Below are 288,358 nucleotides of genomic sequence, written 5' to 3' on the forward strand. Positions count from 1 at the left end.
TATCAGACCATTTGACATTGTAGATTTCGGGATTATATGAAGACCGCAATATTAATTGTTTGCTGAATATTTAGTTCTCTGATTAATATCGCTTGAATTTTTTGCTTACACGCTAATTAAGTTTTTATATGATCAAATGATTCATAGTTATGGCATTGGAACCTTTGAATGAAACCTTTCTTTGGTCTTATCAAGCTTTGACTTTTAGGCCTTTTCTTGTTAAAAATATTCGCTGTTCATTTCTTCTATTGAACTTTTGTGTTCTGGGGGATAGAGAGAGAAGCGGGCCATAGATCAGCCAACTGGGTAAAGTTTTGACTAGAAGCTTCAATAATTATTATCCTGATCTATACCCAATTTTAAATATTCAAAATACAATAATTGTGGATTATTGCTTTATTGTATACGGTCATTACGGTGCGGCGGTGCTGCTACTACTTTTATTTACTTTTACTTTTAGTTTGAGGTTGTTCAGTTCAACATTTTTAACCGGACATTAACCTGATATGATATATCAGGTTCTAATGTACCGTCACAATAGTGACTTTAATATATGTAATGATCATTTACAATTTATTCATACTATTTTTACCAAAACACAGCTACAAACCGCGTTTTACTGATATGTAAGTTCAAAACGGTTTTACATAAACCCTAATCCCAACCCTAACCCTAATCTAACCATAACCCCGAAGCTATCCATAACCCTTACCACAACCCTAACTCTAACCCGAGCCCTAAACAATCGAATTCTTGTTTTACTAGCCTGTCACGTGACCAAAACGGTTTTTTGCCCCGGCCATATATGATATTACTCTCCAGGGAAGCATTTTTACCCTACGTCATTCGGGGGTGATTCGGAATCAGCGTCCAAAAATACACCGCGACCGATTCAGATCAATTTCATATCCAAAAGGCCTTTTTACAAGAATTTTCTTAAAATTTGGGCGAGCGATTTATTATAGTAGGAGTGGTAACATAATCAATGTCTGATAATTGGATATGCCTAAATTTTTAGGACAGCTTCCTGGTAGTGGTAAGTCTATCATTGATTGACGATGTCAACCCATCGAGATCGTTGCTCTGCGAAGCAGAGCAACGATCGACGAACAAGCATGAAGCAAGAATGAAGAATGCTAGTTCGCGTCGAAGCGGCGAAGTCCTCCAAGTCTATCAGTGAGCTTACCAATTTTCACAGCTTGCTGAATTAACTCCGCGCGCGCTCGTTAGTTCATTGCATTTGCAATTTTGCACGCTTCAATTATTCCAAGGATGCAATTGCACCACGTACCACGTGATACGATTTAGCCAATCAGAGAACAAGAATCCGCAAACTGCAAAGTTATAAAGCTGCACACCTTTATAAATATAAGGCCCAAAATAAGACTTTTCGCGATAGTTCAAAATCTACGTTGTTTTAAAATTTCCTCCTGGGGAGGAAACGTTATTTTTACAAGGAGAATATTTTGTTGAAAACCAGACGTTTCTATCTCTTTTATTTTCAAAGCTAAGTTAGGCCCCTACCAGTAAGGTTTCCTGGGCCATAAAACCAACGCACAGTTTAAAGACTTTCGCTTTCATTTTTAAAAGCTTCCACTTCGACAAAGCATAAATCACCACTATGACCAAATAAGTCAAATTTCAATTTTAAAATACCAAAAGAAACTAGAGAATTTTGTCAACACAAAAGGGATCTCTGGATAGGGTAGTAAAAACGCAATCTTTGATCTTCACCCTCAAAATCGACTTTTAAAATTTCATACTTTTCCCCATCAAAATAAGCTTTATATCAAAAATTTGACAATATCCCCCCCCCCCCCCCCCCCTTTCTGAACTTCCTACACCCCCCCCCCCCCCCCCCCCCTTTCGTGTGCTCTCTTCTTCTGCAGCATTCCTGAACTCTCAGCCTCTCATTAGATGTTCATAAACATAGAGATTAGGCGGAATGACACTATGACAGGCTGAGCGCGGCTCAGTAAATTGCTGCCAACTGTTACTTTTTGTTTGTTTGTTGGGGCCGGGGACTGGCCCGTGGTACCAGCCAATGTTTACTCAAAAATATATATAATATCAATGGTAATAAGAAACTCATCCCCGTGGGGCACATGCATAAATATAAATGTAAAGGAAATCTCAAACTATTCAATTTAGACTCTAACGGTAAAGTATGCAATGTCCAACGAAGGTTTATAACTTAAAGTTTTATTTTCCAATGGTTAATATGTAAAAATAAAAAGTAAAACAAGACTGAGCACTTCAAAATTAGAATTTGTAGAATTTGTAACTTGATTTGATGTTTGAAATACGCTGCGATAATAAAGAATGTCCAATTTTGGCAGTGTAATTGATGAGATATGCGACGTTTATTGAGTGATGCATAAGTGTGTGCATATAATCTAAAATGTAGAGACAAGGTTATTATCGGCATTTTGGTTTATGTTACGCTTTGATTTTCTTAGTCCTGTTATACAAAATAACATGAAATTAGGCCATTCGTCTTCGATGTTTTCATTTTGCTGATCGATGAGCATAGTTTTTATACAAGTTTTGTAAATGTTCAGGTTAAATAGACTATAGGCGGGGAAGTTGCTGCATTAACATTATATCGGTTTATTGCTAATAATGGACCTTTAAAAAATACTGAGTTGTTGTAAGGGTATTGACCATACTTTTCTGACCGTTGTGTAGTGAGAATAGAATCCGGGTTAGTATTAAATAATGGTGCGCTTTGGGGAATTGTTTTCTTGAGAGACAATGGTACTAGTTTAGGAAAGTTTTTCAATTTATGGATTAAAATGAGTGCGTTCTTTACAATGATACTGTGTACTGTCAATATTTTATGTGAATAAAAGCCAGACTTGGTACTTGCTGGGGGGATACCGTCCTTGTACCAGTAATTGACGAAACCAGGTAATACTGCTCGAAGGCCCATTTTCTGTTTTACAAAAAGTGATTCAATATGAGACTTGGCAGCAAAACCCCATACAAGGCTGCAATAATTAAGGTGTGACTGCACAAAACTTTGATAAATTTGAAGACGTGCTTCGTCCTTCGAGAGGCAGATATTTTTTAAGTTTGTACATGACTCCGCTATGTATCTGAACATTTTCATTTTCATGGCAGAGATATGAATATGATAGGACCAGTTTAGTTTATCATCTATTATAACTCCTAAAAAACGGGCTTCTGTTTTTCTCTCAATTGTGACACCAGAAATTGCCACATCACGATAATTAAGATTTCTTTGTCGAGAGAAGATCATATAATTTGTTTTCTTAAGGTTGACAAAACTCTGACGAAGCCAATGAGCAAATTTTAAAAAAATCAGCCGGTGGTAATTGGTTTAATTGATGGTTTTTTACCATAAATGTTAGTGTTACATAAAATTGCTTGAGCAGATTAATTAGGTAAGAGTTACGGCTCTCTCTCTCTCTCTCTCTCTCTCTCTCTCTCTCTCTCTCTCTCTCTCTCTCTCTCTCTCTCTCTCTCTCTCTCTCTCTCTCTCTCTCTCTCTCTCTCTCTCTCTCTCTCTCTCTCTCTCTCTCTCTCTCTCTCTCTCTCTCTCTCTCTCTCTCTCTCTCTCTCTCTCTCTCTCTCTCTCTCTCTCTCTCTCTCTCTCTCTCTCTCTCTCTCTCTCTCTCTCTCTCTCTCTCTCTCTCTCTCTCTCTCTCTCTCTCTCTCTCTCTCTCTCTCTCTCTCTCTCTCTCTCTCTCTCTCTCTCTCTCTCTCTCTCTCTCTCTCTCTCTCTCTCTCTCTCTCTCTCTCTCTCTCTCTCTCTCTCTCTCTCTCTCTCTCTCTCTCTCTCTCTCTCTCTCTCTCTCTCTCTCTCTCTCTCTCTCTCTCTCTCTCTCTCTCTCTCTCTCTCTCTCTCTCTCTCTCTCTCTCTCTCTCTCTCTCTCTCTCTCTCTCTCTCTCTCTCTCTCTCTCTCTCTCTCTCTCTCTCTCTCTACGGTCCGATCCGCAGGGACAGTGTGAGTTATTCAATAAATATTTTAACGAACAGTTTATAGAGGGTAGTGATTATGATATAAATATCGACTTTTCCAGTGACCGTGATTTTCAGGTCAATTTCGACACTTGTAAAATCAAAGGTTTACTCGAAAATATTGATCCAAGTAAAGCGCAAGAGGCCGACAATATCCATGGAAGAATTTTAAAGTACAGTTCAGTGAGCCTGTCTAAGCCTCTTGCCATCCTTTTTGAAGCCTCTTATAAAACTGAATGTATTCCAGCAGATTAACAACTATAGGCCAATTTCTCTGACAAGCATTATTATGAAAATTTACGAAAAAGTAATCCGGGATGAATTGCTCAATCGATGTGAACATCTTATCGATCAACGTCAACATGGTTTTATGAGTAGAAATCCTGTACAACTACAACTCAGCTAGTTAATTTCTGTGACAGCTTAGCCCTATCAGTATCTCTCAATGACAATGTTCGCACTGACATAATATACTTTGATTTCCAAAAAGCTTTTGATTCTGTCAACCACGACATAATTCTGTTGAAGCTCAAAGAACAATATAACATTGATGCATCTCTACTGAGATTCTTCAAGTGCTACCTTGAAAACAGAAACCAAAGGGTTGTCATGCTCCCTGTCAGGTTAGATCAGGTGTCCCCCAGGGCTCAATTTTAGGGCCTACTTTATTTATATTTTTTCTTAATGACATTACAGAGGATTTGTCACCGGAAACAAATATAACCATGTATGCTGATGATACAAAAATATGGCGTATATAGAATCACGTCTCAGGATGACCATTGGCTGCTCCAGCAGAATATTAACAGTCTTCAAAATTGGGCTCATCATAATAAGATGGTGTTTCACCCCTCAAAAAGTCACGTTCTTTCTATTACCCGAGCATATTCTATGAATCGTAGTGTTACTGTTAATTTTGTGTACTCTATGAATGAAACGGCTATCGAATACACAGACATTGAAAAAGATTTTGGAGTACATATCAATAGTAAGTTAGATTGGTCACATCACTGTGATATGATATACTCTAAGGCTAGTCAGAGGTTAGGCCTTCTAAAAAGAACATGTTACTTCACCAAGAACACTAAAAAACGTCGGGCCTTCTATCTATCTCAGGTTAGAAGTCATTTCGAACATTGTACAATTGTCTGGCGGCCTCATTCAGAAACCTCGGTGGAAAAACTTGAATCGATACAAAAAAAGAGGTCTCAAGTGGATCCTTAATGATATTTACTTGAGCCTTAGGGACAAAAAAAGGTATTTCATAGCGTGTAAGGAACTTACGACGTTTCATGGGAAGTAGGTTAATGCGATCACATCTAGACGATCCTAGTATGATTAATGACATTTCTCCTCAAGTTCCACAAAACCTTACGTCAAGCCAGACCAGATGTTCAGGCATATCTAAGTCTTATTTTTACAGAGCACACATTCTTTGGAATAAACTCCCTTATGAATTCACCTTGGACAGTTCTAAACGACCATATAACATCTTCTGACAGTTAAACAATTTACCTAAACTTTCACGATGATCAGACACACAAACTTTGATAACAATAACGAAACAATACTTTACTATCAAGACGAATTATGAATAACCTCGAGCAGTTTTACAATACTAAACACCTCAGTACAATTTCACTGTCATTTTACTGATTAAAGATCTGTGCGCATTCCTGGCATTAATCTCACGAATTATATCTTTTGTACTTTACAACCCCGTACAAATGCTGCAAATCCTTAATCAGTAATTATAATCTCTTGTTATAGATCACGATATTATATATTTTGATAATTGAAAGTTTTCGTTATCTTTCATGTAACTATATTATCTAAATATAAATTAATAAAAAGTATGATTTAAAAAATATGTTCAATAAAGTGTGTTTATAATTATGATTTATGGTACATTGTTATTTATCATATCTATATTTTAGGCTGTAACCTTATTATCTGAGAGTCTAAAGGAGAGATTTAATGTACAAGTTGAAGATAAAAACTTGCGACTAGCACGCATCTTCTGGAACCCTAAGCTTCATAAGAACCCTTACAAGGCGAGGTTCATTGCAGGTGCCCGTTTTTGCGTTACGAAACAACTTAACGTCCAAGTTAACTGTTGTCTGAAACTTTTGAGGAAATACTTCAAGAAATACTGCGAGGCAATCTACAACAACAGCGGTATAAACATGTTTTGGAGCATAGATTCCTCAAGTGAATTCCTTGAAGCTATCAAAAATAGCGATGTTTATAATATACAAGTATATGATTTTACTACTCTTTATACCAGATTAGACTTGATTGAAGTAGAGAATATGATTAATGAAGTTGTTGATTTAATATTTTCAGACCGTAATAGATATATTTGTATTTCTAAAAGAGACAGTAATACATGTTTCTTTTCCAATAAAACCTATGATTGTCATGCCTGCTTTAGTCAAGATGACCTAAAAGAGGCTGTTAAATTTATTATTTATAACACTTATGTCGTCTTCGGTGGGATTGTATTCATACAAACCAAGGGTATTCCTATGGGTGGAAATTCAAGTTCCCCTATAGCTGATCTCACTGTTGGCAAAAAGGAATTTAATTATATGAAACGTTTACTTCAGGAAAAGAAAATGGGATTAGCAAAGATATTATCCAATAATAAACGATATGTTGACGATTTATCTATTATTAACTACCTTTACTTTCATAAATTGATTAAAGATATTTATCCTAATTCATTGGAGATGGAGCGAGCTGGTTCCAATAATAAAATCATTAACTACCTTGATTTAAATATTAATATTTCCACAGAAGGACTAGAAATATCAGTGTATAACAAAACTGATGATTTTAATTTTCATGTTGTATCCCTTACATTTCCTCACAGTAACATCCCAACCGAGGTTGGCTACAACGTTTTTTCAAGTCAAGTTCTTAGATATGGTAATGTTTGCACTAGATTGGATATCTTTACCTCCCATCTTCACAAAATATTCAAAATTCTAATTGATAGAGGATATAGCCGTGATAGACTGATTAAAGGCATTAAACGTTGTCTGAGGAAATATGATAACGTTTTCAGGAAGTTCGGTATTCTAGATGACCATAACATTATTAAAGAACTCCCCTGATATCTTTTGATTTATTGAAACACGGGTACTAACTCTGCTAAACTGAACAAATTCTGAAACTTAGGTGAATAAGTGTACAACGTGCTAAACCGAAGTTCAGACTGACCAGTGAAAATGGGCGAGCGTACCAAGTGTCATTTTAATTAGAAGTTTTAGTCAGTGATTTATTATTGAAGCTTGTAATTACAATATCTAATGCTCCTATAAATACTTTAATTAATTGTTTGTCCCGTTATTCTTTTTCCTTCCTCTTTTCCTTGTCATCCCCTTTAGTTTTAAGATTCTTGCTATAAATGGCTACAGCTAACACTATTAATGCTAAGTACCAAACAACAAGTGGGAGGTGGATCGTTGGTACCATTAAATCGATTTAACACCGCAATTCCAGTCGCAAGCCTGGGACCACTACTAGCATAGTCACAACATCTACAAAGCTGCCATATAGCCTGACTGACAATTTTCTCGACTGACTGACAATGTTTCTTCTTTTTCCCCATTTAGAATACAAAGAATAGTACATTTTAGCTTATGATTAATATTATATTTTTACCTATAGTTTACTTAGATTCAATGGAATAAACCTAGCATGCCTTGGTTGCAGCATCGCTTCACTTATAGGTGCATATAAGGCCCGATGTAATTGCTATGACCAGTTTACTGGTCAACTGGTGTTTCGGTGTCCCTAATTTTGTTTACACTCGGTCACTTGTCAAGGCATGTAAGGTCATTCGGTGATATTTTCTTTGAAATAAAATGATGTATTTGTGTAACAATTTGAAATTTTATTGATAAAAAAAATACAAGAGCTCAAAAACAAAAACCCAAGTTTACTTTTAGCCATGTGGCCAAATATTTAAAATATTGCTCTAAACTATACTAACTTACTAATATCATGCAAATTTATTAATGTCTGAATGCCGAAGCAATACATTTATTGTTCCCCTTTTTCTTTGAAAAGTGTATAATACAGTTTATATGCTCAAAATCTAATTAAGTCAAGTTCGTGTCCTTTTGTAATATCTATTCAATCTGCGATCATCGAAAAGATCACTTGATAGAAAATTCTAAAAGAATGCTACTACCAGGAGAACAATTGTGATGGCTGAGCTGCTAGTAAGGGTAGCAGCTTGCGAATATTCACAACTGAATGTTTTTGCACAGTCGTCATCGTGACCATCATTACCATCGTCTTCTGGCTCATCTTCTGGCTTATCTTCTGGCTCATCTTCTGGCTCATCTTCTGGCTTATCTTCTGGCTTAGCTGTAATTTAAAATATGTTCAATAATTGCGGAACTAACAATCATTTGTAATCGTTGGAAACACGTATTTATATTTTAAGAATCTTAGAGTCTAAGAGGACGGGGCAATTACATTACTTCTCTCCCAGGCTAGAGACTAAAGAGCCGAGCAGTACTATCACTATCATATAATTAGCTTTAACAGTAACTTACGGACACATTTCAAGGCATCAAAGATAGCCTTGAAGTCGGTGTATAATTTAGCGTAATCGTTGACGCAGCTGAAACTGATGGTGTCGTATCCAAACTGAGATTCATCATTGAAGTTTTCCGGGTCGTACTCGAACACATACCTGGGATTCCAACTTTATCAATTGAATCATAATATAATCCTGAAACTTAATATAATCCTGAAACTTACAGACTTACTTTCTCGCTAACACACAATTTTCTGTAGTTTGAAGAGGACTCCACGATATTCAAAGGAAAAAAAATTACTGCCCCCAGCCCCCTACCCCTGCCCTCTCCCCCCAGCTCCCTCTTTACATATGACCATAGACATGATGTAGACCACTTACTCGGCTCCATCATTTTTGTCTTTACAGATAAAGTCAAGTCTTTCCCCCAAGAAGATAACTTTGTCACGATCCCCCTCCGACAGTTCCATTCCGACAAACGGTCCAACGTTGTCCACGTGCACATCTATGTGCTCATTGGTAGTCATTACAGTCGCATCAGCTTCCGACACACTACAAACTGAACGTCACAGTTAAAAGAGCTATCTAAATCTGAGTAGCAATTACGACTAACTCTGAACTTATCGTACCTTATTTGGACAGACATAATTCTGGATGGATATATTTTTATTCTTGGCTTACAATTTGTTTATTTGGCAACTTTTTGCTTCAAGCTTTGTTAATGAACAGCCAACTGATTCGAAGACAATATAAAAGCAGCCGTATAATACTCGTTTAAACATAAAAAAGTCCTTCACTAACTTTTAATGTCTGTCCAAATAAAGTCCCATAAGGTCCGTGCAATCACCCATATATTCCGCAACCATTGGTTAACAAATTTGACAATTAAGGGATAAATTTGCTAATCGCGATAATAGTCCCATAACACATATTTACCTTTGTATTAACAAGTTATATCGTTTCTTACCAAAATTTTGTTTTGCATTACAGGTATCATGAGTATCATCCCAACAGCTATATCCATCGCTTTGACACGTCTCTTTAATATGATATTTACCGTAAGGCATTTTACTTTTAACCTCTCTGACGGTGTTGGGTTGAGGACAGGAGGGATTTTCACTCTGCACGAGATCCGTATACTTGTCTGAAATGAAGGAGGTTATTTTATAAAAGCAACTAAATCACGAACAATATACATGTCTGAAATATAGGAGGTTATTTTATAAAAGCAACTAAATCACGAACAATATACATGTCTGAAATGAAGGAGGTTATTTTATAAAAGCAACTAAATCACGAACAATATACATGTCTGAAATGAAGGAAGTTATTGTATAAAAGCAACTAAATAATAATCATAATATTATTTCGCTAGAGTCAGAATACCCCGACTTAGTATGTATAGCAACTGCTCGTAACTAAATTAATAATACTATGAACGAGCGCATAGTCACCATGGAAACGCATAGTCACCATGGTAACGGTTTAAACTTTGGATTTACTCACAGTTGTCTGTGTTTACGCATTCCGGGAATGAAAACCCATTTATCAGCTCCGCAGAGCTACCGGGGTAGCTTGCCCGTTGCAGGATATAACCGAATCCAGCTGCTCCCATCGCGACAATTTCGATGTCACTGTCTGTAATAGAGTCTCCGGGGATGGCTGGGAAGTTGTTTTGCTATCAGTTTCAATACTTTCAACATTACTATATAACAAATAATTTGAGATCATGAATACGATGTTGTTACATTGAAGCTTAGAACATTTCCTTATCCTGATGAGAGCCTTTTCTCTGTCGCAACAAACGGAAAAACTGCAAATTTTGCCCCAGAATCATATATCAATATAATATTATAGGTGTGAACTGTGAAAACGTTTGGGCTTATTACTCAGTTACTGATACGACTAGCTATAATCATTCATTCGAGAAAAACATCAAATCAATCGATGAGGTTGTTCACTCAGGGGAAGTAAAGTGCTTGACAATTGTGCTTGACATCAGGGTCCCATTGCATTGATAAAGCGGATTTGGAGGAAAGGGAAGAGGTACGGTTAATTGGGGTTTACTGTTTTATGATATGAAAATGTTTTGTTGGATGTACTTTGATCATTTTTCAGATTAACTTACGGTATTGAAATGTGATTACACCATCTGGATGATCCGGGCCCATAGACAACTCCAGGAACAATCCATCAGCATATATATCCTCTGATTGCGTCTTCAAGAACGTCCATACGTGACTGGGAAATTTGTCAGTCGTCTTTAGTTTGCTATCTTCTGCCAGGAGACCATCTTTCCTGTCGCTCAGATAAACTTCCAACTGACCGTCCTCGTCGAAGGCATACGTCACGTACCAATCGTTCATCGTGCCCTTAGCGTTGTCTCCGTCTACTGGATACGTATAAGACATCGTGGTGGTGTCTTCCGCCAGGATTTCCGGATCAAAAAAGATTATGTTCATCTGATACTCATGCGAATCCGTGAACATAGCTACCATGCGTACAGTTTTAACATCATATCCATTATCAGTACTAAAAGTGGATACTTCGTGGCTAGTCTTGCCCGTCTTACGTCCTTCTCCAATCTTGAGTGTCAGCGCCGCAACAGACAAGTCATATGCGATTTGGAATTTGTTGCCGAAAGCTGCAGATGAGTCATCCGTCATAACTGAAACAAAAGCATAAATTGTATCTTCAAATGGAATATTCGGGGTATTAGACTGAACTGGAAACAAACAGATTTAAAATTGTGCGCCGTGTCATTGATTGACGATATCAACTCATCAATTGGAGTATAATATTATCCCCTGTTAACAAAAAGAAAGATTTGTGATCAAATATACTTACCTGAGCTATCCGGAAGAGCAGCCACTTCCTTCATAATATCATACAAGCTGCTAGCATCCTTCGTAAAATGGTACTGAAATGATTCCTGTAAAAACGTAGTATCAGTTGCAGGAAAGCAATACCGTTCCGCTAGAGTACCACCGAACACGAACAGAACCAAGATCAAGATCTGAAAGAAAAACAAATTAAAATATATTAACAAAGTGGTTTTACGAATGTCAATAATATAAGTTAAAATCTTAAACTTTGTTCAAATTAATAAGAAATGGCCATAATTGCGCCGAATAGTTTTAGTTGGTAGGAGGACGTAGCTTTTCTGATTTTATTGAGAAATTACTACAACTAATCACTGCACATGACGTGTTGACAACCCCTGCTAAATGAAAATGGTACTTTATGGAGCACATCAGTCAATCACTCACCTTCATCTTTAATAGAAATAGATGTGCAGCACTGTCGATAGTCGTTACACTTACTGTTTAGATTATTCCTACATTGCATTGAAAAATATTTAGAAAATTTCTTTTAAAACACATTAATTAATTATTATTGATCATTCACGTAACGAGAACGGCAAAACGTGCCTCATGATAATAATACAATGATTCACATGTATTATAAATCAAGAGGCTTGCATATAATGAACATATTGACACGGGTGCAGAGTTGAGTCTGTACGGAACCTAGTAGTTTCAGATCCTTGTTTAACTTGCCGTACAGCAAGGTCATCCACTACTTTAGCCCGGCGAGGCACATAACTCCCTCTACAACTCCATGACAAATGTTTCATATATACTAGCCGAGTTCACAAGAATATATCCTTGTGTATTATAGCAGTATATACGATTATAGATGAGGGAGGAAAAAATTTTCCCTAAAAACCTTTAACTACTGTAATAAAATAAAAATAGCATCAATACTAATAAAGCCAAGATGTGTGTGTGTGTGTGTGTTTGTGTAATTTCCGGTCGGTTATATTGAAAAAACGGTAAGAGTTACAGGACAGGTTTTTTCGGTATAGTATCGACAAAACTCTGACAAAGCCCATATGCAAATTTTTTTAAATTCGGCCGGTGGTAAGTGGCTTAATTGATGGTTTTGTACTATTAATGCAACATTATGGAGTGAGCCACTAAAATGGCTCACTTTTTCTTCCTATTCGCTTTCTCTTCCATTACTGCATATTATGTAGATTGTAGCGTTGGTAATTAGGTTAGCTCCGCAAGTGATATTAGAAGTGTAGGGCACTGATTGCAGTCTGTTTAAACTGTAGAGAGAGTTCATACATTCATACGACAATGTTTATGCGTGTAATACTAATACTATACGCTTATTAGGGGAGGGGGGAGCCACTCATTACGGTCTGTTTGTTTACTTTCATACGACAATGTAATGCATGTTTTCAAATATAAGGCGGGTGTGGTGCGGAGTTAATAAGGGTTAATTTCTAAAACGATTTAAAGCGGTTTAAGACGAGAGTGATCAGGTGTAAAAGTCGTGGTACAGAATACAGATACTATTACTATTGGATACGTGAGGGAACTCCGAATAGAATTGCTCACCTTATAATGCGGGTTTTGACTCAACGGGTAATTACTCCTACCTTTTTAACTGCGGCAGTGAAATCCCGGCCGGGTTACACTAGTTATAAAATATGATGAAGTAATTGAAGTCCATGCTTAAGACACAAGTCCGAAATGATTTTCAGGAATCGAGAGCTGGCATTGGGATCGAATGAGAAACTGGCTTAGCCGACTGTATGATTCATACAGTGAAACAAGAAATTTAAGACTCATGTACAATTGGTGTGGGACAGCCCTTAAATAAACATTTTGCAATTTATGGAGGATTTCTGGAATGAGCGTGATCTTAATCAGGTAACCGGAAGTTAATTGTATCATGAAATTCAATTGTTCAGGAATTTGTTCACTGAGACTCACAAAGCTATACTCCAGTCAGAGTTTAGAATCCAAAGCTAAATTGTCAGGAATTGTGATAATTTGCAAATCTGCAAGATAATTGTATTTGTGTGACTGGAATGAGCGTGACTGGAGTCTGGAATGAGCGTGATCTTAATCAGGTAACCGGAAGTTAATTGTATCATGAAATTCAATTGTTCAGGAATTTGTTCACTGCAGAGACTCACAAAGCTATACAGATACTCCAGTCAGAGTTTAGAATCCAAAGCTAAATTGTCAGGAATTGTGATAATTTGCAAATCTGCAAGATAATTGTATTTGTAGTTGACAAATCACAGACCCAAGACCTTGTGCGGAAACGCATACCACAAATAAATCAATCGCCGATAAGAAGAATACGGTCGCACTCAATCACTCGCTAAAAATAATTATCAGGGTAGCAGGAAAAATAAAGATTTCCAGGATAACTTTGAAAATCTTTTGACTTAAACATTTTTCTGTTAGCGTCAAATGTCCGTCAATGTCCGCTGATGTCCCAAGAACACGTCCGTTATCTCATAGAGTTCAAAAAGGAAACGGACATTGGCGGACATAAACCCCCTCCCCCCTAAGGCTAAAATAACAAATAATTTCATATGCAAATTTTAATGAGGGAGGACAAAATTTGCCCTAAAAACCTTTCACTACTGTAATCAAATAAAAATAGTATTGCGAAGCTTTTAAATTAAGTTTCATTCTGAAAAATAGGATTCAAGCGATTAAACAATGTCAATATAAAGAAAGTCATAATGTCAATGAGACGCAGACGATTGCGCTTTTAAAATTTTTTTCTTTCGACTTTGAGTTTGACTAGTGGCATTGCCATTGGCGGCGGCTGAAAGCACTAAATTTAGTATCGATAAAAAGGAGAGTAGAGCGTTTTTACTTGTTTCCTCGACATACAATTTGCATTTTACGTCGATGGTAACCTCCAGACCGACCTGTATGTAAAGGAAACTCATTCTAGGTCTTATCTTTACTTTGGATCCACCCACCCTAACCATGTCTATAGCAGCATCATCTATTCCCAATGTCTCCGTCTCCGCCGTATCATCAATGACAATGATAGGTTAGCCCTAAGAATCGACGAGCTGAAAGAGTGTTTTTCGAACTCAAACTACCCGAAAAAGATGATCAACAACATCTCTTCGAAGGTGAAAACATTCGAACGCAGGCTCCCCACCTGCAGGGACACCTCGAACAGTTCTATATTGCTCCCTGTGTCCCCTGAGAACACAATACATGTAATCTCCACCTTCGGAAGTGACGCGGCACTGATAGACATAATTGAAAAGTTTGAGTCCACCATAGAGACCTCCCCGAGTTTGTCGTCTACCTCTAACACCGACACGACAAGTACAACGGAGACCTCCAACAACGAAAGAAACACCGGCAAAAGACTATTCAGTTATGTTAAACGATCATGCGCATCTTTGCGGAGAAGACTCCTCAACCCACAATTGCACGCAGAGAATAACACTTTAACAAAACAGAACCATGCCACCAGAGAAACTGTAAGTGTTGTTCCATGATAGGAAGTGAGAAGTCTTATTGTATTAATGGAGTCAAGATAAGACAAGCTCCAGGGACAGCTGTTCTAGCCACAACATAGTCTATATATTCATTTGTAAATTATGTCCATCTCCTTTCTGCTATGTTGGACGTACCATTAGGACTGTGATCCTTTTGGTATGCCACTTTTATTTGAAAAGAAAACTTTTGATAATGGTCCTTAAATTATTCCACCCTTGATGCAGGGACAAGTGTTTTTTTTACTAGTTGGGGCCTCACAACCCCCCATACCCGAGTGCTTCCCATTCCATTTTTGAGAGTTCGACTTCTTTTTACCTAACATCCTTTAATTATATCTTTTTTAGATTTACCCCTGAGTTCGTTGATCAATTCCCAGGTTTTTTAAATATTTCCTTTAGCAAGTTCAAATTTTTTCCCATAGTGGGCTTTTTTCGCAGATTTTATAGCTTTGTTTAAGATAGAACGATACTCCTTATACTTAAGATATAAAGTTTCCTCACCTAATGGGTTGATTTTGGTACACGAAGCCTTCCATCGCTTGTAGTGAAAGCCTTTAGTAAACACAGATTTAATTAACGCAGAAGTGATCCATGGATTCATCAATCTATTGCGTTTTGATTGAAAACCAGCAGTACAGTCCACTTTGAAATTCAGTTCGATTTTTTTCGACAGTTTCGACAAATTTTTCAAAACCTTCCTCATCATACGAAAAGTTCGATTGGTAGATATCCTTTCCAATATTATTGAGGAAACTTTCTATATTAGACTCACAGTAATCATACTTAGGTTTAAGTTTGGCAGTATTTGAACTCTCTTTAATATTACACGATATGAAACAGAAGATTGGGTTATGATGGGAAATCTTGGATTCAAGAATTCCAGATCCTAAGACACGCTCAGTAGAGTTCACTAAAATATTATCAATTAAGCTTTCATTGCAACCCGGCTTGGCATGGGTGGCAATCGATATCAAAGGGATTAAATTGTTACTGTAGATAGTTTGTTCAAATTCAGCTATGTTTCGTCCCTGGGCCAAAAGATCAACATTGAAGTCACCTGTCAAGGCTACATTATTAGACGGTAGAAATTTCATCAACACATCAAGCTCAGCAAGTGCATCTTGAATATCACCACTAGGGGGCCTGTAAACAACACCAGCAATCTGTGGAACCTCTGTGTTAGTGATCTCAACGAAAAGTGTTTCAAGATTGTCAGAGCATTTACATAACTTTTCGATTCGGCTGTATTGGTACTGATTGTCAATATATATACCAAGGCCACTACCTTTCTTTTTCCCATCAGTTTTGGAGTTGTACTCACTGCTGTAACCATCAATTTTGTATGGATCCTTATTTTCCTCATCAATGTTTGTTTCAACTAGCGCAATAACTGCAAATTTCTCATCATATTGACACATATCAGTAATAAAGCTGTCAAAGTTAGATGCGTTCCCATCAATGTTGTTAAACACAATAGATATAAACGGCTTGTTATGGTTAAGTATGTTTTTTGACAGCCGGTTGAAATTTGTCATGTTGTAATACCTACAGTCTTTTAGAATGTTTGAAATAGTCTCCATATCCTCGTCTCTTTCTACAGTGTTGGGATCATATTTGTCATAAATAATTGAGTTAAAAGGATTGTACCTTTGGGATTTGAAGGCGTAACACTGACTGCAGTGCCACATTTGTTTAACATGATCAAATTTAAAACTCTGTTCAGAACATTTGGCATGATATATTGTATCGCAACTCTCACATATTATGATTTTATGATGGCTTAGTACATTGCTATCACAACCTGGACATCTCTCTCTTGTAATATTGAAGTTTATTGAGGTCATATCGGTAAGATATCACCCCTACTACGGACTACCCCTACTTAGGGCACTACTATAGTCACCATTTCCACCTTTAAATCTTTCCGTGGACTGACTTCCACCACGTTGTACAATACACCGTTTTATGTTCATACCATATATTTTCAGGCCTTCTCTCCCGAGATGAACAACATCATTGACCAATGGTGTGCCATCACGTGAGAATCTACCATACTTAGAGGGGATACATCCGTTAACAGAACCTAGTACAGAGTTATCTATAATAAACATGTTTTTCCTATTATAAACCATGTCGACAATTAAACTGTTTAACTCCCCTATACGTGAGTTAACAAACTGTGATTTGGTGGGCAAGAGTAAACTAATATGAACTTTACTATTAGGATAAAATTGCTGAATTTCACAACATTTCTTCTTAAGCTTAGCAATAAGTGTTCTAGTGGATGGTCTGTTGGAATCATCTCGAATATCATTGATTCCCGTATGTATAACAATGTTCCGAAAAGGGTCTATGTCTTTGGGAGCAGGAATATCGTCGATTTTAGCAGCCCACTTTCGCTTACCGGGAACCCATTTTCCTAGAGTTCCAACATCTTTACCAAATTTAATGTACTTAGTGTTTGAGTCTCCAATTAACACTGTGCTATTTTTGTAGAAAGGCGCAATATGCCTAAAGGTAAAGCTGTACCTCACAGAAGTTTTCTCTTCAGATTCCTCGCCATCTTCTTCATTAGCGAGGGGTTCAATACCATGATTCCAGATTTCCTGGGACATTCTGGACATCACGTATACACTTCCATCTTTGAGCTTTAAGGACTTTTCAGTCGACTTATGTGTGAACTTTATTGTGCGTTCTTCACCAAGGGACACAGTGACTATTATCGATTCTGGGTCAATAAGAACCTCATTGTCGCAGTGTTGGGGGATATAGCTACTGTTGCCTGTATATCTTGTAACAAGGCAAGAGTTCAGCCAGCTCTTCCTATTGGGGAGAGAGGGACGCACACAGTCCAAAAGATCTTGTATCTCCGGTGGAGTTTCCTTTGCCTGATGATAGGCTCCTGTGTACCAGTATCCATGTTCACCAAAGTAGACAACATCCCTGCTGCCATCAACCGAAGAAAAATCCGCACTATTGTCCTCCAGCAGCTTTATAAGTTTGCTGTGAAGCTCAACAGGCACTATATCTTCCTGATAATTTAGATAAGGGTCACATGCAGGGCCTTCAGGAATTTGAGATGCAGCAAAGTGAGGAGAAGTAGTGTTGGGGGTCATAAGAATAGAGGCATTGTAAGGTAGTTCATCTTCATCAAAGTTCTGTGTGGACGTTGAGGGACATACATGATCATTGATCTTTTCCAATTGCACTTTGATCTGGGTCATCAGCTTGTCAACATGATCGAAAGTACTGCTGTTAGTCGGAGGTTGCTCTGTCATAGGTATATTTTTGAGAGAATCCTTCAGGCCATCAATCTCCTGTTTGAGAGAGTTGCTGGTTGTCTCAAGAGCTGAGCCACTCTCCTTTACTTTCGTAAGTACACCCTTGATAGAGGCTATGTCTTCAGTGATATCTTCAATTCCAGTTACTAATCTTTCTGTTCTTTTGGAGTGTTCTTTGAAACTGTCCTCCTTGAGTATGAGGTGTTTGATATGCTCGTTGAAGAACTCTATGGTTGTTGTACTTTCTTTGAGTTCCTCATTACACTTTGATATCTTAGAAATATTGCTAAAGTATTCTGTTAAGGCTTTGGATTTTTCCTCCTCCTTCAATCTTCTTGTGTAAGGAAAGATAAAGCAGTCCGGGCACTTCCAGGAAGTGCTGAGCTTCTTTAGAGAAGTTGCTGTGAGGCCAGCAAGGTTAACACAGTTAGAATGGAAGGTCTGCTTACAATTAACACATAAGATTGCAGGGTTCTTTGACTCTACAAAGCAGGGACACTTAGAGAGTAGCGTGCCTGGGATCGATGCTGGTTCGTTGTTCTCTACATCTACAAAGTCTCCATCAGATGTTAGATCTGCATCTGGCTCTGTGTTCCTATTATGTATTCTGCTAGTGACTTTTCGGCTTAAAGCTGGGCTCGAAATAGGAGTGGATCCAGCTGACTTGCACCCTCGAGACGTGGAATTAAAGAGGTCCGATCTCCTGTCGAGTTTCTTGTCGGTCTTTTTCATGATGATAATGGATGCGGAGTACAGGGGTGAGCGGAGGGGGCCAGGGTCAGACCCATCGAACCAGACCAGTAAACCTGAAACAAGCTAGGCGGCAGTGAGATGATATGTATAGACGCTTTGGCAGTCAATTATAGCCTACATTTAAGTGTCCATAGATTCAAAAGTATAAAAGATACAGTCATTTCGAAGCACAGGTTTTAAAGATAATTGTTTATACTTTAGTTTACACTATATTGAAAAATAATTTATCGTCATAATCATCACTTGATGACGTCATCAATTTAAGTGTTTTAAAACTTGATTTTTGACAAAATAACAACTTTTCAAATCGATTTTACAACATTAAAAAGTAATTTTATTCAAAATCTGAGGACACTTTCACCTTAGATAATTGTTCAAGCATTCTGAAAATCTACCGGAAAAGTTTCCTACCTTAATCCTTCATAAAGATACTCGCTATTGAAGTTAGTGCTTTTTTGAAGAATAATTTTATAAAAACACAAAAGTTGTGAATTAGTATTCTCTGGTGTTGGGCCATCTGTTGGGTTGTGGAGCTCAATTTTGCTTCTGAAAGGTCTAAATTGTGTTATAGGCCAGTTTTAAAGTTGAAAATCGAAAAGTTGCACACGTGGGGACACGCCCAAATTGATTTAAAATAGCTTATATCACTGAAAATTGTTATTTTCACGATTTTTATCAACTTTGGAGTCCCGTTGTGATCCAAGTTCTTTTTGAAATCTTCTGAAACTTTGCATGCTTATCAAACTATATATTAAATACCACTATGCTAAATTTTACGGTGATTCAATATTGTATGCGCACGCAACGTCCGCTCAAAGTTTGCACGTGCGAAAGGTGAGAATTTTGATCATTCGTGATTTCGAATATATTCTGCTTTCCCACGATATTTAAATGCCATTATATATATGAATTAAATGCCAACTTGAATGAGTAAAAAGTGCCATATTCAGTCTGTTATCGACAGATATACCTACCTAAACACAAGGAAATGTTTTCAAAGGTAAAATTTCGAAATCGTTGAAATTACCTCCTTATTAATGAAGTTTCGACTTTGTAAATTATCCTGACATTATAATCAAAAAGAGATGATATTTGACCAAAACCCATAATCATGGGTAGAGTGAACCGCTGCCAGTGTCTCTGATCTTTTCCAAACAAAAGGAAATGATATTAATTTGAGGAACCGTCCGCAAATGCAAATTGATACCGAGAATGAAATCGGTCGCTCGCTTTTCCCATTCATTCACGGCTCACGAATTGTAATAAAGCTTATTGAATGGGAAAAGCGAGCGACCGATTTCATTCTCGGTATCAATTTGCATTTGCGGACGGTTCTCTAAATTAATATCATTTCCTTTTGTTTGGAAAAGATCAGAGACACTGGCAGCGGTTCACTCTACCCATGATTATGGGTTTTGGTCAAATAAGTTATTGTAAAAGTTAGATACATTAATTTCTTTCACATCAAGAGCTGTTCTGATTATAGTTTGAATTGATTTATACAGGAAATATTTATATAGAAACTCATGCCAATTTTCGTCACATTCACCTCACAGTAAAAAAGAGGTACCATATTCTGAGTGTGACAAAATTGACGAAATACTGTCTTATAACCGCTTGATCCGTGCCATTTAACCAATGTTGTATCATAATTGTTAGATCGACCTATAATAATCTACTATAGTTGGTGTTGGTGTTGGTGTTGGTGTTGGTGTTGGTGTTGGTGTTGGTGTTGGTGTTGGTGTTGGTGTTGGTGTTGGTGTTGGTGTTGGTGTTGGTGTTGGTGTTGGTGTTGGTGTTGGTGTTGGTGTTGGTGTTGGTGTTGGTGTTGGTGTTGGTGTTGGTGTTGGTGTTGGTGTTGGTGTTGGTGTTGGTGTTGGTGTTGGTGTTGGTGTTGGTGTTGGTGTTGGTGTTGGTGTTGGTGTTGGTGTTGGTGTTGGTGTTGGTGTTGGTGTTGGTGTTGGTGTTGGTGTTGGTGTTGGTGTTGGTGTTGGTGTTGGTGTTGGTGTTGGTGTTGGTGTTGGTGTTGGTGTTGGTGTTGGTGTTGGTGTTGGTGTTGGTGTTGGTGTTGGTGTTGGTGTTGGTGTTGGTGTTGGTGTTGGTGTTGGTGTTGGTGTTGGTGTTGGTGTTGGTGTTGGTGTTGGTGTTGGTGTTGGTGTTGGTGTTGGTGTTGGTGTTGGTGTTGGTGTTGGTGTTGGTGTTGGTGTTGGTGTTGGTGTTGGTGTTGGTGTTGGTGTTGGTGTTGGTGTTGGTGTTGGTGTTGGTGTTGGTGTTGGTGTTGGTGTTGGTGTATTTATCTTCCTTTCCTCCTATTCGGTTTAACTCACTAAATATTTGTCCTGCTCCGCATTCCACCTGCGGAGCTACAGAAACACACAAACAGCACAATGATCGCAATCCAAACAATTAGACTTATCATCGGAATGCACCGCAGACTAATTCGAATGTAGTGGAATTGTTGAAATATGAAAATATCATAGCCCCACTCACCCAGTCAGCAAGGACTCACGTGTGGGCCTCCTGCTACATCAGGATGGATTATCGCATACTGTTCATTACTCATACAGAGATGAGTAGTTCGCTTTGCCAAGAGGAAGAGAAAGAGAACCTCCTCATTGTGAGCTTTGCCAAGAGAAAGAGAAAGAGAACCTCCTCATTGTGAGCTTGCCAAGAGAAAAAGAAAGTGAAACTCTACATTATGAGCTACAACTGAGCTCAGCTGATCATTATCGAGTTATGAATGTTCAAACAATTAGCGCTGAGAGGACAGGATGATAAATTTGTACGTGTATAATGATTTTAAAGCTTTGACGTGGTATGGTTAAGCCTTAAGGTCGAAGTTTGGGTTACGGATAAAGTTGTGGCTATAACCCTAACTTAACAATAGATTTAATACTTACAAAAAATGTTGCTTAATATGCTATGGGCGAAATACCAAAAGGTGGAATATTTGATCTTCGATCTTGGCCGTAATTTAATGACTGCTTACCCTATTAGATCAGATCACAATTATATATCCTTGAAAACTAACTTTGTTAACCTTCTCAGCCATAAAAAAAACGCATTTCTCTTACAATTGACTATTGAGATGGGCAGTTGCAGTATTGCAGCTAGCTAAAGATATCAGTTTCTCTTTCACTTTGCGTACATGCCTGTTTATTTAATCACGTTATGCCAGACCCATATTTTACAGGGTATTAGGCGTCTGCACGTGAGTTTATCCGGTCTGACAAATGAGCTATAGCATTCCAATAATTCTACTGCAAATATTAAGATTTACATTCTGGGAATGAGAAATGTATTGAGATCATTATAGTCCTACATCCTTTTTATTTTAAATACAGAAACAATGACCAAGAGTTTTAGGAGAAATATTTAGTGATGAGTTAATCCTTCAAATAATTTGAAGTATTACTACGCGGGCCACGGGGGTTTGAATTAAGGGAACAACATTTGAATAATTGGCCTGGATAATAAAATGGAAATTCGATTGTTTGGGGTTTATATGGTTAAGATATGGGTTATGGTTAGGGTTTTGATTAATTGTGCGGTAGTGATATGGTAATGGTTAGGGTTAGAGTTAGTTGTGCGGAAATATCATTGATAGTAAGTGGACAAATGGTACACTTCATTTTCTCTTTGGAATAGTTAAGATATCAGTTACTCTGTAAGCCAGATTTCGGCCATGTTAGAACACCACTTTTTAGACCCAATTTGCACATAGCTACTGTATAAGTGTATAGAAATAACAGCTCATACAATACACCCCGGCCCCTCCCCCACCCCCAAGGCTGGCTGACGTAATGTAAGAACAATCTCTGACTAAAGTTTGTCTTTCTCTATCACTTGAATAACGTACTAAGAACCCTCACTATTAACTAGAGTTTCTCTTTCTGTTTCTCTTAAATAACGAGGCATTATTATATGTTGTACTTGTAGAGAAAGAACCTGCACTATTCCATGATGCTTCGTGTAATAGAGCGACTATAACCGCTGAACACCTATACTTTCTTAACTCAGAGGCTAATAGCTTTATAAACGTAAGTTTACACCGACCTGAACTATAACTCTATAACTCCAACTCTAACCCTGACCTGAACTATAACTCTATAACTCCAACTCTAACCCTGACCTGAACTATAACTCTATAACTCCAACTCTAACCCTGACCTGAACTATAACTCTATAACTCCAACTCTAACCCTGACCTGAACTATAACTCTATAACTCCAACTCTAACCCTGACCTGAACTATAACTCTATAACTCCAACTCTAACCCTGACCTGAACTATAACTCTATAACTCCAACTCTAACCCTGACCTGAACTATAACTCTATAACTCCAACTCTAACCCTGACCTGAACTATAACTCTATAACTCCAACTCTAACCCTGACCTGAACTATAACTCTATAACTCCAACTCTAACCCTGACCTGAACTATAACTCTATAACTCCAACTCTAACCCTGACCCGAACTATAACTCTATAACTCCAACTCTAACCCTGACCTAAACTCTAACCCCAACTCTAACCCTGACCTGAACTATAACTCTATAACTCCAACTCTAACCCTGACCTGAACTATAACTCTATAACTCCAACTCTAACCCTGACCTGAACTATAACTCTATAACTCCAACTCTAACCCTGACCTGAACTATAACTATATAACTCCAACTCTAACCCTGACCTGAACTATAACTATATAACTCCAACTCTAACCCTGACCTGAACTATAACTCTATAACTCCAACTCTAACCCTGACCTAAACTCTAACTCTATAACTCCAACTCTAACCCTGACCTAAACTCTAACCCCAACTCTAACCCTGACCTGAACTATAACCCCAAGGCAGGGAGGCAGGGAGGCAGGGAGGCAGGGAGGTAGGGAGGCAGGGAGGCAGGGAGGCAGGGAGGCAGGGAGGCAGGGAGGCAGGGAGGCAGGGAGGCAGGGAGGCAGGGAGGCAGGGAGGCAGGGGGCAGGGAGGCAGGGAGGCAGGGAGGCAGGGAGGCAGGGAGGCAAGGAGGCAAGGAATCAGGGGCAGGGAGGCAGGGAGGCAGGGAAGCAGGGAGGCGGGGAGGCAGGGAAGCAGGGGGGCAGGGAGGCAGGGAGGCAGGGAGGCAGGGAGGCAGGACTATAACTCTATAACTCCAACTCTAACCCTGACCTGAACTCTAACCCCAACTCTAACCCTGACCTGAACTATAACCCCAAGGCAGGGAGGCAGGGAGGCAGGGAGGCAGGGAGGCAGGGAGGCAGGGAGGCAGGGAGGCAGGGAGGCAGGGAGGCAGGGAGGCAGGGAGGCAGGGAAGCAGGGAGGCAGGGAGGCAGGGAGGCAGGGAGGCAGGGAAGCTGGGAGGCAGGAAGGCAGGGAGGCAGGGAGGCAGGGAGGCAGGGAGGCAGGGAGGCAGGGAGGCAGGGAAGCAGGGAGGCAGGGAGGCTGGGAGGCTGGGAGGCAGGGAGGCAGGGAAGCAGGGAGGCAGGGAGGCAGGGAGGCAGGGAGGCAGGGGGCAGGGAGGCAGAGAGGCAGGGAGGCAGGGATGCAGGGAAGCAGGGGGCAGGGAGGCAGGGAGGCAGGGAGGCAGGGAGGCAGGGAGGCAGGGAGGCAGGGAGGCAGGGAGGCAGGGAGGCAGGGAGGCAGGGAGGCAGGGAGGCAGGGAGGCAGGGAGGCAGAGAAGCAGGGGGCAGGGAGGCAGGGAGGCAGGGAGGCAGGGAGGCAGGGAGGCAGGGAAGCAGGGAGGCAGGGAGGCAGGGAAGCAGGGGGCAGGGAGGCAGGGAGGCAGGGAGGCAGGACTATAACTCTATAACTCCAACTCTAACCCTGACCTGAACTCTAACCCCAACTCTAACCCTGACCTGAACTATAACCCCAAGGCAGGGAGGCAGGGAGGCAGGGAGGCAGGGAGGCAGGGAGGTAGGGAGGCAGGGGGGCAGGGAGGCAGGGAAGCAGTGAGGCAGGGAGGCAGGGAGGCAGGGAGGCAGGGAGGCAGGGAGGCAGGGAGGCAGGGAGGCAGGGAGGCAGGGAGGCAGGGAGGCAGGGAGGCAGGGAGGCTGGGAGGCAGGGAGGCAGGTGTTATACACTCGTTTTAGCAGTTTTAGTACTAGACATTAAACTGTATTTTACCGTAGTATTTTAGGGCATTTATTAGTGTACGACATTTAGTACAGCAGGGTAGTGCAGAGAGTTCAGTTTAACAACTCTGTTTTGGCTATAGGAGGATAGTTAAAGATATTGTTAAGAGCAGAGAGTTTTAGGGAAACAGAAAGTTTATTTTAACATCTCTGTTTTGATTATCAGAGGGTGCATTTTAACACCTCTGTTTTGGTTACAAGGAGGATAGTTTGGGATTTGTTTAGGAATTGCTAAACGAGTGGGAGATTGTTTATACTATCTAAGGATATTTAAGAGTGGGCCTGTTGGATGGCAGGACACTTTTTGGTTTGGATACAGCAGACGTTTACAGTTAATGTTTACTAGGCTATTCGAATTATTGACATGGTATTTGAGGAACTCTGAGATATTGTAATTACAATTCTTAACGGTTTATTCAAATTGAAGTATTTTCCCTTGTCACCTTGCAGAACAAAATATAAAGGAAAAGAGCCTTTTATCAACTGGAGCCTGATTAATCAATCGGTTAATACCCTCGAAGTGAATTGAGCATAGATGACTAGTGGCAGTGACAAGGAAGAAAAGGCTGCAGCAGCGGCTGAAGCAAAAGAGGAGTTGGAGAAAATCAAAGCTGAACGAGAGAAAATCAAAGCTGAACGAGAGACAGGTGGGACAGGAGAAGAAGGTAACCAGCATCACGAAGATGAAACCTTATAAAGGGGGAGAGCCACTCACCAAGGTTCCTGGAGCGGCTGTGGGATTTCCCAACGGTTGTTCTGGGGAAAGTGAAGGCAACATGAGTGAAGTGATCCTAGTCACTGATAGTGATTCAGATGATTCAGATGATTATCACATCATCACAAGGAGTCGGAAGAAGAAGAGGGATCAAGTAATTCCTTGTCCCTCATCTAAGATCACTAAAAGTGGAGGAGAAGCGTCAGCACCAGTGAATCTCACCAGTTCTGGAAATGATGTACCACAGACTGAAGTTGGAAGCGGAGATCTGGCCATTGTGGTGGAAAAGGAGGAACGAGGATTGGATGACACGATAGTAAACTCATCACTCAACGATGTACCGCGTCAGGAAGAAGATCCACAATTAAATCTAAGTGCAGACACCACCGAATCTTTTCACGATGCACTAGATTCAAGTCAATCTCAAAACATTGTCTCTAGTCCGGAAGTAGCGGCTGCATCTGCTGGACCAAGCAGAGAGGGAAATATGCACTTCGGAGAAATAGATAGTAGAGGACTTACTCTTGCTGAGATAGGTCGTGAGGAAGACGGCAGAAATCCGAGGAGAAAGTACGAACTCAGACCGAGAAGGAATAAACCGAAGTACGTTTAGTACAGGTGAGATTCCTGAATAACTTTATTTAAGTAAGATAGCCTGAAAGGTTATTTACGTGATATATATATATATATATTAATTATTGTGCACAATGGTATTTTGTGGTAATCTTGTTTTGCTCTTATGAGTTAACTACAATTAAAAACAATGGTATTTTGTTTAAATATTCACAACAATATCACGGTATCCGGAATTTGAACAGTATATCGTAAAGATAGACCTTGTTGTTGCCCTTTCCGTTTTAACAGTCATATTGTATTACTAGGATCCTGAGTGTTGATTCCTACCGTATTCGGGAGATTGATCACCTCTTTTTTACATTCAGTTTGAATCATAACAACACTTTACTTACAGTAGTACTAATCTTGACATCATTAGAACATGGTTATTTTCAACTTGGTGATGACAATGATTTTGGGCAGCTTTGGTGCCAGTTTTAATAGCAAGAGAGACACATTTTTTTCTCTCAATTTTATGTGGGTTTTAAAAAAAACACTTTGTAGGTAGATTTGATATATATTAGAATTTGTAAAGTTATCCATTGCAATTGCAACGGGAGAACTTCCACAAAATTTTGTGGGGAGGATATGTTATACACTCGTTTTAGCAGTTTTAGTACTAGACATTAAACTGTATTTTACCGTAGTATTTTAGGGCATTTATTAGTGTACGACATTTAGTACAGCAGGGTAGTGCAGAGAGTTCAGTTTAACAACTCTGTTTTGGCTATAGGAGGATAGTTAAAGATATTGTTAAGAGCAGAGAGTTTTAGGGAAACAGAAAGTTTATTTTAACATCTCTGTTTTGATTATCAGAGGGTGCATTTTAAGTTTTAACACCTCTGTTTTGGTTACAAGGAGGATAGTTTGGGATTTGTTTAGGAATTGCTAAACGAGTGGGAGATTGTTTATACTATCTAAGGATATTTAAGAGTGGGCCTGTTGGATGGCAGGACACTTTTTGGTTTGGATACAGCAGACGTTTACAGTTAATGTTTACTAGGCTATTCGAATTATTGACATGGTATTTGAGGAACTCTGAGATATTGTAATTACAATTCTTAACGGTTTATTCAAATTGAAGTATTTTCCCTTGTCACCTTGCAGAACAAAATATAAAGGAAAAGAGCCTTTTATCACAGGGAGGCTGGGAGGCAGGGAGGCAGGGAGGCAGGGAGGCAGGGAGGCAGGGAAGCTGAACAGAAACTCGGAGCCATCGCCTTGGGTTATTAGCACAACATCCATATTAGTGGTAGTTGATGTGTTGATGTGCATTTTCCTTGATGATGCAGCTAACAAAGATCAAAACACAGTGAAACTATTTGTGACTGCACTCACAAATATTTGCAGTGTAAAAGAGCTACAAAAGGTATCTAGATATTATTTAGATATCATCATAACAGCCTTAAACTATTCTACTCTAGAACAATCAGGACAGCTTATACGACCCACTCGTCCTGGAAGTATGAAGCAAATTGTATAGACTACAATGTTGCTGATTACTTGGTTGCTAAACGAAATTAGTGCTTTTCATTCTTATTCTGTGAGATTTGACTCATCCACATAGTATTTCGTTTGTTAGACTCTGAATCAGTATATTGACAATTAACACTTTATTCGGTTACAAAAGCTGGGTCAGTAGATTGCAGTAATTTTGTAAATACCTTTAAAGCTTTAAGTTACAAAATATTCCGAAATATTTGGAAAATGAAGTTACACTTGCATCTGATAAAGATAACACTATAAAATACAATGTACAACCTTTAGTTACCGTGTGGGAGCGATTTATGCTGCTAAAAAACACTCAGCCCATTATTTAATTACAATTATATTGTGAAAGACTGGTTACTCCCCACAAATAGAAGAGTAGACAGTTCCTTCTCCCTTATTAATAAGATATATAATATAACAATATATATAATAGATTCACGACAGCCCGCGCATAATGTGTTCTATATATTCAAATCAGGGATAATTTAGCCTTAGGAGATCAACTCACATTTCCGCCTTTCAGAACTGAAGTACCAGAAAACACGTACATTAAGCCCCCCTGGCCCCCTCCCTCTCCAATTAGTCCCACAAACAATAGAGTAGACAGTTCTTCTCCCTAATGATGAAGCGCCTCTTAATGGGTAACGGTTTCACTTCGACAAGCTAAAAGCTCATCGCGCACTTAGCTTCTTGATGTAAAAGGGAAACACTAATTTGTTTGAAATTTGCTGTTATGGAGGATCAATTTGCTTCTCTCTTTCTCTCTTTGTCATGTAGAAAGAGAAAGCGAGCTGTGTGTAAGATCCTCATAGGAACAGTTGCTAAGTGACGTAAAACAGTGCCGTTAGTTATATAAGAATTCACACATTACATCACTTTAACATGCCACTTTAAATTACGACGTAAAATAACAAAGACGAAACCATTCTATGTAGAAAGAGAAAGCGATCTGGCCCAGGTCGCAGCCGCAATATTGTGACAGTGAAGAGACCATTTCATTGAGCATTCCTTCATTATCATTGTAATAACAATAACTAGTCTTTCAGTGAGAAATACCGCTCATGTTATAGGACCACCTAGCTTGTAGATAAACTTTATTTTAGTCAAAAGAGCCGCGTGCAATTAAGGTTACGATTTCTCCGGAACCTCTGAAAGTTAGCCTATATAAGCCTCAATTTATTACTTAACTTCTAATGATCCTCCAAGGATCATTAGAAGTATAGGAAACCGACGGTGTCTGTAATCTTCCACTATCTCACTATACTCCCGAAATTTCACCGCCGTGGCCGATATAAGAATAATTTATAGTAGTGACAGAGCTTGCTTATTTTTAGTCATAATTGTAGGGGTCCAAAATCATGTTTAAAGCAATTGATCATGATCCAATTTGGTAGACGGAGGTTTTTTTTCGAAAAACGACCGACTTTCGTACCATTTAAACATGTTTCATAAGGTATCTACATTCTACATGCTATTTTTAACTTTTAGTATAATTACTCGGTGGTACTGGTATCCGGCCGAAACATCTTAATTCGGCGGAATTCCGCTGAATCTGCGTTGGAACTGTGAACTCTTTTGTTATTTGACTCATTGGACGCAAGTTGGAACAATTATAGGATTAATTAACTCAATAAATATTTATTGAGTTTGTAGCGTATATATGACGCTTTGCCCTTGTCAGAGGGTCTATCATTATGAGTTTAGATTGAAATTGGCTAATCTCCTCTGAATTGAATACAAATAACACACAATAAATATTTGTCCTTCTCCACATTCCACCTGCGGAGCTACAGAAACACACAAACAGCACAATGATCTCAATCCAAACAATTAGACTTATCATCGGAATGTACCGCAGACTAAATCGTTATAGTGGAATTATTGAAATATGAAGTGGAATTATTGAAATATGAAGATATCATAGCCCCAGTCAGCAAGGACTCACGTGTGGGCCTCCTGCTACATCAGGATGGATTATCGCATACCGTTCATTACTCATACAGAGATGAGTAGGTCGCTTTGCCAAGAGAAAGAGAAAGAGAACCTGATGATCCTGATCATTGTGAGCTTTGCCAAGAGAAAAAGAAAGTGAAACTCTACATTATGAGCTACAACTGAGCTCAGCTGATCGTTATCGAGTTATGAATGTTTGTCCTCCTCCGCATTCCACCTGCGGAGCAAGAGAAACACACAAACAGCACAATGATCTCAATCCAAACAATTAGACTTATCATCGGAATGCACCGCAGACTAATTCAAATGCAGCGGAATTGTTGAAATATGAAAATATCATAGCCCCACTCACCCAGTCAGCAAGGACTCACGTGTGGGCCTCCTGCTACATCAGGATGGATTATCACATACCGTTCATTACTCATACAGAGATGAGTAGTTCGCTTTGCCAAGAGAAAGAGAAAGAGAACCTCCTCATTGTGAGCTTTGCCAAGAGAAAGAGAAAGAGAACCTCCTCATTGTGAGCTTTGCCAAGAGAAAAAGAAAGTGAAACTCTACATTGCATTATGAGCTACAACTGAGCTCAGCTGATCATTATCGAGTTATGAATGTTCAAACAATTAGCGCTGAGAGGACAAGCATATTATATGCTGAATAATATGATGATAAATTTTTATAATGACCTTAAAGCTTTTTCCTGTCTGCCATGCCGAGCTAGGGGACAATCCAAAGATTAAAAAACGTACATATTTGCAGACGTCCGCCGTGGCTAAACCAGTCGGCGGCGGCGTGGGCCCGAAACCCACCGGCGCCGGTGGCGTACGCCGGCGTGAGATCGACCCTATAATAAAAAGACAAAAATGTGGTCTATTATCGGACAAGCCGAGCAAGCCTGCAGCTTTGTGATCCGGACAAGGGTGTTGTTTTAAAAACAACACCCTTGTAAAAATTGGTACGATATCATGCATTCGCAGATCAACTCATGTTTAAGGGGCAATCATGGCTATATTTACTATTTAGCACTCGTTTTCTTTGCTCATCGTTATAAATTCGTGATTATAACAATTCCGATCCCCTGATCAATAAAGAAACCAATTTTCAGCTAAAAAAATTATTATGCTGTATTCAGGAGATTTAAAAGTGTATAGCGTATTTGACCAAAACCCATACTAATTTGAATAACCGTCCGCAAATTCAAAATGAAACCCCCCCCCCCCCCCCCTCCCCGGGACAATACTAACTGTGTACAGAGTAGCTGCCCCCCCCCCCCCCCCCCCCTCAACACACAACGCTAATTTGTTCGCGTTCTAGACATATCAACGACTTGGAAATATGTGCACACTGCACGATGAGCTCCTCACTATACGTAATTAGGGAGTTGTCTCTCTACACAGTCAAAGAGAAACCGATCTACACAGCATTATAGGTGCCGCAAGGTTGCACTAATGACACAGCACGCGCCGTGTCACGTGCCGTGTCACGTGACACATCTTGATGTAGCGGGCACTGTCACGTGCCGTAATTATAGCATGTGATTGATCGTTCGCTTTCGATATTGCTGCAGCCGCGTGAGAGAGCGGTAGTGATTTAAAGCTGCTCCAACGGTCACAGAACAGTGTGTTCCTCAGTTGCGGGTTTGGTGACCATTCTTTTCCTCAAGAAATTATAAGTCTCCGATCAGTCGATCAAGCATTTTGATTCCACTCAAGATTTCTCGTGATCATTCCACGGATTGATGATCAGTTCCGTAATCGATATCGTATTTAATGGCGTCGGTTTTTTTTTTCAATGTTGCATTGTCGCTCCCTAGCTTATTTTATAAACCAAATCTGATACTCAATCGTGATATTTTTAATTACTGGAATTCCAAGTTCTAACTTTGCCTGGAGCTCAATATTCCACGCGTGATAACTGTTTAATTAACACTAATACAATTATCAAGATAATCAAAATGAAATTCTTCCTCCTCGCTATCCTCATGGGCCTGATGGTTGTTGGGATCCGTAAGTTAACTAAACTATAATTCAATATGTTGATAATAATATACTTCTACTGGCATTTTCTAATTGATATATTGATTGCGAATGTTTTGTACAGAGGAGGTATTAGACGCTATTACTGAAGACCAGAATAAATCAATTTGGATAACTGCAATACAAATAATTACCATGAACCTAATTGATTTCAGGCTCTCAGGCTGAAGGTGACGCTGTTGAAGGTGACGCTGTTGAAGGTGACGCTGCTGAAGGTGACGCTGCTGAAGGTGACGCTGCTGAAGGTGACGCTGCTGAAGGTGACGCTGCTGAAGGTGACGCTGCTGAAGGTGACGCTGCTGAAGGTGATGATGCTGCTGAAGGTGATGATGCTGCTGAAGGTGAAGATGACAGTAGTGCACTTAGCATGTCCATCGCCGCAGTTCCTCTTCTCATGGCCGTCCTTCGTTTATAAGGTATGTTATTGACCGATTCCATTGACCATTTTTCTTTTAGCCTTGAAGGTTAGAAATTATGTAATCAATATATTTACTTAATTAAAATTGACAAAGTAGCCAATTCCTATGTCTTTCAGAATCTCAACTCGATCGAAATCACGGAAAACATGCGACTCTGACTGAGCAAAGAATCTTTAAAACCTTGGAGTTATTTTTTCAAGAAGGAACTCCTTTATATTTTAATGAGGCTTATTGTAACATCATTTCGAATGCCGTGATTGAAATAAGAAACTGAATTAAACGAAACGTTTTCTTTATTTTTAGAATTTTGAATCATTGTCAGTTATGTAATAAACCGTTAGCATAGAAAGTTTATCTTATATTTTGTTTTTAGATTTACACTTTCTTATAAAAATTCGTAGCTCTTTATGACTCAGATATTTTCATCGGAAAAATAATAATTGTCCACAAATAAAGTAGTTTTAGTTGAAAAGAAAATTAAAATTAAAAAATGCTTGATCATTTGCTGTAAAGCATACTTATGGAAATTTGCTAAAACTAAAAGCAGCACCCACTCGGTAAAATATTGTATCACGCCGTGAACCCCACGGTCGTTTCACTAGGTGGTCCCCTTTATCGTCCTGACGATACTGCTGCTCACTGCTGCCAACATGGTTGGATATGCTTTAAATTTTTCGGACACTTTCCTTGTAAGTCTATGAGTTTGTAGCGCGATGCACTACTTAACTGGGTCGCGCGCGCATCCAATAATGCTTCTCATAACCACAGATCGGTGAGATGCGAAGGATTGACATCGTGAATCAATTTATGAGTAAGCTAACAAATTTTTGTTAAAATTGGATCAATGGAAGGTTACTCAATACGCATTTGTTTCAAGAATTTTGTGCTGGCCGAAATTAGCGGCAGCGCTAAAAAACCATCCTACATACAGTCGCCGTCGGCACGCGCGGCTCACTGTCGATGGCGCACTACTATATACCTACTTATAAAAAAAAGTAGGTATAGACCCCATGGAAACTACTATAAGACGTATTTTTAGATCAGTAATGTAAAAATCGCTAAAAACACTGCTAGTTTGTTGTTGGCAAAATTAAGCCAAAAACTATGTCACATGTTTTTGAAAAATATAGATACCTTTGAGCAAGTTATTTTGTTACCTGGGACCCTAGTCACTAGTATTATTATATGCTAAGGGTGGTTTTAAGGGTATGTTCATAATTTAAACATATTCAGCCGAATAGAGATTCGGCGGAATGACAGGCTGAGTGCCGCCCAGTAAGTAGTTTAACGGCCAGGTAGCGCGCGCAGTTGGTTAGAACGCCTGTCTTACAATCGTTAGGTTGCGAGTTCGAAACCCACTGACTGCCTGGTCGTGGGGTGAGCGTCGTCGACGTTCAGCTAAGGATCATGAGTGGTCTATGCAGCCCCCCGGTCTACTCAGCCGAATACTCGAGAAATCGGGTGAGAGGGTTAAACGAGGAGCTGCACATTGCAGCAAAGTCTCGGACGAAGAAAGTATGGTACACACTACCTTAACCGTCACTGGCCAAAAAGATCCTTCGGCTTCCTGTAATTGGCTGGTTGCACTTGTGTAACATTGTGGCTGTTGGAATACACCGAAGTAAAATAAGTGTCTAGATAAAAAAAGTTATTTTGTTGGCATATCGGCTAAATTTGCAAAATGATTGAGCTGTAAGTGTAACTTGTATCACGTCGTGACCCCCATCGTCCTGACGATACAGGGCCGGGGAGCCGCGCACTCGATCGTGCGCGGCGGGTCATACAGCGTATAGCACAGTGTAATTAGGGGGTGCACAATAAAAATAAACTTGCTCGGATTTAAAAAATTTTTGTACCACTGTTTTCTAGAGATTGTGAGAATTTTCACAACTGACAATACCAAATTTTTTATACCTTTTTGGAAAGATTAGTGATCAGTTTCGCCTAGGTGCCATATTTGATGGTGCGCGGCTTTTGGAGCAAAAGTAGCTGTAAAAGTTGCGTAATTTGACCAAATTCGTCCAAATTTGACCATTTTTGTCGTATTATTCGGATATATCTTCAGTTCCTTAAATGAGATCATTCTGGAAATTGGCGACGACCTTCCAATAAAGCTTTCACAACTGTCCGAAAAATTTGGTGGATATCGGAGTTGATATAGTGATCAAAATGGGGCAAAATACGCTGCTTTTAGCTGTAACATAATGTCTGATGGTTGGATATGCTTTAAATTTTTCGGACACTTTCCTTGTAATGTGTAAGTCTATGAGTAACTATGAACTAGTAAGCTTACCAATTTTTGTTGCAATTGGAGGTCGGGAAGGATACTCAATATCTATTTGTTTGAAGAAAATTGTGCTGGCCGAAATTAGCGCTAAAAAACCATCCTACAGTCGGCACGCGCGGCTCACTGTCGATGGCGCACTACCTAGAGTGTAACTATCAAAACTAGCCGGAGATCCAAAAGACAATATATTAAAATTGAGCTACTATTTTAGGATTTCTCAGCCAAAATTCCATACATAATTAATTCATTATAAATTTATTATTTTCACTCCACAGGCATTTTCCTTTGTAGGTTTACAACCTACCTAGACGCGCGCCGAGTTGGACTCGTCGACGGTCCAATATATGAAACAGATATTTTACGAGTATCACCCGTTAAATTTTCCTTGGAGAACTTCGCCGCTTCGACGCGCCGCGCAAACTAGCAATCTTGCTTCGCAACAGTAAAATAACATTGTTGGTATCGACGTTACCAACTTTATTATTTTTTTAAAAAGAAGCTGATTTTAGAAACCAAGGAATTAAAGTTACCGTCCTAACATTAAATCGCTGATTTTATTTATAGATAATTTTTTTCCCTTTTCTCCCTTCAAAACATTCCAGTACGTTGTGCAGAAAGTTGGAGATAAAGCCGTAGTACGTAAATATAGCATTGCACTGGATCGAACTTGTAGAGTGTGTTGACACACGCTGTAACCCCTTTTGAGCGCGCGCGAAGCGCGCGCGGCCGGCCGGCCGCACGAGAGGTATACAACGTGTAGCAAAGAGTGTGGTTTCCTTGTCATACGTTGTATGACCCGCCGCGCACGAAGTGCGCGGCTCCCCCTGTAGCGTCGAAGACGCTATAGTGAAGCGGCAGTGGGGGTCACCGCGTGATACAAGTTGGTTGCGGGTTAGTGTAATGTTTTTATTTATTCTGGCTCCCAATTTGTAGACTTTTGAAACAAACAATGAAACAAACAAACAAACTTGTTAGACACTAAATGTATTATTGACTATTTTTAAGTAACTACACATTTTATTGGAGGACTTCGCCGCTTCGACGCGCCGCGCGAACTAGCATTCTTGCTTCGCCGAGCAACGATCTCGATGGGTTGACATCGTCAACCAACACATTTTATTAAAAATGAATTTGAGATGGTTTCATTTGTACTTTTTAAGAGTAGCTGGAAATCCAAACGTCCGGGATGCGGGAGAGGGGGCCGGGGTTTTGAAATTCAGACACACCCGGACAGGGGGAGGCCTGAAAATCTGCGATTTTGGCGGACGTCGTAACTTAGGACTCGTAAGTAGATCAATCATAGATGGCCCTTTAAGTGGCCCTGATCAATGAATAATCGAAACCCTAACCCTTTGTAATTGTATTATATACTATGGTATACTGGCATAGTACACTGCATAAACTTTCCTAGCTGGGTAACATAATTTATTATTGGCCATTTTACGAAAATTGGGTGGACCGTCGCCAGTGTCTCCTTTTTATACAGTTATAATTATAATTATATGAAAGTATGATCAAGGAAGTAATTAGACCGGACTTCCTTATATGGTCATATCACGTGATCAAGACGGTTTTTCGACGAAAACTCGTCAGGGCACAGGGGAGCATTTGAAAAAGGTAAATAGTATTGTAGTGAGCAAATACGAAGACTGGGACCACAAGAAAAAACATTGTTTATGGTTTCCAACTGAAAAAGTGCTGGAAACTTTAGATCTGATTTGTTATTCATGAACTTTTAAAACTGAGGATTTTCGATATTTTATCATTTAACTTTTATTGGGTCCGTGTTTAGCTCTTCAGTGGGATTAGGTAAAAGCTTCAGATCACCTAACCATGTGCTTTCGCGCCACCCCATGACATAGGGTTAAAATGCTCCCCTGGCGAGATATTGGCGAAAAACTGTCTCTATCACGTGATATGACCGTATAAGAAAGTTAATCTAATTTCTCGTTAGGGTAGGGTTTCAGCATATGCTTTTGTTAAGGATTGGGTTAGGGTTAGGGTTGGGATCAGATTATGAGGGTTGGGGTTTTGAATAGTCGTTCAGGACCAGCTAGAGAACGGGTTAAAGAAGTCACGTGACCGTCGAGTGTAGAGTGATTAATCATCATCCATAGTATAACTCTAGAGAGAGTGTGGTCATCCTCTGGAGCCATTATATCTTCACGACGCGACGTTCAAGTATTGGTAGTAATAATCTTAAGCATCGCGCAGTTGTTATGTATGTGCACGAGAATTGGGATTTGGTAAAGTTGTGCATCGAACGTTAGCTTCAGATATGTTTCTGAGTGTTAATTTTACCAGTATTTTTACCAGTAGTTAATTATCATGGTACTTTACCAGTACTAGCAGGAACCCGTATAATATAACCCTAAACGGTGTCAAGACTCAAAATACTAAAATAATTATTACCTATTTAAATCGCGTTTTTGACACCACTTGGGGGTCCAAATTTTAGGCTCTAAAATCATTATTAATTGGCCAATTTTTTATTTTTTCATGCTGATTTGAAGGCCATTAAAGCATTTGACCCAGTCAAAAAAGTTTCAGTTGTATATCTTTTACGGTTTTTGCGGAAAGTCGTGTTAAAGTTGATGCCGTGGTGTCAGTAAAATGGCACAGATAAATAAATATATATATATCGTCTCGCTTTATATATAGTAAGATATATATAATATATATCGTCTCGCTTTATATATAGTAAGATTGATATCCCCCTGAGCTGCTGACCGTCAAATTCGAAGTTGTATTGTTGTCTTAACAAGACTTTCATTTTGTCCGCTAATGGGGCTACTGCATGCTCTGAAGGTCAGCCGGAGCTTAATTTCCTGCCCACCGCTTGGTATTGGGGAACGTCTTGGGCCTTGCGGCTTTGCATCTTCAACTGCTCCAGTAATCAATCCACCATGGACCATGAAATAGTGGCACAGTTTACTCACTTCTAGCGGGATGTGGCCACAAGTTACTTTAACGGGAAAAACTCCCTCTTTCTTTAGTCTACACACTGCACACGAGAAGCGATCAATGTTTAGAGACATTATTATTATAATATCACAGTGCTGGCAAGCACGAGCGGTGTCTTTATTGGGGGTATACTATGTACCCCCTTTACTATTGTACCCCCTTTACTATTATACCCCCTTTACTATTATAACCCCTTTGGTACTCGTCGGAAGCCTCTTTCGTGCACGCGAAGCGTGCACTCCGGCAGGAGTTTTTCAGGCATTAAGACTCATCGGAAGTCGTTCAGCAGATTTATTTTTAGTTCAAAACATTCTAATTTGATGTCAAAGATGACAGGAATTTTTTATTAAATACTTTTCAAACTTTACAGAGTACAGCAATTACAACGAATGAAATAAACTCGAATAAAATATTGCCCCCGTCTGTAAAATCTGTCGGGAGACCAAACACGGTACTGCACAGTAAAACTTGCCCGCAATTACATGGCCCCGATATGATTTTTTAAAATGTGAAACAAAATTGTGATAAAATAAATGTGTGGTGAAGAATGTGAAACAGTTCAAATTTCTTCAGACGAGGCTGATACAATGTTCTTATCAGAGCTGACAATCTTATTGTTCCTTATGAAATGAACTCTGTTAGGCTCTGCTTTCCTCTTCTCTTTCAATTCCTCCCAGAGCTTCTTGTAAGCTCTCCTTTCTTCCACTGATCTGTCTGGGCAAATGTAGATACTTTTATAGCCCTCTTTTGTGCGTAGTAGTTTCGCTTTTCGCAGCACCTGAGTAACCATGTCAGAGCTATTTAGAGATAGTTTAGTTGGTCGTATTAATGTGCCCACTCTCTTCAGACCAACTCTACAACAGTCACGAAAAGAAGGTTTCTCGTCTATCTCACCAAGAACTTCAGCAACTTTGTTTTCTAACTTCTCGCCGTCGGATTCACTTATTCCGTAGATTACGACGTTTCTGCTTCTTTCATCCTTTTCAGCTATTGTCTTAACTGCAGTACAGATCTTCTTTGGCGTAAGAGCAGCTGCACAAGTCTTTTTCAGGGCAGAAGAATATGATTTCATTTCTGTCTGCACAGTTGTTTGAACAGACTTGAGTTCTTCGTCCTTCTTTTCAATGAGCTGCTTCTGCAAATCAATGACAGTTTTCTGCTCTGCGATTACTGAAATGTTCTGTTTATCTACTCTCTCCGCAGCCATTTGCAAATGAGGAGCCGCATAACGATTCAAAATGAAACAAACAGTTTGCAGCCAATCACACAGTTTTTCTTTCGAAACTGATCGCTTGTTCAGGTTTTTCAATACTAGATCTCCGTATTCCTTAACATCCAGTTCATGGCACATTTCATTAAAAACACTGTTTGTAGCTCTCGCTACCTGATCTGCATGTCTGGCACTAAACAGATCATCATTATCGGGGTCATCGACCAAATGCTTCGTATGTTCATGGTATGAGTACTGCATCGTGTATATTCCAATGTACAGTTCTTGTATACAGGCTACACAACGATCACACAATAAAAATAGTTATGTTGAGATTTTAAAGAAATTTGCATAAAATACTCGCCAGCACTGTTATACGAAATTCGGTAAAAAACCCAAAATCGCCATATTCAGGTGCCTTAAAAACCATGTTAAAATTGAGTTAGAGATCTGAAATTTTTCAGGGCGTCTAGACGTTGACCAAATCGACTGCAAAAAAAGTTTCAGGTTTCAGGAGCATCGGGAAGTGGGTTTTCTAGAACCCCTGTTTTACGATAGATTGTCGTGATACATATATAGGCGTGGTCTTGTAGGCCACGTGAAGGAACTTTACTTACATCTGCTTAACACCACAGCAGCACAGATATGCTTCTCAGCGCTGATACCCTCCTCTAATGACTCTTATATCAATGACAGGTTACGTATCATCAACGAGGAGATCAGAAACCATATAACTTGGCTCCACAACCACAAGCCGGAAGTCAAAGATAGGATCTTCACCTTCACAAATGAGAAGATTGGCGACCAAAGCACTTATTCGCCCAGCACAGGCTTCAAACTCAGTCAGAGAGGCCAAAACATGCTCTGGCTTCGCCTCAGGGAAGGTCTGAGGAAGACATTACGCCTCCCCCGATTAAGTTACCACGAGGGCAACAAAGCAAGACGCAGCACTAACAGGTATAGCGATGACTAAATCTACATCAAAGAGGTCCCGGCACTCCCTTAGGTTCCTGTGTTGGAACATCAACCACTCTCGGGACAAAACTGAAGGACCTAAAGTCGACATACCCGAAATCCAAGATATCTTCAAAAGCCACGATATCTTTGCACTGCAAGAAACTAAAGGGGAGATTAACTTTAGTAACTACTGCTGCTTTAACTCAAACCGAAAGGGGTCAAATTCTGGTGGTGTCTGTATTGGAGTCCATAAAAGCCTACAAGCCGGTGTAACTCATGTCCAGATGAACGCCTCGGAGGACATCGTTGTAGTTAAGCTGAAAGCCAACTATTTTGATCTTGAGAGGAACACCTATTTAGTTAATGTATACGACTCTCCAACCAATGGTTCTTTCAAGAAGCGGAGAAGAGATATAGAAACTGAAGTCAGCAACTCAACTCTAGAACACCTCCAAGATCTCTTCAAAAGCCACGATATCTTTGCACTGCAAGAAACTAAAGGGGAGATTAACTTTAGTAACTACTGCTGCTTTAACTCAAACCGAAAGGGGTCAAATTCTGGTGGTGTCTGTATTGGAGTCCATAAAAGCCTACAAGCCGGTGTAACTCATGTCCAGATGAACGCCTCGGAAGACATCGTTGTAGTTAAGCTGAAAGCCAACTATTTTGATCTTGAGAGGAACACCTATTTAGTTAATGTATACGACTCTCCAACCAATGGTTCTTTCAAGAAGCGGAGAAGAGATATAGAAACTGAAGTCAGCAACTCAACTCTAGAACACCTCCAAGAATTCCTGGCAGATATACCGCTCAGCGAGGATGTCATTCTTCTCGGTGACTTTAACGCTAGAACTGGCACAATGGATGACATGATGTCTGACAATAGACACCTGAAAGACTACGAACTTAACGCCCATTACTGCAAACAGCTGACGAAACGCAACAACTCGGACCTTAAGCTGAACACAAACGGGCGACCCTTCATCGAACTCCTGCAAACAACTGGTCTAGTCATTCTCAATGGTAGGACCCTGGGTGACATTTTTGGTGCACCCACTTGTATTCAACGCCACGGTGTTAGCACTGTTGACTATATCTGCGTATCCACGAGTCTCCACGATAAAATTCGCCAACTCAAAATCGAGAGCATATCCCAGTACTCCGATCACAGGCCACTCTCTATGACTATCTCTACCAATCACCTAAAGAGGATCTCTACCAGTTATGACACTAAAGACATCCAGGATGCACCCAAATCCTTCAAATGGAACAGATCAGAGAATCTCTCTGCCGACTCAGCAACCCAGTTTCGCTCGGCACAGAATGATCAGACATTTAAGGACAAAATAGAACACCTCCTTAACCAACCAGCGAACACAGCAGACGAAGCAACACGGCTCAATAGAGATTTGGTCGCAACATACCACAACCTTGCGAATTCGGTTACTACAACCAAACGTGGAACACGTACTAACAAGAAAAAATGGTTTGATCTTAACTGCAGGCGTGCGAAAAGTGCGGCTAGTAGAGCTGACAGGAATGCAAATCGCAACCCACACAGCAATTTCCTTCGCAATCAGCACTTTCTCAAAAAAAAGGAGTACCGGGCTATTAAGAGCACGAAAAAGGGGAAATATCTGTTTGAGATGAATCAAAAGATAAACGAAAGTGGTAATGTTAACTGGGCGGCGCTCAAGCAACTGTCCGAACAACACAAAGATGAAGAGCCATTTGACATTTATGATCTTCTCCTCTTTCATAAATTTTTTAACGACCTTTACAACCGTAAGTGTAGTAAGAATCACCACGCAGATGATGACGTCGTCTCTACTCCCACAACCGACGAGCTGCAGAACACTAAAAACCTAGTCGACAGTTTGAATCGAGACTTCACCTTACAGGAGACAAAAGATGCGATCAAGAAACTGAAGAACAACAAGAGTGTGTCCGATGACCTGATATCAAACGAGATGCTGAAAAACTCCAACGAGCAACTCCAACTTGTTCTAGTTAAGCTTTTTAATGCCTGTCTTCAGTGCGGAACCTACCCTTGGAACAACTCTATCACCACTCCACTCCATAAAAAGGGTGACCGTCAGAACCCCGATAACTATCGGGCCATTACCATTGGCAGCTGTCTTGGCAAGCTATTTTCGAACTTGCTCCTTAAACGGCTGATAGAATTTAGGGAAATAGCTTGTCCCGACCGACCGTATCAACTGGGATTCAGGAGTGGAGCACAATGTAATGACCACTTGCTCACCCTGAACACTATCATAGAGAAATATGTCAAAAAAGAGAAGAAGCGACTATTTGCCTGCTTCGTCGATTATCGGAAGGCGTTTGACAGTGTATGCAGGGATGCACTTCTGTTCAAACTGGGCAACATGGGTCTCTCAGGCAATTTCTTCACTTGCATCAGCCACATGTATAACAACTCGTCAACCCGAGTTAAGCTGATCCAAAAGCTCTCCGCTGCTATCGACGTTACCATCGGCACAGAACAAGGGCACCCGATGTCCCCTGAGCTCTTCAAAGTTTATATCCACGAGCTTTCCATCAGACTCGAACAAATCGAAGAGTTGAATGTCCCAATTTTAAACGGCATCAAAGTAAGCCACCTCCTATGGGCTGACGACTTAGTCCTCCTAGCACTTGACGCGTTCAGCCTACAATCGTTGCTGAATTGCTTGCACGACTATGCAGAAAAATGGGAGTTATCAGTTAACATCGACAAAACCAGTGTGATGGTCTTCAATACAAGCTCACGAACACTTAAATGTTCTTATGGCTTTAAACTAGGAAGCCTGGACATTATACCAGTAAAAAGATACTGCTATCTCGGAATCCAATTCTCTCTGAATGGATCGTTTAAGCAAGCTATCGACGAACTTAGGAAGAAAGCTCTACGCTCATTCTTCTCAATGAGGCGAATTATCAACACGAAAGCGCTCACTACCAGCACGATGCTTAAACTCATCGATAGTCTAGTAAAGCCTGTAGCGACCTATGCATGTCCCGTCTGGCTCTCATCAACAAACATCGTAAAGGCTATCCTGTCGAAAAAAGAAGAAGTGAGCCTGCCTAAATCTGCAGCTAAAGATCCGCTCGAAACAACTCATCTGAAGATTCTCAAATGGATACTAGGCGTTCACAAGAAAGCTAATAACAACTTCTGCTATGGTGACACTGGTAGAACCCCCTGGACAGTTACCGTCATTCCCCAATGTTTAGCTTACTTCCATCGGGCATCCCTGGCGGTAGAAGGTAACGTGAACACTCTTTTGCACCACACCTTTCAAGAGCAAAAGCTACTGAATCTAACCTGGTATGATGCGTGGTCAACTATTGCCAAGATGAGTACAGTCTCCAAGCCGCAGTTATCACCCACCCTAGACGCTTGTGAGTACATACATGAGACATTTGTTGACCATTGGAAGAGAGATCTCCTCAACCAGCCCAAAATGTCTTTCTACACAGCGGTTAAATTCGAGTTTGGCGAAGAACCCTATTTACAGCTCCCCTGCCGGCTTAAAAGGGTCAATATTGCTAAACTCCGATCTAGCAGTCACGATCTTAGGATAGAAAAAGGTCGCTACACCAAAGATCAACTCAACACAGCTCTTAAAACGTGTCGCTTCTGCTGCTCCTCAGAAACGGATGTCATACGTTTTTTAGAGGAGCTCCCCTTCTTTGAAACTCCTATTCTAGAAACCGAAGACCACGTCCTAACTGAGTGCCCCTACTACCATCAACTCAGGTCCAACCTCTCTGACAACCTCAAAAGCCTGTTGATGCTAAAAGAATATGGAGCAATAATGAACTCACCCCATATAAAAGAGTTCGGGAAGTACCTTACAGACTCCTCAAATCTACGTAATCCTCCTAAAACGTCCCTTAACCCTCGCAAACAGATGTAGTACTCGAACTTTATTTACTGTATTACCTTAAATTATTATAGACGATCTTCTTTTATTTTCGTGAAATTGTAAACGGTTAAATTTTTCTATTTTTAAATGATTCAGTTTTAATAATTTTATTTATTCATTTATTCATTCTTGTATAGCCAAGACGAGTCCGTTAGTGTTCTCTCTGGTAATTTCATGTTTAATCCTGTTTAATCCTGTTTAATCCTGTTTAATCCTCCAAGAATTCCTGGCAGATATACCGCTCAGCGAGGATGTCATTCTTCTCGGTGACTTTAACGCTAGAACTGGCACAATGGATGACATGATGTCTGACAATAGACACCTGAAAGACTACGAACTTAACGCCCATTACTGCAAACAGCTGACGAAACGCAACAACTCGGACCTTAAGCTGAACACAAACGGGCGACCCTTCATCGAACTCCTGCAAACAACTGGTCTAGTCATTCTCAATGGTAGGACCCTGGGTGACATTTTTGGTGCACCCACTTGTATTCAACGCCACGGTGTTAGCACTGTTGACTATATCTGCGTATCCACGAGTCTCCACGATAAAATTCGCCAACTCAAAATCGAGAGCATATCCCAGTACTCCGATCACAGGCCACTCTCTATGACTATCTCTACCAATCACCTAAAGAGGATCTCTACCAGTAATGACACTAAAGACATCCAGGATGCACCCAAATCCTTCAAATGGAACAGATCAGAGAATCTCTCTGCCGACTCAGCAACCCAGTTTCGCTCGGCACAGAATGATCAGACATTTAAGGACAAAATAGAACACCTCCTTAACCAACCAGCGAACACAGCAGACGAAGCAACACGGCTCAATAGAGATTTGGTCGCAACATACCACAACCTTGCGAATTCAGTTACTACAACCAAACGTGGAACACGTACTAACAAGAAAAAATGGTTTGATCTTAACTGCAGGCGTGCGAAAAGTGCGGCTAGTAGAGCTGACAGGAATGCAAATCGCAACCCACACAGCAATTTCCTTCGCAATCAGCACTTTCTCAAAAAAAAGGAGTACCGGGCTATTAAGAGCACGAAAAAGGGGAAATATCTGTTTGAGATGAATCAAAAGATAAACGAAAGTGGTAATGTTAACTGGGCGGCGCTCAAGCAACTGTCCGAACAACACAAAGATGAAGAGCCATTTGACATTTATGATCTTCTCCTCTTTCATAAATTTTTTAACGACCTTTACAACCGTAAGTGTAGTAAGAATCACCACGCAGATGATGACGTCGTCTCTACTCCCACAACCGACGAGCTGCAGAACACTAAAAACCTAGTCGACAGTTTGAATCGAGACTTCACCTTACAGGAGACAAAAGATGCGATCAAGAAACTGAAGAACAACAAGAGTGTGTCCGATGACCTGATATCAAACGAGATGCTGAAAAACTCCAACGAGCAACTCCAACTTGTTCTAGTTAAGCTTTTTAATGCCTGTCTTCAGTGCGGAACCTACCCTTGGAACAACTCTATCACCACTCCACTCCATAAAAAGGGTGACCGTCAGAACCCCGATAACTATCGGGCCATTACCATTGGCAGCTGTCTTGGCAAGCTATTTTCGAACTTGCTCCTTAAACGGCTGATAGAATTTAGGGAAATAGCTTGTCCCGACCGACCGTATCAACTGGGATTCAGGAGTGGAGCACAATGTAATGACCACTTGCTCACCCTGAACACTATCATAGAGAAATATGTCAAAAAAGAGAAGAAGCGACTATTTGCCTGCTTCGTCGATTATCGGAAGGCGTTTGACAGTGTATGCAGGGATGCACTTCTGTTCAAACTGGGCAACATGGGTCTCTCAGGCAATTTCTTCACTTGCATCAGCCACATGTATAACAACTCGTCAACCCGAGTTAAGCTGATCCAAAAGCTCTCCGCTGCTATCGACGTTACCATCGGCACAGAACAAGGGCACCCGATGTCCCCTGAGCTCTTCAAAGTTTATATCCACGAGCTTTCCATCAGACTCGAACAAATCGAAGAGTTGAATGTCCCAATTTTAAACGGCATCAAAGTAAGCCACCTCCTATGGGCTGACGACTTAGTCCTCCTAGCACTTGACGCGTTCAGCCTACAATCGTTGCTGAATTGCTTGCACGACTATGCAGAAAAATGGGAGTTATCAGTTAACATCGACAAAACCAGTGTGATGGTCTTCAATACAAGCTCACGAACACTTAAATGTTCTTATGGCTTTAAACTAGGAAGCCTGGACATTATACCAGTAAAAAGATACTGCTATCTCGGAATCCAATTCTCTCTGAATGGATCGTTTAAGCAAGCTATCGACGAACTTAGGAAGAAAGCTCTACGCTCATTCTTCTCAATGAGGCGAATTATCAACACGAAAGCGCTCACTTATACCAGCACGATGCTTAAACTCATCGATAGTCTAGTAAAGCCTGTAGCGACCTATGCATGTCCCGTCTGGCTCTCATCAACAAACATCGTAAAGGCTATCCTGTCGAAAAAAGAAGAAGTGAGCCTGCCTAAATCTGCAGCTAAAGATCCGCTCGAAACAACTCATCTGAAGATTCTCAAATGGATACTAGGCGTTCACAAGAAAGCTAATAACAACTTCTGCTATGGTGACACTGGTAGAACCCCCTGGACAGTTACCGTCATTCCCCAATGTTTAGCTTACTTCCATCGGGCATCCCTGGCGGTAGAAGGTAACGTGAACACTCTTTTGCACCACACCTTTCAAGAGCAAAAGCTACTGAATCTAACCTGGTATGATGCGTGGTCAACTATTGCCAAGATGAGTACAGTCTCCAAGCCGCAGTTATCACCCACCCTAGACGCTTGTGAGTACATACATGAGACATTTGTTGACCATTGGAAGAGAGATCTCCTCAACCAGCCCAAAATGTCTTTCTACACAGCGGTTAAATTCGAGTTTGGCGAAGAACCCTATTTACAGCTCCCCTGCCGGCTTAAAAGGGTCAATATTGCTAAACTCCGATCTAGCAGTCACGATCTTAGGATAGAAAAAGGTCGCTACACCAAAGATCAACTCAACACAGCTCTTAAAACGTGTCGCTTCTGCTGCTCCTCAGAAACGGATGTCATACGTTTTTTAGAGGAGCTCCCCTTCTTTGAAACTCCTATTCTAGAAACCGAAGACCACGTCCTAACTGAGTGCCCCTACTACCATCAACTCAGGTCCAACCTCTCTGACAACCTCAAAAGCCTGTTGATGCTAAAAGAATATGGAGCAATAATGAACTCACTCCATATAAAAGAGTTCGGGAAGTACCTTACAGACTCCTCAAATCTACGTAATCCTCCTAAAACGTCCCTTAACCCTCGCAAACAGATGTAGTACTCGAACTTTATTTACTGGATTACCTTAAATTATTATAGACGATCTTCTTTTATTTTCGTGAAATTGTAAACGGTTAAATTTTACTATTTTTAAATGATTCAGTTTTGATAATTTTATTTATTCATTTATTCATTTATTCATTTATTCATTTATTCATTTATTCATTTATTCATTTATTCATTTATTCATTTATTCATTTATTCATTTATTCATTTATTCATTTATTCATTTATTCATTTATTCATTTATTCATTTATTCATTTATTCATTTATTCATTTATTCATTTATTCATTTATTCATTTATTCATTTATTCATTTATTCATTTATTCATTTATTCATTTATTCATTTATTCATTTATTCATTTATTCATTTATTCATTCTTGTATAGCCAAGACGAGTCCGTTAGTGTTCTCTCTGGTAATTTCATGTTTAATCCTGTTTAATCCTGTTTATATATTCAGGGATAGACGCTTTGCCAGTCAATTGTAGCCTGTATTTAATTGTCCATAGATTCAAAAGTATAAAAGATACAGCCATTTCCGACCACAGGTCTTGCAAATAATTGTTTATACTTTAGTTTACATTGTATAAAAAAATTATATGACGTCATAAACACCCCTTGATGACGTCATCAAGTTAACCGTTTTTAAAACTTGATTTTTGACAAAGTAATAACTTTTGAAATTAATTTTAAACCATTAAGGAGTAATTTTATTCAAAATCTGAGGAAATTTTCACCTTAGATAATTGTTCAAGCATTCTGAAAATCTACCAGAAAGTTTTTCTAGCTTGCTCCTTCATAAAGATATTCGTCATTGAAGTTTGTGCTTTTTTGAAGAATTATTTTATAAAAACGTCAATTTTGCGATTTAGTATTCTCTGGTGTTGGGCCATGCCTTGGGTTGTGGAGCTCAGTTCTGCTTCCTATAGGTATAAATTGTGTCATAGGCTAGTTTTAAAGTTGAAAATCGAAAAGTTGCACACGTTGGGACACGCCCAAATTGATAGAAAATCGCTAAAATCACTGAAAATTGCTGTTTTCGTCATTTTCTGTCAACTTTAGAGTGCCGTTGTGATTACAGTTCTTCTTGAAATACTTCGAAACTTTGCATGCTTATCAAGCTATATATAAAACAATTACATGCAAAAATTTACGGCGATTCAATATTGGATGCGCACGCAACGTCTGCTCAAAGTTTGCACGTGCGAAAGGTGAGAATTTTGCTCATTCGTGATTTCCAACAAATTCTGCTTTGCCACGACAGTTTAATGTCATTATATATGAATTTAATGCCAACTTGAATGAGTATTAAGTGGCATATTCAGTCAGTGATCGACCGATATGCTTCCCTAAACACAAGGAAATGTTTTTAAAGGATAGATTTCGAAATCGTTGAAACTTCCTCCTTATTAATGAAGATATCAGTTTATATTTCGACTTTATAAAGTACCCTGACATTATAATCAAAAAGAGATGATACAGGGTGGGCCAAAAGTCAGTACCCATACGTTGGCCTTAATAGCTCCGCCGTGTTTTATATTTGAGAGCTGTTGCTTTGCAGATGGCATACTGTACTTACTGGTTCGAGGATTCCGTCGTCAAAATTTGAAAATTCGAATATTTTAGACCACGCCCATTCAATATTAAAACACCTATATTGTTTTCTCTGAACATGCTGAACGCCTAATTTTTTCAGAGACGGTAGATTGTCAAATGTTGCATATGATCTGAAAACATGAGGCAAAACGGATTAGAAATGACGAAGTTATCAAGCATGTTCTGTATCTCGTTAACGAAATTGACTGGGTGATTATGTGACACCGTGACACGACACCTTAATTGGGCACCCTTAACAATTCCCATAATGTTTAACGGGGTAGTTAACGGGGTCACCTTATCACGTGATTAGGTAAACCAATCACCTGATCACACGTAATGAATAAACTCGTTATGCTTCATATCTCGGTCATCTGAGAAGCTACAGTTCTAATTCTTTCAGGACAAACGTAATTCGAATGGCCAAACACAATTCAATAACATTTAGCTTGATCCGACTATCCAAACTATCAAATAAATGTGAAAATGAACCTCTATTTGAAAAAAATGAACGCGAATATTTTTCGAGTTGACAAATTCCTCGAACCAGTGGTGGTACTAAGTCATACCAGAAAGAAGTATTTAAATTGGGCACTCAGTGACTGAGCTATAAAGGCCAACGTATGGGTACTGACTTTTGGCCCACCCTGTATTTTACCAAAACCCCTAATCATGGGTAGAGTGGACCGCTGTCAGTGTCTCTCTTTCCCAAACAAAAGGAAATGATATTACTTTGATTGACCGTTCTCAAATGCAAAATGATACCGAGAATGAAATCGGTCGCTCGCTTTTCCCATTCATTTACAATTGTAATAGATTAAGAAGAACTACCCAAAGGCAGCTGTACTCGGCAATGAAGATTCAATAAACTTCAGCTAATTCAATAAGTAATACTAATAACTACCACCCTTACCCCGAAATACTAGGTATCGACCCGAACGCAACCCAAAGAGATTTTTACAGCATCTGATTGATGTAATCAATCGAAACTTATTACAATTCGTAAGCCGTGAATGAATGGGAAAAGCGAGCGACCGATTTCATTCTCGGTATCATTTTGCATTTGAGAACGGTCAATCAAAGTAATATCATTTCCTTTTGTTTGGGAAAGAGAGACACTGACAGCGGTCCACTCTACCCATTTTTTTTTTTTTTAATCTAGACACTTATTTTACTTCGGTGTATTCCAACAGCCACAATGTTACACAAGTGCAACCAGCCAATTACAGGAAGCCGAAGGATCTTTTTGGCCAGTGACGGTTAAGGTAGTGTGTACCATACTTTCTTCGTCCGAGACTTTGCTGCAATGTGCAGCTCCTCATTTAACCCTCACACCCGATTTCTCGAGTATTCGGCTGAGTAGACCGGGGGGCTGCATAGACCACTCATGATCCTTAGCTGAACGTCGACGACGCTCACCCCACGACCAGGCAGTCAGTGGGTTTCGAACTCGCAACCTAACGATTGTAAGACAGGCGTTCTAACCAACTGCGCTACCTGGCCATGAATTATGGGTTTTGGTAAAATATATTATACCTGGCCATGAATTATGGGTTTTGGTAAAATATATTATATATTATTATTATTTTCTTTTTATTCTATAACATATAAATTGTTCTCTTCTCTACAATATAGTAAGATTGTTTATCAGTAGATAGATTGTGTATCAGTTATTCTGATAGTTGATATCATTATATTTATTTATTTATACAATTTTTAAAAGCTCCAAACGCTTCTACTGTTATATCATAATCAATATGTTATATTGTTATATGGGTATTTCATTTGTCTCGATCGTTTGAATATGCCTGACTGACAATTTTCTCGACTGACTGACAATGTTTCTTCTTTTCCCCATTTAAAATACAACGATTAGTACATTTTAGCTTATGATTAATATTATATTTTTACCTATAGTTTACCTAGATGCGACAGATACATTTTAATTTAGTGTATAAGCAATTTTCTTCTGTGAAAATAAACTCTCAGATGTAACGAGCCTCGTGTCAAAATTCAATACTGTTAAAAATTGCTATCCACATGGCATTTAATTTTCGAAATCCACGCCGATTACGCCGCCGCCGCCGACGATTTTAACCACGCCGCCGCTGTTTTGAAGAAATACGGCGGCGTGCAGCATTGTTTTGCTTCCGGTTCAATATCCTAACTATAATTATAAAATGGAAGTTAAGTTAATGATTTTAATTAAACAAGGCAATCGATTTGAATCTCAGCTACAGATTACTGAGCGGCGCTCAGCCTGTCATTCCGGCTCCGCCGAATCTCTATTCGGCGTTTATATAATATATGTTTATGAACATAATAGCCTGGGGTCCCCAGGTAAAGTCACAAATGGTTCCCCGGATCTTAAACTTGATATAATGTACATTATGAAATGAACCGCTCCCACGCACTAAATTGCTCGCCTCAAAACAAATCTTGTGAAAAGGCCCTAAGGGTATGAAAGTAATTTAAATCGGTGTATTTTTGGATGTTGATTCCGAATCATTCTCCATGACTGATAACGTAGGGTAAAAAACGTAGGGTAAGAATTCTTTTTTTTAACCGTTTTTTTTCGGCTGCAAAACCATAAAAACCAAAGTCACGTGTCAATTGTAAGGCGAGAGAATTAGTAAATAAGCCGAAATAAACTGATCAGAGCTTGTGCAGTGGCAAGTGTATGGAATTGGAAGTTTAGTATCCGCCACCACAAAAAAACGAGCGCAATTCTAGTTAATAGTTTTGAGTGCCTTCTATCCATCATGTCAGCGTTAAAATTAATGTCCGTCGGGTTCAAAATTGTACTTGTTTTCACATAGCCACGTGTCTACGCGTACTGCGTGACGCTATATACTGCAAGCGAGAGGGCTCTGGTTAGAGCAAGTACCTGTTGATCACGCAATTTTCGGTCAAATAACGTCCGAATTCCGATAAGGTATAACGCTATATGATTTTAGTTATCTGTTATATTAAATATTTCTTTGGTTAAATATTTGATAAAAAGTATAAGTATAACCGTAGGTTACACTTACATAGCATTTTCTTGTTTTTAATCATTCAGAAAATGAAAACTATACAATTCTAAATTTATCATATTTAAAGATTTTAAGGCGTTAATGCCGATCAATCAATTTGCTAAATACATTCCCATTTTATACTGCATTTCTGGGCTTTACAAAATTACAATGAAAAACTGACGCAATAATGGATTGTGTGTATGTAAAACCGATCAGTTATATTGACATACATCTCCACTTTAAAAAATCGTCGTGATTTGTAATTGGGTTACAAAATACTGTTCCTAATTTCCACTTAATTAGTTGATGACGCAAACTTCATTTGCAGTTTTGTTCACTGCATGCAGCTTACAACAAGTAAAAACTCAGAAGAACAATATGGTACTGGTGAATTTCTTACAGTTTTAACCACACAACTTTTTGTCGACCACTTTATTTCTGTAAATCAAATTTCTGCTTTAACCATCTTGTTGCCATGGCAACAATTCTCAAAGCCACAAATAAGAGCGGACTTATCTCTGCTGTAAAAATTCACATGGCCACAGAAGAAAAGGGACTCATCTCATTCTGCATTTTCGATCTCTCGTATTCTTCAGAGAATCTAGTAACAATGATGGTAGCTGGCAGTGCTATTATAATCAGACCACAGAACACTGCGAAGGATCCCATGCACTTTCCAAGGGTTGAGAGAGGTATCATGTCACCATATCCTGGAGAAGAGTTATGGTAACTGTGGTAACTGTTGTAACTGTGGTAACTGTGGTAACTGTGGTAACTGTGGTAACTGTGGTAACTGTGGTTACTGTGGTAACTGTGGTAACTGTGATTACTGTGGTAACTGTGATTACTGTGGTAACTGTGGTTACTATGGTTACTATAGTTACTATGGTTACTATGGTTACTGTAGTTACCATGGTTACTGTGGTTACTATGGTTACTATAGTTACCATGGTTACTGTGGTCACTGTTATGTTACCATGGTTACTGTGGTTACTATGGTTACTATGGTTACTATGGTTACTATGGTTACTATGATTACTATGTTTACTATGGTTACTATGGTTAATATGGTTACTATGGTTACTAACCCACTGTGGTGACGGTGATAACGGCCCACCAACACGATATGAGTATAGAACTAAACTGGGTCTTCTCACAGGATATTAAAACTGCAGTTTTGTTGGTCTGGAAATCTGCTGCCGTTTCATTGTAGCAGGCAGGCTGAGGGAGGGATTCTATCGTGTACATGATACTGCCAAACGATACCACCGCTAGTGATACTACACCTGAGGTAGCGAGATTGTTAGAATATTAGTAAAGCATATTATAGTAAAACATATTACCTTATCGGACCTTATTTGGACGGACATTACTTGAACGGACATAATTATGAACGGACATTAATATGAACGCTAGAAGGCAATCAAAACCATCAAAAATCCGAATTTTTTTCATCTTTTTTTAAAAGTTTTTTTAATTTTAGCAAAGATTTTTAAATCCATTTTTCATACAGTAAGCTTATCTGCGCTGTGCAGATAAGGTGCGAAGGTACCTACAAGATTATATTAGATACCGTCGGTCACATACCTAGGGAGATAACCCGGTTTGTCTTCTACTTTATCGAGATATGGGTGGTATGGTAGAAGGTATCGTAGCTGACATAAGCCACCGAAGGTCGCCTATACCGAGCGTGCTAAATCACTCTACAGTCGATCTTCGAGATTGTTCTAAAAGGGCCCCGATGGTTGTACCCAACTTCAATCGATGTATTTTCGGCCGCTGATTCCGAATCACCCTCCATGACATAGGGTTAAAATACTCTCCTGACGAGATATTGGCGAAAAACTGTATTGATCACGTGATATGACCGTATAAGGAAGTTAGTCTAATTTCTCGTTAGGGTTAGGGTTTCAGCATATGTTTTTGTTAAGGATTAAGGGTTAGGGTTAGGGTTTCAGCATATGTTTTTGTTAAGGATTGGGTTAGGGTTAGGGTTGGGATCAGATTAGAGGGTTAGGGTTTCGAAAAGTCTTTCAGATTCAGCTAGAGAATGGGTTAAAAAAGTCACGTGACAGTCGAGTGTAGAGTGATTAATCATCATCCCACCTATACCAAGTGGGCCAGTGGGGGGCTAGAGATAAAGCTTAAGCTGTTATACTTTAGGCATTCAAGTATCTCTCTAGTAGAGCAGTTGGGATCGTTCATTGCCCGGTACGACTACGAGTTGGACAGACAACCAGTTGTAAGAGAAAATGTGGAGGTAGAAGAAGCCGAAGATCAACTTCAAGATAGTGATCATGCAATAATGTGATATTTACAATTCAGATTGTTAAAATTTTATAATACATTTTTTTATCAATTCAACAACATAGTTTATTCTAATGAAAGCTATTGAAACTGAATGAAATTAAAAAGTTGTCATATTCTGGACAAAAAGTTCGAAATGAAAAAATTTTTGGAAAAAATTCAACGGACTTTAACTTTGACGGACATTAATTGAACAGACTTTATTTGAACGGACATTAAGATGAACGCTAGGGCCTCCAGCGTTCAAGTAATGTCCGTCCAAATAAGGTCCGATAAGGTAGAATATTGATATAATATATTAGTAAAACATATGACTGTAGTGAAAGTGCTCGTGACGATGTGAAAGACCATAAACCAGGGATTCCTTCGCGAGCATGTAAGATTATATCCAAAGTTTGTTCGCCAATGGGATTGGGGTGTGTCTGGGTGTCAAAGATCTTCAAGATGGGTGCTACTAGTAATGAACTCTAGAAGGATGGAATAGTAATACTTGGTCTGGCCGTCTGGAAGCCCATAGAATTCCAGTTCAGAAACCGAGTTAGGAGGTGCGGCTACTGATGAGAAGCCTCCTTAAAGTTTATTTGGGTTAGAAACGACATCTGGGTCCCTACCCTCGCACAAGATTATTTTCAATTTTCTTGTTGTGTTCCACAACTAGTAAAACATATTATATTAGTAAAATATATTAGTAAAACACATTAGTAAAACATATTAGTAAAACATATTAGTAAAACATCTTACTATATATAAAGCGAGACGATATATATATATATAGATATATATATATATATATTTATCTGTGCCATTTTACTGACACCACGGCATCAACTTTAACACGACTTTCCGCAAAAACCGTAAAAGATATACAACTGAAACTTTTTTGACTGGGTCAAATGCTTTAATGGCCTTCAAATCAGCATGAAAAAATAAAAAATTGGCCAAGAAATAGGAGTTTTAGAGCCCAAAATTTGGACCCCCAAGTGGTGTCAAAAACGCGAATTAAATAGGTAATAATTATTTTAGTCTCTTGAGTCTTGACACCACTTTAGGGTTAGACGGGTTCCTGCTAGTATTAGTAAATTAACATATTAGTAAAACATATTAGTAAAACATATCAGTAAAACATATTAGTAAAACATATTAGTAAAACATATTAGTAAAACATATTATTACATAATATTATAATTATTAATAGTAAAAGGCCAATGAGTGTAGAAACGTCGATTATTTTTATTTAGTTTCCACCACTTATTTGCCTTGTTTTACTTTGTATGTTGAGAGCCGTGATGCTCCCTACTAAAGTACTAAGCACTACAATCGGAAATTTCTGAATTGCAATTGTACCGCCGATGACTTTTTAAGAGTTGTGCATTGTGCAATATGGCGACACAAAACATGCTGCAAGACGATGGGTGCTAAAAGATCTGGGCGGAACTAATTCCAGATAATCCAACAGGCCCTAGATTACACCTTCCGAATATATTGTATCTATGAGTATGAATATTGAATATAGCAGAAAATTTAAATATTTATAATATAATTGTTAATTTTACAATCTCCACCCTGCTCACCTGATAACAAGATTAGTTCTTTGTAAGTATTCCCAACTGCTTTCAGTAATATTAAGAGATTCTCGGATCTTCTTGCAAATTTGAAAACTCTGGTTACACGGAATATTCTGCACAGTCTCAGAACCACTAGACCACTGTTACTTTTCTCATCTGAAGGTTACTGTGGTTATTGTGGTTACTGTGGTTACTATGGCTACGATGGTAACTGTGGTTACTATGGTTACTGTGGTTACTATGGTTACTGTGGTCACTGTTAGAAACCCTAGACCACTGTTACTTTTCTCATTTGAAGGTTACTGTGGTTACTGTGGTTACTGTGGTTACTGTGGTTACTGTGGTTAATGTGGTTACTGTGGTTACTGTGGTTACCATGGTTACTGCGGTTACTCTGGTTACTGAGGTTAGTGGTTACTGTGGTAACTATGGTAACTGTGGTTACTGTGGTTAATGTGGTTATACTGTGGTTACTGTGGTTAATATAGTTACTATGGTTACGGTGGTTACTGTAGTTACGGTAGTTACTGTGGTTACTGTGGTTAATAAGGTTACTGTGGTTAATAAGGTTACTGTGGTTACTGTGGTAACTGTGGTTACTGTGGTTACTGTGGTTACTATGGTTACTGTGGTCACTGTGAGAACCACTAGACCACTGTTACTTTTCTCATCTAAAGGTTACTGTGGTTACTGTAGTTACTGTGGTTACTGTAGTTACTGTGGTTACTGTGGTTACTGTGGTTACTGTGGTTACTGTGGTTACTGTGGTTACTGTGGTTACTGTAGTTACTGTGGTTACTGTGGTTACTGTGGTTACTGTGGTTACTGTGGTTACTGTGGTTACTGTGGTTACTGTGGTTACTGTGGTTACTGTGGTTACTGTGGTTACTGTGGTTACTGTGAGAACCACTAGACCACTGTTACTTTTCTCATCTGAAGGTTACTGTGGATACTGTGGTTACTGTGGTTACCGTGGTAACTGTGGTTACTGTGGTTACTATGGTTACTGAGGTTAGTGGTTACTGTGGTAACTATGGTTACTGTGGTTACTGTTGTTACTCTGGTTACTGTGGTTACTGTGGTTACTGTGGTTACTGTGATTACTGTGGTTACTGTGGTTACTGTGGTTACTGTGGTTACTGTGGTTAGTGGTTACTGTGGTCACTGTGAGAACCACTAGACCACTGTTACTTTTATCGTCTGAAGAAATTCAGACTATGAAATGAAATGAAGTATTGTGCTTGTATACTGTCCATATGATTAGCAACTGATAAACCGTACATATAAACTATGTCATACCTTCTGCATTAGTTCGTTGGTTTGTAGAAAAAGCCATCATGATGACCTCCACGTAGAAAGGAAGGATAGACAGCATGTCCAGCCACGGTAGGAACATCTTGAAGAACTGTTTTTTTGTGGGGTGCGTAAATAGGCGTAGGAGATAGTCAACAGTAAAATAGAGCTGAAAATAAATTGTAAGGCAAAGTTTAGTTTTAAAATGTAATGGAAAAATCAAGGAATATTTTTATTAAAAAATTATCAGATCTAGATTTTTATTTTTGATAAGCTATTTGAGTATTAACAAATTGTACTTTTATTAATTTCGTCGGCTTTAATTTTCTAACTAAAACCATTTTTAAGCAAAGGATTAATTCCTCACCATTATAACAGAGTTGAGTCCAAACAGGTAGTTGTAAAGTGGGTCCGACGTTACTTCAAAATGATTTTTAAACTGAAATGAAAGAATTTCCAGTTATCATCTGACACGACAGTTTTCAGTTTTGTTTCTGATTAATCATATAACACATGATGGGCTCGTTATTTTATTCAAGGTTTCAAAAAATAAAATAGTGAGTCACAACTTATAATCCCAAAAGACCTAATCCCACCTGAGGTTCTGTCTCCAAAATAAGCATAGCCACAGCGATGAAAATAAGAACACAGTCGCACACTGACAAAGCGGTTGCCAGGTTACTGTATTTAGGATAATTCAGCAACATGTGTGCCTGATACATGTGATATCATTTGTTATAAGGTTATAAATATAAGTATAGTGTAAGGCATATCAAAAGTTGTTAGTTCACTGTAAATTGTAAAGATTATTTTCTTTTAAAAAGTTCCAAGAAGAGTCATCAAAAATGCTAGACGATTCTCTCAATACTTTTAACAGTTTCCATGCTGGTTAAAATTGAAAATTCCCACCTTTTCTTTGAAATTAGTTGGAACAGGCATTTTGACAGCAGTGACTTCCTGTTCATCGTATATTGGTATTTTGTAAAAAGACATCTCTCTGTGAACAACTTCTCTGAAGGGTTAGTCTTTATAGATGTAATATGTAATCGTGCCTTTTAGATGTAATATGTAATCGTGTCCTTTTAGATGTATGTAATCGTGTCTTTTTAGATGTATGTAATCGTGTCTTTTTAGATCTATACATCGTATAATCGTGCCTTTTTAGATGTATATCGTGTTCATTTGAAGTTGAGGATATTGGTACAATATTAGTAACCCTATTAAATGGCACGATATAATTAAGTTATAACTTGTATTGAGTAAGATGCTGAGATGTATTGTAGTGTTCGGAGTGATCTTCATATCACGTTCAGTAAAGCTATTCTATTTTCTGACAAAAATAATTTAAAACCACTCAAAAATCTGTGGTTTTTAAGCACTTTTATCACATTTTTGACCAATTAGGCTATTTCAGGGGGTCACAAAATGAAGGGGGTCACAAAATGAAGTTTATAAGAGCGAGCAAAATGGTCATGTCAGGAAACAGTAGTAAAGTAAAGCTGAATCTATTGATGAGGTAGAGAATCTTCATTTTCCCTACTGACTGTGTCAAATGATAGATGATAAATAATAAAGGATAAGAACAAGAATAAAGCTGCGTGACTATTACCTGTTCAGCTTAGAAGGATACATGAATACACCCCCTGACAAGTAATATCCCATAACCGCATCAAACGCGTGTCTGTTCCTGTCAAAGTAGTAAGAGTTGAGGTCTGCTCTGAAGTAGCGCTCTCTTTCAGTTGAGCCGAGGAGTGTGTGCGGATACTTGGAGAGTAGGGTGGAACTGAAATAGTTGCTATTATTAATATCACCTCGTTATCATCTCGTCTCATTTTAAAGATTATGTTTTTTTTTGTTTTTTTTGTTTTTTTTTACTGAACGGGATTTAAAATTCAAATCACGTGATCGATTTAAAAGCTTAAATATCATATTTAACCACAGTGACCACCACAGTGACCACAGTGACCATAATGACCACAATGACCACAGTAACCACAGTAACCACAGTAACCACAGTGACCACAGTGACCACAATGACCACAATGACCACAGTAACCACAGTAACCACAGTAACCACAGTGACCAAAGCATTTTAACTTACTGTATGAAGTGTTCTTGGCCACAGACATTGACTCGCACAATATCCCTTCCAAAGTCAACTACTTTGGGTTTGTTGTCGAACTCTGATTCTATTGATTGGTCGTCTTTCTTTAGACTGGCCTGAGGAAACAAAGGATTACAATATGTAGAACAAGTGTAGAACAAGTGTAGAACAAGTGTAGAACAAGTGTAGAACAAGTGTAGAACAAGTGTAGAACAAGTGTAGAACAAGTCTAGAACGAGTCTAGTACAAGTCTAGAACAAGTCTAGAACAAGTCTAGAACGAGTCTAGAACAAGTCTAGAACAAGTCTAGAACAAGTCTAGAACAAGTGTAGAACAAGTGTAGAACAAGTCTAGAGCAAGTCTAGAACAAGTCTAGAACGAGTCTAGAACAAGTCTAGAACAAGTCTAGAACAAGTCTAGAACAAGTCTAGAACGAGTCTAGAACAAGTCTAGAACGAGTCTAGAACAAGTCTAGGACAAGTCTAGAACAAGTCTTGAACAAATGTAGAACAAGTGTAGAACAAGTGTAGAACAAGTGTAGAACAAGTCTAGAACAATTAGTGTAGAACAAGTGTAAAAAATATGAAACAATAGTTATTTCCATAAAGTTATAAATCCATTTTGATGATTATTGATTGATCGTTTATTTGCACGTAGACGTGGTTTACGAAAAGAAAACAAATGTTTTTCTTGGGTGGTCCCCAAAGGAGCAAGTAAGGCCCCTCAGTTGTCTCCAAGGGAGCAAGTAAGGCCCCCTCAGTTGTCACCCAAGGGAGCAAGTAAGGCCCCCTCAGTTGTCTCCCAAGGGAACAAGTCAGGCCCTCCCCCCTCCACCTACCCCTGGAGCAGCTTTGAAGGTAGAGGTAATAGCAGAACACGAAAGAGTGTGGGCCTGATTACTAGCTGATCGAATAGCGGCCGCTTGAAACATCGTACCTACGCACTACGCAGTGAGTATCCTACTAAACTAGAAACATGCCGCGCACATAATAAGTTACAATTCATAAATACATACAACTCTTAGGATCTGTTAAATTTAGACATAATATTTGGGTAGAAGGATCAATCTGCGCTGGTTATACACAACAATTCTCTTTGACTCTCAAACTCAGAAAAGAAAGAAAAGAATTAATTCCACATAAGACACACCGGAAAGAGGGGGTGTACTACACGGAAAGAGGGGGTGAACAATGCGGAAAGTGGGGTAGCACACTCAGGGAAGCATGTTACTCCAGACTTTAATGACGCTAATATATGGATCAAGCCCTGTGATCTGTACATGCCCGTTATGCCTGTACAGTGTACATTAATCGGCCTCATTTTACCTCGTCCGACCAACCCCCGAGTAGAATTGCCAACACGTGTGCGCATCCGACCAATCCTTGAGAATGACTAACGTCACGTGGGCACTAGTGGGCAGTCACGTGATTTCAGGTCACTAGGTCACGTGCACTGCTGCTTACTCCGAATCAAAGGAGCTTTAACCCTAGTTGGGTTAATAGCTTCCTGGATCAATTGCTGGGTTTTAGATAACCGCCTAGAGACTGTATTTGTAGTATCAATACAGCTGAATAACCTCTCGTGTTACTGTTAGTAACAGTCTGTTACACTGTTAGATAAACTGTTGGATAAACTTAGTGGGCAATTAGGCGCTTCTGCCAAAGGCAGGGTATAACGGTTATAAATTAGTGGCTTAAATATTGTGGTACTACTTTTACTTGAAAAGACCATTTTCTTTTATCGCATTATATACGGAATTATCAGAAATTTTCATCAGAAACATCCCAGTACTAATCCGACTTATAAATAATGTTCCTATCCGGATATGACATACACATACAGTTGACGTCAGAAGTATAATCTCGCTGAACAAATGTAAAATTTACGAGCAGGGTGGGAAGTTTGAGATTATACAGGTCTTGTAACTTTATAAGTACTTAAGTAAGTTAATGTGTTTCGTCCATTGTTGTCAGTGTCCACAGCTGTCCTGGTTACTATTTATATTGCGTATTGAATTATTGGGAGGTTGGAGAAACTTTTAAAAATTAGTTAGATGATGCTACAACTTTTAAAAGAAGCTTACGAATTAGGTTTGCATTTGAATTGAGTCTGTGATTATCCACAGTATAAATTAGAATTAAAACGTTATTAAATTGATTATCATTCTCCTACAAAAACTCCAATTTTACGGCTCAAGGTTCTGCTATTTTTTATCATCAGTAATGTTTTTAGTTTTACGCGAAACCAGTCATCATAGTGCAGCAGATCTCGCCTTTAATTTTAGCAAAAAACTCAACGACTAAAAGTTCCAACAAATATATTTCCTTGTATTTGAAAAGACACAAGATGATTGGTACCTGGTCACCTCCACTACTGATACCGGAGTAAGATTGCTTCCTTTGTTTTCTGTAACCCTCGAAGTTCCATAATTGTTCCGACTTTACGTAGTTCTTACATTTTACCGCGAACTGCATCTCAGTGTTGCCTTGGAAACGATAATAGTTCAGTAGGAACAATTTTTGTTGTCTTGACAACCCCTCAACAGATAAAACTGAACTCTTTCCAAAAATTAAACTTGAAACGGAGTAGCTTCCTTTTGCTACAAAGAAAATTATTGCTATTATCATGAAAAGTTAAAGACTCGTCGACTTAGATGGTCCATCAACTTTCTTGAGAACAGGTGAGACAATAAAGTTAGATACAAAATACTAAATCTATCTATAAAGTTAGATACATGTTTAAACTTTAAAGTTTAATTCCTGTTTAATACAGAGCTAAATCTATTGCACTATACCAACATAAACTTTATTATCAAAGCAATGGCGAGAGAACTTCGGGCGATCAACTACTAAAACAATAATGCAGCCTCTACGTTTTAGTGGCTGCGTTTTAAAGGCTACGTTTGTCGTTTTATTTGCCCAATACAGTGAACAAAAAACTAATATAATAATAAAAACTGATATAATAATGTAGCAAGAATGTTTAATCCAAATGTCAATTAAACTATTAAACTAGAACAAAGTATAAGCTACTAAAGGAGCCGACAGCATCACGACAAAGATAATGACAAAGAAGTTCATAATTTTCCGACAACGGGAAGGGGCTGCTTTACCCAATTTTTAAGGTTCATCTGGAAAATCTATTAACATTTTTCTTGTGTTGAAAGATCAATAGCAAAAATTATTAGACAAAATAATTGTTCAACATCCTCCTTAACTTGGTTATCGCCAAATTAATCAGATTGTTAGTGGGTGGGGTGATTTAAATATTCAAGTGGCCATAATCGTAGGTCAATTTTTTATTATAAAACATATTAGACAGTAAACGAATAAATTAGGGTTTAGCTGAGAAACCTTGCGGCAAAAATTTCATACATGATGTTCACGTAGATAAGGCACCTGAATTCATGGTGAACTAATTATAAGCGCGACGATATAATTTTGTTAAATACTTTTCAAACTTTACAGAGTACAGAAATTATAACGTATACAATAAACTCGAATAAATGATAAATAATATAAGTAATTAATATTCGAATGAAATTGATGAAGTTCATCTCAACTATTTAATAATGTTTTATGAGTTAGTCATCGAATCATGGAGACCTACAATTCAATAAAACAATGTAAAGTTATATATTGTTTTTATTGAACTATAAGGTCTTCAAGTTTATAACATGGCAAGATTCCATAAATTGAATTTTGTTATCAGCGCTGATAATCGCTTATTAATTGGCGCTTTTAGGGAAACAAAAGCGCTTTTTTGAATTATTACATCAATTATAGTCGATTATAAGCGATTTTTTTTGAACCGCTTATAATCGTTAAAAAATCGATTATAAACGGCTGTTTTTTTAAAAAGCGCCGAAAAAGCGCCCAATAAGCGATTATCGCAGCGCTGATAACAAAATTTTATTTATGGAAACTTGCCTATAACATTATCATAATTATGATAAAATCATAATTATGATCTTAAATAATTCAATAAACATTAAACAATATGCACTTACATAGAGCTATAATAACTTAAAAGTTAAAGTTACAACTTAGTTTAACATAGACTCGATAGAGCTTGACTGAGTAGTGAGTCGTGAGTATACTTGCACTCAACATTAGAACAGTGTTTACTGCCCCAACGAAAAAGTATGGTTTCACCCAACTCCAATCAGCAAATTGGTAAATTGAGCTCAGCACGCATTCTTATTTACTGAGGGCATTTTGGTAGGCTTCTTCTGGTTAACTTGACGCTAATTAGGATAGCACAAGTAGATTCGTTATTCACGTATTTTGCACGATCGCACAACAAGGTATTATAACTAAAACAAGGTATTATAACTAAAACAGGGTATTATAACTAAAACAGGGTATTATAAGTAAAACAAGGTATTATTACTAAAACTACACACGTAAAGTGCTCTGTACGGGTTCACAACACAATACGGTTAATGTAACGAGGTCCTTCCTAAACTAAATAGAAACCGGTGCTTTGCTACAGTGTAGTAACGGAGTTTCAATGGGTTCCTTCAAGAGACACGGCCCTTTATACCCTCGTTCTTTAGAATGCTTTGACTTGTAACCTGGTAACCTGGTAACCTGGTAGCTTTGACTTGGAGGAGTTCGGAAAGTAGAGCCAGGAGCTTAGAAAATAGTATTTTGATATACAAGAAGGAATAAAAGCAGCACAATTGAGGTTAAACTGTTGCATTGGATTTTCTAAAATTAACTAGTTAAAACCGTTTATTTACTAAAATTAACTAATTAAAACCGTTTATTTACTATAATTATCTAAGAAATCGTTTATACTAGTGCAGATGAATACTGCGATGCCCATAATGCAATTAGCTTTATCTGAAAGCGTACTATATATTCAGTCATTAACATGGATTTATAGTGCTTGCAGCTCTAGTGCAGCTTCTATAGTGTATATTCTAATGAAGCTGCATGGTTTTATAACTAAAGTAATTTGGAGTCTACAAGATCCAGACTGCAGTAATATTCATTTCATTGTTTGGTGCTGGTTTATATTGGCCATACATTTCCAGTAAAGGTTTCCCTTTCGGTTTCGATTATGGGCTGATTATAGTTGTAAGCAAATTGAAAAGGATGTGGCTCAAAAAACAAAAAGTCTACAAGGACCCATGATCAGGTATTCAAAGTCAGAAAACAAAGAAAATTTCTTTGTTTTCTGAAGCTTTGATAAGAAATCTACTTCTTTACTGATTAGCGGCAGTTTAAAATACGCTTTTGATTCCAGTTGGTTTAAAAATCATTTAGATTCCATACACTGATTATTCATAAACCAAATTTCGTTTATTCTATTTTAACAACTATTTAAACTATGTTTCAGGCCCGTGCGGTCACACTGCGGTCACACTGCGGTCTGTGCGTCACAATATCCACAATGGCATGTTCATTGTTCGACTTATGATCTTTGGCCAGAACCTATGTGACTAAATCTAAAGGGTTATCCTCTGAATTGCACAACCAATTTCTTATTAGGTAAGTTATTAAAAAAGTAAAAACTACATTAGCAACTTGTGATATCGACAACAATGTGATTTAGTTGTGCGCAGTTGTATTGAGTTTCATTTGATGATTCTTTCTTATTTAATTAATGATTTCTTAACATGAATATGACGTTGCATGTCGTAATTACGTAATTACGTAATGCAACAATTTTAATATTGAGGAAAAAATGAGACAACCGTATGCAGATAAAATTGTCAATATGAGCATAGTTGCAGATCCCAATCTCAGACCACGATGTCACATTTTTAGATAAACCATTTTTACATTCTACCTATAACCATGTCATCACTATTTACTAAAAATTCCTTACAAAAATGATCGCCAGTGACTTGTTAATACCTGTCTCCTGTATCGTGATGTTAAGATCCTTGTCCGTCTTCTCCTCTCAGCCACGGACGGCCTCTCCCTATAGTTACGTGTCCGTTTTCGTGGCGTCACGGTGGTTATTGTCATGGTTGAAGGGAGGAGTTACCGTGGGGTGTGGTTACAAGGCGACTGGGCGTGGTTGCTTGGAGATTTGATGTGGTTGCTTGGAGACACAGGATCAGAAACCCGCTACCCCAAACAGTTACAAATGTTGCGAAAAGAAAAAAGTTTTTTTACCGTGGTGCGCAAGTACAATGTGCATACATTAGGTCATTAAGTGAGTGTAACTGCAACAAACCACATTATAATGCCCTAATTAGAACTGTCCAAGTTTAATTAATGTTAATTTAAAAGGCCAGCATTTTTCTCGAGCACCGGATTTTAATAAAGTAGTTATTTTACCGCATGATTGCATTTTAAATTGTATTGCAATGGTATCATTATCTTTTTTGGAGCACATGTTTGGCTTTTAAAATGATCATCGATGACTTCATCTTTCTAAGCAAATATTGGACGAAAAGAGAATGAAACGAAGCATACTCTTTTATAGTAAACCAATGGCACGTACTGGCGGCCTGCCAATATAGCAATATGAATAAAATTTATCATCTACTAAGTGCTCTATTACAGTTATATTATAGTTGTATTATTATAGTTGTGTATAAACAGAGCTGGAAAACTTATTATATATTTGTATCGTGTGCAAGAAAGTCTTCAATGGTAACAACAAGGTTACATATATCTGCATGCTAAACAAATTAATAAAAATGTTATCCTATTTCTAAAATTCATAATTTGTAATTTATATCCTGTAAAAACACATTATTCAGTTTAGGTGCCATGAACCATGTTCATTCGTATACTTATACCTATAGTATAGTTATTTGTTTTCAAATGGTAAAAGATATTAAGTCAATGATGAACATTTTCCCGATTGGTGAAATACACTGGGCTCACCAGGGAGAAGAGGAAAACCCGAAAACCCTTCCTCTTATTGGCAGAAACTAGAGGGATTTTTTTACATTTAGTTATTTGTTTTCGTGAAAGACGTGGGCGTCGTTTTTAACTATCACTTGTTTGGAACTTCACAAGGTGAAAATAACCCAGGTGCAGCCCTCACCCCTAAATCCAATACATTTTCACCCTACAAAATTGTTTATCAATAGCATAACCTAGCATTGTTCAGTCTGTGGTTAATTGGCAACCTGGTAACCTGGAAACCTGGTAACCTGGTAACCTGGTAACTTGGTAACCTGGTAACCTGGTAACCTGGTAACCGTGTAACCTTGTAACCTGGTAACCTGGTAACCTGGTAACCTGGTAACCTGGTAACCTGGTAACCTGGTAACCTGGTAACCTGGTAACCTGGTAACCTGGTAACCTGGTAACCTGGTAACCTGGAAACCTAGCACTGTTTAGTCTGTGATTAATTGACTGTCAACAACTTGCACCACGCTTCTAGGAACTTCTCGCAATGAGACTCTACAGTCAATTACATATCAACTAATTAACACATAATTAAGTAATTATCAACTGGGTATGGCAGTGCCGAGCTACAGTCTAAGGATAATAGGGTGACAGAAACTTGGGGTGCCAAAAGCATGAAGTGCCAAAAATAACTTGATATCTAAAAAATAATATTATGGTCCAAGAAACCAAAAGTTTTAATACTTTCAGCACTACTTTACATCAAATAATTTGAGCTAGCAATTTGGTCAAACTGACAAGCTGAATGGTTTTTACAGCCCTCCACCACAGTTACATCTTAGATCAATATTATTAGATGCCCTACAATTGTGCTTGCAAGAGGGCTACCTGGTGACTTGAAATTAAGATGAACGGCCCAAGTTTACCACTCGATAAAAGACCCTGTTGTGGAGATGAACCATGATTGTTTTGACACGTGACAGCAATTAACCATCCTGCTTCTAGCATTGACTAATCGAGCTCTAAAACCACGTTTGAGTACCTCCCCGCCATGAATATTGCAATTATTGCAGTTGAACCTCAAAACAGTAGATCCCCACAAAAAGGCTACTTTTACATGACAAGAAACAAATCATTAATAGTATTTTTATCAACGACGCAAACGAAAGTAAACTAAACTGACTACAGAAAACCGGTGGAAGTTAATTAATGCCAGCCACTTAAGTCTTCAGTAGATTTAATCATGTACACAAGGAATTATTAAATGGTTGATAATCTACAAAACGACGATCTAATTCTGTAATTAAAGGAAATGATCGAGACTGCGTCGAAAATGGTTGAGATTATAAACGAAACATATAATACTTTTTAAGTCTTATACAAAGGTTATGTTAGGGCGGTTTCAAAGTTAAATACATAATTTGGCTCAGCTGAAGAGGAGAAAATGGAGGTGAATATGCGTAATACAGTAAAGAAAGAACAGTAAACATCGTTAAAATGACCAAAATATTGCTTACATAAAACCAGAGAGACTGCAAAACAAGAAGCAACGCGGCCGCAGTCTCTCCAAGTCCACTGTGGAACAGTTAGCAGCAACGAAGCCTGAGCTCCCCAAGGTAACCAAATGATGCCAGGTAATAGAACCTGGTAACAGAACGTAATCTGGTAACCTGGTAACCTGGTAACCTGTTAACCTGGTAACAGAACGTAACCTGGTAACCTGGTAACAGAATGTAACCTGGTAACCTGGTAACAGAACGTAACCTGGTAACCTGGTAACAGAACGTAACCTGGTAACCTGGTAACCTGGTAACAGAACGTAACCTGGTAACCTGGTAACAGAACGTAACCTGGTAACCTGGTAACAGAATGTAACCTGGTAACCTGGTAACAGAACGTAACCTGGTAACCTGGTAACAGAATGTAACCTGGTAACAGAACGTAATCTGGTAACCTGGTAACAGAACGTAACCTGGTAACCTGGTAACAGAACGTAACCTGGCAACCTGGTAACCTGGTAACAGAACGTAACCTGGTAACCTGGTAACCTGGTAACAGAACGTAACCTGGTAACCTGGTAACCTGGTAACCTGGTAACATAACGTAACCTGGTAACCTAGTACCAGAACGTAACCCGGTAACCTGGTAATCTGGTAACCTGGTAACCTGGTAACCTGGTCGCTGATAAAAGAATCTGGTAACCTGCAGCCTGGTAACCTGGTAATCTCGTTACCTGGTAGGGGTAACCTTGGACAAAGAATTAGTTTATCAAAACACAATATGTTGGCGTGCGTATGTAGCTTCATAAGGTATGAGAGGCCAGGGCTAAGTAAGTAAGTATGTGTTACCTTGGCAACCCAAGGTCAAACGCGCGGGTAAAACGTGTTGACTGGTATATAAGATCCGACTAAGTGAGATCCAGGTTTAGATCACTAAAACAGAAAATATGTAGAGTTAGCATTCAGATACCGCTAAAATGGCGGCTGTCGCCTGGAGGGCGGGTGAGAAAAACTCAGATTGATGTGTAAGTGGGTAATTGTGTAAGTGGGTAATTGGTGTACGTTCCGACCACGATTACTGCTGCAAAGCGCCTGTATTATCTTTATATCCCACGGCTTACGCGTTAAGGAGGCCGCTTATAAACGCACGTGTTAAGGAGGCCGCTTATAAACGCACGTGTTAAGGAGGCCGCTTATAAACGCACGTGTTAAGGAGGCCGCTCATAAAAGCACGTGTTAAGGAGGCCGCTTATAAACGCACGTGTTAAGGAGGCCGCTTATAAACGCACGTGTTAAGGAGGCCGCTTATAAACGCACGCGTTAAGGAGGCCGCTTATAAACGCACGTGGAATTCAGTTGAGAAGTTCAGAGAGGATCACTCTACATGAGATCTACCTCAGAGCTTATTTTAAAGATGAATTACTAGTAAATAGTCCTCGCAGTCTGTAAGATACCCACATTATAGTTACCATAGAATGATATCCGATATACGTATAATATATATATAATATAACTAGCTAACTGTAAAGGATAAAACTCGAAAGTCGATGACCCAAAAATGTTTAATTTCCAACTATATCCCGCGAGATAACTTAAAAGTTAGAAAACCAAATACATATGAAGTATACAGAAAACTGTTTCCATAGCGTTACCAAGGTTATTATACCAGTGTTGAACAAGCACCCAATTACTCAATTAGACCCAATTAAAGTGATTCATTGGCCAATCAGTTGGAAGCTGACCACAACTATTATTTAAAACTAATAAAAAAGTCACATAAATATAAAACGCCAATATACTGGCTGTTTCTCTGTCGACTAGACTGCCCTGCCCGTCTATACAAATTCTATTAGTCACCCATCACGTTACCATGGCTACTATACCCATTATATTTATTAGTTGTGTTCGCAAAACCGTACTTTTTCAACAAAAAGTACCGGATATGTTTCCGTAAACATTGTTCACAGCTTTACTTGGGCCCTTAATCAGTTAATGAGCTAATTAGCTAATTAGCTAATTGAGTACTGATTATCTAAGATTCTAACTGACTGCTTAATTGGTAAGCGTGATTATTGATCAGTGATCACACTGTAAATAATATTACTTTATTTGTTCTGTAACGTATCTGATTAAAGATATTAATAATATATTTAAACGCGACTTTAAATACATCTGCTGATACAATTGCAAAAAGGAATTGAAAATTGAAATGTTATGACGGACCATGATATCGATAATTTCATGATTATCTGCGTATTTAACAAGGGCCCCTAGAAAAGCAACAATATTGACAGTTTTGGAGATAATTCTTACATTTTTAAACGTTGTCATTAAAATGGAAAGTTTAGATACAAACTTTTTTTGTTAAAAAACCTAACATTTCATTGAAATGGCACCTAGTTGTCTGTCAACTAACAAGTGCGTTACTTTTACAAAACATTATACATCCCGCTGGAAAATGTTTGGGCACATTCTTCGTAGCGACTGCAACTCACCACCACAACTAGCTCTAAATTTTGCTGTTAATAGTATGTCAAATATGAGGGGTAGGATTGGTAGACATCAAAGTAATATTTTTTAAACTATTTTAGACGATTTGAATAAAAGAAATATTTATTTGAATAATAGTGACGACTTGACAGACTTAAGGCATTTAGCCTCGAACCGCCAATTGTGGAAAAATTTATTTTGAATTTGTTTAGTTCGATAATTTAAGTTTTAAGTTCCATTTTTTGCATTTATAGTAAGTTTTCAGTTCTGCAAGTCTTTTAAGTAGACTTATCAGGTATTTAGGATGTTCTTAGTAACTACTTTGGATTTGTGTAAAGTTTGATAATAATACATTATACATTATCATTATACATTCTAACAGGTGCGAGTGGTTTATACTGAAAATCTGGTTTTATGAGACAGAAAAATCTGGTTTATAAAACTAATGACAGGATTTGAAAAGAAAATGGGAAGACCATTAAGTATCTGAAACATATGAAACCATTAATAATATTATTTAAAAGCCGAGGTAACATGTCAAAAACCAGAACTGCATTCAAATGGCTGTAAAGTGTAAAGTAACGGGTTTCAAAAACATGAACTTTATTGAAATGGCTGTAAAGTAGCAGGTTGTCAGTCAACAAATGTACGTGGCAAGCTCGTGTGATAATAGCTTGTGAGATTGTACCGACTGTTTCGCGTTGGAAAACAGTTGGGCAGTGGGCACAGCTAAGACATTTAGTGATCCTCCAAAATTAAGTGAGAAAGAATGACTGGATTAATGTTGGAGTCTCTACCATACTTTTTTCCCGCGCCTGTTCAAATTATAATCAATGTATCATGGCGAAATCTTTTGTTGCCACCTTTATTTAGTGATAAATTAACTTAATGTAATGAGAATAGTTGCTTCCTTGTGTAAGGGTCTCTCGTTGTGTTATTTTTCATGGTAACCTAGCTTAGTAACCTGGTAACCTGGTAACCTGGTAACCTGGTAACCTGGTAACCTGGTAACCTGGTAACCTGATAACCCGTTAACCTCGTAACCTCGTAACCCGGTAACCTGGTAACGTGGTAACCTGGTAACCTGGTAACCTGGTAACCTGGTAACCCGGTAACCTGCTAACCTGATAACCTGGTAACCCGGTAACCTGGTAACCTGGTGACCTGGTAACCGGGTAACCTGGTTACCTGGTTATGTGCCTTGTAACATTAGTTATGTGCCTAACCTGGTGAACACAGTGGATATCCTTACTGTAAGGCTAGTTAAACAAGGAATTGAAACTGTGGAGCTCCGTGCAGACCAACCTGTGGCTAAAGCTCTGATATACAAAAACAATACATTGTATACATAGCTGGGTGAAAAGTGTGTGGCGGTTTCTCCGCCCTGCGGACCACATAAAGGCTACCTTACATAACATCTGAACCGAAAGTAACAGTACTTTCAGCTTTCTTGACGAAAGTCAAATACAAGGAAATACTTTCGATAAAACCATAGTATATAGCTGACTTTGGCAGGGTAGTCTTGGTTATGTGCCTAACCTGGGGAACACAGTGGATATCCTTGACACTTTCGTTGCACTGTCGTGGCACTATAGCTATGTTAGCACTGTTGTGGCACTATGAGTATGTTGGCACTGTCGCTGCACCATGGAGTGCCACGAAAGTGCCTCGAGAGTGCCGCGACAGTACCATCGGGATCGGATGTATGACCGTTTTACGATAGTTTTTTGGTATACAGGGATAACGATTAACTCCGAGCGTGCTAGTTCACTCTACACTCGATCTTCGAGATTTTTCTAAAGGCCTCCCGACTGTTGAAACCAACTTGAATCGATATACAGGGTGGGCCAAAAGTCAGTGTGCAAACGTTTGGTCTTATACCTCCGCCGTGTTTTATATTTGAGAGCTGTTGCTTTGCGAATGGCATACTGTACTTACTGGTTCGAGGATTCCGTCGTCAAAATTTGAAAATTCTAATATTTTAGACCACGCCCATTCAATATTAAAACACCTATATTGTTTTCTCTGAACATGCTGAACGCCTAATTTTTTCAGAGACGGTAGATTATCAAATGTTGCATATGATCTGAAAACATGGGGCAAAACGGATTAGAAATGACGAAGTTATGAAGCATTTTGTGTATCTCGTTAACAAAATTGACTGGGTGATTATGTGACACCGTGACACGACACCTTAATTGGGCACCCTTAACAATTCCCATAATGTTTAACGGGGTAGTTAACGGGGTCACCTTATCACGTGATTAGGTAAACCAATCACGGATTTTCGGACGCTGATTCCGAATGACCCCCAATGACATAGGGTTATTGCCCACCTGACGAGATATTGGCGAAAAACTGTCCCGACCACGTGATATGACTGTATAATGTATATAAGGAAGTTAGTCTAATTTATCGTTAGGGTTAGGGTTTCAGTATATGCTTTTGTCAGGGATAGGATTGGGTTAGGGTTAGGGATGAGATCAGATTAATGGGTTAGGGTTTCGAATAGTCGTTCAGGGCCAGCTAGAGAACAAGTTGAAAAAGTCACGTGACAGTCGAGTGTAGAGTGATTAATCCGATTAATTTACTTGATCAATACTGGAATTAGCGGAACTGCCAATATTAATTTCAGGCCTGTTTCTCCTTGTTGGTTGCGGGTTAGTGTAATGTTTCTATTTATTCTGGCTCCCAATTTGTAGACTTTTGAAACCATTTAAAGAATAAAGATATAGTATTTTGTTGGTAACAGTAAAAATAATTATTTATTACTATTTATTTATTTTACTCACTTGATCAACATTAATCTGATCAGATATGTTTCTCCTCCTTTTCAATTGTTCCGGGAAGGTGCGATAAGGATTAACTTCCGGATATATGCTGAATCGCTGATTGCTTCCTTTTTTTCGGGAAGCAATGAAAACAGGCGAGTACATTTAAAAAACGCAACTGCGACACTATACCGCAACACTTATTAAAACGGACCTCTATAAAAATCAAAATAAATTACTTAGCAATAATATTACTTTGGTCCTTACTCTTTTATAATATTAATTACTAAGAATATTAAAATAAGAATATTATATTGTTTAAGATGATTAAGTGAATTTAGCAGAATTCACAATCTTCCGTTTGTTTCAGACCTAGTACCATTACCTCATTACATTGACTTAGTACTGTTGAGACTAAGTGTTGATTGATGTCAATTGAATTAAAATCGTGTTTTCTTCGAATAACATGCTGTCTTCTTCGAATGTTAGAAAGAAATTGTAAAAGAAAGACATAATCTCAAGTTAATTATTGAATTAAATATTCTCAGTTTCAGACCTAGTACCATTGATTAATGACAATTGAATTAAAATTAGTAGTGACACGATAGTTTCTTAGTAACAGTGATACTATTAACTATTATTTATTAATTTTACTCACTTGATCAATACTGGAAACATCAAATATGTTTCCCCTGCCATGCCGCGCACTTTGCGCGCAGTTTTTCCTTTGTCTACTTTACCCTTACAACTCTGCATCACGCAGACTTTTACAGACCAGTTCCAGGCCCTCTGGTGAGTTGGCATCCACTAGTGGAATCGCCGACTTATTAGAGGAGCCAGGGACACCTAAGGCTGTCCCTAACGGGGCGCCCAGCTCAGGTGTTTCCACCGCAGACCCCGACCTGACTCTCCTAGCTACTAGGACAGACTGTAGAATACTGACTAGAGAAGACGCATTCCATACCCATACAGAGATTGCTATAGCGGAGGTAGACTTCCTAGAATCACTAGACACTAACCCGCACGACATAAACTTAATCTACAATTCGAGACAGGCACAAAAATATTTTATTCAAATCATTATCCCAGCCCTCTCACATGGATCAGTACAAAGAACAGCTCTACTTCTGATCACAGGAACCATCTCCCCCTCACCGACCTGTTACTTAGAGGTCCTCACCCAACTCCCCCCTCTTGACCTCAGGATTCACTCCATTTCTCTCATAACTTTCCTCAGGCTTAACATCACTTCGTCCGCCTCAAACGGACTTAGAGACGGAAAGCTCACATCTCACTCTATCCTTCTCTCCGACCATCTCAAGAAGATACGTCCACCTCTTTTCCTTTTAGATATACATCACTTTTAGACATGGAACACCAGCCTCACCCAACCTGTCACAATCATTCAAAACGGATTATATACTCGAACGCTCGGAAGCCCTAGTTCAGATCCCACTCCTCCATAAATCTGACACACTAGTTGGGTACACTGACAGCTCGGTGAAGAACAATCTTGCAGGAGCGGGGTTCGTCCTCTATCTTAACTCATCGACTATTTCAGAACATTACCACCAAACACCACAATCATCTTCCAGGCAGAGTTGCTGGCTTTACTCCACCTCTGCATTCACCTCCCCAAGACCAACTACGCAGCTACTGAGCTCCACATCTGCATCGACAACTAAGCAGTTCTTCATGCCTTATCGGGCACCATCACCCAATCCCACCTCATCATAGACACTCTAGAAGCCCTCAACGCAGTTAGAAGGACACTCTCCGTCCCATTGGACCTCCTCCTTTGGCTCCTTAAACTCACTCCTCTCTTTCTAATATTCTAGACAGTTACTTTTTCCGACCTCACTTTTATCATATATTACTCTTCAGATCCTCACTGTTTTCCACCAATCCAACATTATTAGTTTCTTTGACAGACACCTTGACGTTAGACGACAAAATAGAGACAAGAGTAGAATTCTTACACATCTATTCACAGGATGCAGTCATCTCAGATATTTCCAAAACAAGACTGGCAACGAACCCAACAGCATGCAAAAAGTGTGATGAAGACAATGAAACTACAGCACACTATCTCACAAGCTGTCCAGCATTCTCCTTACACAGGAAATACTACGTTGGTAACTATACCATCAGAGAGGATACCTTCCATCACACCTTCTCTACCAGTAACACTGTGGGGATCGCTAGAGCTACCAAGTATCTAGAGTTCTAAGAACCTCCTTAGTCTCTTTTATAATAACATAAACCCGCCACGCAAAGGGTTTATATAACAGATCATCCCGCGCTAGCGGGATGATCTGATAAACACATACGAGTGCGCGCAGCGCACGAGTTTTGTGTTAATATGTAATCCCGAAGCGCCAGCTGAGGGATTACATTTATTTAGCCCTGAGCGTGAAGTGTTTATGGATTATAATTATCTCCGGCGATTTCGACAAGGGATTTATCATTTATACTTTAGAAGAGAGTGATAAAATAGTTTTTATTTCGGAATACGGGTCTGACGATTGGAAAGCAGTTCATCAATCTGAATGTCAAACCGATCTGTCATAGTGGAGCAATAGCTTGAACGTTAGCAGGAACAAGAGCTGGAAGGAGAGCAAGCAAAACAATACTATTTTTAGGGCACGGACAAGGGTAGCTGGCTAGTCGCCAACTTCTCACGCCACGCGTTGGAGAAATTCCAAGAATTAGCTGCTTTGGCAACGTTCCCAGGAATTTGCGTGTAAAAGAAGTGGACGGTTACGATGTTTCATATCACGTGGTGCGCTTTCGTGTCACGTGGTATAGACTCGGCGTATGCTATTGGTGGCACGTGGTACGCACGTGACGCGCCCACGTGATCGCGCGTCTAACTGTTCTACTATTATCGAGTTCTAATCAGCAGTATCATTGATTATTGTAAGTCGGAGAATTGAATGATAAACATCAGTTACGACTAAAAAGCGGGCCGGGTTTATACAAATTTCCGGGGCGGGATGATATCACCTTGAGATGTTTATCTAACAGCGGGCCGGGCTGAGTGATAATTTGATCCCGCGTCGAAATCCCGGAGATATTTATATTAGCCTTAGTAATCGTAATTGTCCCTCTACCACAATCACCCTCCCCTCCCCAGCTTGTTCCCAGACTTGCAACAGGTCCTGCTAGCCAGCCAGTTCTAAGGGCTCATCAGTCCACAGGACAGTCGGCACTTCTAGCTTGACCCAATGCGTGTCTCTCTCTCTCCCTCCCCTCTTCTTTCTTGATTGTGGAAGGGACAACCACGTTACTTACACAGTTTCCTTTTATTTCTCAATCACATGATTCAGTGACCTCCCCAGCCCTCTATATCTTTAACATGATACCTCCCAGGACCATAGTATACCATACTAGACATTTCTTTAACTCCTCGTTACAGCAAGACTAATACAACACGGAGAAGAAAAGAAATAAAGACAAGATTACGACAGCCATGGACTCCTACAAAAGACTAACAGAAGGAACATCCCGGTTTGATCTTTCTGAACTATGCATCTTATATCGGTATAGTATTGGTATCTATTTATTACCTATTGTTATTTTTTATCTTTGCTAGTTAATCAGGTTTTTGGGTACCGGGCCATCCTGGTTACCCTGCTATGGGCCGTTCCCCTGGCTTATGCAGGTCTAGTTTACCCATATATATATATATGTTTCCCCTCCTTTTTAATTGTTCCGGGAAGGTTCGATAAGGACTAACTTCTTGATATACACTAAATCGCCGATTACTTCCTTTGTTTCGGGAAGCAATGGCAACGTGCGAATACATTTCAAAAATTCAACTGCGACACTATAATACTGCAAGACAAATCGGACCCCTACACAAAATCAAAGTAATAATATTAATTAAATACTTAGTACTTAAGACTCAAGAGAAATCTGTTATAGAATCTGTTATCTTTTATTATTCTTTTGGTTTCAGTTTCATTACCAGGGATTAAATTTGATTGATGTCTAATGAATTGTCATTGCGTTTTCTTAATAGTATTTTGTCTCCTTCGAATATAATCATATTATCTTTATTATTAAAATGCGTATAATTGATATTTAAATTTATAATATTCGACAGCACAGCGCTCAACAAGATAATGCTAATTATGGGTACGTGGTCAATTTCACCGAGTGACGTAGTCATGTCACGAGGTACAGTCAGTTGATTATAGATAACGTGACCAATATAGTCCAGTGAGAATGACTGCATTTATGACATTACATTAAGTGTATTTTAAAAGGATATGGCGGAGTGAGAACTCTTTTCGAACGCAATTCAAGCGTCTTCTATGACATTAATACTTAAAGTTATGAAATACAGTATTATTAAAATAACCTATCCAAGTTTATTCGTATCGGCACGTGATAAAAGTGCGCTATCCAATAGCAGTTTGGTAAGCTGTCATGTGAAAACCACGAGAACATCACACTGGTAGCAGTATGGGATGGCGCTCATCAGAAAATGAACACGTTTTGTGTAAGAAATATAAACCCCGATTTATAGATCACCGCGGCCATACCCTTTCTCCCAAGGACAAAAGGAAATCGCGGCATGTGCAGGATCGATCGCGATTTTTCCCATTTTTTGCGACAAATTTTATATGTCGCCTGTTTGGCTTGTCGCGGTACCGCGATTTTTGGCCAAAATGATCGCGATTTTCTTTTGTCCCTGCTTTCCCCCAAATAGGGCTTAACTTACATTATATTAGTATATAACATGAATAAACTAAACCCTGATTTACCACAAACCCAGATTTACCGCGGCTATTTCCTTTCTCCCAAGCTCCGCGGTAAATTTGGGCTTTACTGTATTATGCAACAAAAACATGTTTTTGGTATGTGTACAACTGCCAGCTGATACATACATATCCGATATTTGATTTGCATAATTTCAATTTCATGAATTGAGATTTCGAGCTAAATATTAAAAGCACTCTAGATTGCGATTAAGTCTGCTGGAATTAGGAGGAGACCCCTTCATGTATGTAATTGTATGTATGGAATTGCGTTATTTATGTTTGAATAAACTAAACCTGCCCGAGCTAAGGAAACTAAACCTGCCCGAGCTAAGGAAACAGGACAACACGGTCCCACTGTACAACACGGTCCCACTGTACAACACGGTCCCACTGTACAACACGGTCCCACTGTACAACACGGTCCCACTGTACAACACGGTCCCACTGTACAACACGGTCCCACTGTACAACACGGTCCCACTGTACAACACGGTCCCACTGTACAACACGGTCCCACTGTACAACACGGTCCCACTGTACAACACGGTCCCACTGTACAACACGGTCCCACTGTACAACACGGTCCCACTGTACAACACGGTTCCACTGTACAACACGGTCCCACTGTACAACACGGTCCCACTGTACAACACGGTCCCACTGTACAACACGGTCCCACTGTACAACACGGTCCCACTGTACAACACGGTCCCACTGTACAACACGGTCCCACTGTACAACACGGTCCCACTGTACAACACGGTCCCACTGTACAACACGGTCCCACTGTACAACACGGTCCCACTGTACAACACGGTCCCACTGTACAACTCGGTCCCACTGTACAACACGGTCCCACTGTACAACACGGTCCCACTGTACAACACGGTCCCACTGTACAACACGGTCCCACTGTACAACACGGTCCCACTGTACAACACGGTACCACTGTACAACACGGTCCCACTGTACAACACGGTCCCACTGTACAACACGGTCCCACTGTACAACACGGTCCCACTGTACAACACGGTCCCACTGTACAACACTATCCCACTGTACAAGGCGGTTCCACTGTACAACACGGTCCCACTGTACAACACGGTACCACTGTACAACACGGTCCCACTGTACAACACGGTCCCGCTGTACAACACGGTCCCACTGTACAACACGGTCCCACTGTACAACACGGTCCCACTGTACAACACGGTCCCACTGTACAACACTATCCCACTGTACAAGGCGGTTCCACTGTACAACACGGTCCCACTGTACAACACGGTACCACTGTACAACACGGTCCCACTGTACAACACGGTCCCACTGTACAACACGGTCCCACTGTATAACACGGTCCCACTGTACAACACGGTACCACTGTACAATACGGTCCCACTGTATAACACGGTCCCACTGTACAACACGGTCCCACTGTACAACACGGTCCCACTGTACAACACGGTCCCACTGTACAACACGGTCCCACTGTACAACACGGTCCCACTGTACAACACGGTCCCACTGTACAACACGGTCCCACTGTACAACACGGTCCCACTGTACAACACGGTCCCACTGTACAACACGGTACCACTGTACAACACGGTCCCACTGTACAACACGGTCCCACTGTACAACACGGTCCCACTGTACAACACGGTCCCACTGTACAACACGGTCCCACTGTACAACACTATCCCACTGTACAAGGCGAATCCACTGTACAACACGGTCCCACTGTACAACACGGTACCACTGTACAACACGGTCCCACTGTACAACACGGTACCACTGTACAACACTATCCCACTGTACAACACGGTCCCACTGTACAACACGGTCCCACTGTACAACACGGTCCCACTGTACAACACGGTCCCACTGTACAACACGGTCCCACTGTACAACACGGTCCCACTGTACAACACGGTCCCACTGTACAACACGGTCCCACTGTACAACACGGTCCCACTGTACAACACGGTCCCACTGTACAACACGGTCCCACTGTACAACACGGTCCCACTGTACAACACTATCCCACTGTACAAGGCGAATCCACTGTACAACACGGTCCCACTGTACAACACGGTACCACTGTACAACACGGTCCCACTGTACAACACGGTCCCACTGTACAACACGGTCCCACTGTACAACACGGTCCCACTGTACAACACGGTCCCGCTGTACAACACGGTCCCACTGTACAACACGGTACCACTGTACAACACGGTCCCACTGTACAACACGGTCCCACTGTACAACACGGTCCCACTGTACAACACGGTCCCACTGTACAACACGGTCCCACTGTACAACACGGTCCCACTGTACAACACGGTCCCACTGTACAACACGGTCCCACTGTACAACACGGTCCCACTGTACAACACGGTCCCACTGTACAACACTATCCCACTGTACAACACGGTCCCACTGTACAACACGGTCCCACTGTACAACACGGTCCCACTGTACAACACGGTTCCACTGTACAACACGGTCCCACTGTACAACACGGTCCCACTGTACAACACGGTCCCACTGTACAACACGGTCCCACTGTACAACACGGTCCCACTGTACAACACGGTCCCACTGTACAACACGGTCCCACTGTACAACACGGTCCCACTGTACAACACGGTCCCACTGTACAACACGGTCCCACTGTACAACACGGTCCCACTGTACAACTCGGTCCCACTGTACGACACGGTCCCACTGTACAACACGGTCCCACTGTACAACACGGTCCCACTGTACAACACGGTCCCACTGTACAACACGGTCCCACTGTACAACACGGTACCACTGTACAACACGGTCCCACTGTACAACACGGACCCACTGTACAACACGGTCCCACTGTACAACACGGTCCCACTGTACAACACGGTCCCACTGTACAACACGGTACCACTGTACAACACGGTCCCACTGTACAACACGGTCCCACTGTACAACACGGTCCCACTGTACAACACGGTCCCACTGTACAACACGGTCCCACTGTACAACACGGTCCCACTGTACAACACGGTCCCACTGTACAACACTATCCCACTGTACAAGGCGGTTCCACTGTACAACACGGTCCCACTGTACAACACGGTACCACTGTACAACACGGTCCCACTGTACAACACGGTCCCGCTGTACAACACGGTCCCACTGTACAACACGGTCCCACTGTACAACACGGTCCCACTGTACAACACGGTCCCACTGTACAACACTATCCCACTGTACAAGGCGGTTCCACTGTACAACACGGTCCCACTGTACAACACGGTCCCACTGTACAACACGGTCCCACTGTACAACACGGTCCCACTGTATAACACGGTCCCACTGTACAACACGGTACCACTGTACAATACGGTCCCACTGTATAACACGGTCCCACTGTACAACACGGTCCCACTGTACAACACGGTCCCACTGTACAACACGGTCCCACTGTACAACACGGTCCCACTGTACAACACGGTCCCACTGTACAACACGGTCCCACTGTACAACACGGTCCCACTGTACAACACGGTCCCACTGTACAACACGGTCCCACTGTACAACACGGTACCATGTACAACACGGTCCCACTGTACAACACGGTCCCACTGTACAACACGGTCCCACTGTACAACACGGTCCCACTGTACAACACGGTCCCACTGTACAACACGGTCCCACTGTACAACACTATCCCACTGTACAAGGCGAATCCACTGTACAACACGGTCCCACTGTACAACACGGTACCACTGTACAACACGGTCCCACTGTACAACACGGTCCCACTGTACAACACGGTCCCACTGTACAACACGGTCCCACTGTACAACACGGTCCCACTGTACAACACGGTCCCACTGTACAACACGGTCCCACTGTACAACACGGTCCCACTGTACAACACTATCCCACTGTACAAGGCGAATCCACTGTACAACACGGTCCCACTGTACAACACGGTACCACTGTACAACACGGTCCCACTGTACAACACGGTCCCACTGTACAACACGGTCCCACTGTACAACACGGTCCCACTGTACAACACGGTCCCGCTGTACAACACGGTCCCACTGTACAACACGGTACCACTGTACAACACGGTCCCACTGTACAACACGGTCCCGCTGTACAACACGGTCCCACTGTACAACACGGTCCCACTGTACAACACGGTCCCACTGTACAACACGGTCCCACTGTACAACACGGTCCCACTGTACAACACGGTCCCACTGTACAACACGGTACCACTGTACAACACGGTCCCACTGTACAACACGGTCCCACTGTACAACACTATCCCACTGTACAACACGGTACCACTGTACAACACGGTCCCACTGTACAACACGGTACCACTGTACAACACGGTCCCACTGTACAACACGGTCCCACTGTACAACACGGTCCCACTGTACAACACGGTCCCACTGTACAACACGGTCCCACTGTACAACACGGTCCCACTGTACAACACGGTCCCACTGTACAACACGGTCCCACTGTACAACACTATCCCACTGTACAAGGCGGTTCCACTGTACAACACGGTCCCACTGTACAACACGGTACCACTGTACAACACGGTCCCACTGTACAACACGGTCCCACTGTACAACACGGTCCCACTGTATAACACGGTCCCACTGTACAACACGGTACCACTGTACAACACGGTCCCACTGTATAACACGGTCCCACTGTACAACACGGTCCCACTGTACAACACGGTCTCACTGTACAACACGGTCCCACTGTACAACACGGTCCCACTGTACAACACGGTCCCACTGTACAACACGGTCCCACTGTACAACACGGTCCCACTGTACAACACGGTCCCACTGTACAACACGGTCCCACTGTACAACACGGTACCACTGTACAACACGGTCCCACTGTACAACACGGTCCCACTGTACAACACGGTCCCACTGTACAACACGGTCCCGCTGTACAACAAGGTCCCACTGTACAACACGGTCCCACTGTACAACACGGTCCCACTGTACAACACGGTCCCACTGTACAACACGGTCCCACTGTACAACACGGTCCCACTGTACAACACGGTCCCACTGTACAACACGGTCCCACTGTACAACACGGTCCCACTGTACAACACTATCCCACTGTACAAGGCGGTTCCATTGTACAACACGGTCCCACTGTACAACACGGTACCACTGTACAACACGGTCCCACTGTACAACACGGTCCCACTGTACAACACGGTCCCACTGTATAACACGGTCCCACTGTACAACACGGTACCACTGTACAACACGGTCCCACTGTATAACACGGTCCCACTGTACAACACGGTCCCACTGTACAACACGGTCCCACTGTACAACACGGTCCCACTGTACAACACGGTCCCACTGTACAACACGGTCCCACTGTACAACACGGTCCCACTGTACAACACGGTCCCACTGTACAACACGGTCCCACTGTACAACACGGTCCCACTGTACAACACGGTACCACTGTACAACACGGTCCCACTGTACAACACGGTCCCACTGTACAACACGGTCCCACTGTACAACACGGTCCCACTGTACAACACGGTCCCACTGTACAACACTATCCCACTGTACAAGGCGAATCCACTGTACAACACGGTCCCACTGTACAACACGGTACCACTGTACAACACGGTCCCACTGTACAACACGGTCCCACTGTACAACACGGTCCCACTGTACAACACGGTCCCACTGTACAACACGGTCCCACTGTACAACACGGTCCCACTGTACAACACGGTCCCACTGTACAACACGGTCCCACTGTACAACACGGTCCCACTGTACAACACGGTCCCACTGTACAACACGGTCCCACTGTACAACACGGTCCCACTGTACAACACGGTCCCACTGTACAACACGGTCCCACTGTACAACACGGTCCCACTGTACAACACGGTACCACTGTACAACACGGTCCCACTGTACAACACGGTCCCACTGTACAACACGGTCCCACTGTACAACACGGTCCCACTGTACAACACGGTCCCACTGTACAACACTATCCCACTGTACAAGGCGAATCCACTGTACAACACGGTCCCACTGTACAACACGGTACCACTGTACAACACGGTCCCACTGTACAACACGGTCCCACTGTACAACACGGTCCCACTGTACAACACGGTCCCACTGTACAACACGGTCCCACTGTACAACACGGTCCCACTGTACAACACGGTCCCACTGTACAACACGGTCCCACTGTACAACACTATCCCACTGTACAAGGCGAATCCACTGTACAACACGGTCCCACTGTACAACACGGTACCACTGTACAACACGGTCCCACTGTACAACACGGTCCCACTGTACAACACGGTCCCACTGTACAACACGGTCCCACTGTACAACACGGTCCCACTGTACAACACGGTCCCACTGTACAACACGGTCCCGCTGTACAACACGGTCCCACTGTACAACACGGTCCCACTGTACAACACGGTCCCACTGTACAACACGGTCCCACTGTACAACACGGTCCCACTGTACAACACGGTCCCACTGTACAACACGGTCCCACTGTACAACACGGTCCCACTGTACAACACGGTCCCACTGTACAACACGGTACCACTGTACAACACGGTCCCACTGTACAACACGGTCCCACTGTACAACACGGTCCCACTGTACAACACGGTCCCACTGTACAACACGGTCCCACTGTACAACACTATCCCACTGTACAAGGCGAATCCACTGTACAACACGGTCCCACTGTACAACACGGTACCACTGTACAACACGGTCCCACTGTACAACACGGTCCCACTGTACAACACGGTCCCACTGTACAACACGGTCCCACTGTACAACACGGTCCCACTGTACAACACGGTCCCACTGTACAACACGGTCCCACTGTACAACACGGTCCCACTGTACAACACGGTCCCACTGTACAACACGGTCCCACTGTACAACACGGTCCCACTGTACAACACGGTCCCACTGTACAACACGGTCCCACTGTACAACACGGTCCCACTGTACAACACGGTCCCACTGTACAACACGGTACCACTGTACAACACGGTCCCACTGTACAACACGGTCCCACTGTACAACACGGTCCCACTGTACAACACGGTCCCACTGTACAACACGGTCCCACTGTACAACACTATCCCACTGTACAAGGCGAATCCACTGTACAACACGGTCCCACTGTACAACACGGTACCACTGTACAACACGGTCCCACTGTACAACACGGTCCCACTGTACAACACGGTCCCACTGTACAACACGGTCCCACTGTACAACACGGTCCCACTGTACAACACGGTCCCACTGTACAACACGGTCCCACTGTACAACACGGTCCCACTGTACAACACTATCCCACTGTACAAGGCGAATCCACTGTACAACACGGTCCCACTGTACAACACGGTACCACTGTACAACACGGTCCCACTGTACAACACGGTCCCACTGTACAACACGGTCCCACTGTACAACACGGTCCCACTGTACAACACGGTCCCACTGTACAACACGGTCCCGCTGTACAACACGGTCCCACTGTACAACACGGTCCCACTGTACAACACGGTCCCACTGTACAACACGGTCCCACTGTACAACACGGTCCCACTGTACAACACGCCCACCGCGAGCTGATTACCCAGGACGCGCAAACACGTCAAGATAAAAACGTTTCGCGCCCTACAAAGTTCGGTAGACCTTGATTTGCAACTAAACGCTTGTAGTTTGCATTGCGCGCGCAGCTTTTGCACAGTTTAGTTCAACATCAACCATGCATATAACTATTGTTAATATTTATACTGCATTAAATTTCTAATTTTTGACATTTGATGGGAATTTTGATGTGCAATTGCTGTTTTTTATATGAATTAGTATGACTATGCCGTTATATAATGCAAAATATAAATAATACGATTACTTGTATTTAAAACACATTGTAAAATGTACATCACTTTTTTTCCCGTGTTGAAGTTGATTCATTTGGTCGCTTTTATTTTTATTTTAATATATAACAACCTTTTCCATTGTAAATTACTAATTGAAAAAACTGTTTATATATAAATTATTCATTATAACTTTGTATTTTTATCGCGCGCGTCTTTATATGTTGTAAGTTCTAGTTACTGATAATTTTTATTAAAAATCACAATGTTGCGGCAGAAATAATGATATCACAAGTAAACTTCAAATATCCATTGCGATCACAAAGTTTTAATTCACCAAGTTATTAGGCCAAAATCATAATATATAAATGATAAAGTAAATTTATAGTTTCATTACACTTATTAAAATTTAAAAGCACGTATCGTGCAAAATAAATGACAAATATTAGTGCCACGTACCTATTTAAGTATGAAGAAACATAAATTTTGAAATTAAGAATCTGGAATCTCATATTTTCGATATTTAGATTTGTAATTACATTCGCCAAATAATTGTGTAAATAAACACGACAAAAGTTCAAAAATGCGCGGCTCAAAACACTAAATGCTGTACATTTTTAATATTTGAATATCTCCGCAAGCATTACGTTTCTATGGGTAATTGTAGGAACTCTAAATCTATGTTGCTTGTAGAGTTCCGTTTGTGGTTGGAATCGGATCGGTTTGTTTGTTCACAACGATTTCGCAACGGAATATGGTAGTATTAGCTAAGACCCTTACGATCATATTGTTGCCAACTTTGTCGCGCTGCCACTCCCTATTTTGCTTCACCCCTGGGATCATTCTACTGTACCATATTATTGGAATGCTGTGGAGGAAGACTTGAACTCGAAGTGTGTGGGGTGTAGGCCCGCCCTGCGTTCCCCAGGGATGCCCGATAGATAAAGATTTCTCACATTGTTCATTCGTGAACTGCAATCAAAAGGTACGTGTGCTCTTTTTGTACAACTTTTATACTCGCATGCCATGAATATTTGTGCATAAAAAATTGTTAGAAATTCGAATTTAATCTATCTTACTTTTTACTTTCGTAATCTGTTAATTTAATCTAACCGTCCTCACTTTCAGATTACTATAATCTTGTCTAAATAATAACGTTTCTCGGGTCAACTTTACGCTAGATAACTGCATTCTTTGCCAAGAGGTGGCAACCAAACAAAAAGTAAGTTAAGATTCCTGTACATATCCCGCTTCGCTTTTCAAAGATTTTGTATGCGAATAACTGCTTGAATTGCAGGAATTCTAATCAACTACATTCGCTATGTAACCGTCCAGTGTTAACATCGCAGTGTTAACATCGTACTGCATGGTCTAATTTATGTCCTCTTACTATTATGAGTTAATTGTGTTTGTTTCTAGGTTACCCTAGTGTTGAAATTATCGACAAGCTTCTTAAGAATGTCCATGATCGAGCATCTTGGGAAGACCAAAAGGTACTAGAGACATGCCAAATTCTCTGACAAATCTGACAAAACTGCCATTGACCTGCTATCCGGTTGGTATTATCGCCTCTGTTCCCTAAGTAAACGGTGCAAACGGCGATACCAATAATCGATTGAGTCAGGTACGGTCTATGCTTTTGGTATAAAGTTTATGTAACGTATTTATTAAGCCACCATCTTTTGTCTGGATTCTGATTACCAATTAAGGCATTTAAAAATATACTGACTGAATTTTACAGCTGCATGGTACCTTTTGTTCTTTATATTTAATTTATGAAAGTTCATATTTTTGCATCCTGTCGCTGTCTGACAGTTGCAAACATAAATGCAAAACGCATGTTGACTATTTTATTTTCTCAGGAGAACCCTGTCAGCTAAATCGTGGTCTAGGAAAGCCTGCTAATAAAGATCCCCGCACACCTCTCCTGAACCTGATGAAGGGATACTTCATACTAACAAGATGTCAAGCATTGCCGCCTTCAGTGTTCAGGTCAGTTTTAGATTGAAGACTGCAGCACTTTTCGTTTTAAATTGGTAACAATTAAACTTGAGATGGTCGAGCCTCGAGGAGCAATGCTCATATTAGAAACAGACTGAAATAGAAGAATAGAGTAGAATTTGAATTAAAATATCGTTAAACTGGTATTGTTTTAGAATGTGTACTCAACCGGACCGTATAATCAATATTAGGAAAGCCCTAGCAGATTACTATATATTGTAAATTGATATAACTGACAAGTAGGTTTCAAATAATTTCTGTAAATTATTGTGATATTTACTCTTCAGATCGTAAATTTGGTTCCAGTACTGTACTTTATGAAAGAGTGTGTTGACGTTAGTACGGATGCCACGGATACTGCTCGAAGATTGGCTAGACTTACTATCAAAGGAACTTAATGGAAAATTATATACCAGGTCTGTTTAAAATCAGTTACAAGCGGGCCATTTATTTAGCAACAATCCTTTTCATTAAAGTTTAGATGGACATGGACATGTGAACTAACATTCTTGTAATTATAAGCTATACCTGCAGCTAGTGTTAATAATTAATGAGCAGGGCTGAGTCGATATAAGTGCTGTGTTTAGTACCGCGGTTTTATGTTATGAAAAGGAAGCGAAGTTACATCGCATTACAAAATATTTGCTACCGTGAGAAATATTTTAAATCTTAATTTGTTGGTCTTATATATCACGATCGCGTAAAAGTAAACAATACCCCTTACTTACAAAGCTTCCCTTCTTATGATGTTCCAAACATGCTAAAATTAGAAGCTGCCTCTAAAATGTATATTATGTTAAAAGTTGGATAATAACGGAGTTCCGGAGCACGTGATATAGAATATTCTACTACTCTCAACGATGAGAATATATAGGTACAATTGTTTGCTCAAAGTAAAATATGGTTGCACCGAATATTCTATAATATATAAAGCTACATGATATTTAGAACTCGTACATGAGTAATAATTATAAAGTACTAAAGCCTGTAGATTATATTGTGTTTGACTTTGAAGCAGTAAGGACCAACTGAACCTCTCATCAATACTATAATTCAAAGAATTATTTCTGCTGTATAATGTATAATGTACGACCGCCCACGTGCAAATTATGTAAACGAATACAAGTTGCGTAGAAACCATGGTAACGAGGGTTCTCATGTACAAACTACCCAGATAGTGCGGGAGTTGAGATGCTTTGCACGTGACCGGTCCACGTGATATCTTGCACTAATGCAGGTCGTCTAATATGCGTGCTTGTTAATTAACTGTCATTCAGTCCACTGTATAACAGAATTATGGCAAGATTCTGATATAAAATCTTATGAATTCTACTATAAAATCGAACCGCAAAAGATGGTACCGACTACTGACTTTAAAATATCGAAATTTGTTCAGTAACGAAATTAATCCACCTCATAAGACTGATTTAAGTTACCCAGGTTCGTGCTGGACTTCTCCGTGTCAACAATCTCCAACTCCGGTGTCCTGTTTTTCGTCCCGTAGTGCTAACGAAAAGAAAATGCTTCTCAAGTTCAACGACGAAAAGGTTCGCTGAAAACCGCATTAAACATTAAATGCTTGCTACTATGTATGGGTCCAAGTTACTGCGGACATAGTTCACTATGTGTTTACCGTGTTTGGGTGCCCATCATATTTTACAGATGGGGGCGATATTTTGAACGATTCTATTTTATATTCATCTATTGCTGTACTCTGTAAAATTTGAAAAGTATTTAATAATAAAAAAAAACATCATCTTTCCTATTAAAAGGACGGTTTGTCCCTGAATATAGTCTGTTCACTTTTCCAACCACTTCATCTTTCAGGTAACTGTCTATCACTAATCACTATATGCGAGGTAAACCTATGGAGTTGGCATGGAGGGCAGCATCAACGATGGGGTTACACATAGGGTGAGTCCAAATTGTCTCCCTGTTTACGATCTTAACATTTAGTGATGAATATATTGGGGCCACAATAGTGTTACCCATACCACTGAGAAGTTGGACATTCTACTGCAATCAAGAGGAGCACAAAATATTATGCTACATTTCTCTATAACAGTGACACTTTGGTGCGAACTTATCTGGGGTTTGCTGCTCTCATATCTCCACAAGTACCCAATATGTCACTCGACCAATTTTGGACCGTTCTGACTACTTTTTCCATCTTAGAAAACCGAATTGAGGCTTCCCAGCACTCAAATACAGCCAATACTTCGATGTCCCCATGTTCCAAATTTATGGATTCATCTACTGCATGTTCGTGAGTTTAGGTGTACAGTGTACACTGCACTGTGCAATGTATAGTGTAAATTGTATACTGGTAGTTGGATAATATCCAGTTGAAAGATACAAGGACAAATGGAACAGGAAGTTAGGTATGTAAAATTTTGGCGGGAACATTTGAGCATGAGGCATCTGGTTCGCAGTTGGGAAGAAGCTGCTGAATTTCGACTCTTGACCTGCTATTTTATTTGATTCTTTAGGGAAATTATTTCCGACTGAAAGTTTGCCTGCATCACTTTGAGTAGGTTCTGTACTGTATCTCTAAATTTAAAGAGGTTGAATGTTGAGAGTTGCCATGTCGGTCGTTTTTTCCGAAGGCTCGTTGGCAGCAGAAGTACCCTCAGTGCGCCTGTAAGATCCCCGATCTGGACGGCTCTCACCACCTGGATATTTGCCGTCCTTCTTCCGAGTATCTTTATCTTTGGAGGGTTTAACACGCTTAGTTCCCACCAGATGAACAAGAGTGCATTGTTCTTTAAAACACTGCTTGTGTTGAACCGAGTTTTTGCTTTGGGTGGTAGAGCTGACACCCTGAACCTAAAGTACAGCCCTCATTAGAATCAGTGCTGAAACGTGTAAACTTTTTACAGCGGCTTAGGATGAAGCTTGCTGTATGTAGTTTTACCCTGGTGGAGAGTCCGTCCACTTATTCCGTGAGGGCATATCCCCATTGTGTAGTTGCTTGTTGCTGCATGATGCATCCAGTTTCTTAGATAGTTCATCTGCGTCGATATCCATCTGTTTATTTTCATTAGGATCGGAGTTGCCGTCTGTGTCCACCAGCTGTTGAGATCCTCTCTGTCCTTCGATGGTTTAAAAAAAGCAGACATGAATTAAAACCGATAATTCACGTTTCAGTATATATACCAGAAGTGTGGTTGTATATAAACAGCTGATAAACTCTCGTACTTGTGATTGTATGTCTCGCTTCACCTTATTGCATGCTCGGCTCACAATTTAGCAACAAATAACTGATAAGCGAGCACTTAAGAATACAACCAAACAAATGTGTAATGAATTTGGTTTTCCTTTCATTCATTCTAAGTTCCACTGTAGTGGTAACTCTTTCAACCTCTTGCATCAGCTTCTCTGCCTCTTTTACAGAATTCGCTATAAGAGCAATGTCATATGCAAAAACTGTGTCCGATAAATTCTCCGCCTTAACTCTCCCACTCCTATAAGGCTTTATGGTAAATCATATTTCAGGGTGCTTGCTTAAGGCTTGTCTCCTGCAATAGTCGAGGGCTATTACAATGAACAGCTACGGTGCTAAGATCTGCAAGATCTCAAAGTGGTCGTTACTTGACTTAGTTGTAAAATGTAAACAATCGATTTGTAGTTGAACTTCTACTAAAACGTTCATCAACGCAGGGTGCTAGCGCCAACTTGGGGCCTAAGCCCCTCAAGTCCGGAAGCCCCTCAAAAGTTCGGTCAGAGGCCCTAGTTTGCAATGTACCAAATCAAATTTCACAAAATAACCAGGGTGAGTTAACATCTGTTTCAACTAGCAAATTTTCGGCAGTTTTCGTGCTAAAAAGACACAATTTTCAACAACCAAAAATCAAATTAATATTTCGCGCGTCCGCGCGCGCACACTGCACCACCACGTAATCCATTATAAAATTTTATCATGTAATTATTTGAGAACTTAGGCCTTTGTTTGGCTGGTGTGAAAAGGTGTACCCCGCCCCACGGACGTCCGGATTTTCAGAAACCGCCCCTCCCCCCTCGGCATCCCCCTGTCCGAAATTCCAAATCCAACCCCTCTATATCATATATGCAAGACGTACTAAGTAGATGGCTGATGGCCCCATAGATATATAATTGTGATCATAAATTAACAGAGTTTAATATTTCAGGACCCGATCGACGATATATAAAGTGAAGAGTTACAAGTTCTACAAGACTTATCTGTTCACCGGTTTATCAACTCATGATTTGGAAAAACTTAATTCATGAACTCGAGACTCTAAGTTACTGAGTTATATTATTATTTCGTGTATTGCCGGGAAGGCTGTTAATTTAGGATAGAGTTTTTGTGGCACTTCTCAGTTTGTTCTTTTGTAGTTGTTCTCACACAGCTGAGTAAAAGTTTTAAAACTTGAGAGCAGTGTTTATAATTCAATTTATTATTAATTAGAATTAATTGGAGCATGGAACAACTACACCCTTTGAAGCCTGGAAAATACGGTAGATCTAGTTAAGACTCAACAGTCAATACATGCTATGTGGGGGAGAAGATGGACGAACTTTTTCAAAAAGTAAAAAAGAGATGACTGCCGGTATTGAACCGTGCACCTTACCCATCGGGCATTCTTAAATTAGTCACTTGTGCTAATCTAGCTTTTGAGTTTCAAGATCTTGTTTGGTATTTATAATAATAATATGTCATGACTAAAAGTGCGAGATCTCTTTTAAAGATTTCATCTGTGTTTGATGTTTACAACTGTCCAATGTTTTTAAGGTATTAAAATCGAAGCCGCGAATTAGTATCAACATTGCCAAGTTTAAATTTGCAAAGCTAGTCTTAACTGTCGTTGTTAGTTAAATTTTAAAATATTTGTTTAGTTAAATTTTGATGTTATACTTACTCCTTACTGTCACCAAGATGCAGTTAGACCTAACCAGAAAGGCCCAACGCAGAGTTAGGCCTAAAGTAGGCGTTAGGCTTAACTGCATTTTGGTGACAGTTACATTTGTTATCTGTCATCTGTAAAGTTGTAATACTAATATTGTACTATCTTGATGTTTCCTCCTAATTGTGGCTTACATACAGAATGGCATACGTTTCTGACCACGAATCACACTTGACAATACTTCTTTAGTGCCAATAATTGTACGTGTTTGAAGTCTTGATTTCATTTCATTAGGACCTCTAGTGTTGATCGGATGACTGAATTTTATGTTTTATTTCTCCTTGATACTATATTTCAAAATCATGTAAGGTACATAAACTGGGACATTAACATATCCCACAGAAATGAGGACCGCCAAGGAATGAAAAACTAAATCTAATATAGACTATATCATAGAATTATAATAATGCTACATGCGACACGCTCTCAAATTGCTAATGAGCGGACTAATCATTATTATATTTGGGCACGCGCTTAGTAACCATAGAAACGCGCTCGATCCAATTCCAGTATATTGCGACGAGTGTTTACATCACTAAATTAGCTGTAACTTTGTGTGATTATCTGCGATCTTGCTAATTTTAAGGCGCTGTGGCTAAAATCATCCACCGAACCAACAGGCAAAATTTCAGAAAGATCGCACCCAGCGCCCATTTCGACCTCACGAGTAATCAGCTCGCGGTGGGACGGTCCCACTGTACAACACGGTCCCACTGTACAACACGGTGCCACTGTACAACACGGTCCCACTGTACAACACGGTCCCACTGTACAACACTATCCCACTGTTTATGCATCACTTAAATTACCTTCCCGTTGTATTTGGAGTGATCATTTTCAATTTCTTATCCTTATCAGTTGGAACGTAATAACCTCTTACCATCTCGTTCATCAGTGATGCACGCCGCCACCGGACGCCGCCGCGCCGGCACATTTTCACACGCCGCCACGCCGATACCTCTCAAGTCGGCGTGGCGTGAAAGGAAATAGAAAGAGTATGGTGCCAGTCGGGGTTGATTTTGAACTTTAGGAGATCCAAATTGTCCAACGACAATGTTAAGAATTTGATTTTTCTTAAATATAATTGTAAAAATCACCAAGTATAATTGTAAAAACCACACTTATTACATCATTATTTCATGCACGCACGTACGCCACAATTTTTGTGGGCCTGGAAATTCAAACCTAAATTTTGACAAAATTATGTTCCACGCCGCCGAACGCCGCCACGCCGGGCCATTTTGGGCACGCCGCCGCCGGTTGGCGAAAAATGAACCGGCGTGCATCACTGTCGTTCATTTCGTTTATATGATATTATCTCAGCTTCGAGATCATATGATTCGTCAATTATGTCAATATATCGTTTCTTGAATACTTAAATATTCAACTCACCAATTCAAGGCTTGTAGTTGAAGTGACTGAGGAATCTTTTATTACGTTCTTCTTCAGTAGCGTTACACGATTCACAAATTGTCTGTCGAACCTAAACGGCTTTGCTTCGCCTTGTTTTAACAGGATAGGCGAAAACATTTTAAACTGCAACTTAAACTTATTTAAAGTGACGTACAACTTGTGAACTGTTCTTACTAGTAGAGAAGAAATAATACGAATTTTAATTATTTGATTGTGATTTATGAGCGACAAGCGTGACTGTGTAATTAAATTAAATAATGTTATAATTAATAAAGGAGTAACTTAATCAGGTTTGGGTTTCTTATTAAATTTATTTGCCAAGCTATGTAGCAGGAGGTAATCAAGTGAGGTAGTCACGATCTCGTACTGTCAGTTGATTGATAACGTGACCAAGTTTAGCCAGCGAGAAGGACTGCATTTGATTTACCTGGGGCCCAGGGTAAGTGTTTAAAAATCACTTATCATCCAATAACTTAATCAGGTTGGATATTCTTATATATATTCTTAACTAGACCAATAAGCAATTTTAGATTATTATATTTTTCTATATTTGTATAATAAGTATATTGACGTAGTGGATGGTTGAGGGGGTTTCAAGCACAGGTCACTCTCAAATCCTAAAGATAAGCAGTGGCCTTCGGCACTTCAAACCTCTTCAACCCTCCCCTGATTTATTTATTATTGATAATGTTTGATTGTGCCGTAAAAATAAATATTTGTTTTATTAAATATTTGTTTCCTTATTAAATTTATCTACAATATGAATTTTAAGATATATTAGACTGTTTTTTAAAAGTTTTTGGAGCTGGATGTCGGTTAACAGGGTTCCCTTAATGCTACTAGATGATAGATCTAAGTCGATATAGATTAAGAGTTGGTATTTATAACAACAGTAAGAACCGCAGATCTAAGCAGGTTAGTATAACAGGTAACTTTGTGCCCGACATCGGGGTTCTTGATGCTTTAAGACTTTTTGTTTTGATTTATTTGTATCTCTATTTTGCATTATGTGTGATGAGTGTGACGATTGGGATGGCTTTGGAGTGTCATTTTAGACCTTTTACTGTCACAGCCTTCCACAGCATCTCAGACAATGAATTTATTCATCTCTTCCACAGTCATAGCAAAAGCTATGCTGCGGTATTAATGTTTTTTCTCTTCAAAAAAGACTGGTGGCTTTATAAAATATTAGGGGCTTCTCCTGGCTTACTTGGCAAGCTGAACTTCACTGGTCTTGAAAACAAGCCAGACAGTTACGGATACATTCAGCTAATTATGCACTACCTCAATATTATTACTGTTAGCTGCATGCTTTGGATACATACCTTGAACGCTGTCCTTTTAATTATTGTCAACCCAAGCTTACTTAACCCTGGGCCTACTACATACCTCAAGGTTGTTTCTTTTAATATACGCATGGCCTGATTCCTTTCTCACAGCTACAGTCCGACAATCCTTCTTTTGACAACATTAAAATATTTGAACTCCATCACTATATTCACTGCCATGAACCGGACATCCTCCTGATCAATGAATCTTGGCTTAAAAAGTCTATCATTGACTCTGAAGTCATACCTGAATCGTACAAAGTTTTTAGACTTGATCGTTCCTTACAAACCCATCCACCAGATCCACAGAATCCAAGAAGATTTAGGAAGCATGGGGGTGGCGTTTTAGTTGCTATACGTAGGGACATTGATATTGTATCTACTAAGTTAGAGTACAAGTGCCCGGCAGAGCTTCTTGGTATAACACTCAAATTTAGGGACGGTAGTAAACTAATTCTTTGCAGCTTCTATAGGGTAGGTACTTTAGGGGCCAACAATCATAACGCCTTCCAAGATTATGTTAGGAAGGCAAGGCAACGTAGAGGTGTTAAAGGTATTGTAATTGCAGGGGATCTTAATCTACCTGGTATTGATTGGCAGAATTACTGTAGCAGCAATCCGGTTGAACAGCTCTTTCTAGATACTTTTAGTAACTTTGGTTTAGAACAACTTATTACCAGTCCAACACATACTGGAGGAAACATTCTTGATCTAGTCTTAAAGGACCAGTTAACTGAAAAAAAAGTTATCCTCATATTTTGACAGATTGTGACAAATAGCAAACTAAGCAACGAGTCGAAATTCCTAAATCTCTAACTGCTCTCTAACGCGTGTAAATAGCGTTTGTATTATTTTGGCGATGACGTCATAAAGTCCCTCTTGCGCGCAGAGTAGCTCGTGAGACTGTATTTTACAGGTAAAAATGGACATAATACAATCTTTTCCCCCGAATAACTCGAAAAGTAAGTAATTTAGGGTACATGTTGCTTCATAAGTTGTATATAAACATGGCCATTCTGCACAATTTGCACACATTCAAAAACATTTAGGGCCTTCATAGCCCAATTAACCAGATACCCATAGTTTTGCATGATTTCTGGAACCGAAAATCAGTTTTTCGCCAATAACTGAAAAAGTAAGCACTTTAAGGCATATGTTTGTTCGTAAGTCATATATTAATATGCTAATTGCGGTTCTTTTGCATCCTGTCTGAAGACTCCATCACGATCATATCGAAAATGGGCTTAGCACCACGCCCAAAATGGTTTTTGGCGAATTTATCGAAAAGTAAGGATTTTAGGCCATGTGTTGCTCAATAACTCCTATATAAACATGCATATGCGGCTTCGTTCAAGCCTCTATTTTGAAGTCTCTACGACCTTCAGAAGCAAGGGGTCGGTTACGTTATTGGGTCAATATGGGCGTGGCCCTCCTGGGTTTTCTCCACAGTCAAAAAAATGTCTCCAAACGAAAATCGTTTAATCATAACTTCGGGAAGGTCTGTGCAAAGTTTCGTGAGTATTAGAACATTTGCAGGTTCATTTCCATAAATGTCCATAAATGACTGGACTACACAACTTTAGAGTTAACTTTAGAGAAACTCATAAGTCATTTATCTCAAATTAAGCTGTTAGTGTCCATGATCAACCTCTGGCGACAATGTTTTACGTGAAATGTAAAAATCAGGAGTAATATAAAAAAGGTATTTTTAGATTAAAGTGCTAGCTCATAGTTTTAGAATTGTATAGATTAACGTTGGTCATTTAGCCATCTAACAATCGATCGTGCCGTAATATATGGCCAGAGAATAATAGGGTCTTGGAAATTCTATAGTTGTTCAGTGGGTCGATCGACTGAACACGTTTGCACTTGGTATTTAAACTTACCAGTAGTTTATTTATGTTATGCACCGATGATAATGCAATTAGGATAACAACTAGGTAAGCCGGAAGTCTAATTCAAAACACACCTCACACCGTACACACCTCCAATCAGTAATTTTACTATTTGGTAAACCGGGTATTTTGGCGGGAATTCTGTTCCCACGGCACTGTTCTGATAGAAGCTACTTCTACTAATGGTCCCAGAGGAACGGCCGTAAAGTAGCCAAACTTCTTGTCTCCTGTACTGGCAGACACTTGCAGATTAAAGTTAGAAATTTCGCTATGCTATAAATATAATTGCTCTCGGAATTGAACAAACTCCTACTTATCTGTATCCTTTGTAAATTCGTTAGAGTTTCATGGACTGGGGAAAAATAATCGGTACAGTCTCCCTGCTTGTGTAATTAAGCAATGAAAACAATCCAAAATTATCACATATGACATAAGTTGTAATAGCAGAAACTTTCTAACGTCCGTACATTCACCCGCCACTGTTCAAGAACCTATATCACTGTTTAAAATCATGACGTGAGCACTGTACATCCAATCAGCTATTCCTTTAGTTAGGATGATAGCCAAAACTATAAGGATTTTGGAGAACTAGGGTAATAGTCATAATTCTAAAATTTGAGTGAGTTACACGTGTTTTATTGACGATGATAAACATTTGTAATGTAAATTACGCTATGCAAGCGCGCACTGAGGGACTTTATGACGTCACGAGGCCACAGCTTATTATTGCAATAACACGCGTTACACGTACGCTAGAGAGTTGGTTCTTTCGGCGATACGATTCTTTACCAGTTTGTCACAGCTGATTTAAATCTTAGCCAAATTGGAGACTACAAATTTTTCAGTTAACTGGTCCTTTAACCGATAAACCCCATCTCATCTCCGATATAAAAATTTGAGAACATAATATTCCATGTAAGTCCGACCATTTTGCAGTCTCCTTTACTTTGAAATCAAAGGTGAAGCGCATCAAATCGCAAAAGAGGGAATCTTTAAATTTTAAAAGAGCAAATTGGGATGCACTTAATGCAGACCTTGCAGATATTGACTGGCAGGCAGAGTTCACTGGTAATATGGAAACATCATGGAACAAGTTTAAGGAAGTTTTAGAGCAAAGAACCAATGAACATATTCCAAAGATTAAAATTGGAGGCAGGGCTCAACCTCCTTGGTTTGACGCTGAGTCTCATCAGGCCTGCCTAGAAAAAGAAAGGCTACACAAAAGTTATGAAGAAACCACGGACCCTTCCTGCAAGGCTGAGAAGTACTTTAAGTTCTCTAAAAGCAGAAGCGATTTTAAGAAAATTGCCTCCAACAAGATGGCATCTAGCTTTGAGGACGAGGATGATGAGAATCTAATTACAAAGAAATTCTGGTCCTATGTAAAAGCAACATCTAAGAATACTCGCATACCTGAACAAATTCACCTAGAAGATGTACACAAAAGTGATCATTCTGACCAAGCAAACCTATTTAATACCTTTTTTCATCAACAGTTCTCATCGCCTAGTGATTATGATGTACATGTTGATAACACACTCACACAGGATGATATTGATTATGTATCTACCCTTTTCAGTTCGTCTAGGATAGTAGATATTCTCAAGAATTTGAATACTAGAAAAGCTATGGGACCGGATAAAATCCATGGTGAAGTTCTTAAAAAATGTGCCTTTACGTTAGCCCCAGCACTGGAGATTCTTTTCACAAAGTGCTATGTATCCGGCTTCCTACCATCAAATTGGAAATATGCAATTGTTGTTCCAGTACACAAGAAAGGCTCCAAGAATGACATTAAGAATTATAGGCCAATATCTTTGACTAGCTTAGTTATGAAAGTCATGGAAAGAATTATTCGAGATGAACTTTTGAGTAGATGTTATGATAAAATTGATCCTCGTCAACATGGTTTCCTGCCTCACAAATCTTGTGCAACTCAGATGGTTGAATTCTGCGATAGCCTATCCCTCTCTCTTAACAAGAACATTAGATCTGATATTGTTTACTTCGATTTTGCCAAAGCATTCGATTCCGTTAACCACGACTTAATACTATACAAGCTAAAATTTTATTATAACATCGATGGAATGCTTCTCCAATTTATGAAAAGTTACCTCTCCGGACGTCAGCAATGTGTAGTTGTTAATGGGGCTATCTCTGCAACCCTACCGGTGTTGTCAGGTGTTCCTCAAGGGTCAATAATCGGACCAACACTTTTTGTTCTTTTCATAAATGATATATATTCTGGACTTTCTCAGGGCACTAATATCCTTTTATACGCTGATGATACTAAAATGTGGAGAGAGATATTCCAAGAGGAAGACCACCATATACTTCAAAGCGATATTAATTATCTCATGACATGGGCAAGAACTAATAAGATGAAGTTTCATCCTGATAAATGTAAGGTCTTAGCTATACTTAAGAGGTGGTCTCCCTTAGATGGCATTTTACCATTTACACGTTACACTTACTCTATGGGCCAAACTCTTCTTGATTATACAGATTCTGAAAAAGATTTAGGCATAATCATGACGTCTAATCTAAATTTTAATAGCCAGGCCGATGCTCTATATGGTAAAGCTAACCAAAAATTTGGCATGCTTAAGAGAAATTGTCATTTTATTAATGATCTGAACAAGAAAAGAGTCTTGTATCTTACTCTTGTACGCTCAATATTCGAACACTGTCCCATCATTTGGCGACCAGCGTCCAGTAGCACTATCAATAGGCTTGAAGGATTGCAGAAAAGGGCCCTCAAATGGATTCGTAATGATTACGGTGTAAGCTATAGTGTAGAGGAAATCTATAATGCCCATTGTAAACAGTTAAATATTCTGCCCCTAAAGTACAGGTTTGATTACCATGATCTCAAGTTCTTTCATTCCCTAGTGCATCAATACCACCCATGCACCACTCTGCCTCAGTACCTTACTTTCTTCTCCGGGTCAAGCCGACTGAGAAGCTCACATCTTGATCACTTATCAGTAATATCTTCAATTCCACCTGGCTCAGCTATATCTAAATCTTACTTTTATCGAGCTCATCTCACTTGGAACCGACTTCCTCTTTCCCTTCGAGAGATTATCAGACCAGGTGTGTTTAAAACAGAACTTATTAAACACATCTGGAAGGGACATGTTTGTACTGCATCTGTAGATATTGACCCTAGTTCAGATCCTGACAATTCTTTTTCTCCAGACTACGGGTAGTGTATTTCTCTATTATTTTTGTTTTAATTTTTTTTTGAGGTACTCATCACGCATTTTTGCTTTATTCGGATACAATTTTGATTTAGTCTTTTATATTCAATTATTTAAATTTTATCGTTAAAACTTCATTCCATTGGAAATATTACAAATCAGCCAATTGTAATTGAGAATTTTTGGGTTGTGGCAATTATTCTTAAAAACCTAGAAATGCCTCCTAAGTTCACAGCTCATATTATTTGCCCATTTTTCTCCTTCTGCACTTGGGGCCCAATGTAATTGCTCGACTTTTCATCAGGTCTCTCGAGGCTTTTTGTTTGGTTATTTGGGTGTATTGGTGTCCCCTGACTGTTATCATCGCTGTACACTTGTCAAGGCATTTTTTGGTTTCTCTAGTCCATTTTTAGAAATTCTATACAACATTGATATTGTAATAAATTCTGATGATAATAATTGAAAGATTTCAATAATTCAATAAAAAAAATGACGGAGATATTTTATGTTGTCATTGAAAATTGTGCTGAACTATTATAGTCATGTTATAACCATATATTAAACAGACAAGCTTTAATTTAGAGACTACCTTACTCGGGAATATTATAGCGGGTTAATTTATGACTGGGAAAATTAATGACCGGGAAAAATATGGCGGACTTTCCAAAAACCCGCCAAATTATCCCGGTCATGTATTTACCGATGACCGACCTTTCAAGTTTTTTTTCAGAGGTCAACAAATTTTCAACCGAAATTTCTGTTTTTGTTACTTGTTAAAGAAGTTATTTCAATTTACAGTTATTGATGTTACTCAGAAATAGAAAAAAAAAGACACGTCTATTTAAAGGAAAATAAATCTAAGCAATAATAAGTCAAATCTTCATTAAACTTAAAGCGTATTCTCATTCTCATTATCGCTAATGTCCCCGCCATTATCATTATTGATATCCCCCTGAGCTGCTGACCGTCAAATTCGAAGTTGTATTGTTGTCTTAACAAGACTTTCATTTTGTCCGCTAATGGGGCTACTGCTCTGAAGGTCAGCCGGAGCTTAATTTCCTGCCCACCGCTTGGTATTGGGGAACGTCTTGGGCCTTGGCTTTGCATCTTCAACTGCTCCAGTAATCAATCCACCATGGACCATGAAATAGTGGCACAGTTTACTCACTTCTAGCGGGATGTGGCCACAAGTTACTTTAACGGGAAAAACTCCCTCTTTCTTTAGTCTACACACTGCACACGAGAAGCGATCAATCTTTAGAGACATTATTATTATAATATATATTATATATTATTATTATTTTCTTTTTCTTCTATAACATATAAATTGTTCTCTTCTCTACAATTCACTGATTCATGGGGAAGAGAAGTGAGAATCACGGTCCACCCTGAAATCTGATTTCTATAACCAAATTGTGATTTTAATAACGAAATTATGGTAGCAACCGCCAATAAAGTTACAGCCCTCCATCCAATGCTTCAAACGTCTTCTCTAGCACATATGAGACTTCAGGTAAAATATGATGATCACCACCCCCTTGGAACCCCATAATCTGAGTCGGCGGGTTTTTTTTATGACTGGTAAAATTTTTGACCGGGAAAAATATGGCGGAATCTTCCAAAACCCACCATTTTATCCCGGTTATAATATTCCCGAGTAAGGTATTTAATTTATACTGGATTTCTTTGAGGCTTTTTAAGAGTTTGGCTTCTTTTTACAGCTAACATCCTTTAGTTCAAATTATAATTTTCTGATATAATTGGAGTATTAACCCTTATCTTTATTAGGTACTGAAGATGTCCGAAAATGTTTTACCAATGATGTTATAAAGATTTTGATGGAATTTTTAAACTCATTCGTTGTCTGACTGTGGGAACTATTGATTCTTGATCTTTGAGGCTCCATATTACAAAATGCGAATATTCATTATTTTCGTCTTCGTAAGTTTCTCACGTAATGCCCAGGATTTTATTTCATTCGTGGTAGTAATATTATCATTTAATTACTTAATTACTTAATTAATATTATCATTTGATTACTTAAAAGTTTAAATGTTTATAGTTAATTACTTACAATTTTCATAGTCTATAACTATATAATGAAACGAATCGTCTGCCCGCCTATTTTGAGTGTTTTACTTGTTTGAAATAATTGATCATAATCTATTTCAGTATGTAAGTATATGTAAAAATGTAACTATGCTCTTGATCCAATTTATCAGGGTCCGGTGGGCCTCCAATTTTACACAATCGTGGAAGTATGGTTCATCTTAGGAGACTACCATTGCACCGATGATCAGTTTACTCTGGAGGAAATTTTACCGGTTATATTTTACCGGTTATATTTTACCGGTTATACTTATACCGTCACAATCGCAAATCCTTAGTAACTCAAGGAATTATCAGTTACACTTACGGGTGACTAGTGGCATGTATGAAGAAAATATGTTATATATAGTTTGATCCAAGAAATGTGGCTCTTCATTCTGCAAAAACAACTCTGATTTGAACGTACGGAGATCACTTAGAAAGTCATTTATATATCTCACGTTTACTTTATATGAAGTCAGTTTAATAACCAATAGTTTTGGTTTCACAAATCTAAAGAAACGCTCGAGAAGAAGCTGTATCCAGCTTCTTTTCAGCTGTTTTATCGAACAAAAACCCTCAACTTCAAAACACAGTTAAATACAGAACCCCCGATTTACCGGGGAAACAGCACAGAACCCCCGATTTACCGGGGAAACGAAGACGGCCGCGTTAAATCAGCAATTCACACATGATATCTCTCTCTGCCATGAAACATGGTTAACCTTTCAAACTATAATTTAAAACTTAAACCTAAACTAAAAATCAAGGTTCTTGGCAAATCGGAGTTTTGATTTGTCATTCTATAAAAAATGTTTGCCCAAAAGTTTCAGCTGGACGGTTTTTTTTGTGGTTCCTGGGACTATGGACAACACATTCCTGTAGACAAACCTTTGTTACGAATTTGTTCACAGAAAAATCAACTCTTGCCCTAACTACTATCTTTCTATGAATGATGGCCCCAAAGAAATGGCCGGGATAGATGGAGACTTACTGTGCGGTTGCTGCAGAATTAACTCAGTGCATTGATCCTGTATTAGAGAGGCACTATAACACAATTGAATTAAAAAAGTAAAGTAAAATATTATTAAAAAAGAAGAGTACTGACTGTGTTACCGGGAAAGTAGTCCATCTCTTCTCGTTGGGAAGACCATGACTTTTCTGAGTTAGAGTCGTAATCAGAGAATGTTATTTTCACCTGCAAATTTAGAATATATGCAAATCAGAGTTCCTGCAAGTCAATGCTGTCCGAATTGTATTAATATTATCAAGCTTTACACAAATCTGAAGTAATTAAGAATAAACATCCTAAAAACCTGACAAGTCTTCAACGAAGACTGGTAAAATGCAATTGTTGGAAATAACTGCAGAGACAGATAGAATTAGAAAAGAGACAGCTCAGTTAGTAGGATACAATTTAACGATAAACAGGAGATAGAAAGAGAAATCATGTCACGTACAGTGTTGAGACTGTTGTTGTCGATATCTTTAGAGTCATTTGCTCCAACACATTTTCGTTTTTTCAACCTGAAACAAAATGAAAATCAACCATTTGTTTGGTTGTTATATTTTTATGATCGGGTTTTTTTAATGATTGGGATTATCAGCTGATATTAATTTTTTGTTTTCTGACTACAGCAATTGCTCCCGGAGATGGAATTACAACTCTAGGACCGGATGAGTTGATAAAATAGCATTAGTAATGCTGCATTACATACATAATACTGGTAGGGCTGAACCGATTGGGCGACATCTGTCCGACAGGGAGCAGGACTATTGAGCGGTGGACTGTTGAGCGTAGGACTGTAGGTCGGTGAAGGTCGGAAGTAGGACTGTAGAGCGGTGTCAAATCGCCAGGGTAGGACTCTAGAGCGGCCGCCCTTATACAATCTCACAACATGAGGACTTTAGAGCGGTACGATCCTAAAATGAGGACTGTAGAGCGGTGGACTGTTGAGCGGTGGACTGTAGGCCGGTGAAGGTCGGAAGTAGGACTGTAGAGCGGCCCTCCCTTATAGATCCCATAACATGAGGACTCTAGAGCGGTACCCTCTTATAACATGAGGACTCTATAGCGGTTAAAAATTTGAAGATTGAACACTCAACGAAGCTAAGTTATACATTGTAACTCGTGATTGATTATGGTCATGACATTCTAGGATGATAACTTTATTAAAGAGTCATGGAGTTAATGAACATTTTCATTTACTTATTATAAATATTCATTACTAATATTATAGTGTAACTTAATTTAAGATTATTGGTCGGTCTCAACGTCTTCCAAATGATTGAAATATTCCCCTGCTACTCAAAAATGTAAAACGTGTCTTTGTTATTTTAGTGAACTGTTCGTATCAATGTGATTTCGCTAAGCAGAGTACCGATCAAGTTCGTGCAGATCATTTAGGAATGAGGATCGCATCGCGTGACGCTTTAGCGCCTACTAAGGATATCTCATGTTCATCAATCTGGTGACGGGACTGATTCAGATCAGATCCCATCGCAGTGCGATATCTTGTTAGGATTTCGAAGGTATGGTATAAATATCACGGAGTATCCAGTTTTCGTATATCAAATTCGATTCCTACTCCTCTTCTACAACTACCTACAATATGCAGAGTGTTAACAGTCTTTCTCCTCCTGAGAAGCCCATCTTCATCCGGGGACGAACAGCCGGCACCATCAACCTTGTCCTGAGCTGCAAGGATTTCGCTACGGAATTAAGGATGGAAAACCTATCCAAGACGGCCGTCAAGCTTGGCGATGTGTCCTGAGGAAATACAAGTGTCCTGGTCGCCTCTACACCACTGGAGATTCCGTCTGTGACACCTCACATTCATCCTGCAGACTCAACAAAGCGAAGAAGGTTGAGAGTCCCACTCCTACAGCTCCTGGAACCTTGGCCGACCTCCAACTGGATCCCTCTGCCATCGATTCTCCCTCAACGGAGAATCAATGCTCGTGTACTACTAGCCGAGCCGCCCACCTAGCTGAAGTAAACGATGATCAGGACCTCGTCTCACACCTGGACATGCTGCGAAGTGATGGCTGAGGAGTGAAATGTTATTTTGATAGTATTTATTTTTCGTAATTGTTTGTAATAAGTTTTATCGATTTTATCATCCTAATATCACATGTGTTATTGATTACGAGTTAAAAAAACATAATTTTATTCAATGTTCAAATTTTTTGGAAGACGTTGAGACCGACCAATAATCCTAAATAAAGATACACTATAATATTAGTAATGAAATATTTATAATGAAAATGTTCATTAACTCCATGACTCTTTAATAAAGTTACCATCCTAGAATTTCATGACCATAATCAATCACGAGTTACAATGTATAACTTAGCTTCGTTGAGTGTTCAATCTTCAAATTTTCAACCGCTATAGAGTCCTCATGTTATAGGAGGGTACCGCTTCGTTGAGTGTTCAATCTTCAAATTTTCAACCGCTATAGAGTCCTCATGTTATGGGAGGGTACCGATCTAGAGTCCTCATGTTATGGGATGAGGGCCGCTCTACAGTCCTACTTCCGACCTTCACCGGCCTACAGTCCACCGCTCTACAGTCCTCATTTTAGGATCGTACCGTCCTCATGCTGTGAGATCTATAAGGGCGGCCGCTCTAGAGTCTTACCCTGGCGATTTGACACCGCTCTACAGTCCTACTTCCTACCTTCACCGACCTACAGTCCTACGCTCAACAGTCCTCCGCTCAATAGTCCTACAGCCGTCCGACAGCCGAATTAGGGATTTCGGACAGATGTCGGTAGTAAAATATGGCTCAGATTATATCTCAAATTGGAAATGTTACGTATACAAATTAGCAAGTATTAACAGTTCAGATCATGTCTCTAATTGGAAATGTGTCGTATTGAAATCAGATCACAATTTCGGACAGATGTCGTTTTTTCTGGTACCCTGAGTCGGACAGATGTCGCTGTCGGACAGATGTCGCTGTCGGACAGGAGTCGTGTTACCGGCTGAACCATAATTGTTTTGACAAGTGATATGAATTCTGGGTTTTAATTGGTCAATGCTAGAAGCAAATTAATGAAACGCTGTCACTCCTCAGAATGAGGTCTACCCTCTGGCCTCTTGGCTGACCCGTATCTGTAGATATTACAAAATACACGAAAAGTACCTCATCTCCTCAGACAGTGAGTGAAATGATCGGGACCGGAGAGAAACTCCAGAACTAGAGGTAAAACTGAGATCCCCTTTTACAAACACTCCGTCTCTTTTGCAGTCTTGTAGTAAGGGGCTCAAATCTGAAACAGAAACATGATTACAATAATTACAATGATTACAATGATTACAATGATTACAATGATTACAATGATTACAATGATTACAATGATTGCAATGATTACAATGATTACAATGATTACAATGATTACAATGATTACAATGATTACAATGATTACAATGATTACAATGATTACCATTATTACAATGATTACAATGATTACAATGATTACAATGATTACAATGATTACAATGATTACAATGATTACAATGATTACAATGATTACAATGATTACAATGATTACAATGATTACAATGATTACAATGATTACAATGATTACAATGATTACAATGATTACAATAATTACAATGATTACAATGATTACAATGATTACAATGATTACAATGAATTTTGTTATGTTGATTGCAATTATTAAAACGTGATACAGGTTCCTCGTCTTAAAATATGATTTTCCCGGCACCGGGTATTTTTTAAATATTCAAATGTGATACTACAATATAATTTTAGATGAACAGTTATCGATCTGAAAGTAGAAGAATCGCCTGCTAAGTGATATTATAGTTAATTAGTTATTATTTAAAAACCAAAGAGCAAAATTTCACCTGATAGGGATGAAACTCCTGATGTGGAGGTTTGGGAGGATCTAGCTTTCAGTGAAGAGTAAATGAAATCATCTGGATCTAAAAAATCCATCAAATTCTGCGAGATTCAATATAATAAGGTATTTTGTATTTTTAGACGAAAAAACGCATTCGAATGTTGAAATGAAAAATAATGCATTAACCGTATCCATAAGTTTTTAAAGCCGTGTCAATCGGAGCGCAAAGACAATAGAATTATATACAATTCAAAAAGAAATACACAGTACATTTTTCTGAAGGACAGCAAAACCTGAACAATCAAGTAAACCATGTTTGTTTTGCCAGTACCAGTCAGTGATTCACAGTCTGTACCAGTCAGTGCTGGAGGCTGATTGGCTAATCGCTGTCACGTGTTAAAAGCAATACAATATACATGTTTTGATGGACAGCTCCAAACGCACAGACGTGTCAAGTAAACATGGCTTTTCTTACTGATAAAGTAGTAAATAAACCTTAAACAAGTACTGACTTACACTGCCAAAAGCGGTAAAGCCTAAAATGTGTGAAGTAGGCGGAGTGAGGGTGTATTAATGCTTGCGGAGTGAGACAACTATAAAGTTAAAACAGCATGGTACTTGCTGTTGCAGGTGCGAGCTGGGTTAATTATCACTTCAAATTGGTCACTACTACTACTGCTGCAAACTGTTTCCATGGTCACGCAATCTACTCTCACTTCACACAACAAATTAGTGTCTATTTTGATGCAAGTTTTGAGGAAAATCTCGTACAGTCTTACGAACGTAGTGAATACACTCCGCTAGAAATATACCCTCACTCCGCAAGCAATATACCCTCACTCCGCAAGCAATATATATCATAAACCAAACAGAGTCTTCCCTAGATTACTTATTAGTTATTTTAATCTTTAAAAGTTTAAACCGGCATTTGTCAAACGGGTTGAAGTCTACACACGTGGATTATTGTGGGTTGAAGTCTAATACAAAATAGTGGTGCCTATTCTATACTTTCTTCAAGCTCATGCAATTTGTCGTGTACAACTACAAGCACCCTTTTATGCATGAAATTAACACTCACTAGCAAAGGTAAATTTGAATAACTAAAGATAAAAATATAGTTTTAAACCTTTAAATCCCGGGACACATATTGGTTTCATACCGGCAAATTAAAGAGATCTCGAGATTGGTACACAAAGTACAGATCTCGAGATTGGTAGACAGTGAGTTTGAATTACAAACTCTCTAATTCAGGCATCCTCTGAGCTGGGAACCGGACGCTATGGCTGAGGACGCTAAGGTGAAGGACACTAAGGTGGAGGACGCTATGGTGAAGGACACTAAGGTGGAGGACACTAAGGTGGAGGACGCTAAGGTGGAGGACGCTAAGGTGGAGGACACTAAGGTGGAGGACACTAAGGTGGAGGACGCTAAGGTGGAGGACGCTATGGCTGAGGACGCTATGGCTGAGGAAGCTACGGTGGAGGACACTAAGGTGGAGGACACTAAGGTGGAGGACGCTATAAAGGTGGAGGACGCTAAGGTGGAGGACACTAAGGTGGAGGACACTAAGGTGGAGGACACTAAGGTGGAGGACGCTAAGGTGGAGGACACTAAGGTGGAGGACACTAAGGTGGAGGACGCTAAGGTGGAGGACGCTAAGGTGGAGGACGCTAAGGTGGAGGACACTAAGGTGGAGGACACTAAGGTGGAGGACGCTAAGGTGGAGGACACTAAGGTGGAGGACGCTAAGGTGGAGGACACTAAGGTGGAGGACGCTAAGGTGGAGGACGCTAAGGTGGAGGACACTAAGGTGGAGGACACTAAGGTGGAGGACGCTAAGGTGGAGGACACTAAGGTGGAGGACGCTAAGGTGGAGGACGCTATGGCTGAGGACGCTATGGCTGAGGAAGCTACGGTGGAGGACACTAAGGTGGAGGACACTAAGGTGGAGGACGCTATAAAGGTGGAGGACGCTAAGGTGGAGGACACTAAGGTGGAGGACACTAAGGTGGAGGACACTAAGGTGGAGGACGCTAAGGTGGAGGACACTAAGGTGGAGGACACTAAGGTGGAGGACGCTAAGGTGGAGGACACTAAGGTGGAGGACGCTAAGGTGGAGGACGCTATGGCTGAGGAAGCTACGGTGGAGGGCACTTAGGTGGAGGACACTAAGGTGGAGGACGCTAAGGTGGAGGACGCTACGGCGGAGGACACTAAGGTGGTGGACGCTATGGCTGAGGACGCTACGGTGGAGGACACTAAGGTGGTGGACACTAAGGTGAAGGACACTAAGGTGGAGGACACTAAGGTGGAGGACGCTATGGCTGAGGACGCTAAGGTGGAGGACACTAAGGTGGAGGACACTAAGGTGGAGGACGCTAAGGTGGAGGACGCTAAGGTGGAGGACACTAAGGTGGAGGACGCTACGGTGGAGGACGCTATAAAGGTGAAGGACACTAAGGTGGAGGACACTAAGGTGGAGGACGCTAAGGTGGTGGACGCTATGGCTGAGGACGCTACGGTGGAGGACACTAAGGTGGTGGACACTAAGGTGAAGGACACTAAGGTGGAGGACACTAAGGTGGAGGACGCTTAGGTGGAGGACGCTACGGTGGAGGACACTAAGGTGGAGGACGCTATGGCTAAGGACACTAAGGTGGAGGACGCTAAGGTGGAGGTCGCTACAGCTGAGGACGCTACGGTGGAGGACGCTAAGGTGGAGGACACTACGGTGGAGGACGCTATGGCTGAGGACACTAAGGTGGAGGACGCTAAGGTGGAGGTCGCTACAGCTGAGGACGCTAAGGTGGAGGACGCTAAGGTGGAGGACACTAAGGTGGAGGACACTAAGGTGGAGGACGCTACGGTGGAGGACACTAAGGTGGAGGACACTAAGGTGGAGGACGCTATGGCTGAGGACACTAAGGTGGAGGACGCTAAGGTGGAGGACACTAAGGTGGAGGACACTAAGGTGGTGGACACTAAGGTGAAGGACACTAAGGTGGAGGACACTAAGGTGGAGGACGCTATGGCTGAGGACACTAAGGTGGTGGACACTAAGGTGGAGGACACTAAGGTGGAGGACGCTACGGTGGAGGTCGCTACAGCTGAGGACGCTACGGTGGAGGACGCTACGGTGAAGGACACTAAGGTGGAGGACGCTAAGGTGGAGGACGCTAAGGTGGAGGACACTAAGGTGGAGGACGCTAAGGTGGAGGACACTAAGGTGAAGGACACTAAGGTGGAGGACACTAAGGTGGAGGACACTAAGGTGGAGGACACTAAGGTGGAGGACACTAAGGTGGAGGACACTAAGGTGGAGGACACTAAGGTGGAGGACGCTATGGCTGAGGACGCTAAGGTGGAGGACACTAAGGTGGAGGACGCTATGGCTGAGGACGCTAAGGTGGAGGACGCTAAGGTGGAGGACACTAAGGTGAAGGACGCTAAGGTGGAGGACACTAAGGTGGAGGACGCTATGGTGGAGGACGCTAAGGTGAAGGACACTAAGGTGGAGGACGCTATGGCTGAGGACGCTAAGGTGGAGGACGCTAAGGTGGAGGACACTAAGGTGAAGGACGCTAAGGTGGAGGACGCTACGGTGGAGGACACTAAGGTGGTGGACACTAAGGTGAAGGACACTAAGGTGGAGGACACTAAGGTGGAGGACGCTATGGCTGAGGACACTAAGGTGGTGGACACTAAGGTGGAGGACACTAAGGTGGAGGACGCTACGGTGGAGGTCGCTACAGCTGAGGACGCTACGGTGGAGGACGCTACGGTGAAGGACACTAAGGTGGAGGACACTAAGGTGGAGGACACTAAGGTGGAGGACGCTACGGTGGAGGACACTAAGGTGGAGGACACTAAGGTGAAGGACACTAAGGTGGAGGACACTAAGGTGGAGGACGCTACGGTGGAGGACACTAAGGTGGAGGACACTAAGGTGGAGGACACTAAGGTGGAGGACACTAAGGTGGAGGACGCTAAGGTGGAGGACACTAAGGTGAAGGACACTAAGGTGGAGGACACTAAGGTGGAGGACACTAAGGTGGAGGACACTAAGGTGGAGGACGCTACGGTGGAGGACACTAAGGTGGAGGACACTAAGGTGGAGGACACTAAGGTGGAGGACACTAAGGTGGAGGACACTAAGGTGGAGGACACTAAGGTGGAGGACACTAAGGTGGAGGACACTAAGGTGGAGGACGCTACGGTGGAGGACACTAAGGTGGAGGACACTAAGGTGGAGGACACTAAGGTGGAGGACACTAAGGTGGAGGACGCTATAAAGGTGGAGGACGCTAAGGTGGAGGACGCTAAGGTGGAGGACGCTAAGGTGGAGGACGCTAAGGTGGAGGACGCTAAGGTGGAGGACGCTAAGGTGGAGGACACTAAGGTGGAGGACACTAAGGTGGAGGACGCTATAAAGGTGGAGGACGCTAAGGTGGAGGACACTAAGGTGGAGGACGCTAAGGTGGAGGACACTAAGGTGAAGGACACTAAGGTGGAGGACGCTAAGGTGGAGGACACTAAGGTGAAGGACACTAAGGTGGAGGACACTAAGGTGGAGGACACTAAGGTGGAGGACACTAAGGTGGAGGACGCTACGGTGGAGGACACTAAGGTGGAGGACACTAAGGTGGAGGACACTAAGGTGGAGGACACTAAGGTGGAGGACGCTATAAAGGTGGAGGACGCTAAGGTGGAGGACGCTAAGGTGGAGGACGCTAAGGTGGAGGACGCTAAGGTGGAGGACGCTAAGGTGGAGGACACTAAGGTGGAGGACGCTATAAAGGTGGAGGACGCTAAGGTGGAGGACGCTACGGCGGAGGACACTAAGGTGGAGGACGCTATGGCTGAGGACACTAAGGTGGTGGACACTAAGGTGGAGGACACTAAGGTGGAGGACGCTACGGTGGAGGTCGCTACAGCTGAGGACGCTACGGTGGAGGACGCTATGGTGGAGGACACTAAGGTGGAGGACACTAAGGTGAAGGACGCTAAGGTGGAGGACGCTAAGGTGGAGGACGCTAAGGTGGAGGACACTAAGGTGGAGGACGCTAAGGTGGAGGACGCTAAGGTGGAGGACGCTACGGTGGAGGACGCTATAAAGGTGGAGGACGCTAAGGTGGAGGACGCTACGGCGGAGGACACTAAGGTGGTGGAGCTCTGAACAACAGCTCTACGTCTACCTTATCACTAAACCGATCAAACAGCATAAGCAAATAAGCAAATACGAAATGAAACAAATTACAAATATGAGACACGATAAAACAAATTTAAACAAAGATAAAACAAGAATACACTATCACTTAAAGACCGCCGAATTGCTCCTAACTTGATCTCCTGTACAAATATGTTAACATTGATACGATCTAAACGATTGATCTCATCAGAAGTCAGATAATGATAAACAAGATATACCAATGAGTTGTTGGTATTGGTTTACATGTTTAATCGGTTTAATAGGCCTACACTGCAGCTGCTAAATAGGCCTACACTGTGTATACTGTACAACACTTCGTCTGTGTTGTAATTTATGATATTTAATTAAGGGACATTTTTGTTTCAAGGGACATTTGTGCACAATTTTAACATGGAGGATTTTTGTGTTGGAGCTAGAAAAAGTTTTTAAATGATTTTTCTTCGGATATCATAAGTTTATCAATAAAAATGTCGTCCCAACACTGAGTACACTATGTATCGATCAATTGTTAGTCATAACTTCAGCAGCACAAACCCTAAAATTCTTAGTTACCATGCGTTATCAGCGAAACACTGTAGCATTTTTACAAAACTGAAAGGGCCGATTCATTTTCCAAATTTCCGCTGACAACTCGGAAATCTGAATTTGATTATTATACCTTGTTTTGGTCGTCCTTAATAAGTTAATAGGCCTATAATACTGAATATTATGTCAATATTGTACTAATTGTTATTCAATGGTATTATCAAAAGGAAGTGGGAGTTGTCTGAATTATAATGATTATGCTTGTAAAGGCCCTATAATGGCCTGTGGTTTGGCAATTACTTCTTTACTTGAGGACCTCAGCGGCTTTGTTGTTCTTAATTATTAATAATCTGTTAACCGTTCAAAGATTCGGAGAAGAGAGAGGCTGGCGCGCTGTCAGTTCAACTAATGAACAAACAACTTATAATGCACTTACTTACCAGCTGACCAGTGGTGAGATATAGTTATAACAAGTATTAAGTTAACCTAGGGGTTTCGGAAAAGCGTACGCAAATGTAATTTGTAATTTGTAATTTGTACACAATATAGTAGCTCACGGAAATGGATGGGTCTGAAATGGCCGACATTTGGGTTATGTGACATTTGAACGATCCCTATAATAAGACTAGCGATGTCTATCAGTGATTATAGCTTATCTTTCTGCGGTTTTTACATGGTTACTTTATTTATTATATATATATTATATACAAAGAGTATACATACTCTTTGTAATGCAATAAATACTCTAAATGAGAGGTAGTAAATGAGAGGCACTAATAAGAGGCACTAATATATTTGGTCTCTTGTTTCTGATCTAGGAGTAGGGTACTCAGGGCACGTATTCGGTCTATTCTTTCTTCGGAGGCTCAATCTATAGGAACATTGTGTTTTAAATTAAAATAAAGACAGGAGATATGCCACCCCGGGACACAAAGAGGGTTAGGACTCCTCAAACTATCACAATCAAGGATTAACTACAAACCAAATATTAACTACTACATACGATCAACCTCCCGTATACGCCAGTGCGTCTTTATAAACTTAATAATAAACCTCAAAATAGTAACAAACAATAAACACTTCAGGTGTAATATTTTGCTGTATATTTTTCAAAATTATTTAAAATCACGAGATATAATCTCTACCACATAGTTTGAACAGACAGCGCTAAAAGCTCATGACAATGTATGTATATATATCCCAAAAATGACCAACATTTACTCCTTGACATAGTATAACTATATAATAACATTTACTCGTATTCATAGCCCAATCTGTACAAAACCAATACAAAGTGCCACTGTACTATAATTATGATAATCCGTTGAGTGATGAAATGGTATGTTATATTTTGTACAATTCAAGTAGTAAACTGGCTACTTCAATCTGATCCTTTGTGGTCCTTTGTTACCAGGGTACACAGTTACTGGTTACCAGGGTACCATAGTTACCATGGTACCATAGTTACCAGGGTACCACACAGTTACCGATGTGCCATAGTTACCTAAATACCAGGGTACCACACAGTTACCAGGGTACCACACGGCACACAGTTACCAATGTACCACACAGTTACCAGTGTACAATCAGCTTTATATCTTTATGGGAACCATGTCTGTCTTTACTAGTCTGACTGGTGTTAATACCTAGTATCTTATTTTTATATACATATATATATATATCATATATATATGACGAGAGTCTATATTTACTTATTTACAAAGTGGTGTTGATTTGTAAACAGGCCGTGTAATTCTCAAAACATGGTAAATGTTAAATTGGCTGTTTTTATGATCAATACCGCGGTTATTTAACCAGGTAGGCAGCTTACGTGCACGAGGTGGTCTCAGGGAAAGGCGGGTTACAGATTTGGGCATTAGTGGGGAAGCTAGGGGATTTTGGGGTGAAATATATCAGACTAAATTTAAATACACAAGGAAAATGATTCTGATCTGGGCTTTGATTGGCTAATATCTAGTGTCGAGTGGTTTACTTATTACTATCCCACTATTTAGCCACTAATAAGGTAACAAAAATTGCTGAGTCCACGAACTGAGTCCACGATTGTAACTGATCTAAGGTGAACCTTTTTCATCTACAACTTTCAATTTAAACTAGAAATGTTAAAAGATATCACCATGAGCTGCCAAACACGAGCCAACCGACCGGGATTAAAGTCTGACACCTGTCATATCACATCAGTAGCTGCATCACTAAGCATGTGAATCAAGGATATCATCACTACACGTGCAGAATACTGTTCTGATTAATCATGCATCAAAGCACCTGACAATAGCAGTCACGTGATTGACAATGGCGGGAAATCTTCATTTCATCTGGAGTTAATAGCAGTCACGTGACCAACAATGGCGTGAAATCTTCATTTCATCTGCAATGAAAACTGTCTGTCCGGGTGTTTTGTGTCAGTTGTTTACAATAACATTTACCAGATAAGCTTTCTGAGATAATCTCGTATATACTATATATCTCGGTATATATTATTTCAGGGTTACTACTAGCGTGGCAATCTCGTATATACTATATATCTCGGTATATATTATTTCAGGGTTACTACTAGCGTGGCAATCTCGTAAATACTATATATCTCGGTATATATTATTTCAGGGTTACTACTAGCGTGGCAATCTGATCGTTTATACTATATATCTCGGTATATATTATTTCAGGGTTACTACTAGCGTGGCAATCTCGTAAATACTATATATCTCGGTATATATTATTTCAGGGTTACTACTAGCGTGGCAATCTCGTATATACTATATATCTCGGTATATATTATTTCAGGGTTACTACTAGTACTCACGTGGCAATGCTGTATTCAATTTATTTTACAATAAGTTCTGTGAAGTATCTTGATGGTGAATGTTTATTGTTTACTCGCAGTGCAGTAAATCTTGAGTGATGAGTGTTTACTCGCAGTGCAGTAAATCTTGAGTGATGAGTGTTTACCCGCAGTGCAGTAAATCTTGAGTGAAGAGTGTTTACTCGCAGAATCATCAGTTTTACACATTTAGAACCCCCCCCCCCCTCAGTGATTACGTAATAATGATATGTGAAGTGTGAACGATCCCTTAGTACCAATACAAGTTACAACTCTTTTGAACACTGATCAATTAATAACACAATAAATAACACAAGCCATATTCAGCTAGGTGTTACTCCTATTTTAGTGGGATGTGTGCTCTTTTTCGGGATCAATACTGGGATACCCCCAATCCGGCCCGAGATCTGGCTCCCAGAGTATTACGACCTAGTGACGTCATAGCAACTTCGTGACGTCATCTGGCTCCCAAAGTATAAGCGACCTAATTACGTCATAGCAACTTCGAGACGTCATCTGGCTCCCAAAGTAGCGGCAGCGATACTGGGATATGATCACGTATTAACGTAAGTTTGTCCGTTGAAAGCTGTTAGACTTAGGGCACTGTGTTTGTGAAGCACACGTCACTAGCAGTTAGCACTGTATTAAGAATACGGATGAGTTCAGAAATAGGGACAGAAATAGTATTATCACGTGTTTACATAATATAAATCTGTTTCAGTTTAGGGGTCGTGCACATGTATTACGTAATCATTTTTTGGAACATTCCCCCCCCCCCCTCTGTAATATGTTTTACACATAGCTATTGTGTCAAAATTACACTAGTGTAATCATTCGGAACCCCCCCCCCCCCCCGGCCCCCTAGTCAGCTGATTACGTTATATGTGAACGACCCCTTACGTAATATAAGTCTGACAGCTCTTTCTGGATAGTATAATCTAATTTGATTTAATTTCTATTTAATTAATTAATTTCAACACGGCATCAACTTTAATAATATTCGAGAGATTTTCTCCGATCAAAACATTTTTTTTAAATGACAGTGACATTTAATTACTTTTAGAATGAAATAAGAAATTATTAAGAGATTTTCTAACCAAAATGCTTAAACTTCGATTTGATGATTAATTTATGATAGATACACTGGGGAATTCAGTTGCAGTTAACTTAAATTTAATACTTGTTCAAGTAACAGCTGTTAAATCCGTTTAATTCGTATCGAAATGTAAAAACGGGACTAATTTTCTGATTATAAAGCTAACGGCTAATTCGTTTTCGTTTGTAGAATATAAAAACGAACTACATTTTGACTTTGTCTCATTCCGGTAACCAAGGTAACCCCTCTAGCACGTTTTATTTTTAAATATTTTCATCATAATAAACTACTTCGGCGACCAGGTCTGTACTGTCTGATGTATTAACTGCTTCAAACTCATTTAATTTCGTTACCCAACAAATATAATGCTTACTATTCCGGAGAAGTTGCGTAAAATACGAAGAAAAAAAACATCATTCTATGGACATGCAAATGACTAAAATGTACGTTATACACTACAATATGTAACGATACAAAATAATAATCGTAATAATAGGACTCTTAACATAAAGATCTGATAATAAAAACTATCTTTAACGGTCTACAAAGTCATAAAGTTATATCTCTAGAAATAGAAAACTTTAAAGCTAATCATGTTTAGTTTGGGAACTAGCTGGACTTGAAAAATTAAAAATAGGAAAAAACCCGAAAATAAACTGAAAGAATGCAAAGCTGCAAATCTCAAACTACAATTCATCTTTAGCCGCATTGATGAAATTAACCATGTCCCTGGAACTAACAGTAGAATGCTTGTACACAACGTGCCTACTTGCACTGTAATAAACCACAATTCGTGGCTCATTGCCAGAACAATGCGGATTATGAGATCGTGGTGGACACTGGAACGCGGAGAATGTGATGGAATGGTATTTAAGGAGCTTGCTGGCCGCTGAGAAGGCGTCCTGTACCGATTTGCACGTGCTACATCCCTTTCTGGGGAGGTGAATCGGTTTAGTTTTACATTTAAACAGTATGTTTGCTAGAATTACTGATATGTTAGAGTTTCATCGTTAAACTTTATATTTTACATTATGTCAGTAAGTTATATACAAGTAAGTTATAATTTGGTAACCAAAAATAAGTCAAATGACCTCAGTCTAATCAGTATAAAGTAAAACTATTAACTAACACCTCTACAAACTAACTTGTAATAAAGCATGAAAGCAGGGCTACCCCCAGCTATAAAAGTATCATGGTCAGCAGTAGCTACATGGGTCACATCTTCACCTCCCCACACCACCTTACCCTTGTCACCACTTGGTGCCTCTAAGGGTGTCATACCCGCACTGGGATCATCGCTCGACATCGACTGAAAATATGTTTTTTTAAAGGATGTAACAGAAGATATGAATAATTTTGATTTGGAGGGGTCCTTAGCACGTCCATCTTTAACTGGAGTTTCACTTTCCCAAAATTCACTATGTGACGAATATTTTCAGCAGGTTTTTAATCATCAGGGGTTATTGTTTGGTACTCATACTAATGGTAATATCATAGTACATCATCAATAAAAAACATTAGATCTTACACCAATAACAATTTGAAAACGTTTCTATACCCTGATATAAGAAAAACCCCTCACAAACCCCTCACAAACCCCTCAAAAAACCCCTCACAAACCCCTCACCTTGACAAAAGCAGCCTGGTCCCGGCCCCCAGAGTACTTGTGCGGCATAGCACCGTAACTGAGGTACACTAAAGTTGGGAAACCTTTCACACCATACTTGGCACAGACTTCCTTGTTGGGGGCGGCGGTGCAGTCAACTGCTCCCAGCATTACCTGGACGTTTTTGGATTACAGGTTCAAGAAGGTCAATGAATTCTTTATCGTAAAACGGGAAGTTACCTGTTATGGCGATTTTTCAAAGTTCCTCTCTTGAAGAATGTCTTTTCTTTTAATTTTAAAGAATCTCGTTAATTATATCGTCTTGTTTTAAAAAGCTTTGGGTGAGAATTCAGCGAGGAACGGGGAGGGGTGGAGCGAATTGGAACGAATGCTTTTTAAGTAAATCTGATTGTAAAAACCATTATAAAATTAAAATAAAACATTTCGAATTGTACAAATTATAACCCTTTGCAACGCGGTTTTTGGGATAATAAATGTACCGTAAAATAACCAACCTTATTATTGTCAGCGAGCTGTTCAGCTGCTCCTGTAAACTCGGGTTTAGCTGTCTTACAATGCCCACACCATGGAGCGTAGAACATGATCAGACTGTGTTTCTTCCTTTTTACTGCTTTCTCGAAATCAGTGGTAGTGAAATGTTCCACTGAACTCTCCTGAAATGAGAATTTGTTCCAAGTGTTCCCAACTTTTGTGTTGTCCACGAGATGAGTCATTTGCCGTGATCCCCGGGAATTCTCAAAAGCCAATTTTTATTTCAGATGATAGAATTTATGGTGATATAGCTAGTGTTCATTTTTGTTGGCTCCGGAAATGGGATGGAGAAGGATAACAGGATAATGAATTAAGACACACCTTAAAACGGGGAGGGATGTCATTTTCAATGATCTGTCAGTTTCAACCTACAACATTATGGTAGCAGTGTTACATGCTCGACATTAATTACCATGTTAACGGCATGTTGTTAATCAATTGACACGTAGGAATCCAGGGTTCGCGCCGCATGAGGCTATGTCACGTCGATTTTCAATTTCCAGAAATCTAACAGATGAAACGTACGTGGCGCGCATACTTTATTGTTTTTTTGTTATCGCGCGTTCCAATTACTAATGTTTCTGATGGTGACTGAATGTCCACGTATTTGTGCCACAGACTAGCAAACTTCAAAATCGAGTTATTTTAAAAATATTTTGAAGTATTCAGTAGCAGTTGAATCAAAGAAAATCCCATGATGATGATGATATGCGTATATTTTAATGCCACTATTAACGGGACATGAATCGAGTGTTAACCATGTATTAACGATAAAATTAAACACCATAAATATAATCAAGCCACACAATCCACAAAACATTAGAAACCTGTTCACTCCAAGAGGCCTCCTCGGGTGAGGGCGGAGGCGGTTCCTTAGGATCCTTCATAAACTTCATGATATCCGGTTCTTTTCTCAATCCAGGATGTTCGAATGTTTTGTTTCCGTTCTTGAAGTACACAACTGTCGGGAAACTCTGAACAATATCTTGCAGTTAATACAGAGAGCATAGTACGGACAGATTCAAATTAATTCAGAGCTTTTAAAATATAGTGATTCTTGTAAGAGTCTAGATTACAGAAGCTGTATTATTATCTGGATTCAATATCTACTGTTTAGAAACTAGACATATCCGCATACTATTCCGAAACCCCAAAAAGGCCCCAATTAAGATCCTGATGTACCTTAACCCCAAACTCTTCTCCCAGTGGCCTGTTGGTCGTCACATCAACAGCTGCCAACTTCCCTTCAACACCCTCCTCATCCATTCTTATTGCTGATTTACTGTATTCTGGTTTCATGGATTTACAGTGCCCGCACCATGGCGCGTAAAACATCACCTAGGAGGGGATCATCAATTAGTTAATTGATCATAGATTAGTTAGACGGGATAACTTAATTAAACTTTAATCATTTCTGAACTGTTGTATAGTTGTTCCGATAGTTTAAGGGGTCATACACCAAAACTGCCAACCCAAATGACCTCATAGGAAGTTCAGGAACCATCTTGCGCACCCTTTCCATATCACAAAAATTTTGTTTGAGGATTCCCATTTTTGTAATCGAGCATTTCCTGGTCAAAGTGCATTTTAGCATTTTTCGCAAAAGCACAATTTGTTTCGTTGAGAGGCTATAAGTCAATCATTTCTAGTGATATCGAGCTAAATTTGTTCACAAAATGTGTCCCAGAACTGTTCTACATTCGTGTAAAATGTCATTATCGTATCATTTGGGATGGCAGTTTTAGTGTATGCCCCCTTCATACTGGATTTCTAAAACGGTTGTTATAGAATTGTTCGGTGCAGCAGGTCTAGTTGTGGAAATGAAAACATACACCTCCACTCTTGTATAAAACATACACCTCCACTCTTGTATAAAACATACACCTCCACTCTTGTATAAAACATACACATCCACTCTTGTACTCTTGTATAAAACATACACCTCCACTCTTGTATAAAACATACACCTCCACTCTTGTATAAAACATACACCTCCACTCTTGTATAAAACATACACCTCCACTCTTGTATAAAACATACACCTCCACTCTTGTACTCTTGTATAAAACATACACCTCCACTCTTGTACTCTTGTATAAAACATACACCTCCACTCTTGTACTCTTGTATAAAACATACACCTCCACTCTTGTACTCTTGTATAAAACAGACACCTCCACTCTTGTACTCTTGTATAAAACAGACACCTCCACTCTTGTACTCTTGTATAAAACATACACCTCCACTCTTGTACTCTTGTATAAAACAGACACCTCCACTCTTGTACTCTTGTATAAAACATACACCTCCACTCTTGTACTCTTGTATAAAACATACACCTCCACTCTTGTACTCTTGTATAAAACATACACCTCCACTCTTGTATAAAACAGACACCTCCACTCTTGTATAAAACATACACCTCCACTCTTGTATCGTGTGTCTAGATGTAGCCACATTTAAACACTTCTGCTAACTTCTTCTAACTGATTGTAAATATCTAACTGTTTTCTTTCTGTCCTCTAATTTTCCATAACAGTTCTGTTCAGCTATGAAAAGCAGATCACTTACCAAAACACTTTTATGTTCAGCTATGAAAGGTTTAAAAGTGTCCGTAGTAAGATGAGCCACAGGGCTCTCATCCTCCTCAGCCCAAGTAGTCTCCTCCTTTGTTTCTGCCTCTTTAACATCCTCGGTCGGGTTCTCCAACCATGATATCATACCTGGAGTGTTAGGGGTCAATAAGGGGTCAATTACACGGAATGTGAATGATTAGTTAAGTAATTACCTAATTACATTAGATGTAATTAGGTAATTACTGATATTACGTGGAGTATAACGAAGTAATTAAAGGTCATTATAACTGGGATATGTGGGTCAATGGGTGTGTGGGGTGTAATTATACCGATTGTTATGTAATTATCCCAATTATAAATGATATGGGAAATATTCTTGACGTAGCGAACTGAACACTTATTATAGTATAGCGTAAGGTTACCAACCATAGCATATTTTGCAAGTATTTGCATATTTTGCATAATTTGCATAGTTTTAACAAAAGTTGAATTCTACACAGTAAATAAACACATTGTTGTAATACTCAAGGTATTCTAGAAACACTGCATTTTTGTTACTTACTGCTACATAAAGCTGAAATCTAAAGTTTCAGTACTGGACCAATAAATACAGTTTCACCGCACAGTAGAAAGAAGAAATACCACCTTGACAAGACTGGTCGACTGGAGTTAGAAGTATCAAAAGCAGTTAGAAGTATAACAAGCAGTTGTGGTTGACGGTCATCTGTCCATCCTTGCACTGATAATCAGCGGAGTTCCACAAGGTACGGTTTTGGGGCTGATCCTTTTCTTGATTTTCATCAATGATATCGAACATTGTATCATGCACTCTATAATTCGATGTTTTGTTGATGACACTCGCATATCCATTGCTATCAAATCAGAGCATGACGTCAAGCTCCTCCAAAAATATCTGCAAAATGTCATTGATTGGTCTGAAAGAAATAATATGGCCCTTCACAAATACAAATTTGAGTACATGTGTCACAAATTCAACCACCAATATATTCCATTTGTGGTTGAACATTATCAATACTCAGTTTCCAAAGACACTACACTTGAGCCAATACATCAGCTCAGGGATTTAGGCGTCATAGTGTCAAGTGATCTCTCTTGGTCCCCTCACATACGAGCCAATGCAGATAAAGCTCGCCAAAAAGCATCATGGGTTCTCAGTGTATTTCACACACGATCTCACTCCATCATGCTGACGCTATACAAATCAATGGTTCGAAGTCTGATTGAATATTGATGTCCATTATGGCATCCCTCAAAAATCAGCGATATCCAAGAACTGGAGAGTGTACAGAAAGCATTCACCGCCAGAATATCAGGAATGCGCAATCTCTACTACTGGGATCGCCTGGTCAATCTATCTCTGATGTCTCTTCAACGAAGGCGGGAGCGATTCATCATTCTCCATAAGTGGAAAATCCTCCACGGAAAGACCAACAATGATCTGAACGTTCTATTTGTTTCACGCCCAAGGCTTGGAAACCTTGCAGTAATTCCATCAAAACGTAGAACCAGTTCAACAGCAAACCTCACCTTGTTTGACAACTCATTTGCAGTTCAGGGACCTAAATTGTGGAATACAATCCCCTACCATCTGAATGGTAATGGTAATCAAATTAAAGATCTGGAGCACTTCAAAGATAAGCTCACAAAGTTCATGTTTTTTCTCCATGATAAGCCGCCGATCAAGGGGATATACTCCTCCAAATAAGAACTCTCTGCTGTGCTGGCGCAACGAGCGAGACTTTACTTCGCTATGGGGTGGTCAGAAGATGTGATGGCCCCGTCAAATTTTTACGAAACTCAACATATGTCACATATGTAGGTGATACACAGAATAGTGTGACTACTGAGTGTGTCTACTGAGTGTGTCTACTGAGTGTGTCTACTGAGTGTGTCCACTGAGCGTGTCTACTGAGCGTGTCTACTGAGTGTGTCTACTGAGTGTGTCTACTGAGTGTGTCTACTGAGTGTGTCTACTGAGTGTGTCTACTGAGTGTGTCTACTGAGTGTGTCTACTGAGTGTGTCTACTGAGTGTGTCTACTGAGTGTGTCTACTGAGTGTGTCTACTGAGTGTGTCTACTGAGTGTGTCTACTGAGTGTGTCTACTGAGTGTGTCTACTGAGTGTGTCTACTGAGTGTGTCTACTGAGTGTGTCTACTGAGTGTGTCTACTGAGTGTGTCTACTGAGTGTGTCTACTGAGTGTGTCTACTGAGTGTGTCTACTGAGTGTGTCTACTGAGTGTGTCTACTGAGTGTGTCTACTGAGTGTGTCTACTGAGTGTGTCTACTGAGTGTGACTACTGAGTGTGTCTACTGAGTGTGTCTACTGAGTGTGTCTACTGAGTGTGTCTACTGAGTGTGTCTACTGAGTGTGTATACTGAGTGTGTCTACTGAGTGTGTCTACTGAGTGTGTCTACTGAGTGTGTCTACTGAGTGTGTCTACTGAGTGTGTCTACTGAGTGTGTCTACTGAGTGTGTCTACTGAGTGTGTCTACTGAGTGTGTCTACTGAGTGTGTCTACTGAGTGTGTCTACTGAGTGTGTCTGCTGAGTGTGTCTGCTGAGTGTGTCTGCTGAGTGTGTCTACTGAGTGTGTCTACTGAGTGTGTCTACTGAGTGTGTCTACTGAGTGTGTCTACTGAGTGTGTCTACTGAGTGTGTCTACTGAGTGTGTCTACTGAGTGTGTCTACTGAGTGTGTCTACTGAGTGTGTCTACTGAGTGTGTCTACTGAGTGTGTCTACTGAGTGTGTCTACTGAGTGTGTCTACTGAGTGTGACTACTGAGTGTGTCTACTGAGTGTGTCTACTGAGTGTGTCTACTGAGTGTGTCTACTGAGTGTGTCTACTGAGTGTGTCTACTGAGTGTGTCTACTGAGTGTGTCTACTGAGTGTGTCTACTGAGTGTGTCTACTGAGTGTGTCTACTGAGTGTGTCTACTGAGTGTGTCTACTGAGTGTGTCTACTGAGTGTGTCTACTGAGTGTGTCTACTGAGTGTGTCTACTGAGTGTGTCTACTGAGTGTGTCTACTGAGTGTGTCTACTGAGTGTGTCTACTGAGTGTGTCTACTGAGTGTGTCTACTGAGTGTGTCTACTGAGTGTGTCTACTGAGTGTGTCTACTGAGTGTGTCTACTGAGTGTGTCTACTGAGTGTGTCTACTGAGTGTGTCTACTGAGTGTGTCTACTGAGTGTGTCTACTGAGTGTGTCTACTGAGTGTGACTACTGAGTGTGTCTACTGAGTGTGTCTACTGAGTGTGTCTACTGAGTGTGTCTACTGAGTGTGACTACTGAGTGTGTCTGCTGAGTGTGTCTACTGAGTGTGTCTACTGAGTGCGTCTACTGAGTGCGTCTACTGAGTGCGTCTACTGAGTGTGTCTACTGAGTGCGTCTACTGAGTGTGTCTACTGAGTGTGTCTACTGAGTGTGTCTACTGAGTGTGTCTACTGAGTGTCTACTGAGTGTGTCTACTGAGTGTGTCTACTGAGTGTGTCTACTGAGTGTGTCTACTGAGTGTGTCTACTGAGTGTGTCTACTGAGTGTGTCTACTGAGTGTGTCTACTGAGTGTGTCTACTGAGTGTGTCTACTGAGTGTGTCTACTGAGTGTGTCTACTGAGTGTGTCTACTGAGTGTGTCTACTGAGTGTGTCTACTGAGTGTGTCTACTGAGTGTGTCTACTGAGTGTGTCTACTGAGTGTGTCTACTGAGTGTGTCTACTGAGTGTGACTACTGAGTGTGTCTACTGAGTGTGTCTACTGAGTGTGTCTACTGAGTGTGACTACTGAGTGTGTCTACTGAGTGTGTCTACTGAGTGTGTCTACTGAGTGTGTCTACTGAGTGTGTCTACTGAGTGTGTCTACTGAGTGTGTCTACTGAGTGTGTCTACTGAGTGTGACTACTGAGTGTGTCTACTGAGTGTGTCTACTGAGTGTGTCTACTGAGTGTGTCTACTGAGTGTGTCTACTGAGTGTGTCTACTGAGTGTGTCTACTGAGTGTGTCTACTGAGTGTGTCTACTGAGTGTGTCTACTGAGTGTGTCTACTGAGTGTGTCTACTGAGTGTGTCTACTGAGTGTGTCTACTGAGTGTGTCTACTGAGTGTGTCTACTGAGTGTGTCTACTGAGTGTGTCTACTGAGTGTGTCTACTGAGTGTGTCTACTGAGTGTGTCTACTGAGTGTGTCTACTGAGTGTGTCTACTGAGTGTGTCTACTGAGTGTGTCTACTGAGTGTGTCTACTGAGTGTGTCTACTGAGTGTGTCTACTGAGTGTGTCTACTGAGTGTGTCTACTGAGTGTGTCTACTGAGTGTGTCTACTGAGTGTGTCTACTGAGTGTGTCTACTGAGTGTGTCTACTGAGTGTGTCTACTGAGTGTGTCTACTGAGTGTGTCTACTGAGTGTGTCTACTGAGTGTGTCTACTGAGTGTGTCTACTGAGTGTGTCTACTGAGTGTGTCTACTGAGTGTGTCTACTGAGTGTGTCTACTGAGTGTGTCTACTGAGTGTGTCTACTGAGTGTGTCTACTGAGTGTGTCTACTGAGTGTGTCTACTGAGTGTGTCTACTGAGTGTGTCTACTGAGTGTGTCTACTGAGTGTGTCTACTGAGTGTGTCTACTGAGTGTGTCTACTGAGTGTGTCTACTGAGTGTGTCTACTGAGTGTGTCTACTGAGTGTGTCTACTGAGTGTGTCTACTGAGTGTGTCTACTGAGTGTGTCTACTGAGTGTGTCTACTGAGTGTGTCTACTGAGTGTGTCTACTGAGTGTGACTACTGAGTGTGTCTACTGAGTGTGTCTACTGAGTGTGTCTACTGAGTGTGTCTACTGAGTGTGTCTACTGAGTGTGTCTACTGAGTGTGTCTACTGAGTGTGTCTACTGAGTGTGTCTACTGAGTGTGTCTACTGAGTGTGTCTACTGAGTGTGTCTACTGAGTGTGTCTACTGAGTGTGTCTACTGAGTGTGTCTACTGAGTGTGTCTACTGAGTGTGTCTACTGAGTGTGTCTACTGAGTTATTAACGACAGCAGAATATTATATTCGGTTTTATTAAACATCGTCCATTGGTCTGGATATTCCAAGTGGGAGTCCGACACGTGACATTGATTAACCAATCAGCGTCCAGCACTGACCAATCAAAAGATGAATAATTATCACGTGACTGCCTCCCTATACCAGCATCTTAACCACAGTATAATCATGTGTAACTGACAGTTTTATTAGACCCCGGTTACTATTATGCTGTGTCTAATCTACCGCTATATAATATTATGAATATTATTATTAAGTTATTATTAATATTATGTATATTATGTATATTATTATAATATAATATATTATATTATATATTTGGTGCTGTGTTATTAACCTTTTGTAGATTCTATTCGTGTGTGTAACATTATTGTAATGTATTATTGGTACACAACAGTGTGTACCGTGATTGTCAAGTTCGTTATAATAATGTATCCTTATTTAATCTACTATTATAATATTATGCACTACTTAAACAACTAATACACTATTTTATTTATTTTGCACTATTTAATCTACTGTTATGTTTTGCAAGAGTCCACTGTTGGGAGAAGATTAATATTAATTAATTAATAATATTAAGCTCTTTCAACTATATACATTTACTACTATACTCCTCGTCAACAAATCTAATAGATTTGTACTGTTGTAATTAATTTAAATAGAACGGAAATAAAAACACACTGTAAAGATTAATACCGTCAACCATGTGGGTCTACACATTGAGTCAGTTACTAATTCTGAAAACACCCTCATCTGGTAGCACTTAAGTCTAAACCCACGTTGTTGGGTTGCTAGCTTTGGCCTTTTAATCAATAGATTACCCTGAAACTCTGAAACCTTCTATAGAATAATCTAGAACTTGATATGGGCTAACACAATATCATAACACATTGCACCACATGATCAGAAACAATAGCAGTGAGCAGCTAATTCTAAAAGCTTTAAGGGGGATAGTCTTAACCTGCCCTTTAACTTACCGGATCTTACCGGATCTTACCACTTCTTACCAGAGTTAACCGCAACTTGCCCCAACTACCTCTAACTAACCGTAACTAGCCACTAATGTAATAACACTGGTCCATCACAAGATTTAGACCAGTGCATATAAATATGTGTGCTGCTTTTAGCAACTTAGAGTTTTACAAGAGTTTTAGTTAGCTGCGACTGAGCTCTCAGAATGACCTAGTGCTCGACCGACCTATACTACTGGTTATGCGTCCATGCTCTCAGTCCAGCTCCCTTCTCCAGATATGAAGTTTTGTTAAAGACACATTGATGTAACCTTCACTTCTACTATTTAAACATTTTATTAAAGAGTGTCTTAAGTGTCCCAACATCAAGGCTGTTATAAAAGAACCCTAAAATAGAGGACAGTTAACAACGTCCCACAACTTTGGATTATTCTTGTCCATTTTATTCTGGTTTCTAGAAGTTTTCATCTCCAAACTCAACTGTTACTTTAAAAAATCTAATTTAAATTAGTTACTTTATTTAATTCAGAGATCTAGTTAATGTGATAGTTAGTGATATTATCTTACTTGAACAGTTAAATAGTAGTAGTGTATTTAAAGTGCTGTGATTTAATTAATTAAGATACTTACATAAAATGTGTCGATTAAAAAGTTCTGTGAAACTAAAAAAGGTAAGGAGGAAATTGTATAGTAATCAGTAGTCAATGACTAGACATGACTATACAATATATCATAGTTACTACACAACATAGCATAGTTACTATAATATAATATGATATAATACGTATATATATAGTTACTATACAGCAATGGAGGTGGAGCATGCAGTTAGTAATTATGTGTGTAACACTATAGTTAATATACAAGATAAAAGTATTTCAGGTTAAGTAGACGGAGTAGTTTACAAACTAGCTGTTTACAAACTAGCTGTTTACAAACTAGCTGTTTACAGACTATCTGTTTACAAACTAACTTTTTACAAACTAGCTGTTTACAGACTAGCTGTTTACAAACTAGCTGTTTACAAACTAGCTGTTTACAGACTAGCTGTTTACAAACTAGCGGTTTACAAACTAGCTGTTTACAGACTAGCTGTTTACAAACTAGCTGTTTACAAACTAGCTGTTTACAAACTAGCTGTTTACAGACTAGCTGTTTACATACTAGCTGTTTACAAACTAGCTGTTTACCTAACAAGGACCCTGACGCTCTAACAGGCAGCTTCCCATTATTTGCTATGTGTTTAAACACTGAACAGCTACAAATTATTACTCAACATTAACACATTATTTAATAGCTACTTATTGTAAATAGTAAAATAAAATTCACCATCTTTAGTCCTCTGTCCAGTAAACTTGTATTTGAAAGTTCCCTTCTCAAAGTATAGTATAGTAGGGAAGCTGGACACGTTGTACTCTTGAGATGGACCTGTTCCTTGTGAACCGTCCGAGTTAACACCTACCAGCAGTGCACGTCCTGCGGAGGAGGGAGCTTTACAAATAAGGTTATGAATTTTACATTTTGTAAGAATATCTAATTTGGGTCATAGACTAGAATAACCATGTCATAACCATGTCATAACCATGTAAAACCATGTCATAACCATGTTAAACCATGTCATAACCATGTCATAACCATGTCATAACCATGTCATAACCATGTCATAACCATGTCATAACCATGTCATAACCATGTCATAACCATGTCATAACCATGTCATAACCATGTCATAAACATGTCATAACCATGTCATAAACATGTCATAACCATGTCATAACCATGTCATAACCATGTCATAACCATGTCATAACCATGTCATAACCATGTCATAACCATGTCATAACCATGTCATAACCATGTCATAACCATGTCATAACCATGTCATAACCATGTCATAACCATGTCATAACCATGTCATAACCATGTCATAACCATGTCATAACCATGTCATAACCATGTCATAACCATGTCATGATTTGATTTGAAACTTTTACAAAATAGCAAGTATACAAATGTACAGCAATTCGAACAAACATATAAAATAGGCCGAAATGTATAAATGCTAAAAAGCGTGGGTCAGTGAAACAAGTACAGAGGACAACTTTCAGAACAGGAGTTTTTTGGCCGCCCAAAGTCTCAATAACATCACCTCCACCTAGTAATAAATTATGAAACGTGAAAAGTGTGAAACAATCAAATAATAATGTATTTATATAATATAATTGTCTCTCAAATACAGATAACGTCCGTAAACTCTTAAAATACTCCTACAAGTACATATTATACTGATCGGTGTCCGAGAAACATGAATTACGTCATCATGGTGCCTTCTTAACCCGGCTACAGACCTTCCCGTTACGGATGTAGTGGTCGAGATGAGTCTGTTCAGTCCTCTTCTTCTTCAGGTCAGTTACCACGTTCTTCCTTGCTGCACGCTCTTCACTGGATCTATCAGGACAGATCCATACATCTTTGTGTGCATCAGCCATCCTCAGTCTCCCTGTTTTCATCAGAATCTGATGAACTGCTGTTGAGCTTGGGACGGTGATCTTGACTGGTCGGATAGCCGTGATACCTGGCCTCTTCCAGCCGACTCTAGTCGCTTCAAAATGAGGTTTCTCCCCGATCTCCTCCAATACTGCGGTTACCAGAGCTGGAAGCTGTTCTCCATCCTCTTCTTTCAGTCCAAACACTATCAGATTCTTGCTCCTGTCCTCCTCTGCAGCCACACTCTTCATTACATTCTTCAGAATTTTACTGTTGCAGACCGCGCCATTTGTGCTGTTCTTTTGTACCGCGGCACTGTAGCTCTTAATCCCTGTCTCCACCGTTGTTTGTACTGTCTCTTCAACTGACGTCTTAAACAACTGTAGTTGTTCGTCCTTCTGCACTAGCAACTGGTCCTGCAACCTGACCATCTTTTCCTTGTCTGCTAGTGCTTCCGTCTTGAGGCACTCAACGATTTCCATCATAGCGCTCATCTGACTACTCTGCCGTCGTACGAGGTCTGCTGCTTGCATAACCCATTCTGCCATATACCTTTTATAGATAGACGGAGACATGAGTATTTCTTGGTCCATATCTCCACGAATTTCGAAGTTTTCTAATTTCAGTTGTCTTGCCATCGAAGTGAACCATCTATCAGCACAGCCCTCTACATCTTCTTTTTCTTCATAGTTGAAATCCTTGAGTTTCTTCTGAGATCGGGTCAAATGTAAATCATCCTCCGTGGTGTACATTGTATAGTAATGTACAAGTATACACACGCAAAGGCTTACTACGCGGTAGCAGCAAACTGAACTTATCGCAAAGTTACAAAAGATAAGAGAGCTCGATAATTGCAACGTAAGCTACACACACTACACACTACTACATAACCATGTCATAACCATGTCATAACCATGTCATAACCATGTCATAACCATGTCATAACCATGTCATAACCATGTCATAACCATGTCATAACCATGTCATGACCATGTCATAACCATGTCATAACCATGTCATAACCATGTCATAACCATGTCATAACCATGTCATTATCAGAATATTTAGATCATTTGTTACTATTAATAATACTTCTCACCTTTCATAGCAGTAGCAGCTCCGTTAAACTCAGGCTTCATTCGTTTACAATGTCCACACCAAGGTGCATAGAACATGGTCAATATGGGCAGCTCTGTCTTTCTCAGTAACCTGTTTATAATTTAATTATGAAGTGGAAATCTGGTTCGTTTGATATTTCACACATTACATTTAGCATACTTGATTTAAACAGCAGATTTAAAGAGAGCTGTTCTGTAAACCACGTTTGTGATTCAGACTGTTAACCATTCTACCACTTTCAATATTAAACTGTCAATTTGCTTATTGATGAAGAAGAAGAAGACTGACCGTTTGAAGGATTGATAATCGAGGTGCATTACATCTTTAGAAGCTTCCTCTTCAGACCAAGGAACGTCTCCCATCGGATCTTGTAAGAACAACACCTGCGAGTTAGAGTGAAGTTAGAGTGAAGTTAGAGTGAAGTTAAAGTGAAGTTAGAGTGAAGTTAGAGTGAAGTTAGAGTGAAGTTAGAGTGAAGTTAGAGTGAAGTTAAAGTGAAGTTAGAGTGAAGTTAGAGTGAAGTTAGAGTGAAGTTAGAGTGAAGTTAGAGTGAAGTTAGAGTGAAGTTAGGGTGAAGTTAGAGTGAAGTTAGAGTGAAGTTAGAGTGAAGTTAGAGTGAAGTTAGAGTGATTTGTAGAGTTTCAGATGGTAGTTTATCCGAATAAATCACTTATGTGTTAACACATTTCATGAAGAGAATGGAATATCATGTATGGTTTATAAATTGGAAAATTGAAGCTCAAATAAAATGAACCAATCATACCATAGACTCCTCTGTCTGTTTTCTGTCGTACTCCTTGTTGAATTCTCCGTTGTTGTAATGGTTGAGAAGGTAAGGCTTTGGTGACATCTGAAATTAAAATTTTGTTATAAGGTATTATACTATAATCCTAATAACCTTATTAGGCTAATAAGGTCACTTTAAATAACGATTAAAAGCTCGGGTAAAATAATATCATTTCTAATATTGGTATCACCTTGAACTTTGTTACATGGAATGGGATAGCAAACATGAAATGAGATCATAATGTCAAACCTTTTTACACATTTTTAAACACATTTTGGCAGCATCAGTAACCATAATGTCAAACCTTGAGCTTTATACACATTTTGGCAGCATCAGTAATCATAATGTCAAACCTTGAGCTTTTTACACATTTTGGCAGCATCAGTAATCATAATGTCAAACCTTGAGCTTTTTAAACATTTTGGCAGCCTCAGTAATCATAATGTCAAACCTTGAGCTTTTTACACATTTTGGCAGCATCAGTAATCATAATGTCAAACCTTGAGCTTTATACACATTTTAGCAGCATCAGTAATCATAATGTCAAACCTTGAGCTTTATACACATTTTGGCAGCATCAGTAATCATAATGTCAAACCTTGAGCTTTTTACACATTTTGGCAGCCTCAGTGCAGTCGACACTGATCACCGTTGCTCTTCCTTTCATCTTTATAGACACGCTGTCAAGCACCTTCAATAACTGACTGGACTGCTTACTGTCCTGTGAATAAATATTACTTTTACTTACTTTTATTATATAATAATAATTATTATATATTACTAATAAATCATTCACGTGTGATATTTATTTATTTATTATCTATTTATTTGTACTGTTTTCACAAAATTTTGGATGCTAGCCACAGTTCAGTGCAATATACATTTTTATTCAATCAATAGAGAAAAAAACCAATGAGACCTAGTTACTTAGTTAGTTGTGTGTGAAATAATTAACTTCATTTTTAACAGCAATTTAACATATATATTCAGCTCCCCTACTCTATTATCTACCTTTGTAAAAAGTGCAAGAACATTTTTCTTTGTTCGGAGCTCTTTTTTCCAGTCTTTTAAATCTTTTATTTGAACCAGCTCACTTTTGCTTGCTTTCTTGGATGTTACAGCAAATGTAAGGCAGCACAACACCGCTACTTTCAGTAACATAAAACCCCTGCTATGATAATTTTGATTTGAATACTCTTCTGGTCGAGGACCTCATCGTATAAAGATTACATACTCAATACCTGAACAGATAGTTAAAAACTGGTAAGATTTACTGTTATGCCATATATATTATATAAAGCCTAATAATTCCTTACCTAAGGCAGCACTGTAATGTCTTAGTAAGCATTTGATGTCGTTTTCAAATGTGTGCCTTGATCCAAAAAATATCACAATGTGTACAAAATTTAAATTTATGAGTCAATCTAGAATATTTTAATTAATTTGAGCAGGTCTCAAAAGATAACTACAACATAACTGTCCTTACTAGGGGTAAGCCCCCCTAAAACGTCACCTGTTTTTTGGGCCCAGATTGCCGAGTTAGGGCTAAATTTACAGGGTTCTGAAGTGTCTAGGAATAATATTTAAACCTTTTTCTAGCCTGCCAGGAAGATTTGGAAATTTGAAAATAAAATCAGGTACAATTTTTTGACGTTGAAATGGAGTCACTTTTAAAACACCACCCCTAAAATGTCAACTCTATATGTGTGATAATTACAAAATGTACAAGAGGCTTGATTTATCTTTTGTCACTAGTACTATTTGTTTTGTCTTATTAAAACATTAAGCTACTTGAAAACATTCACTCACTAAAGGAAGTACCTCAAAACCGTAATCACCCCCTAAAATGTCACGTGCACCACCCCTAAAACGTCAGCTAAAACAGGTTGTGTAGCACTCAGAATGTTGCTCAATTATTAATTTTAACCACTTCTGGGACAAATATAACCTATTTCTGAGAGGTGTCAACCAGAATTTCTCTCTCTGTTGAAAAAAAATGGTGAAATAATGGTCAATTTACTTTTTGTGACATTTTGGGGACTTTTTTTTTGAATACCCAGAACTTACGGCAAAACAGTAACTCAGTCAACAAAATTAATACCTGTAGTTAGATTATTTAGTTATAAACTAACAATTGGCACAAAAAATGGATTCAATGTGATTTTAGCCTTGTGCAAATTGCATGTTTTAATTGCATTTTTTGGGATTTTTAACATCATCCTGCATCTTGGCAATTTTAGTGACCTGTAGTTAACTAAGCCAACCCAGTAATCAATCTGACCTTCTCCATAGACTAGATTTGACTGTTTTTAGCAAAATTGAATGTCAAAAACTACGGTTTTTGGTACTTACTAGTTTATGGTAAACCTATGATATGCCCCCTAAAATGTCATTTTTTTCTCCCCTAAAATGTCAAATTTGTATTTTGTTCGCATGGTGTGCGATAATAGCTCTTGTTTTGGCACTTGTTAATTATTAACATCAACTATTAACGAAATGTGAGTATGCATTGCATCTTAGGAAAAGCCTGAGTAATTTGATCAGGTTAAAATGACATTTTAGGGGGGATAATTAGACATTTTAGGGGATGTTTATTGCGATTAATAAAATAAAACTAATTCCTTGAGCTGCCAAAGCTTTCCAATATTACCATTAGATGCTAAATATGATGTTTAATAGGCTGGTACTTTTATTTTATGGTGCTTGTAGTCTCAAAGCCAGAATCTGATCAAATGACATTTTAGGGGGCGACCAGGTGAAATTTTAGGAGAGGGTAGTAATATTGAGTAATGTATAACTTTCCGTCGACGGTTGTAAACCTACAAGAACGGAGAAATACGTTTACGTTTAACGGGTGTAACTGGGCCGCGCTCAGCCTGTCATTCCGCCTAATCTCTATTTTACGGGTGATACTCGTAAAATATTTGTTCCATATATATTCCACAGTACCGTCGACGAGTTCAACTCGGCGCGCATCCTGGTAGGTTGTTAACGTATTAACGGGTGATTTTCGTAAAATATCTGTTCCATATATATTCCACAGGACCGTCGACGAGTCCAACTCGGCGCGCGTCCTGGTAGGTTGTAAACCTACAAGGAACGTACAAATCTCTATTTATGTTTGTATATGAACATGATAGCCTAGCTGAGGTCCCCGTGTAAAACGAATGATACTTTTACATATATGATAGCTTGCTCTAACCATGCAGAGCCCTTTCGCTTGCAGTAGCGCGCGACCAGCGCTTGTGAAACGTAAGCGCGTCACGCAGTACGCGCGCGCGTACGTATACACGTGGCTATGTGAATATAATAGCCATGAGTCTACGCGTTCTGCGTGACGTGACGAGCTTGTTTCACAAGTTTTTATAATTTTAATTAATTTTTCCTAGCATGTTACCTGTGGACCCCAGACTTGAGACTATCATGTTCATAAACATATGAATAAAGATTCGGTGGAATGACAATTGACAGGCTCAGGCTGATCGCCGCCCAGTAACCCTAATTGACAAAAATCCCGACGCGATGCTAATTCGACGTGGAGTTTCAGAACTCCTATCCCAAGCCTATTAATTTGAATGATTGTCAAACTAAAGCCGTAGGGATTACCGTGGTAACAATTAAAAGCTTCAGATTATGTTTGTGAAAAAGTTTGATATTGGCGCGCCACACTTTGACTCTAGTACGACCCAATAATCTCAAGAGGTACAGTTTCTGGAACGTGAACCCAACTGCCAACGTAATCTCTCCTTAATTGGAGAGATCAAGTGCCCCACAAACATGCACAATGCCATGCGTAGTGGCCAAATTTATAAGTGTTTTATTTATTATTATTATTAATCAACTATTTACAGCAAACACAAGATAATAGAAATTAAATCATAAAATCGAGTGGCCGAGTAGTCTCGACTCACCCATAACTTCTCCAAAGACGTCTATCATGAGCTTTGTACACTAAATCGTTGAAATTACTTAAACTAAATCTTTTATTTACAATCACAATAATTTGTTTTGTCATAATGTCTTTTAATAATAAATCAAATAAATTTGAACGAGGTCTGCCCCTCCTTCCTTTGTAGTCAAAACATCCTAAACATGCAAATCTGAAAGATAAGAAGGCGGGAGTGTCATCACCGCTTCTGAGAACGTGCCCAAGCATCTTCCATCTTGCTTTCTTGATCCTTTCAGTAAGGGGTCTGACATTACATCTCTTATATAAATTCTCGTTACTGATAACCGTAGGCCAATAGGTGTTGATTATCTGTCTCAGATGCTTCCTTTGAAGAACGTCGACAGATGCCATTACGGTTTCGGGAGCAGCCCAGCTGCTACAGTTATACAACAACACTGAAGTGACAAGAGCTTCGTACAGCTTCAGCTTTCTACTCTCACTGATCTGAACAGAACTATTCAACCAGACTTTCTTGTAGGTGTAGAAGGCAACATTGGCTTTGTTGCGTCTGTTGACAATATCTCTTTCTGAGCAGAGCTTTGATCCTAATAGCACTGACTCTCGCCACTCTTCATCTCCTCTAATTTTATTGCCATGGGCATCTAAAGCATCTGTATCTGCCAAATACACTCTTGTAAACACCGTCTTTGATTCGTTAACAAAGAGACTCCAATCCTTTAGTATATCACTGGCAATCTCTAGTACATAGTATCTTCACCAGGCTCTGACCATCTTCACTCAGAAGCTCAGCATCGTCAGCATAGGCGGACTCTAACGGGAGGCCTCTATCAGAGACTGGGGGGTTCGGTCTAGGAATCGTGACACTGATCACGGCTCTGATGTGATTCAGGGCACCGGCAAGGGTCAATGTAAACACTTTACCTGCCAGACTGTCTCCCTGGTAAGCGCCAATATTAATCACAAATTCACCAGACTCAGATCTGTTGACCGTCACCTTGAGCTTTGTATTTGAGAGGAGGTACTGAACTAGGCGAATGTCGTCTCTAGAGCATCCTGCATCAATGAGGAGGTTGATGATGGTCTGTCTGCGGATAGTATTAAACGCAGCGGTCATGTCAATGTTGATTTTACTATACTCAAACTCGCGCCTGGTAACCACTGATGTCAACATTCTCTGAGACCATACCAGGTCAGCACAACTGTGACCCTGCTTGTATGCCGCCTGCCAAGGTCCAGTGTACATATCAACGTGGTAATTGATTCTGTTCAAGGCTACGAGGGATAGGACTTTTCTAGTTCCATTTAGCAATGTGAGGGGCCGGATAGACTTTATCGGACCTCGGGGTTTTCCTGGCTTCTGAAGGGGTGTCAGGATACCTTCTCCAATAGCTGGGATGTATGTGTTGGTCTCAAAGGAGAGATTATAGATCCTAGCCAACTCACAGTGGAGGGGATATCCAGCAGCTTTCATTAGCTCATTAGGTATACCGTCAGGGCCACACGCTCTACCGGATTTCAGCTTCATAACAGCACGGCCAACTTCTTCAGGTGTTATGGGACAGAGGAGGCTTCCAGGAGGGTCTATGAATGCTGGGAGGTGGGGTTCATCTTTGTCATTGAACTCATTATTAAAGTATTCTTTAATAGCTTCTGCTTTTAATGAGTCAGAACCTAAGGTGTTCCCGTCTGCATCGTGGACAGTCACTCCGTCTTTCTTCATCCTATTCCTACACTGGGCCAAAGTTCTATTCGCTTCAAACATGCTTCTGCAGCTGTCGGTGTTGTTGATGACATCTACTAGGGCGTTAGCAGTGGCCTCGTTGATGGATTTCAACCTCTTTTTGATGGTACGTTTGAGATGGTTGATACTTTTTCTGAGGTCACTCCTGTCGCTTATCCCTGTGAGACTACATTCTTGCTGAAGGGACTTTCTAAGTGTTTTAACTTATAAAAAACAAAATACCATTGATGATTGATTCTTGCCAACTTTTTTTTCTGCAAATGGTGATTGGTGATCAAAGTCATGCATAATTGTCCATCCTGTCACATGACCAAAACTGAAAACAGATTTTTACCCATAACTACTCACGGACATATTTTTCCTCAAAATCATTGGTTTATGCGGCATCATACCCAATTCTTCAAAATAGCCCAAAATTTTCTGATCGTTGTACGGTTGTAGTTGTTCGTTGCCTCACATTGCAGGCCTGCCGCAGCCGTATCGTGGCTTTCGCCACGGTATTATTTGTCATACGTTGTATGACCCGCCGCGCACGAGTGCGCGGCTCCCCCTGTATCGTCGAAACTCTACAGTGAAGCGACAGTGGGGGTCACCACGTGATACAAGGTATTATTATTTTATCAAATAAAATGTTACCTGAGGACCCCAGGCTTTAATGTTGGTAAACAACCGAATAGAGATTAGGCGGAATGACAGGCTGAGCGCGGCCCAGTAAATAAAATGACGATGAGGGTCACGACGTGAGATAAGTTGTCAGTTGTAAAACAAGAAAAACAACACGTGATTACCATCATGTAAAATTAAATCGGTAACGGAGAGATTCGTGTTATCTCAAATATCAATCTACCAATTTGTAATCAATCTCCACAATGTCATATTTCATTATTATATAACTTTAACAAGATCAAAATACGTTTGAAAATAAAAATAATCGTCACTTTACCATAGAAAGCGAGGAATTGTAATAGATTTCCTAGAAGAAGCACTTATTCTTACACCTTCCCATTTTTTTCCATTATACGTCACACCAACAACATTAACCCGGATAAAACATTTCCTTGTGTTTCACATAGGTCAAAACACACGTCATCATCGTCTGCTAACCTCAACATCAACATAATCTACTGAACAAAACATTTCCTTGTGTTTAAGTTTCGTCATGACGTGGAGGATCGTGCCGGGATCTGGTACCCATTATGTGGGAGCCCAGGTTCCACTTTAGTGGGCTTAACAGTGGTGGCACTGGCTCTCAGTAGCTCAATACTCTGACTCTGCCACTCGGGGATTTTGCCAGGAATATTGCCTGTCAAGTGTCCTACACCAAAGGTAGTGAGATTTGGAGGGGATGTGGCAGGAGGGGTCTGTAGAGTAGAGAGGGGGTTTGGAGAGCGCTGGTTGGGGATGAGGGAGGGAGGGACGCTGCCTTGGTGCTGGTAGTTTGTTAGGTGGGAGGTGGGAGAGTGGAGGTGGGAGGTGTTGTTCAGGGAATTGCCCGTGTTGTTGTAGAAGTGTCCTCCTGAAAGTACACAAATGTTTAGATTTCGGTGGGGTACGGGACGATAACGATACAATAGTTTTTAAATATGTATGTTAGGTCGATGATGATTAATTACTCTACACTCGAATATCACGTGACTACTACATGTTCTCTAGATGGCCCTGAGGGACTTTACACTTATTAAAAACATTAAACCCTCTTCTCTGATATGACGTCATGTTACGTTATCAAACAGTTTTTCGCAGATAACTCCTCAGGCGAGCATTTTAACCCTATGTCATGTGATTCGGAATCAGCGTTTAAAAATACATCGATTCACAGTAAAGTTTCAACTGTTGGAGGCCCTTTTAGAAACATCTCGAAATTCGAGTGTAGAATTAGTTAGCACGCTGAATGTTAGGTCACTGCAGTTTCAGTACATGTCTGGTTAACTTGAAACAAGATAAAAGTGACTGTATATGAAGAAAATCACTTCATTAGTTGTTTATAACTCGGATTTAACGTAAAAATTGACACCTCGTATGCCACTTTATCAGGTGATAATTTAAAATTCATCCCAACTTCTGTTGACCTCCCAGCTCACGCTTTTAAGTAGGCTGGCTAACTTAATTTTCTTATCGCAATATCAAAAAGGGCTTACCGTTTGAAAATTCTGTTGTCACTCGAATATTTGAGCGAGATAAAGGCATGTTTACGAGACATGAATGATCAGGTGATTGAAGTTTAAATAGGTCACCACCTTACATTATCACATTCTTCAAAAATATTATCATATTGTTCAAAAATATCCGTGCGGTAACTGTCATGTGAGTGTCATATCTTTAAGTGAAGGGGCTTTTAAAAGCAACATTTCACCGATGCGTGGCATTCGCCTAACCGTATTTTGATCGAGTAACCAGTTTCAAGTAACCAGTTTCAAGGAGTTATATTGAATGTTAACCAACAATTCACTTGCACTTACTTTACTCAATTATTTTTGAAACAAAATTTAACCCCGAATCCTAATCACGAGGTGACGAAAGGATATAATATATTGTTGTACAAACTGCAGACTACTTATATTATAAGACCAGAAACTTTTGGAATTTACCAAAACGTTCGATCCAAGTCTACTCCTTCTATCCGGTCTAACATATTTACAATTTTTGCTCTCCAATTTTGTAAGACATAACTTAAACCACCAAACATAACAACTTACCAAGTAAGAAGTTAATCACACAGTCCATTTCAATAGACTATAAATTAACTATAAACACACCAGCTAAATGCCCCGCTCCGACACCCTCGCAAGAAACCCTCTAAAACACTACCAGGGAACAGCACACTTTTCTCCCACCAAACACACACACACAGTCTCGGGGGAATCCTAAAAATGGTCGCTAGCAGTAAACTCCCAAGGGCACGTGGCCTATTTTTGGTGTGTCATGTGACTGGGCACGTGGCCTAGTTTTGGTGTGTCATGTGACTGGGCACGTGGCCTAGTTTTGGTGTGTCATGTGACTGGGAAAACACGCACGTGATGGCACCACTTTTTCCGCGAAAATTTGAGTTAATTGAACTGTGATATAGGTATATTGAGGGGACTTGTGTGGTAGCTGTGAAACTAGTTGGAAGTAGCTGGTTCAGACTTCTGGTGAATGTTATAGGGTGGATCTGGAGAGCTGATACAAAGGGGGGGGGGGGGGGGGGGGGGTGCAAGTTTAATAATATGGTCCCATACTATTCTTAGTAGCTATTATAAAGTTATTAATACCAGATATTGCAAGATATTTTGAAGATGGCAAAAGGTGGTGTGCGATTGTTCATGAATTTTCCTCTCTTATTGGAGGTATAAATAAAAGTAACGGTATGATACCTTATACACATAACCTCAATTTAAATAAAATAAAGTAAAATGTGAGCCGTACCTGAGCTGTAGAGATTAGTGAAGTTGGGAGCCTGAAACATGGGGCTGGGAGAGGCGCTCGTACTGTAGGGTACCACGCTTCCAAAACTGGGGATAATAGGGCTACATTTAGGGAGATTTAAAAAGGAGGTTTAATCCTAGCTTCAACACAGTCACATGATTTTGAGTATCCAATCTTGGACTGAATAATAATTATTTGCGGAACGTCAATTTGCTTGAGGTGTTTAATCCCCAGTTCCAAATTTAACTCTTATCTGTAATTCACCAAACAAGTGGTATTTTGGGTCGAAATATTTCAACTCTTTATCATCGCGGAACACATACCAGTTTGAAAACTGTAAAAATACCGACCAGTAATTACCTGTAGTGACTGGTGGGGATGCTGTGAGATATGGTAGGAATGTTCATTGTCCACGGTTCTGCTGTTGGTGTGTATTCTGTTGGTAACCCTGAGATGTACGCTAATTAATTATCTAATAGGTTAATTGAGATTGCTGATGAGTTCTGATGATTTCACTACACAGACACGGACTAAACATTTTAATAAAACTTTAAAGGGAGGCTTTGTTCGCTATTTCACTGTTCAAAATAGTTTCCAGCGCAAATTTTTAAAGTTTGATATTTAAAAAATGTTTAATCTTAAACTTCGCAAAGTTGCGCTGGGAACTGAGCAGCAAAAGGAAGTGTTGCTAAAAGAAGGGAGTGTTGCTAAGGAGTGTTGCTAAGGAGTGTTGCTAAGGAGTGTTGCTAAGGAGTGTTGCTAAGCAACAAGTCTCACCTGATATAAGTCTGTTAACATTAGTAGCAGCTCCAGTATTACTCATATCAGCCTCTCTCTGTTTCTTCCTCCACTTCGCTCTACGATTCTGGAACCAAACCTGAAGAGAGGAGAAGTTTAGACCAATCAGAATAAGTGGTTCTGCGCCACTTATGGTTCTGTGATACAAGCCATCAAATCACAGCACAGTATTCACACCACGTGATACAAGCTAACCAATTACAGCACAGTATTCACACCACGTGATACAAGCTATCCAATCACAGCACAGTATTCACACCACGTGATACAAGCTAACCAATTAAATCACGTTTACAGCTTCACTACATGGCCACAAGTTGGGCCTGATGTTTTAATTTTTAAAAACCTTAAAGTCCATAAATTTGCGCCGGGAACAATTTTCATATTATTATTAGTTAATTGACATGATATGAGGCAGTCAAGGTGTGGCCAATAAAAAGTCATGATTAAGGCTCGGTATTTCAGACAGTGCCTTTATTCAGATCTTGGATATTGAAAAAGTGCGAATTGGTTTCCATCAGCACCAATTACTAAACTGAGAAAACCTCGTTAATCTCGTTAAAGTTTGTAATACCTAAATGTTTTAAATTATCCGGTGATCGAATTTAAATTTGAAGCAAGGTTTAGAAAGATTAATAAGCAACAACATTGTGCGAGCTGACATCACTTGGGCTGGAATCTCACCAGGCCTCAATAAAGCCTTCTAATAAGGTTAAATTCTTTCCTTTATAAGTTTATTGATTTATAAGTACACTTAATGTAATATAACACAAGGTAACATTATTATCATTATACTGTTTTATAAAGTTTGGTCTTGTTGCTTCGCTCTGCCCGTTTTTTTGCGCTGTTTTTTAGTGATTGTTTTGACTCGACTTTATCCTTTTGATGTGTTTAATTGGTGGAGAAATCACAATTTCTTTGAATTTAATTGTTGATGACCCGTTTGTTATATGCCTTCTAATCATCTACAAACTTCTTACATTTTTCCGGTTTTAATAGACGAAATCCGTAAGTAAGTGATAGTAGAGTGACTGTGAAGAATAATTATGCGAATGATCCCAAATATTTGTATCTGTTTACTCATAATTAACTCATTGATTAATTTAAATTAGGTAATTATAAATTACCTATACACTACTTTTGTGCTACTCATTATCAATACTTATGTGCACAATAGTATTTCTAATTCAAGACCACCACCGAGTCGGGATATTGTACGGAGTAGCTATTCAATTATTACTCAATTGTTAATAAAGTCCGTACCAGTCAACAGATGGCAACAGATGCGTCTCAGCTTGAAATTTGTTCTAAACTAAGCGGGGCTTGAAATGTACGTTAAAAACACAGTTTCTCCGGTTATACAGTTATAAACTCGCCGAATTTCACGCAATTTTGACAATTTTCAGTCTTTCACGAAAGTGTGAAATTTCGAGTAGAGTTTTGAAATCAGTCTCACGTGACGATGGGCTGATTGTGAGTAAAAACCACGTGCACAATTCTTTTCAAACACCTTCACACCAGTTAGATTTACAAAACAACGTACTAAACGACCTTGTATAATTACCATCGCTGAAACATAATACAGGCCAAACAAAAGTTCAAAGTACGCGACATCATTTCACATTCACTTTCACTTTCACTTTGACATGAACAATGTTCTTACCTGGACCCTAGCTTCAGTAAGATCTAATCCATTAGCCAGCTCCTCCCTGGTCAGAACGTCAGGGTAGTGGGACTTGTCAAACTCTGCTTCTAGCTGGTCTAACTGGTAGGTTGAGAACTGGGTCCTGGTAGTGGTTTATCAAGGGAATGGGAAATAACGAATAAATTGATTCTAACTATATTATTATTCTATTTAATACTTCAAAAGTGAATACTTAAATAGGTTGTCTAAGACCAGTTAGTTTTGTTCCAATATTGGGATATTATAAAGTTATAAATGGTAGATATATATTATATAAGACACAAATATGCATATGTAGTAAATGTAGTTGTACCTGTTACGTCGTTGCTTTCGTTTAGCACTTCTCTCAGCGGTGATACCACCTTGACCAGAACCGGGCTCTTCCTTTATATTACCCACTAATGTGGTGGTGGAGACTACCGAGCCTGAAAAAGTGGTGGGGTCAGTGGTGGGGTCAGTGGTGGGGTCAGTGGTGGGATCAGTGGTGGGGTCAGTGTGGGGTCAGTGGTGGGGTCAGTGGTGGGGTCAGTGGTGGGGTCAGTGGTGAGAGTCAAAACAATAAACTTGCAGACCACTCCCTGGTCTTACATGCTTTGAGTGAATTTAGGAAATTTGGGCATGAGGTAATGCCAATGGGTATGACCTATAAACGGCCAATACGTATAATCGTGAAATTCAATTCTCCACCGGCCATGACGTCGCCTAGCGGTAAAAGTTGCCATGACGTCGCCTAGCGGTAAACGTTTGTTACTAAAGTATAAACGGGAAATTGTCACGAGCGCTTCTTGAATGCGTCTATGCTAAATTCAGGTTTGCCATGAAGGCTAAACAACTGCTATATTTTCTAAAAATAAAACTATAGACGGGTGATTATCAAGGAAAGTTTGTTCAATTTTTGATTTGTAATGAAGAACTTAAAAAGTTGATAACATTCTGGCTAGTCTCTTTTCGATGCATTCCTTTATGTAGATCGTGAGGGCTCAAGAACATCAAACCAAAAACTCAATACGAGATTAGAAGGCCAGTACCTGGTAAACAACGAGGCTTGCGTTTATGTTAAAAAGAAGCAGAATAAAATCTGATAAGTCTAGTTTAATATGTTTAAATTGGGTTTAAAAGTTTTTAAATGAATCAAATTTATCGCAGAGAAACGTTCGAGGAAGGTTTGATAAACGTGTCTAAAACATACACTATCTTAACCCATTAAGACCCAAACCCAGTTAACGATTTCCACGAAATTTTCCACGAAATTTTGTTTCCACGAAACACTGTGTCCCACCCTAATATTTGAAACAACTTAAGTTAGGTAACAAATCCGATTACAAGTAACCGATAACACAATTACCAATCACCCCCTTCATAAACCACACAAAACTAACAATAATCAACAAATTATAAATTATGACAGTAGCCAGCAGTGGATAATTCAATATATTACTCTCTCCATTACTCTCAAAGTCAAAACCAGCATGAAGCTCATAAATTAAATTTTCGCCACAATAATTACTCGAAAATTGAACAATTCGATTTGGGGTAAATGCAATTATTAAGTTAAGGGCTGAACAACACACCAAGTCAAGTGGTTAATCACGGCGGTAATTGCACTGGTAATTAAGTAATTACCTGTGATGTACATCTCAGAACGGATAATTATTCCTCCTTATCAGATTAGCGGGATCAGCACGAACAGGGATGGAAGACGTGTAATCAACTTAAACTAAGGGGTATCTAACAACAACCGATAATATGTATCACCAAATGTAAACTTTCGCCATCAAATCGAATAAATAATGTGTTTAGACGGTTAGTATACTGTTGGAACAGTGGAGAGTTTCACGGATTGACTGAAACCGTTACACAGCTAGAAATACAAAGCACGTGACACGTGATAATAGTCACGTGGGCTCATCAGCTGGGTTTTAGTGGCTGTTTTACCTGATGTTACATGTAATCCTATTAACACTGTATAGATTTATTCTTCCGTTCTGTGGGCACGTGTGTATCGGTTGTTGCACGTGCAGATGCGCGGAGGCTGGTATTGGTTGTTTTGGTAACCAGGCAAGCAGTCAGTGTTTGATTGGATGGTTCTGTCACGTGAGTTAACAGCGAGTGCTGATTGGACAGGAAGGGGCATTTGGGCGGGTATAGTTTTCACTTTAGTAACAGAGACTGAAATCAACAATTACTTTGGAAGTTTGAAGGTTGGGTATCCTTGTATCATTAATAAGCAGATTGGCCCTACCCCTAACACCGTGTCACCAGAACCACGATACTCAATAACAAATGAGAAGTACTAGTTGGTGTATATATCTGATTGGAGTTTTTGAGGAACGGTTTTCTGGTGTATAATGTTGAGATCAGAGTTGAGATCAGAGTTGAGATCAGAGTTCTGCCGTTTTCTGACAAAATTGCTTAAGTAACATTTTGGAAATTTCGGGTTTTTTGGTCTAACTTTTGTTTTTGGGTCAAGAACTATCCCTGAGGACCATTGGATACATTCGCCGACCCCCCAAAACCCCCTTTTTGGAACCCCCTAAAATGCAAAAAATGGTCATTTTTCTGAGAAAAGTGCTTAAGTAACATTTTGGAAAACGGGTGCCGTTTATTTCAAAAATGGTGCCATTTCGGGAACTGAAAACGGTGGCATTGTTTTCTACGTCCAAAACTGGCCTAGTGATGGCAATTTGGTGATCGTGGGTCTTTTGGCCTGGGAAAAAACAATTTATGTCACTTAAGCACTTTTGTGAAAACGGGCTCGTTTTCTCACTAAAGTGCTTAAGTGCCATTATACGTTTAATTAAATGTTGATTCTGCCAACTGAAACTATATAATCAGTACTAAAATTTTCACGGCGGATCGATTGGTGATGGTCATAAACTTCAGAAACGCTAGCTTCGCCGTCAAAATTGCCGATTTGTCAAAGCAGAACGTTTCAAAATATACGTCATAATTTGCTCTAAAATTTTTTATTCTCTTATAAGTTGAGACTGGCGGGATTATCGACAGGCAAGGGAACATTACCAAAGAGATAGAAGCGATTTGCTTCACTGCTCCTTCTCTGTTGATATGGAGAAAATTCTTTTACTACCACACATGCCGGAGTACAAGGAGGCGATTTTTTAAAGACGCCTTGTCACATTTAACGAGACCTTCGCGAGGCTGGGGTCAGACGGAGCTCCTTTAGCGATTCTTTGGAATGAGTCAATCGCAGGAAGGAAAGATGAGAATGTGTCCTCGACTTGGATAAGGGCAATAAAACATTTTGCCAGTTGGCAAGATTGGTGGTAGCAGATTTGGGCAGACAATTGTTCTGCTCAAAACAAGTGTTGGACTTTATTTACTGCCCTATGTTCAATTATCAACAGCCCAGATGTTAACCTGGACAAGATAACGGTCAAGTATCTAGAGCCAGTGCACACCTTTATGAGTGCAGACTCATTCCACCATAAAGTGGAGTTGTCCATTAAACAATCAGGTCAACTTCATGATTATAAGGACTTTGTTCAGGCAGTTGAACAGGTGGGTACTGCGATAAGCATGAACTGCACAGACTTTGAAACGTGGCCAAGGTCCTACGGAACAAGCAACTAAAAAACTAAAGATGTTAAAGTTGTAAGTTTCCAGCGTGGGTCTGTAGAAATGGAATGGAAAACAAATCATGACGAGGTTTCCCTTCATTTCACTCCATTTCTCAGACAAAAAGACGAGAGACTCATTTCCATAGGTTGAAAAATAGCTTTCGCCCAGGAAGAGCCCCGGGGGATAGCTACTCCCAAAAAACAAGACATTATATACGTAAACTGTGCAGGCTTATGGCCCCGAGTAGTAGGGTATTCTGGATGAACTTGCCTGATAGTACAGATATAACAGATCTTAATCGAGTGTTTGACTAAAAATCATCTATTTCTTGTATTATTTACCATTTATTTATGTACAACAATTATGTTACATTTTTATACGCTTGTTTTTCTTTGCCTCGCGTTACGATATCAATAATTCGCAAATCATTGGTCTTTATAATGAAGAAAGCCTCATCTGAGTTCTTAATTTAATTTCTAAAGAAAGAAAATTATTTATTATTATCCCGTACTTTCACCAATCAACTTTTCGTTGAAATGCTGGTAGAATTCCGACTATTTTTTAATCCGCTGGGGAGAAGGGAGTGTTTTCGTGTTCTTAAACCACCACCAATCAATTTGTCGTAAAATTTTAGGTCAGAATGATCGCAGATAAAGTTCCCACTAATGTGGCTGTACTTAAGCACTTTTCTCAGAAAACGAAATTTCTAAATTTTCTATTTTAGCGTGTCCCCTATTTACAACTAATGTTTCATCACAACAGTTTTAGGCTAATTTTTCGTTTTACTTTCGATGACCAATGGTTTGAACGGGTCATTTTCATCAGAACATGTAGTATTTGCCGATGTGACTGTACTTAAGCACTTTTCTAAGAAATTCAAACTATAATTTGTGATTTTGAGGCACTTTCCGAGAAGTTAGGATGATGAAACCTTGTCAGAAGTCTCAAAAGTCGACAAAGTACCTTAGAAACATAGTGGGTGCAGTTTAAATTGGACAGTAGCTAGCCCAGAGCAATTACAGAATTGAAATCTTTAAAGTCAATTTGCACAAAATGAACCTTGTGTTACTTAAGCACTTTTGTCAGAAAACGGCAGAGTTGAGATCAGAGTTGAGATCAGAGTTGAGATCAGAGTTGTGATCAGAGTTGTGATCAGAGTCTATAGCTAGGATCTTAATAACAGGTAACAATTTTTTATCAGAAAATTGTAAACCTGGACTGTTGTGACTCTTTTTAAAACTATCCCTGGGCAAGCAATCTTCTTCTTCGTCTTTGTAGGGGGCTATGGTCCAGGAGCGGTTATTATAAGACAGAGCATTCACCAGCAGTGTCTCTACACTCTACAGGGTACCTCCAGAGCCATTTCTGTTTCATAACCCAGGGAGTGTAACGGTACAAGGAGTGGACCACAAGAAAAAAGCAATACAAATTGAATAAACCACTGGTTTGATTATCAGTGATTTTTTATTTACGGTAAAAAGGGTATTCCTGATGGGCCAATCACTGATGTTGTGACAACAAAACAGATACTGATAGTTAGATATTATCCGGTTGGAAGAGACAAGGACAAGTGAAACTAGGAAGTTAGGAGTAAGGGCAAATTTTCGGCGTCGACGCCATCTTCAGGCTCAAATTATTTGTTATATAGGGTAAAGCACATAATTTTGTCATTTTTTGACAATTTTCCGACTGCCTGATATAAACCATGGGTTTTAACCTCGTCTGAAATTCCGATTTAGATGAAACCTCCACCATGTTATAGTAGACAGTCTAGGCAAGTTCTATCACAAAAATGATCGAAATTGCTGGGGTTGAAGATGTTCAAAAAAATTATTTTGAAAAAATGACAAAATTAGGTGACTTTACTTAATTTTGTCACCCCGAACCTAATTTTGTCACTTGAAGATTGTGCAAAAAGTAACCGTTTCTCGGTATTTTAGACTACCTGGATGCATCATTCGAGCGCTTTTTTACCAACATTGACCTCAAAAATCCCAAAGATATGATGTTTTCATAGTTTTGTAGCTTGATGAAAAGATGACACTTTTTGGGTATATAATCTTAGAAAATAGCCCCCAAATGCCCCTGAAACCACTGGTATCTTGAAAAACAATTGGTTCTAGGTCTAGGTTGAAATTTTCATGTCTGTAGATAGATCACTTGCTTAGTAATTTCATCAATTATTTTTTTAGTCATTTTAGATTGAAAAAATCAGATTATCCACCTCGGCGAAAATATGCTATTATAAGTGTTATGCTATTATAAGTGCCTTATACATATCCTATGGGCAAAAAAACTTCAGAATAGTTGTATAAGGCCATTTTCAACACAATCTGTGATTTACAAGAAATTTGAGAAAGGTCGATTTTTTTGACAAAATTAGGTACTTTTGGCAAAATCGAACCTAATTTTGTCACCCTCTGTAACTTAAACAATAATTGCGCTAGAGACTTGAAAATTTGTACGTATACTTCTGCTGTAGAAGATATTTGAAATATGCAATGGCATGAAGCTAGCTCAATTACTTTTGAAATAGCAATAAATCAAAATTTTGAAAATTCCTTAAGAAAACCTTAAGGATCTTATTTATTTTTCGGGTTAACAGTTTCGCCTTCATTTTTGACACAGATGCAAAAGAGCTAAAAACTTAAACTTTGTAGGAGCAGTTTCAGCAAAGTCTAAGCTTTCTTTTTATACACAAACCTTTTCTTTCAAGCTGAAATTCCGAGCCGAGGCAGTTTTTCAGAGCAAAATGACAAAATTAGGTACCCTGACAAAATTACGTGCCTTACCCTAGTAGTGTTGAAAGTATACAAAACAGATGGAAAATACATATGAGCGATGTTTATCAGCCTACTATGATAGGGGTCTAATTGGTTTTGTCGCAGATTTTGAAGAGGTTAAGTGATGAGAAATCTAATGCTTGATGTACTCTCATTCTGTTGTTGCAAACGCCCTTAATGTGAACAAAGCAATGATCAATGATAAAACATTTATACTGCAAACATGTTTGTCTGTGGGGCACAATGCATAATGTTTGTGTACAATTTGTTTCATTGTTTGTGGCGCACATCTCAATATTTGTAATTGCGACTGCTTCGGAATGAAACAATTTTTCAGCGGTGAATAAGGATGAGCAGACCTCTGTCAGTGAAATGCTCAAACCGTGTACAGCTTCCAAAGTTGCACACGTTCAAGTAGCTAAATAAGCAGTCTACGTGCACCTGCTGGGATTACCACCTGCTGGGATTACGTGATACGTCTAATGAAAACATTTTTTCAATATTCTTCCACGAGAATTCCATACATGAGAATTCCATCCATGATCCTTGTGCGTCATGCCCACCGGCTATAAGACGGTTATGAGACGGCTGTTAGACGGTTATGAGACGGCTGTTAGACGGTTATGAGACGGCTGTTAGACGGTTATGAGACGGCTGTTAGACGGTTATGAGACGGCTGTTAGACGGTTATGAGACGGCTGTTAGACGGTTATGAGACGGCTGTTAGACGGTTATGAGACGGCTGTTAGACGGTTATGAGACGGCTGTTAGACGGTTATGAGACGGCTGTTAGACGGTTATGACACGGCTGTTAGACGGTTATGAGACGGCTGTTAGACGGTTATGAGACGGCTGTTAGACGGTTATGAGACGGCTGTTAGACGGTTATGAGACGGCTGTTAGACGGTTATGAGACGGCTGTTAGACGGTTATGAGACGGCTGTTAGACGGTTATGAGACGGCTGTTAGACGGTTATGACACGGCTGTTAGACGGTTATGAGACGGCTGTTAGACGGTTATGAGACGGCTGTTAGACGGTTATGAGACGGCTGTTAGACGGTTATGAGACGGCTGTTAGACGGTTATGAGACGGCTGTTAGACGGTTATGACACGGCTGTTAGACGGTTATGAGACGGCTGTTAGACGGTTATGAGACGGCTGTTAGACGGTTATGAGACGGCTGTTTCGGTAACAGCCCGCTAATACCCGGTCAGCATTGTACCTATTTGCTTATTTTCCTGCGTTGCATTAAAAGTCACACTTGTAAAAACCTAAACCCTGATATATGACAGTGACTGGACTTCCCGCAAATATATGAGGGAGACAGCAGGGAGATTCCTACACTTCAGAACCAACCTCACTGAACAGAGGGGCGTTCTCGTATTGGCTCCACTATAAGAAGGGGCGTTCTCGTATTGGCTCCACTATAACTGAACAGAAGGGGCGTTCTCGTATTGGCTCCGCTATAATTGGACCATCACACGTTAATTAAGGTTTAGTCCGCATATACGCAAAATTTCCATCGTAACCTAAAAATTTAATCAAAAGGAAATGATCAATATACTTGTATATCAGGAAGCAGGTAATTGATCACGTGACAGATTCTTGCATTCTGATTGGTTTAGAAAATGTGTTTAAGCTCCCTGGTTGGTGGAAATTTAGACCGGTTTAGACAAAGTGTGCTGTAATAAAATTGAAGGAGTCGAGGAGATGGTAAAGTTTAACTAGGTGAGTGGAGAGGATTTTATCTTTATACTTTTTATTAAATCAGAAATCCCTTTTTAGATTCCAAACATTTTCGACCTTTGGCTTTAGTAAATGCATGGCTGGGATAAAGAAATCTAGAAAAGATCACACAGTCTGAGTATCCATTATGATTGGCGCACTTTTTTAAACGATCAGATTTAAAAAGATTAAGGTGGTATTATATTTCCAGGAAATGATGAACCTGGTTCCAGTACACCGTTCACACTAGATAACACTTCAGAGACACTTCGGGAGTGACAAAATAGAGGAAATTAAAGTAATGGTGTTGGCAAACAAGAGGATGATTTTATCTTAACACTTTTTTAAAACTCTTAATTCTTAAACGGTCAAATTTAGCTAGTATTAGCATTCTATTTCCAGCCGTGATCAGAACCATCCAGTTTGAGGAGCGGGAACCAACACTTCGCAACAAGGAAGATCAAAAAGCTGTTAATGAGCTGTTAATAGCCGGATAATGAGACCCCTGGTCACGTGATATGGAGTCAGGAATGTTGTTCATTTGCATTTTGCACGTATTGTCCGGGGTAAGGACTCGCCAGGGAGCGATTAGGGGGTGAGGTCACGTGGGGTGGTTGTTGCCATGGTAACCATGAAGCGCGGACGAGAGAATTGTTTAGAGAGAGTGTGGGGTTGTTATCTTGTGTTAAACAATGTTCTGTAAATCCTATTGTGGATGAGAGTTTATCAGTGGTGTGTCTGGTGATGATGATAAGGGTGTCACGTGGATATGATGGACTTAGGATGGAACCTGGAAGAGGTTGGAACCAGGTTATATGTGAAAGTGAATATTGAGTGGAAACCCTCCTGGGTATAACTTTTATTCTGTAAAAAAAACATATGATTTATAATCGTACTTATATAGAATATACAATCTCTTTGAAGACTGAAACTCTGCAAGAAACTATAATTAAAACGACGACTACAATAGGGTATAAATGTCACGTGGTATAAATGTCACGTGGTATAAATGTCACGTGGTATAAATGTCGCGTGGTATAAATGTCACGTGGTATAAATGTCACGTGGTATAAATGTCACGTGGTATAAATGTCACGTGGTATAAATGTCACGTGGTATAAATGTCACGTGGTATAAATGTCACGTGGTATAAATGTCACGTGGTATAAATGTCACGTGGTATAAATGTCACGTGGTATAAATGTCACGTGGTATAAATGTCACGTGGTATAAATGTCACGTGGTATAAATGTCACGTGGTATAAATGTCACGTGGTATATTTAGGAGACAATGGATTACGGTGGATCCTAACACAGGCTGAAAGTGTCGTAAAGGTGACTACGTACATGAAGTAGTGGCTGTTCTGCAGTGATAATAGTGGTGTTTTATGCTCATAAAATACAAATGGTGGCAGGGGAGTTTATACTTACAGGAGATTTCTTCTTGCTTGATGGAAGCTTTATTATCCAGATCCGCTGTCATTTTGCACTAATGGGTGTGTTATAGATCGTCAGAAACATTATTTAGATTTGAAGAGGAGGATTGTGGTCTTGACAGTGACTACATAAAGACGGTATATATTATAACTAAATAAAATAAAAATGGATCTATACAAGGAATGTGTAAAATGTAAAGGTGTAGGAAACAACTGGGACATCAGCAAACAGCACAGAAGGTCCAACAATATCAGAGGAGCAGCTGCAAAGAAAACGTAAAAACTGGTAAAAATTATCATTTTCTCCACAAAGGATAGCGTCTGGCAAATCAAGTAGCGTAAAGTTGCAAATATGTAAACTAAATTAAATTCACTGCAACTGTCTCGGAAATGAACCAGCAAACACTAAAATACTTACAAATAAAGTAATCTAATACTGTCTCAAACTAGATACACACAGGCTAAAATGGAGAAAAGGGAAACTCTAAAACGCTCAAGACGTCTGAGAAAACGCTTTTTGAGAGAGTAACCTTATATTTGAGTATACGGATTATAGACTATGCTGCACACTGCACAGTACTCCTAAAAAGTGGAAGTTCGAGACACTTAAAAGAAGCCGTCCCTTTGCTAAGAGTGGTAGCAGAGACTTAAAGGTCCTTATATGGACATCACGTGAACCGGCAACTACACTGAAACAGACATTACACTTGAACACTTAAAATATATACTGAGTCAAAAACAGTTTACAGAAAATGTTTGGAACAAAAAACAAGGACAAAGAAATATACCATACTATCTAAAAGTATACGGAGCCGAGTGATGGTTTAGTTAGGAGCCGAGTGATGGTTTAGTTAGGAGCCGAGTGATAGTTTAGTTAGAAGCCGAGTGATGGTTTAGTTAGAAGCTGAGTGATGGTTTAGTTAGGAGCCGAGTGATGGTTTAGTTAGGAGCTGAGTGATGGTTTAGTTAGAAGCTGAGTGATGGTTTAGTTAGGAGCCGAGTGATGGTTTAGTTAGGAGCCGAGTGATGGTTTAGTTAGGAGCCGAGTGATGGTTTAGTTAGGAGCCAAGTGATGGTTTAGTTAGGAGTCAAGTGATGGTTTAGTTAGGAGCCGAGTGATGGTTTAGTTAGGAGCCGAGTGATGGTTTAGTTAGGAGCCAAGTGATGGTTTAGTTAGGAGTCAAGTGATGGTTTAGTTAGGAGCCGAGTGATGGTTTAGTTAGGAGCCGAGTGATGGTTTAGTTAGGAGCCGAGTGATGGTTTAGTTAGGAGCCGAGTGATGGTTTAGTTAGGAGCCGAGTGATGGTTTAGTTAGGAGCCGAGTGATGGTTTAGTTAGGAGCCGAGTGATGGTTTAGTTAGGAGCCGAGTGATGGTTTAGTTAGAAGCCGAGTGATGGTTTAGTTAGAAGCCGAGTGATGGTTTAGTTACGAAGCCGAGTGATGGTTTAGTTAGGAGAAGAGTAATGAACTACCGAAACTAAACTACAACACAAGGTCTCCGGTGGGGATTGAAACAATGTAATCCAGCCATTTTGTAACTCTGTAAAGTTGTTAATGGGGATCTGAAACCTGGCAAGTTGTAACGACCAGACGGCTGCTAACACGTGATGGTAACTATGGTCACGTGATGGTAACATGGTTACACAGTGTCAGAATCCACCGGACACTCCGGCAGAGTCCTGTCAGAGTCGTTAGTTAGCTGTTAGTTAGATGTTACTAACAACTGTCATGTTGGGTATTTAGTTAGCTGGCAGTGGGGAGACAGTGCACGGTAAGACATATGATAATTGACACGAACTGAACATGATGGTAACCATGGTTACAGCACGGACAATGGACACTTGTTATTTGTCCTCTCAGAGGATATGCAGTTACCCCGGTGGGAGAGGGAACCTTTAAAATCGCCCGTTTTTTGTAGATGTACCGTGGTGAGTTCAGCCCACGCTCCACCCTTCCCTGGCTTCCCGAGATCCGGGGAAAAGCTGATGGGGTGAGAAAAGTGTGGTGCAAGTAGGGGGCTGAGAAAAATAAAGTGCAGGGAAGTTTCTCAGAGATCTCTCAACACGGTGAGGCTGTGTCCACGAGCAAGTCTGTTGTCATGGTGACAGAGGTCTGTTGTCATGGGCGCAGAGGTCTGTTGTCATGATGTGTTATTAGGCTCAGCCAGCACGAGGGTGCACACATCTCCTGATCTAGGGACCACGTTTTTGAAGTGTGGGACCCTACAAAGTTTGGTGTGAGGTCTGTTGTAGGTCAGACTTTTCATGTAAGAAGTCTGCGCTATAAATCTACCGAGACTCAAAATTGTTATACTGAATAAGTAGCTGTGTAGGACTTATAACAGAAAATGATCAAGAAGAAAAGCGGGTAAAGTATGAAAGTAAAATATCAATAAGTATCAAAATAAAATAAGTAAAGTAAAGTAAAGAAAGAATGGAGTGAAGTAAGTACGATCTAAACGTTATTTGTGCGATAAGTATTTCTGAAAAACCTTTCTAAAGAACCTTAATAGGACATAATAAGTCTCCCTTTAAAGTAAGGAAATTAATCGGGCCCCAACAAAAGCAGTACCACAGAACACTAGAAAGCTAGATTAGGACCGTCTACAAACTATCTAATGGCAGTGAGGTGACCTAAAGATATTATAACCTGTTCTGAGAGCTCCAGTGTGTTTTGATAGCGGGTCTCATACCACCTCATCAACCTAATTGACCTAATTAATTGTTTAATTAGCTGAAGATAAGTACACCTGGTATGATATGTCGTGACATGGTACACTGATTGGGTGCAGACTCTGACTGGAACCTAAAAACAGGTTTACACCAGGAGAGGAGGTTATTGATAATTGGATAATTAATTATCATTAGCGGGTATTCCAGTCGAAACATGCGCGAGGAGGGCCGTACGTTTATCTTTATTTAAATTTAAAAGTGCGATAATATTTATATAAAGCTTACTTTACAGATAACGTGTGTAATTACGTTGTCATGACTACGGACACCACATTCAGTTAAACTATAAAGTAGTAAAGAATTGCCAAACACAAAAGTGAGAACTCAACACTTATCAGTCTGGTGTTTTATCAGTCTAAAGTTATCTGTTACATCAGTCTGGACTATCTAAATTCTGGAAAAAAGTAAATCTCATGACAGATAACTTTACACCACAGATCTTGTTTTATGGAGATAACAACCCATTTTTCTAACTTTGTATCTGGTCGAGCTCCAATCACGTGATAGGGATATAACTGTGTATCTTGAAGGTTCGGGTCTAGACCGTGTGAGGTGATAACGTGTAAATAGCTCTGAAAAAGTCGCTGTTGCTCCACTAAGAGGTGTACGGAGCACTACCACTCAAATATGTCGACAACTTTTAGTCTGGTGTTTTTTAATCCGTGGGATAGTATCTCACATGCCGTGCGTTTATAACAGATTTTAGGGTTTTGCCCTCTAACCATATGATTTACCCAGGAATTTGAAATGTTTTCATATTTATTAATATAAAAATGTACTCGAGGCTGAATCTTGGGATGTATTGTGCTAAAAATATGTCTACAACTACAGAATATCCGAAAATTCTGTCAGGCTGCCAAGCATATAAATCAAAAAACGAAAAAAGTAAAAAGCATTAAAATAACGACAAGGCTCTGAAAAATACACCAAATATTCTCAACATAACCAGGTAAACATCAAGAAACGTCTTTCTTCGCTGGATCTTCAGTTCAAGTTTCCGTTGGTGTTAAAACGGTAGCTAGTAAAGTGGTTTCCCACTAGAATTGCGACTCCGAAAAAACACCGAACCCCGACATATTATAGGCTACAAGCCCACTAATCGTGACAACATCGTCCTCCGACCAACCTTAAGTTCAAGCCTAGCTTGCGACTGAAATGGCGACTGTAGAAAAACACCAAATCCCGACATAAAGTCTGCCCAACAAAGTTCAATAATCGTGACAACATCTTCCTCCGATCCCCAGTCAAACTGACAACCTCACCGCATGTCCTTCGCGTGGGTCTAAGCTCTACCCAGCTCTGAGCAGGTCAACCATCTCCCATTCCCCCGGACCGAGTCAAAAACATCGCCACTCAACGACAACTTCACCGCTATTTCCGCCGCTCAACCGATTGAGGGAAGCCAGAGTAGGACGGAGAAGTATTTCAAATGGAGGATGAATCAGTGTAGTGAGGTAGTGACAGGCCTGGAGATTGGGAGTTTGGTCAGGGGGTGAGTTAGTGCTCTGTGGTGTTAAAGTGTAGGACTACTTCCGATCAGGTTCCAATCAGGCTCACGTCAGGTTCCTAAGCGAGTTCCAATGATACGATAATGAGTGGAAAAGAGAGGACCGGGTTTGTTCTGGAGTGGGTTGTTGACAGATCAGAGGAACCCAGGTTGGAACTGTTGGATGGTAAATGTGCCGTAGACGTGATGTTACGACATGGGAGTGTGTGTGACATGGGAGTGTGTGTGATATGGGATGTGACATGGTATGTGACATCGGAGAATGTGAATATTTGAGGAGCGAATACTGGGTTTAGTTTAATTTAAGGTTGGAATGTGAAGTTGGTGGAATTTAAAAACAGATAAATCACAAATGCTAAGTCAAAGTTATAGTTTTTTTCTAGATCCATTTAACGCATTTTATCGCACACGAATCCAAGGGTAGACAATATGTTACTATACAAATAGTACGAGAATAAATAGGCTCGGTTTCAACATAAAACTAGAATGGACCTTGAATTTTTGAAAAATTTAAATGTGTAATATGTAGAAACTAATGAAAAAATTAGAAACAGCAAAATGAAAGTTATTACAATTCCTCTAATTTCAACTAAAGCGCAGTCAAAACGATGTTCGTCGATGATCAAAAAATCCTCCAGATTAAAAGAATCTGAATCCTACAGGCCGGAAGGTTTAAAAGAATGTGAGCCAAAGATCAGAACAGAGATTGGGATAAAAGAAAGAATATATCCATCTGATAACCCGACTAAGATAATACAAGTGGCAACTTTACCACCCGTGATCACGAGACCCATTCAGCGCAACTCATTGGTCGAACCCTGGTCACGTGGGTAAAATACCGGCCCCTCATTGGTCCACCACACAGCGATTGAGGGAAGGCTATTATCGCGGGATTTGGACCTAATTTGCCACTAAAATATGAGGATTTGAGGGAGATGGGGGCCGGCGGTTAATTAAACAGTGCTCGGCGCGGACCCCCGTCAATTCGATCATCAGCATCACACTCTAAACCAGAGTAAACGGAGTTACTCCTGACTGGTGACGTCACAGTTACTCCTGACTGGTGATGACTCAGGGTCCCTGACTCATCACCAGTTATTCACCATTATATTAGAAAGTGTGAAAGTGATTCTCTCCGTGACATACACTCGCGGCTATTTTGGGAGCTTCACCGAGTATTTACAATGGGGAAATTTTGCGGATTATTTGAGTAAATTCCAAAGATTTAGGAGCGAGAAAGTTACAAACGGTTTGGTGGTTATTTTGGTATTTCACAGTTTGTGTCAACGCGCTGTTATTAAAGTTTCAATGTTGCAAATTATTTGGGTAAAGTCTTGAGATTTGGGAGATACAAAAGATTTGACAATCCTAGATTCGTCAGAATAAAATCACCTGTAAAATCATTGTACTTAATCAGCACTGTAATTTTAACAGCACTCTTTATTGTTATCATTAAAATTCTACGTCATCCACTTTACAGCTAGTACCGATAATTGTTTTTTCCTTTTGTAAGAACCAGACTTTCGTAAAAATTACCAGACTTGCGTAAAAATTACCAGACCCCCAAAAATCGCATACTTTACCGCTGGGTCAAGTGAACTGTGAATGTTCCTTCAAAATATCTCTGTCTGTTATAGTGATAGATTATGTTTTGAAGTAGCTGTGTTTTATATTAGGCACCTTCCACACAATGTATTTAGTTTCACTTTATTCAGTTCCACTTTATGATTCTGGCTAAATACAGTTAATCAGCCTATCTGGATTCTGGAACCCTTATAAAAACCCAATTTTGTAAGAGTTGGGTCTCCACTCTCCAGTATTACAATTATTTTGTATTTTGTTGCAGAAGGCAGACACATCTGCATGATTGAAAAGGTAACTGTATCACAATGAAAAAGGAAACAAGAGATAAGAGACAAGAGAATCCGTGAAGGCTTCCAAAATTTCCTGGTTTTTGAGGTGCATAATTTCGGTAATAATTGGCAAACAAATATATACCTACTCTGAGGTACTCATGTTCAACACAATTGACACCCACACTCGAGCAACTCAGGCTTGCCACATTCCTTCCTGCTATACATGCTGAACCAACCTTCAGAAACTAAAAAACTATAATTCTTTATTATGATAAAGATAATAAGGCACATACTGGACAGAAGTGGAAATTTGAGCCAGGGATATATGGGTAGGGTTATCTGACTAAGTTTCGACCTAATACAGTAAAACCCCGATTTACCGCAAACCTCAATTTACCACGGCAATTTCCTTCCCTAAAACTCCACGGTAAATCAGGGTATGGTTGGTTGTAAACCGAGACGGATCCCGGGTGGTTCCAATGACCAATTTTAAGCTTAACAAATATATAATAAAAAATAGTAATAATCCCTCACAAGGGCACTGCACTCTTAATACTTTAATAGGAAAATGCCACACTGTGTAGATCAGTAACTTTACGATGGAATTTAATCTTCATCTGAAAAATATCGAAGTAAAGTGGTACCTAGTGGATCAGGGACTAAAGGATTTCGCGATTATTTTGGCAAAAAATCGCGATACCGCGAAATTTAAAAGCCTATACATTAAACTATACATAAAATTTGTCGCAAATAATGGGAAAAATCGCGATTCCGTACATGCCGCGATTTCCTTTTGTCCCTGTAGTGGATAGATGTGTTAGTTCACACAGGGGGGGGGGGGGGGGGGGGGTCATGAGAATTTGGCTCATAACCCCCCCCCCCCCCACACAGATGCGACATGATCTTAAATTGTACCGTGTTTGCTTAACAACAAAGATTTACGGACGGAAAATACTTGACCAAAATAAACCTGAATAATTTCAATATTTTTCAATCCAGACAATCTTATTGACTTGTTCAGGCTGATGGATAGACTGTGATGATATATTTCTTAGCAGTAATCCTCTCACACACACTAGTATAGAGAAATAATAAATGTTCAGAAGAAACGAAACTTTAAACTCGGGAGTCAGGATCATTTTCACCTCGACACGTTGTAAAATTTTGTTTAAATTTTAGAGGTATTACTGACATCAGGCACCAAAATCCGTACTTGGACTCCGAAATTAAGTTGACACGGTCCCCTCCGGAATTATTAACTCCTGTGTTTTCACAGTTGATTATCCTACAACTAGGCCTATTATATATCAGGGCTGCTAAATACACCAACTTTAATAATACGTACACGTATTATTATTCACGTTTTGTACGTTAGTACGTATTAAACCCGTACGTTAGTACGTATTAAACCCGTACGTTAGTACGTATTAAACCCGTACGTTAGTACGTATTAAACCCGTACGTTAGTACGTATTAAACCCGTACGTTAGTACGTATTAAAACCGTACGTTAGTACGTATTAAACCCGTACGTTAGTACGTATTAAACCCGTACGTTAGTACGTATTAAACCCGTACGTTAGTACGTTTTAAAACCGTACGTTATTACGTATTAAACCCGTACGTTAGTACGTATTAAAACCGTACGTTAGTACGTATTAAACCCGTACGTTAGTACGTATTAAACCCGTACGTTAGTACGTATTAAACCAGTACGTTAGTACGTATTAAACCCGTACGTTAGTACGTATTAAACCCGTACGTTATTACGTATTAACCTGCCACATGCCCTAACTTGCCCGCCCTCCCTCAGATATAATCTCATTTAAACCTGTAACCTGCCACTAAACATTATGTAGCACTATTGTATCACTAACACAATTATTTAATTACTTTACCCCAATTTCACAGTTTACTAATAACTAATACATATTACCATTGAAATCGTAAAATTTCATTAGGTATTATAATGCTGAATAATAATTGGATCACCCTGTCTACATTGTTAATCAAATAAGAACCCTTCTGGACACATGTTCTCAATTTGATTATAACTAAATTCATACCATGTCACATTACGCGAGGCTTATTAAATAAACTACTTAGTCTGAAATATAAAGCAATAATCCAATCTAGGTATTAAATGAATTATCTTGCTATAATATATTTTGTAATTCAATAAAATACCCTTTATAAGAGGGCAGCAGACAGTGTGTTCTTCTCATAAATTGTTAATCACAGTTTGTGTTGTTACAGGGTTGTTACTTACTGCCTATGTTGTTGTTGTTGTTGTTGTTGTTAACAGAGTTGTGTTGAGAACTGGTTACAAGCATATCTTCACCAGGAAATGGTTACCTCCGAGAGTGTGAGGGAGAGAGAGAGAGCTGTGTGCAGCACACGATTCAAATTCAAAATACAGAAACGAACACAAATTCGATTAAAGGGCTAGATTGTCAGTGAGGGGAGAGAGAGAGTAACGGTGGAGATTGCGGGTGCCCTTGATAAAGTATTGGTAACGCGAGGTAGGAGGGAAGGTAAGCTCGCTTAAACTCGGTTGAAACTCGACACCCCCAGCCCTTATCAGGGTTTTTCTGTAAAGACCAGGTCGTGCACGTGCTGAATGTGTGTCACGTGAGTTGTGCACGTGGGCGAAGGCGGGTCACGTGGGCTCGTCACGTGCTTAGCACCGTGAGCGTGGCAGGAAAATGTGGGGAAATGGGAAATGAAATACAAGACTTCCTGGCCGGATTTCCTGGTTCCTTTTTAGTGGAGGTTATTACTGAGAGCGCAGGAAGACACTTCAGAGAAAATACTCGAATAGAATAAGTGGTGTGATTACTTATTAGTGAGGGAGCCCTTTTAATTGATTGTTTAATTGGAGGCTCCACTCTGGCGTGCAAATAATAAAACTCCCATGTGTGTAACCATGACTACAGACACTACCAAAACTACCAAAACTTCTATAAAAGAACTTCTGCATCCCTCGCCTTGAGAATATCAGTTAGTTCACAAAAAACGTGCAGTTATATTAGAATTGCTCTTGTGCAGGCAAAAGGGTAACCAGGTTTCCAAGTTACCAGGTTATAAGGTTACCAAGTTATCAGGTTACCAGGTTACCAATTAGTACCAGGTTACCAGGTTACAAGGTTACCAGGTTAAGGTTTTTCCTACCCGTGCCGCCTGAAAACTGTGTGGGTGATTCTATTTCTATTTTAACTGGTTAGAGATTATGCGGAGAAAACTGAAATGAGATACTGAGATCCACAGTCACGTTTCAGAATGAGATCAAGTTTCAGAGGATAAAGATATGGAGTTCACGTTTTGTCGTCAGACAGTGAAAGTTTTATCAAATTTTTGGGTAAACAGCAAGATATTTGTAACATTTGGTGAAAAGGTTTCACAAAGAATATCATACTGTTTGTAGAAAATATCCATTGGATTTTTTAACATTTGGTAGGGAATTATCTGCAGAGGGAATACGTAGAAGAAGTACTGACAAAAATAAAGAATTTACCAAAAATTACTGAAGTGATCAATTTTACCAATGATTCGACTTGGAGGTACTAGTTATAAATTATAACTAAATAACATTAACTGAACAAAAAGTATAATAAAAAGTAAAAAAGTATAATAGTAAAAGACTATAGTAATAGAAACTCATTACCGATCAACATTACTAGTAAATTCATATATAAATTTTAAGAACTGTATTATAGTAAACTAGATTGGAAGCAATCAGCAGTCAGTTTTTTAAATATAAAAGTGGAATAGCAACTAGTGTTAGTAAATATAAAAGTGGATGAGCAGCTAGTGTTAGTAAATATAAAAGTGGAATAGCAGCTAGTGTTAGTAAATATTAAAGTGGATGAGCAGCTAGTGTTAGTAAATATAAAAGTGGAATAGCAGCTAGTGTTAGTAAATATAAAAGTGGAATAGCAGCTAGTGTTAGTAAATATTAAAGTGGATGAGCAGCTATAAGTGTTAGTAAATATAAAAGTGGAATAGCAGCTAGTGTTAGTAAATATTAAATGCGCCCTATCTTAACAAGATTACCACTACCAGCCCTACAGGGGAGAAGGAACAACAATATCACTGTACACCGGGTCTTCTGAAGAAAAAATACAATAAAATCTGAAATTTCAGAAGGGCGACTGAACACGTGAGAAGCACGTGGGATACAGCGCCGGCCCCGTCGTGGAGTAAAATAAGTAAAAATTGAGAAGTATTTAAGTTTCAGGTGGTGCAACTCAAGTAGTGGTAAAACAATAGAGCTACTTGATCAGTGCAATGAGAGCTGGGTCGACTATCTGAGAGTTACATTTAGGAGATGGAAACTGATATTGGAACTACTGTTAAAACAGTAAGAACACGTGGGCACTGTGTAGTCACGTTGGCACTGTGTAGTTGGTAATACACGTGATGTTTTATACACCTGGTATAGTGGAATATCACTACTTTTTTTGATTGATTTCGGTCGGTTTTTACCTTCCACTAAAAAGAAGTGTGCGTAGATGTTAATTTTTAGGTGGATTTGGACAATTTGAAATTCCCCTCCCCTCTTTTTTGCCGTGTAGCACTACCGAACATTGCATGCGCTTCAACCTCTCCCCTTCATCTTAATTAAATTTACATTATTTATTATGGTTAATTAACCAATTAACCAATTAACTAAAGAATTAAATAACAACTCACTGGAAGAGTCAGGAGAAACGTATTGATGAGAGTGTTGAGTTTGCGGAGGAGGAGGACCTGAAGTTCGTCTCTCCTCTTTCAATATACCGTCTATACTGTAGGTTGGCTTATTCGTGGGGTGGTGGGACAGCGCTGTACTACCTGGAATAGTTTAGTTGTTAGTCAATTAATTAATTGAATAATAAGCTGATTATAACTGTTGTTATATCTGCAGAACAATGGATATTTTATGGATGAGGGCCACGTTTTTATTGTCTATATTTGTATCCACAAGTTTAGGGTGAATGTATCACCTATGGAAAATCGAGTTTGGATCCCCCCCCCCCCAATACTAACCACTGGTAGAAAATCTGGCTATAGAGTTAGCAAGAGAGATTCCCCCCCCCCCCCGGCCCCCCAATACTTACCACTGGTAGAGAATCTGGCTATAGAGTTAGCAGGAGAGATTCCCCCCCCCCCCCAATACTTACCACTGGTAGAGAATCTGGCTATAGAGTTAGCAGTCCAGATTCCCCCCCCCCCCCCCCCCCCCCCCCCCCCCCATACTTACCACTGGTAGAGAATCTGGCTATAGAGTTAGCAGGAGAGATCCCCCCCCAATACTTACCACTGGTAGAGAATCTGGCTATAGAGTTAGCAGGAGAGATTCCCTCAGTCTGAAAGTGCAGTATTCCCAGAGGGTGAGGAGCCTGTGCTTGTCTGAAACTGGCTGCTGAAGACATGATATCCGGGTGTGTTATATTGGTGTTAGTTTCTGTATTGTAGCTCCGTGGTTTGGGTTTGTCGTTGTAATATTGTTAGAGTTAGTGGATATCTGGCGTCATCTCTAGTACCTGAAAGTGGAGGAGCATCATGAATTGAGGAAAAGTTGTAAGTGTTATGCATGGTGGGTTGATCTGCAGGATCCTACACTTTTTATGTTTTATATATATTATAATTGAGATGATTTTGAGTCCAGCGAAAATGGTATATGATTAAAAACGTAACGTTTTGTAGTTCTTTTTGCTTTTACTTTTTAGTGACACATTAACCAACACTTTACTGGTGAAAACAATCATAATAATGGTAATGGTCATGTTACGAACCTACAATTTATTTTACCATCAGATTGGTACAACTTACAATTTATTTCTACTATAAATTTCACCGGCAGATACAAGCTAACGGAAAGTCTCCCGGTTTATTCACCTCGGCTGTTATTCGAGATCACAGAAATTATCACAGAAATTAAAAGTTTCTAATTTTAGTTTGTCTGTATCTAGTTTCCTGTGAAGCGTTCCGAGCTCGTATCTCCTTTATATCCTTATCAGTCCAATCTACGAAATTGACGATAAAATCGGATTCCAGTTACACGCCAGTAAATTTGCAGTCACTTGATACGAAGAGAAAAAGGGGTGAAAATTAGGAGCCAAATGATTGGGTAATTTGTATCCGGATTATGGTGTTACAAACTTTTGAGTTTTGGTACTAATTTGGATAGACCTTTACAATGCCGCAAATCAAGGATGTGGTTGGTGAGTTTTATTTATAGGGGCCGATTACAGGAATTAATAGAGGGTCTAGATGGATGAAACTTTTAAAAGATTTAACCATGGACAGCTAACACCTTGGTTATAAAAACTTTCAGTTCTACAGATTCAGTAGCTAACAGAGTATCTCGGTAACAAGAGATGGAGGTTATTCTGAGCAGGTCGTGCACTAAAGTTGATATTATTAGCTAGGACTAGGAGTCATATAGTACTTACTTTTAGTGCGATCCCATTAATAAACTTTGCCACGAACTCGATCATGTACTCATGTCTCATGATCAGTTGATCCTTCGTAAAGTTAAAAATATGATGTCTTTTTACTTTTATACATTGTTGTTTTACACTTGAGAGATTTGTGATAAATTTTCCGTTACTAATATTTTAAAACCATATTTATCCTATTTAACCATCGTAGTCGTACGAAGCACATTTAGGATGTATCTCAGTTTCGCTTTAGTTCAATCTTCAAAGCATCAGCAGTATCAAAAAGGGCAATACTATTAATGTCTTGGATCGAAGTGGTCTCGGTTCAAAATTCATGGAGAAACCCCAATTTACCGGAATTCTTTGGTAGTAAACTGTAAACACTTTTGGTATCTGTAAAACTGAGTTCTTGAAATCGGGGTCGAACTTTTTTTCTAAATTACTGATTACTAAGTCTGATCATCGCAAAATCTACAGTGACAAGGGTGAAGATGATAACTACTACTAGTATTCCAAGTAAACTTGAAGTTGAAGTTTGAACAGTAAGATATGGAACTAATACCGAGGTAATACTAATAGAATGAAAGTGAGGGTCCTACACTGCCATGTTTTTAAAAGGTGTGAATAATTCAATTTTCTGTAAATTGCTTAAACCAATTATCTCATCACAAAATATTAGCGTGTCAAACAAATAAGGTAATTGATTGAGTTTTGTAATTACTGAATTAACAACCCAGCGGTGCGCGACACCTTATATTAGCAAAATTACATAATCAAATCATAATCACTGCATTGCACATTATTCTTAGAAGGCAGCATTTAAAACTAAAAACAGACGCACCTTACTTTAGCTCCACGGGGAAAAGATAAAACGTACAAATGAAACAGCTCAAGTTTTCTATTCACAATTACACCACCGTCTGCTCCCTCCACAAGCTGAATTTATAAACGGTCAGAACCAGCACACCAATCAGAGACCAGGAAATGTGATCACGTGACCTGCGGATGATGCACGTGTTTGGCTCCCAGCCAATCGTGTTGCCCGGGACAACGTGACGTGGCAGGCTAAACGAATCAACTCAAGTGCAGTAAACAAGATAATTTTATGTGGGGTGGTTTGTTTCATTTTAAACGGAGACCCTTCATTCAATCTCTCAATCAGATTACAGATGAACAGAGTACAATTGGGAACTGCCCAGATATCATTCGTTTTTCAATCTCAGTTTTAAATTTATTCATGACCGATCAGCCAACCAACTGCAAACTGGCTATCACGATTTTTTTTACACAATTTATCAACCAGTTACCATCTGGCTACCGGTGCCTAATCTTTTAGGCGCCTAATATTTCAGGTGCCTAAATTTGACCAAAACCCATAATCATGGGTAGAGTGAACCGCTGCCAGTGTCTCTCTTTTGCAAACAAAAGGAAATGATATTAATTTGAAGAACCGTCCGCAAATGCAAATTGATACCGAAAATGAAATCGGTCGCTCGCTTTTCCCATTCATTCACGACTTACGAATGGTAATAAAGCTTATTAAATGGGAAAAGCGAGCGACCGATTTCATTTTCGGTATCAATTTGCATTTGCGGACGGTTCCTCAAATTAATATCATTTCCTTTTGTTTGCAAAAGAGAGACACTGGCAGCGGTTCACTCTACCCATGATTATGGGTTTTGGTCAAATATCATCTCTTTTTGATTATAATGTCAGGATAATTTACACAGTAGAAACTTTATTAATAAGGAGATAATTTCAACGATTTCGAAATTCTGCCTTTGAAAACGTTTCCTTGTGTTTAAGTAGGTATATCTGTTGATAATCGACTGAATATAGCACTTTTTACTCATTAAAGTTGGCATTAAATTCATATATAATGCCATTTAAATATCATGGAAAGCAGAATATATTCGAAATCACGAATGAGCAAAATTCTCACCTTTCGCACGTGCAAACTTTGAGCGGACGTTGCGTGCGTATACAATATTGAATCACCGTTAATTTTTGCATAGTGGTATTTGATATATAGTTTGATAAGCATGCAAAGTTTCAGAAGATTTCAAAAAGTACTTGGATCACAACGGGACTCCAAAGTTGATAAAAATCGTGAAAATCAAAATTTTTAGTGATTTTAGCTATTTTAAATAAATTTGGGCGTGTCCCCACGTGTGCAACTTTTCGATTTTTAACTTTAAAACTAGCCTATAACACAATTTAGACCTTTAAGAAGCAAAATTGAGCTCCACAACCCAAGGGATGGTCCAACACCAAAGAATACTAATTCACAACTTTTGTATTTTTATAAAATTATTCTTCAAAAAAGCACTAACTTCAATAGCGAATATCTTTATGAAGGAGTAAGGTAGGAAACTTTTCCGGTAGATTTTCAGAATGCTTGAACAATTATCTAGGGTGAAAATGTATTCAGATTTTTGATAAAATTACTCCTTAATGGTTTAAAATCGATTTGAAAAGTTATTACTTTGTCAAAAATCAAGTTTTAAAAACACTTGAATTGATGACGTCATCAAGTGATGATGATGACGATAAATTATTTTTCAATATAGTGTAAACTAAAGTATAAACAATTATCTTTAAAACCTGTGGTTCGAAATGACTGTATCTTTTATACTTTTGAATCTATGGACACTTAAATGTAGGCTACAATTGACTGCTAAAGCGTCTATACATACATATATACTATACTTCACGACAATCTGTTGTAAAACAGGGGTTCCAGAAAACCCACTTCCCGATACTCCTAAAACATGAAATTTTTTAAACAGTCGATTTGGACAAGGTCTAGACGCCCTGCAAAGTTTCAGATCTCTAACTCAATTTTAACATGGTTTTTAAGGCACCTGAATATGGCGATTTTGGGTTTTTTACCTAATTTCGTATAACATGCTGGCGCGTATTTTGCGCAAATTTCTTAAAAACCTCCACATAACTATTTCCTATTCCTGTCATCTTTAACATTGAATTAGAATGTTTTGAACTTAAATATACCTGCTGAACTACTTTCGATGAGTCTTAATGCCTGGAAAACAAAACCTCCTACTCCTTCCGCCCCACTTCCCTCTTTACAGCTTCCTCCATGTCCAGCACCACCCACTCCCATACCCTTACCCATACCACCGACCGCTGCTCCTGGTAATTACCCCAGTACTCCCAGTACTACGCCTAGTCCTATTACAGACTGTGGAAAATGTCTTATGTGCAATAAAGGCTTCCTCAAAACTGACCCCTGCTACTCCAATCGGATAACAGGAGAGGAGTACACAATCTCTGAGCCCATGACGTGTACTACCTCCGGCATAGTATACCTTATTACTTGTGCACATCCTGACTGCCCTCTCCAGTATGTTGGCATCTCTATCCAATCGCTTAGAACCCGCTTCACAAATCATAGATCAGGCCTCAAAAATGGCAAAGGCTCAACTCATGTCCTTCACCATTTCACTAAAGTCCACCAGCCTTCAGACCTACGCATCACACCCCTACAAACGGTTCTTACATCAGATCCTAATCCTAACTCCAAGAAAAAGTCTCTGACTGCTGCACTTAAGTCTGTTGAAGACAGCCTTATGCTGTCCTTAAACACTCTATATCCCTATGGACTAAACGATCGCCTGGAGAAGCCTTACTACCTGGATGCAGAGAACGAATTTCTGGATGGAGCATGTATCTACAAGCTCTTCCCCCCTCGCCCTTCGTCCCGAACATCTCGAGGCTCGAAAAATTCCACAACCTCACCACCTCCCAACCCTAACAACTCTAACCCTAACATTACACTTTCCTATATTGTGAAACTTTTTAAAGAGGGTAATCTTCGAGCATGTCGTGCTTTAATCTGTAATCTTAAAAAGCATCAAGTTATAGGCCTTGGTAGCTTTACTTCTAATAATATTGGCAATGCTACTACTGATATTAAAGTTTGTTATTTAATTGTGATTGATTTATGTAACCATTTTAAAACTCGCTCTATCTCATTTTTAGATTTTAAGAAACATAATTTTAAAGTTAATAAGAAACCAGTTAATAAATATTCAGAATTTGTGCCTATTAACTTTGTATCTAAAGAGTTGGAATATTTTGGATTAAATTGTATATTAAATGATTCTGACGCTATGAAAGTATTTCCGTTTAAGGATCTCAGTAAGAAATTCAGTAATCCTCAGTTTAGATTCTCGACCTGTTTTAAATATGAGAAGTCAATCCGTGCTGATGTTACCAATTATAAGGAACATGTTTTAAATAATGAGCCTATCTCTAATGTTAATTGTTTTTGTAGTCATTACAGTGATTTCATCAACCCGAGTGTCGGGCATGTTATCACTGGGAACGTAGATATTGTTAAGAATAATAAACTTAGAAAATTATTTAAGAAAGGTTACACTTTTATTGAACCAGTTTACAAAAATAAGTTTGCTATTTTTAGGAGTGTTAAATCAGACTTACATAGATATATTAAAAGTCTGGCAACTAAGTACAGTGTCAGCACTAAATTATTTGATGGTTGGCGAGCCATAGTTTTAGATACTCTTAAACCCAAGATTTTTTCCTCTAAGATATTTTGTAAGCGGAATCAGACTGTTATTTCCTCAGAGTTTGAGGACCTTAATGTCCTAAAAGAACATTTTATTATGACTAGCGTAGACAAAGCGAGTAATAATGTTTCTTTTGTCTGCAAGAAGTACTATTTAGATAATTTATTGCATGAACTTTCCTCCACTAGTACTTATCAAGTTTCCACAGATTCTGAAGAGGATATTGTAAGAAAGCATGTGCAATTTTGCCAGAAGTTTAAGATTCCGGTGAATGATCTTTCGGTACCATTTATGCACATGTTACCGAAATTCCATAAACCGACCTTGGATTTCAGGTACATTGCAGCTGGGGTTAAATCTTCTACTAAAGTTCTTTCTAAAATTCTGAGTGGGGTATTTAAACTGCTTGGTACTACTTTAAAATACCTAGATAATTTTAATTTTAAGTTCTTAAACGCTTCTGGTTATTGGATTGTCGACAATAAAGACAGAGTGACATCCAACCTTAATTATCTTAATAATGCCTGCTCAGCTAAGTCAGTGTATTCGTTTGATTTTAAGAAACTGTACACCAACCTTCCCCATGATAAACTTATTGAGAAGTTATCATCTTTAATTAAATTATGTTTTGAGGAAAAGAAACTTGACTTTATCAATATCAACGACCAGTTTAAAGCTAGATGGTCGGGAGTTAATAAGACTAAGTGGTCTTTTACATGTAGTGACCTGATAGATATGTTTAAATTCTTAATGGATAATATTTATGTTAAGTTTCGAGGTGTGATCTACAGACAGGTAATTGGTATCCCAATGGGATGTGATTGTGCTTCCCAGGTCGCAGACCTTTTTCTATACTGGTACGAGCATAATTACATCACATTGCAAGTTAAAAACAAGAACCCTGTGGTTCACACTTTGAAACACGCCAGTCGATACATTGACGATTTAACCACCCCCAATATCAACAATAAGACTGTCGATATTATTTGCAATGATATTTACCCCGCAGAGTTGAAGATTATACTTACAAACTCTAGCAATTTATCTACGACTTTTCTTGATTTAGACATTAATATTTTGAACAATCGTTTCTACACTAAATTATATGACAAACGACGTGACTTTAATTTTAAAGTCGTTACTTTTCCTAACCTTCGCTCCAACGTACCTGTTAAACCTTCGTATGGAGTATTTGTAGGTGAATTATATAGGATATGCAAATCTTCCTCAGTAGTTACTGAATTTATTCATGATGTTAAATTATTAATTGATAAACTGATTACCCAGAATTTTGAACGGAAAATCTTACATAGATATCTTAAATTATTTATTAATAGTCAGCCAGCGTGTATCCTCAGACACTGGCATATTTTCACAGTTAATGACTTCATGTAATTATAGTGTGTGTGAAGCCCTCTTGTAATTCCTTATGCATGTTACCTTTTGCCTTTCTCCTTTAGCCATTATTTCTTTGATCGTATCGGTACAGTTTACTTTCACAGTTTATTGTTAAACTTTCAAGCGGTAAACCAGTTTATTTTCTATATTCTTTCAGACTTTTATTTAAGTCTAGTTAACAGTTATACATTATTATATCATATTTTATTGATCTAAGGTGTAGTATTGCCAGATCCTAGTTCATTTTGTAACGGAGTTTTATACTAACAGGAAACGATGTAACAGAGTCGATATATTTTAATGTTGCCATGGGGTGGCAAGTCCCCATACATCGCAGTCCGGTAGTTTCATTGCGTCATAATATAATAGTATAGGGGGTAAATAGTATTGTGGATATAAGGGCGACGGTAATGCTTGCCAGCATTGTGATATCTTTCAGACCTGCGTCATTTTTTAAACCAGGTTATCTTTGTTTTCATGCTTATATTATATTACAGTAAATTATGTACAAAAACTGTATAATATCTGCACGATGTGAGCACAGGTATTTATCAACGTTCCATAAGTGTTTGTCTTCATGCTTATAGTTATAGTTGAATTATTGCTTATGCTAGACGATGTAACGTGTAACTCTCATAATTTCAATGGTTCGTAAGACACTATTAAGCCTCACAATGATTATAAACTTCTATCGGAAATCGTATAAAAAATGATATAATCATTACAGGGTAAATGTGATTAGAGTGTTTCTTATCTTCTTATCTTCATTTATGACCTTTTAAGGAGGCAGTGAATAATGATAGATTTTTGTATTCTATACCGCGACCGTTTTTTAAAATGTTTACCGTTTTATTACATTAATTATTGTATTGGTTTGTATATTGTTAAGAGTGTCTAATATTATAGCTGGACCATGACCATTGCTGAATTTATCTGTGTATTTTGTTGAATATTATCAATAATTATTGTGAATAATGATATATTTAATAGAGCACACAAAGAGTTGAAATGTAAGTTGAATCACGCTTAATTTTTTATAATTTTCAGTCCATGTGGGGGAGGGGTGGGACTGGTGAGTCATTTAAGAAAACAGAGGGACAAATCTGAAAACAAGTTAAATCGTGTTACTTTAAATATTATATTATTATTATATCATATTATATACTATATATTATATAATATATGAGTACCTGTGTAATATCCAGATATAATTGGAACATTATTTACGAGCTGCATTGTCGTGATGTTTCTGATGATTCTGTGTTTGCGACAAAGAAAAAATGCTCTTTTTTATGCAAAGGAAATTGTTATGAGCACCGTGTCAAACGAGGATCTAGCTAACTCATTATCTCCCGATCAATAATCACTCAATCTAATTGAATTATTAAGTGTCGATATATCGGGCTTATTAAAGATTATACATCCATTTAAAAAATAATCAATTTTAATTAAATTTGCTATCTTGGAGAGTTATGTTGACATCTAAGCACACACGTGATTACTGATCAGTGTGTGACGTGATGATGATTGAATATCCAATAATTAACGGGGGATTTGTGTGAACTTGTGGGGATTTGAGCGAAGGGATTTATTCTGACAACTAATTTACAAATCCTTATCGAGATTTTGACATCGTTTGATGAGATAATACTTATTTTAAGTAGGATCACTTCTGGACAACAATATTTTTAGAAGTTATAGAATTTAGAAGTTGTGCAATTATTTTGTGTTGTTCTTATTTAAAAAATGGAAAATTGAATAGAAACGCACCTTTTTTCGAGAGCTATAAAACTGAAAACTGTTTACAGAGAACCCTAAAAACAACAGATATCCTAAAATTAATATAACATCAATATCATTATTATTAACCATTTATGAAAAAAAATCTCAAAAACTAAGAAACACCCCCACTCTTAAAGATCTTAACATTTAAATAACACAATATTATCCGAATACTAGGAGCTAGCAGAATACCGGAGTTGTGTGGCCACCAGGATACTAGGAGCTAGCAGAATACCGGAGTTGTGTGGCCCCCAGGATACTAGGAGCTAGCAGAATACCGGAGTTGTGTGGCCCCCAGGGTACTAGGAGCTAGCAGAATACCGGAGTTGTGTGGCCCCCAGGGTACTAGGAGCTAGCAGAATACCGGAGTTGTGTGACCCCCAGAATACTAGGAGCTAGCAGAATACCGGAGTTGTGTGGCCCCCAGGGATACTAGGAGCTAGCAGAATACCGGAGTTGTGTGGCCCCCAGGATACTAGGAGCTAGCAGAATACCGGAGTTGTGTGGCCCCCAGGATACTAGGAGCTAGCAGAATACCGGAGTTGTGTGGCCCCCAGGATACTAGGAGCTAGCAGAATACCGGAGTTGTGTGGCCCCCAGGATACTAGGAGCTAGCAGAATACCGGAGTTGTGTGGCCCCCAGGATACTAGGAGCTAGCAGAATACCGGAGTTGTGTGGCCCCCAGGATACTAGGAGCTAGCAGAATACCGGAGTTGTGTGGCCCCCAGGATACTAGGAGCTAGCAGAATACCGGAGTTGTGTGGCCCCCAGGGTACTAGGAGCTAGCAGAATACCGGAGTTGTGTGGCCCCCAGGATACTAGGAGCTAGCAGAATACCGGAGTTGTGTGGCCCCCAGGATACTAGGAGCTAGCAGAATACCGGAGTTGTGTGGCCCCCAGGATACTAGGAGCTAGCAGAATACCGGAGTTGTGTGGCCCCCAGGGTACTAGGAGCTAGCAGAATACCGGAGTTGTGTGGCCCCCAGGGTACTAGGAGCTAGCAGAATACCGGAGTTGTGTCGGCCCCCAGGATACTAGGAGCTAGCAGAATACCGGAGTTGTGTGGCCCCCAGGATACTAGGAGCTAGCAGAATACCGGAGTTGTGTCGCCCCCAGGATACTAGGAGCTAGCAGAATACCGGAGTTGTGTGGCCCCCAGAATACTAGGAGCTAGCAGAATACCGGAGTTGTGTGGCCCCCAGGATACTAGGAGCTAGCAGAATACCGGAGTTGTGTGGCCCCCAGAATACTAGGAGCTAGCAGAATACCGGAGTTGTGTGGCCCCCAGCATACTAGGAGCTAGCAGAATACCGGAGTTGTGTGGCCCCTAGGGTACTAGGAGCTAGCAGAATACCGGAGTTGTGTGGCCCCCAGGGTACTAGGAGCTAGCAGAATACCGGAGTTGTGTGGCCCCCAGGATACTAGGAGCTAGCAGAATACCGGAGTTGTGTGGCCCCCAGGATACTAGGAGCTAGCAGAATACCGGAGTTGTGTGGCCCCCAGGATACTAGGAGCTAGCAGAATACCGGAGTTGTGTGGCCCCCAGGATACTAGGAGCTAGCAGAATACCGGAGTTGTGTGGCCCCCAGGATACTAGGAGCTAGCAGAATACCGGAGTTGTGTGGCCCCCAGGGTACTAGGAGCTAGCAGAATACCGGAGTTGTGTGGCCCCCAGGATACTAGGAGCTAGCAGAATACCGGAGTTGTGTGGCCCCCAGGGTACTAGGAGCTAGCAGAATACCGGAGTTGTGTCGCCCCCAGGATACTAGGAGCTAGCAGAATACCGGAGTTGTGTGGCCCCCAGGGTACTAGGAGCTAGCAGAATACCGGAGTTGTGTGGCCCCCAGATACTAGGAGCTAGCAGAATACCGGAGTTGTGTGGCCCCCAGGATACTAGGAGCTAGCAGAATACCGGAGTTGTGTGGCCCCCAGATACTAGGAGCTAGCAGAATACCGGAGTTGTGTGGCCCCCAGGATACTAGGAGCTAGCAGAATACCGGAGTTGTGTCGCCCCCAGGATACTAGGAGCTAGCAGAATACCGGAGTTGTGTGGCCCCCAGAATACTAGGAGCTAGCAGAATACCGGAGTTGTGTGGCCCCCAGGATACTAGGAGCTAGCAGAATACCGGAGTTGTGTGGCCCCCAGGGTACTAGGAGCTAGCAGAATACCGGAGTTGTGTGGCCCCCAGGATACTAGGAGCTAGCAGAATACCGGAGTTGTGTCGCCCCCAGAATACTAGGAGCTAGCAGAATACCGGAGTTGTGTGGCCCCCAGGGTACTAGGAGCTAGCAGAATACCGGAGTTGTGTGGCCCCCAGAATACTAGGAGCTAGCAGAATACCGGAGTTGTGTGGCCCCCAGGGTACTAGGAGCTAGCAGAATACTGGAGTTGTGTGGCCCCCAGGATACTAGGAGCTAGCAGAATACCGGAGTTGTGTGGCCCCCAGGGTACTAGGAGCTAGCAGAATACCGGAGTTGTGTGGCCCCCAGAATACTAGGAGCTAGCAGAATACCGGAGTTGTGTGGCCCCCAGGGTACTAGGAGCTAGCAGAATACCGGAGTTGTGTGGCCCCCAGGATACTAGGAGCTAGCAGAATACCGGAGTTGTGTGGCCCCCAGGGTACTAGGAGCTAGCAGAATACCGGAGTTGTGTGGCCCCCAGGGGAGCAAAGGAGAGATCCCATCCTCTGTTCGTTAAGCAGGAGATAAATTCCTTGTACTCAGCCATTTTCTCTGGGGATTTGGATAAATTTAGCCGAGTTGAGCTAATCTATGTTACATTAATTCAATTAAGTGAAACAGTTTAACTGTTTAAGTTAATCAAAAATGATCTTGAAAAAGTAAAATATTGAACTTAAACCATGAAAAAAATAAATGCTTAAAAAATTACTAAAAAGTGCAAACCAGTGGTAGGGAGGATAACCGGAGAGTGTGAAGATTGGGCAGCTTTGTAAGCGAAATAATAGGACTCAATTTGATCTGAGTGGTTGCAACCAGATCTCAAACATATATTCATCTTGCCTGAAAGTATCAAATTAGTGGTAAGGTGATTAATTTACGTGCTATTCGCCCGCAATTATACGTCAGACTTGAGGTTCCATCGGAATGTAGGAAAAAAAGATAATCTAACAATTATCACGCGTTTTTCACAAACTACCGTGTTATCGTGTTTCCGTAAAAAATTATAATTAAACGATTATCATTTTCCAAAGCGACTATTGTATTTGTTTTAACAGATTGATATTGTTTTCGAAACTAATATCATTTTTAACAGATAAATGCAGCAAAACTAAAATCAGCGGACGCCGAACATTTATCGCAGCCCCATTGGTCATAATCGTGCGATCCGTAAGCGATAAAACACTTCTCGCACAATAATAGAATAATCGTGTGCATACTTATCATGAATAGATGAATGACACACATTTATCGTTTTCAATATATAATTATCGTTTTTCAAACCCACCCCCTCCATCAGCAACTGAATTTAAAAATGACGTATTAAGTTTTTCGAGGTAGGGGAAGCCTTGATTTCAAGATCGTATTCCTGCTCATAATAACCAGGGTAGCATGGAACGTCTAGAAAAGTGGTTTCCAGTAAAACGTTAACAATTTTTTATTACGTGGATTGATCAGAGGTAGCAACTATCCACTATTATTATTTGGACTGACACTAATTGGACGCTGGAAGCTCAAGCGTTAATTTGAATTTCATTTCAAATAAAGTCCGAGAAGGTAGTTAAATTAAATATATTAAATGAATGCCTTCGCGCGTTTATTTTAATACCCGTTCACGCAATGTTTTCTTGGGTAAATTTCTATTGATCCCGTTTGGTGCGACAAGGCTCTCATCAGGAAAGGAATTGTTCAACGTTTTAATGTGACAACATCGTATTCATGATCTCAAATTATTTGTTAGGTGTCGTTCACACATCACATATTACGTAATCAATATTTTTGCCAATTTTTTAGAAATTGAGTGGAATTTGAATTAAAATATTGTGGGGGCCAATGGCATAAAATGGATACTTTTTCTATGGATAAAATGGAAAAACCCACTTAAACCCATGAGTAATTCTCCATTTTATGCCATGAATTTTGTATTCGAAAATTCATCTTTAACACCATTTAACACCTAAATTGGACATCCTAACATGTTTATTTACGCTTACTAGGGGCGTAACAAGCTTATGAAAGCTCATTGTAGGCTACTAGATGCGTATATGTTATTATTATAGAGGGGTTTAAAAAAATTTTGATTACGTAATCAACGAACAAAACCCCCAGCCTGGAAGATTCAACTCTGCTGTACAGCTGACAATAGCTAAAACTGCTTAACATATTGACATTATAAAGAACAAATTTGAAATGTAATGTAGACAGAACACTTGATTTTTGAGAAATTGATTATACGGATTCCAATGATCATCTTCAATTCGTGAGTTTTCGACAATTTTCGCTTACTAGCTCTTTGTTTAAAAGGGGGGATTCGTCATACTTCATGACGTATGCCAGCGTTTGTAGCACATATTAGATGCATGGCTTTTCTTTTTAAATTCTTTTAATATTTTTAATATTTGACAATGAAGCTAGAGATGAACCTTGCCTGATAATGCTTTTTTATAATGCGTTTATCATGACCGGCGAAATTATATATAATATTTCTAAATTATACGATTTTTATTTTATAATTCACTTCTTAACGTATACTTCTTAACACTGTCAATATTCTTTAAACTTAAAATGAACACACGTTCAATCCTTGATATTTTCCGAACGTTCATTTGTAATTTTGATAAAAAACTATTTAATTCGTTAATGAATAGCTGTCTTAACTGTTAAACAGTTATACAACAGGCCTAGAAAAAGAGCTCAATCCCCTATTCGAGTTTAAAATTACGACCAAAATGTCTTTTAATGAGGTAATAAGGTACTGCTCGGCTGTTGAAGATTTTTGTGATAAGATTGGCGATGAAATGTGCGTATATGGTTCCGATAAGTGTCATTTTGTTTATTGTTTAGGGCCATTATTTTACTTCTCCTGGTCCAGTTTGCTAACTTCGTCGGTAATCTTGCATTTGATATATGACTAGGGTAAGGGAACCTTAACCCCGACCCTGGGGTCTTAAAAGTGGGAAACGGCTGAGATAAAAACAATAAAATAAAAACATAACTTAATCACATATTACATAATATGTAACGAATAATATATTATGTAACGTAGCATATCTATATTATAATATATATAATTTGCGCGCGCGCGTAATGTTGCTGACACAATATAAAATATTGGTTCGTTAACGCGCGTTCCACAGAGTACACCTTCTAACGCGGGAAGCATTTTCACCACAACAACAAAATCAACTCTGATAATTTCTTTATTTATAAGGAAGGAATATTGTGAAATAAACAAAAAAATCGGTTAACTCGATCAGCTTACCTTTATGATGATATATTATATAAAAGGACTGATTTATTTCCATGTCAGTAGTCGAATCAAAGCTGAAATAACACCATGTAGAAATCCAAGTAAAGGATAGAATTTTAATAAATACGGGGAATAATTATAGCTGCCATATTATAAAATGTGACGTCATGATCGTGGAAAATACGGAATTTTGTTTAATTACCTCAGCTTTAGATCTTTAAGCGATGCCCCAACCATAATTTGTTCCCCTCTAAAACCTGAAATTATATTGGTTTTTCTAAACATTTGCATCGAAATTATACAGCAGCTAATGATGATACTTTATTAATAATCTATTATAACGAATAATACACTTACCTAAAATGAAGGGTTCCTCAGAGTTAGCCTGTTCAGGATTTAACACGGTTCCATCTTCAAACCAATGTTTAAGCAAAACACAGTATCTTGAAGGATTTAGAGATTTCATAACCAGACAGCTGCATGCTCGGTAGTTACTGGACCAGGGTGTTGAATTATTAAACTTAATAAAACTTTCAATATTTACTATATTGTCTCATTTAAGTTGTTAATATAATTGTGTAAACATTCAAATATCATGATCACTTTTTAATTCTTTTTGTTGTTGTTGATATCATAGAAAATATAAAGAAAGAAATATTGCAGCACAAAGTTTCTCTCACAAACTAACTTGTACCTTACTTGTATCTTACAAATAACTTGCAAATAACTTACACGTAACTTACTTGTAACTTACTTGTACCTTACTTGTACCTTACTTATAACTTACTTGTACCTTACTTGTACCTTACTTGTACCTTACTTGTACCTTACTTGTAACTTACTTGTACCTTACTTGTACCTTACTTGTACCTTACTTGTAACTTACTTGTACTTTACTTGTACCTTACTTGTACCTTACTTGTACCTTAATTGTAACTTACTTGTACCTTACTTGTACCTTACTTGTACCTTACTTGTAACTTACAAATAACTTGCAAATAACTTACACGTAACTTACTTGTACCTTACTTGTACCTTACTTGTAACTTACTTGTAACTTACTTGTACCTTACTTGTACCTTAATTGTACCTTACTTGTACCTTACTTGTACCTTACTTGTACCTACTTGTACCTTACTTGTACCTTACTTGTACCTTACTTGTAACTTACAGATAACTTACAAATAACTTACAAATAAAGATGAAGGACAGTTAGGAAAGTGAACGTTATCCAAGTAACGATAGGAGAAAGCGAGATGAAGTTGATGAGAGTCATGCTGAGGAGCAATCCAAGAAGTCCTGACAATTTCTCCTGGATAGTTTAAGATACAGTTTAATTGATCAAATACAAAATAATCTCGAATTTAAACGGATTTTTCTAACCCCCTAACATTTGATATAGCATGATAAAACTAATTGTTGTCGTTATATTCCTCCTCCAATATGACCCTGCATACACTGCCAGTGAAGAAACAGCATTGAGTTTTGGACAGACATGGGTGATTATATAGAGTGGAGTCCGGATATGAGCCCGTACACAGTTCAGTTCAGTGTGTGTACCTGGCTAAGGAAGAGGTTCCGAGCAAGTAATTCAGTAGTGTTGACTTACATACCTGACAGTGGTTATGATTATGGAATAGAACTAGGGGATGATGGTGTTGTTAACGCAGTGGTAGGTGATTATCTCCAACTTCAGAGCAAGTTCACAGTACCTGATGGGACCTGGTTCCATGTGTGCTGGACCTGGGGCAGCTCCACTCTCTCAGTGTATGTTAACGGGGAGGTTATTGGGAGTAGAGGAACTGAAGAGAGAGAGAGAGAGATAAGAACTGGAGGTAAGATGTGTCTGGGAAACAGTGCGTATTCTAAGAGTTCAAATTACATATTCGGAGGAGACCTCTTCAAGCTGAATATGTATAATAGGGCTCTGGATAACACTGAGGTTAGAAGAATGTCGTCTCAGATGTGTTCGGCTGAGGAGGCGAGACTAGACAGCAGCAGGATACTTAGATGGGAAGCAGTAATGTTAGAAGATAGGAGAGGAAATGTTACTGATTTTGAATTACCTGAATGCACTATGCAAAGACTAGATAACATTGAGGAGAAGTTAGAAAATCTGTTCAGTCAACAAAATAACACGGGTAAATTAAAGTTTGATGTTGATTATTGTCAATAAATTGTAAGTTTTTAAAGCAAGTTTTTGTATCTAGATACTTATTTTACCTTGGTTATCCAAACAGCCCTAGAAAGAATATGTAATGGTTACATAGTACAAACCGGCTATTTACAGGAGCCGAATGTGTAATTGTAAAAAATATTCTTTGCGAGGAATTTGGCTGGGCTTTAAAATGATTTTTAAGTGCCAATGCCAATGAAAAATATAAGAAAAAAGCAGAAAAAATAACCACTGATATATATTTCCAGCTACCCAAACCAAGCAAAGGCTGGGAAATATTACGTTGGAGTTATCTCAAACAAAGAGCAATTTGAGTGAGTAGTCTATATGTTTTTACTTACACGACACGACTTTTACACGATTAGAAAATTCATTTGTTACACAGTCTAATGATAATGATGAGAGAGCTTCAAACATTTATTCAGCAAAATCAGGGAAGTGCAATGTATATATAATATATTATATAATATACAATAAATATACTAAAACAATAACCAATTGACATGTGAAAAACATGCGATTATTTTCAGGATTGTATCTGATTCCTCACGATTGTGTTCGGAGCTGTATCGGTGACCCTCCTGATTGTACTGATAATCATTCTGTTGAAACAGGTAGCAAACAAGAGAACATACACAGAGGTCCCTGAGACCTCTCCAGAAGGATTTTACATCGACAACACAATTGATAATGAGGAAAGCCCGTTAATTCTTGAAGAAATTGAGCCTTCAGTTCCCTCTTAAAAAGAAGTCCCTGGAATAAGGAAGTACGGAAGACATTAGAATATTGACTCATACAAGAAAGACAACAACAAAAACCCAGACTCTCTTATCTTGCAAGTCGTCCTGTCAGGCACTTTGAAGAAGGACTAAAATCCGAAACAGTTATTTTTAGGGGCTTTATTTTGATAAACAGTTTTCATATTTTGTTTTTATATTTTGCTCTTATTATTCAATAGAGAAAGGAACCATGTTCGACATTTCCCCGCATTTGATTGATAAGATTTTATTGACTTTAGCAGTCGTTTAGTATTTAATTAAAATCGATTGCAAGAATCTGACAATTTCCAACGGGGTATTTCTAAAACTATTTGTCACTGTCTCGGAATGATTTCGCTCGTATGTTACTATCACGGAAAATGTTCATTCTAACCATTTGATTCAAAGAACTGAATATGTTTTATGGAACGCAGTTTTATTTATTACAAAAAGAATTTATCAAAACTAATCTACACTTACCACTAGTACCCTGGTTAGATTATAAACAGCACAGTATTACTGAACATTTAATCGCACACACGTTTACAAGGTTAAAACAAGAAACAGCCAACAGGGCTGAGTCTTACTCAGACTTGAGTTCCTGTAAAGATCCAACATAGCCTTCTTCACCTAATCCCATACCGTCTACCAGTCAAAATATCAAATCCTATCAAGTGAAATTAAAAATAATATGAAATAAATGATACAAAGGAACATTAAAAAACATAAGATAAATAATATAAAATAAATGATAAGAAATGATAAGAAATGATAATATTAAATTATTTGGCTAAATTGGGCCTAATTTGGAGAAAAAAAGTGCGTGGCTGCCCCGTGGGCACCGTTTGGCGGTTGGGGTCCGGAACCCCCTCAAAAGTTCGGTCACCGGTCCTAGTTTGTTGGTCAACTGCTATCTCGAAATCAAGTTTCACATAAAAATACCCATTGCCCCCCCCCCCCCTTAAAATCTTAAAAATCTGGTCATAATAAAATCTATCTAATATGATTTTATTTGTGTTTTCTTAAACTTTGTGATTTCTTTATAAAACCAATAAAAAGTAGCCTGCATACCTGACTACCGTCCTTAGCGCTCACATCAGCCGTGTTATTGCACTGTGCTTGGTGCTGTTTGATCGTTGCGCGGGTACACCCTCCTGCTACTCCTACCAGACTCTGAAATTATAGTTATTGCTATATCTTGTTAGTTATTAATTAGTTAGTAATTAATTAATTATTAATTAACTATAGTTATTACTATTTGTTGCTATTTGTTGCCACTCAAATCAGAAGTTTGGTTATAAACGTTAGACCTTTAGAAATTAAATAGCTCGCAGCGATAAATAAGTATTACAGTAAGAAATCTTAAAATACCCTAAAATTTATTTTGACTTGTGACAATGATTCTGACTGGTGCCAGTTGTTCTGGATTATGACTGGTCAAAGGTGGAAGCTGATTGTTTATTCTACAATAAATGTGAGTCCATACTGCCTCTGACTTGTACTTCACAGAAAAACGAAAACTTTCAATTACTCTAAAATAAGGGTATTGATTCTTCATAATGTGTTGCTTTTAAAATTGGTAACAAAAATCAAATCACAATAATTATAAACCGTTACAACTAAAATACATATAATCAGCAATAAATGATAGATGTGAACTGAAGTTGGGAGTTGAGGCATATTTTTTGACACGTGACAGTGATTCTTGGGTTTTATTGGCAAATAGTCTAAGCTGATTGGTTAATTTCAGTCACGTGTCAAAAATACTTCCCACCAGGTCCCATATCAATTAACAGTACCCTGAAAACTGAAGTGCAGCACATGGCAGCTGTGAACAAATAGGGTGGTGCCAAGGGGGAAAGAAGGTCCAAGAACATAGCTACATCGTTGAGGACATCAGCAAATAGTCTCCACCTTTTAGCATCTATATCAAGTACAGTTCCTTTAGACCAAGCAAACAGTATGTTAGAGAGCATTCCTGTGCCATCTGTAATTTAGAGGATTACTTAAATATGAATAATAAACATTTAACTATTTAAATACATCTGCAATTAATTGATTAATTGATTTATTGATTAATTGATTAATTGATTAATTGATTAATTGATTAATTGATTAATTGGTTAATTGATTAATTAATTAATTGATTAATTGATTAATTGATCTAGATTCCAGTATTTTAACACATCTTAGTATTTGTAACACGCTTCGACAAACTTACTCGAAACTTCTTCAATTATTGAATAAATACCTTATATTGATATACTATTATAATATGTATAATACAATAAGTTTTATTGTAAGTTACGGTAGAAAATGATGGACAAAACTCAAAAGATGTTGAACATAAATGTAACAGGCTAAGATACTAGGAATTCCTACTTGAATCAATGCAGCAGGATGATTTTTACAGGGTGGTTCAACCCCATTTTTTGCCGTTTGTGTAAAATCCAAATTAATTTCTTTTAGTAAAACTAGTAAACCGTAATATTATAATTTATAATATACACAATATTTGCTTTACCTTTCATTAACCAAGTGTATGTAGCTCCCAAAGCACTAGCTTGGCTGTTCCCTACACCCATTCCTTTGAAGATAGCATGTGATGCTAAAGTACCATTCAGTGATGAACACAACTCCTGAACAAAAGGAAAATCATTTCTTAATTTTATTGATAAATATCAATTTCAAGATTTTAAATGATAGTATGGTTTTCCATATTTTATTGTATTTAATTGTGAACCATATGGCATATTTTCTACTAAACATATTCAGTACCAGGGACAGTGAAACCCCGATTTACTGCAGAGTTTGGGGAAAGGAAACAGATGTGGTAAATCAGGGTTTGCGGTAAATCAGGGTTTGCGGTAAATCAAGCTTTTACTGTATAACATTGTAGATATTTTCTATCTCTATTATAATTCGGAGAATTATTTCTGCTGTCTGTCTGTACGACCGCCCACGTGCAAAACAAAGGAAAAATATGAACTTGCGTAGTGACCATGGTAACGAGGGTTGTTACACGCACGTGCACGTGCAAAGATTGTTAAAACAGCATTTTTTATCGTTTTTGTTGATATTACGTTGTGTTTAGTGCGAGCAACATTTTAATTGGGCTGTATCTTCGGTTGTGTAGGATATTTTTGACGCGATTTAAACTTACTAACAAAAAATACTATTAGCTTCCTCCCTGTGACCACGGGTTTTCTAGTCTTACTTATAATTCAGAGAATTCTTTATGCTGTCTGTACGACCGCCCACGTGCAAATTATACGAGAAATAGGTAGTTGCAAAGTTATTACCATGGTAACGGTGTTGAAATGTGCACGTGCACGTGCAATGATTGTTTTAACATAATTTTGATCGGTTTTGTGGTAATTACGCTGTGTTCAGTGCGAGCTACATTTTAATGGGCTGTTTACTCGATTATGACGGATATTTTTTGATGCTATAAAAACTGACTACCAAAAAATAGAAACCTACTAGCTTCATCCCTGTTACCACGGGCTTTCTAGTCTTACTTATAATTCAAAGAATTATTTCTGTCTGTACGACCGCCTACGTGCAAATTAGGTAAAAAGCAAAATCTTGCAAAGTAACCACGGTAACGAGGGTTGTTACACGCACGTGCACGTGCAACGATTGTTAAAACGGCATTTTTATAATCGGTTTTGGTGATATTACGTTGTGTTTAGTGCGAGCAACATTTTAATCGGCTGTATCTTCGGTTGTGTAGGATATTTTTTGACGCGATTTAAAATTACTTACATAAAATACTATTAGCTTCCTCCCTGTGACCACGGGTTCTCTAGTCTTACTTATAATTCAGAGAATTATGTCTGTCTGTACGACCGCCCACGTGCAAATTAGTAAACAAATACAAGTTGCATAGTAACCACGGTAACGATGTTGAAACGCACACCACGGGCACGTGCAAAGATTTGTGAGCGACATTTTGATCGGCAGTATTTTCGGTTGTGACGGATATTTTTTGATGCCATAAAAACTTACTATGAAAGTATGCCATTAGCTTCCTCCCTGTGACCACGGGCCTTCTAGTTACTTATATAAACCCCGGTTGTTAGACTGAAGCCGTTCTACCGTTAAATGAGGTTACTTCCTGGATTAGCTTCTAAATATCGAGTATTTAATCTTATTGAATGGTTAATAAGGAACTCCTTCCTCCGAATATAAAATGGATGGTCTTTAACTTAAAGTTTAAGTAAATATATATCTTATATGAATGGGTAAGCGGAAATTTTAAATACCAATAGTGATACATCGGCATTCCAAGCGTAACTTGAGTTACGAAGCTCTCTTATTTAATGCGTAATGCGTATCAGTACTTCCAATAATATCGGCTGTTATTTAATTGTCTGCGCTGTGTTTCCCACCCACTAATATTAATTTGTAGGTGATTCGTCGGTAATACTCTGATCGTACAGTCTAGGCGTGATTTTTGCGATTGGCAATATTGGTGTAATTTCAGAAATCATATAATATTTGAGTTTTGTAATCCATGAAAACGCGGTTTCCCTGTCTGCTGTCTTCTGTACCATCTTAATAGCCAATAAATCGTTTCCGAACTTTCCGAATCCCAGATACTATTATAATATTATAATTATAATACATATTATAATATCACTCCGAACTGTTCATAACACATTCGTAAGTAAAATAGAAAGAATTTGTTTATAGAGATTATGGATATAGTGTATTATGGATAAGTGTAACTATATAGTTACACCTATGTAGTGTAACTATATATAGGTGATGTAATACAAAGTCAAAATATATTTATATTATACTCTTTTATTTTTATAAATTTTTAGTATTAACACCTTGGACTTAAATATTTTGTAGTTAATTAATAATTCTCAGTTACACGACCCAGATTAACTAACATATCACATGATCTAACCAGGATGATGGCAGACTTATATCTGGACACCCCAATGGAATACTACCTTCTGGGATGCTACCTAGTTTATTATAAAGTATTCCTTACATATTATTGTAGAAACACTACCCATATAAAATTGTAGCTACAAGGCCAAGGCTGGGGATAAACAGTCAATATTTCACCTGTAAGGTATCCCAAAACTGATAGGTTAAGTAGTCCTTGCTGACTGAGCTTGGGTAGCCTTGAGGTAGGAACACTTCCTGGTTAAAATAAATAAAATCTTGTTTTTTACAGGACGATTACATTGAATATATGAATTTCTTACCCCAGATATAATTTCATTAGAATAATATGATATATTATATAAATTATAAAGGATATTATGCATTTCTACCATTTCTAAAATGTATGAAAATGTAGTAACTAACAGTCAAAAAGGAGGATAGTTTTTGATGTCCTTTGTGGACAACTTTTATCTCAGTAGTTGCATTAGGCTTTAGCTCAATCTCATTCAGCGTTATCCCTCCGTAATCTTCTTTAAATCGCATTGAACCTACTACACATATAACATGAGAGTTTTCTACGATAATAGAGAAACTGACCTTGTCTCCCTAAATTCAACCACTTGCCATAATACAAATACTAACAACCAAATAAAGTTTTTTAAATAATTATATACAATCACCAAAGAATATTTCCTCAAGTTTACTTCTAGTTAACTAATTCGTGGTTTAAGCTCTTATTTTATTTATGATTAAAGGAATGTAAAATGAAGCTTACTGTTTCATTGAAAACTTATTGTTTCATTGAGTTATTCCAGATCAAAGAAACCTTCTGAATCAGTATTAAGCTTGATTTAACTTCATGGCAAATAGTAGGGTCTAGTGTAGAGTGAAGAGCTAGTGTAATTTGTATACAATAGATATGTTTTAAAATAATTACAACACTACAAATCTATTACTTTTATTGAGTATGTAATATGATCAGAAGGTATTAAATATTTATTTAGAGGGGTCATAATCCCCTCCATCCTCAAACAGAGTTTCACTTTCTCAATATCGTGTAAAGAGGCACTTACAGAGGGGAAGGGCATACGTGAACTAGATCTATTAGCTATACCCATAACGTGAACTATATCTATTCCATGATACAATACAATAATACCTTGGCTGTTGAGTGCTAAAATTGGTGTAATAGTAGTCCCCTCTATAACGCGATTTTGAAATACAAAATGTAACAGTGTTGTACGGGGGACCGCATTATATTTAGAGGTAATTTTGGCGCTTAAATCATGAGAGCGTATACAAAATAAACCTTCTGGAGTTTGTTTATCTATACATCAATATAATATATAATATAATTAATTATTCAAAGGAATTTACTTCAATTATCATTTCCATTTATCAAGATCAGTTTTGAGCTCAAGCTGATCAGCTACCTACTCAATCAAAGGGGAATAAAAGCGATGTTAAATGTCCGGTCCCGAGATGTCAAGGTTCTGGTTTTGGAACTTATTCGCCATTGTGTTATTACCTAAAACTGGGGAATTCAGTAAAATTATTTCAGTAAATTTCACTTAAGAAAATAATATGTCATTTCAAGTTCTTAGCAATCAATAAAGCAGTTGTTGTTCAGATCAAGTCAGGCATGCGTGTGAAAACTATATTTTTTGGATCAAATTTTTAAAATCTTTATAAAGAATGATGTACTAATACTAAATATAAGACAAAATATAGCTTTGAAATTTGATTTTTGATCACTGACCAATCAGTGAGAGTGACACAAGTCTGGAACCAACATTTTGAATATGTCCTAACGGTAGGACATTTACAAATTTTAGCTTTACGAGACCCATATTTCCCTGTTTTGACTGAATTTTTCTTGAATGACCATCTAGTAAGGTCACTGAGCCCTAAGACACAAGACACTTTATATAATATATGTAAATGATACGCTTTTGGCTGTGTTTTTAGCAAATAAAATTCATATAATCTATTGCAATCCTGATTTTAATGATAAAACTACTAATACTTTGAACTTTTAAAAGAGCAGTCCGGTTTAAATACCCAATTGTTTAAAATGTTTTGATCGTACTAATTTCTTTTTTCACAACAAGCAAAATCCACACCATTAAGAGCAGTGTCATCACCGCCGCCCTGGTTTGCCTCCACTCTAGTTTGGATCCCACAGAAGACTTGACCAGATGGACACTGCTTATGTCCTGTCCAACTACCCCATGGTCCTGCGTTGCTTGTCTGGTATCCAGAGCCGTTGCTACTGCAGTAAAGAATCACTTCGTTAGCAGCAGTGTCATCTCCTCCTCCTTGCTGGTCCTCGTACTTGAGATTGAATGCGTTGAACCCAGACGAACATGCCGAACTATCGGCCCAGGAGCCCCATGGTCCAACAGTACTGCAAACAACCCCACCTTGGCTGCAGACCAGACAAATTCCATTAAGTGCCGAATCGTCTCCACCACCTTGATTAGCCTCCACCCTCTGTCTGAAGGAAGTTGCGTATCCGCCATTAGGGCAGTATTCCCACGCTCCCCAGCCTCCCCAATAACCATAGTAGGCTAATGTTGAACTTGCAAAAACTGAAAAAATGAATGATGGTTACCCTTGCACTTTCATTGAGGATCCTTAAAGTTGCACCGTTAGTTCTTTCATTCAAATTTCTGATTGTTTCTGAATAGACTCAGTGAAGACAGATTCTAATACATATAACACTACACGAATCCACCAGAATGCACCGTTAGTTCACGTTAATTGATTTTTACCTGGGCAGACGTGAGTGTTACATATCTGTGATATGCTAGAAGATCCAGAGCACAAGCTGCCACCATGAGCTGGGGCAGGATTGTTGCAATATCTGACTCTTGTTTGTGTACCTCCCTCACATGTCACAGAGCATGCAGACCAAGATCCAAAGTTAGACCAACCTCCGTTAACTGTAATAGTAATACCAAATATATATTGTCAATATGACGTTTTGTTCACTTATGGTGGTAAGGAACTGAAATTAAAATGTGAACAATGAGTTCATCCCCATCCCAGCTCATAAATCTGCCAGTGGTCGACCAGGATATCGGCAAAGCCAGAATCCTGAAGGGGATTAGTATTTTCATCCTGTTCTGGTTCCTGACCATGATCGCCTTGTTGCCAGGATTTTTGCAGGGATTTGAATCTCAAAATTCACAGATTTTCTCACCAATTTGGTAGCATTACCTGACAAAATTAACATATCAAGGCCACCGACTGATCGATTTGCTCATTAAAAATATTCAAAATGAGTGAATTTTCATAATTTGTGACCTACCTGGGCATGGATTTGAATTGCATTTTTGGGATTCCTCAGCATCTCCAACACAGACAGCTCCTCCAAACGCTGGGGCAGGGTTGCTGCAAGATCTCCTTCTTGTCTGATCTCCTCCCCCACATGTTGCAGAGCACGAAGACCAAGTTCCAAAGTCTGACCATCCTCCGTTAACTGTAACAGCATATTTCGATAAGTAATAAGTTATTGCCCTTTTGGCTTTTAACCAAATTTGGTGAATCCAAGATTAATACTTAAGTTCGTTTGATTAATGCAGGTTGAATTTGGCAGTTTTTCGGAAATTTCACCATATTTTTGTTTTTAACCGCCATAATAAAACCCGCTTAGTCAGAGCTGACGACGATTAACACATGTTTATTGAAAGATTCTACAAGTTAAATCATCGTATCTCTTATATGTTTCTAACCCAACTCCACTCCGCTTAGTCAATTTTTGGAGTACTAATTTCGCCATATTTTTAACCGCCATTATTTTTAAACGCCATAAATATAAGAACTAAGGCTAGGTAGCGCTGTTTTAAAGTTTCGAGAATTTTATTCACTTAATGTTTGTTAAAATGTTTAAAATCAGATTTTGGAAAAGGAAGGTAAAACCATGGTGTTATGAATAAACTTTAAAAACAGAAACAAAGGTCGCAACTTTTATCCTTGTTGGCGTTCCACAAGGAACAGTTCTAGAACATCTGAATTCTGATTATTTCATTGCCTTTTTCCATCAATAACTGGTCACAGGAGATTTATTTCGCATACAAATAAAATGGTTAATGATTTGTTCAAAGTGTGTCAAAATGTTGAAACCTACCTGGGCATGGATTTGTATTGCATTTTTGGGATTCCTCAGCATTTCCAACACAGGCAGCTCCACCAAACGCTGGAGCAGGGTTGCTGCAAGATCTCCTTCTTGTTTGATCTCCTCCCCCACATGTTGCAGAGCACGAAGACCAAGTTCCAAAGTCTGACCATCCACCGTTAACTGTAACAGTGAACCAAATATATTGTCTATATCATGTACTTTTTTCACTACTATGGTATGAATTTTATAGTGGTTAAAATGTTTGAGGATCGGACTGAAGTAAATATGTAATACAAAATCATGAATATGCGAATTGAAATCAAAATTATGAAAATGAGGTTGTAACTTTAATCCTTAGTGGTGCTCCATAAACTCATAAAGAATAGTTTTAGGACGGCTGTTTTTCATTTTTCCACTAAGGACAAGAAACTATTTTCAAAATTAATAACATGATAATAATTTGTTCGCAATCCGTCAAAAATATTTAAAAACTAATATTTTTAACCTACCTGGGCATGGATTTGTATTGCATTTTTGGGATGCCTCAGCAATTCCAACACATTCAGCTCCACCAAAGGCTGGGGCAGGATTGCTGCAAGATCTCGTCTTTATTTGATCTCCTCCCCCGCATGTTGCAGAGCATGAAGACCAAGTTCCAAAGTCTGACCATCCTCCGTTTACTGTAACAGCATATTTCGATAAGTAATAAGTTATTACCCTTTTAACCTGATTTGATGAACTCAATTTAAGCAGCACTCCACTAAAGTTTAAAATGATAATTTCATTCGCTAAATTTTCACTTCAATGTTAAATGATCGGATTTTAGAAAAACGGGAAGGAGATTCTTAACCGTATCTAGGTGTTATGAATTAAGTTAGAATACAGAAAATTGGGTAACAAATTTTATCTGGTCTAGTGGTGTTCTGCAAAGAACAGTTCTGGGACCAATTATTATTTCATTGCATTTTATTCATCAATGACAGTTCACAATTTTCCAAATAGATAAAACGATTATGATTATGATCTGTTCCCAATTTGTCAAAAGTATTGGAATACGTTAAATAAATATTTGTACCTACGTACCTGGGCATGGATTTGTATTGCATTTTTGGGATGCCTCAGCAATTCCAACACAGACAGCTCCACCAAACGCTGGGGCAGGGTTGCTGCAAGATCTCGTCTTTATTTGTTCTCCTCCCCCGCATGTTGCAGAGCATGAGGACCAAGTTCCAAAGTCTGACCATCCCCCGTTAACTATAATATAATTTTGTTTTATTATTAAGCCAACACCATTTAATTTGTTTTGAAACTGTTTTATCACTCATGTTGCATTAATATAAGGTAAACTATTTTCAAATTCGTGATTCAGCTCAGAATTAGGGTAGCAATTACAAATTTACCACTCTATCTGTGCACTTAAAGCATATACTTTTACTTTTTGTGAAAGGGCATTGATGGTATTAAAATAAACTAAATTAAATCGATGTATTTTTGGACATTTTTTCTAAATCATTCCCTTCACCCCTTTTCCATGACACAACAGTCAGTGTCTGTAAATAGACCTCTAACGGTAATTTTTACAGCTAGTTTGCTAGTTGTTTACGTGAGATATTGATTGACGATGTTAACCTATCAGGATCGTTGCTCTGCGAAGCTAAGAAAGATCAAAATATTAGTATGCGCGGCGCGGCGAAGTCCTCCAAAGTGACATAGTTTGATAGTTTTATAAATTGCATTATTTTGTTGTATCACGTCGTGACTCCCATGGTCGTTTCAATATAATGTAGAGTTTTACGATACAGGGGGAGCCGCGGACTCGTGCGCGGCGGGTCATTCAACGTACGGCATGAACAATTATTTTGCATTAAGTTGACTTGAATCGATAAAGATAATCACTTTCGAGGCACTTCGAAAAAAGCTACTCACGTTATCGTGCTTTTTACGTTCACATAGCAATGTGTATACGCGTACTGCGTGACGCGCGCTTGTTTTACAAGTTGCCTTTGCCGCCTACGGCGGTCGCGCGCTACTGCAAGCGAAAGGGCTCTGGTTAGAGCAGCTTTTAAGAAGAAATAAAATATTTGCTGGTTAATACATAATACAGGGCTTGTAGCGCGATGCACTACTGGGTCGCGCGCGCATTAAATAATGCTTCTCGCAACCACTTCGGTAGATCGGCGAGATGCACCACTGTGCCTCTTCGAGCTGCGAAGGATTGACATCATGAATCAATACAGGGCGGACTTCGCCGCTTCGACGCGCCGCGCAAACTATTATTCTTACTTCGCATCTTACAGCTGAGGACCCCAGGCTATTATGTTCATGAACATAATAAAAATTCGCTTTGGCGGAAAACCAGGCTGAGCGCCGCCCATGTGCCATGGTTATTTGCATTTTACTGACTAGATCGTTGCTTTGTTATAATTCGCATTTTGCAAACATGCAGAGCAACGATCTTGAAAAGTTGACATTGTCAATCAAATAACGTTAGCATTTTTGACGGATGTTACACGTTTAAATGTCGGTGGCTATTATTTGTATCACGTCGTGACCCCCACGGTCGTTTCACTATGTAGAGTTTATTTACGATACAGCTAGGGGGAGCCGCTCACTCGTGCGCGGCGCGGGTCATACAACGTATATGACAACCTATTATAGATTTCGACCGTTATGTGTACATGTTTATACGTTTTTGTTATATGAGTAAGCTGTAGTAGGATTGTAAAAGTAAGCTAATATATACTATCAATGTATTTTTATGCTGATTTTGAATGAAAATCATTTTTTGACGAGTTGTGAGCGCAAATAATCATTTTCTCAAACGCACGCACGTGACAGGCTTGTAAAACGATATTTGGGCTCTTTTTGCTTTAAGATTTGAGTTGGTTTTGGCTAATTAAATTAATCGTGAAGATAATACACAGATTTGAATGTGCATATGGTAAGGTACGTGAAGGCACGCGTATATAAAAATACTACATTGATAATTATAACAGGTGTGTGGTTTTAAAAATTGCAATGTTTCAGTAAACAAAGTATGATTTAGAAAGCTCAGAATTTGTATTTCACCTGGGCATGGATTTGTATTGCATTTTTGGGATGCCTCAGCAATTCCAACACAGGCAGCTCCACCAAACGCTGGGGCAGGATTGCTACAAGATCTTGTCTTTATTTGATCTCCTCCCCCACATGTTGCAGAGCACACAGACCAAGTTCCAAAGTCTGACCATCCTCCGTTAACTGTAATAATAATAATAAATGTATTGTCAGTGTGTGAACGTGGCACAAAATCACGAATAAGTTAATTGGAATTGAAATTCAGGAAATGAGGTTATAAATTTTATCCTTAGTACTAGTAGAGTGTAGAGTGAGTAATCATCATCGTAGTGTTTTTACAATGGTAGGTAGTGTTCCTCGATCCGTGTTTGAATGGTGTTCCGCTTAATTGCTAATATAAATCAAGAGGCTTGCATATATTGAACATATTGACACGGGTGCAGAGTTGAGTCTGTACGGAACCTAGTAGTTTCAGATCCTTGTTTAACTTGCCGTACAGCAAGGTCATCCACTACTTTAGCCCGGCGAGGCACATAACTCCCTCTACAACTCCATGACAAATGTTTCATATATACTAGCCGAATTCACAAGATATATCCTTGTGTTTGAGAAGAGCTCGTTAGAACTGCTTCCTTTCCCTTCAGTATCCCATATAACGTTTTAGGATAGCTGTTTTAAAGTTGTCCACCGTACCAATCACAAACAACTATTTTTGAAATTAATAACATTTCTGTTCTTCAAAATACGTCATGAAAAGCATTTAAAAACATCAAACGAATTTTTAACCTACCCGGGCATGGATTTGTATTGCATTTCTGGGATTCCTCAGCAATTCCAACACAGGCAGCTCCACCAAACGCTGGGGCAGGGTTGCTGCAAGATCTTCTTCTTGTTTGATCTCCTCCCCCACATGTTGCAGAGCACGAAGACCAAGTTCCAAAGCCTGACCATCCTCCGTTAACTGTAACAGTTAAAGTTAAACCTCATTTATATTCTAATACTTTTAAACCTGATTTGACGAAATCATGATAAATAGCAATCGAATCCAATAAAGTTTCAATTAAGACTTTTATTCACCAAATGTTCACTAAAATGTTTGAGAATACGATTTTTGATGAATGACTATGTTCAATTTCATGAACAGAAAATGAGGTTGCAACTTTTGTTTTTAGTGATCTTCCAATACAATGATTATGATTTGTTCGCAATTCGACAAAAACATTTGAAAGCATCACACGAATTTCTACTCTACCTCCACATTCTTTTGTATTGCATTGTTGGTAATCCTCAGCATCTCCAACACAGTCAGCTCCTCCAAACGCTGGGGCAGGATTGCTGCAAGATCTCTCTCTAGTCTGATTTCCTCCCCCACATGTTGCAGAGCACTCAGACCAATTTCCATAGTGTGACCATCCTCCGTCAACTGTGAAAGTAACATCGAATTTATATTTTGTTTAGATACAACCTTTTAAACCTGATTTCATCGTTTCATCTATGATGAAATTAATATTATTGGCACTGATCGCTGCACTCTTGACGCTTCCCGACTTACTGGGCCTGGGCGGCGCTCAGCCTGTCATGACTCATTCCGGGCCGAATCTCTATTCGGTTTATGAATATTATAGCCTGGGCTCCCCAGGTAATTCCCGACCCATTCTCTCATCGATGATTGAATTTCAATTTCCAAAATGCGACGGTCATCATCGGTAAACTGTAAGTGTAAATGTAAGACTAACAGTAACAGTAATACCGAATTTATATTGTTAGGTCTAGGATATTGCCCTAATTTTAGTTTTAACTTGATTTAAGCTATTTAAACTTATAAAAGGGTTAATCCTTTAATTAATAGTAATACTGTTAGCAATCCAATTTGAATTATAGATATGCAATAAAACCCAAATTTACCGTAAACCCATGATTGACGATGTCAACCCTTCCAGATCGTTGCTCTGCGAATTAGTAGAGCAACGATCTCGTTGCAATAGTTTGCACGGCGCGTCGTTAAGCGGGAAGTCCTCCAACGTAAACCCCGATTTACTGTACCTTTTCTCTTTCCCCCAACATTTTGGGAAAATTTCTAAATTTTCAGTTTAATATATTTCGAAATACGGCTCATAAATGGGTCTACTTTTGTTCAAAAATCGTATGAATTCTATGGCGATTAAAATATCTGAAAATCAGAAATTAACAAAATTTGACAAAACATTTTTAAAATAAGCATTTCAAAACAACGAACGAAATTGTATCCTACCTGAACATTCTTTTGTATTGCATTCTTGGTAATCCTCAGCATCTCCAACACAGTCAGCTCCTCCAAACGCTGGGGCAGGGTTGCTGCAAGATCTTTCTCTAGTCTGATTTCCTCCCCCACATGTTGCCGAGCACTCAGACCAATTTCCAAAGTGTGACCATCCTCCGTCAACTGTAACAGTAACATTGAATTTATATTTTGTTTAGCTTTAACGTGATTTAAGCATAAAGGATTAAATCAAGATTGATAACACCCCAATAGATTTGCAAAGCATTTCAAAACAACAAACAAATCTTTACCTGGGCATGGATCTGTATTGCATTGTTGGTACTCCTCAGCATCTCCAACACAGTCATCTCCTCCAAACGCTGGGGCAGGGTTGCTGCAAGATCTCTCTCTAGTCTGATTCCCTCCCCCACATATTGCAGAGCAAGCTGTCCACTCACTGTAGTCACTCCAACCTCCATCAGTTGGGCAGGAGTAGTCACACTTTTTCAATATTGCTTCTATCTTGCGACATTTCTTCAGCGCTTTCTTGCTCAATTTTCCATCTCCAGCCTCACACCCGATGGATGATTGGAATCCTTTCACCAGACAGCTTTTATTGTACTGCTTTATCTTACTTTTCAGAGCTTTCGCGTTAAGACTGCACTTGCTTGAAGCTGTCAGCACCAGAAGAACTGCCGTGAAAATCACAACTATGAATGTTAAATTCCTCATGACTTAATCTAAACACAAAATATTTCGACGAGAAATAAGTGTCCGAATAACTGAACTACCCTCACTTGGGTGGGCGGTTCATCCGTTCATTGTTCAAAGGCACACTCTTTGAATCGGTTGTAGCCTGGCAACAACGTTAATTCGTGGGGTAGGGATCATCATCATTTATCAATTGTTTGATATATTTTTCTCTATCAGCAATAAAGCGGCTTTCGTTGTTTCCCCATTAGCTAGAATAAGGGGCGTTCGTCTGCTAGTGCTACATTATTAACACATCACTTGGAATGTTGGATGCAATTTGTTGTCGCACCTCTTTACTCGAACATCACGAGAAAGTGGCTACAATTGATAATTCCCATTGTCAATTCTATTACTCATTAGTACCGTTATAAAACGGTTCGGGATCAGGACTCTAGGGCCAGGACGGTATCGACTTTAGGACGAGATCAATTGTAACTGTGAGGCGCCGCCCTACCAACAGGACTCTGGGGCGTGGAAACGTGAAAAAACAGGACTCTATAATGTACGGCGAAGTTTTAAAATCAATCTCATTGCATAATCTTCCCAAACAAGTCATTTCCGTACTTTTATGCTGTTAACGGGGTCCATACTCGTCTTCTGCTTATAGCACGGCTTGTAATGAATTTATCACATTTTCAAATGAAACACAGTAATTGTTTCTACTTGCTAGGCTGATATCCTTTCCGATCCCCAATTGGTTTCTACTGGTTTAAGTCAATATGACGATTATCTATGCCGAAGTGCCTACGGTGCATGTCACGCCTTATAATAGAGTCTCACCCCCTCCCCTAACATTCCCTCTATTTCAAAGTAAACGAAAATTATTTTGTCGAAATTCGTGTTATCTATATCATTATTATAATTCAAAGAATTTTTCAATTATTTGGCATAAAAGTTGTTATTTCTAGACGGCTCAAAGCTTTAATTTTTCTGAAAAGTTAAAATTTGACTAATTATTGATAACTCAACGTGTTTACGTTTGATCTTACGCAAAAAAAGAAGCGGAGAAAAAAACCAAAAACGCAAAAGTCGTAATATCTCGAAATGGCGAGGTTATCACTTACTTCCTTTTCTGAGAAAACGGCACTTAATTAGCGACGAAAAATCTTCAAATGGCAGTACAATATAGTATTAGTATAATAGTAATATCACTAAAATGAGATATCATAATCGGCTGGGAATAACAATAACATCGACAAGGCTTTTAAATAATCATTGTTATCCAAGTTAAAGTGAAAGTTAAAGTTATCTCAGTCATTTTGAACTCAGCATGATAAATTTCGAACTAAAACAAAAATTATCATTAATATGTTAATACTTTAATAAGTCAATCGTGTACTCCCAACAATATGTCATTTACTCTCTTTACTTATTCAATAACTCCAGAATTACTGCAACAAGTTTAAGTGATCTCAAAACCGAATTTCTAACCAATTTCATGTCAATAAAATGGGTTAATTTTGGCTCTGTTTCACGTTGAGTCCCTCTTCCTTTCCCTTTCTAACTTTCTCTTTAAGAGTTATCGGCACACTATCCCCACTACCATAGGAAGTGCTGAATAAACTGCCTTCCGTAGAACTGTGGTCGGATACCACCAGGGCTGAGCAGGAGGAGCGATGCTTGATGTAACATTTCATGGCTATGTAGAGTGTACTGCCCAGTGGTAGTGTGGCGAAACCTGAAAGTGAAAGTGAAAGTGAAAGTAAAACCTGGAAGGAACAGATTCACTTTTAGATATCCATAGAAACGAACAGGATTATTGAAATTATTGGAATTGGCGAGGTTCCTGGTCCGTCGGGTTTGGTTGGGTCTTGATAATTTCAAGGCCAAGTTTTTATAATATTGTGGCCGGATAATTTGAGATTCCTGTATATCAGAATAGCTGATATTATAAATATAACTCTTACCTAAGATAACAGTGTATCTGTCACTGGAAAATAAGGGAAGCAACACGCAGGTACCTGTTACTATGAACAACAACACGCTCACTGGCAATGGTACCTACAAGTTAATTAATTAATTATCAGTTAATAGTTAGTCAATTAATTAAGTATTTATAGCTAATATAGTTAATGGCTTACATTATATAATCGATTAATAAATAAAAGTTAGTAGTTTTATTACATAAATGGTTATTGAATTATTAGTTATGAACAACGTTATTCATTGATTAGAACAAAACATTTTTGTTCATCAAAACCAAAATTCTTCACATTAAATTATTATTAAAATCTTCATATTATGGAGCCAGGGTGTGGATTAGCTACATCTGATTAAATGCTTCCATCCCATTACACTATACTCAATAAATGTAATAAATACGTAGTGTTGTAATTATTTTATATTCCATTACTTTTAAGTTTTAAATGAACGGAGATTACCTTGAAGGGACGGTAGTTCTTAGGTTCAGTATAGCGGAGATAGATAAGACAAGAGAAGGTAACACAGTAGAAGAACCACTCCACGGAGGCGAGACAGGGTATCAGGGTAGTAGTGTCAACAAACAGATAGGCAAGTTGCATTGTTCCCTGACAAATGCATATCAGTATGGTCAGATTAACTGAGAAAACTTTCACTTTCTCTTACACCTCTTTCCCCTGATGTTGGCAAATAATCAACATGGTTATATAATCTACGACCTACATAAAAGAACTTGCAACTAGATAAAGATCCAGGAAGATAAGAATAAGACTAACTAGTGTGATGATAGAAGGTACGGGGGTGTTGAAAGTAGGACTGATTCCCGCCATCCACTTTGGAAACAGACCTACCTCAGCTGTACTCTGATGAAGTGTTGTTAGATTATAGAAATAAAAGCTATGCTAACTCCTCTTGTTTCGGCATTATCTTTTATTTTGCAAGTAGGTAAACTTTTCCAAACAATGAATATAAAATTTTTGCGAGGACTTGAAATTTGCAAATCATATCTGCATCAAATTCAGATATCACATTACAAATTCGACATAGAAACAATTCATTTATTATGATATATATCGCATATATGATACAGGGTGGCCCATGATAGTTTACCCGTCCTTATCTCTTAAAATTGTTACAGGTCGCTGAGATCTTGCTAATTATTTTATTTCAGAATGGAAAAGCGCCATAACTTACGTTCTGATTAATATTTTTGCTTCAAATTTTTAGAGAATGTCAATCATAATTAGACACAACTTCGTGCTAAGTTTTGTGTGAGTCTGAGCTTGTCTGACAAAATTAGCTCCTGAGTGCGCTAGCGTTAATTTCTCACCCAGAACTGTTTACATTGGTTAATAGAAACCACAAAAAAAATCCTGGGTAAAAAAATTAAAAAACCACCGATTTATTTATGTTTTACCAATTCTATTCACCACGATGCATCGCACATTCCATTCTCTACACTGCTGTACAGTGTACATCCTATATTTTAACTGATAAGGACTATCACAGATGATCCTTCCTGCTTGTTTATATCGTTCTGCTCACTTGCCTTAACAAATTTAAAATTATAGCTGGATGATTAGCCTACAATTTTATCGATACTGAAATCAATTGAATTGCGTTTCTCGGCAGGCACCACGAGAAGGTTCATCCATTGCCCGCCGTGTTGGCGATTAAAATCACCGTTTGTGTTGGCGATTAAAATCACCGTTTGTGTTGGCGATTAAAATCACCGTTTGTGTTGGCGATTAAAATCACCGTTTAGAGAAGGTGCTCAATGTGACCACCGCCTCGGCTCTTCAGGACGTCCATCCTCTTGGCTACTGATAAACAGGAGTTCTGGCAGTGAGTGATGGGGATGTTCCGCAAGTTGTCACGAATGACAACTTCTAAAGCAGCAAGGTTGGGGATGGGTAGACTCTCGTAGACCTTATCCTTCAACCATCCCCACAGGAAGAAGTCGCAAGGAGTGAGGTCAGGAGAGCGGGCTGGCCAGTGTTGAGCAAGTTTCTCTCCGATCGTCATGCTCCCAAACTGGTCACCAAGGTAATCAATAATGCGGTTGGGGATGTGCACTCTCGCCCCGTCCTGCATAAAGCTCATGAGAGACGGATCCAGGTCGTGGTGTGCACAGAAGTTGAAGAGTTCTGGTATGAAGAAGCTCTGCAACATCTGTAGGTAGCGATCTCCGTTCACAGTTACAGTGGCACCAGCTGCATCCTTGAAGAAGTATGGTCCGATGATTCCGTGAGAAGAGATCGCACACCAGACGTTCAGCTTTGGAGAGTTCTGAGTAGGTCTCTGCTGCACGCTGTCAGGTCTCTGGCTGCCCCAGTGTATTTCGTTGTGGCTGTTGACGGAACCGTGGAGGCAGAACTTGGCTTCGTCGGTCCACCAGATGTTTCCGATAAAGTCCTCGTTTGTGGAATCTTTCAGAAGCAACCAGTCAGCAAAGCGTACTCTAACTGGTGGATCCTGAAGCTGCAGAGTGTGGTGAACTGTCCAGCGATAAGGGTACAGTTTCAGTTCAGTCCTCAGAATGCGTTGCAAAGTCGTCCTAGGTATGCCAAGATTGGCCGAACGTCTTCTGGTCGATTGCCTGGGGTGGTCTGCCACAGATCCTACTACAGCCACAGTGTTCTCAAAGGTCACTCCCGTAGATGGTGGACCAGATGCATCCTTTTGTCGGTTGGTGACAACTCCATGTTCTGTAAATTTCTTCTTAAGGTTGTAGACTGCTTTCCTAGTAGGGGGAGTGATTCCAGGGAATTTCGCTATGAACAGTTGGATAAGAGCTGCGAAGGGGGTATCCTTGGATTCAGAAACAATAAATATCCGTTGCTGGAGATCGTTAGTAGAGGCATGATGAGATGATCGTTAATGGTTAATAAATTGTTGCGACTTTTAAGGGGGAAATCTATCCCTGCTATCGTAAAATTCCCATGAGAATTCATAAGATTATGGATTATCGACCGGAAATCTACGTTATCGTTTGTTTTCTTTTCAAGTTTATTTACTCATCTCATGGGAATCGGCTGACCTGCTGTAAACCTATTTCAAACCACCGTTTGTAAAATCGATAAAATTGTAGGCTAATCATCCAGCTATAATTTTAAATTTGTTAAGGCAAGTGAGCAGAACGATATAAACAAGCAGGAAGGATCATCTGTGATAGTCCTTATCTGCAGTTAAAATATAGGATGTACACTGTACAGCAGTGTAGAGTTAATGGAATGTGCGATGCATCGTGGTGAATAGAATTGGTAAAACATAAATAAATCGGTGGTTTTTTAATTTTTTTACCCAGGATTTTTTTTGGTGGTTTCTATTAACCAATGTAAACAGTTCTGGGTGAGAAATTCAAGCTAGCTCGCTCAGGGGCTTAATTGGTCAAATAAGCTCAGTGAAGCTCTCAATCACACAAAACTTGCCACAAAGGTTCATCTACTTGTTATTAACATTATGTGAAATTTAGAAGAAAAAATATTTATCAGAACATAAGTTATGCCACTTTTTGTTTTTAAAATAATTAGCAAGATCTCAGCGACCTGTAACAATTTTAAGAGATAAGGATGGGTAGACTATCATGGGCCATAGAATACTTTATATAATATCAATCAGATAAATATCAGAGAAAATTATAGAAAATAGATAAATTGATAGATTATCAAAAATAAGATACCTGAATGTTCCTTGAGATACACATCATACCACCGCTGACGGACCCGAGACAAGACAGTAATAGTCCAATACACATGATGAGCTCCCCTACTTTGCCAAATGCCAGATGTCCACTGTCCTGGAGGAGGTTATTAGCTGGCATCTTAGAAAGTGAAAGTGAAAGTGAAAGTGAAAGTGAAAGTGAAAGTGAAAGTGAAAGTGAAAGTGAAAGTGAAAGTGAAAGTGAAAGTGAAAGTGAAAGTGAAAGTGAAAGTGAAAGTGAAAGTGAAAGTGAGGGACCTTAGACTTGAAGTCAATCCTTTCATCTCTAAAAGAGTGGAATGGTGGTATAGTGAACCATTTAAGATATATTAATAAAAAATGAAATTAAAATAATGTATGCCCTTTTACCATGGCGATAGTTTTGCTGTCAATTATTCCAGATACGCTAAACATCATAAGGTAGGATATGTTCGCCAGAATATAAGCTAAAGTCACCGCCGCCATTCCTAGGAAACCACCTCTTGGCAGGGTTGTCGTTGGGCTCTTCAATTCCTCTGAAAGTGAATATGAAAGTGAAACTAGAAAGGGAGGCCATTGAGCATTTTAATTGTACGAAAATAAAGATGAAAGTTATAAAAAGATCAAAATACTTTGTTGGATAGCCGTTGAGTATATCATATAGTACCCACTTTCACTATCTTCGATAATTATAGTGAGTTAAGGAGCTGGTAAAGTGAAACAGGTACAGTACCTAACAGGGACACATCGCGTACCTGTCATAAAGTTAAGAGAGTTCCAGCTCTGGAAGGAAAAAGAGCAAAATAAGAAAGAAAGTCCGTAGTCAGAAGGATTGGTTGAAGTGTTCTCGAAAGCAGTTGCTGGCGAGAAGTTTTCAAAATGACCTGCAAATAATTTGTTAGTTGATATGACATTGGTATTTGCCTTTGATATTTGCCTTTGACACGTGACATTGATTTTGGGAAAAACCTTTTTCTCTACGATCTGACGAAAGTGAACGAGAATATGAATGTAAAGTTACCTTTGCCTTTTACGATGATCACCACACCGCACGCGAGAAGGAACCCTACCATCAACACTTTCAGGGCAGAGATGATGCTGCAAAACTTGATCACCAGCTTTGCACTGACTATGTTCAGCACCGTCAAAAGTACTGGAATATAAAAGATTTATAACATAGTAAGCGATACCCAAAACCCAAGTGTAGTGTGGTGCAAAGTTATATTAGCATTTTTTTTGTTAAAATTGGTGACAACTTAAGTCGGGCCACGAGTGATACAACAATATTCTCCCCGTCTCGCCCTCACAAGAGCTGACTATAATTAATTCTTTAATTATCTTTAGCCTATTATAGTAAAATAAAAGTGAAAGTGAAACTATCCACAAAAGTAACTTTTAACATTTACCACCAACCTATAGCGCTGGCCGTGATAGATTTCACCATTATTTGTGTGACTCCTTCGCCCCAGATCAGAGCAGCCAGGTAGTCCGAGAATGTTATCACTGTCACTGTCAGTGCTGCTGGTCTGGCGAGGGTTTTGTTCAATGTTTCGATGCGAAAATATCTCTAAAAGTCTAAACATGATGCTATAAAGTTCATTATTATATAAATCATAACGGGTTTTTTTAAATCCTTCTTTTATTTATCGTATGATAAAACCTAGCCCCAATAAAAATGCACATTTAAAAAAATGTATTAACTTGATGAGGAAAGCATTACAAAAGGAAAAGAGAAAGGCCGGGAATTTGCCGTAAGTATTTTTGATGTAGACGAACTCTCCTCCGCTCTCCTGCATCATGGTACCTGAAACATAATTTTATAGACAAGGTAAAGTATAGAACAGTAAGTCTTTTGCTGAAAAACCTTACAACGAAAAAGAACTTAAGTTAATAGTAAAAAACCAGAATTCTGGTTTTATCCTTACCAAGCTCAGCGTAAGCGAGAGTACAGAGAGTAGCAACGAGTCCACATAATCCCCAGATAATGAGCCCACTTCCCGCACTTCCTGCTTTCTCGTACACACCTGCGGGCAGTGAAAGTGAAAGTGAAAGTGAAAGTGAAAGTGAAAGTGAAAGTGAAAGTGAAAGTGAAAGTGAAAGTGAAAGTGAAAGTGAAAGTGAAACTGAAAGTGAAACTGAAAGTGAAACTGAAACTGAAACTGAAACTGAAAGTGAAAGTGAAAGTGAAAGTGAAAGTGAAAGTGAAAGTGAAAGTGAAACTGAAACTGAAACTGAAAGTGAAAGTGACTCCGCAGGCATTTAGTGTTTTTGACTAAAATTGTTGCAGACTAAAAAATTGGCGAAATTTGCGACTAAAATTATGGTAACCAAAATTTGTGTAGCCAAATTTATTATGAATCAAAGTTATTGGCCTTAAGTCTAAGATATTGGCCTTGAGATATTTAAAAAATATGACCTCATTTGTTTATTTGGACTTACAATAGGGTAGACGTTACTAAATAACTTGTGACAATTTACTCAAAAAAACTATTATATTTATTCTTTAATCAACATAAAGCTATAAAGTTACTTGATACCTATAAACAGCTTAATGATGATTGATATTGTCGATTGACGTAAGTCACCCGTCTCATACAACAACGCTGATCAGATTGTATTGAGTTATTTTCCAAATTAATTTGATCACATACGACGTTATATTTTGTGGTAAATACAACGTTGTATTTTTTTTTATCTAGACACTTATTTTACTTCGGTGTATTCCAACAGCCACAATGTTACACAAGTGCAACCAGCCAATTACAGGAAGCCGAAGGATCTTTTTGGCCAGTGACGGTTAAGGTAGTGTGTACCATACTTTCTTCGTCCGAGACTTTGCTGCAATGTGCAGCTCCTCATTTAACCCTCACACCCGATTTCTCGAGTATTCGGCTGAGTAGACCGGGGGGCTGCATAGACCACTCATGATCCTTAGCTGAACGTCGACGACGCTCTCCCCACGACCAGGCAGTCAGTGGGTTTCGAACTCGCAACCTAACGATTGTAAGACAGGCATTCTAACCAACTGCGCTACCTGGCCGCAATTGATTGGAACCTGACGAAATGTTTGGAATTCTAAATTTTGCCTGTTAAAGTTAATTTGAACAGTTTAGTTTTTTACGAGTTAAGCGTACGAGGGACATTTTATAAATAATGATTTCATTTTCCCTGACAGTGACCATACTTAACCGGTTAAAGAATTGAAATTTCGGGACGTCTAAAAGTTGAGTTGCATATAGTTAAGTGAGAAGTATTTGCACTTTGCAGAGGAATAATTACAACTTTTAACGTTTAAATAGACGTTAACTTAAATGCCGGATACTTCAATGTTAACTCTCTGTCATTTTCATAAATAGCGGAAAATGCTGCGGCAAGATAGTTACTGTACGGTGGATTGTATAACTATAAACTGTTTGTAAAAATTGTAATTTTACCATTAACGACAATGCAGTTTATTTAAAAGTTATACAGTTCAAATGGAACTGAAAGAGTAAAAGTATAAAATCCCAATCCACTTTTATATTTGATTCAAAGCACTTTCATACTTAATTTAAAAGCACTTTCATAATTGATTTAAAATTTCATTCGACGAATATCAACCAAGTAACCAATTACTAATAAGTAACCAATTAGTAACCAATCAGCAACCAATTAATAACCAATAAGTAACCAATTAGTAACCAATTAGTAACCAATTAGTAACCAATTAGTAACCAATTAGTAACCAATTAGTAACCAATTAGTAACCAATTAGTAACCAATTAGTAACCAATTAGTAACCAATTAGTAACTAATTGATTTTAAATCAACCCAGTAACCACCGTAAAGATTATTTATAAGCCGGATGCCAAGTAGGCCCTGACGAGTGACATTTCAAATCGCTGAGCAGCACGTCGCACGAGAGTAAGCCTGGATCCAAATACGAGGGAGTTTATTATAATAGCATAATAGTACAGTGGGGTGCCATATATCTTTTCGTCATTTCTGATAATGACAATACAAACAGTGTTGAACCAATAATTTTCATTGAACCATTATACGCAAACTCGCGCGCGAAAAAAATGGCACCCCACTGTATAATACTATAATAGTATGATGTTTGAATATGTGGTATGACTATATAATAATGTCTTGTTGCGCAGACACACTTCTGCAGAATGCATAGTTAACTTACTTAAAACAATACTCAATAGTGGATGACTGACGACTGACGACTGATTACGACGACCAACAACTGATTATGAGGACTGACGACTGATTATGAGGACTGACGACTGATTAGTGATTACGACAACTAACCCCTAGGAGAGATGAAAATACCAGCCCCAACACAGTTTCCAAAGACAATAGCGCTCGCTGACAGCACCCCCACTGTTCGTTCTAGTTTTATTGGTTTTGATGGGCCGCTAGTATCCTCCAATCCAGGGACCTCCTGCAACAATTATATTATTGAATCTTGCTACCATTTTATTAGACAAATATTTAACGCTTTTATTGATAAAAGAGTTTGAGATATTATAGCTTAAGCAATAAAATGGCGATAACAAAGCTTGACATCTTTTACTGGGCAGTGCTCAGCCTGTCATTCCACCGAATCGCTCTATAATTGTTTATGAAAATTATAATAGCCTGGGGTCCCAGGTAAAATATCTAACCTGTGATTCCAGGAGAGGGGTCCGTTCCTTTGATGCTGTTACCATTCTATTAGTTGTAACTGTGAAATGGCTTTTTATTGGGCATTATCTGTTACGATATCGAGCATGGATTTTGTTATTAGCGCTTTTCAAGCTTATTTTGTTGCTAAAATCTACATTTCTTTCCAATGCAGATTGATTGCCGATTATAACTATAATCTTATAATGTACGTAAAGTACAACTGTCAAAAGTTGCGGCAAGGGTTGGAACTTGCATGACAAGCAGAAAAGTACGATTTTGATTAAAATTAATCACTTAATTTGTATAGAATAAAATATTACGGATGGAAATATCCATCAACACGTCTTATTAACTGATTTCAGATAACGATCAGAATACTGTAAACTTTCAGTAAATTACTAAAATCGTTAACAGCTGGACCATTGCATAGGGCAAATTGGGAAAGACCGGCCGATTCAAACGAATAAATATTGGTAAGATTAAGAACATCTCATCAAAGTCAAGGAAGGATAAAATAATGAAATAAAGCTAATTTATGCAGACTATATATAATATATATATAATAACCGATACAATTAACAAACTAATAATCTGACTGAAACCCTGAAATGTGACACTTGGTTTCCCCACTATTATCACGTCACAAGGATACTAAACAGGGTTTACCGGTATAACGTCCGGAAGATAATACTGAAATTGATTAGATTCCCCATGATAAGCATCATATTTAACCGTATATCTGAGTTTCAGAGCAGCTCATAATGTAGATAAGAGACGGGGCAGCTAGATTACTTGATTGCTAGTATCAGTTAAGCTGACTTTTAATTTGGCTCGTTTCCTCAATAATCAGGCCTCGTCAAATATCAGGCTACTTATGGATGCGATTAGGAGGAGTATGTGTGTTAGAGGGGTAATTAGTGCGTCACAGAGTACCTTATAGGTTACAATTCACACCGTTTGGACCGAGCTGAGGTTAGATAATGAACGGTTATGGCTTATGAATCTGATTATGGCTGCATTCTATAATTTATTTTTAAAAAGCCAAAATAAAAGTTCCAGTCAGATCCAAATTTTAGCATAGTGAGGATTAAATATCTTTAGTTTTACCAATGTATTAAGACTATTCGAGGTTTTACTTCAACTGTGGTAGGTTTAGATTTTATACGGTTATGATTATAGGCTATAGCCAGTTTTTGTTCAACAGTTATGCTTTTTTTCAATTGCCAAAAGTTTCCAAGAGTCAAATCCATTGAGTATTATAAGTAAATATCTAAATCTAAAGCCCCAGAAGAATAGTGCTACCCTCACATGTTTATTTATCTTGCTGACGCCAGTGTTTTTAATCACCGCTATGGGTCCTACAGACAACGATGTTAATGAGTTGGTTATTTTGCATAGTAAATACGAGAATAGAATGTCTCAATTCGACCTCCTACAACTGGTCACCAACAATCGAGATCTCTGCGCCACCAAGATAGTATCAAGTGTTAACCCAAAGATAGGGAAAAACTACTTGTACCAAGACCTTGAATTAAGGAAAGACTTGATATTATTCAGTGCTAGACAGCAGTTACTGGATTTATCTTTAGTAGAAGCACAAAGAGACATCAAGAAACTCGAAGAAGACATAAGTCGATCAGAGCATTCTTTTTTAGTAGCGAACCCGGATATGGGTAGAAGGAGTTTAAGTGACGCGATCAACAAGAGGATAAATCCAGTCATAAGGAGTATAAACAAGAAAATGAAGAAAAAGATCGCTTTCTTCAAAGTACAGCCAGTGCAGGCACCTCAACTGAAACTAAGAAGTAAACGGAAGAAAAGTAAGAGGTCTCCTAAACAACGGAAGTCCATGTATCGCCGATACAAGGAAAATCGTAAAAAGCGCAAGGCCGAATTTTTCGCTCGAAAAGTAGCTGAAATAGTGGAGAAAAAACTTGTCATAAATCTTTCATCTGTTCAGGTACCTGAACAATGTTACTTGTACCTGGCTAAAGGGCTCAACTTTGTTGAATCTAACAAAGCGGACAGAGAAGACTTACTTTTTGATTGCCAAAACTTTATCAGGAAGCTTGAGTGGAAGGCTTACTTCAAACAGAGACCCTGGATTGATTCAGACTCCAGAGAAGAAGACATCCACGGACACATGCGTGTGTCAGGAACCTCCCACCCGGACTACAGCCATCCCCTACTGGATCAGTTGAAAACTAGATTACTAGGATGGGTCGCGAACACACAGCTATCCACACCTGACAGTAATCTAGGAAAACGCGAAATCCGAGGAAGGAAACTTCTGCTACAACTCATAAAAGAAGAAAGAGTGTTTGTAACAAAAGCCGATAAAGGGGGAGCCACACTGATCCTGGACTATGACGTCGTCGTGAACACGATAAAAGAGGAGATATCAGATACTAGGAAGTATACGAAATTAGATTCTACTATTGAAGACTACATGGAGAACACCAGAACGGAGATAGTTAAGGAGGTCCTGGCCCAAGAACACATTGGGCACATAACATCTAAGGACAAGACTATAATAACAGGTCTCAACACGGATAATAACATGAAACACAGCCCGGATTACAGACCAGTACCACCAAAAATCTGGCCCTTGTTCAAAGTACACAAGCTACCAGAAGAACAAATCAGGAACAAGGTTGTACCACCACAAAGATTCATCAATGCAGCAAAGCATGGTCCCCTCTATAGACTAGGGCAATGGTCAAGCCCACACCTAACAAAAATCAGCCAGGACTACTGTGGAGATGAATTCCTGCTTGACACTCCCCATCTTATGAGGAAAATCGAGCAACACAACTCATCCCCACCAAGAGGAAACACCCTACTAGCCACCCTGGACGTGGAAGCCCTGTACCCCTCCATTAACCCACGTTTAGCACTAGAGGCCATGGCGGACGCTTTTGAATCGGATCGAACCACATCTGAAAGGACTAAGGACGCTTTGCTGAATTTCACCAAACTCTCCTTTAACCACTCTTGTGTTACGTTCCGAGACAATTGTTATAAGTCGGAGAAAGGGATCCCAACAGGGGGATGCGATTCAAGGCAGATCGCTGATCTATTTCTGCACTGGCTTATGCATAAAAAACTTAGGAATGATCTCCCTTGGGATAGTCTCATTGAACTGTTTTTACGCTACATCGATGACTGCTTCATAATCTGGAAGGGTACGGCAAGGCAGTTTGATTCTTTTGTACAGAAACTGAACCAACTGGCAGCGGAATACGGGATAAGGTTTGGCAGCTGGGAATTGGGGAAGGAGGTGAATTTCCTGGACATAACCTTGTATTTGGACACAACCAACAAGATCCAATATAAGCTCTACACCAAACCGACAGATGCCAGGAATTTTCTCCGTACTGACAGTTTCCACCCAAAACACGTGTTTAACTCCGTAGCCTTCTCCCAAATGCTTCGGATTGCTAACAGGAACTCAAGAGAGGATACACGGCAGGCGGACTTACAGCAATTGAAATCGGATTTGCGTCGTAGTGGACACGACTCAGCGAAACTGAACGCCTTAGAGCCAAAAGTGTTGGAGAAGCTGTTCAATCCTCCACCCAACTCAGAAGGAAGTGTTCATGTTCCCCAAAAAACTTCCATGGTGTTTTCAGTCCAACACCTCTCGGAGATGCCCCAGCTTAAATCAGTCTTAAAGGAGTTGGAACCGGACATTGAAGCACTATTAGGCCCAACACAAATCACGGTGGCATCGAAGAAAGGCTGCTCGATTGGTAACAGAGTACTGAGAAACAGTGCTATCTGCAGAACACCGGCAGAAAATAATTCAGAGTGGACTCAGAAATGCAATGCACCAAGATGCCGAACATGCAGGCATATGTGTAGGGCAGGGGAAGAATTTGTAGTTAATGGACAGAAGCTAGTAGTTCCTATCAGATATAATTGTAAATCTAAAAATGTTATTTATGTGGCCCAATGTAAGCTTTGTAATCTTATAAAGGAAGAAGGTTATGAGATAGTTGTAGAAGACACTTATTTCGGGCAAACAATGCAAAACTTTCGGGAATTAGGTCAAAGACCGACCACCGCTTAAGAGCCGGTTAAGAGCCGTTTAAGAGCCGTTTAAGAACCGCTTAAGAGCCGCTTAAGAACCGTTTAAGAACCGGCTAAGAACCGGCTAAGAACCGCTTAAGAACCGGTTAAGAACCGGTTAAGAGCCGGTTAAGAGCCGGTCAAGAGCCGGTGAGCGGCCGCTTAAGAACCGTCTAAGGACCGCTTAAGAACCGCTTAAGAACCGTTGAAGAACCGCCTCTAAAACTGCATTTAAGGCCAGAGGGGGGGTAAGGGGTCAAAAAATTCTACCAAAATATTATTTTCTAAATCGATTTAATTTTTGATGACAAAAACATTGCTGCTATTCACATATTTGTAGCTGATTAACTTTATTTTATAATTGAGGTTAACCGATTTTCACAAAATTGAATATACAACATTGAGGTTAATAAAATTGAGGTTCATATTTTATTACACGCCATAATTTGTTGTTATTTCAGTCAGCAAATGTAAACTCTAAATTTTAGGTTCATAATTATCAGAAAAAGTAATATCCAAACGTGATTAAATGAGGTTAACCTCTTCTTTTAGATATAGCGAGAATAGATCAAATGATAGAGTTACTATTTTCATCGTAAGTTTACGGTATACACATTTCTAAATAGATGACGTGTTGATTGACTTTCTTTTATCTTGAGAAAATGAAAAAAATGAGGTTAACCATCACATTTTGGTACCGTAGGGAATATACATACGATTCTTACTTATGAAATGTACCACAATATCGAAGTGAGGTATCTATTGGTATCACAATACCTACACTATAATCACGTGACAAAGGTGATTTGAACTGACCATATTTTAGTAGAAGATTTTACCCGTAAATGGCTAAAAAATGAGGTTAACCTCTCATTTTTTGAATATCTGACCAGTCAATTACATGTTAACCTCAAAAACTTAATCATTATACTGTGCAAATGTTTTACTACATATATAATAACATATTGATAAACCAATCCCAGTGTTATATGGTCTAAAGCGAGGTTAACAACCAAATTTTAAGCAGTTAGTGTTTACAGGAAGTCTTGGTTAACCTCATTTTTTACAATACAAGGACATTAACTACTGAAAGTGGCTAAAATCATTTAAGGGACGGCCAGGTCTGATCAAGCAAACGTTATTAAGTGTATAAAAAGTCCTAACTAACGAACTGTGATACATTCCAGTGAATATTCAAAATTTTGAAAACACTAAATTGCATCTATCTCAAAACACATTTTTTGATCTTTCGATTCCTTAGTTGAGAAAACCAGCCAACCCCTGATATTGATATTTGGTACAGTGGTTCCTTGGACAACTATCTAGATATCTGGTGCAGCGATTTTATTTATTCGACTCGTTTCTCGAATTATGAGGTTAACCAATTAAATTTTTCGAATTTTTGACCTGGTTAACCTCATAATTTGAGAACCGAGTCAAATAAAAAAAATCGCTGCACCAGATGTGAGGATAATTGTCCAAGGAACCACTGTACCAAACCTCAAGATCAGGGATTGGCCGGTTTTCTCAACTAAGGAATCGAAAGGTCAAAAAAGTTACAGCCGTTTAAAGTTCCAGTTTAACATGTAATTACAGGTAAACCTCAAAATTGAGCGCGCGATATCTCAGAAGCGCAAGGTCAGATTTTGATCCGGTTTTTTTCTTTTTGTTCGTCTCCAGTAGCTATTATCAAATATGCGAAAACTACAAAAGTGCCATTTACCCCCCCCCCTCTGGCCTTAAACAACCTAAGAACCAACTTAGAGCCGTTTAAGAACCGGTTAAGAACCGGCTAAGAACCGGTTAAGAGCCGGTTAAGAACCGCCTATAGAAAACAGATTTATAAATCTACTAATAAACTTAGATCCGGATAAGAACCGGCTCTTAACCGGTTAAGAACCGGTTAAGAACCGCCTATAGAAAACTCCCCTGCTCCCTCTCATGTACTCATGTTTCATATAATGTACATTATATATGTATCGTATCTAGTGCTTAATTAGATATCCACATTCCAGTTGATCAGGTCTGCATGCGTCAAAAACTACTAACCTAGTCTAAAATGGGGAGGGAGGGGAGTGGAGAGGTGCTGGGCCGAGAGCGGGGGTAAGAACAAGAGAGGGAGCAGGGGAGTGAAGAGGTGCTGGGCTGGGAGCGGGAGTAAAGACAAAAGAGGGAGCAGGGGAGTGGAGATGCGCTGGGCCGAGAGCGGGGGTAAGAACAAGAGAGGGAGCAGGGGAGTGGAGAGGTGCTGGGTCGGGAGCGGGGGCAAAGACAAGAGGGGGGCCGGTGTAGGGTGTTAAGAGCCGGTTCTTATCCGGTTCTTAACCGGTTCTTAAACGGCTCTAAGTTTATTAGTAGATTTATAAATCTGTTTTCTATAGGCGGTTCTTAACCGGTTCTTAAGCGGTCCTTAGACGGTTCTTAAGCGGCCGCTCACCGGCTCTTGACCGGCTCTAAACCGGCTCTAAACCGGCTCTTAACCGGTTCTTAACCGGTTCTTAACCGGTTCTTAACCGGTTCTTAAGCGGTTCTTAGCCGGTTCCTAGCCGGTTCTTAAACGGTTCTTAAGCGGCTCTTAAACGGCTCTTAAACGGCTCTTAACCGGCTCTTAAGCGGTGGTCGCTGTTTGCCCTATTGGCCAAACTTTCATAAACGTGTCAATGGACACAGAGCCTGTTTTAAAGTAGAGGATCGTAATAAATCAGCCCTTTCGATTCATGCCTATGAACATCACAGTGACATTTTTACTATTGACAACTATAAATTTGCCATTTTGAAAGAATGTAACCCCAGGGGATTAAATAGGGAGGAATTTAGGTATATTGAGAAGTATAGAACTAATTGCTTGGGTTTAAATAGATGCAAAGTTGAAAGATAAGGTTCTTAGTTTTTAATTCTTCTTTTTTGAAGCTTCATTTTTGAAGCTATATTTTTGTGTAGTTCATCTCCATTTACCTTGTGTATTTTATTTAGGTTATTTGATTCTCGATTGTTTGAGGCATTTTAGATCTTCGTATATATAGTACTAATAAAACTAACCAACTTAATTCCTTTGTAGCTAATGATGTAATTTAACGAAGTATACACTACATTTGCGTGTTTCACTGTCTAGCCCACCAACCATAAGAATATCTAAATCTGCGAGCTTAATATACATCATACAAAAATTGTAATAATAAGCTTAATAAAATAACACCACGATTTACCACAAACCCCGATTTACCGCGACTTTTCCTTTCTCTTAAACTTCGCAATAAATTAGGGTATTAATGTACTCCAACTTGACAGAATGAAAATTGAACGTTCAAAGTTTTCCACTCTAAAATTTAAATTTTTAACAGTCTGCAGCAATTGCAACAACAACAGCACGAACCTTGTCAATAACAAAATTAATCTATTTTTCAAGGTTTTTATACTTCACGATTAAAAAAATGCGATACGTAGAAGCTGCCAAATTTCGAACGGAAATAATGTACCTTTAAAGCCATACGAAAATACGAAATACTGAGCAAGACCCCCATACAGATTCAGCTAAAATATAAAACTGCCTGGGAAAATTATAACAATTAGGGATGAACTTTCAAAATTTTACAACTTTGTTCTGAAGACAACATGAAATAATGATAAAACAATTTTAAGAGATAAAAACTTTGATAAAACATTTCCTGGAAATAACATAAAATAATTTTTAGAGATAGGACACTCAAAATTTTACAAAAATGTTCTGAAAACAACATGAAGTACAAAGGAGACTCTAATTACACCATACAATAAATTTGTAGTACTAGTAGCCAGTCCTTTAAAATATTCTCACGATAAATTTTAGTTCATGGCAGCAAGAAAATTAAGTTTTATCTCCAGGGAGAGTTTCTATATTAACTAAATTTCAAGTTCACACTAACGTTCATACAATAATTCCTCAGAAGTTGAGTTTATTATATTAAGTTTTAATATTCACGTGTGGTTATTATTAATATTATATCACCTTTTATCATTCAGTTGTCAGTTTAAATAACAAGCACGTGCTATCAAGTTTCCAGAGTACGCTTACCATGTATTATAACAGCTTGAATTGTTCTTATCGGCATCTTATCTACAATTCCATCCTTATCAAGTTGCAATTTGTTGGTCTAGAAAACTTTGTACCACGCACGAGCAATAAACCGAGTTGAAGTTGAACAGCCATGCGAGTTGAACGTTTACCGTTGTAACTTGTACATGGCAGCCTGCCAAGTCTGCCAAACAAGATACAAAGTAGATAAAAGATTAAGGCGACTAAAAAGGCGGGAAACTGCATCAGAAATCCAGATCTACTATTAGTATCATAACCAGTGGCATAGTTGATTTTGTTGTATGTGAGCCTGCAGTGCATTGCGCAAGGAAAAGAACAACGATGCCAACTGAGACAAAGTTATTTGTCTGTGTAATTACTGAAGGAAGTTGGAACAAATTCTTATGAAATCGCCATGCTTCAGTGCAGCGTCGCTTGTGAGAAATTTAGACACCGCGCTTGCGTTCTTTTTAGTTGTACAGATAGTGTTGTTTGGGGATCCAGCGGAGACGTTGTCGTTGGTTGGAGCAGTGGCCCTGCCATGCAGTGGTTGGAGCAGTGGCCCTGCCATGCAGTGGTCCTGCTGCAGTGGTCCTGCTGCAGTGGTCCTGCTGCAGTGGTCCTGCTGCAGTGGTCCTGATGCAGTGGTCCTGCTGCAGTGGTCCTGCTGCAGTGGTCCTGCTGCAGTGGTCCTGCTGCAGTGGTCCTGCTGCAGTGGTCCTGCTGCAGTGGTCCTGCTGCAGTGGTCCTGCTGCAGTGGTCCTGCTGCAGTGGTCCTGCTGCAGTGGTCCTGCTGCAGCGGTCCTGCTGCAGCGGTCCTGCTGTAGCCTGTAGGACGTTTTATGGTGAGATGGTGGTAACTCTGTCTAAAATATTTAACATTCCTTGTGGGATCAAATTGTAATGATGCGTTGGATGATTTTATCTGCATACGGTTGTTTCATTTTTCCCCTCAATATTGAAATTGCTTTAAAAAAATTTAGAAAACAAATCTAAATTGATAGACTTCGATTACAATTCATTTGAATGTACAAATCTAAATCGATAGACTTCGATTACAATTCATTTGAATGTACAGTAATCCACGAACAGAAATAACATGGTTGATTTTTGTGCGTGACTCAAATTTCCCATGGGGAAATATTTGCACGCTTCAGTTGTTTTTCTGCAAATAGATAACTGATTTGGTAACATTTCAAAAGTTCAAGGCATTGCTGTTATTGCAAAACAGTTAGCCATTTACAAATTATATGAGCATTAATATTCAACCTTATCTCAAACTCTGCCTTATAGTATTTTACACCTTTTCTAAATTGGACGGTATTTATATTTAATTACTCACTTATAGAATTTTGGAGTTTATTGGGGTTTTTTGTAAAATGAACCACATATTTGCTTTATACGACGTACGTGGGTACTGGCCAAGAGCAAATCTTAATTCTGTGCAGTTCATTCGAAATTAAACTGTATTTATAGTTGAGTTTAACTGAAACATAAACCATGATTGCTAACATTGCTAACAACAATGTTGGACTCATCATTTTCCTGTTCAACAAAGGTATGAATTGGATTATTTTCCGTCGTGATTCATACACGGTCGAGAGCAGTCACACGGGAGACCGGAGAAAGTCCAATCATATTAGGTTCTGTCTTATCAGCATTAGCAATAGTAGTAGGGCCGGGGTGCAAAATTCAGTACACAGGTACACATACGTTGGGGCTTATTTACCAGTCGCCGAGTTTTTTTGGTATGACTTGCTATTATCACTCATTCGAGGAATACATCGAATCAAATAAATAAATAATATCGATGTTCATTTTTTCTGAATGAACCACCTGCATTTTTCCAATGATTGAATAGAAACTCTAACTTCTCAGATTACTAGTCACATTAATCACTGTCTCCAAGTGTTCGGGAGCCCTTTTTCTATAATAATCTGGAGCATTTGAAGTCTCAGAGGTCCAATTTTGCTAACAAAAGTTTATTAGACTTATCATATTGCTGACTGCTGTTCTGGGGTCAAATCAGGATATTACAATAACAGGGTGTGAAACCTTCAAATAAACAAAAGGTTTAAATTGGATTATTTTCCGCTATGATTTATACATGGTCGAGTGCAGTCCCGGGGAAGAAAGTTTAATCATATTAGGTTCCGTCTCTCCAGCGATAGTGGTAGTTTTTGGGAGCTATAGGGCCTGGTATTGTGGATTAGCTCCACCAATCACTTGAAACTCCCCACTTCACTTCACTTCACTTCATGATTGCAGTAGTTCGGGAGCTACTACCGCAATCGTAGTTCAAACAAATGATAACTTACCTTACTGACTACCTTACTGACTACCTTACCGACTACCTTATACTGATTACTGACTACCTTACTGACTACCTTACCGACTACCTTACTGAATACCTTACTGACTAGTGACTACCTTACTGACTACCTTACCGACTACTTTACTGACTACTTTACTGATTACCCTACTGACTACCTTACTGACTACCTTACTGACTACCTTACTGACTACCTTACTGACTACCTTACTGACTACCTTACTGACTACCTTACTGACTACTTTACTGACTACCTTACCGACTACCTTACTGACTACCTTACTGACTAGTGACTACCTTACTGACTACCTTACCGACTACTTTACTGACTACCTTACTGACTACCTTACGGCTTACTGACTACCTTACTGACTGCCTTACTGACTACCTTACTGACTACCTTACTGACTACCTTACTGACTACCTTACTGACTACCTTACTGACTACCTTACTGACTACCTTACTGACTACCTTACTGACTACCTTACTGACTACCTTACTGACTACCTTACTGACTACTTTACTGACTACCTTACTGACTACCTTAATGATTACCTTACTGACTGCCTCAGTTTTGCAATTCTTGGAAACAATAACTATGTTTGCTTGAAGACCTCAAGATTCGTTGATATATTAATAATGACTGTTACACAACATTTTACGGAAACAGGCTGACACTGCCCCGTAAAGTTAGTTATTAAAACTTACCAATAGAGATCTATTTTATACAATAACAATATATATCATATACAGATTTAGATTTGTATCACTTTGCATTACTCATTTATAATTATGGACCTTTTTGCACTTTTTATTGGTATTGTTTGTATTATAGTACTTATAGTAGTATAAAATCATATAATAAGCATTAAACATGATATACTTTAGTTTTGTAAGTGTTACAAGTGGACCGGACATTTGTTTGTCTCGGGCCACCCACCCGGTCCATTTAGTCTGAGCATTATTGTGAGCTTGAGCCAGACCACAACCAATATGACAGAGTACTAGTAGGAAAATGATAGTTAATTCTGAGCTATCAGTTACTTTGATTTCTATAATTCGTGAGCTGAAATACCAGGTTAATATTAATTATTAACCATCAGTTAATGATGAACGTTAAATTTTTGGTATTCAGTGATAATCCGACACTGTAATATTTGCTAAATTTTAAAATTATTTGTACTTTTTGATTAGCCCTTACGATAATGTACCACTGACTTGTGACATATTTCATTCATATGTCACTATTAAGTCAACAACGAATATTATGAAAAATAAAAGATTGCCGATGTCAACGCGGCTGACCTTCGTGACACATGCGATAATTTAAACTCCAGAATACTCATATTCCCAATGATTATAATGTCAAACCATTGCAAAACGTTTGGGCATTTACAATTAAGCAATCTTTATTTTGTAGTTGTAACATGCCAAAATTAAATAGCATCATTTTCTTCACCCCTTCAGGTACCTGTAAAGTGCAGTTTCATCGACCATTTCATTTATTTGAAGTCAGAGGTTGCGATCTGTTAATAATGTTTTATGAGTACGGGTTTTGACCCTTCATAACTCATTATAAGGGTAATAACTAGAGCGTACCACGATTTTTTCAGTTCACCCTGACAGTTTTATTGATCATATATGCTCTGTTCCAGCTCGACTTAGTTCGTCATGTCAATCGTGTGTGCATTATTGGAACCACCACGAGGGTCACCTGCATCAACCACTTTAAAAGAGTGCAGCTCTGCCAGCTGTCGCGTCGAATATTTTAGCGATTTACAATTTAGCTGATTTAGTGGTTCACGAATCACGAACGGGGGACCTTCAACGATCAGTCAAATAATTCGAGCAGAGCGCCTAGAACTAGAAGTAGAAAAAAGATTTAGCAAAGTAAAGTCTCTAAAACTTTCCCCGTGCGGTTATCATGGTTACATGAGGTAATTTATTATTATGGGTTTTAGTTAAAGAGTACGTCGCCGACCTAAAATCTGTCAGATCGACGACTGGATGCGCACAAATTAATTGGTCGCGGCCGGCCGGCAAGTTTAATAATGTGAGGGCTGAATCGCTGTTCTTCTTCCGACAGTAGATGTATCTGTCAGAGTCAAGTAGCTGTTGAGATCCTGTCCGACCAGAGATGAATTTGGAGAAGGTAGGCATGTTGATAGAATGTAAGAATGTGATACTATTGTCTTTCATCTTCCAGTATATATATACCTAAGATCAGCTCACTCCCATTGCATGCCATTTGGCACGTACGTCTCACATCCCTTGATACGAGAACCACCCCCCCCCCCCCCCCCCCCCCCCTTTAGCAAGAGCTCCCGTCGTATTATGTGATCTACGAGTCGAGCAGTCAGATCATGAGATGATCATGTTTACTTCTTAATGTACAGCTATAATATACAGAATTGACATGTGAACTCTACCCTATATCTAGCCCATTTCTGGGTCAATTAAATTCTACTGATGGATCACTGATGGATATTATACGTCACTAATTGGTGATATGATCTGACCCCTGATAATCGGCCCCCCCCCCCCCCCCCCCCCTTTGTCGGCCTCCCACTGCTAGGGCGCCTGATAGGAAACGCCCCGAAACGGTGTCAGGTTTGTAACTGATGATTCTGATCCATGCTCCTGTGAGTTTGCTGCTGTATCCCAACTAATATCAGTTCAGCCCTACACTATAATAGCATACGTTTGTTTAATGTGCTCTCTTATCTTCTTTCTTATCTCACATTGTTTAACAGTGAGATCTTGTGCCTCTCACCTTGTGGCTCAACTCTACCTAGTATAAACTTGTTTGTAGAGAATATACGATATACGATAGCAGTGATGTAACCTTACCTGCTGCCCCCCGGCCCCCCGGCCCCCCGGCCCCCCCCAGGCCCCCTCACCCCCGGCCCCCTCCCCCCCCGCCGAAAAAGCGCCTCCTGGTCCCTCTTGACGCCCCTCCCCTTTTAGCGCCCCTCTATAAAATTGAACAAATTAGGTGATTTTAGAGGGTACGCCGGTAAAATCTCTAAAAAAGTGTGTTTCTAGAACAAAACGCGCAGTTTTGCTAGTATCTCAGTTAATAATGAGGTCTGATCGTCATCTTCTTACATCGTTCGATGTCTGTGTGAAGGTAAAATGGTGATATCCTCTGGATCAGGCAGATGATCCCGCTCGTCGGAGAAGATAAAGGCCTTGCTCAGCAATGGGTAGGGTTTGCAGTTTAGATAGCCATGTGGCACGCTGCAACTAAATTATTCGAGATTCTTCTCGAATAATTTTCAAGACTTGATGTCAACTTATTATCGGAGAAAAACCTAACATTCTACCTACTCCTCATTTCTTAAGACGTCCACTACATGATGTTGCTCTACCAATTTGACTTATGTCCCTTAAGCGCTTTTAACTACCGTTCACCAAACCTTGACTGCGGCTTTGTTAACAAGGTTTGGCCGGTAGAGGGTCCGCAGTAGTCCCATTACCTTAGTATTGCTGTTCCACTACTAGAGTATCTCAGTTAAGTTTTTTTTAAATATTCCCACATTCAAACGACAATTTAGTGCCCCCCCTAAGATGCCCAGGGGGGGGGGGGGGGGGGGGGGGGGGGGGGCGTGGGGCAATTCGGTATCAAAGTCCAAAAATTCGGTATCAACGTCCAAAAATACACAGAACGAATTCACTTTTATACCCTCTGGGCCTTTTTGCAAGATTTTATTAAAAAAATTGGGCGAGCAATTTAGAAGGATCGAGAATTTTTACTATTAAAAATTTTACAGCTTGGGACCGGTATCTAGTGGTTACCATTGATTATAATGATACAGCTACAATTAGTAATAGTTTATAATAATATATATTTAATTGTTCATGTCTAGCCTATAGCTAGTACAATTATACTTATAGCACATTAAAAGGAATTACATTGTTTTCTGATCTTAGTACTTTTATAATACTTAGCAATCTTTTACTCTTAGCACTATCAGTACTTATAAAGTTACAAAACTATCGCAGCTGCGAACTATTGATGTGATTGAACGTTATTAGTATTTAAACCCACTAGTCACTAGATATATCGTAAACAAACGACGGTGTCTAACTTCAACTCGGTACTTAATGAACAACGAATTGCTTTACCACCAAAGAATTGTCATTATAAACAAGTTGAAGGCTGCTGAAAGCGATTTTAAGACTGCAGCTTACGTTGAGAAACCATTTTCATTCTTAAGTGCCTCTGCCAAGAAGTTATGAATCTATTAGAAATTTGAATAATAGGCAGAGTTCTGACGTCGCATGTTGATAATCTCATTAAATAAAGTTTGTTTTCTGGATTCGAACGGGTGCGAATCAGAATATTAATAGGGCTTTATAAAGTCACGTATTTATTGGCATTTCTGTATAAATATAGCGAATGACAGTTCACCATACACTTCTACTACTACTACTTCACCATACAGACAAATCTTATTTTTATTGAACTCTGAGTATTAACCTAGCTGGTATGCAAAATATTTTGCTTCAGCATGAGGTCCCCAAACCATTGTTCATTTACATCATTCTGTTTCAATTCTTAAGTAATTTTATTGGCACGAGATCAGTTGGAGTAACAAAACCCGTACTGGTTAAGGTTCCTCCTGAACACAAACGAACTGAATATCTACTACCGTCACCCTAAAGGTGTGACCTAGACCGCATATTTTGTCAGCTCGAAGAAGAGCGCCTGCTTTGGAAACACGCTCCAACAGGGTAGTTTTCCTAACTCACTTTGCTTGATTATTCGCATCAAACACATTAGGCCGGACTATGGGGATTACCGACATACTAGGATTAAAAAGCATGTTTTAATCTCTGATTAGGTAGTCTGGTTGTTTGCGTTTTATTTAAATGCCTCCCGTATTTTTAACAGGTTTGCTGCAAATGAAATCAACTCTACGTTGGACTTGGAGTGGTTTTTTGGGTTGAAATGCATATTTTCTTTAATGAGGTAGCTGATCCCCAGACCTGGTAATTCATTTTCTTCAAAACAATTTTAAAGCTGACCAGCTTAAAATAACATATTCATTCACGTCTTACGTGCGTGTTGTTCCTGATTGCAATATCTTTTAGTTCTACGCCTGCATTTGTTTGCAATATATCTAGTTATATGCTGTTACGTATAAAGGTTCAATTAAGTCACGCAGCACTGTGAGATTTAAACGGTTTTCACGCAGCACTGTGAGATTTAAACGGTTTTGATTTATAACCAAGTGATTCCGCTCGGAGCTGGTGTTTGCTATTTATGCAAAACTCAACATTATTTTCGAATCACCCTATATGTTATAGTAGTATAGTAAGTGGGGTAGCTGTTTTTTCATAAAAATTAAAATTGTATTACAAGAATAAATATATTTATAACTAGAACATGGTTATACTGAAAAAATCAGCGTCATAATCATAATGCATAAGAGTGTCTTCATCGATCGATTAAAATTTTGTTCGAAAAGATGTTTCAGAAATATTTGACACATACAAGCAAATAATGGGCGGCTTTATTTAAGGTATTTTCTATGCATGACGTTTCTGACCTTTGTCAATAGTCGTCAAATTTCATAAGCAACTTTGAAATGTTATTTTAATGAATGAAATAGTTTTTCCTGCACGCCTCATAAAATAATGCTGCCTGGTCAAAAACCTTTCTTTGATTGCCAGCGGGGTCTGGACTTTAGGCCGTGTAGACGTGAAAAAACAAAACTCATATGCACGTACTGGACTGCTGCAAAATTATAATATTTTCGATTGATTTTAGGGCTAGGTTTAGGGTCCTAACTCTAAACTCCGTAATTTTTTACGGCACAACTCATGAGTCCTGTCCCTTCACTTATCCAATTAATCCTAGAGTCCTGTTTTTCAGGACGCTGCCCTAAAGTCTCACGCCCTAGAGTTTCACGCTTAAGAGTCCCAGGCCCATATAATTGGCCATTGGCCATCTCACATGAACACAATTAGGTTTATGAATCGCTTTAAAAATGTCCGTACGTTGCAGGATTTTGCGGCCAGTTTACCGGCCGGTATACCTATTACCGGTACAGCTATTGCCGGTACCTATTACCGGTACCTATTGCTGGTACCTATTGCCGGTACCTATTACCGGTACCTATTGCCAGTACCTATTGCCGGTACTTAGATTGCCGGTACAGCTATTGCTGGTACATATCGCCGGTACCTATTGCCGGTACCTATTACCGGTACAGCTATTGCCGGTACCTATTGCTGATACCAATTGCCGGTACAGCTATTGCCGGTACCTATCACCGGTACCTATTGCCGGTACCTATTACTGGTACAGCTATTGCCGGTACATATTGCTGATACCTATTGCCGGTACCTATTGCCGGTACCTATTGCCGGTACAGCTATTGCTGGTACCTAGTGCCGGTACCTATTGCCGGTACCTATTGCCCTCGCCAGAATTATGAGAGTCCAATATAAATAGTGGACGTTCAGGATTTTGCTGGAGGTGCTCCGTCCGGACTGCCATATTTCTAATTCCTGACAGTCTACTCAGCCGTCCAATATTTTTCATGACTTCATCCGACCTGTCTCAAGTATACGCTCAAGCTGCAACTTAGAAGCTTTAATTTACCCCGGTGCGATGGCAGCTGGAATTTATATTACTTCCAAATAAACTCTAAATTACCAAAGACTGTCCCAGAATTTTGAAGTTGACTAGACGCTTTCCTAATAAAAACATCAATGCATTAAATTTCGGTCAAACTAATTTGATTAAGGTTTTCCGTTTCGTAAGTACTTAACCGACCTTCCGTCATTGCACTTAAAGTTAGCGCGATCACAGTTCGTGAATCTGCAATATGTGATTTTTTCGCGCAGTTAAAACCAAAGCAAGTTTTTAAGTTAACCGTTTCAAGTTAATGATCTCGATCAGTATTAGACCGTCTAATATTCAGTTACCGTCTAATTTAGACGCTAACTCAATATTTCCAAACCTCATTTACGTCCAATTTTTTCGGGATATCATGATTTTTTTCATTGATAATAGACGTCACTGTAAATATTTATTATAATTTATCTCCCCAAATTTCCACAAGCACGGGTTTTGAAGAAACGTGAATCGATCTATGGAAAACCCATTCGGATTCTTAGAACTTTAGAACAAGATAAATATTGAATATATAGTCATGGTGTACATCCGGTGTCCTCATTTTGCCGCTGGATCATAATTATGATCGGCAGATAAAGGCCCTTATATCTGACGATCCTAATTATGTGCATAATAATCCTAATCATGTCCCTCTATAATAATTATAGTGCCGACAAACCATAAGCCGGATCAACGTCACGTCTTCACACATAATGTTTTGTGTAATTTCCTAATCTTTATAAATTCCAAGACCATTTTGATACAAAGTAAGCTAATAATAATAATAATAACAACCACTTTTATAGATACACACAGTCTCTACGTCTTTATCCTCTGGTCCCTATAGGGTCAGCTGACTCCGGGCCAGAGGAAAATTACCTATTGCCACGGTTTGATGCCTAGGCAGTCGAGACCTCTTATTGAGACCCGATATAATAATAATATGACTGTTATGATTTAAATAATATTCACCGTCACGTCTTGTCCTGAATTCTTCAGCACGTGTTTATAGACCCGGGGGGAGGGTTGCATGCCGTATAAGGGTATTTCTCATAACTTATAATTGATATTTCTATGGGGGCTGACCTGTAGGATGTATTTCTCTCCCACGTGACAGGAAAATGGGATCACGAGCATTATTAAATATCGTATCTCGCCTCCTTAATAAAAATCCTTTATAAAAAGATCAAACAATAAGTCTGCAGGTTGTCAGGTAAGATCAGATATGATCTCCCTTCGCATTTCTTATCAGCTATGATAAACTGTGACCGCATTTCTTATTTGATAAGTATTACCGGTCAGCTTTATGATCAAATTTCACTATATTTGTGATTTTGGATACTAGTGGGGAGCTGCAGCTGTGAACCATTTTGTTTCTGACTCGTGAGCTATGATAAACTGTGACCGCATTTCTTATTTGATAAGTATTACCGGTCAGCTTTATGATCAAATTTCACTATATTTGTGATTTTGGATACTAGTGGGGAGCTGCAGCTGTGAACCATTTTGTTTCTGACTCGTGACAGTTGTTAACCAATCAGGTTCCAGTATTGACCAATCAACAAGTGCAGGATGATCCATTTGTCGAGTGGTAAACTTGGGCCGTTCATCTTAATTTCAGGTCACCAGGTAGCCCTCTTGCCGGCACAATTAAAGGGAATCAAATAACATTGACTTTATTTTAGCTGTAGTGGAGATTTTAGATATCAAGCTATTTTTGGCACTTATTATGTGCGTTCTTTGATTGATTGATGGAGGAGCACTACCCAGAGGCATTACTCGGCACTATAACGCCTTAAAATCTTTAATTACAATCAAATATAAATATATGCACACAATGTATAAAATATGAATAATGTATCAAATATGATTACGCTATTAGCAAATTTAAATAGTACTATTAAGAATTTCTAAATAACTCTTATCTCTTGACATAAATTTAGAACAGCGACACAGGGTCTGAAGAATGCGCGGTGATATTTTTATCTTGTAGTTGTAAATGACAGTGAAATTGCGCGGTAGCGATAGCATTGTAATAATGCTCGAAGATAGTCATATTTCGTTCTGAGGTAAAAGTTTTGTTGCTCGTCATTATCAACGTATGTTGTACCAAATTATTTAAGTTTCTAAAAGTACGAAATTTGAGTTGTTCCAGTCCTTGTCATCCGGGTTTAGTGCTTGTGCAGTAAGCACATGCTTGCTGACTGTAGACTTGAATGAATTTAAGAACTTGTCTTGTAGGTGCAAGTCGTGACGTATTTTATGTCCTTGTTAATAATGTTGACCGTTTTGTTATATAACTTAGGCCCAATGTAAGAAATGCTCTTGTCTGAATAACATAAACGGTTAAAAGGTACTGCAAAAAACTGAGGTTCTCTTCTAGGTGCGTTTAAGTTTGAAACAGTGAACATTCTTATAATAGTTGGTGGTTCAGTGTTAGAATATACTTTGTGCATTAAGCATAATATACAATATACATCTAGCTATCACGTTCGGTAAAGCTAATACTTCTATTAGCTTTACCGAAAGAATGCCCCTTTTCTGGGCCGAGAAGAATCTTGTAATGGAGTTTAGTGATCTTGTTCTCCAAACTGTGCAGCAGTAGGGACTGAACAAAGCTGTTGTATATCAACTTAAGTGCTTTGTTAGGTACTGAGCCTTTGAGTTTGTAGAGAATGCCCGCATTTCTAGATACTTTAGTGGCTAAATTTCTAATGTGGTGGGCCCAATTTAATGACCACGCCAAGAAACTTTTCGTGGTCACTTTGCTTGCACCCTCCATGAACTCTCCAAGTAAATCTGACATTTGCACCTATTATTCTCAGACTGTTCCCCATTTGCACCTATTATTCTCAGACTGTTCCTGGCAATCATGGCGGAGAGCTTTCTTATACGTGACAAAAGACCACAGCTGGGAATGATCGTTCATGTGATAAAGGGATCGTCTGAGTCCAACCCATACTTTTAATGTGTGATTAAATTTTTTCTTACACGTGATATAGGTAACCATTATTAGCCATTAACCAATCAGTGTCCACATTGACCAATCAAAATCCAGAATCGCTGTCACCTGCGTCAATATGAATAGAAATACCTATTGTTTGTGTCAAGGATATAATAGCGCAGATAAAAGCAATTGATCTGAATACTGGCGGGGAGTTGAACTATATTTGTTTAATATGTGACGGCCGTGATAGCGGGTTTTATTGTTGCCAACTGATTGATTAATCGCTGTATTGCATTAAGAAAAATACAGTTCATACGAGTATTTTTATCAATATAATTTCAAATTGTTACACTAGTTACACAAAGTAGTACATAATTTTATTATCAAAATTTATGGACTTTCGTTTCACCAACTTTTCCGGATTATATAATTTTGCACCGTCCGGACGTGACCCCATTTGATAATTTAATAATAAGGAATAGAATATGCTTTCTAATAACATAAATGAAGTTACAACTAATTTGTTTGCTTCGGTGTCTTGGTGACCCTTAAATTTAAATTACGCTATTTCATCTCACGACGTTTATCGATTCCTCGATTTTATCGCGCACGTGCACGCGCGTTGGCACTGAATATAACTTTTAACCCATACATTTAAAGCAAATGTTTTTAACCTCAATGCTTGGAGATATGTTCTTGATTACATATTATAAATGATACCTTTATGCTATTTTCTGAAAAACTTCTGATATCCCAATATAGGAAGTATTACGAGTATGCAGGAAATTCAACTTCTAGATTATTTCATAGGAATATCACTATTTGGAATTTGTCTTGCTGGGTAAGCTGATTTAACTTTGCTCAATACTTTGATTGATTGTTAATTTTATGATATAATTAAATAGTACCTTTTAATTTATGCAATTTATATACATAGATATATGTTGTATCCAAAACTTCAGATCACTTTGAAACAAGCAATAGCTTAAAATCAAACTTCACTATTAACATTATATTGAAACACAATCTTTAAAAGAAAGTGAAAGTATTAACTGAAAGTGAAACAGTATGTTCTTTTCAGGACTCTGGGTAACTTGTGGATGGTAACTACGATACTACGTCGGGACGGAGAAAGAGTACTTCAGTGCGTGTTTCTTTCCCAGCTCTCTACAACTGACCTCATCACTTGCCTTATTTCAGCGCCTTTTTCAGGTAAACTCAAAGATTTAACACAAGGTTGCTGTTTTAAGAATGGATATTTTGACAGTTAGAAAATCTTGAAAAAGTTCGAAAGTTGTTCGATCTAACCAACGTTTGATTTAATTCTAATAATAATCTGTTTGGACATCGTCTGATTCAATGCTTACTTATTTGACTATAAAATAAATGACATCCGTAATCAAAAGCTGCAATTCGAGCGCTTTCTTCAGCAAACGATTAATAAACAGTCTTCTAACTGAACGAATATTTCACTTCCACTAGCAGTCTGCAGTAACACACATTCTCATTATGTCCTCAGCTTATGTGCTGGTTAACAACAGAGACGAGGTAAAACTGTCCGCTCTGCCTGCAAATTTGCTGGGTTTCCTGAGTAACCTGATGCCTATAATGTCTCTTTACCTCATCTTGGTGATCTGCATTGCTAGAATGATAGGTATTGTCAAGCCTCTCAGATACAAATCTCTCGTCACTTTTAGGGTAAGTTTAATGTAATACCACTCTCTAACCCACTACCTTTGTAAAGTTGTGAGGAAGTGTGGGACAGTATGGTGGAAACTAGGCGAGTCGGTAGAGGGAGGAGAAGGTGAGGACTGAGGGAGGAGGAGTTGGAGGAGGAACTAGGCGGGTCAGTGGAAGGAGGAGGAGGTGAGGGAGGAGGATGTGAAAGAAGAAATAGGCTGGTCGGTGGAAGGAGGAGAAGGTGAGGGAGGGAGGAGGTGGAGGAGGAACTAGGCGGGTCGGTGGAAGGAAGAGGTCGGTGGAAGGAGGAGGAGGTGAGGGAGGAGGAGGCGGGCCGGTGGAGGGAGGAGGAGGTTAGGGAGGGAGGATGTGGAAGAGGAACTAGGCGGGTCGGTGGAAGGAGGAGGTGAGGAAGGGAGGAGGTGGAGGTCGAACTAGGCGGATCGGTGGAAGGAGGAGGAGGTGAGGGAGCAGGAGGTTGAGGAGAAACTAGGCGGGTCGGTGGAAGGAGGAGGGGTAAGGGAGGAGGAGGTGGAGGAGGAACTAGGCGGGCCGGTGGAAGGAGGAAGAGCCAAGAGGTGAGGGAGGGAGGAGGTGGAGGAGGAACTAGGCGGGTCGGTGGAAGGAGGAGGCGAGGGAGGAAGGATGTGGAGGAGGAACTAGGCGGGTCGGTGGAAGGAGGAGGTGAGGGAGGGAGGAGGTGGAGGAGGAACTAGGCGGGTCGGTGGAAGGAGGAGGCTAGGGAGGGAGGAGGTGGAGGAGGAACTAGGCGGGTCGGTGGAAGGAGGAGGCGAGGGAGGAAGGAGGTGGAGGAGGAACTAGGTGGGTCGGTGGAAGGAGGAGGGGGTAAGGGAGGAGGAGGTGGAGGAGGAACTAGGCGGGCCGGTGGAAGGAGGAGGTGAGGGAGGGAGGAGGTGGAGGAGGAACTAGGCGGGTCGGTGGAAGGAGGAGGCGAGGGAGGGAGGAGGTGGAGGAGGAACTAGGCGGGTCGGTGGAAGGAGGAGGAGGTGAGGGAAGGAGGAGATGGAGGAGGAACTGGGCGGGCCGGTGGAGGGAAGAGGAGGTGAGGGAGGGAGGATGTGGAGGAGGAACTAGGCGGGTCGGTGGAATGAAGAGGTGAGGGAGGGAGGAGGTGGAGACTGGAGAAGGAACTAGGCGGGTCGGTGGAAGGAGGAGGAGGTGAGGGAGGGAGGAGGTGGAGGAGGAACTAGGCGGGTCGGTGGAAGGAGGAGGAGGTTAGGGAGGGAGGAGGTGGAGGAGGAACTAGGCGGGTCGGTGGAAGGAGGAGGTGAGGGAGGAGGAGGTGGAGGAGGAACTAGGCGGGTCGGTGGAAGGAGGAGGTGAGGGAGGAGGAGGTGGAGGAAGAACTAGGCGGAGGTGAGGAAAGAGGAGAGATAAGTTTCTTTTCAAATAGTCTACCAAATGTTTTGTGATTAATTGGCTAATCTATCCTCCCATCAGCGGTTAGTCATCATTGTCAAGTAGCCTTTGACTAGACTTCATCTTTCACTTTCACTTTCACTTTCACTAATCTATCCTCCCTTCAGCGGTTAGTTATCATTAGCACAGTTTCATGGACCACTGCCTCTCTTTACTCTGCCTTGCCTTTCTACTTCAGCAAGCAATACGTTTTTCACAGGTCAGATTCGCAAAAATTACTATTTTGAGGATTATCAATTTATATTGTTCTTTGTTAATAAATGTTTGCGTATAAATTTTTAAAATGCCTCTTTTGTTACTGTTCTGAAGAATTTTATGCTGAGTAAAAGTGCAGATTATGCATCTTTCCAGGGACACGGCATCAATGACATTTTCAACCTCACATCACTTTCTGGGAGTCCCTGAACCGTACGCAAAGGTATTTACCAACTATCTGGCTAAACTAAATCAGTGGCGTTATAGCTAAGGGCCCCACAAACCCCGCTCTGGGGGGCGGGGGGTTGGTTTTAAACTGGCCAAAGTGATTACGTAATATGTGAACAACCCCTAAAATTTAATCATTTAAGTTGTTGACGGCAGTGCCGATAGTGGTGATTGACATTCCCTTGTTCCTGGTGGTCGCATTCCTCTCTGTCATATTCTACAATCTCCGGACTAAAGGTAATTAGACAGGTTAATGAACGTCAAAGTGAAAGTCAAAGTGAAAGTCGAGGTGAAGCCGAAGGCGATAAAAGATGAGGACTAAAGCGAATTTTCATTTAAAAATAGTTAGTTATGACCCTGTACAGTATACATGGCACTTAGCAGTTAGCAGTCTTTTGGTATTACTAGCGAACCAGCACTTTCAAAGCATTTAAATACATTTATATTACTTATCAGATTTTACCCAGCCTCTAAATTCAGGAATGAAGAAATCAAATCTCCGGCGAGAGGCCTCACATACCACATTGTGTATAGCACTTTTGTTCGCTGTTTGTTACGTTCCCAGTGGCTTCTTGAGGTTCCTCTTCTTACTCGACCATATAGGTTAGTTTAAATGTTGAAAGTGAAAGTGAAAGTGAAAGTGAAAGTGAGAGTAAGAAAAAAATTGAAAGTGAAAGTAAACCTTAAATTATAAATATTCACCGAATATTATATTCGGTTATTTCAGGAGTCCTCCCGTCTCCAATATACCCAGAGTCAAGGTCCCGTCAAGCTATCTTCCTATACGTCTTCTTCTTGATCAACACGTACACTGTTACAGTTAATAGCTTTGCAAACCCCGTCCTATACTACACAAGGACATTCAGGTTACATTAAATTCATGTCTTGGGTAACCCAATTAGTAAGTTAACAATTAGTTATTAAATTTACGTGATATTTCATCCATGTCAGTTGTCAGGAGTAAATATTTTGCGATTTGGTATGGGTCCGTTTTGAGCTCTTAAAGATTGAATTATTCGGTTATCAAATACTAACTGGTCATACTCATAGTTAATAAATAATCAATTAGCAATCGATAATTGGTTAATGAGTAATTATTTAGTACTTAGCACCAGTTATTAATTACTAAAACTACTATTTTTCAGACGGAGGGGAGCAATCAACCACTCCAACACAAAAGGGACGAAATTAGAAGTGACTGCAGTTTCACTCGCAGTCAACAAGCGCAATTTAGTGACAATATAAACTGCGGAAAACAAAATTGTGAATTTTGAGCGAAATATTTGTCAATAATTATGTTTTCAAATACTCTCACAAGAATGTGTGGAAGGATATCTGAAGAACTATATGTTTGGTGACATTTAATCGGCTTGTAACTTTTTCATTTATTGTATCATTTTAGGAGTCCTTCCGTCTCCAATATACCCAGAGTCAAGGATCCGTCTGTATGTTTGGTAGCATTTAATCGGCTTGTAACTTTTTCATTTATTGTAATTGAGTGGCTCTCTCAGGAATTGATATACTATAAAAATGTTAATTCTAATTTTTGTATTTTTTATTATAGCAATTCTTATTTTTTGAATGGTTGACGGTCAACATTTTTACATTTTTTGTTGCTAAGTTTAGGTTATGAAATCAAATAAAATTCGTGTAAAAACTAACTTAGTTACAGGGTTAAGTCAATGAAACGAGCTAATAAGTCAAAAAGAATTATACAGCTGAACACAATGGAGATCTAACAAACATCTAATTTTGTTGAGATGCAACCTGCCAAAGCCCATGGGGCATGGTGCCTTGGTATAAGAGTATAAGGAGAGTTCTGAATTTACCACTTGCCAAGCTCTGTCACATTGTTGCTAGTAGTCACCACTTATCATGATGACAACCTGCTCCAGCTTAGTAACAGACACGCCATCCAGCCATATCCCATAGCTACACGTGGGTGACATCGCCTTTGGTATGCACCGAAACAACGTAATAATAGATAAATTTTAACAATAAAAATTTAAGGGGGTCATTTATAACAGTAACATGTCTAAGATGATGAAAATGTAATGTCCCTTGATTTTATTCTTTTTCAAATTCATACCAGTATGATGGAACAAAAGGATTTAACATTTTAAAACTATTAATATACAATGTAGCACGAGTTAATTAGCAAATATTACAATTTCATGCGAATAATGCATGAGTACGTTATACGAGTAGAATAGAGAAAAACAGTGTAAATAATTTAACGAGTCAATAATGCTCTGATTCATTAAGCAAGTCAGAGTATACAAATAAATAAATAAATTATGTATGTATATTTTTAATATTTACGTTAAATTAAACATAAGTGTTATAAGGGATGTAATAAATACTCCTCTAATAGTAATTCCCTCGATTGCAACAAACCGGGTTGAATAGCATTAATATATAACCTCCCTATACCGTGTTCCGTGGCTCAGTATACTGAGCTCATCCCCCCCCCCCCCCCCCCCCCCCCCCATTTAGTTCGTTCAAAGCATGTGTTTTATAAAATCTCACATCACATCTACTACAGATTGGGATCATGTACTTATTTTTAACCGTTTTTGCCCTGACAAGCCCGGCATAGACAGGTTTTATTATTAACAAAATTAACAAATTTACCAGTGAATAACGTATTGTTGTGTTATGATCATCAATGAAATTCTGAACAAATAAATAAAATATCTGAATAAGTAGATAAATACATTTTTTGGTAAGTGAATTTATTAAAATTTTCCATTGGCGTTCCTTCCAACAGGAAGTAAACACAAGTTATCCAAGATCGCAAATCTTACTATATCTTATTATATATAAAGCGAGACGATATATATGTTTATAATTATATATCCGTACCATTTTACTGACACTTTACGGTATCAACTTTAATACGACTTTCCGCAAATACGGTAAAAGATATACAACTTAACCTTTTTTGACTGGTTCAAATGCTTCAAAGGGACATACACCAAAAGCTTTTATGGCGAGATTCGGGATTCGACTTCATACTATGAAAATATAGATAAAAAACAATATGATTTAATACATTGAAATTTTTTTTTCAAAAACAAATTATATTTTCTTTTTGGTAATTTAAAAAAAATTGGTAAAGTCTGTCACTGAAATACTCAAAAATATCACACCTTAAAACTCAAAATTGAGGGAAATCCTGTTCCAAAAAGTTGGATATGATCATCAGCTATACACTCGCAAGAATTTTGAAGCGATATCTATATTTCATACTGATTTGAAGGCCATTAAGGGGACATACACCAAAACCTTTTTTGCCGAGATTCGGGATTTGACTTCAAATTATTAAAGTATAAATAAAAACAATAAGATTTGATACATTGAGATTCAATTTTGAGAAGTCTGTCACTGTAATGCCGATATTTCAGTCATTTTTAAAACAAGGTCGAGGGAAGAAAAATTGAAATTTTTGCCTGCCTACTATCAAAGTTGTATATTTTACCAATCACCCAGGTCATAAGATATCGCTCCAAAAATTCTTGTGAGTGTAGCTAATGATCATATCCAACTTTTTGGAACAGGTTTTTTTTCGATTTGAGTTTTAAGGTTTGAAATCTGGCCTCAAAGAACTTAGTAAAATTCATCGTAAAAAGGCCCAAAATGGCAGATTTAAGGTTTACAATGTTTTTTAAATAATTTTTACAGAATCGTTATCAGCTTGGTAAGACGAATCTCTTAGTACCAAATTTATAATACTTAAAGACACAAATTTTGTTCGAGCTTAAATTTAAGACAATTTTTCATATAAAATCATCTATTTGCAGCATTATAGTGCAAATTGTCTGAAACAGTACAAGCCGTCTAATTTGTAAAACTGCCCGGTTAAATACCAGGCATCTAGACAATAAGACAATAATATGGTACAGACAGGAGCATGGAATAGCAGAGCAAGGTTCACTAGATGAAAGCACTTAATGGTACTCTAAGGGGAATTGGATACAAAAGTAGCTCAAAGATAGATACAATAAATTTATAATAGTTTTTTGTGATTTTTGTATCCATTTCCGCTAGACTGTTCATGAGGACCTTTGAACACGGAGACGTATCATCCTTCTGTCAGTGGACCACTGGGCGCCACTAGTTTTGTCTATTATGCTAATAATTTAATTCATTAGTTTGTACAGCTATTGCTAATCGATCATTTGGGTGTCATGAACAACTCTCCTGCGCCGAAGGTAACCTACAAAAACCTGGTAGGTCACATGTTCCTTTTAGTTTTAAAAGTCTACGGCCGATTTTTCTTTTAAACAGCAAAAGGAAGATATTGCCCATGATAATCTTCGGGATATTCAAAGGCAGGTTTTTCAGTATTCATGAGGTTCATGGGGGAAAAAAGCATACAAACTTGGCCACATCTATTGAATACATTTACGAGTCATGTGGAATTGGAGCTGTGTTCTCATTGGTTGGTGTCACGTGGTGTGAGTAAGCGGTTGTTGGGGCAATGGGGCTCTACGATTTCTAGCTGTATCTATCATTAGATGTCGCCAAAAGATTAAGAATAAGGAACTAAAACTAAATAACATATAATAAACAAACATCCAACCTCTTTGCTCTGAAGGGGTAGAGTCATTGTGTTGAAGAGGTCAATTTCTGGAGTTCAAGTTTTTTTCTTCTTTTTTTCAATTTTATCTTTTTTTTATGATTATCTATAGAAGTCTTTGAAATGTCACACCTAGTCTTTAAAGGCGTAACGGCTATCGTGCTGATAGTCTGAATTTACTTTCCAAATGGGAATCTTAGCCGCTGGTGGATTGTTTCTGATCTTTAAGTCTCATGATCTTTCTTGTGACTATTCCTCCTAAAGCGACTTATAATGGCGTCCCCTGTCTTTTTTCCCTTCATGTTGGGCCACTTGTCAGCCGTTTCTTTAACATCATCACCCTTGCGTCTATTTAGATTTGTTGAAAAGTGACTTTATGTATTTCCTCATGTCTTTCTTTCTGGTGAAGTAGATGATCGGGTTGATGGAAGAGTTGACGGGCGTCGCGATCCACAAGGCAGCATTTCCTATTATCATATTTGCCATGTTCTTCCTTGTTAAACCAAGTCCGCCGAACTGGAAATCGTAGAAGAAAATTGCGTTAGTAATATTGAAGAAGCAGGAGATGACGGCTACCAAAAGTATAGTGACTGTGGCTTTCTGGTTGGTGTTGGGTCGCGGCGCCTGGTTTGCATTTTGCACTGGAGCAACTCCAAGCTGCTTTCGGTAGCTTAGAAGCTTCCGTGCAGAGATGATGGAGGAAATGAGAATTATGACACAAAGTGTGAAGAGAACTGTTATCATCAAGCCATTTTCAAAGTTGTTGAACATTTCAAACCCTTGTGTATTTATGTAGTAATAGTAGAATCCAAGCAGCAACTTCACGATCTCTTGAACAACGAAAATCAGTGCTGCAACTCCAACAGCCTTCTTGTTGATTTGATAGAAAGGGAAGCAAAGAGATACGGTTCTTGTAACACTTAGAACACATGTGGCAAAAGCAGATCCATTAATGAAAACATCGAGTATACCGATAGAAACTCTAAAGAAAGGACTGCTTCTACCACACATGGACCCTCCACAGTGATAAAAGGTTACCACGGCAATTGCAATTACAGACACTAGCAGGTCAAAAACGTTCAGAAACATAAAATTTCTGTTGCTCAAGGTTCTTTCGCCTTTTCTGATGAAGTAGGAGAGAGAAATAGAATTGGTAATAGATCCTGTCAATGCTATAGCCCCAGTGCTGAGCGGGAGGATTTGGCTTAAGTATACTTGAATCGCGGAAGAGGAAGCCATATTTTATCTTCGCTGTTAGAGAAATAGAATTGAGGTTATTATGGCAGTTAAAATGTGTTGTGAGCAGAAGTGTAATAACATTATTGTAGTTGTAGCTGATATCCATCGAAAAAATTACAGAAATAAACAGGACTAAATACTTTAAACAGGATTCAATTTATTAAATGTACTAGTGTAACCCGGCGTTCGGCCGGGATTTCAGTGCCGCAGTAAAAAGCGTATGAGTAATTAGTAATTACCCGTTGAGTCAAAACCCGCATTAGGTGAGCAATTCTATTCGGAGTGCCCTCACGTATCCAAATCCAATAGTATTAGTATCTTAAACAATAATCTCATACGCTACTTATGCAGCTACATATGCAGTAATGGGAGAGAGAGAGCGAGTCCCGTAACTCTTACCGTTTTCTTGATTAAGCTGATCAAGCCATTTAATGTAACATTTATGGTACAAAACTGTCAATTAAACCACCTACCACCGGCCGATTTAAAAAAAAATTCTTATCGGCTTCGTCAGAGTTTTGTCGGCACTATACCGAAAAAACCAGTCTTACCGTTTTTTAATATAAGCGTTCGGAAATTTCCCGCATACACACACACACATATATTTCTTGAGATTATTATAAATGATATACAACATAAAAATACTCTCAAAAAAAAAGGAAAACAGCATTATTCTGCACAAGAGAGGTAATTTCAGCCTACGAGTGCAAATCGTCTGAAATGGTACTGGCCGTCTAATTTGTAAAACTGCCCGGTTAAATACCAGTCATCTAGACAATAGAACAATAAGATGGTACAGACAGGAGCATTGAATAGGAGAGCAAGGCTCACTAGATGGCATCACTTAATGGTACACTAGGGGGAATTCGATACAAAAGTAGCTCGAAGATTGATACAAGAAATTTATAAAAGTTTTGTGTGATTTTTGTATCCATTTCCGCTATAGACTGTTCATGAGTACCTTTGAACACGGAGACGTATCATCCTTCTGTCAGTGGACCACAATTGTCGCTACAGTTCGTATTTAAGTGGTGCACTCAACTGGGCGCCACTAGTTTTGTCTATTATGCTAATAATTTAATTTATTATTTTGTACAGCTATTGCTAATCAATCATTTGGGTGTCATGAACAACTCTCCTGCGCCGAAGGTAACCTACAAAAACCTGGTAGGTCACATGTTCCTTTTAAAAGTCTACGGTCGATTATTTTTTTAGACAGCAAAAGGAAGATATTGCCCATGATAATCTTCGGGGTATTCAAAGGCAAGTTTCTTAGTATTCTGCTGGTTCATGGGGAAAAAAGCATACAAACCTGATCACATCTATTGAATACATTTAAAGAATTTCACAAAAAGCATTTTTTTATCAAGACACTTATTTTACTTCGGAGTATTCCAACTGCAGCAGTTAGCAGCAGTTAGCAGCAGTGAGCAGCAGTGAGCAGCAGTGAGCAGCAGTGAGCAGCAGTGAGCAGCAGTGAGCAGCAGTGAGCAGCAGTGAGCAGCAGTGAGCAGCAGTGAGCAGCAGTGAGCAGCAGTGAGCAGCAGTGAGCAGCAGTTAGCAGCAGTGAGCAGCAGTGAGCAGCAGTTAGCAGCAGTTTCTTTGCACTATAATCCTCCTGTGGCTAGAATTCCATTAAGTGAAATTATCTTTTTGTCAGTGGGCTACGTGTCGCTACTGTTCGCATTAATTAAGTGTTGCACTCAACTCGGCGCCACTAATTTTATAGTACCAGTCCTAACTAAATAACTAAAGAATTTACTAACAATGCCCGGCTAACATTTTCAGCTGTTCGTTTATTTCTTCTTTTTCTAAATTTATCATTAGATCTTCACGGAATGATATTGATACCATATAATGCAACCGTATTAGCTATCATATAATCTTTAGAGTAGACTTTTAAGTTGCACAAAATGTTGGTACAATGCGCTGCAGTGATACAATCAATCAGCTAATTGCAGCTGAAGACTTAACGGGTGATACTCGTAAAATATTTGTTTCAGGACCGTCGACGAGTCCAACTCGGCGCGCGTCCTGGTAGGTTATAAACCTACAACTGAAGACAATTTATTTTCTAAATCGTTAACAAATATGAAAGAAAATGGCAGATTCAGAACAAGCTACATTATATTTGTTTATTTATTTTTTTAATTTAATCTAAATCACAAAGCGATAAAAACAAACCGCAGAGAGAAAGCTCCAAGCACAGGATTCGTGTCGAGTAGTTATAATTACTCGATTACAAAGTACAAACAGTCAAAAGAAAATAGGTTTTCCGAACTGATGGACAACTATTCTGTTAGATATGGTTAAAAATTTAAAAACTGTTAGAATACGTCATGATGTGGTTCACATATTACATGAGCCAGGTTTACAGTGCGAAGTATCCTCGAACATTGTTAAGTGTGAAATGCTGATATTCCATGACCATATACAAATTTAAAAAGTAATATCACATGGCCTAGGTATTAGTAGGTATCAGTAGAAAGGTATCAGTAGAAAGATATAAGTAGAAAGCAAATTTAGCGCGGGATCACTCGGCGTTCACTGTGACAAATATGAGCACGTAAAACCTAATAAAGCACGTTTTAGCTCTTCGTAAATATACATACTGTACTAATGAAGATATAAACATTAGATATTCCAAATACTAATCTAGCTATAGCTCAGACTTAGCAAATTTAATTTACTGTGACATTTCTAGTATTGCTCTAATGTGTAATGGGATTCACAACAACTTTTGATCAAATTCTGCTTTCTGGACCAGATTTGGCTCCAAAAAAAGTATGATAACAAAATGCCTTCTCATACGCTATCAAAATTTTCCAAATTCGGCAAGTGTCGTGTTTGAAAATGTCAATATAAGTATAGCCCTCGGCAAGCCTCGTGTGCAAATTATTTTAATATCGCATGAGAAGGCATGTGGTAAAACCACCATATGGTGCCCACTAAATCACTTGCCCCCAGGGACAAAAGGATTTCGCGATTATTTTGGCCAAAAATCGCGATACCGCGAATTTTAACAGACTATACATTAATACATTAAACTATACATAAAATTTGTCGCAAATAATGGGAAAAATCGCGCGATTCCGTACATGCCGCGATTTCCTTTTGTCCCTGCTTGCCCCAACATTTAAAAATCTTATGAAAAAGCCTTGATTGTATGAAGGTGATTATAATCGATTTATTTGTGGAAGCTGATTCCGAATCTCAATCACCCCACATGATGACATAGGGTAAAATTCTTCCCTGAGGAATTACGGGCAAAAAATGTTTTGGTCACCATATGGAGTGACCAATCAATAAGATATACTCACCAGAATTGAAAATTATACTATAATTATGTATACCACATGGATAAGAGCATGCAATATATAATTGCTGAATCAGGGGGTAATTAAAATAAATCAATGGAGTATTGGCCATCTTTCCATAATCTTAAAGCTCGGAATAGTATATACTCCGCAACTGCATTATATTTGTAAACCGCCTAAAGGAGGTATTACTAATACTATTAACAAGTGGTAAGCTTTCCCGCTCTCAGTCTCAATTTTTGAAAAGCCTCAATTTTTGAAAAGCCTCAATTTTTGAAAAGGCCCTGAGGGTATGAAATTAATAAAAATCGGTGTATATTTGGACGCTGATTCCGAATCACCCCCATGACGTAGGGTTAAAATACTTCCCTGGAGAGTTAGGGGCTTTCCAGCTATAGAATAAGAATATTTTAGCTACAGTTATGTCCCTGTTATCTGCAGAACCCTGTACTCGACTCCAGGCTAAGAAACCTGGCAAAACATTAGTCATAGCATTCAGGGAGATAAGAACACTAAGGTAGGGATACATTTGAAGAATGTCCAACAAGAGCTGGAGAGAGCTGGAGAGTGGAGAGGGTAATAACCCGTTAATATAACCGATAAACCACATGTTAGTAATAAAATAACGGGGGCACGCACGAGGATTGTATTTCAACTTATCCCGCGGCATAAGTTTATCACTGAGCACGATCAAGGATTGTTATGAAAATAACCTCGATAAGCGTTAAGCGTTTTGTGTCCGGATACTGCTAGCAGTAATTATTTTAATGTATTATACTTTGTTATTTGGGATCACTATCAAGCTATCAGTATGGAAAATAGAATTGGAGAAGTACAAGGTAATTGGAGAATGGGAAAAGCGAGCGACCGATTTCATTCTCGCTATCATTTTGCATTTGCAGACAGTCATTCAAATTAATATCAGTTATTTTTGTTTGGGAAACAGAGACACTGGCAGCGGTCCACTCTACCCATGATTATGGGTTTTGGTCAAATTATTATAAATTTTTCATTTACGAAATTTTCACAATTTAACTGAATTTGAGCTGACTATATAGCAACCAGGGAATAAAGGAATTGTGTCAGAGCACCTGTATTCCGTAATCATACTACCGAACCAGACAGTATTTTTTAAATATACTATTGTTAGAATCGCCACCTGTATCGACAAATAATCAGTTTTTATCTCTAGATGATCAGTCTCTAGATGATTTCAGCAACTTGGTAATCTATCAATGGTCGCTCAACCGTTCCTTAAGTGACACTTGATCAGTTACTATCGACGGATTACCAAAATGTCCGCTATATGGATGATACAGCAATTTATCACATATTCATTATTCTTATTCATTATTCATCACACTGCTGCACTATAAGCTTATAAGTGAAATATAAATGCTCAAACTCAGCTTAAAATTGAAATATTCTAAACAAAAACTAAAATTAAACGCTGTTTACAATATGAATAACTCAATAATAAAAATACGTTACAAAAATCCGTGAATAGTAAAATAATGTCCGTTTGCGTGGCTTAGTGTGGTTCAGTACCTTAAGCTTTTAAGGTGCTAGTCACTGTCAAGAGACACAAGATCTAAAGATCATAAAGTAGAACTGACTGATATAACAAAATGATACAAGGTCATATAAACAAGAGAGAGGATATCTTCCACGCAGTACCTCGGCTACAGGACCAGGAGACCTATTGTCTTAATTAGAGGCTATACTAATTGTATAATACTTATTAGTGTAATTTATTGTGTAATTAGTAAGACTACAGGCACCCCGGCACCTGGGTTCATGATTAAAACAAGACCTTTCATTGATATATTAATAAAAATTGAACATTCCTGAAAATTTAAAATTTGATAAGATGAAGTCAAACAGAAATTAGAACTATATGTAATATTGCAGTTGGTACCTTACTCACAAAATTCAATCATTATTGCAGCAGCTCAATGTAATAAAGAAATAAACATTATTCTGCGTTGGTCACTACCATATGGCTGATATAAGGACGGAAAAGTAATGTTTAGATCTCGTTACCATTACACTTACAGTGTGTCGAGTCTCCGTACTTGTGTTAGGCTCCACTCTAGGGATCTACTGCAGGGCCTGGTACTTGTAGACCGGTTACGACACGAGGGTTCACGGGGCAGCTGTGTTCTGGGCCTATGGCCTGACGACAGCCGGATGGGTTTTAGGGGGATTTGATTCATGGAGAAGCATTTATTAATCGCCTTAAATTTCGTTCACAGTTCCAATCACAACGACCGGATTTGGTCTTAGTCTAGGATACTTTTACTTTTAGGTCATCGTGTCAAACACGGCTTTACTTGGTTTACTTTAGATGCTGGACTGACAGTTACAGTCACAGCCAATTGAACGATTGAGAGACGGTGATAAAGGGATGCTGGGGTAATTAATAATGGTAAATACAACAATTACATACGTGAACATTTTCTTCCGTATGAGATGATAAAATATTGTACAATTGGAATAAACTTGACAGTGCATGTAAAGGATGATCAATCTTCACAAAATAGCTACCTCACGTAATTTGACCGGTACATTACGTAAACAGACATATTTCTAACCGGACATTCATGTGAACACTCAAAGGTTCGAAAACCTTAAGTCGAACTGGGACTAAATAGTTTATTACCCCAAATATTTTAATTCAACACTGTCCTAATATTAAGGAAATTTTACCGGATACATGATGCAAATATATCTGACGAAATTGGAAATTATTTTAATCCACGCCCACATCTTTTGGAAGCTAAAATTTTCATCAACATTTAGTCTTTCTTATCAGGATTTCTTTATGCTGTTTTTTCAATGCTATCGTATGCTGGATTGTCCTCACCTCCCCTTGCTGGAATGTTTATAAAGATAAATTAGATAATTAGTTTAATAAACCAGAAATTATTTAATTATAATAGTTATCAAGTCATCATAATTGTTAAGTTATTATAAAATAAGTTAAATATGTACTTTAAAGAGTAAGATAGGCATAAATTAAAAAGTAAAACAAGTAACAAAAACCTCAGTTTAACGTGGATCAGTTTGTAGAAATAAAACAACCGTGATCAGTGATAAATAATGATTTACGGTTATAAAGTGGGGTCTGCAGTAAAACGAAATATTCATTTTTCACATTATACATAACATTATAACATTTTTAGAAACTTACAAATGATCATCTGCTCGTCCTCCTGTTGGATATAACCGTCACAACAGGAACTAGCACAGCAGCACCTGCCAGCTTTATTGTAGCAGCACATACAGCAGCACCTTCCGTGACGGATGCAGCCGAAATACCTGGAAAATAAGGTGGTAATACCTGGGAAATAAGGTGGTAATACCTGGGAAATATCAAATAAGGTGGTAATACCTGGTAAATAATGTGGTAATACCTGGGAAATAAGGTGGTAATACCTGGGAAATAAGGTGGTAATGCCTGGGAAATAAGGTGGTAATACCTGGAAAATAAGGTGGTAATACCTGGAAAATAAGATGGTAATACCTGGGAAATAAGGTGGTAATACCTGGGAAATAAGGAAGTAATACCTAGAAAATAAGGTGGTTCAAATAAGGTGGTAATACCTGGTAAATAATGTGGTAATACCTTGAAAATAAGGTGGTAATACCTGGGAAATATCAAATAAGGTGGTAATACCTGGTAAATAATGTGGTAATACCTGGAAAATAAGGTGGTAATACCTGGGAAATATCAAATAAGGTGGTAATACCTGGTAAATAATGTGGTAATACCTGGAAAATAAGGTGGTAATACCTGGGAAATAAGGTGGTAATACCTGGGAAATAAGGTGGTAATACCTGGAAAATAAGGTAGTATTAATGTTAATTTGGCATGATTGTGACAAAAATGAACCAACAATGGGCATATAACCTACCACACAACTGCGACTAGGATGATGAAGCAGAGGGTGATAAGATTGCTTATAACAGCACTGTAGCACCCAACTGTAACAGGGTTCACTTTGTGTGTTCTCTTCTTGTGCTCCTCCTCCAGCTTCTTGGAAGATGTTTTTATCTGTTCAACTATTTTGTTTCCTTCTATCGCCTCCACTGATTTCTTCTTTTCTGGTTTAGCATCGGATGGTTTAGCCTCGGCTGGTTTACCCTCGGCTGGTTTAGCGGCTGCTGCTGCTGGTTTAGCGGCGGCTGCTGCTGGTTTAGCGGCGGCGGCTGCTGGTTTAGCGGCTGCTGCTGCTGGTTTAGCGGCTGCTGCTGGTTTAGCGGCTGCCGCTGCTGGTTTAGCGGCGGCGGCTGCTGGTTTAGCGGCTGCTGCTGCTGGTTTAGCGGCTGCTGCTGCTGGTTTAGCGGCTGCTGCTGCTGGTTTAGCGGCTGCTGCTGCTGGTTTAGCGGCGGCTGCTGCTGGTTTAGCGGCTGCTGGTATCTCTTCTTTAGCTGGTTCAGATTCCGTAGTTTCAACAGCAGGAATTTCTAATTCATCCTCTTCGTCTTCAACGGTCGTTTCAGTTTCGAGAGAAGGAATGGCTATTTCAGTTTCAGATGTAAATTCATGTTCTTCAACTTCAACGGTCGGTTCTTTTCCCCCACTTTCAGTTTCAACCGTTTTGATAACAACAGGCACTGCAAGAGCTGCAGATATCACAAACAACAAAACCACAAAAAGCCTCATATCTTGAGGATAATAAAATATATCGAACCAAAATGATAAACTACAACAGAAGACTTGATTATCCTGTAAAATGCTTGTACAGTAACACACTCGTACCAGTTATAATTAGACAGTGTACATGTTGGAGTTGGAGACTTTTCTCCAGGTTACTGCCATGTGTTACTTTATATTACCATATTAGGACATGTAAACTTGTCAACCATGTGGGATTTAATTGTTCACATAATCATAACCATATTACCTAAAAGAATCATATTATGTTCACATATTATGAGGGTGGAGGGAGCTTGGAAATGATTATGGAAGTGTGATTGGTACACAGTAGCTACGTGTGGTGTACAGAGGGAGGTATAAAGTGTGTCAAATCTGGCTTACGTATTATGTAAACGATCTTCTGATATATCAGTAAGTCAGTATAAACCTGGTCAGTTGTTGCAAGTGAAAGGTTACGTGGCGGCCCTGGGGTTTGGAGTTCGAGATGTTTATTATTTGTTAATTGGATACGTTAATTAAATGTTAATTGGGACGGAAAAGATTTGAGTCATACTGTTAGTTATTTTACAGTTGTTTTATAATTCGCGATAGTAAGAAAGTTAATTTTACATTATTCATGATTTATTTTTAATAAAAGAAATTTGTAAAAACTGTTAATATTTATGTGTTTTTTTTAATTATAATAACTTGAACAAATGAAATTTGCAGGATCTATTCTGTTATTAAGTTATTATTATTAATATATATCATTAAGTTAAAATCAGTCAACAATTATTAGACAATATAAAATATTTCGGCAAGTTCTCCCAAAACTTTGAATTGCCTCGCTTTAAAAGTTAATAATAAATACCTGAACTAGCTGACTAATCGTGAGATTAGTGTATAACTATTTAAACGTATATCAAAATCATTCAAAATACTGTAATAGGACATTTTCTTCAAACAACAAGGATTTAAAATACAGCAATTACTCCTTTAAATTGAAACCAAAAGAGGGACAAAATTACTTCACCTCTTTGTTAGATAAAAAGCACATTAATTAACTAATTTTTTTGACATCGCTCCTTACTATGGGATTGCAACATAATTCCTGTTCTTGAGAAATTTAAAATATTATATCACGTCATTTTAAGACTGGATATATTTGAAATAACAGTCCTTTATATTAACAGCTTTCCTTAACTTTTTCTCCTCGATCAACTGATTCAGCTATTGTCTAAATGGTCTAACTCTAAAAAATGTCAACGTACTGTAAAACAAATACCTGCGTCACTACCTTTCTGCGAATAGGATGAATTGAAAAATTAACAGTCCTTTATATTAACAGCTTTCCTTAACTTTTTCTCCTCGATTAACTGATTCAGCTATTGTCTAAATGGTCTAACTCTAAAAAATGTCAACGTACTGTAAAACAAATACCTGCGTCACTACCTTTCTGCGAATAGGATGAATTGAAAAATTAACAGTCCTTTATATTAATAGCTTTCCTTAACTTTTTCTCCTCGATCAACTGATTCAGCTATTGTCTAAATGGTCTAACTCTAAAAAATGTCAACGTACTGTAAAACAAATACCTGCGTCACTACCTTTTTGCGAATAGGACGAATTGAAAATTAGGCTCTATCAGAAGATTCGTCACAAAAGCTATATTTTCTACGGAGTTTAAAAAGTTGTTTCAGTTAATAAAGTCTTGAGTCTCACTAAATATTCACTAAATGTCAATGTCCATCGCATATAATTTCTTTGTCCGTCTTGGCATGTTGAATCGTATTATTAACATGTGATATATTTTCCTTCACGACTTTGTCTGAACTCTTAATTCAGCCAACACCTGAAAGATTACACATCATAATTATAGACGTACAAATTATGTGGAAAATAAACTGGCTATTTTAATGTCACATAAAATAAACTGAATTATATTATTTATAAATTGGGACATTAAAAAAACGGCAGAAATTCGGACTCACCACTCGATAAAATATCTGACATCGAGTACTGTTCGATCTTCTTCTTCGTAGGGGGCAGTGGTCTTTACTACTAAGGAATAGATCAAAACCACTATCCTGTAGTGGGATGGAACTCTCTCGTAACCTATCTGAGTAACAACATGTATTAAATGAGGAGGAGGGTCTTATAAATGTACCCTCTCTTTTTATTTAACTTTAATGTCAGTTTGATTGGGCGGAATACGGATGGAAAATACAACTTTTTAAAAGTATACCACACAACTTTAACAAATGATGATTACAAAGAAATTTTGAACTCACAGATCTTCAAGAAACCTAACATAATCCTCGTATCACAGTGCAGAGAGACAGGGTGTATCACAGTGCAGAGAGACAGGGTGTATAACAACCTTGTCTCACTTGTCTCACCTCAGTTCACCTGAATGAGATCATGTACAATACCTTATAGCCTTATGTACTGTTTGAATCTAAAGATACAAACTGTCTTTAAATTTAATGATCGCCACGAAAATTACAAATCAAATCAAAAACATGTCCCATACTAGCCTGTTATCTTAAGATTTTCTGGACATTATGTTATAGCGTCCTCACTCCTCATATCAGAGTATCCGAGGAATGCAGAGTTCATTGTTTATTGTCCAGGTATCTTGTATCCAGTGTTTGACGGTGTTGTTAGGAACAGTGGGTAATTGTTTCAAAGGTATTTAAAAACTATCAAAAATAGGATTGCAAATGCAATTTCAATTTCAATATAAGTTATGATATAAAGATCCGAATATAAATTTATCATTAAATTTATTATACATGAATAAGTTACCAAGTTGTCTGTCAATTATAAAGCATACGAACTTGTTTCGATCTAATCATTTTCCCAAAAGATTAGAAGGAAACATTTCATAGCTTTTTGTAGGTCAACATCAATATTAAAATCTAACATATTGTCTGTATTTTGTACTCAGTAGTTTTAGTAAAAACTAATTAGTGCCAAAACGTCGATTATTTTATACAATTTTACCAGTTATTTACCTTGTTTCATATACTCAAACTCGGTCAGCGGTCTAACGAGACATATGTCTAACATATTGAACGATTGAAATAAAAACCGACCTGTTTTGAAACAATTTGGAGGTTCTCCGGTCAGAACAAGAGTTTTGTTATGGCAAATCGCTCCACTTCCTCCCTTGTTCAGGTATTTCCTCGGGCATTTAAAGGTTATTTTCGTTCCGTTTTGTACTGGCAATTTAGGCACCGTCAAAACTGTTAGTTTATTCGTCACATTCCACCATTCTTCCTCCTGATCTTCGCTCGTACATTTTCCTGCGAGTGAAATGATGACAAAAAATCATTTGACCTGGATATTGATGGTAAATATATGAGGGAACGAACCAAACTTTTTCTGACACGTGATGACAATGTGTAAAGTCATGTGTAAAGTCATAAAATTCGGTAAATGCCTACCAATACCACTCACAAGAACGTCGATTATTCGTGAACTAGAATCTTAATAACCCTGGCCTGATTATAGCTTACATAGTACTATTTTACTATATTAATCAGATTAAAACTCACTGTAGACATTAAGCATCAATTTCGTCTCAGACGGAAAGTTTTGTTCAACTTTTACCACACAAGTGTACTCTATATCTTCTCGTGGGTCGTTAACAGTCAGAGTAGAGATCAGGATATTCCCAGTCAGCTCCCGTTCAGTGGATCCTTGAAATGTTTGGCCTCCCTCCATCCAACTCACCGTAGCATTAACAGAAATTCCAGTAATTTTACAGGAGATGATGTTGTCTTTACCGTGATGTACGTGTTTGTCTGTAGTTGTGACATCTGCAATGTGATTTGTTTATTTAATTGGTTATATTTCATTTTATTTGGATGAATATAACTTGGGCCTCATCACTTAACATCCTCCCAGATTCAGTGCATAAGATGAAGCAAAATAACATTAGATGAAGCAATCTGATAAAAAACAATCATTCAAACAATTTATATTACAAGTTAACGTACCGTAAACGTTAAGATTGACAGTGGTGTCCGAGTGGCTGGAATCAGGTAAGGATCCAGAAGTGACTCTGCAAGTGTAGGCAGTATCTTCATTCACAAGAGTTCCGTTTACAGCAAGAGTTGATGTTTGTGTCCCCCCAGAGTGGTTTCCTTGAACAGCAGCGGTGAACTTTTCAGTTGGAACTGGTCCTGTACTAGTTCGCCAGGTCACTGTTGCTGTTTCTGTCAATCCAGTGATAACACAGGATATGGTTGTGTCTGAGCCCTTCTTCACTTCTTTGTTTACAGATTGAACGTCTGAAGTAAGTTTTAGTAAAACATTTCGATTTTTGGCTCTGAGATAAACATTAGAACTGAAATTAAAAAACAGTATGTAACATGACTACAAGAACATACCATAAACATTAAGATTGACGGTGGTATCCGAGTGGCTGGAATCAGGTAAAGATCCGGAAGTGACTCTGCAAGTGTAGGCATGATCTTCATTCACTAAAGTTCCCTCAACAGCAAGAGTTGATGTCTGAGTCCCTCCGGATTGGCTTCCATGAACATGGGTGAACTTTTCAGCTGGAACTGGTCCTGTACTAGTTCGCCAGGTCACTGTTGCTGTTTCTGTCAATCCAGTGATAACACAGGATATGGTTGTATCTGAGCCCTTCTTCACTTCTTTGTTAACTGGTTCAACGTCTGAAATACATTTTTGTAAAACATTTGGATTTTTGGATCTGAGATAAAAATTAGTACTGACATCAAAAAAACCGTAATGCAAGATGACTGTTAGCGTTTAAGAACATACCGTATACGTTCAGATTGACGGTAGTATCTGATTGGCCGGAATCAGGTAAAGATCCGGAAGTAACTCTGCAAGTGTAAGCAGTATCTTCATTCACTAAAGTTCCCTCAACAGCAAGAGTTGATGTCTGAGTCCCTCCGGATTGGCTTCCTTGAACAGAAGTAAACTTTTTAGTTGGAACTGGTCCTGTACTAGTTCGCCAGGTCACTGTTGCTGTTTCTGTCAATCCAGTGATAACACAGGATATGGTTGTATCTGAGCCCTTCTTCACTTCTTTGTGTACTGATTCAACGTCTGAAATACATTTTTGTAAAGCATTTGGATTTTTGGCTCTGAGATAAAAATTAGTACTGACATCAAAAAAACCGTAATGCAAGATGACTGTTAGCGTTTAAGCACATACCGTATACGTTAAGATTGACGGTGCTATCCGAGTGGCTGGAATCAGGTAAAGATCCGGTAGTGACTCTGCAAGTGTAGGAAGTATCTTCATTCAAAAGAGTTCCGTCAACAGCAAGAGTTGATGTCTGAGTCCCTCCGGATTGGCTTCCTTGAACAGAAGTAAACTTTTCAGTTGGAACTGGTCCTGTACTAGTTCGCCAGGTCACTGTTGCTGTTTCTGTCAATCCAGTGATAACACAGGATATGGTTGTATCTGAGCCCTTCTTCACTTCTTTGTGTACTGATTCAACATCTGAAGCATTTTTTGTAAAATAAATTCAATTTAGGCTGTAAGATAAAAATTAGTACTGACATTAAAAAACCGTAATGCAAGATGACTGTTAGCATTTAAGAACATACCGTAAACGTTAAGATTGACAGTGGTATCCGAGTGGCTGGAATCAGGTAAAGATCCGGAAGTGACTCTGCAAGTGTAGGCAGTATTTTCATTCACAAGATTTCCGTCAACAGCAAGAGTTGATGTCTGAGTCCCTCCGGATTGGCTTCCTTGAACAGAAGTAAACTTTTTAGTTGGAACTGGTCCTGTACTTGTTCGCCAGGTCACTGTTGCTGTTTCTGTCAATCCAGTGATAACACAGGATATGGTTGTATCTGAGCCCTTCTTCACTTCTTTGTGTACTGATTCAACGTCTGAAATACATTTTTGTAAAGCATTTGGATTTTTGGCTCTGAGATAAAAATTATTACTGACATCAAAAAAACCGTAATGCAAGATGACTGTTAGCGTTTAAGCACATACCGTATACGTTAAGATTGACGGTGCTATCCGAGTGGCTGGAATCAGGTAAAGATCCGGTAGTGACTCTGCAAGTGTAGGAAGTATCTTCATTCAAAAGAGTTCCGTCAACAGCAAGAGTTGATGTCTGAGTCCCTCCGGATTGGCTTCCTTGAACAGAAGTAAACTTTTCAGTTGGAACTGGTCCTGTACTAGTTCGCCAGGTCACTGTTGCTGTTTCTGTCAATCCAGTGATAACACAGGATATGGTTGTATCTGAGCCCTTCTTCACTTCTTTGTGTACTGATTCAACATCTGAAGCATTTTTTGTAAAATAAATTCAATTTAGGCTGTAAGATAAAAATTAGTACTGACATTAAAAAACCGTAATGCAAGATGACTGTTAGCATTTAAGAACATACCGTAAACGTTAAGATTGACAGTGGTATCCGAGTGGCTGGAATCAGGTAAAGATCCGGAAGTGACTCTGCAAGTGTAGGCAGTATATTCATTCACAAGAGTTCCGTCAACAGCAACAGTTGATGTCTGAGTCCCTCCGGATTGGCTTCCTTGAACAGAAGTAAACTTTTCAGTTGGAACTGGTCCAGTACTAGTTCGCCAGGGCACTGTTGCTGTTTCTGTCAATCCAGTGATAACACAGGATATGGTTGTATCTGAGCCCTTCTTCACTTCTTTGTGTACTGATTCAACATCTGAAGCATTTTTTGTAAAATAAATTCAATTTAGGCTGTAAGATAAAAATTAGTACTGACATTAAAAAACCGTAATGCAAGATGACTGTTAGCATTTAAGAACATACCGTATACGTTAAGATTGACGGTGGTATCCGAGTGGCTGGAATCAGGTAAAGATCCGGAAGTGACTCTGCAAGTGTAGGCAGTATCTTCATTCACAAGAGTTCCGTCAACAGCAAGAGTTGATGTCTGAGTCCCTCCGGATTGGCTTCCTTGAACATGGGTGAACTTTTCAGCTGGAACTGGTCCAGTACTAGTTCGCCAGGTCACTGTTGCTGTTTCTGTTAATCCAGTGATAACACAGGATATAGTTGTATCTGAGCCCTTCTTCACATCTTTGTGTACTGATTCAACGTCTGAAATACATTTTTGTAAAGCATTTGGATTTTTGGCTCTGAGATAAAAATTAGTACTGACATCAAAAAAAACCGTAATGCAAGATGACTGTTAGCATTTAAGAACATACCGTATACGTTAAGATTGACGGTGGTATCCGAGTGGCTGGAATCAGGTAAAGATCCGGAAGTGACTCTGCAAGTGTAGGCAGTATCTTTATTCACAAGAGTTCCGTCAACAGCAAGAGTTGATGTCTGAGTCCCTCCGGATTGGCTTCCTTGAACATGGGTGAACTTTTCAGCTGGAACTGGTCCAGTACTAGTTCGCCAGGTCACTGTTGCTGTTTCTGTCAATCCAGTGATAACACAGGATATAGTTGTATCTGAGCCCTTCTTCACATCTTTGTGTACTGATTCAACGTCTGAAATACATTTTTGTAAAGCATTTGGATTTTTGGCTCTGAGATAAAAATGAGTACTGACATCAAAAAAACCGTAATGCAAGATGACTGTTAGCGTTTAAGAACATACCGTATACGTTAAGATTGACGGTGCTATCCGAGTGGCTGGAATCAGGTAAAGATCCGGTAGTGACTCTGCAAGTGTAGGCAGTATTTCCATTCACAAGAGTTCCGTCAACAGCAAGAGTTGATGTCTGAGTCCCTCCGGATTGGCTTCCATGAACATGGGTGAACTTTTCAGCTGGAACTGGTCCAGTACTAGTTCGCCAGGTCACTGATGCTGTTTCTGTCAATCCAGTGATAACACAGGATATGGTTGTATCTGAGCCCTTCTTCACTTCTTTGTGTACTGATTCAACATCTGAAGCATTTTTTGTAAAATAAATTCTATTTAGGCTGTAAGATAAAAATTAGTACTGACATTAAAAAACCGTAATGCAAGATGACTGTTAGCATTTAAGAACATACCGTATACGTTAAGATTGACGGTGCTATCCGAGTGGCTGGAATCAGGTAAAGATCCGGTAGTGACTCTGCAAGTGTAGGCAGTATCTTTATTCACAAGAGTTCCGTCAACAGCAAGAGTTGATGTCTGAGTCCCTCCGGATTGGCTTCCTTGAACATGGGTGAACTTTTCAGCTGGAACTGGTCCAGTACTAGTTCGCCAGGTCACTGTTGCTGTTTCTGTCAATCCAGTGATAACACAGGATATAGTTGTATCTGAGCCCTTCTTCACATCTTTGTGTACTGATTCAACGTCTGAAATACATTTTTGTAAAGCATTTGGATTTTTGGCTCTGAGATAAAAATGAGTACTGACATCAAAAAAACCGTAATGCAAGATGACTGTTAGCGTTTAAGAACATACCGTATACGTTAAGATTGACGGTGCTATCCGAGTGGCTGGAATCAGGTAAAGATCCGGTAGTGACTCTGCAAGTGTAGGCAGTATCTTTATTCACAAGAGTTCCGTCAACAGCAAGAGTTGATGTCTGAGTCCCTCCGGATTGGCTTCCATGAACATGGGTGAACTTTTCAGCTGGAACTGGTCCAGTACTAGTTCGCCAGGTCACTGTTGCTGTTTCTGTCAATCCAGTGATAACACAGGATATGGTTGTATCTGAGCCCTTCTTCACTTCTTTGTGTACTGATTCAACATCTGAAGCATTTTTTGTAAAATAAATTCTATTTAGGCTGTAAGATAAAAATTAGTACTGACATTAAAAAACCGTAATGCAAGATGACTGTTAGCATTTAAGAACATACCGTATACGTTAAGATTGACGGTGCTATCCGAGTGGCTGGAATCAGGTAAAGATCCGGTAGTGACTCTGCAAGTGTAGGCAGTATCTTTATTCACAAGAGTTCCGTCAACAGCAAGAGTTGATGTCTGAGTCCCTCCGGATTGGCTTCCTTGAACATGGGTGAACTTTTCAGCTGGAACTGGTCCAGTACTAGTTCGCCAGGTCACTGTTGCTGTTTCTGTCAATCCAGTGATAACACAGGATATAGTTGTATCTGAGCCCTTCTTCACATCTTTGTGTACTGATTCAACGTCTGAAATACATTTTTGTAAAGCATTTGGATTTTTGGCTCTGAGATAAAAATTAGTACTGACATCAAAAAAAACCGTAATGCAAGATGACTGTTGGCATTTAAGAACATACCGTATACGTTAAGATTGACGGTGGTATCCGAGTGGCTGGAATCAGGTAAAGATCCGGAAGTGACTCTGCAAGTGTAGGCAGTATCTTTATTCACAAGAGTTCCGTCAACAGCAAGAGTTGATGTCTGAGTCCCTCCGGATTGGCTTCTTTGAACATGGGTGAACTTTTCAGCTGGAACTGGTCCAGTACTAGTTCGCCAGGTCACTGTTGCTGTTTCTGTCAATCCAGTGATAACACAGGATATAGTTGTATCTGAGCCCTTCTTCACATCTTTGTGTACTGATTCAACGTCTGAAATACATTTTTGTAAAGCATTTGGATTTTTGGCTCTGAGATAAAAATGAGTACTGACATAAAAAAAAACCGTAATGCAAGATGACTGTTAGCGTATAAGAACATACCGTATACGTTAAGATTGACGGTGCTATCCGAGTGGCTGGAATCAGGTAAAGATCCGGTAGTGACTCTGCAAGTGTAGGCAGTATTTTCATTCACAAGAGTTCCGTCAACAGCAAGAGTTGATGTCTGAGTCCCTCCGGATTGGCTTCCATGAACATGGGTGAACTTTTCAGCTGGAACTGGTCCAGTACTAGTTCGCCAGGTCACTGTTGCTGTTTCTGTCAATCCAGTGATAACACAGGATATGGTTGTATCTGAGCCCTTCTTCACTTCTTTGTGTACTGATTCAACATCTGAAGCATTTTTTGTAAAATAAATTCTATTTAGGCTGTAAGATAAAAATTAGTACTGACATTAAAAAACCGTAATGCAAGATGACTGTTAGCATTTAAGAACATACCGTATACGTTAAGATTGACGGTGCTATCCGAGTGGCTGGAATCAGGTAAAGATCCGGTAGTGACTCTGCAAGTGTAGGCAGTATCTTTATTCACAAGAGTTCCGTCAACAGCAAGAGTTGATGTCTGAGTCCCTCCGGATTGGCTTCCTTGAACATGGGTGAACTTTTCAGCTGGAACTGGTCCAGTACTAGTTCGCCAGGTCACTGTTGCTGTTTCTGTCAATCCAGTGATAACACAGGATATAGTTGTATCTGAGCCCTTCTTCACATCTTTGTGTACTGATTCAACGTCTGAAATACATTTTTGTAAAGCATTTGGATTTTTGGCTCTGAGATAAAAATTAGTACTGACATCAAAAAAAACCGTAATGCAAGATGACTGTTGGCATTTAAGAACATACCGTATACGTTAAGATTGACGGTGGTATCCGAGTGGCTGGAATCAGGTAAAGATCCGGAAGTGACTCTGCAAGTGTAGGCAGTATCTTTATTCACAAGAGTTCCGTCAACAGCAAGAGTTGATGTCTGAGTCCCTCCGGATTGGCTTCCTTGAACATGGGTGAACTTTTCAGCTGGAACTGGTCCAGTACTAGTTCGCCAGGTCACTGTTGCTGTTTCTGTCAATCCAGTGATAACACAGGATATAGTTGTATCTGAGCCCTTCTTCACATCTTTGTGTACTGATTCAACGTCTGAAATACATTTTTGTAAAGCATTTGGATTTTTGGCTCTGAGATAAAAATTAGTACTGACATCAAAAAAAACCGTAATGCAAGATGACTGTTAGCATTTAAGAACATACCGTATACGTTAAGATTGACGGTGGTATCCGAGTGGCTGGAATCAGGTAAAGATCCGGAAGTGACTCTGCAAGTGTAGGCAGTATCTTTATTCACAAGAGTTCCGTCAACAGCAAGAGTTGATGTCTGAGTCCCTCCGGATTGGCTTCCTTGAACATGGGTGAACTTTTCAGCTGGAACTGGTCCAGTACTAGTTCGCCAGGTCACTGTTGCTGTTTCTGTCAATCCAGTGATAACACAGGATATAGTTGTATCTGAGCCCTTCTTCACATCTTTGTGTACTGATTCAACGTCTGAAATACATTTTTGTAAAGCATTTGGATTTTTGGCTCTGAGATAAAAATGAGTACTGACATCAAAAAAAACCGTAATGCAAGATGACTGTTAGCGTTTAAGAACATACCGTATACGTTAAGATTGACGGTGCTATCCGAGTGGCTGGAATCAGGTAAAGATCCGGTAGTGACTCTGCAAGTGTAGGCAGTATTTTCATTCACAAGAGTTCCGTCAACAGCAAGAGTTGATGTCTGAGTCCCTCCGGATTGGCTTCCATGAACATGGGTGAACTTTTCAGCTGGAACTGGTCCAGTACTAGTTCGCCAGGTCACTATTGCTGTTTCTGTCAATCCAGTGATAACACAGGATATGGTTGTATCTGAGCCCTTCTTCACTTCTTTGTGTACTGATTCAACATCTGAAGCATTTTTTGTAAAATAAATTCTATTTAGGCTGTACGATAAAAATTAGTACTGACATTAAAAAACCGTAATGCAAGATGACTGTTAGCATTTAAGAACATACCGTATACGTTAAGATTGACGGTGCTATCCGAGTGGCTGGAATCAGGTAAAGATCCGGTAGTGACTCTGCAAGTGTAGGCAGTATCTTTATTCACAAGAGTTCCGTCAACAGCAAGAGTTGATGTCTGAGTCCCTCCGGATTGGCTTCCTTGAACATGGGTGAACTTTTCAGCTGGAACTGGTCCAGTACTAGTTCGCCAGGTCACTGTTTCTGTTTCTGTCAATCCAGTGATAACACAGGATATAGTTGTATCTGAGCCCTTCTTCACATCTTTGTGTACTGATTCAACGTCTGAAATACATTTTTGTAAAGCATTTGGATTTTTGGCTCTGAGATAAAAATTAGTACTGACATCAAAAAAACCGTAATGCAAGATGACTGTTAGCGTTTAAGAACATCACAATGCTGGCAAGCATGACCGCCGCTCTTATATTCACAATACTATTTACCCCCTTTACTATTTACCCCCTTTACTATTTACCCCCTTTACTATTTACCCCCTTTACTATTTACCCCCTTTACTATTTACCCCCTCTGCTATTTACCCCCTTTACTATTTACCCCCTTTACTATTTACCCCCTTTACTATTTACCCCCTTTACTATTTACCCCCTTTACTATTTACCCCCTTTACTATTTACCCCCTTTACTATTTACCCCCTTTACTATTTCCCCCTTTACTATTTACCCCCTTTACTATTTTCCCCCCTTACTGTTTACCCCCATTCTAATTCGATAGAAATAGTTATTTGGAGGATTTCAAAAAATTTGTGCAAAATACGCGCCAGCATGTTATACGAAATTAGGTAATCACAATGCTGGCAAGCATGACCGCCGCTCTTATATTCACAATACTATTTACCCCCTTTACTATTTACCTCCTTTACTATTTACCCCCTTTACTATTTACCCCCTTTACTATTTACCCCCTCTGCTATTTACCCCCTTTACTATTTACCCCCTTTACTATTTACCCCCTTTACTATTTACCCCCTTTACTATTTACCCCCTTTACTATTTACCCCCTTTACTATTTACCCCCTTTACTATTTACCCCCTTTACTATTTCCCCCTTTACTATTTACCCCCTTTACTATTTTCCCCCCTTACTGTTTACCCCCATTCTAATTCGATAGAAATAGTTATTTGGAGGATTTCAAAAAATTTGTGCAAAATACGCGCCAGCATGTTATACGAAATTAGGTAAAAAACCCAAAATCGCCATATTCAGGTGCCTTAAAAACCACGTTAAAAATGAGTAAGAGATCTGAAACTTTGCAGGGTGTCTAGACGTTGACCAAATCGAGTGTAAATGAAATCTCAAGTTTCAGGAGTATCGGGAAGTGGGTTTCCTGGAACCCCTGTTTTACAACAGATTGTCGTGAAGTATAGTATATAATATGTATATATGTATAGACGCTTTGGCAGTCAATTGTAGCCTACATGTAAGTGTCCGTAGATTCAAAAGTATAAAAGATAGAGTCATTTCGAACCACAGGTTTTAAAGATAATTGTTTATACTTTAGTTTACATTATATTGAAAAATAATTTAACGTCATCATCATCACTTGATGACGTCATCAAGTTAAGTGTTTTTAAAACTTGATTTTTGACAAAATAACAACTTTTAAAATCGATTTTAAACCATTAAGGAGTAATTTTATTCAAAATCTGAGGATATTTTCATCTTAGATAATTGTTCAAGCATTCTGAAAATCTACCGGAAAATGTTCCTACTTTGCTCCTTCATAAAGATATTCGCTATTGAAGTTAGTGCTTTTTTGAAGAATAATTGTATAAAAACACAAAAGTTGTGAATCAGTATTCTCTGGTGTTGGGCCATCCCTTGGGTTGTGGAGCTCAATTGTGCTATCTAAAGGTCTAAATTGTGTTATAGGCTAGTTTTAAAGTTGAAAATCGAAAAGTTGCACACGTGGGGACACGCCCAAATTGATTTAAAATTGCTAAAATCACTGAAAATTGTTATTTTCACGATTTTTATCAACTTTGGAGTCCCGTTGTGATTCAAGTTCTATTTGAATTTTTCTGAAACTTTGCATGCTTATCAAACTATATATAAAATACCACTATGCAAAAATTTACGGTGATTCAATATTGTATGCGCACGCAACGTCCGCTTAAAGTTTGCACGTGCGAAAGGTGAGCATTTTGCTCATTCGTGATTTCGAATATATTCTGCTTTCCCACGATATTTAAATGGCATTATATATGAAATGAGTAAAAAGTGCCATATTCAGTGTGCTATCGACAGATATGCCTACCTAAACACAAGGAAATGTTTTAATGCAATTTTAAGACGTTGAAATTGCATCTTTATAATTATTAACTTATAACTGATTAATTAAGTTATCAGTTGACCCTGACATTAAACAAAAAGAGTTGATCGTTTACCAAAACTCATAATCAATAATTATGGGTATAGTAGACAAATACTGTTTTAAGCTTTTTGACAGAAATCTGTTACTGGAAACTGATGGAAACGCTAATTGATACCCAAAACTAGAATGTCGAGTTCACGCTTTGATCATAATTTCCCAACTCGAAATACGTCTACTAAGTGACAGAACATAAGGTTTTGACGAAAACTGTGACCTTCATGGTTTCTCACAACTATGACGTAAATTGATTTGTAACAAATTGAATTCCTTTGCTTATCGACTAACAAAACACACCTGACAATTTTCACCTACGTCAGAGATAACCTGTTCTAGTGTTGAATTCTCGTGGGTTGTCTGTTAAACGTGTAAAATGAAACCCTATTGACCATGGTGTTAATTTTTTAGTACGGATTGCGTAACAGCAAGAGTACTGAGTAACCATATATGGTGAGGAATGAAGATACAAGAACAAAATTTAATAATGTCGTCATATAATTAATGATGATATCTGACGCGATTGTGACGTAAATTGCTGGGAGTTTCCTGGCTGTAGTTAATTAAACCAGATTGTAGCATGAAGTATAAAAACCCACCTCTCGCTTCAGTCTTGGAAAGATTTTTTCAAGTTGTGTCCTTTGTTATAAAAGCTTTGAAATATTTATTTTGCTCATTTTCCCTTGTAAGTAATGATTTTTTGGCCTTGTGTCTGTCAAGGTCACAAATAATTTTACGGCTTTGCATACATCGGGCACCTTCTTTGTCTGCCTCTACGTGGCATAAATGTGAAACAAAATCATATTATTGAAGCTTTATTGCGACCCTTAAATAAAAATATACATTAAATTTCATTTAATTAATTTGATTATCTTAGTCTTTGCGTCAGTCATTTTCAGTTTTCCAAATAAATTATTTCATACGGTCATGTCACGTGATCGAGACAACATTTTAAACCTGTGTCCTGTTTGGTGATACGGAGTCAGTGTTCAGAAATGCATGTTTTAAGTTGGTTTTAATTGTCGGGGGCCCTTGCACTTTTAGAAAAACCTTATAGCTCGACTGGAGAGTGGCTTAGCCCTAAATGATATGATTGGATCCACTGAAACAAGTTATTAGTATTACAAAGTGCTAGTTCTGGCTAAATCGCATTATGGCATTATTTTCTTCGGCCTCCTTGATCATCTTTTTTTTGTGAAATTGAAAAAAGTTATCCTGGAATTTTATAATGTCCGTTAACGTAATATTCGGTAAAATCACACATGATAAGGGGTTGTCCTCTTTTTTCATCCGTATACTGTTAAATATGTAAAATAGGAGGTTTTCAGTAACCAATAATTTATTTTATGTAGTGGATAACATTTGCATCGTGCAATAGCTGACATGTCAGGACCCAGAGCTCAACTTATAACGGCCTGGTCAGAGAGAATAAAAATCCAGGTATGTCCAATTATAATCATATCGACAAAATAATGCATCGTTTTATTTTCATACCAGACATTTATTATATAGGTATAATAATTGTAGTTTTGAGTAAACATATTTTGTTGCACATTTTGTTCAAACTTTGTGTCTAGTGTACTCATTGAGTCATTTGAGTCTTGAGTACTACTCAAAACTCACGCATAGCAGTTGATAATACAACATTCCATTTCCAATGTTAGAGAGTTACGGTATTCATTACGCATAATATTGGTTCAAATAATGGGGAGCAGTGCAGCTGTATACACTGTCTAGTACAAACTCCAGTGGTTTTAGGCTGGGTGAGTTAACTCTCAACTATATCAATTTTCATTTTATTAGTTTTCGTTAATTTAAGGGACCATAGTTATAAAATATAAATATAAATCTTATTATTTTGGTCTCGTAAAAATATATTAGAAGCTCCTCAATTTTCAGAATATGGACAGTAATATTGATTATTAATTGAATTATTACAACCTCTTTGTATAAATCAGTTAAGACTTTTTCGAAAAGGTGACATCCGTTTAATAATAATTATTTTTCAGGGGAGTGAAAATGACAAAATCTCAATTATTTTATCATGTTGTTGCACGGTCAATTAGCTGTATTGTGGATACTTATTTTATTTCCGGAAAAGATATTTTAAGAAGTTTCATAAAAAGCATGTTTTACAGGAACTTTGGAGTCAAGTTGTCTCAAATCCAACGCTCATTTATGGGTTGGCATCCTCTGAAGCTCCTGAAAATTGTCATGTCCAGAGGGTGAGTAAAACTGTTAATTTAATGATTACCCCATTTTTTTGGATCCTTTGTTATTAAATTCAGGTTGCTGTAGACTAAAACACAAAATAGATTAGTAATAGTGTCAATCTCGAGTTTGTTTAGATTATTAGACAAAGCTTTTTTTAAGTCAATGAAAATTACAGGAAAACGATTACCTATGTGAAAATACGACAACCGGGGGTGGAGTTCTTGTACTGAAACAGAAAAACATTAAATGTAAAACGACACAAGCTCAGAGATCCAAGAAGAAAGAAAGAAAACAAAAAGTTTGTAACTTAACTTTGATATTAAAAAAAAGCTTATCAAAGTACGATTAGATTAATGATAATTACAATCGATTATTTTTTACTTTCTATACAATTACGAGAAACATTGGCAGGCTTATAAAGCTAAGGTGAGTAAAAACAAACATGGACAATGCAGAACAGAATCCCTATCATTTGGAATTAATTTACACAACGGATTCGAAAGACTAGGCCTAGAAGAACAGCTGTGCAACAATTCAAAAAATGTAAGATTATAATTATTTGCATCCATAACTGTTTGTTTCTGACTTGTAATTAATTATGAGACATTTTTGTTTTATTTAGCTGTAAAATTGTGCAGCGTAAAATCATTATAGGTCGCATAAAATTTACACTTTACCAATATTTACATTAATTATAATATTGCACAAAATTGCAGGAAAAATGTCATTCATACGAAAATAAGACAACAGGGGATGAAGCTGTCGCACAAAAAAAGAAACCCGTTAGAAAAACAAGAGCTCAGCGAAACAAAAAGAAAGAAGAAAAACGAAAAGTTTGTAAAATTTGTATTTTGAAATATTTTGATGTTTTTAATTAAATCTTTTTTATGCGCATTCAATGCAGACTAATTAACACTCCTTCCTAAAGAAATAAATTATAATACGTAGCGATTGAAATATATCAAAAGGTACTTAAACATCGATATTGTAACGAATTACATGAAGAACAATTTGCAGGCTAAGGCTTTACAGTTAGAGATACAATTTCTAAAGCAGTTTGACGAAATAGAAATCATACAAAGATTGATATCTATCGAAGAAGAAGAAAAATATGAAAAAAGGACTGCAAAAAGAAGAAAGAAAGCAGCTAAAGTAAGTCTAGTCGTAAATTTAATTAAATCTCACAATTATAATTATTTGCATGACCAACTTCTTATATACGACAACTTGGTTCATTTTGAGGTTTCTTATACTTCATTCCCAGTGCGAAATCATCAAAGACATTAGTGGAGGAGGAACAGACAAACAATTCACAAAGAGTTTCAAGAGAAATTCGAAGAGAAAACGAATAGGAAGGAAATATAAAAAGCAAACTTCTGAGTCTTCCGTACACAAAAAAGGTAAGAAAATGTTATAAGAGTTGTGTTTATAAGTTGAGGATATAATTACTTTTACAATTTGGTGATTTTTTGATAGAGCAGCTTTCTGTCCGCAGGTCTTATTGATAATTTAGTATTATGATCCTCAATGTCTGGCATTAGAAGGCTTTCGTAACCTTCGAGACTGCTTCGACTTGTTATATTTATCATTTTCAATCTACAGCCGCACTTTTCAGCTTTAATTAGAAATATTATAGTTTAACGTGCATGATGCAATCATAAACGTCACAAAATATTCCACAATTTGTTAATTCTAATGTCCCTTCTTTCACTTTGAAATGTTATTTTCATTGCACATTTTTGAAATACATGCCACTTCTAAACACAAAAATAATCAACACATTGGCCACAAAGTACGCACTGTACGTATTTTTTAATAATTACGTACGCATATTGTTTGAGCTTAAATTATAATATCCGGTCAATTATTACATATTTCACAGTCTCAATATGAACGTAAACCCTCCATGTAACGATATTTAGCCTTTGGCTAATACTTTACGATTAAAAGGTAAACAAACTCATTAAAAATAGATTAGATCAGGAGGGTGCTATCAATCACATTGCTATTTGAATTTTATAAGTTTCTCCGCGAATAGCTAGCCTCGCTGCACAGCTGTCGTATGTTAGGCCAAAATATCTCACTACATGTAGTATGTACGCGTCGGTACTTTATTATCTTAGATCCCGAGAATATGAATATATTTGAGACTCGCACCAAATCTTTTCACCAGCCTGTTTGTTATAATCGTAATAATAATAACGATTATATTCTTTATGCAGTTCATGTGAAAATATTTCTGTACATTGTATTTCAGATTTTCCCGAAGAAGACAGTCTTGAAAGCAGCAGGAATTCTTTGTTCAAAGATAATCAGAGAGATGATCAGCCTTTCAAAAGGGAAAGTGAAAGAAATAGTTCGCCTTCAGATGATAGAATGAAAGAGGATGAAGAATACCTAATGAATGAGGAGAAATATGCTAAGGAAAGTGAAAGACAAAGTTTTCCTTCAGATGATGGAATAACAATGGATGAAGAATACCTAATGAATGAGAAGCAAGATGCTAAGGAAAGTGAAATACAAAGTTCGCCTTCAGATGATGGAATGACAATGGATGAAGAATCCCTATTGAATGAAGAGCAAGATCCTAAGGAAAGTGAAAAATATCTACTAAGAAAAATGAAGCGTGCATTACGAAACATTCGCTACCACTCTTCTCCCGGTGGCAGATCTGCGCTAAACAAAGCAAAAAGCAAGTACCACTCTTCTCCCGGCGGCAGATCTGCACTAAACAAAGCAAACAGCCAGTACCACTCTTCTCCCGGTGGCAGATCTGCGCTAAACAAAGCAAAAAGCAAGTACCACTCTTCTCCCGGCGGCAGATCTGCACTAAACAAAGCAAACAGCCAGTACCACTCTTCTCCCGGTGGCAGATCTGCGCTAAACAAAGCAAAAAGCAAGTACTTCTCTTCTCCCGGCGGCAGATCTGCACAAAGTAGGTACTTCAATTCTCCCGGTGGCAGATCTGCACTAAACAAAGCAAAAAGCCAGTACCACTCTTCTCCCGGCGGCAGATCAGCAGCTAAGAAATATAGATCAGTCCCACATGTGAACGATCGAATGAAGGAAGGACTCCGAATGTTTAGGCAAAAACCAGAAACCAGGCAAAAACGGAAGGATTATGAAGATTCGAAGAAAGAAAAACTGTCGCAGTCTAGAAGAACTCGGTATCGCCGAAGCAGATTGTTTGAAGAATTTGGGGAAGATTTTGACGATGACATAGATTATTGCTTGAAAAGGAAGCAGGCCATGAAACAGATAAGGACGCACACGACCCGCAACAATAAAAAATTGCAATTCCTGTTACACAAGGAGAAGATCAAGGGGTTCAGAAAAAGTGTCTTCCTCCCTAACCTACCATATGTTTCAAAAAGAGGAACTTTCAAATCGAAAACGTTCATGAGGTCAAAGAGCAGGCTGACATGGAAAAATGCCGTTATTCGATTGATGATGGAGCATTTGAATGAATACCAACAGCATCATTAAAAAATGGTACCCGTCTCTCAATTTTAAAGGAAAAACCAACCATTACAAAAAGAATTTTGTCGCATCACAGCTTCAGAGGAGAATTTTGAACAGCCGTGATCTGTGGATCAAAGTTTTATATGGCCGTTGTCATAAGTTGAACTTGACATCGGAGCAGCTTCTCAACAAAGAAAAGTTGGACACATCTGAAGAGAAGCGCCATGACAGCATCCTTGGCTATAAATGTCACAGAAAAGGTACGGAACCTTACTTTCCTATGTACAGCTTTCTCGGTGGGGAGCCATTCACATTTCGTTACAACAAGGCTTCAAAGAAGAGCAGAGAGGAAACGAGAAAAAGTGAACGATGTACTACCGACTGCATTCCTGCTGGGGGTTTTGCAGTAACTCGCTTCAAAGACTTCTTGGCAAGATGCAAAAATTTAGAAGTGAGAAATTCCAGAACCTTCGTTCAAGAGTCAAACAAGTGTGGCAATGTCAAAGCAAATGAAATCTACAGCTTGATAGTCGAGCAGCGTAATCACCCCGAAATCTGTTTAAGGAGGGAGGCGAAGAACAAGTGCTCAAGTGACTTAGTTCTGCTGAGACAATTGAGCGTCCACTCCAAAAATGCTCGATCTATCTATAAGACTGTCAATGAAATGAAAACAGCCGACCAATTTGTGTCAGACTTGGATACGGCAACTGCAACAGGGGATATCGAGTATTTGATTAAACTGCTGCAATACGAACCCCTGATTGCAGAAAAAACGTTCAAGGTTGAGAGACCGGAACAAATCATAAATGAGCAGTTTATGGAAGAAAACTTTCCTAAACAGTATTTAGAATTCCTGACTGCAGTCAACGCCAACCATACAGTGCCTTGCATTTCTTGTCAAAGGCTGACTGAGGACGATCCTAAGAAATGTAAAACCATAACATCTCGATGGAAGAAGGTGAACATCGTCAACTCAGAATACATGCTTCTTCTCCACTATCTGCAGTCAGATGAATGGCTTAAAATGGGAGGTGTTTATGTTGACACGTTGGTGGGCAAAAGAATTTGCAACTACTGTCACACTAAAATGGACAAAGGGGAAGTTCCAAGGATATCAGTGAGGAACGGGATGAACGAAGGGATCGTTCCCATGGAAATAGCTGATTTGTCCCAGTTTGAGTGTATGTTCATTCGACAAATTTCAATGTTCCAAACGTTTTTAAAGCTGGGACCAAGTGTTGGAAATCGGCCAAACAATGAAAAAATGGCGGCAGTCAAAGGATTTAGTGTCCACATCCCGGTCCCAATACAGGCGAACGTTGAGCAATTAGCGGGAGGAGTGCCTCATGGACTGTTGAATCCAAAGAATTTTATTGTCCTTCATGGTCTGCCAAACAAAAACAGGAAGGTTTGGCAATCTTTGATTAATGTGGAGAAAGTCATTAAGGCAATAAAATGGCTCGTGAAGAACAACCCTCTTTATGAAAAAATAAACGTTCCAACAAAGAGTGAGATTCTTGACATGATGTGTGAGGTTGATAGTGATATTGAAGATGGAGAGGGAGCGATTCCAAGAGACTTCTTTGATAGCTTTGATTGCTCTGACAATAAGAAAGCTCAAGATCCCTCCGATTCATCCTCTGCTACTTCTAGCGCTGGTTCGAGTATCAAACCGTCTACTAAGAGAACTTGCCATAAGAACAGTTACACGTCTGAAGACATGGACATGTCATTGCCTGAAATGCTACCTGCGGAAAAGAAAGAAGATGTTGCCGATATAAATGACGAATATCTTGACAATTTATGTGAAATGGAAAGCGGCAGCAACGATGATAATTCAAGCAATAGCTCCATATTTTCACTTCGTAGTACATTCACAAAATCAGCTAAATTACCCAATGACTCAACAAACATGGAAAGTGAAATCAGTGTTGATGAGGAACCACGCCAATCATGTGACAGTGAAATTAGTTTCAATGAGAATGAGACCATAGATAAGGGCGGTAATTGTCATATAAAACCGTTCAAGAGCGTGACCAGTGTCGACTTTAAAGACATGGAATTGAGTCTTGACGAAGAAGATCCCTCCTATAAGAATTTATGGAAGTTTTCTGCAACAGTCAGCAAAGAAGAAATGGCCCGGATAAAAAATATCTCTAATAGTAACAGCAGGAGGAAGTTGATTGCGCTAAAATGTGTGGTGCATATGGCTAGGATGCTAAACAGCAATGGTTCCCTTTGCGTTCGTTGCCATCAAGATGTCAAAAATTACAGAGATAGAGTCATTAATCTGTTGCGATTGGGAAAGAACACACTAGGCTACCAGCTGCTTCACATCCAAGCTATCCTAACGTCGTTTGCAAAGATGAGATCAGCATTGCTTGCAGAAGATGACTCGATCAAAACCAACAAGTGCTCCTTCTGTGTCCTAAATAAAGTCTCTAAAAATCCCCTCAAGAAGAAAGCTAGGCGTAACACAAAAGGCAGCATAAAAGCAGTTTCGAATAGCCATCAATTGAGAGCAAGCTGGGGAGCCAAATTCTTTTATAGCACAAAAGTAAAAACTTTGTCCCTGTTAGATTCTATGAAAGAGGAAAGGCAGTTATGTGACGGATGCTACGAGGACGTTGAGAAAAAGTCAAGCAAAGGCATTTCACACTTTACGAAACCCTCACGATCTCTAACACTCAAAATACAAAAAAGGTCTACAGCTTTGTATGACTCGTACTGTGAAGTACAGGGGCTATATGCAAATGCTAATGATAATGAGTCACGTAGAGATGGTATGTGCATAAAGTGTGATCACCATATTTCCCTCTGCCAGGATATCCTCGATAAGAGGTTCGAGGATTTGGAATTACCTGCAGAGGAAATGAAATGTTCTGAGGTTATCGGCTTGAAAGATAAGGAAGAAACTAGGCTTCTCACGGAGAACTTCCCTGAAAATATTTCTGCTAAAGAAAGGTCCACTTTAAGATCCAAAAACATGTTCTATAGCGACCATATTCTTCGCCATATTGGCACCGCTTTAGTCAAGTCCATCCATTGTCAACATTGCAAGAAACATCTCAAAGCAACTATAGCAGCCTTTAAAAGACTCGCGAAGTACAAGAAGCCGTCACCTGAGAATCAACCCGTAAATCTTGAAGACTGTGATCCCAGTGTACTCCAAAGTTTAGACGTTTTCTACTCTGAGCGATTGGCAAACTCACTTTTACATGGGTGCTGCTTCAAGTGCGAGAAATCACTCGACTTAATTGGAGGCGGATCAGAAAGTAGTGATGATTCCTCTGATATGACATCAGCTTCAGGTTCATCTGCCAAGATTTCTTCAGCAGCAGAGGAGTATTCAAGTCCAAATATTTTCTTCGAGGACGTGAAATCAGATAATGGAGATAAAAAGGGGCCTAAGAAAATGATGGAAGAGATGACTGAGGAAGACTACAAGAACTTAATCGAAGAATTCACTGTCACTGGTATGGATATCCTCGACGATAATCCTGAGTTAATGGATGATCTATACAGGTTGTTGAGATTAGATGATGATCCTGTAGATCTGACAGACACAAAGCTGGACCTGCTGGCTTTTCCTGAGATCTTCAGCTGGGGTGTTGGTGGAAGGAAGGGTTTTAGAGGCGAAGAAGCGAAGCCCTTGCAATACGAAAAGTGTAGACTGATGTCCAGCAATGGGCCAACTCGAAGAAATGTACAGCATTTGTTTCACTTAGCAGGGGAGAATGAGCGTAGAAAAATCCGTTCTAGCATCTTCGCCACGCTAAAAAATGTACAAGGCATGGGACACCTAGATGCGGCGACTTTGCTCAACAAAATCAAGATGAAAGATCCAGCATTATTGAAAAGGATAAACAAAGTATTGAGATTGGTTCCGAACACACAAGCTTATTGGGAAAGTGCCCGCGCAAAACTTAAAGCGCAAATTGAAAAGTTTGGTCCCCCAACCTTTTTCGCCACTTTTAGCCCCAATGAGTACGACTGGGAGGACCTGATTCAACATTTAAAAGATGTCAACAGTGACATCCCTAATATAGATGACCTGTCTCCTTCTGCTTTGCTGAATAAGGACCCTGTATTGACATCAACTTACATCCACAAAAAGTTCGATGCTCTTTTAAAGTTTATAATTGATGCAGAACCGTTGGGGAAAGTCAAGTCATACTTTGTAAGACATGAATATCAATCTCGAGGTACTATTCACTTCCACACATTTATTTGGATTGATAAAAGTCCCCTGATCGGCAAAAGTTCTGATGCAGAGGTTGCAAGCTTCATCCAAAAACACATCACTTGCAAACTTCCTGATCCAGTGAATGAAGCAACATTGTTTGATGTAGTGGGTAGCTACCAAAATCATTCGTGTAGACCGTATTGCTTGAGAACATTTAAAAAGACTAAAAATCCTTCAAAGGCCAACAAAACTAGTTCAAAAACGCAAGTCGCCTGTAGATTTGGGTTCCCAAGACCAAAATCACAGAAATTTATCCTTCATGATGTTCTCTCGTGTGTGATTGGAAGAAAAACAAAGCAGATGAAGCAACGATTGTATGATTTGCCAAGAAGTGAAGAAGAAAGAAGAATAAATGACTATAACCCAATATTATCCTTTCTCTGGAAAGGTAATATGGACATTCAATTCCTTGCGGAAGACAGTCACTCGATCACGCAGTATGTTACCAAATACATAACAAAGGGAGAAACGAGTGTTGTAGACATTGATGAAGCAGACTTGAAAGATCTGTCCAAAACATCGTATCAGAATCTTTCCAAGTTTGCATTCCAGCTTCTCAAATCTCGTGAAATGGGGGCACATGAAGCAGCTGATAGGATCCTTCAAAACAGTGGCGAACTATGGAGATCCTCAGAGACTTTTGTGTGGCTCCCATCCACCACTCCAGATCGTAGGACTAGGGTAATGAGGAACCTTAGTGACTTACAGAATCAGAAGCCTGACAGCACTAATCTATTCTTTGACGATTGGGTACACGTTTTTTATCCCAATAGGCCTCGAACAAAGGATTTTGAAAGCATGACGCTCTACGACTTTGTCTCTAAGTACGAAAAAGCGATAGGGAAACCTGAAAAATTTGAAAAGAAAGACGAAGACAAGTATATCAAGATCAAAAGTGAAGATGGAAAATATATACGAACTCTTCAACGGAGAAAGAAAGAACCCGTTATATACCATCACAACTATTCCTTAAATACTGACCCTGAGCTGTTTTATTACAGCATGTTATCTCTTTATAAGCCTTGGCGAGATGAAGCGGACATCGCAAGCTCTCATGACAAATACAGCGATGCGTTTTTTGATGCCGTCGAGGACTTTTCACAGCTCAAGGAAATGTCTAGCAAGAAGATCAATATTGAAAAGGCTAGAGAGAAGATGGAAAAGGAAGCAGAAGCAAAAATGGCAGCATCTGGGACAGCTACTCCTTCACAGGCTGAGGATGACATCGATCTCGGAAATCAAGGTCTTAGATCCGGCCTACGAGATTTTGAGATAGTCAACGATAGAAGCGAAATAAAGTCTCATAGGGAACTCGAATCGTTCGTCAAAACATTGAACGAAGATCAAAAAAGAGTGTACGTCAAAGTCACCAAACATATTGAGCATATGGTTCGACACAGGGACAAAGAATGCACGGGCAAAGAGTGCAGTCGACCTCTCAATTTATATGTAAGTGGGTTTGGCGGAACAGGAAAATCTTATTTGATAAAAGCTCTTCAAGGGTATCTTTGGGTGCAAAAAAACCTCTTCGATGAATCAACTGATATTGCGTTGACTGCACCAACAGGGCTTGCTGCAGCAAATGTGGGAGGACAAACGCTTCATAGTCTTTTTAGTTTGCCAGTTGAGCATGGTGAAAAACTGCCCAAGTATACCGCACTCAAGAAGAATTCGATGCAGCAAACAAGGACTGTACTCAAAGACTTAGCATTGCTTGTTATCGATGAGATTAGCATGGTGTCGGCAGAGATGTTGATGTCAATAAACTTAAAATTGCAAGAGATCTTCGGTGCTGATGAGTTGTTCGGCGGAAAAACCGTTATCGTCTTTGGAGATCTTCTACAGTTGCCTCCTGTTCATGGCAAACGGCCATTTCAGGATTTGTCTGGGGACGATGTCCATAATTTAACTGGAGGCCTTAGAATCCCGAGTCACCTTTGGGAGAACTTTGAGTTTGATGAACTCACTATAAATCAACGGCAACATGGAGATGCTAACGAAAAATGGAGTGGTATGCTTGGCAGGATTCGTATTGGCCGTCAGAGTCTAGAAGACATTAACATTCTGCAAGAGCGGCTTATCCCAGTCAGACCATGCGAACTGCCTAGCCAACACTTGGATCAAATCGTTGATTACTACCTCAGTTTACAGAAACAGTTCCCTACTACTGTCTGTCTATTACCCAAACGAAACATGATGGAATCTTTTAACGCCACAGTCATGAAAAAACTCTTTCCTGATACAATTAAAGTTGAAGCAGACGATGAAGTCGACGGCAGAACAAAAGCTGACAAAAAAAAGGCATTAGATGCAGTTCTGAAGATTGATAAATTGGGTGATTCTCGAAATACAGCCGACCTTGAAAAGTGCCTCATTTTAAGCGAGGGTGTCCGAATAATGCTCAGAAAAAACATTGATACCGCGAAAGGGCTCGTGAATGGTGCTATGGGAATAGTCAAACAAATCGTGCGGCTGTCCGACGACCCAAACTCAATCGTTGAGAAACTTTTAGTGCAATTTGACGGAGTCGATGGCGATGTTGCAATAACAAGGGATACTCGCAAAGTGAAGTTGTTCGAAGAGTCATACCTCCATCGTCGACAGTTTCCTATCAGCACCGGGTACGCCCTCACCATCCACAAAGCGCAGGGCATGTCTCTGAGTCACGTGTTTTGCGATTTAGGCACTATGATCTTTGCAACTGGTCAGATTTATGTCGCTTTAAGCAGGTGCAAGACTCTTGAGGGACTTTATTTGGTAAACATAGATGAGTCCCGGATAAAAGTTGATCATCTAGCTATCAATGAATATGTCCGACTAAAGAGTAAGCCAATTATAGCAGCAGGTATACATTTCATGACTGATGATCAGCCAGATTCGAGCAAAAAAGGCAAGAAAAGAAAGCCGAAGAAAAAGACGGAACGCATCTGGTACGAAACTGACGCAGCAAAAAAAGCAAAGGCGACCTTCGACGATATTTTGAAGAATCACACAGATGATCAGAGAAAAGGTCCTAAGAAAAAGCAGTCCACCAAATCAAAGAAAAAGAAGCCAACTGCTGAGAGGAACTCCAATTTATCTGCAGCTAACATCAGCACACACATAAATCAAATTCACGCTGGAATTCCTGACGAATTTATTCCAACTGCTGATATTGTGAGCGGCTCAGAAATGATGGAGGTATACAGGAGAGCTCTGGTACCCTGTTTTAGAGCCAACTCCCCAAACAGCTTCATTTTGAGATCTGCTTTAGAGTTGGACCCCGACCCATTCAACTGTAGACAGACCCGTGATCTCTGGTTGACCGGGTCTACCATTGCAAAGTATATTGCGGTGATCAAAGATGGTTTGGCTGAGGACGCAGGTCCAACTCTGTACAGTATGGGACCTTACTGTGGTGCTTATCGGAGTGTGCGTGGGCGTCGCCGTCAATCTGGATTGCTTGAAGATTTCATAAGGAACACATTTGCCGAAAGGCCGTTCACTCGACTTAGGTATAGTAAATTTGACGTTTTTGTCTATTAATTCTTTGACACTTTTGTCCATTTATTTCGTAATTATAGCAACGACTGTTCTTGTGTTGGTAAATTGATTGATAAAAAGTGTAAGGTATGCAAAAATCGAATGCAATTCCTAAACCTATATATTTCAGACAGTTCAAAGTTCTCCCCTTCACTCCTAGGGATCACATAATACAATACGGAGATCCGATGACGTATGATATAATTGCTATGGTCGGCAACCCTGGTAATCATTGGTATACGGTCATCATTGACAACAGAAATCGACAGGTATGCGTTATTCAAAATATTATATAAAATCAATTTAAACTGAGAAGCTTTTGCGATTGGTCTGATCAGGCACGTAGCCAGGGGGGGAGGGGGGAATTGAACCCCAGAAAAAAATAGGCCCCCTAGTACCCATGGTCGCCTGGTAACTGGGCTGTGTTTATGACTGCAGTCTGCTTTTTAAAAATATACAAAATCAATTTAAACTGAGAAGATTTTACGATTAGTATGACAGCAATCTTAAAATATCTCAGCGTTTATCGGTATTAATCGTGTTCCTTGTACAGGTTCTGCACTTTGACTCCCAAAATTGCTCAACCGTAACCATGAAAGATCGTTGCCACTCACATTTAAGGCTACTTAAAGACTTCCGACAATACCAGAGGTGAGTTTAACGTTTAACACAAATGCAATATAAATGTTATATTTGCTAGTCACAATTTATTGTTACTGTTAGAATGGGCATTGCTTTGTTCACACTGATAGTCTAAAATCGCACATTATTTTCAGAGACAAGCTACCTATTGTTGTCAATGGAGATTTGAATACTGATGACTATACATTTGTTGATGGTCAATCCAGTATTCAAAGAAATGGTTATGACTGTGGCGTCTTCTCTCTGGTGAACATCGAAAAATATATAACTGCCAGACCATTCAATCATCCTATAGTACAACCTTTGATGAAACTATTTAGACTTAGAATATTAGCAAAACTTTATCACCAAAGTGTCATATCATTATCAGGATTAGGGGGTTAAATGTTCTCAGAAGATGGAATCATTTTTTCACCTTATCTGCCTTTAATGATATCATGTAAGATGGGCTGCTTGTGATAGCGTTATGCCTCTCTCGGCTCGCAGTCTGTCAATTATTCTTATAATGGAAAGTTTCTGGCAACTAAAAATGTTTTAATTTGTGTCGGAGCAAATTGATATCAATTTACGATTTTGATGTATATCTGCCTTTAATGATATCATGTAAGATGGGCTGCTTGTGATAGCGTAATGCCTCTCTCGGCTCGCAGTCCGTCAATTATTCTTATTATGGAAAGTTTCTGCCAACTAAAAATGTTTTAATTTGTGTCTGAGCAAATTGATATCAATTTACGATTTTGATGTATTAATTCTTCGTGCAATTTGTTGTTATTTGCTGTTATTATGTAATATTATGTTGATGTTTGTTTTGATTTATTTGTTTATATTTGTGATGTTTTAAATTATTTTTTGTTGTTGAATTTTGCATAAGTAATTTAGCCAAAACCCAATAAATTGGGTAGGATGGACCGTCGCCTTAAGTCAGTTATTGAAATTATATTTATAATGCTACTTATCAGCTGCGTTACACAAAGCTGTGCAATAAAAGTATAATAAAACGAGTCAAAGATGTGATATAAAAAAGTGACCGTTCTTGTCCCGTAACAGCGCGGTCGCTTGCTTTGACCGTCATGTCACCAAATCACTCATCAACATTGTTAATTAAAATTTAGATTAAGTTTAACTATTGATATTATAGTTGAAACTTATAGAACTATTAGAACTGGGTCGTAATTTAAATTAAGTAGGCAAATTAAAGTTTACGATATTTTTATCCAGAACAATCACATAATCGGTAACAATGCCAGAAAATAATGAAGGCTGTATCATGAACATGCATATTTTATGTAAAAAACAGACGTAAATAAATTTTGAACGCGATGGCCGATGCAGACGAGAAAGACAGCTGGAAATTCATTACAAACATAACATACAACTAAATTGTATTCAATATTCATTCCTTGATAAATGCAACAGAATTGTAGTGATTTAATTGTTCTAATAAAAATAGCGCTGAAAGTAAAACTAAACCAGAATAATTTTAATTTGTATTATAAAGATAAAATGCGATTAACTTTAAGTGTATAACTATAATGATATCAATTAGTATTACCAAACTCAAGCTTTAAACATATACCTCCCGAAAATAAGTAAGAATTTTGTTTACTATTGACATCAGTATTAGTAAGTAAAGACTGCAAGACGTGAGTTTCACTTTCAATTTATGTTTTACACTGCCATTCATTTATTTCAAATCCAAGCAAAACTTGTCCATTAAATATTTTGATTCAAAAGACATAACTGTAATCGTTTTGATTTTTATTCATAATTGCACTCTGAGCCTGAGCGTATAAACTGATCAAAGCAGATAAAGCTTCCATCATGCATGTAGTTGCACGGCGTACGCAGTTTAATTATAACTCATTTGTTGTTTGTGGAAATCAATAAACGTGTAGTTTGCGGAAATTAATAAACTAAGTATAGAGACGGCCACGTAATAAAGACAAAGTGGTAGTTTGTAGTTCAAACTTGACGTTGTTGTAAATATCAAATAGGTGTTTTTGTATTTAATGCTAAAGAAGATTCGAAAGTCTAAATTTCGTGATTTGGTGACATGACGGTCAAAGCAAGCGACCGCGCTGTTACGGGACAAGAACGGTCACTTTTTTATATCACATCTTTGACTCGTTTTATTATACTTTTATTGCACAGCTTTGTGTAACGCAGCTGATAAGTAGCATTATAAATATAATTTCAATAACTGACTTAAGGCGACGGTCCATCCTACCCAATTTATTGGGTTTTGGCTAAATACCGTATACGTTAAGATTGACGGTGCTATCCGAGTGGCTGGAATCAGGTAAAGATCCGGTAGTGACTCTGCAAGTGTAGGCAGTATTTTCATTCACAAGAATTCCGTCAACAGCAAGAGTTGATGTCTGAGTCCCTCCGGATTGGCTTCCTTGAACATGGGTGAACTTTTCAGCTGGAACTGGTCCAGTACTAGTTCGCCAGGTCACTGTTGCTGTTTCTGTCAATCCAGTGATAACACAGGATATAGTTGTATCTGAGCCCTTCTTCACATCTTTGTGTACTGATTCAACGTCTGAAATACATTTTTGTAAAGCATTTGGATTTTTGGCTCTGAGATAAAAATTAGTACTGACATCAAAAAAACCGTAATGCAAGATGACTGTTAGCGTATAAGAACATACCGTATACGTTAAGATTGACGGTGCTATCCGAGTGGCTGGAATCAGGTAAAGATCCGGTAGTGACTCTGCAAGTGTAGGCAGTATTTTCATTCACAAGAATTCCGTCAACAGCAAGAGTTGATGTCTGAGTCCCTCCGGATTGGCTTCCTTGAACATGGGTGAACTTTTCAGCTGGAACTGGTCCAGTACTAGTTCGCCAGGTCACTGTTGCTGTTTCTGTCAATCCAGTGATAACACAGGATATAGTTGTATCTGAGCCCTTCTTCACATCTTTGTGTACTGATTCAACGTCTGAAATACATTTTTGTAAAGCATTTGGATTTTTGGCTCTGAGATAAAAATTAGTACTGACATAAAAAAAAACCGTGATGCAAGATTACTGTTAGCATTTAAGAACATACCGTATACGTTAAGATTGACGGTGGTATCCGAGTGGCTGGAATCAGGTAAAGATCCGGAAGTGACTCTGCAAGTGTAGGCAGTATCTTTATTCACAAGAGTTCCGTCAACAGCAAGAGTTGATGTCTGAGTCCCTCCGGATTGGCTTCCTTGAACATGGGTGAACTTTTCAGCTGGAACTGGTCCAGTACTAGTTCGCCAGGTCACTGTTGCTGTTTCTGTCAATCCAGTGATAACACAGGATATAGTTGTATCTGAGCCCTTCTTCACATCTTTGTGTACTGATTCAACATCTGAAATACATTTTTGTAAAGCATTTGGATTTTTGGCTCTGAGATAAAAATTAGTTCTGACATCAAAAAAAACCGTAATGCAAGATGACTGTTAGCATTTAAGAACATACCGTATACGTTAAGATTGACGGTGGTATCCGAGTGGCTGGAATCAGGTAAAGATCCGGAAGTGACTCTGCAAGTGTAGGCAGTATCTTTATTCACAAGAGTTCCGTCAACAGCAAGAGTTGATGTCTGAGTCCCTCCGGATTGGCTTCCTTGAACATGGGTGAACTTTTCAGCTGGAACTGGTCCAGTACTAGTTCGCCAGGTCACTGTTGCTGTTTCTGTCAATCCAGTGATAACACAGGATATAGTTGTATCTGAGCCCATCTTCACATCTTTGTGTACTGATTCAACGTCTGAAATACATTTTTGTAAAGCATTTGGATTTTTGGCTCTGAGATAAAAATGAGTACTGACATCAAAAAAACCGTAATGCAAGATGACTGTTAGCGTTTAAGAACATACCGTATACGTTAAGATTGACGGTGCTATCCGAGTGGCTGGAATCAGGTAAAGATCCGGTAGTGACTCTGCAAGTGTAGGCAGTATTTTCATTCACAAGAGTTCCGTCAACAGCAAGAGTTGATGTCTGAGTCCCTCCGGATTGGCTTCCATGAACATGGGTGAACTTTTCAGCTGGAACTGGTCCAGTACTAGTTCGCCAGGTCACTGTTGCTGTTTCTGTCAATCCAGTGATAACACAGGATATAGTTGTATCTGAGCCCTTCTTCACATCTTTGTGTACTGATTCAACGTCTGAAATACATTTTTGTAAAGCATTTGGATTTTTGGCTCTGAGATAAAAATTAGTACTGACATCAAAAAAACCGTAATGCAAGATGACTGTTAGCGTTTAAGAACATACCGTAAACGTTAAGATTGACGGTGCTATCCGAGTGGCTGGAATCAGGTAAAGATCCGGTAGTGACTCTGCAAGTGTAGGCAGTATTTTCATTCACTAAAGTTCCCTCAACAGCAAGAGTTGATGTCTGAGTCCCTCCGGAGTGGCTTTCTTGAACAGGGGTGAACTTTTCATCTTGAACTAGTCCAGTACGAGTTCGCCAGGTCACTGTTGCTGTTTCTGTCAATCCAGTGATAACACAGGATATGGTTGTATCTGAGCCCTTCTTCACTTCTTTGTTTACAGATTCAACGTCTGAAATACATTTTTGTAAAGCATTTGGATTTTTGGCTCTGAGATAAAAATGAGTACTGACATCAAAAAAACCGTAATGCAAGATGACTGTTAGCGTTTAAGAACATACCGTATACGTTAAGATTGACGGTAGTATCCGAGTGGCTGGAATCAGGTAAAGAGATGGAAGTGACTCTACAAGTGTAGGCAGTATCTTCATTCACAAGAGTTCCCTCAACAGCAAGAGTTGATGTCTGAGTCCCTCCGGAGTTGCTTCCTTGAACAGAGGTGAACTTTTCAGCTGGAACTGGTCCTGTACTAGTTCGCCAGGTCACTGTTGCTGTTTCCGTTATTCCAGTGATAACACAGGATATCGTTGAGGCAGAACCCTTTTTCATTTCTTTGTTCATTGAACTAACGTCTGAAATAAGTTTTGATAAAGGTACATTTACCAATTCTACAATTTATATTATATAACAAGCATGATATATAAATCAAGGTACCGAACTGATTGATTTAAATTTTAAACCTTCAAAATAGTTGTGACCAATTGTTTTTACTTACTGTAAACAAAGACGGTCACTTCCCTCAGAGCTTGCTTATCATCAGTTGGATTAACTTCACAGGTGAATGTCTCATCGTGTTGAATGGACTTTATTGCAAGAGTGGATGTTTGTGGATGTCTGTTTAGCTCTGTGTTGACAGTGATACCATTATCACTACCAACTATACCTTTATCAGTTCTCCAGGTTATCTTGATGGCTTGTAGGTTACCTGTCACTACACAAGAGATTATTGTGCTAGAGCCCCGAATTACCTCTTGGTTTTGCACCGATATATCTGAAAGAAGATTGTAACTTTCAAAGAGCACTGGAAAAGTAAAAGATTATCCTTGGAAGGTGTGATTTACCTAAATGTACTATACAAAATTTTTCTAAAATAAAACACAAAAATAGTACCGAAATAAAAAACCCTTTGACATGATGGTGTAGAAACCTGATTTTGGTGATTGTTTATTTTTTAGCCATATTTCGTATTACAGTACTGCCTTGTTTTAAGTGATTAACCGCAAAATTCATAAAAGTGTGTAAATGGTTATTTCTTTCGTGCCATCTTTATCATTGGATCAATACAGCCTGGATTAAAATTTACATCCTGAACGTTAACCATTTTTAAACCAAGGCCGTGCTGTGGTTTAATAAACTGTTAAATAGTTACTAACCAATTGTTGTATCTGACAAGCTGTATACCTCCACCTCAGCAAGATGAAGTTTTCCACCAGAAACTGCCTTTATCTTTACCTCTTTCCCTGTATTGAGGCTGCTGTTAGATATTTCTTACAATACCTTTGAAATATATATATTCGTCCTCTATAATAATCACTTGAATCGATATTTTGAACTTTTTCCTTGGAACATGCTGTTTAAAAAAAATCTTAATGATATTTTATTAACATTTAAATCCATAACCTACCAGCTTTATTGACCGGTATGGTGTACTTTTGTTTTCCAAAGACTTGTGGAATAGTCCCGATTAATTCCCCATCCAATGTCACGTTAGCATCTTTTAGTCTTGCTTGACCCTTTTCCCCATCAAACCGGTTGTAGACATCGATATAAGAAATGGAAGAACTCTCTTTTAGGGTTACTTTCCACCAGCCATTATCTGATTTCGTATGAGAAACTGACCGATCCCTGAATACGAAACGAACTTTTATTGATTGTTGGAATATTGAATTGCCATTTTTCATCATGGCAATAATATAATAAAATCAATTGATATATTTTTTCTGGTTTCCCAAAAAGTGCTCAATTGATTTGCAGAAGTGTATTTTACAACCATTGAAGCAAACAATCTAACATTAAATATACATAAATTTTAATTACATACTTTGACTCATAATTTCCATTTCGGTTCCCATCTACTGCGTTCGAGGCAAATGATTTTGCAGAGTCTCTATAATTATCTTGTTGCTCTGCAACCTGTTTCAGGGCCAGATTCGTGTACACCGGCGTGCTGTCTTCCCCTGTGTAAACATAATTTCAAATTTGTTTTCTGATGTATTTCCTTATGTTTGGGAAGATGGTAAAATAGAAAGAAACTTTGTTGGCAGCAGAATTCGTTAATTTAGCAAGCTTGAAGTGGTCTTGGTCACTTCGATAAAAGATGATATCATTTCATCTTTGATCAGCGATTAATCATTGCTTCAAAATATAATATACGTGGTCGAATGGTCAAAAACCCTTAAATTACTGTTCAATTAAACTAAAATAAAAACAAAAAGCGCTAAGATTGCAGCTATTCTCCCTTTCTCACGGACTAAAATGCTTATCCGGAGTTTTAAAGAATCCGGAGTCTTAGAGAATCTGCTGTGATTGGCTAATATTTCAGCAATTTGCCCTGAGAGACTAGTTGAGAGTAATGGAGATTATTTTAGCTACTCAGCGATGTTAACTAAAAAACAAATATTCTTTGTACTTGTTCTATAAACTTACAAACTTATAAACAAACAAACAACATTTTATGAATAATATAAAATTTAACCTGAATGGCACTCCCAGGTAGCAGTTAAGTATTTGTTAATTCCAACACAAGGATCTCCAAATATACTGTTTAATGCTTCTACTGCACAGGAATTCTTTCCATCACATCGTTCCTTCATCGCCTGAATTCAAAAAGGAAATCGTTTGAGATCTGCTGTCAGTGTCAACAATGTTGACTCAACATGATGAATAGTAATTTTTTGGTTAAGGATTATTATTTACAAAGTTTTTCCAACACCATTACAATGAACATACACGTAATACAATAAATAAGTTCGAACGTATAGTATATCTATTGTTAACAAGTTCAGACCTGAAGTGAAGTTTCTGAGATACAGTCTTCACCATAAGAACTGTCACAAGTGTTCTCATTGGAGTAAACACCATAGGCCGCATGCTTGATATTTATCCTCTCCTCGCCACAGTTGATTGATATAGGTATTTTGCTATGTTCGCATGCTTCAGCAGTTAGCAGCAGTTTCTTTGCACTATAGTCCTCCTGTGTACCGCGACCGGACCCTAAATGAAATAGTTTCAATCTAAGGGATTATCGAAAAAAATTATATCATAAAATAAATCGTGGAAATTTTCAACGATTTATAAGAGCAAAACTGTTCTTATGATGGCAGTGTCTGATAATTCTAGCAGGAGCTCACATGGCCTGTTATGTTTCTTTAGTGCTAAATAGTTAACATAATTAACTGTAAAACCTACAATTAATTTAATCATGAGAGAGCTAGATATAGAGCCGAGAGTTCAGAAAAGCTGCAGAAGATGATAGCACATGCAGGGAGGGGGCCGGGGATGGAAGGGATCCTTTTGTGTTTGTGAAATTCGTAACTTTCTTTTGATATTTTGAAATAAAAATTTGACTTCATTCATGGTGGCGAGTTATGCTTTGTAAAAGTAAAAGTTTTAAAAAATGAACCGGTAAGGTTTCCTGGCTGGGGCCTAACTTTAAGTTTACGTTTACCTGGGGACCCCAGGTTGACCATTGTTAATGATCTGGCCCGGCGCGCGCTACTTCGTAGCTCGTGCCGTCGGTGGTCGGGCCATTTCGAGAAGAAAGCGGCGCGCGCTATACTTCGAAGAAATTTAGACGAGTAACATCCGTCAAGACCCCAGGCTATTATGTTTATGTTCATAATCATAGAGATTAGGCGGAATGACAGGCTGAGCGCGTTATGCAATCGCATTCTTGGGCAGTATCGAGATAGCCCGACCACGGTCCGCGGACCACTGGTCCGCGGACCACTCTCTGCGGACCACTGGTCCGCGGACCACTCTCTGCGGACCACTGTCCGCGGACCACTCTCTGCGGACCACTGTCCGCGGACCACTGTCATATTACTGTATAATAACAGTATCCCCTGAATCAAGCAGGGTTCACATCATCCCCTGAGTCAAGCAGGGTTCACATCATCCCCTGAGTCAAGCAGGGTTCACATCATCGCACGCGAATTCCAATCAGCGGTGGTGTCAAGGCTTATTAAACGATTAAGCAACCTTACGAGATCAGTTCACATCATGCAATATATAAAGAATAACTATTATCAGACTGCATCAATCATTTCTATCATCAACTCCTTCTTGAACAACTACAACTATGGTCTCAGAGAAAACGAAACGGATGAACTCAGCCCTACCCTGCGACCCTATCTGCAAACCTATCTCACCTCTCGACAAGTGGACTCAAGCTGGTAAAACCCTCATCGTCTCCAGAGCCAACCCAAGCTTCTGCGTTTTCTGCAACAAGAGGCATGCTGGTATATCATGCGCTGCTCATGACCCTGTAGCATCTTCTGATGCCGGAGGTCTTGCTAACTCCTCTGCTCATGCTCCTCGTGTCCGCTCCAAATGTAACAACTGCGTTGTTATGAATGTCCACCGAGAATCTTCAGTCCTCGATGGGATCCTACATTCTACTACAAAAAAGATAACAAAGCTTTGTCCTGAGCATCAACTCCCGGACTCCATTCCACCAACTCCTGAAGACACGATAGATAGAGACAACGCTGAACCCTTCACTAGCCCAACTACACAGCAAGGATCACAAACATCCCTGCTCCCATCACCTCCAGCCGATGTATTGCAGCCTAGTCCTCCAGTTGGATCATTAGACAGAAGAGTACCATGTCAGGAATTGGAATAGTTGTTGTTGACTGATAATACTTCACCAAAAACGAACGACTTATATACCACATTTTAATCGTAATCATTTATTTCATTGAGCAATCAATATTATTCGTAACTAATTATATCCGAGAGACCACATTTGAATCGTAATCAATAGTTTGATCCAGTAATTTACTACGCTACAATTAATTATGCTAGTCGTAACTAATTGCATCCAAGATACCATACATACCATTCATATGATCTGGTAACCAATCAACTATTCACAAACACCTGTTGCTTGATTCAGGGGATACTGTTATTATACAGTAATATGATCTGGTAGACAGTGGTCCGCGGACAGTGGTCCGCAGAGAGTGGTCCGCGGACCAGTGGTCCGCGGACCGTGGTCCGCGGACCGTGGTCGGGCTATCTCGATACTGCCCATTCTTGGAATGTTTGAAGCGTGCAATAAACTTACGAGCACGCGCGATCTTGAACAATACAAGCTGTGAATGAAAACGCGATCACCTGTATAACTATAAGAGCTGGAGTAATACGCCCAGCGGCGGATGATGATTAATTACTCTACACTCAACTAGTCAACTGTCGCGTGACTTTTTAAACACGTTCTCTTGGTGGCCCTGAATGGCTATTCGAAATCATAGCCCTCTTATAATCTGATCCCAACCCTAACCCTAACCCAATCTCTAATAATTAAAGCATCTGCTAAAACCCTAACCCTATAACAAGAAATTAGACTAACTTCCGTAATATATGGTCATATCACGTGACCGAGACAGTTTTTCGCCAATATCTCGCTATGGTAGTATTTTAACCCTATATCATGGGGGTGATTCGGATTCACTATCAGCGTTCGAAAATACATCAAAATCAGGTACAGATTTCAACTGTCAGGGGCCCTTATATTTTTAAAAAATCTCGAAGATCGACTGCTGTAGAGTGATTTAGCACGCTCGCAATTATTCAGCTAATCAACCTTACTAAACAAACTTTCAAACGACAACTTTGCCTAATTTTCACAAGAATTCAAAGACTTACAATATTACGAAATAGTACTTGAAAATTACATATATAAACAGGTTTCAAATGCAACTCTAGTTTCAATCAGCTGCATTTGTAAATATTCATATGAAATTTTCATCATTCAACTCTGATTTTGAACAGGAATCTGAAATAAAAATAACTTACCGCAATGTGTTGGAAGGAAAGTCAGGGACAGTATCACTATCAGGCCGATTAACGACAAAAGTTTCATCAGTATATTGTATTTGTTACACTATCATGATTATACTAAGAAGTTGAGAAATTTGAATATGAAGAATGGATAAATATACAAAGTGTGCAGTAACGTTAATTCAGCTACTATACCACCGGGTATTTGAAAAGTAAGGTCTACTCAGATCCGAACCTTGAGACGACCAATTAGCTAAAAATACTCAAAAATAGCTTAGAGTTAGACGTTTCCATCAGACGACTGTGTCATCAGCTTAGAGTAAAGGCGAAATAATAAAATTAAAAAGTCGATCAGAAGTCGTAGACTAGCAAAAAGATTTTAATTTAAAATCTTTTTGTCAGATCACAAAACTGACTACGTTTAAAACTTTAATGAAAACTCAACAAAAAATACAAGTAATATATCGTTAAAGACTAAAAATATAATATAAATGGAACTAACGACTGATTCAACTAAAGACACTGAAGTAGGTACGAGAAATTGTGAAGCGCTGAGCAACCTCGTTTAGAGAAAATGCACATACACGATCATTTTTAGGGCTTATGTCACTGAAGATGACGCCTTGCAACATGTTTGACGATAGCCTGTAAATTGATAGTTTGATCTCAGTATTTACAACAATTCATCTAGCTTGATTGATTAAAAGGGAAACAAATTCCTCTACAGATCATAATATCGCATTAAAAGTAGTCCCAACATACGGTGTAACTTGTAAGCGATGTCGATCACGCAACAGCTGTTTAATTGAACCTAAATAAACAAATAACAAAATAAAATCGCCTTTTTTGCACGTAACGGACCAAAACGTATATCCGAAGAAATTGTAAAGAATTGTTCGTAAGCTGCCCATGTTTGAAAGTAGTAAATATTATTAAAGCTAGTAAGCGATGGTCACTAGGAAACTTACACGTTCATCTGAAATATATCTAAATACGTTGCAATCAAGTGAGCATCATGTGATTATAATTGTATCCCGAGTCTATAACGTGTGTATTCACGAAGTAACACGTTGGTATAATTGTGACTGACTGCGTAGATATTATTATTCCTACGGGAGTAATGGAGCATAGCCTACTTAATTACTCACAGAAATTTTTCGACCAACAAAGTTTTACTTATATCCTTATTTGCTGATGAACAGCTGATACAGTCGAGGCTCGAGCATTTTCTCATGAAATTTGCACATTGACTACCATATATAACGTACACCTATAATACACCAGACATATTTTCATAGCTCAAGCTCAGCTTGTTTAATGTTAGATAAATGTCGCGTAAATGGATGCTATCAGATTTAGCTGACTAGAACTGTATAATTATACTCACAAACTGTACGTTCAAATGGCAGTATAAATAAAGATAGCCGATAGGGATTAATGATTATTGATTATGCAAGTTAGTATAATATTGGAAACAACAATTTCCTTACCAAAAACTTTTAAAACATGAACAAACTGTCGAACAGTCGATACGAACTAAAACTTAAAGGCTCTATGAGAACGTCAGCTCCAATTTGAATTAGTGTAGTCAATTGTCATTTCATGCGGTCAAACGTAGTTCATTTAGATAAATTCCATTATATTGTGAAGTTTTTGTGTTATTCAGAATAGCTAGCTGCCACTAATTATGAATTGTTGCGACTTATCGGTTAGCTAGGCGTCGTTCACATATTACGTAATCATTTTTGGAACATTTTTACTTTCCCCCCCCCCCCCCTCCGTAATCTGTTTTACACATAGCTATTGTGTCAAAATTACACTAACGTAATCATTCGGAACCCCCCCCCCCCCTCAGCTGATTACGTAATATATGTGAACGATCCCTTACTACAAACATGATGGAATTGCAGACGAGCTGTGTTTGTTATTTCAGCTAATTTAAGTCTTGAGCTAGATTAAGTATTAGTAATTACGCACTTAGAAAACATTAAATTTGTAATCCTTCTCTAATTACCTACCTCAGGCTTTAATGTTCATTAAATAAAAGTTCTAAACAAGAGTAGGTAAAACTAAAAACAACGCCCAAGTCTAATCTTTCCCTAAAACAAATAACTAAATACCACAACTTCATTGTAATTTCTCCAATATCTCCTGTCATAAGCTAAATTACGGTTTCAAGAATTGGTGTTTCAAAGAATGGTAGTTCTTCAAAGAACCGCATGACGTCGGCCGTGTCTGAGGAGCAGAAAAAACGACATGTTTTCAGTGCTGAGTTGTAGCGACCTTTCTCTATCCTCAGATCGTGACTGCTAGATCGTGAGACGTGATCGAAACAATTTTTCGCCGATATCTCGACATAGGAGCATTTTAACCCTATGTCATGTGGGGTGATTCGGGATCATTGTTTGAAATACATCAATTCAAGTAGGTTTCAACTGTCGGGGGCCCTTTGAGATAAATCTCTTATTCGAGTGTAGAGCGAGTTAGCACACTCGTAAAATGTTCGCCTTGTAAGAATATTGTTTTTCTCAGGTGGGGGAAATTTGGGACAATATTTATATAATGTTTCTCGCTACCACTTCGTTAGATCGGTGCGATGCACCACTGGGCCGCACCGAGCAGCAAAGGATTGACATCGTCAATCAAAACCAGTCACAAGTATTAGAAGAAATAAAACTACAAATTTCGGTAAGGAAATGGTAAAACCTCCGTTATGTATCATGTTATGATCCATTACATTAAATTTAGTTGTTTCAATTATCTGCTCTTACTTCCCTCTTAGTTTCTCACTTTAATTTAAACATTAACCAATGATCTTCTTCCTGTCACTCTCAACGATAATCTTGCAATATCTTAATCAAATCTCATGTCAATCTTATAAACCCTCGCGCAATACAATTTCAATGAAAATAATGAAATTTCATTGCTTCAAAACTAGCTTTTTGCGTTTTTCAGTAAACTTTTCTTTGTATTTGAGCGAGAATCGACAAGATATAAAAAATCAAAATACAGCCTCTTAAAACCTTGAATATCATTTGGTTTGAGGTCCGCAGATGATATAAAATCTGCTGTATCACTACCAACAATTTACTTGTTATTTTCTCTAAACATTCCGTGAATCAACGTATAAATTCACGGTAAAAGAATTTAAATTCAGGGCAGTTGGAACATTCTGTAAAAGTTTTAACTTTAACCATGAAATCGGAGGTATTCATTTAAAGTTTCAACTTTCCGCGTGGAGTCCACGTCCAAAAAACAAATAAAAATGTGATTATCTCAACCAACCTGAACAACCAACCTGAACTTTAGAACAGTTATTAATGATCGTGAAATAATCGAGATAAGCAAATCAAATTACTGAACGATGAACATGCGCCTAGTTTATAGCTACTTTGAATTGGTTATTACTAATTATTCCAATTAGTAGTAATTACTACTTCCAATTTGTATCATAACACAACTGCTAATTGGGCTTTTAGATTTACAACATAACAATTAAATCAATCATTCTAGTTACTAATCTCATTCTCTCTCTGCTTTTGAAAACTTATCTTTCATTTCCAACATGTTTTATTGAGGTCATCCCACAGGCACCTGCGTTTTAAAGTTATGCAGATTCGTACCAATATCTGACTGCCCAGTTGCAGTGGTTAACAATGAAGATAGCCGCAAATCCTTAACACGCCAAAACACTTCATGCCACATTCTACATCAATAATTTAAATATGAAACTTTACGTACAATTGAAAACTTCAATTTAGTAACTGAATTAAACTTTATCCCTTAATTAAGATATTTTTAGTTCTAAGATTTTACAACTGCAAAGACTTTTAAAAACTGATCAAAATTCTTGACTTTTTAAAATTTTTTGAATCGCCATTAGAACTGCTTAAACCAGAATATTATAAATTAAATTAACACTTTTAACTGACTTCCGAACGAATGATGAACAATTCTAATATTTAACAGTCTTATTGTTCCCAGGACTATTTTCCCCAATCTAATGAGCTTTAAATCTAGTAAATTTTAGAATTAAGATTTATTGAAAGTCAACTTTCTGAACAGAGAATTTTGTCACCATAGAATGCACAGATGCAGATTCATAGCATAAACAATTGCACACCGGAACTATTTTTGAGCTGCAACAACAATTTGATGGGCGCTGGTGTAAGCAGTTGGTAAGATGGATTCAAAACTTGACTTTACCTTAATAGTCCCGGTCGAATAAGTGGCTTTGAACTTAAAATGTATGCTATCCATTTAAGAGATGTTCTCACGATACTATGCCAGCTCATTTCCCCAAAACAAACAACTTCAGTTTGTTGGAGACAAACCAAATTTGTAATGCATTGTAAGAACATCTCCCTAAGATCTAATTTAAACATTTTTCTAATTCTTAGGTTGGGATTTTCTGTACCCAAGCCTCGAGCTCTCTCTCTCTCTCTCCATTCTGACTAACAAATATCATTCCTATCAACGAAATAAAAACAACCACACCCCAAAAATAAGTCTAATTTTTATCGCTCATACTCGCACCGGAGCCCGAGTCAGTGGGGCGTCGTGCAATGCGCGCAATGCGAGATGTGCTGGATGTGCGGACTGTTTTGCGCACCTCATTCATTGAATAAGCGCTGCGCACAGAGTGTCTCTTAGGACTGGATTCTATTTCTGAGGGACCGCGTGATCGGAGGGATGCTCGTTTGGTGGGCTGCGGAGGAGACACCAGTTTCACCTGAAGTAAATGGGGTTAAAGATACATATCAGGGGGGTTAAAAATACATATCCTAGGCATTTAAACCATCTAATACTGATTACTGAAGTATACCGAATAAGTTAGTTATAAAGCTTTCAAATCGTTCAAATAAAATGAATCCGCCACTATAAGGAATCGTTCACATATATTACATATAACCAAAGGGCAAACATATCTGTAGAAATGAGAGCGAGCATTTCCTCACCACTTCCCCCTAGTTCCATGGTATGTGATCGACCCCTAAATTAATAAAATATATGCTAAACTCACCCCTTCAGGCATAGTGAGGCAGGGAATGTTGAGGCCTGCACAAATCTCTTTACAAATGTCCACACAATATCTGATGCTATCGTATGCTGTGAACAACTGAAAAGTTTGCTTTGTGAGTTGCGGAGTAAACTTGTAAAAATGATTAAATAATTGGTTAGGTGTACGGTTTAAATTAACTTTTGTATGATGTTGTTTCAATTATTTCGTCAGACTTATTAGTATTCATATACAAGCGTCGTGATGTATGAGTCAGGGGGAAGTTATTACAACAAGGAAACGCATGAGCTCATACGTTTCATTTCTTTTTTCAGAATAGAAAGAAAAAGGAAACGTAAGAACTGTTATCAGGCTAAGTTATGACGATATACTGGTCATGCTATGCTCTTATCAATAAATTTGAGAAATGGTTTTCAATTAATTATCTAATCAATTTTATGTAACGTTCCCAAAATTTCCTACTTCGATGCAACAAATAAAATATTTCTTTATCATATTTATTTATAGTGCAAGTTAAATAATAAATATATTCTGCTAACTTTAAATTCCTGAGTGATAACACACAATGGAATCACACCACTACAGTCACAGCTACCATGCCCCACACAATATAACCAACACGCCTCTGAGGATCACGCGGTACGTGTGCCTTTTTTTGTTTTGTCGCGATCACCTCATGTGTGGTGTGTATTTTGGAGTTGAGCCAAGATGGGGGCAGCAGCCGCGCAAAATTTAACTCGTGGTTCATTTTTGAGTGATTATATGGTTATTTGTGTCGAATTTTTGGGTGACAGTTGATGGGTAATCC

General features: G+C 39.0%; 16 protein-coding genes and 3 long non-coding RNA genes across 29 annotated transcripts in view; 8 read left to right on the forward strand and 11 right to left on the reverse strand.

Moving 5' to 3' along the window:
* Positions 1-124, forward strand: part of LOC134814376 (uncharacterized) — a 21,472-nt gene extending 21,348 nt beyond the window's left edge. Inside the window, exon 7 of the mRNA XM_063822475.1 lies at positions 1-124. This exon is cut by the window's left edge and continues 155 nt beyond it. The gene's annotated coding sequence lies outside the window, so the exon portion shown is untranslated.
* A 7,574-nt stretch (positions 125-7,698) lies between these two features.
* On the reverse strand, positions 7,699-11,879 carry LOC134813695 (uncharacterized). 3 transcript variants are annotated; one of them, XM_063821542.1, is made up of 8 exons: positions 11,810-11,879; positions 11,388-11,472; positions 10,669-11,208; positions 10,047-10,202; positions 9,508-9,684; positions 8,922-9,099; positions 8,557-8,696; positions 7,699-8,365 (listed from the first exon to the last, which is right to left on the reverse strand). In XM_063821542.1, exons 1-8 carry the CDS (start codon positions 11,813-11,815, stop codon positions 8,169-8,171), a joined length of 1,479 nt encoding a protein of 492 aa, XP_063677612.1. In that variant the 5' UTR covers positions 11,816-11,879; the 3' UTR covers positions 7,699-8,168. The 3 variants fall into 3 exon arrangements, with proteins under 3 accessions (XP_063677612.1, XP_063677611.1, XP_063677610.1); XM_063821541.1 differs by having other exon boundaries at positions 7,699-8,353; positions 11,388-11,556; XM_063821540.1 differs by having other exon boundaries at positions 11,388-11,556.
* LOC134813696 (uncharacterized) lies at positions 10,245-32,668 on the forward strand. Of its 2 annotated transcripts, XM_063821543.1 has the most exons (4): positions 10,245-10,264; positions 31,763-31,825; positions 32,011-32,271; positions 32,391-32,668. In XM_063821543.1, the coding sequence occupies exons 2-3, from the start codon at positions 31,774-31,776 to the stop codon at positions 32,268-32,270; spliced, it is 312 nt and encodes a 103-aa protein (XP_063677613.1). In that variant the 5' UTR covers positions 10,245-10,264; positions 31,763-31,773; the 3' UTR covers position 32,271; positions 32,391-32,668. The 2 variants fall into 2 exon arrangements, with proteins under 2 accessions (XP_063677613.1, XP_063677614.1); XM_063821544.1 differs by lacking the exon at positions 10,245-10,264 and having other exon boundaries at positions 31,769-31,825; positions 32,056-32,271.
* LOC134814377 (octapeptide-repeat protein T2-like) lies at positions 21,481-24,723 on the forward strand. The gene is made up of 2 exons (XM_063822476.1): positions 21,481-21,569; positions 24,132-24,723. Exons 1-2 carry the CDS (start codon positions 21,481-21,483, stop codon positions 24,721-24,723), a joined length of 681 nt encoding a protein of 226 aa, XP_063678546.1.
* An 18,990-nt stretch (positions 32,669-51,658) lies between the features above and the next one.
* LOC134813739 (potassium voltage-gated channel subfamily A member 10-like) lies at positions 51,659-106,993 on the reverse strand. Of its 3 annotated transcripts, XM_063821606.1 has the most exons (13): positions 106,901-106,993; positions 106,173-106,299; positions 103,483-103,549; positions 103,131-103,220; positions 58,863-58,981; positions 58,371-58,544; positions 57,671-57,773; positions 57,358-57,474; positions 57,129-57,200; positions 56,768-56,930; positions 55,475-55,624; positions 52,685-52,882; positions 51,659-52,306 (listed from the first exon to the last, which is right to left on the reverse strand). In XM_063821606.1, exons 1-13 carry the CDS (start codon positions 106,989-106,991, stop codon positions 52,128-52,130), a joined length of 1,650 nt encoding a protein of 549 aa, XP_063677676.1. In that variant the 5' UTR covers positions 106,992-106,993; the 3' UTR covers positions 51,659-52,127. The 3 variants fall into 3 exon arrangements, with proteins under 3 accessions (XP_063677676.1, XP_063677677.1, XP_063677678.1); XM_063821607.1 differs by lacking the exons at positions 103,131-103,220; positions 103,483-103,549; positions 106,173-106,299; positions 106,901-106,993 and adding an exon at positions 61,223-61,346; XM_063821608.1 differs by lacking the exons at positions 103,131-103,220; positions 103,483-103,549; positions 106,173-106,299; positions 106,901-106,993 and adding an exon at positions 59,704-59,962.
* LOC134814148 (uncharacterized) lies at positions 85,836-92,357 on the forward strand. 2 transcript variants are annotated; one of them, XR_010160104.1, is made up of 9 exons: positions 85,836-86,154; positions 86,298-86,391; positions 86,589-86,793; positions 87,032-87,161; positions 87,458-87,586; positions 88,611-88,717; positions 88,998-89,084; positions 91,319-92,021; positions 92,127-92,357. It is a non-coding gene; the product is annotated as an uncharacterized LOC134814148 (long non-coding RNA). The 2 variants fall into 2 exon arrangements; XR_010160103.1 differs by having other exon boundaries at positions 91,319-92,357.
* LOC134814451 (uncharacterized) lies at positions 100,429-102,823 on the reverse strand. The gene is made up of 3 exons (XR_010160165.1): positions 102,546-102,823; positions 101,813-102,478; positions 100,429-100,527 (listed from the first exon to the last, which is right to left on the reverse strand). It is a non-coding gene; the product is annotated as an uncharacterized LOC134814451 (long non-coding RNA).
* A 1,182-nt stretch (positions 106,994-108,175) lies between the features above and the next one.
* On the forward strand, positions 108,176-109,492 carry LOC134814378 (probable serine/threonine-protein kinase kinX). Its single transcript, XM_063822477.1, has 3 exons — positions 108,176-108,496; positions 108,707-108,934; positions 109,055-109,492. The coding sequence occupies exons 1-3, from the start codon at positions 108,176-108,178 to the stop codon at positions 109,490-109,492; spliced, it is 987 nt and encodes a 328-aa protein (XP_063678547.1).
* Positions 109,493-109,534: 42 nt separating this feature from the next.
* LOC134814379 (probable serine/threonine-protein kinase kinX) lies at positions 109,535-112,072 on the forward strand. The gene is made up of 4 exons (XM_063822479.1): positions 109,535-110,107; positions 110,198-110,752; positions 111,128-111,388; positions 111,524-112,072. Exons 1-4 carry the CDS (start codon positions 109,535-109,537, stop codon positions 112,070-112,072), a joined length of 1,938 nt encoding a protein of 645 aa, XP_063678549.1.
* A 4,912-nt stretch (positions 112,073-116,984) lies between these two features.
* LOC134814443 (protein disulfide-isomerase A5-like) lies at positions 116,985-148,471 on the reverse strand. Of its 2 annotated transcripts, XM_063822560.1 has the most exons (14): positions 148,456-148,471; positions 132,724-132,882; positions 132,311-132,433; positions 131,689-131,775; positions 131,214-131,308; positions 130,906-131,015; positions 128,649-128,795; positions 121,298-121,449; positions 119,909-120,064; positions 119,554-119,700; positions 118,690-118,848; positions 118,196-118,348; positions 117,714-117,877; positions 116,985-117,501 (listed from the first exon to the last, which is right to left on the reverse strand). In XM_063822560.1, the coding sequence occupies exons 2-14, from the start codon at positions 132,871-132,873 to the stop codon at positions 117,255-117,257; spliced, it is 1,890 nt and encodes a 629-aa protein (XP_063678630.1). In that variant the 5' UTR covers positions 132,874-132,882; positions 148,456-148,471; the 3' UTR covers positions 116,985-117,254. The 2 variants fall into 2 exon arrangements, with proteins under 2 accessions (XP_063678630.1, XP_063678631.1); XM_063822561.1 differs by lacking the exons at positions 132,311-132,433; positions 132,724-132,882; positions 148,456-148,471 and adding an exon at positions 132,066-132,088.
* LOC134814444 (paired box protein Pax-7-like) lies at positions 138,148-166,239 on the reverse strand. Of its 4 annotated transcripts, none has more exons than XM_063822562.1 (9): positions 166,137-166,239; positions 164,170-164,395; positions 163,563-163,703; positions 143,564-143,675; positions 143,230-143,353; positions 141,546-141,645; positions 141,129-141,216; positions 140,769-140,854; positions 138,148-138,879 (listed from the first exon to the last, which is right to left on the reverse strand). In XM_063822562.1, exons 2-9 carry the CDS (start codon positions 164,282-164,284, stop codon positions 138,521-138,523), a joined length of 1,125 nt encoding a protein of 374 aa, XP_063678632.1. In that variant the 5' UTR covers positions 164,285-164,395; positions 166,137-166,239; the 3' UTR covers positions 138,148-138,520. The 4 variants fall into 4 exon arrangements, with proteins under 4 accessions (XP_063678632.1, XP_063678633.1, XP_063678634.1 ...); XM_063822563.1 differs by lacking the exon at positions 166,137-166,239 and adding an exon at positions 165,308-165,391; XM_063822564.1 differs by lacking the exons at positions 163,563-163,703; positions 164,170-164,395; positions 166,137-166,239 and adding an exon at positions 161,140-162,980.
* A 7,563-nt stretch (positions 166,240-173,802) lies between these two features.
* On the reverse strand, positions 173,803-186,846 carry LOC134814531 (RUS family member 1-like). Its single transcript, XM_063822691.1, has 11 exons — positions 186,723-186,846; positions 186,477-186,554; positions 183,916-184,030; positions 183,191-183,378; positions 182,463-182,564; positions 179,651-179,769; positions 178,815-178,951; positions 178,660-178,714; positions 178,470-178,531; positions 175,934-176,050; positions 173,803-175,762 (listed from the first exon to the last, which is right to left on the reverse strand). The coding sequence occupies exons 1-11, from the start codon at positions 186,840-186,842 to the stop codon at positions 175,653-175,655; spliced, it is 1,203 nt and encodes a 400-aa protein (XP_063678761.1). The 5' UTR covers positions 186,843-186,846; the 3' UTR covers positions 173,803-175,652.
* A 1,497-nt stretch (positions 186,847-188,343) lies between these two features.
* LOC134814069 (coadhesin-like) lies at positions 188,344-196,480 on the reverse strand. Its single transcript, XM_063822073.1, has 9 exons — positions 196,030-196,480; positions 194,270-194,440; positions 193,492-193,662; positions 191,506-191,676; positions 190,932-191,102; positions 190,432-190,602; positions 189,613-189,783; positions 189,074-189,244; positions 188,344-188,890 (listed from the first exon to the last, which is right to left on the reverse strand). The coding sequence occupies exons 1-9, from the start codon at positions 196,448-196,450 to the stop codon at positions 188,388-188,390; spliced, it is 2,121 nt and encodes a 706-aa protein (XP_063678143.1). The 5' UTR covers positions 196,451-196,480; the 3' UTR covers positions 188,344-188,387.
* An 818-nt stretch (positions 196,481-197,298) lies between these two features.
* Positions 197,299-209,080, reverse strand: LOC134813894 (b(0,+)-type amino acid transporter 1-like). The gene is made up of 14 exons (XM_063821816.1): positions 208,768-209,080; positions 206,728-206,786; positions 206,372-206,504; positions 203,998-204,096; positions 203,774-203,876; positions 203,486-203,598; positions 203,094-203,225; positions 202,828-202,956; positions 202,463-202,608; positions 202,074-202,190; positions 199,168-199,254; positions 198,853-198,999; positions 198,379-198,472; positions 197,299-198,149 (listed from the first exon to the last, which is right to left on the reverse strand). Exons 2-14 carry the CDS (start codon positions 206,770-206,772, stop codon positions 197,926-197,928), a joined length of 1,569 nt encoding a protein of 522 aa, XP_063677886.1. The 5' UTR covers positions 206,773-206,786; positions 208,768-209,080; the 3' UTR covers positions 197,299-197,925.
* Positions 209,081-228,267: 19,187 nt separating this feature from the next.
* On the forward strand, positions 228,268-231,546 carry LOC134814382 (uncharacterized). Its single transcript, XM_063822480.1, has 7 exons — positions 228,268-228,456; positions 229,986-230,077; positions 230,230-230,296; positions 230,445-230,538; positions 230,782-230,904; positions 231,029-231,167; positions 231,447-231,546. The coding sequence occupies exons 1-7, from the start codon at positions 228,268-228,270 to the stop codon at positions 231,544-231,546; spliced, it is 804 nt and encodes a 267-aa protein (XP_063678550.1).
* Positions 231,547-245,897: 14,351 nt separating this feature from the next.
* LOC134814383 (mucin-22-like) lies at positions 245,898-259,690 on the reverse strand. The gene is made up of 24 exons (XM_063822481.1): positions 259,687-259,690; positions 255,671-255,961; positions 255,273-255,563; positions 254,872-255,162; positions 254,471-254,761; positions 254,070-254,360; positions 253,672-253,962; positions 253,271-253,561; positions 252,870-253,160; positions 252,472-252,762; positions 252,072-252,362; positions 251,674-251,964; positions 251,274-251,564; positions 250,873-251,163; positions 250,475-250,765; positions 250,077-250,367; positions 249,677-249,967; positions 249,279-249,569; positions 248,879-249,169; positions 248,479-248,769; positions 248,086-248,379; positions 247,820-247,905; positions 246,093-246,200; positions 245,898-245,933 (listed from the first exon to the last, which is right to left on the reverse strand). Exons 1-24 carry the CDS (start codon positions 259,688-259,690, stop codon positions 245,898-245,900), a joined length of 6,057 nt encoding a protein of 2,018 aa, XP_063678551.1.
* Positions 259,691-271,376: 11,686 nt separating this feature from the next.
* On the forward strand, positions 271,377-272,351 carry LOC134813962 (uncharacterized). The gene is made up of 4 exons (XR_010160073.1): positions 271,377-271,479; positions 271,638-271,776; positions 272,061-272,158; positions 272,284-272,351. It is a non-coding gene; the product is annotated as an uncharacterized LOC134813962 (long non-coding RNA).
* Positions 272,352-274,395: 2,044 nt separating this feature from the next.
* LOC134814384 (mucin-22-like) lies at positions 274,396-279,337 on the reverse strand. Its single transcript, XM_063822483.1, has 12 exons — positions 279,220-279,337; positions 278,566-278,701; positions 278,149-278,369; positions 277,898-277,984; positions 277,240-277,515; positions 276,806-277,096; positions 276,406-276,696; positions 276,006-276,296; positions 275,606-275,896; positions 275,205-275,495; positions 274,804-275,094; positions 274,396-274,694 (listed from the first exon to the last, which is right to left on the reverse strand). The coding sequence occupies exons 1-12, from the start codon at positions 279,335-279,337 to the stop codon at positions 274,396-274,398; spliced, it is 2,883 nt and encodes a 960-aa protein (XP_063678553.1).
* A 7,113-nt stretch (positions 279,338-286,450) lies between these two features.
* LOC134813965 (cholinephosphotransferase 1-like) overlaps positions 286,451-288,358 on the reverse strand; it is a gene marked incomplete in the record, with an annotated part of 77,470 nt that continues 75,562 nt past the window's right edge. Inside the window, 2 exon segments of the mRNA XM_063821920.1 lie at positions 286,451-287,262; positions 287,554-287,649. Coding sequence (XP_063677990.1) covers positions 287,041-287,262; positions 287,554-287,649 — 318 coding nt within the window.

This window comes from Bolinopsis microptera, chromosome 4 (assembly GCF_026151205.1).
Source record: "Bolinopsis microptera isolate Bmic1 chromosome 4, MBARI_Bmic_1.0, whole genome shotgun sequence".
In the NCBI taxonomy this organism is placed as follows: Eukaryota; Metazoa; Ctenophora; class Tentaculata; order Lobata; family Bolinopsidae; genus Bolinopsis; species Bolinopsis microptera.

Excerpts from the sequence above, each read along its gene's own strand:
- LOC134813695 (XM_063821540.1), bottom strand. Across the intron at positions 8,697-8,921 it reads GACAAAAATGATGGAGCCGA|GTATGTGTTCGAGTACGACC; the intron begins GTAAGTGGTCTA and ends TTGGAATCCCAG. Across the intron at positions 8,366-8,556 it reads TGATGCCTTGAAATGTGTCC|CTAAGCCAGAAGATAAGCCA; the intron begins GTAAGTTACTGT and ends TTTAAATTACAG.
- LOC134814377 (XM_063822476.1), top strand. The coding sequence starts at position 21,481 with ATGAGTAGTTCGCTTTGCCAAGAGGAAGAGAAAGAGAACCTCCTCATT. Across the intron at positions 21,570-24,131 it reads AGAAAGAGAACCTCCTCATT|GCAGGGAGGCAGGGAGGCAG; the intron begins GTGAGCTTGCCA and ends TATAACCCCAAG.
- LOC134813696 (XM_063821543.1), top strand. The coding sequence starts at position 31,774 with ATGAAATTCTTCCTCCTCGCTATCCTCATGGGCCTGATGGTTGTTGGG. Across the intron at positions 31,826-32,010 it reads CCTGATGGTTGTTGGGATCC|GCTCTCAGGCTGAAGGTGAC; the intron begins GTAAGTTAACTA and ends AATTGATTTCAG.
- LOC134813739 (XM_063821606.1), bottom strand. The coding sequence starts at position 106,991 with ATGGATTTTTTAGATCCAGATGATTTCATTTACTCTTCACTGAAAGCT. Across the intron at positions 57,475-57,670 it reads CAACTAATTTCAAAGAAAAG|GCACACATGTTGCTGAATTA; the intron begins GTGGGAATTTTC and ends CACATGTATCAG. Across the intron at positions 55,625-56,767 it reads CCAACGAACTAATGCAGAAG|ATGAGAAAAGTAACAGTGGT; the intron begins GTATGACATAGT and ends AGTAACCTTCAG.
- LOC134814378 (XM_063822477.1), top strand. The coding sequence starts at position 108,176 with ATGGCTGAGGACGCTAAGGTGAAGGACACTAAGGTGGAGGACGCTATG. Across the intron at positions 108,497-108,706 it reads CTAAGGTGGAGGACGCTAAG|GTGGAGGACACTAAGGTGGA; the intron begins GTGGAGGACACT and ends GAGGACACTAAG. Across the intron at positions 108,935-109,054 it reads CTAAGGTGGAGGACGCTAAG|GTGGAGGACACTAAGGTGGA; the intron begins GTGGAGGACACT and ends GAGGGCACTTAG.
- LOC134814379 (XM_063822479.1), top strand. The coding sequence starts at position 109,535 with ATGGCTAAGGACACTAAGGTGGAGGACGCTAAGGTGGAGGTCGCTACA. Across the intron at positions 110,753-111,127 it reads CTACGGTGGAGGACACTAAG|GTGGAGGACACTAAGGTGGA; the intron begins GTGGAGGACACT and ends GAGGACACTAAG. Across the intron at positions 111,389-111,523 it reads CTAAGGTGGAGGACACTAAG|GTGGAGGACACTAAGGTGGA; the intron begins GTGAAGGACACT and ends GAGGACACTAAG.
- LOC134814443 (XM_063822560.1), bottom strand. The coding sequence starts at position 132,873 with ATGTTACTGAAAGTAGCGGTGTTGTGCTGCCTTACATTTGCTGTAACA. Across the intron at positions 120,065-121,297 it reads CTGAACATAAAAGTGTTTTG|GTGATGTTTTACGCGCCATG; the intron begins GTAAGTGATCTG and ends ATCCCCTCCTAG. Across the intron at positions 119,701-119,908 it reads GAGAAGAGTTTGGGGTTAAG|AGTTTCCCGACAGTTGTGTA; the intron begins GTACATCAGGAT and ends GATATTGTTCAG.
- LOC134814444 (XM_063822562.1), bottom strand. The coding sequence starts at position 164,284 with ATGTCTTCAGCAGCCAGTTTCAGACAAGCACAGGCTCCTCACCCTCTG. Across the intron at positions 140,855-141,128 it reads ATCCCCACCAGTCACTACAG|TTTTGGAAGCGTGGTACCCT; the intron begins GTAATTACTGGT and ends TATTATCCCCAG. Across the intron at positions 138,880-140,768 it reads CACTAATCTCTACAGCTCAG|GAGGACACTTCTACAACAAC; the intron begins GTACGGCTCACA and ends GTGTACTTTCAG.
- LOC134814531 (XM_063822691.1), bottom strand. The coding sequence starts at position 186,842 with ATGCGATTTAAAGAAGATTACGGAGGGATAACGCTGAATGAGATTGAG. Across the intron at positions 183,379-183,915 it reads ATACACTTGGTTAATGAAAG|ATGGCACAGGAATGCTCTCT; the intron begins GTAAAGCAAATA and ends TCTAAATTACAG. Across the intron at positions 175,763-175,933 it reads GGTTATCCTCCCTACCACTG|AGAAAATGGCTGAGTACAAG; the intron begins GTTTGCACTTTT and ends CCAAATCCCCAG.
- LOC134814069 (XM_063822073.1), bottom strand. The coding sequence starts at position 196,450 with ATGAGGAATTTAACATTCATAGTTGTGATTTTCACGGCAGTTCTTCTG. Across the intron at positions 193,663-194,269 it reads CAATACAAATCCATGCCCGG|TTAACGGAGGATGGTCAGAC; the intron begins GTAGGTTAAAAA and ends TTATTATTACAG. Across the intron at positions 191,677-193,491 it reads CAATACAAATCCATGCCCAG|TTAACGGGGGATGGTCAGAC; the intron begins GTGAAATACAAA and ends ATTATATTATAG.
- LOC134813894 (XM_063821816.1), bottom strand. The coding sequence starts at position 206,772 with ATGGTAACAGCATCAAAGGAACGGACCCCTCTCCTGGAATCACAG. Across the intron at positions 202,191-202,462 it reads ACAGCAAAACTATCGCCATG|GACAGTGGACATCTGGCATT; the intron begins GTAAAAGGGCAT and ends AACCTCCTCCAG. Across the intron at positions 199,000-199,167 it reads TACCTTCTATCATCACACTA|GGAACAATGCAACTTGCCTA; the intron begins GTTAGTCTTATT and ends TGCATTTGTCAG.
- LOC134814382 (XM_063822480.1), top strand. The coding sequence starts at position 228,268 with ATGTCCTCAGCTTATGTGCTGGTTAACAACAGAGACGAGGTAAAACTG. Across the intron at positions 230,078-230,229 it reads AAGCAATACGTTTTTCACAG|GGACACGGCATCAATGACAT; the intron begins GTCAGATTCGCA and ends GCATCTTTCCAG. Across the intron at positions 230,539-230,781 it reads CTACAATCTCCGGACTAAAG|GAATGAAGAAATCAAATCTC; the intron begins GTAATTAGACAG and ends CTCTAAATTCAG.
- LOC134814383 (XM_063822481.1), bottom strand. Across the intron at positions 247,906-248,085 it reads TGTCAATCTTAACGTTTACG|ATGTCACAACTACAGACAAA; the intron begins GTACGTTAACTT and ends ATCACATTGCAG. Across the intron at positions 246,201-247,819 it reads GAATTTCTGTTAATGCTACG|ATAGGTTACGAGAGAGTTCC; the intron begins GTGAGTTGGATG and ends GTTGTTACTCAG.
- LOC134814384 (XM_063822483.1), bottom strand. The coding sequence starts at position 279,337 with ATGAAGGAACGATGTGATGGAAAGAATTCCTGTGCAGTAGAAGCATTA. Across the intron at positions 278,370-278,565 it reads AATGGAAATTATGAGTCAAA|GGATCGGTCAGTTTCTCATA; the intron begins GTATGTAATTAA and ends TTTCGTATTCAG. Across the intron at positions 275,897-276,005 it reads CGTCAATCTTAACGTATACG|ACGTTGAATCAGTACACAAA; the intron begins GTATGTTCTTAA and ends AATGTATTTCAG.